The sequence below is a fragment of the Notolabrus celidotus genome, chromosome 11 (genome assembly GCF_009762535.1).
Source record: "Notolabrus celidotus isolate fNotCel1 chromosome 11, fNotCel1.pri, whole genome shotgun sequence".
NCBI classification, from domain to species: Eukaryota; Metazoa; Chordata; class Actinopteri; order Labriformes; family Labridae; genus Notolabrus; species Notolabrus celidotus.
This window is the reverse complement of record NC_048282.1, coordinates 10,964,920-11,248,579: the sequence shown is the minus strand read 5'-3', so window position 1 is coordinate 11,248,579 and position 283,660 is coordinate 10,964,920. Positions and strand designations below refer to the sequence as shown.

The 283,660-nt window shown below is 40.6% G+C and overlaps 17 protein-coding genes across 32 annotated transcripts in view; 13 read left to right on the top strand and 4 right to left on the bottom strand.

The window, feature by feature from the left end:
- The window catches only part of LOC117821295 (atrial natriuretic peptide receptor 1-like), a 15,159-nt gene extending 1,536 nt beyond the window's left edge, over positions 1–13,623 (top strand). Inside the window, exons 2-9 of one of the 4 annotated variants that reach the window (XM_034695470.1) lie at positions 3,494–3,704; positions 4,863–6,006; positions 9,891–10,025; positions 11,411–11,585; positions 11,777–11,875; positions 12,003–12,094; positions 12,181–12,321; positions 13,063–13,623. In XM_034695470.1, coding sequence (XP_034551361.1) covers positions 3,562–3,704; positions 4,863–6,006; positions 9,891–10,025; positions 11,411–11,585; positions 11,777–11,875; positions 12,003–12,094; positions 12,181–12,321; positions 13,063–13,215 — 2,082 coding nt within the window. In that variant the 5' untranslated portion in view covers positions 3,494–3,561 and the 3' untranslated portion in view covers positions 13,216–13,623. Of the gene's footprint in view, positions 1–3,436; positions 3,705–4,862; positions 6,007–9,890; positions 10,026–11,410; positions 11,586–11,776; positions 11,876–12,002; positions 12,095–12,180; positions 12,322–13,062 lie in introns of those variants that run through there. The other 3 variants (XM_034695469.1, XM_034695473.1, XM_034695472.1) reach the window with 3 other exon arrangements.
- Positions 13,624–15,535: 1,912 nt separating this feature from the next.
- Positions 15,536–26,030, top strand: rcc2 (regulator of chromosome condensation 2). Of its 2 annotated transcripts, none has more exons than XM_034695476.1 (13): positions 15,536–15,718; positions 17,720–17,934; positions 18,368–18,461; positions 21,430–21,573; positions 21,656–21,787; positions 21,861–21,949; positions 22,042–22,156; positions 23,052–23,218; positions 23,339–23,519; positions 24,369–24,474; positions 24,558–24,630; positions 24,714–24,791; positions 24,918–26,030. In XM_034695476.1, exons 1-13 carry the CDS (start codon positions 15,619–15,621, stop codon positions 25,020–25,022), a joined length of 1,599 nt encoding a protein of 532 aa, XP_034551367.1. In that variant the 5' UTR covers positions 15,536–15,618; the 3' UTR covers positions 25,023–26,030. The 2 variants fall into 2 exon arrangements, with proteins under 2 accessions (XP_034551367.1, XP_034551366.1); XM_034695475.1 differs by having other exon boundaries at positions 15,654–16,666.
- A 1,934-nt stretch (positions 26,031–27,964) lies between these two features.
- On the bottom strand, positions 27,965–35,835 carry LOC117821800 (60S ribosomal protein L22). 3 transcript variants are annotated; one of them, XM_034696307.1, is made up of 4 exons: positions 35,707–35,835; positions 34,998–35,108; positions 33,205–33,329; positions 27,965–28,161 (listed from the first exon to the last, which is right to left on the bottom strand). In XM_034696307.1, exons 1-4 carry the CDS (start codon positions 35,716–35,718, stop codon positions 28,017–28,019), a joined length of 393 nt encoding a protein of 130 aa, XP_034552198.1. In that variant the 5' UTR covers positions 35,719–35,835; the 3' UTR covers positions 27,965–28,016. The 3 variants fall into 3 exon arrangements, with proteins under 3 accessions (XP_034552198.1, XP_034552197.1, XP_034552196.1); XM_034696306.1 differs by lacking the exon at positions 35,707–35,835 and adding an exon at positions 35,415–35,465; XM_034696305.1 differs by lacking the exon at positions 35,707–35,835 and having other exon boundaries at positions 34,998–35,222.
- A 2,535-nt stretch (positions 35,836–38,370) lies between these two features.
- On the bottom strand, positions 38,371–53,301 carry LOC117821799 (solute carrier family 2, facilitated glucose transporter member 1-like). 2 transcript variants are annotated; one of them, XM_034696303.1, is made up of 10 exons: positions 53,039–53,301; positions 50,484–50,576; positions 48,414–48,574; positions 48,082–48,322; positions 43,985–44,147; positions 43,689–43,876; positions 41,899–42,003; positions 41,712–41,813; positions 41,436–41,639; positions 38,371–40,774 (listed from the first exon to the last, which is right to left on the bottom strand). In XM_034696303.1, exons 1-10 carry the CDS (start codon positions 53,054–53,056, stop codon positions 40,568–40,570), a joined length of 1,482 nt encoding a protein of 493 aa, XP_034552194.1. In that variant the 5' UTR covers positions 53,057–53,301; the 3' UTR covers positions 38,371–40,567. The 2 variants fall into 2 exon arrangements, with proteins under 2 accessions (XP_034552194.1, XP_034552195.1); XM_034696304.1 differs by lacking the exon at positions 53,039–53,301 and having other exon boundaries at positions 48,082–48,318.
- Positions 53,302–61,066: 7,765 nt separating this feature from the next.
- On the top strand, positions 61,067–80,173 carry LOC117821660 (sodium-coupled neutral amino acid transporter 3-like). Its single transcript, XM_034696092.1, has 16 exons — positions 61,067–61,218; positions 68,414–68,548; positions 68,638–68,707; positions 70,353–70,468; positions 73,556–73,629; positions 73,867–73,959; positions 74,140–74,221; positions 74,762–74,844; positions 75,032–75,090; positions 75,221–75,337; positions 75,556–75,635; positions 77,031–77,131; positions 77,235–77,359; positions 77,844–77,988; positions 79,156–79,259; positions 79,373–80,173. Exons 2-16 carry the CDS (start codon positions 68,484–68,486, stop codon positions 79,475–79,477), a joined length of 1,419 nt encoding a protein of 472 aa, XP_034551983.1. The 5' UTR covers positions 61,067–61,218; positions 68,414–68,483; the 3' UTR covers positions 79,478–80,173.
- A 3,072-nt stretch (positions 80,174–83,245) lies between these two features.
- Positions 83,246–85,039, top strand: LOC117821984 (DELTA-sagatoxin-Srs1a-like). Its single transcript, XM_034696574.1, has 3 exons — positions 83,246–83,352; positions 83,716–83,795; positions 83,906–85,039. Exons 2-3 carry the CDS (start codon positions 83,728–83,730, stop codon positions 84,321–84,323), a joined length of 486 nt encoding a protein of 161 aa, XP_034552465.1. The 5' UTR covers positions 83,246–83,352; positions 83,716–83,727; the 3' UTR covers positions 84,324–85,039.
- Positions 85,040–86,924: 1,885 nt separating this feature from the next.
- ccdc22 (coiled-coil domain containing 22) lies at positions 86,925–106,444 on the bottom strand. The gene is made up of 16 exons (XM_034696120.1): positions 105,910–106,444; positions 96,433–96,610; positions 95,079–95,211; positions 94,561–94,667; positions 92,140–92,224; positions 91,595–91,764; positions 90,816–91,031; positions 90,549–90,719; positions 89,435–89,554; positions 89,229–89,345; positions 89,037–89,138; positions 88,804–88,911; positions 88,613–88,708; positions 88,383–88,442; positions 88,222–88,296; positions 86,925–87,625 (listed from the first exon to the last, which is right to left on the bottom strand). The coding sequence occupies exons 1-16, from the start codon at positions 105,957–105,959 to the stop codon at positions 87,512–87,514; spliced, it is 1,902 nt and encodes a 633-aa protein (XP_034552011.1). The 5' UTR covers positions 105,960–106,444; the 3' UTR covers positions 86,925–87,511.
- Positions 106,445–108,065: 1,621 nt separating this feature from the next.
- On the top strand, positions 108,066–122,085 carry tbc1d25 (TBC1 domain family, member 25). Of its 3 annotated transcripts, none has more exons than XM_034696129.1 (7): positions 108,066–108,537; positions 111,763–111,872; positions 112,716–112,870; positions 113,649–113,773; positions 113,866–114,054; positions 114,467–114,742; positions 116,515–122,085. In XM_034696129.1, the coding sequence occupies exons 1-7, from the start codon at positions 108,493–108,495 to the stop codon at positions 118,198–118,200; spliced, it is 2,586 nt and encodes an 861-aa protein (XP_034552020.1). In that variant the 5' UTR covers positions 108,066–108,492; the 3' UTR covers positions 118,201–122,085. The 3 variants fall into 3 exon arrangements, with proteins under 3 accessions (XP_034552020.1, XP_034552021.1, XP_034552022.1); XM_034696130.1 differs by lacking the exon at positions 108,066–108,537 and adding an exon at positions 110,678–110,790 and having other exon boundaries at positions 116,515–122,084; XM_034696131.1 differs by lacking the exon at positions 108,066–108,537 and adding an exon at positions 110,886–111,133 and having other exon boundaries at positions 116,515–122,084.
- A 948-nt stretch (positions 122,086–123,033) lies between these two features.
- ndufb11 (NADH:ubiquinone oxidoreductase subunit B11) lies at positions 123,034–124,669 on the top strand. The gene is made up of 3 exons (XM_034696132.1): positions 123,034–123,273; positions 124,241–124,371; positions 124,463–124,669. Exons 1-3 carry the CDS (start codon positions 123,100–123,102, stop codon positions 124,584–124,586), a joined length of 429 nt encoding a protein of 142 aa, XP_034552023.1. The 5' UTR covers positions 123,034–123,099; the 3' UTR covers positions 124,587–124,669.
- A 1,704-nt stretch (positions 124,670–126,373) lies between these two features.
- rtel1 (regulator of telomere elongation helicase 1) lies at positions 126,374–139,945 on the top strand. Of its 2 annotated transcripts, XM_034696026.1 has the most exons (34): positions 126,374–126,456; positions 126,680–126,718; positions 127,305–127,503; positions 127,688–127,781; positions 127,877–127,958; positions 128,275–128,335; positions 128,454–128,529; positions 129,695–129,779; positions 129,909–129,974; positions 130,347–130,503; positions 130,613–130,651; positions 130,746–130,821; positions 131,546–131,643; positions 132,079–132,134; positions 132,493–132,564; positions 132,665–132,752; positions 132,830–132,962; positions 133,087–133,200; positions 133,522–133,562; positions 133,784–133,869; positions 134,348–134,425; positions 134,549–134,626; positions 134,862–135,008; positions 135,126–135,241; positions 135,948–136,071; positions 136,533–136,698; positions 136,782–136,924; positions 137,187–137,282; positions 137,631–137,841; positions 138,050–138,184; positions 138,298–138,429; positions 138,610–138,798; positions 138,892–139,017; positions 139,501–139,945. In XM_034696026.1, exons 2-34 carry the CDS (start codon positions 126,689–126,691, stop codon positions 139,566–139,568), a joined length of 3,462 nt encoding a protein of 1,153 aa, XP_034551917.1. In that variant the 5' UTR covers positions 126,374–126,456; positions 126,680–126,688; the 3' UTR covers positions 139,569–139,945. The 2 variants fall into 2 exon arrangements, with proteins under 2 accessions (XP_034551917.1, XP_034551916.1); XM_034696025.1 differs by having other exon boundaries at positions 126,378–126,718.
- A 501-nt stretch (positions 139,946–140,446) lies between these two features.
- icmt (isoprenylcysteine carboxyl methyltransferase) lies at positions 140,447–147,616 on the top strand. Its single transcript, XM_034695573.1, has 5 exons — positions 140,447–140,714; positions 142,658–142,746; positions 142,834–143,003; positions 143,302–143,519; positions 143,844–147,616. Exons 1-5 carry the CDS (start codon positions 140,496–140,498, stop codon positions 144,021–144,023), a joined length of 876 nt encoding a protein of 291 aa, XP_034551464.1. The 5' UTR covers positions 140,447–140,495; the 3' UTR covers positions 144,024–147,616.
- A 2,374-nt stretch (positions 147,617–149,990) lies between these two features.
- On the bottom strand, positions 149,991–158,075 carry mthfr (methylenetetrahydrofolate reductase (NAD(P)H)). 2 transcript variants are annotated; one of them, XM_034695296.1, is made up of 12 exons: positions 157,943–158,075; positions 156,807–157,068; positions 155,527–155,765; positions 155,308–155,418; positions 155,037–155,230; positions 154,561–154,811; positions 153,266–153,400; positions 152,819–152,999; positions 152,321–152,503; positions 152,140–152,241; positions 151,939–152,058; positions 149,991–150,725 (listed from the first exon to the last, which is right to left on the bottom strand). In XM_034695296.1, exons 2-12 carry the CDS (start codon positions 157,052–157,054, stop codon positions 150,504–150,506), a joined length of 1,986 nt encoding a protein of 661 aa, XP_034551187.1. In that variant the 5' UTR covers positions 157,055–157,068; positions 157,943–158,075; the 3' UTR covers positions 149,991–150,503. The 2 variants fall into 2 exon arrangements, with proteins under 2 accessions (XP_034551187.1, XP_034551188.1); XM_034695297.1 differs by lacking the exons at positions 156,807–157,068; positions 157,943–158,075 and adding an exon at positions 155,967–156,034.
- A 1,350-nt stretch (positions 158,076–159,425) lies between these two features.
- On the top strand, positions 159,426–202,652 carry clcn6 (chloride channel 6). 3 transcript variants are annotated; one of them, XR_004632918.1, is made up of 25 exons: positions 159,426–159,559; positions 160,438–160,497; positions 160,620–160,685; positions 161,173–161,238; positions 161,722–161,788; positions 162,440–162,546; positions 167,855–167,981; positions 169,061–169,128; positions 169,505–169,563; positions 169,651–169,783; positions 169,894–170,007; positions 170,117–170,283; positions 170,411–170,522; positions 171,289–171,418; positions 171,549–171,702; positions 173,105–173,261; positions 173,466–173,572; positions 173,675–173,861; positions 174,156–174,316; positions 174,591–174,747; positions 174,910–175,017; positions 175,140–175,265; positions 177,051–177,196; positions 193,995–194,148; positions 202,613–202,652. XR_004632918.1 is itself a non-coding variant. In XM_034695295.1 (23 exons), exons 1-23 carry the CDS (start codon positions 159,485–159,487, stop codon positions 177,129–177,131), a joined length of 2,589 nt encoding a protein of 862 aa, XP_034551186.1. In that variant the 5' UTR covers positions 159,426–159,484; the 3' UTR covers positions 177,132–180,882. The 3 variants fall into 3 exon arrangements, 1 of the variants encoding a protein (XP_034551186.1); XR_004632917.1 differs by lacking the exon at positions 202,613–202,652 and having other exon boundaries at positions 193,995–194,354; XM_034695295.1 differs by lacking the exons at positions 193,995–194,148; positions 202,613–202,652 and having other exon boundaries at positions 177,051–180,882.
- Positions 202,653–202,860: 208 nt separating this feature from the next.
- On the top strand, positions 202,861–218,048 carry nppa (natriuretic peptide A). 2 transcript variants are annotated; one of them, XM_034695299.1, is made up of 4 exons: positions 202,861–202,880; positions 213,797–213,947; positions 215,429–215,738; positions 217,810–218,048. In XM_034695299.1, the coding sequence occupies exons 2-4, from the start codon at positions 213,834–213,836 to the stop codon at positions 217,812–217,814; spliced, it is 429 nt and encodes a 142-aa protein (XP_034551190.1). In that variant the 5' UTR covers positions 202,861–202,880; positions 213,797–213,833; the 3' UTR covers positions 217,815–218,048. The 2 variants fall into 2 exon arrangements, with proteins under 2 accessions (XP_034551190.1, XP_034551191.1); XM_034695300.1 differs by lacking the exon at positions 202,861–202,880 and adding an exon at positions 203,002–203,071.
- nppal (natriuretic peptide A-like) lies at positions 204,300–206,582 on the top strand. The gene is made up of 3 exons (XM_034695301.1): positions 204,300–204,989; positions 205,275–205,591; positions 206,337–206,582. Exons 1-2 carry the CDS (start codon positions 204,906–204,908, stop codon positions 205,587–205,589), a joined length of 399 nt encoding a protein of 132 aa, XP_034551192.1. The 5' UTR covers positions 204,300–204,905; the 3' UTR covers positions 205,590–205,591; positions 206,337–206,582.
- Positions 209,279–210,788, top strand: nppb (natriuretic peptide B). Its single transcript, XM_034695298.1, has 3 exons — positions 209,279–209,640; positions 210,246–210,528; positions 210,673–210,788. Exons 1-3 carry the CDS (start codon positions 209,356–209,358, stop codon positions 210,681–210,683), a joined length of 579 nt encoding a protein of 192 aa, XP_034551189.1. The 5' UTR covers positions 209,279–209,355; the 3' UTR covers positions 210,684–210,788.
- Positions 218,049–220,601: 2,553 nt separating the features above from the next.
- Positions 220,602–275,175, top strand: arhgef10lb (Rho guanine nucleotide exchange factor (GEF) 10-like b). 2 transcript variants are annotated; one of them, XM_034694774.1, is made up of 28 exons: positions 220,602–221,320; positions 226,889–226,956; positions 230,931–231,167; positions 231,263–231,290; positions 236,888–236,961; positions 241,287–241,544; positions 241,924–242,081; positions 246,884–246,997; positions 247,084–247,198; positions 247,297–247,400; positions 248,954–249,031; positions 249,132–249,311; positions 249,406–249,522; positions 249,831–249,923; positions 252,716–252,886; positions 253,039–253,184; positions 253,293–253,459; positions 253,984–254,099; positions 255,459–255,586; positions 255,699–255,799; positions 256,401–256,522; positions 258,080–258,166; positions 258,308–258,531; positions 259,125–259,282; positions 259,367–259,509; positions 267,056–267,227; positions 270,113–270,229; positions 272,063–275,175. In XM_034694774.1, exons 2-28 carry the CDS (start codon positions 226,920–226,922, stop codon positions 272,653–272,655), a joined length of 4,038 nt encoding a protein of 1,345 aa, XP_034550665.1. In that variant the 5' UTR covers positions 220,602–221,320; positions 226,889–226,919; the 3' UTR covers positions 272,656–275,175. The 2 variants fall into 2 exon arrangements, with proteins under 2 accessions (XP_034550665.1, XP_034550666.1); XM_034694775.1 differs by having other exon boundaries at positions 220,941–221,320; positions 247,084–247,192; positions 272,063–273,553.
- The last annotated feature ends 8,485 nt before the right edge of the window (positions 275,176–283,660 follow it).

Genomic DNA, 283,660 nt, shown 5'->3' with positions numbered 1-283,660 from the left:
CCGATTCTACCCACTGAGCCACAGCCACCCCAATTTACCAATCATAAGCATTTTCTTCGTTTTTTCTTTCAGAAGTTTTCTTTTTTAGTAACTTAGATATTTGGTCATACTTTCTATTACTAATAAATTGTTTATTATATTTATTTCCTGCATAATGAGTGCACTTGGAGAGTTTAGTGATTGGCTAACACTGCAGGCACCTGAGCAGACCAGCGGACCTCCATGCGTATCAGTGGCTCTTTGATTGCATATTATCTATGCTTGAACTTAATTCAATGGACAAATAGCCACTACTGAGTGGTTAAAGTACGCCATTAAGTTCAAAGAAAAGAGTTGAGGCCCTCTGCGGCAGTTGTTCTCAGCTGGTCCAAGTGGAAACTTCAGTGTTAAAAAATGATGCCAAGGGGAAGTCCACACAATTGCAGTACCTTGAGTGTCCACTTGAGGCTGTCTCCAAAAGTCCAGGGAGTCCCAGTAACACCCATGTTAAAAAGTCAAATTTTGCAGCCTTCCTTTTTGTAGATATTGCTGTTGTTAGCAACAGAGGGAAATCTGTGGATCTTTTGGATCTGCAACCACCTCTCCATTATTTTTCATGGTGTCACTGGGTGTCTTGTGTCAATTGTATGTCTGTGGAAAAAAAGTTACCTTTTTACAGCAAAATATAAAACGCTAACATCCTGGCTCAAAAACATTTTTGTTCAGAATAGCTCATTTATTTATTCCTACACAGGTATAAGGAGGTATAACTCATACATGAGAAATACATACATTTGCAAAAACTAGGAGTGCAGTTGAATTGACTGACAGATGGGTGTGTTGTAGTTGTGAAAGTAAGGTTGACTTTATGATATGGCAACTGCCATCTTTGGGTTTCATAACGCCTCCTCAGATACTAATGTCTGTGAGACTATGTCTCAAGGCACAGAAAATACTTTTATCCACAACATTTTTTTTCAGACACATCCACAACCCTCTGAAAATGACTACAGGACCAACTTTTGGGCCTGGAACCACCAGTTGAGCACCACAGCTCTGAGGTTTTGATTCGGAAAATGTCTCTTTTTTGGGTGAATAACTTTTCACACAAAACAATCTAACCGTTTAGACACAGTTGTGCTCATAAGTTTACATACCCTGGTAGAATTTGTGATTTTTTTGGCCATTTTTCAGAGCATATGAAAGATAAGAGAAAAACTTTTTTTCACTCATGGTTAGTGGTTGGGTGAAGCAAAATTTTTATCAAACAACTGTGTTTACTTTTTTTATATCATAAAGACAACAAAAACTACCCAAGAAACCATAAATTCTGCCAGGGTATGTAAACTTATGAGCACAACTGTATTCACGAGTGACAACATCTGGATTATTTGAGACACAGTAAATAATATCGGTAAAATTGAAAGAGTGAAAAGGTTTGTAACTCGTCCCCTGTCATTTATTCTGAAGGAAAGCTGAATCATATGTGGTGTTATGAATTCTGTCTTTACTCTGTTTGTAGTGACAGCAGAAGAGGTGATTGGGAGATGACGGTCACAGCAGGGCTTTTGAACACATGTCTGATAAGCTGATTCTGAGTGTCCAATGAGAGAAACATTCCTGCTGTGTGGGAACTAAACACTGAGGTCCACGCTGAGGACACGTCTACCTGCACAATTAAATAGACCAACAGGAGGGGTGAGCGTGGGATCGTTTCAGTCTCCAATCTGACCGCAGACCGCTTGATATCACTAAATATTCTCATTTCTACACACAGAACATTTAAAGCTCCTATGGGTAACTTTCAGGCTGTGTAGATGTTGGCGCCCCCTGTGGCCAAAGAGGCATCTCTTGTTTCTTTGCTGGTTTTGTCCTGTACATAAAAAAATGTCATCCTGCATTATTTTAACGCACAAATGTATCACCCATTAAAACTTTGTGTTGTGGAAAACAATGTAAACAAAGTCTGTTTTGGAAGCGTACATTTAATCACCTGACTAACTCCAGCCCAAGCAGCAACCTCCGGCCGCAAAAATTGAAGCCAATGTGGAAGTGTTATAAACTGCAGTTCATAGGGTATACGCTTGATGCTGGCTCCGGAAGTATCGGACACCACATACACACCAATTCAAAAAAGACGATCTTTGCAGCAGAAATAAACATGTTTACAGCCTGGTTAAAAAAACAGTGCAGTCTGGATAGCTAATTTCTCGATCGGCACACACTGTACACGCGAAAATTTCGAAGATATTAAGATTACGAGTTTTCCTCAAAACAGAGCTTTAGAAAGAGATGGGTGACGTCACGGATACTATGTCCATTATTTATGTTGTCTATGCTCAAACCCCTATCTTTATGCTGATGATCGTTTTTTCTTTTGTAGGATATACACAAGCATTATACACATAGCCTATATATTCATGTGTATAGACATTTTAATGGTATAAAGTAGAGGATAATTAATCCTGTTGAGTGTTGCACGTGTTCACGTATTTTTTTAAGTCCTGTATCATCACTTGTAATGCATCTTGGCGCTCACGCATCAGATTGAGCATTAACTACAAAGAGCTATTGGACTGAATCACATTTCAAACTAAGCCTTTGCTTCACTTTTCCGACAGACAGCAAAAACATGGTGTTTAGCAGAAAGAGTACTTCCTCCTGTGGGATTTAAAAGTAAAAGCACTGAGTTATATGACATATATTACCAGCCTGGATGTAATTGAAAGGTTATGAGCATCCATCGATCCATCATCTTGACCCCTTATCCTGTTCGGGGTCACTTGGACTCGAGCCTATCCCAGCTGACTTCGGGCAGAAGGCATGGGTACACCCTGGACAGGTCACCAACCTATCACAAGGAGAACATGCAAACACCACACAGAAAGGCACCTGCCCAACCAGGGATCTGAACCAGGAATCGACTTGTTGTGAGGCAACTGTGCTATCCACTGCATCGTTGTGCAGGCTAGGTCATGACCATTTATGACAACATATTTTTTCGCAAACCTAAGAGTGTTGTTTAAAGGTTTTAAAACATGAATGTTTCATTCCATCACTATGAAACGACAGGGCAAAGATGCTTAAATAAGGCTGTAACATAATTCAAACACAGCAGTTCAAAGTACTTTTAAACAGTTTGTAAAAACCCAAAAAGTTAATTCAGACTGGGAAAAATTAGGCTACAAAGTGGTACCAATGAATGGGTCAGTTGGGAATAAATATATCTGATTGTATGTTTCATATAATTTACTCTGTATTTAAGGCTGTTATTTATTGGTTTGTGTTTTTTTTTATTAATGTTAAAAATCAAAACTCAAAAGAGACTGCCTACCTGCCTACCTGCCTACCTGCCTACCTGCCTACCTGCCTACCTGCCTACCTGCCTACCTGCCTACCTGCCTACCTGCCTACCTGCCTACCTCTCCTTTTACTTTGAAATGTGAAACCGGATGTACTTTTATCTTTACTTCTATTTTTGTCCCCCTCTCCAACGGGACCCCTGGGCACCAAGGTCCTCCTCCCTGTGTTGTGAGGTTAGTGGTCAGTCTGAGTTAGTGAACGGGCTGCAGCACGAGGCTCATGTCATCTCTGGACTTGATGACAAAAGAGTGTCTGGCTTCAGGGACGCTGTCCTCCGCTTCTTTTAAGAGACGCTTCCTAAAAAAGAGCAGGGTCGCTCCCGGGGGGCTGCAGGATGCGGAGGGGGACTGTGAGCTCTGCAGGTGAGACGCACAAACCTGTCCGGGAAAGTTTGGATTTCATTTCATAAATATCAGGCGGTTATCAAACGTCAATTTGCGTTGATTTTAAAGTAGAGACGCGCTTTTTTTTTTAAATAGCATCAGATCCAAAAGACTGAATATTTCTGTCTCATGCATAAGAGGACACTGTCTCAAAGGTACAAATTATCTTTAAAAATTAGAATCAAGGCTTCATGTATATATCTGTTATTGAAATTTTGTCTTTACTCTATCTGGTTTATATAAATTACTCAGTAGATTATATTAATACAAACATTTGTGACGATTTATGCATCATTAAGCCTGTTTAAATAGGGTGTTTGGGGATTTTTACACCAATCAAACCAGAAAAAACACTGCAAAGGATATTTTATTTCATATCTTAATATTTTTATAAATGATTTCATAATTTGCGTCTGTTTTAGAAACGTATTGTAGTTAAGAGTTAGTGTCCTGCAAAGGGTCAATACAATATTTATTTACTAATTTCTATTGTAAATACTAAAATCCAATTAGAATCAAAAAGTTGAAACATTTAATTAATGTTGTTAACATGATTAATACTTAATGCAAATGTAGACTCTTGTTCTTAATTTAGGGGAATTATTTTCTGTCCAGCTGAGATGATTTGTAGTTTTCCACTGAGTGAGGAAACCCATTTTTTAGATGCTTTCATTTAGCATTTTGGACTGTTAAAGCAGGATGAAAATGTGTTTTCTCCTATTTTTTTCTTCATTAAGGGCTGAAAATATTGTTACTTTTATCATCAGAAATTGCAAATATTTAGCTGTAGAGAAAATGTTGACGACCCCTTATTCACTTTTAAGTCTTATTACGCTCGCGGTGGACATTAAACTTGTTAGAAATGCACAGCAGAGGTTGTCTTCCTGCTCTTCCTTTACCCATCCAAGAATATTTTAAAAAGTGTATTGAGTAAGAATGTCACACTTTCCAGTGGTTGGGGGGTGTAATTACAGGTTTAAATAAATCAATTTGTTAGATTTGTATTGAGAAAAAATTATATCACGATAATTATCATTATCGATTTATCGCCCAGCCCTAACTACAGTCCATAAATAAGCTCTTTGTGATTTCTATAATCTGCCTTCTGTAAGTATTGTCACCTGTTGTTTTCTCCAGGTGTTCCATATTTACCGGGTCCGGCAGTAGTCGCACTGTTCGTCGAATTCTGACAGCCTGCGTCCTCTCTTTCTTGGCTCTGCTCGGCTCCGTGTCCATCGACCTCAGCTCCAACTTCGACCTGCTGCGCACCACGGAGGCTGCCTACGACGAACTGACCTCCTGCAGGACGATTGCAATCCTGCAGCTCGTCAGTAAACTTCAAGAGATGAGACGATTACTCACTAAAGATAAGAACAACCAGACCCTGGAGGGGAGTTTGTCAGAGTTTGTGTTTCCTGTGTTTGATCACGTCTGTGCAGAGATGGCTGGCCACAGTAACGGACACGGGCTCCCTTGTGGTGTTGAGTTGGCGGGATTTTGTCAGGACATGTGGAGGAGAGTTCAAGTATTACTGAATTCCTCTTTGGATACAAACAGGACAGAGGAAGATGCCGCTTCTGCTTTCTCTCTGACCATCGAAAGACTTCTGGATGTCTGGGGCACAGTGGAAGATTCAGTCGTCAAAGTCAAGCAGAATCCTCACTGGAGAGATGTGCTCTCTGCAAGACTTCTGCTTAGATTCAAGGAGCTTAACCTCCAATTAATGGACTCGCCCAAAGTAGGTACTCACACTGACTTCAAGGAGAATTGGAGTTATGTACTCAGCTACCTTAGCTTTGCAAGAATCATGACAGAACGACTGAATGACTGCTGGTTGAAGAACGTTGAACTCAAGTTTAACTCGAGCAGGTGTGGAAAATCTTCTAATGTCTTTGACACAGGTGAATGGCAGGTCTCTGGAGCAGAAACAGAGCGTCTCTCTGGGTCTCTAACTGGAGTCGAAGCTCTTAAAAACACTCAGTTCTGCTTGTTGGACGGTGCAACGCAGGCTCTCAGGTTGGCCTCTCGCTCTGTGTCTTCGGGCCTCAGTATGAGGGTCTGCCTGCTGACCTTAGCCTGCCTCATCTACCCAGTGGTGATGTATTCCTTCAAGCAGATGACGGAGTGGATTCAGAACTATGCCCAGACCCTGAGGGAGAAGACAGAGGACCTGAAGCGGCAGAGACAGCTGGCCGAGGATCTGCTGCACCAAATGTTGCCCAAGTCAGTAGCTAAGCAGCTTCGTCAGCGCAAACATGTGGAGGCCGAGAGCTACGACAAGGTTGGTCGGTTGTGTTTCTCCTTTTGTGCTTTGTTTCAGATCAAGCTAAATAAGCGCTTGTTGAATCTGTATCTCAGGGTCTGAATTTTAGTCTGAGAAGTGTTCTGGTCTCTGTCTGTAGTCTGAGTAGTATCGACCAATCAGGTGTCAGCAAGCTTTGGTGTCTGCAGGAAGAACAGTCTGTATGGAGAACAACAACAGGTGTTCCAGAATTCTGAGATAAAAGACAGGATTCCAGATTTATGTATTTGATCTCAAAAAATGTAACATTCAATGAAGGTCAGACCTTAAAAAAAAAACACCAGTGCCTCTTAGCTATCCTCTTTCATAGACCTTCATTCAACAAACAAACATTGTAAAAGTAGTTTTCTTCGCCTCTTGAGGACAGACCTGACAAAGCTTGACTTTTGACTTTTGACTAATCTGCATCATGATGTTGTTATTTCAGCAAACTTAAGACCTGTTAATCACAAGAAAATCACAAGAACATCAGTTTCTGTTTCAGGTTCATACTGCTGAAGGAAGCCAGAGTGAAGCCTCTGTGGAACTTACTGTTAACAGTGAAACTGAGACTCACCACAAACTGATGAATTGATGAACTACGAAATGGTGTTTATTTGGCAGATCGATGAACACGAGTGCTTCACAAGATGCTGATCAGACTAGGAGTTTGGATTTGGTTGTTTCTTCATTTCATTCGACAAGACGAAGAGAGATTCTCATAATACAACAGCTTTGTTTTAATGCCCATGAGGTACAAAATAACTGCAACACATAAACAGTGCAATATGCATAAAGGTGATAAAGGTGAAAACCATCAGGAGAAGGAAGAGATGTGTTTGAAACAGTGTCTACTACATCCAGAAACAAGACCATGTTGGACCCCATCACTGTGCCTGTGACAGTTAAACCTCAGAGCCTAAAGGAAAACAGAGATCTCAGAGACCGATGGGACTTAAACGTTCCCCTCAGGACTCCTCTGTGTTCACTTTCTAACAGATCCAGAGCTCACGCTGCTGCTGGGGTTTATGGGGTTTTCTGTGAGACGGCTTTACCTCTGCAAGATCTGCAAACGTGATGAATCAATGTGTGTGTTTGCTGCCTTTGTTGCCATTGTTGGCGTAATTACCTATAATTGCCCTGTTCCATATTCATCGGGAGATAAAACAAGTTATTTGGGTGAAAATTGCGTCTGGCTTATTGAAGAGGTTTGAAGCAGCTGGACCGAAAGCACTCAGCACGGGGACGAGGTGCGGGAATAACACTGAAAAGGACCCTGGGCACATATCTAGATGGATTTAGAGCATTAAGAGTGTTCTGGAAAGAAAATATAAGCACTGTAGATCTCTCCTCTGTTTGTTTTAAAGTATCTGGACAAATGTTATAGGACTTACTGTTTCCTAAAGACCTCTGATGTCTCTTTTTGGGGAACAAGTCCAACACCTGTTGAACTGTCTCCCCATCACTTAAATCATGTTTAAATTTGCAACAACTAAATATTACTTCACTAAAAATAAACTACCTCTTGTGTCATCAATGATCTATCTCTGTTATATCACTAAAAGGAGAAAAGACTAGATAGATTCATACATGCATTTAATATAACTAACAGTGCAGCCACAGAGGTTTCTCTGTGTAAATTTAATTTGGGATTTCAATAGAGATTGAATTAAAGGATTGTTTTGCTCTAATCTTGGTAAACTGTGGAGCTCTGTGTTTCATATTAAAAGGAAAATATCATGTTAACTTTTCAAAATGTGTTTTAATCTGAAGACAGGGTAGTTTTTCAGTCTTAGCATGCTCTTATTGTGTCAGATCAGGTTTGTTTTTATTTTTTGAACATTTTTATTAGACTCAGCCAACATATCACAAAATAGCAATGCAGTCATTAGACTCAGAGGGAAAAACCCCCAAATTGTTTTGAAAAAAACATAGTCCAAAGCAAGCGGCAACCTCCGGTCTCAAACGATGAAGCCAATGCGGAAGTGCTATAAACTGCAATACATCGAAAATCCGCTTGAGGCTGGCTGCAGAAACACCGGAAACTGCATAGACATGAATGGGAAAAAGACGATCTTTGCAGCATTAATAAACATGTTTACAGCCTGGTTCAAAAAACGCCTTGGCCCTATGAAGATCATCTCTCTAATGGCACAAACTGTACAGGGGTGAATTTTTTTCTAACGTGATGGTTCAGAAGATATTAAGATTACCAGTTTTGCCCAATTAAGGACATGCTATTGGCTAGGAGGCTCACACTACTCACACTGCCTGGTTGAGTTCTGCATTTCCAATATGGCTGCTGCCGTCGATTTGCTTCAAAACAGCTCTCAGGAACAGATGGGTGACGTCACGGACACTACGTCCATATTTTATACAGTCCATGGTCCAAAGTCCATAAGTAAAAATAAATAATAGATCATGCAAAATTACAAATCAGTAAATACATACATACAAAATAATGATAATATTAAAATTAAAAATAATGATTCATTTTTTAAAATTTGATAAATAAATAGTAATTAGGATATTAAACATATATAATCACAGTAAACTTCACTGAAAAATAGGTAAATTAAATAAAATAATAATAATGTATATCACAAATCAGCCCATCAGAGAGTTAGACAAAAATAATCAAAGCCACAGGTGCCCACCTTATCTGGAAAAGATCCGTTTTAACTTTAATCTCACAGTTATACTCTCCTTATAAAATATTCCCTTCAATTTGTTTTTACACTGTGTGACTGTGGGGGACTGTGGCCCTAACCAGGAGATTTCTTGACTTTCTTTGCAACTAGAAGCAAGACCCTCAGCAGAGCTGCATGGCCACTGTACTCCTCATCCCCTGGTAATATTCCCAGTAGGAAGCAGGAGGGTTCAGTTTTTTTTCGAAAATGCAGAAAATTCTCCGAAACCCTAGAGATGGATCAGGTCAGAGAGATTTCAAACACAACACGCTCATTACCTGTGTTTGAACTTTTTGTTCTCATTGATGCAAAATGTACAGCACTGTCTATTTTCTAGGTGAGCTAAGATTTAAAGTTTCTTCTTCTGTAGAATGACCCCGCATAAGTTATCAGTTTGTGATGAAACTGTATTAAAAAGTTCAACATTAAATGATGAGATCTTCAGTCAGTGGTTCCAAAACTTTTTCTGCAGAGCCCTCTTTTGGAAGATAAAAAAGATACATCAATCTTTATTTATTTCTTTATTCAAATCCCAACAAATGTTATCTGAAGACTCTTTACAAACAGAGCAGGTCAAGACCAGACTGTATGTTCTAATAACAAAGACCCAACATCAAGACAGTTTAAGATCCAGTCCCATCTTACTGACAGGACTCAAACTTCCTTTAACAGGCAGAAACCTCGAGCAGGACCAGACTCATGGTAGACAGACATCTGCTGAGACTGTGTTGAAGAGAGGGATAGAGGGAGATGAAGAGAGAGAGATGATAGTGGTGAGACCGATAGTAGTAGTTGTAGCAGTTGGAATCTGGAAGGTCCACAGCAGCAGGCCGTCTACAGCAGAGATCCAGAGGAACCTACGAGACAAGGGAGCTCAGGGACTTCTACAGCGATGCAACCTCAAAAACTGAAAGTGATTCTGCAACATCAAGAATCTGAGCTTCTAATGTGTTTTGTTTGAGGTCAACTCGAGGGTGAGGTGTGACTTTGTTTGTAGTTGTGATGTTTTGTGTGGTTTCATTTTCAGCCTTACATTAACCTGGCTGTCTTTTTACAAAAGTGTCCATGCTTTGCAGCTTTGTATTAGATTATTTTAGCTACATAAACTGTGCAGTGGATGTGTTTCTACCCTATCTTTTCTGCAGTAGCAGTTTCTCATACAACACCGACTCCGTCCTCTCTGTTTTGCTACAGGTGACCATCTTCTTCTCAGACATCGTAGGCTTCACCACCATCTCTGCCTCTTGTACTCCTCTGCAAGTGGTGGAGATGCTCAACAACCTCTACATGTGCTTCGACACACGCATTGACTCCTATGATGTCTACAAGGTAACCAGGACACACACGACAGAAAACAATTTTTATCAATAGATTTCATCTCACTTCAAGAATATCAAATATTCAATCTGTTGGCAGATGTTCATAAAGACATACTGTCTCTGTCTTCAGTTCAGCTCTTTTACAGTCATTGTGTTGATGCTTGTGACTCAGACTGATAATGAGTCCCATCATTAACAGCTGAGCCTCTTTAGTTCTCCAGCTGCAGCTGCACCGACAACAAACCTCTCTGCAAAAGTGATGAACGCCACCTATTGTTGCAAGTTTTTTTTTTTTTTACTCAGTGTTATTCCTGTTTTAACTGATTAATATCCTTCACTCTTTTCTTTTGCAAGTTATCTTTTGATTTAGGAGACTTAAACAAATTTTATGAACCCCTAATAAAAAAGAACACTGGAGGATTTGGATCTGAACTCCGATTTATGTTTTTATTAGTGCATTAAAAAGTTCATAACAGAGACGAGACATGATCAACATGAAGGAAGGCTAAATTATTGAATTTTTAATTCAGCTACATGTGCTCTCATTGTAATGAATCCGAGACATTTAAAACGTTGTGCAATCACAGAGAAGAGACATCACACGGAAGAAGAGAGTGGATTTCACTCTCTACACCTAGTTATTGTATTTTCTAAAATTCTCCTAGGAAAGGCCATGATGGGCCATCAGCTTGAAGTTCAGTTCAATCAGTATAGTATAACAGAGAGAAAATATCTTCTTCTGATGAGAAAACTAATCCTTACCCAAGACGACTTAGTTCAGTAGTTTGTCACAACACACCGTCTGTATGGAGAGCAAAAGCAGAAGGAACATAATCCAGTGTAATGACATCCCAGCTCCCATGGTTGGTAATCTGAGGAGGATTTCTTTCTCTTTATAAACAGATATCTTCAGGAAGAGCAGCTAACAATCTGTTCTAGATCAAACATTTACACTGAGACACAAATCTGCTTGATGCTGTGTCACTAAAGACAATCAGTGTTTAGATTTCCTGACTTCCTGGAATGCATCAGAAATGATGGATCCCACCTCCATTCAACAAACAAACATTGTAAAAGTAGTTTTCTTCTCCTCCTGAAGACAGACCTGACAAAGCTTTTTACTTTCCGCTACAACTAACCTGTAATTACAGATTCTGCATAAACATGTTGAATCTGGATCTCAGGGTCTGGATTTTAGTCTGAGAAGAGTTCTGGTCTCTGCCTGTAGTCTGAGTAGTATCGAACCATCAGGTATCAGCAGGAAAAACAGTCTGTATGGAGAGCAACAGCAGGTGTTCTAGAATTCTGAGAAATACCATGTTCCGTAGTTTTTCACATCACGCCGTCTTAAAGTCATCCCCTGATTGGTCTTCTTTTACTGAACCATTGAACCAGGTGGAGACGATTGGTGATGCCTACATGGTGGTGAGCGGTCTGCCAGAGAGGAATGGGGACCGACACGCCGACGAGATCGCAAAGATGGCTCTGGACCTGCTAGCGGCTGTCAGACAGGTGAACGTCCCTCACATGCCCAACCAGAGGCTGCAGCTCCGAGCCGGCATCCACACAGGTGAGACGATGATGATCACTGTGAAGGGATCAATAGGGAACATGATCACAGCAGTGACAATATCTAATGTGACTGTGGTCTGAAGCAGCAGAAAAGACACTTTCTTACAGCAGCAGAATCAGGCATACAGTTCTCAGACCCCGTATACACCAAGCATTAAAGGAGTCTTTTCTTTTATTCCTCTAACACAGGACCGTGCGTGGCAGGAATAGTGGGCTACAAGATGCCGAGATACTGTCTGTTTGGTGATACAGTCAACACAGCCTCAAGGATGGAGTCCACCAGCCTGCGTATGCAACACACTGACACAAGCTCTAACACAAACCTAGAATTGAGATTTGTCAAATCTGTAAACTGCAGAGAAGCATGAACTTTGTTATTTTTTAGTTTAACTTAGTTTATTTTTGTGTGTTCCAGCTCAGAAAATCCACGCCAGTTCAGAGACCTACCTGGCTCTGATTAAAGACAACGCCTACGAGCTGCAGCTCCGAGGAGAGATTGAAGTGAAGGTAAAAAATTCAGCTCCGCAGCCTCCTTCAAGATGATGGAAAAGTATGCACACCTGAGTGCTTCTGCTCCTCTCTCACATCTTCAGGGTAAAGGCAAAATGAACACGTACTGGCTGGTCGGTCATAAGAACTACAGCGTGCAGAACGACAGTCTGGTCTGTCACTGGAACCCAAACATGGCCAGGAAGAAGAAGACGGTGGTCGGCAGTGACATCTCTGTGGGAAACGTGAGCTGCTTCAGTTTGATAAATGTTTGCAGGGCTTCATCATCTTCAAGTTTGGGCTAACTTCTTCTGCTTGAAATAACACACAGTCAGAAATATTAACAAGGATTCTGTTGGCATCTTGAGGGAGAAGTGGAAACGGCCTATTTTTACATATTTTTCTTCCAGAGTTTTAAGAAGTTTTGAGATGTCGATCTGTTCATATCTAAAAGATGGATGGTAGACTGTTAAGACTGGAGGGATGTAAAGAGACGTAGAGCTGAGTGTCAGCGTTATCATTCGTCATGGTGACTTGATTTGATTTATTTCATAGGTAAAAAAAAACACAAACCAATCCAACGCATCTACTGCAAGTTAAACACATCCCTCACAAAACATGAAACACCAAACCAGTCTCTAAACATTAATCGAATTATGTAGAGTTCATAGCAGCATAAAGCACCTCTGGGTCCCAAAAACAAATGTTAGATCAAGAGCCTTCGAGCATAAAAGTCAGTCCAGACCAGAGAAAACAGAAACAACAGATAATCACATTACAGCTATCTGTGTACCAGCATCAGGTTGTTTACAAGGAGTTTGACCCCAGGGGATTATATAAGTGGAAAATGTTCTATTCAACAGGTAAGATTTTATGATTTGAGAGGGAAGAGGTCAGCAAATAGAAAAGATGTTCTGCTTTGTCACCAAAATGTACTTGTGATGTGATCTGTTGTTCCTCACCTCACATACCTGTCTCTGTTCCAGTCATCCGTGACTGTCCAGAGCCTCAGCGAGAACGCCACCACCCCGGTCTCCATCCCCTCCTCAGTGTCAAACCACACCCCTCCACAGCCGAATAAGGACAAGCCTGAACTGAGCGTTTCGGCTCAGATGGAGCCAACCAGCGGACATGATTGAGATGCTGCAGGGTGGAAACAAGCACCCTCTACAGGACAGAGTGGGAACAACCCTGGACCCAGCGCACATCTGTCATGGGAACATCAAGCAGTGTAGGATGATGATAGAGAGTAGTTTAAGATGTGTGGTTAGGTTAATAACTGGTTAATTATGGTAGTAGTAGCTTGTCACTTTTAAATGATAGTTCAAATTCTTATGCTTTCTGTCTGTGGAATGTTCAAATACGAACATCTCTTCCTTCTTCAAAAAGACATGTCATTTTAGTATGTAGAAATTCAGTTAAACTTTTACCAGTTGTGTGATGTGGAGGTCTTTTGGTGTAAATATTTCCATGTTTGTCTGTATATCCTTGTCACTGTGAAGACTTGTCTCTTAAATTTGAAGGACAAATAAAGTTAACTTCAATGCTTTTGTTTCTAATTTGATACAACTGTTACCACTGAATGATGTTAAACAACAGGTAAACAGGTAACAAACATTTAAACGTGGTATTTTTTTTGTAATCATTAAACCTTGTAATAATAGCAGACAAATGTCCTGTTAAAAAATAAACAAGCACAACCATGTCTGCATCAAAAGAAGACAAACAAGGCCCTCTAGTGTCTGCAGAGGGAACTGCACCATCCCTGCTTTTGACTGCAGCAGGAGACCTGTGTTCATGTTGATGTATGTCATCTCTCAGTTCCTTCTCAGTGTCTCTTTATGGATTAATACAATCCTGAAAATGCAGCTCAAATTCAAACATAAATAAGAGTAGGAATTTTGTTAACGAATCCAGTGTTTTTTTTTCTGAGCTGCATATGTCTGCAGACCCAGAGGAACCAGATTCAGGATTAAATGTCTTGTGCACAACTTATACCATGGGGACACAAGCTATTGTTGTGTTCTCATTAGGTACTTAAAGGTACAGAGTGTGTAGTATTCAAAGATACAGTGTTAAGTATTTAAAGGTGCAGTGTGTAATAGCTAAAGGTGCAGTGTGTGGTATCTAAAGGTACAGTGTGTATTATTTAAAGGTGCAGTGTGTATTATTTAAAGGTGCAGTGTGTGATATCTAAAGGTGCAGTATGTAGTTTTTAAAGGTACAGTGTGTATCATTTAAAGGTGCAGTGTGTATTATTTAAAGGTGCAGTGTGTGGTATCTAAAGGTGCAGTGTTAAGTTTTTAAAGGTACAGCGTGTATTATTTAAAGGTGCAGTGTGTATTATTTAAAGGTGCAGTGTGTATTATTAAAAGGCGCAGTGTGTGGTATCTAAAGGTGCAGTATGAAGTATTAAAAGGTGCAGTGTTTATTATTTAAAGGTGCAGTGTGTATTATTTAAAGGTGCAGTGTGTAGTATCTAAAGGTGCAGCGTGTATTATTTAAAGTTGCAGTGTGTAGTATCTAAAGGTGCAGAGTGAAGTATTTAAAGGTACAGTGTGTAGTATTTAAAGGTGCATTGTCTAGTACATAAAGGTACAGTATGTAGTATTTAAAGGTGCAGTGTGAAGTATTTAATGGTGCAGTGTGTAGTTTTTTATTTTGTGCAACTTCCCTGAACCCTGTAACGCTACATGTTTTATTGGATCAGGAATAAACAGGAGCTCACTGTGAGAGTGGAAATGGGACTATTTGGTAAATTGTGAAAACCTTTGTCTCGACGTTTGTCGAGCTCAGCCTTGTTTGATAACAACAGACTGGGGTGGGGTTGGAAGGGAACCCCTCCCCTCTCACAACATTCACATCTTTGGGTACTCGCCAATGGAGCGAGTTATTTGCACAAGAGTGGACACCAAACCTTCTGACGGTCATACACGCCTGAATGAAGTGATTATGTGTGTTGTGTGTGAATGCAACATTAGACTGTAATCCATTTATGTGTGCACGTATACTTCATGCCACTTCTGTAAAAGTCAGTGCCTGGGTTTGGCCACCCCGTCAATAATAGTTTGGCTTCGCCCCAGCACTCGAGATCTCAGGTACACACCTTAAATTAACTTTCACAAGGAAACAGAGTGAAAACAGTCTGTAGATGGAGGTCTTCCTTGGGCTTCCAAACTTCAAACTACAAACAAGTTAAAGTAACCATGCAATACCTACAAATTAAAAAGCATAGGTGTCTTTGAAGCTGTTGATTCATAGCTGTCACATTTACAGATTTAGAGACATTATAATTGTAACAAACTGAACATGAGTATTTGTTGACACATTTATTCTTTGTTTCTACTTTTATTCATCCTTATTGTCTGTGTTTTCTTCCTATGTGAAACTTTTTTCAGTTTCTTTGAACTTTTTGGTCAGTTTTCTGATCAGTGCTTGCGCAGTGTTGTTGAGGACAAAATGTTAAAACTCCATGTTTTTTTGCGTCATGTCTGCGTCCAGCTGTATGAATGTGAGTGTTCTGTTTCCTGTATGAATAGTTAATGTTAACCACGTGGTGTGAAAGCAGACTGCAGCTTCTTTTGTTCAAATCAATCAAACCAGAGACACCGGGCACAGAGCTGCTGAATCAGGAAATAACCGGTACATTTATTTACTCTTTCTTTGGGCAAATTACTAATAACATTTTTAAAGAGAGCACAGGTTCTGCATGTACGCTTTACGTGTCGAAAAGAAGATATTGAAAAAGTTTAGTTGTAGCATCTTTTCATGTAACGTCAGTGTGTCTTTATTCAGAGTGCATGTTAGCTTACAGAGGCGAGGTAACGTTAGCGTAATGAATCTCATCAGTCATCTCATTTTACAACCTTATTCCAGGCTGGGTTAGACATGATTCGCCTTTTGTGTGTTATATAAAAAGTTTGCGTCGCTCTTGTATAGCAGCTAACTGTACGACTTCCTATACTGGACGTTAGCATGTCAGCTAGCTTGCTTCCCAAACCATTATGTGAACAAAGAGCGACACTGGTTAGCTGCTTAGCCTAATGACGCTAGCTGCTACACGGTCGCCGGTGTTCCGTCGAGTTCTGCAACGTTGTTGAAAAATGGCACAGTAGCGCGAATCGTCAACAGAGGCTTCAAAATCTCACCTTTATCGGTATTTTTTGATTAGTAACAGAGGGAAGTGTAGGGACAAGGCGAGCATGTTATGGTAATTCAATATAAACGTTTAAGACAGCAGAAGATTAAAATCTATTGCTTCTGGTGTCGTATCGCACATAAAACACCACCGCACACGTCATTTCCATTGCCCGAGTTTGGAGATACTATATTACAAATTAATTGTACAATTTAAGTAGAAGCGTATTTCAATAGACTAACCCTCCTTTGTAATGTTCCCAGTGGTGTCAATCGTTCAGGATTGTAGTTGTGGGCATGCGCAGAACCGTTCAGGAGCACGTCTCGAAAGGAAGCACAACTCGACAGAACACCTGTTCGTGTTTTAGTTTGCCTCTATTTATAGTTCCTGGAGTTAGATTCATCTGGATAGCGATAAGACATCTATTGAAGACGGTGATTTGAGGAGAAAAGGTAGAAATTGATCATTTTAATGCTTTTAATTTGACAGTAAAGGTAACAAGGGCTACTTAAATTATGTATAAAAACTTATTTTAGCGTTAGCCCATTTAAAGCCACATACAGCGCTGTTGTAGTCACAATTTGAATCAAATGTCTGTGTTTCTATTTTATACAGTCTATGGTTTTTATTCATATTGTCTGAATTTAAAGGGTGTTTTAAATTGTTTTTTATTTTACAATAAGGCAGGTGAAGTTTATTTATAAAGCATCATTCAAATATTGAGAAATGTAAACGCTTCCCGGTGTTAAAACAGAACAATAAGAACGTAAAAAAACAGAAGAAATGCGAGATTAAGAAAATAAATGAAACACTTAAATAGATAAAATGTGAGCTTAAATAGAAAAATAAGATATTTTTAGAAATAGGAAATTTACAGAATTAAAGACATACATTAGTTAAAAATAAAACATTAGATTACAGAATTTATTTTAAATTTTTAAACAAATCAAAGATGAACAAGATATTAAGTAAAAATAAGATACAAAAATACAATAAATTAGATAAAAATATTATAATGAGTAAAAGTATACAGATGTGTTAAAGTTTTGCTTTATAATGAATTCCATGTTGTAATAATTTGGTTGGGATTTGTATATTTGACGTATTTTCATTTACATTGAGGCCCTGTTTTTGTGGAAACGCCTGTTTTTAGTCCAGTGTTTATTTTTAATGCTATTCTTCAAACATGAATGTTTCTGTCATTTATAATACTTCATAATAATACATACACAATACTGTATAATAGTCCTGCCCAGCTATTCTTGTCCATATAAATGATCTGTATTTTGCCAGTTTCCCTATATGACTCCGGATCATGATCCCATGTTTATCTGCCTCTGCTCAGTGTTTGTTTCATCACTGTTGATACACTTTAGTGTGAGCCTGAGAGAGGACAAACCACAGTCGCTCAGTATCTGTGTAACCTTGATCTGGAGTACACGTCGATCCCTTCTGAAACATCACTGTATCATAAACTGATGAGTCCTTCTTTCCCACAAAATCAGCTTCTGTTTGGAAAATGCCACGCAAGAAGGTGACAGACGTCTCGGGGAACGGGGGGCCGAAGAAGAAGAGGACCAGCGGCAAAAGGAAAGAGAGGGACTTCAGCAGCGACGATGAGTTCGACTTTGAGCAGGAGAACAACAAGAAACCAGGAAAACCTTCCACCAAGTCCGGACTCCAGCCAGTCACCGTGGCAGACGACGTCAAGGAGAAAATCGTGGGTTTAATCTTCTGAATTATGATATTTATCAGAATAATGTTCATTGTTTGGACATTTTTGCTCATGAACTATGGGAAAACAAGTGACTGACCTTAAAGTCTCAGAGGAATCTCATGATTCAGATTACTAAGAAGTAGAAATAGGGTTAATACCTCGCAGTAATGACTTCCAGTCAGCTGTTCTCTCTTCTGTTGATGTTGAATATTTAGTTTTATGTTTTGTTTCTCTTGAGGGAGGACAGTCTGACCTTTAGCAGGACATTTCTCTACTTGTTTTATCTTCCTCCAGATAAAAAAGAAGTCTTCTATTCAGAGTTTTCACTTTCCTTTCCCGATGCATTTTTCTAAGTTGTTAAAGATGGATTTATAAAACAGTAGCATGCAGTATAGTGAGATATTATGTCATTGACCTCTTTGTGTCATTTCTACAGAAACTAGAGTGTCCAAAGGTTAAAGGTCAGCTGCTTATTTTTGGAGCAACCAACTGGGATCTGATTGGAAGAAAGGAGGTGCCCAAACAACAAGGTACAACTTTTTGATAAACTTTTATTAGCTTGATGAGGTTTAGCATCATATCACACCCTCTCTTTTGGTTGTCAGAAACACCCCACTTTACTTAGTTATGGTATAACTTTAAACATAAATTATAAGAGTAGCTATAATAAAGTCCTTTTATAAGATATTTGTGATTTGATGCCTTTATTGAGAGGAAAGAGCAAGGGATAGAGCAGAAAACTTGGAATAAAGATTTGGGAACGACATGCACCATTGAGCCGAAGTTCTGATTTGAGCCCTTGGCTGTGTGCTTCTAGGATTCTGCCTCAGTTTGTGGGGCTCATGATCTAACCACTGAGCTGAACCTGCACTCCATTTGAGAATATATTTACAAGAAAAGCAGCAGGCATTCAAAAAGCTCAGAAATGAGCTCAAATTCATCTTAGAATTTTAGATTTTACTCGAGTCATTGGGCGAGGACTTGGATGCATTGTTTTTTTTAAAAGGTTTCACATGCAGGAGTTTATTCTTAGTGAAGCGCTGAGTGCATCCATCACACTGATGTCAACTTAAAGCTCCTGTGAGGAACCTTCAGTGTGTGTTGATGGTGGCGCCTCCTGTGGTACATCTTACCCACATGTGTCGCTGTAGTTTTCAGCTAAGAAACTTCATTATGTGTATTTTTAAAAGTCAGATGTATGATGATGCTCAGGATAAGAACATGCCACAGAACTGAAGTCCTGCAGCTTCACAGAGTCATGAGGCAACAGAATAAATCAGTGTAGCTCCAGCTCTTAAATAGAATTTTAGAAACACAGGCATAAAGCTTAAAGTTTGTATTTTTTCCATATTCCGTCAGTGTGTTAATTAGAGAACTTAGATGCAGTCTGTTGATCAGAGAGCTTTAAATCTGTTGGTATGTGAACTCATGAACTTTGGACAGAGTTCAGTTCGCCATTTTCATTGCCTCTAGATTTATTTCCTTTAACCACTTTAATTCAGTCAAAGTTCCCTCATTATAAAGACACAATTAACTCAAACAAAAGCAATAAAATGGGAGTGTCGCTGGAGTATGAGCCACAGATATATCTCACATCTCTCTCTCTAGTTTGATATCTTGGTCGTGGCTCTTTCTTTGATTCGGGTAATTAAATTCAGATCTGTCCGTTTTGATCAGCCTGAACGAGGTATGGATCCAGACAGGATCAATGGCGCATTGATCAGGTTTTAAAACATGTCTGCAGCAGAAAAAGAAAGCTGACCGTCTGCCGGGTGTCTCTTTGTTTGTGATGTAAAGACCACATACGTGTTAAAGCCAGAGAGATCCCATTAATTTATCCTGACAGTAATTTCTATTCATATGTATGCAAGCTCCAAGCCCCCCTGCAGCCGCCCGCTGATGCCTGAGGCGATCTGTGCACGGTTCAATCCCTGCCTCACTCCTCTGGTACACACTGATAACTCTGCTTTGTTGGGATTGAGGGGGGGGGGGGGGGGGGGTCGGCAGGAGCAGCTGCATAGACAAAGAGCATCTTGAGATGGGCGAGATGCTGCGTCTACCAGAACATCCAAAAATATACATTTATGAAATGCTTTTATGTGCACATTTTTCTTAAAAAGATGACAACACAAGGAACGAAGAGAGACTTCATAAACAGGACTCACTGTTTGAGTGTGAATGAAAATGTTACTGCAAGTACAAGTGGTCCTTTCTCATTCTTTTTTCACCAACCCCATCGTCTGCAAAAATTGCATCAATGTCGAGACTCAGGATCAGACTTTGTGTCACAGACAGGACTTAAAGGCACAGTTGGGAGATTTAAAATGTTGAAATAGTCTCACTCTGAAGCCTTGTCATGACCTGCAGTTTAAAATGAGATCATCAGAGATCAGTTTAGTAACTTCTTTATGCTGAATTTGAGTTTAAATATGTCCCTTTGTGTGCATTTTAACGTTATTCAGACACTTATCGAGACGACAGCGCTCGAGTTATGAAGCCAGGTAACGCTAAACCACCTTTTTGAAGCTATCTTGAGGCTGGTTTATACTTCTGCGTCGCCCCTATGCAGCGGGGGCTGATGCAGACATGATCAATACATACTTGTGCGTCGATGTGTCCATGACACACAGAAATTCTCTGCCGACTCCAGCCTTGACCATTTGCCGCATGTCATCCCCCACTCTCACGTTTTCTGTCTCGTCAGCTGTCCTGTCCATTAAGGGCGAAAATGCCCAAAAATATAACTTAAAAAAAAGAAAGAAGATCTGAATTCATTCATCTATTTCAACAACAAATGAGACGCATTCATCCTGAAAAATCACTACTGATTGCATCCAGAGGGGGTGCCAGAATCAGCACATGAAAACTCCTTAGCGCCTTTAATTATTGTGTGACTACATGCACTGTTTTTATCATTTATAAGAGATTTATCAACCATTTGTCATTGTCATTGTCATTCCTGCACAACTCTTCCACGACATACACTTTGGCATATTGTTTTGTAGTTTCCCTTTTTTATTCCGATTCATTTGAGTCGTTTTCTTTGCACCAGAAACACTGAGAAACTCCTTGTGTGTGAAAACCTTCATGGCAACAAGCCAGTTCTGACTGAATATAATACTTTTATTAATAATGTGACATCTTACGAACCATCATCTCTGCTGTAATCCCAGTCTGCGGGTTCGAATCATTACTACTCGTTTGATGCATAAAAGCAGAGTGTAGTGAATTCGTCGTGGACTATTTTTAGCTCTGGGACAACATTTTGTGCTCGAGCGAATATTTGGGGCAGGCAGAAATTTAGTGTGACTGAGTCATCGTACATTACAGCGAGTCATTGTTAATTTAAGGCCACAGCAGCTTGTGATAACCAGTAGGAATCCAGGTGTACAAAGACCTCAGTGAAATACATTTTCATGCTCATGTTGTTTTTTATTTTGACATTTCCTGTTAAAGTAGTCAGGTTTTGATGTGCGTCTCTCCTTTGTGTGTTTCCAGCTGCTTTCCGTAACCTGGGTCAGAACCTGTGGGGTCCTCACCGCTATGGCTGTCTGAGCGACGTCCAGGTGAGCTGCGTGGTGTCCGGTCCCTGCTCTGCTCACAGTCTGCTGATGACCACTGAGGGCAAGCTGTGGAGCTGGGGTGAGTATCCTGCTGTGTTCCTGTGAGTCTGTGTCCTGACTTTATCTTCTTCCTGGTGTTTGATCGTTTGCGTCTTCCTCAGGTCGTAACGATAAAGGTCAGCTGGGTCATGGAGACACCAAACGTCTGGAGGCTCCGAAGCTGATCGAAGCTCTGGCAGAACATGTGATTGTTTCTGCAGCCTGCGGACGCAACCACACCCTGGCTCTCACAGGTAAGCTGAGTGATGATCATTGTCATCATAATTTGTGTTGTATGTGCTCGCTGACGTCGCTCTCCCTCCTCAGAGGACGGCACTGCTTACTCTTTCGGTGAGAACAAGCTGGGCCAGCTCGGACAAGGGAACCAGACTGATGCCGTCCTCAGCCCTGCCCCGGTGAGCCCTCACAAAGACAAACACTCGCTGCAGATTCCACAGGAACTGATGGACTCACACTAACATCACACTCTTTGTCTCCCTTTCTTTAGATCTCCTACAACGGTCAGCCCCTGGTGAAGGTGGCCTGTGGTGCTGAGTTCAGCATGGTGGTGGACTGCAAAGGAAACCTGTACTCCTTCGGCTGCCCCGAGTATGGACAGCTGGGTACGCTCAAATCACACAACACATCACTGAGTCAGCTTCATTTATTGAGGCTGTTGCAGGAACTTATTTATTGAGAGTGCTGCACCAAACTCAGACACTTTTTTTTCACCCAACTAAGTTATTGAAATACTTCAAGAACTACATTTTTTATATATTATTTATAAAAATTTAGGTTATGTGTTTGTACTGCTGCAATCTGATCACCTGACCTCCCTTCAGCTCCCCACACTCACACCTCTACTTGTCCACAGCAGCTTGAACCTATCCCGCCTCTTTCTGTCTCCCTGCCATCATCCTCCTGCCCTTTAACAATATTCATCAGCAGCATGTCTTTCCAAAGACGCACAAATAACCCAACATCAAGACAGGATAAGATCCAGTCCCATCTTACAGACAGGACTCAGTCTGATCTCCTCTTAATCCACCATGAGCAGAGCACTTTACAGCATTTAGCAAGTTACAGGGGCAAGGACAAACTTACTTTAACAGGCAGAAACCTCGAGCAGGACCAGACTCGTGTTAGACACATTTAGCTGCAACTAGCTGCTTCACGTTTGGAGTCCTGCAAGATTTTTTGGATTGAGGAATCTGTGCTGCAGATTTCTGAATTTTAATGTTTTCAAGTGAGTTTAAAAACAAGGCATGTTGGTTTGGAGGGGGAGGAGACTTTGCAAACATTCTGGCTTCAGGTAAAAGTGATGTGCATGATGAACGAGGAAGAAATCTATAACCAGAGTTGAGCTAGCTTAACATTGGCTGCTGCTAAAACGATATAATCAAAACAGGAGTCTTCTCAGAGTCTTGACTCCGACGCGTCGACTTTAGACACAAGTTTAAGGGGAAGAAGGATATCAGAGTTTTAAATCCCTTCCCTTCCTTATCTTTGTCATCACAGGTCACAACAGCGATGGGAAGTTCATAGCTCGTGCTCAGCGCATCGAGTTTGACTGCGAGCTCATCCCTCGCCGTGTCGCCATCTTCATCGAGAAGTCCAAGGACGGCCAGGTCACGCCCGTGCCCAACGTGGTGGTACGAGACGTGTCCTGTGGAGCCAACCACACGGTGAGAGAATAACACTCGAGCTGGATGAACAGAAGCGTCCAACCAATCACAAAGTAGCTTCATCATCTGTCACTCTGAGTGTGTAAACATGTGTTTGTGTGTGTGTGTGTGTGTTTGCAGCTGGTGCTGGACTCTCAGAAGCGAGTGTTCAGTTGGGGTTTCGGAGGTTACGGCCGTCTGGGTCACACGGAGCAGAAAGATGAGATGGTGCCCCGACTCGTCAAGCTGTTTGACTTCCCTGGACGCGGTGCGAGTCAGATCTGCTCCGGCTACCAGTGTTCATTCGCCGTCAGTGAGATGGGTAAGACGTCCAGAGACATCCACCAAGTAGAGATGAGAGGGGGAGTCTTAGTGATTTAGAAGGCTAAAAAAACAAGAGTTTGATCCCCTGAGGGCTGCAGGTTATTGTCTGCATCTTTAGTATCTCTGGAAGGCTTCATGAAAGAGACGTTAGTTTCTGCGCTGTGAAGCAGAAAGCTGCTCATGACCAAAGCGGCTGTTATGATTGGCTTTTCTTCAGGAGACTCTTAACCTTTAACCTATGATCAGCAATCTACTGTAGGGTGTCTTCTTGTGATTATTTATCCATGTGGAATAATGTTAGTCTCCCACTCAGGCCTGCTTTGTACTTCTGTGTCGAATTGACGCCGTAGATCTGAGTAGCCTGAGGTGCACTTCCTCCAAAATGTAACCACACAATGAAACAACGCAGACAGCAATCTCTGTGATTGGTCCACTGTGCAGCTCATCCTCTTACATCGTTCATATACTCTCCTGGTGCACTCCTCTCTTTCTTCTTTGTAATAATTGTGGTACGATCAACAGCAACATTTATCAGTTCCAGTTTAACATCACATGACCGGGGTCTGTAGTTCTCTGAGGACAAGCAAGCAGAAATCATAGCGGGACCAGAAAGAGGCGATCTGACGAGTCCACAACAACGTTGCGTCAACAATTGCGACAGCCACTATGGCGTAATTTCAATGAGGAAGTCTAAACCAAGCTTTAGCATCCTAATGGCATCTTGTGTTGAGTCTGTTGACCAATCAGAAGCTGTGTTATAAACGTGGGTATTTGGGCGCTGGTCTAAAGAGTGTTTGTAAAAAGAGTTATCCTGCTCTCTAAAGGCTGATCGATGTTGTTTTTGCAGGCGGCCTGTTCTTCTGGGGGGTGACAAACACTTCCAGGGAGTCCACCATGTACCCCAAAGCTGTGCAGGATCTGTGCGGCTGGAAGATCCGCAGTCTGTCTTGCGGGTGAGTGCTCGTGTTCCTCTTTGTGCCTCCTTTATGTTGAACTTTTGTCCCCCAAGGTTTCTGACTGTGTTTGTATTTTGCAGGAAGAGCAGCATCATCATCGCTGCGGACGAGAGTACGATCAGCTGGGGACCCTCGCCCACATTTGGAGAGCTGGTAAGATCCTCTGACGATAGAGTTATGATAGATGATCAAGTTTACTGCTCAGTGCTGAAGGTGTCCTCTCTTTTCTCTTTCAGGGATATGGAGACAACAAACCTAAATCCTCCACCACGGCTCAGGAGGTCAAAACCTTGGATGGCGTCTATGTGGAGCACGTGAGTTCAGACAGGAGAAACGTCAACAAACATCTGGGAGCCTCCACTTTGAGTCCTCCTGATGTGAATGTTTGAGCTAGTGCATCAATCTAACCCAGTGTGTCTGTGGTGTTGTTGTTCCTGCAGGTGGAGATGGGATACTCTCACTCTCTGGTCATCGCCCGGCAGGAAACTGAGCAGGAAAAAGAGAGACTGAAAAAGCTGCCCGAGTACAACCCCCGGACAATCTGACCAACCCTCCTGCAGAACACCTGAACCTCTTTCTCTGGAGCGGAGACCAGCGCTGCTCAGCTGGAGCGCCGTCTGTCCAGACTCTGCAGGGACGAGTTCAGGAGGAGGAGGAAGATTTCTACACATCTCAACTACCAGCAAACTGGCTCTACATCAATTTGGACCCTGAAACCAGACGAGCGGGACTGGAGACGGATGCTCCAGCCCTCCACCAACCAACGGTCAGCTTACCTTAACATCCCACCTCGAGTGAACCTGCAACAGTTTGCTCCAAAGCACTTCACACCCAGCCAGAGTCGTGCTTCCCAAAAACCCTTTTTCTATTTTGTGATACAGCCAAACATTCATGTGTTCATGTCTCTCGTCCTGTCGTCTGTGTTGCAGTATTTTAACGATGAAATGTTTGTCACATTTACGGGTGCTACATCAGGACCCTCCGTGTTTTCCCACTGAGGGCTTTTCAAAGACCAATACTCCATACCTGTGCCTTTTTCTACGTGTTCGTTCAGGATATGGAAGTCTTGTTTGTGTTGTCGGAGGATCAGCTGATCTGTTAGTGTGTATATACGTCGGTGTGAGCAGGTGTGTGCGTGTGCAGCTGCCACAGATTACAATCAGGATTTGGAGCGTGATGTTCTGAGTTAGTGCACTCCACTCGATGTTACATTCCTTTTTGTTCTATTTCTTCTTCTGTGTTTGCATCCAGGATGCTCACCTCAGTCCTTCCAAGACCTCTGCGTCTGCTAGCTCTATCTTTCTTTAAGTTTGAATAAAAGTTATGATTCCAACGCTCTAAGCGGTTTCACAAGCAGAGTTTTTAGAACCGTAGCGATGAAATGTCAGCGGATGGTTCAGTGTTTCACATCGTGCTGTAAACGAAGGCGTGTCCTTTTTAAAAAAAACAAACAAACAGCAGATGTGTTTCTCTTATTGTTCTTTTTTATGGTGAAAATTCTTTGGGTTATTTTTTTTCATTGAAATGGTTAAATAAAGATTCACATGAATTAATTTGTCTCCGTGTGTTACTTCCACCTTTTACCTTTTTAAGCCAATATGTCCGTCTATTTATGATCTACAAAGCAGACGAGACCATCGATGACATGACTGACGAGGTGGTGCTAAAAATCAATACAGACCTTAAGTTGGTCACTGCAGCTTTAATTATGGACATGATGATGTCAATTATTGTGATGCAGATTCACTAATTTGGTGCGTTTCCACCAGGCGTCACTTCATCTTCTCATGGCACTGCTTATGGACCAATCTAAGCTGTCTTGTGCCAAGAACAGTACCTACTCTGAAGCAGGAACTCAAATGGTTCCTCAAAAGGGATAGAAACAAAATAGTTTTTTGTTCCTTTGCAAAAGTACTACGCCCCCAAGCAGGGGCTTTTCAGGAGGGGAGATTAACTACCATAGAAATGAAATTTAGACCCTGGTTCCTGCTGTTGAAACACTCTTATATCCTCAAAGGTTCCCGGGGAAAGTTCCTGCGGTCAAAAAGCCTCTAATAAAAAAAGGGGGGAGAGTTCTTACAGTTCCTGGAGCCTGCATCTGGTACCCAACCGAAGCGTGCCTAAAAAGTAGGAAAGTATCAATCTGTTGCACACTGAAACAAACTGAAGCGGACTGCTCGGAAGAAATGCAGCTGAATTCATGAACATCTAACTGAGCAAAGAATTTCAAAAATCAACTTTACCTTTCCGTCCATTTATCAGGCTTTTGAGCTAAAGTCCTGATAATCTTTTGATCCCACTCAGCATGTAGATAATAAAACGTAACTTCTCTTGCTGTGTGATATAAACTGTGATACTTAAATACTTAAAAAAGGAGGGCACAACCTCCCCCGTGATGGATGACTTACTTCAGTGCTGTGCCTTTAGAGTCTCTGAGGAGCTGTGCTTCTCTATTCAAACATTGTAACTTGAAAACATAAAGTACTTTTTACGTCATCTCATCAAGTCTGAGGTACTGGTGAATTGAATATTTTTGCACACAAGTTCATGGAAATGTTTCAGTACGGGAGAACTAAGAGAAATAATAATACACCTAAAATAAACTGGACTATTTCAGTCCCCTGACCACTTTTAAATGTTTCTACACTACATGTCCATCCTGCCATCCATTTTATATATTGTATTTTGTGTTTAATCCTGAACTAAATAAATATAGCTACAGACCCATTAAAACTGTAATTTCTATGAAGGGTAACTTGCTCGTGACGTTTGATCACGTGACAGATGCAGACATGTCCAGGACAAATCCCATCCTGGTCCCATCTAAATTTCAGACCTCTCATAAATAATAGTAAAAAGGTTAGAAGTTAAAGCAGATAATTTAGTATTTCTTTATTCTTGTAGTTGTATTTCAATTTAAATAGAGGACAGAAATACTTCCACCACTGAACTCATATCAGAGCTGTCGAGCCAGACGGAGGATGTAATCCTGAGGCACTGCAACTGAAATACGAGCATTCATTTTCAAAATAAAAGGCGGGTTGTACTTCAGGGATGGCGTTTAGGTGAATTACTAACTCTAATCCTTCATGAAACGGTCAATGCTCTAGTCCCATAAAACACATGTACAGCTCGACTGGCGGCTCCTTACCCAGCATGTCACCCCCTACTCTCTCCCCGTTTCCTACTCTGTCCTATCCTTTCTGAATGAAGGTATAAAAGCCCAAAAATATGACTTGGAAAGAAGAAACATCTAAATAGGATTAATATGATAACAGCAGAGCTCTGACACAGACTGAGATCACTGCTTATGTCTCTCTCTGTCTCTGTTGTATTTCAGAGGTGTAGTCTTAGTTTGTCTCTCTGAGGTCACCGTCTTTCAAGTCTTATTAAACGCTGAACCTTGAAATCACAACGGTATCAAACCCACAGTTAAGTTCCAGTTCATGTTTTTCATATCTCAAAGGAAACAGCGTGGACCAGCGTCTGTACTGTAAACAACATTTATTTAAATGTACAAAATCAGATGAACTGTTGTTTTAATCCTCATCTTCCTCCTCCTCTTCATCCTGGTTGATCTGGAAGTAGCGTAGCTCGTAGCTCTCCTTGGTGTTCGCCACGACGCGCAGCCAGTCACGAAGGTTGTTCTTCTTCAGGTACTTCTTGGTCAGATACTTCAGGTACCTGCAAGACAGGACGAGATGACAGAGTCACTGTTTGGTCAGGTGGTGATGAGAACAGCGCACGGAAGTTACTGATGTGCTTGTTCTTAGCACCATTTTCCTCCAACATCATCTTTGTTTAACTTCAATGGTCTTTATTACACTTTACAAAAACATTACATAAAAGGAGTCCAGTGTTATCCTATCATTTCCTCCACACGATGAACTCCTACACCTCTGAATAAACAGCAGCTTGGTGTCCCGTTCCGTTTCTCCCAAGAAGCAAATGAAAAGTGCAAACAACTGCAGTTCCTCTAGTGTCCACTAGAGGCTGGCTGCAAAAGCCCAGGAGTCCCCATTAGGTCCCATGTTAAAATGTATATTTAAAAAGCAAATTAAACATGTTCACAGCCTGATACAGAAAGTAATTGGGTATGTGGCTCATTTATTTATTCATACACAGTTTGGAGATACATTTTCCAAAATACGAGTCCGTTAAGATATTTTAAAGGGTAAGAGATAGATGTTAATTTGCATTGTTAGGGGCACGGCTGGGTTGACTTAGGTGGTTGCTTTGTAGCAGTTTACCAGGAGGGTAAAAGTGGCCTCAGTTCCACTTCTTTGCTTGTGTCTAAATTGACCAAAGTTAACTGGAGGCCTCATTTCTAATATGGCGACCACCATCAGAGGGTAATGTAACGTCTCACATATGCTACGTCCATGATTTCTACAGACCATGGTGTCTGCTCGTCTGAGAATAGACATCAGAAGTCCAAATAAAAAACGTATGATCAAAATGTTTCATCTGTGATTCCACTTTTGGCACAAGGAGGCTATTTATCTATGATTTAGAGTATGAAAAGTCTTCATTATTTAATGACGTCTGCACATATCAGATACCTGTACTCTACAGCTGTTTACAGCAGACGTTAAACAGGTGAAGTCCTACAACAATCAGAGCATGAACAGGAGGAACATGAGAAGATGAAAGGGGTGATAGTCCACCCCAGTAAGGGTTTTTTTCCTGGATGAATAAAAATGACTGAAGCAGGTAGCTGTTAGCACACCTGGGCAGGTAAAGTGTGTATGGGGGGGGGGGCAGACAGGACACACCTGTTATCCAGGGGGGACGCATTTCCTCAGAAGTGTTAAATGCTGCACAGCTCTGTTCCTCTCCTGATGTTACCTGAGAGCTAGTCCAAGCAGGTAACTCCAGCTGCGTCTTTCTCATAATCACCCAACAAACACGCCCTTTAAATCTTGTGCGGTCCAGTGAATCAGTAACATTTCAGGTCTCTGACCCAGAGCTACACTCAGACTCAGCCTCACCTGCAGTCTGTTCAGGTTTAAAATCTCATCACTCCTAAAATACCTGCATGCTAAATAAATGTGGGACCAGTCATGAGGGCGGAGCCTAGACGCAGAACACAAACAAAGTTCTGTTGCAATTAAAGTCTAACAAATGACCGCCATGAGTTTAGCTTCTCTTTAAGCTTCTCTCGATGTTTGTGAGGAGTTTCAGTTGATCCTTGTATTTATCTCATGGAAAATAAATCAATTAAAAAAAAAAATAAACTTAAGACTGACCTTCTTATCCTGGCTTCTAACTTGGAATAATTTCTCTTTTGCCCTGGACTGCATTATCACCATTGTTTTAGCATCATTTTTATTTTCAATTTAATTCTATCCTATTTAATGTTATTTTATTTTTCTATTATTTATCTGATTTTATCTTGTTTTTTAAATAGATTTTTTAACGTATCTAATTTTATTGTAATGATTTCAATTTTATTCTAAATGTTATATGATTTTCTTGTTATGAAACTTTTTTTTTTCTGATTAATTTGAATGATTTTCTTTTAATTTACTGATACTTGTCTGCTTTATTGTAACGATTTTCTTTTTCTGCTATTTCTCTGATTTTATTGCTATGATTTAATTCAATATTTTGAGTATTTCACATGATTTTCCTCTCTTGTTGTAGTCTTGTATCATTGTACCCATTTCTGTTGTTTTCTGTCAGTGTTCTTTATGAAGCTCTTTGGGCTGCATGCTTTTTTTAATTCCCAGCCTCTGTTTTTCTTAAACTGTGGTCCTGTCATCTCCTTCTGAACGCAGCAGCTCTGGTTGAGCTCAGTCTGCAGACTCTGTTGCAATGGTCACAGGTTTGACTCCTGTCGCTACGTGGTGCTTGTTTTCTCACCCTCTCCTCAGCTGCTCTACTAAATAAAGACATAAAACAACCCTAGAAGTGTCATCAAAGGATGCGCACACTTTGAACCACTATGTATTAACTTGCAGAGACCCCTCCTACAGAGAGAAAACACTAATTCGAACCATGCCGGTGAAACACCTCCCCTTCCCAGAATAACAGATCAGCTCACCGTGCGGGTCAATAAATTCAGTTTTTTCTCATGTTTTAAAGAAAGGAGGAATAAACATGTTCGCTTTTTGGCTCAGTAAGAGGATTTAAACTTCTCCTGTTTGTACAGAAGCAGCCCGTTAGCTTAACACAAAGACTGAAACAGAGGAAACATGATCAGAGATGAGCTCCTCCTCAGTGCGACATGACAGCTGCTGGTAGAGACTAGGAGTATCAGCTGTTATCAGGGTGAAGACAACATGTACGGCTCTTTTCTGGATACTTGGCGGCGTCCTCATCTTAAAACTGTGACTGAAAGATTTTCATTTTTAAAAACATCTGAGTTCTCCAGCAGTCAGCATCCACACGATGTTCACAGATCTAAAAAAGAAGGACGGCTCCTCGTCCTTTAGGCTTCTTTATTCCTCCTTTACGCCGACATACTACATCAAAAAGGTCACACACAAACACCTCGGTTAAAGGACACCCAGTAAGCTCAGATCACCTGTTTCGTCTCCGGTGGAACAGTAAGGATGAATGAAACCATGGTCGCATGCCTTGGGCCCGGTCAGCCTGAGAAGAAGAGTGTACATCGACTTCCACCGCTCAGTACGTTTTTAACAAACGTCCAGTCACTGGATTAAGTCTGGACTAACTCATGAGCTGGATTTGAGTTCAGAGGAACTTTAAAATCCATAAAGAAAAAGGCTTAACCCCTTCAGTACAGACGCTGCTATTGTTCCAGAGGGCCTCCAAACTCAACGCCATAACTGGACGATATACGGGGAACAGCCAGAGGAGGGAGGCGTCTACTTTCTGATAAACGACTGCTTTGCTTTCAGTGAAATGGAATCTGTCCGAGAGGGACGTATGATCAGAAAGTTCTAATCATCCACGGCACGCTGACGCTAAACAAACCCTGCACTCACTGCATGGAGCTACAGACTCACAGACACTGGGAGCTTTTATTTTGGCGGGGAAACCTGAGAAAACATGCCAAAAAAACGGAGGTCAGCAAATCAGAGCAGAGCCAAACCTCAAACCGCCACACTCAGACTTTAAAGTGTGTGTGAGTCTTCAGTGCTTTCCATCCTCTCTTTTTCTAAATCACAACCATTCTTTTGTTTGTGTTTTTTAAAGCTAGATTTTTGCACCTTTATTGACCGGACAGCTAAAGAACGATGCAGTGAAGGGTCGAGGCCTGAAGTCCATCCAGCGACTGCTGCCCCTTAAAATCACGACTGTGATGACACAAAGGACTCTTTATCTCTGTTTTGAAATGTCTCATTTACCTTCTGTCTCAGTGTGTTTTCTTCCTGTGGTCCCAAAGATAAATAAAGTTTATTATATTCAAATGAAGTGCACGAGAGCTCTGAAGCAGACTCTACTACACCACACTAGATCAAATTAAATTCCTATGGTCGACACACCTGCACACTTCTCAGGGGGAACTTGGTCACGGGAGGAACTTGGTCACGGGAGGAACATCACCGTCTTATCACACAAGAAACAAAAGTTTAAATCCACTATAAATGGGGAAGCCACGGGGCTGTCTTCAGGAAAAAGAAACACCAACCAGTTTCGACCCTCACATTCCCCTTTTCAACCAACGCAAAACTGGTTGTAGTTCCGGGCTGGTACTCAAGCTAGTTCGACTTGCGAACCAACCTGGCACCAGTTTGTTTTTCCACTCACTCGAGCCCAGGGGAGAGCCATGTCATGACGTCACTTTTATGTGACCGCTTTTCCCAGCAGTCAAAACACCAAAAACTGGTTCTCAACTGAGCACCGGCTCCGAACCGGCCCTGAAACTGTCTCGGTGGAAACGGGGTAACAGAGTCTTAATCATTCTTCTTCACCATGCCTGTAATCCCTGTGGCTTCCCCCCTTTTAGACCAGTTCCCCTTCTTTCTTCAAGATCACCTGGCTTCCACCTGGAGTTTACCTCTTCACCTCCCTAAGCACAAAGTAACTTTGATTCTTTTTCACACAGTTTGGTTTGTTTGGATAAAATAATGAATGGATGGTGATGCAGGCAGTATGCAAGTATGAAGTTATAATTTTTGGCTATGACATCTTTATTTAGAGAGGACTGGACAGAGCCAGAAACTGGGAGAGAGAGAGAGAGAGAGAGAGAGAGAGGGGACGCAATCCAACCCCATCTGGTGCTATATTGGCACGCAATTTAACCACTAGGCTAAATCAACGCTCAAATGTAAATACATTTACCCAAAAATGAAAGATTTTCTCATCACAGCTCTGTTTTTAATGTGGATTGTTTATGTTTTTGAGTCAAATACTGTCCAAGGATTTAAGTTCATGTTCTTTTTTATAAGTTTATGAAGTTTGCAAAAACGTGTGAACACCATCATGCAGGATGCAGAACAGCATACTGCAGATCAGCTGTTTTATTAAGTATGGACCGATTTATTTACAGTTTTTATAGATTGTCTCATTTCTGATTTCCAAACCACCTTAAGCCCTCACAGACTCACAACAAACATCTGAAGTCAGGAGAGTCTGTGAGGCTTCAGAGTGGAGGGTCAAATTGGGAACACGTCTTAGTTGTGTTTTAGCCCGCATACGAGCAGAACCTCAGACATTCAGCCGGGATCCAAGCAGAGACACACAGCCCTACGTCACCAACGAGTGATACCAGAGTCTGTTGTACGACACACCATGTAGAGAACTAAGTGTCCTCACCTTTTAGAGAATGGGACCTCTGAGGACACTGTGATCTTGCTCTTGCTCCTCTCGATGGAGACCACACCGCCTCCCAGGTTGCCGGCTTTCCCGTTCACCTTAATGCGCTCCTGAAGAAACTGCTCCTGGAGGTCAGAACGATTATATAAACATTACAAACAGAACAAATAAGACCAACGATGACTCTGGACAATTGTTTCCAGATAGTACTAAAAAAAAAAAGAGAACCCAAGCTTATTATTAAAACAGATCTGCAGTCATATTTTATCAAGAGATGCACTGATGTTTAGCTGAAGAGGTCACCTGTTGGACAAACTGATTTGTTTTTGTGGTCAAACATGAAAGAAAATGTCTGCAGTGTTTGAGTATTACACCGTCTCTGAGAGAGATCAGTGACACGCAGGCTGTGGGACATGTATCAGAGACTTTCTAAGACCAGGGGCAGACAGCAACAATATCATACAACAAATCGAATAACTCATTTGAAAATCAGACATGAAGAATTTCAAAGAAGTGACGGAAACACACCGGTACCTGCATAATTGTTATTTCTCACCTCAGTATTGGCCCTGCTTTCAGTGAGTTGTCATTTAAATCTCGAAGCTGACGCGAGCAGGAGAGAGCGAGTGGCTGAGCGACTAAAGCTGTGTCCCACTTTGCGCCCGGTTCAGTTTGGTGAGTTCTGCAATTATTTGCATTTCCACTCTGCAGCGGTGGGAAAGGTCCCAGAAAAACAATTCATACCATCCTACTGTCTTTGGCATCCTTCTGTTTGGGTACATAGTTACCCATTCAGCCCTTACAGCCTGGTTTATACTTCTGTGTAGGGCCTATGCAGCAGTGGCCGACGTGGTCATGAACATAACATACTTGAACGTCGCTCTGCAGTACTCTGCCGTATCACTTCCTGGCAGTGTGGTCTCTCTGAAAGTTGGGTCGCCTGTTTCCGGCCCCACTACGTTTTCAGCTTTTTCACAGTGATTCAGAACGTTTACGTTAACTAAGAGCTGATATGTGTTGATGTTTGTCACACAGACATGTTTACAGGAAGGAACAGAGAGGAGACGTTGGAGGATTTGAAGTACATGGCCGATGTGCAGCGATTCTGGAAGTGTCGTAAATGCATACGCACAGTTATATTTGTAAGCAGACTGCACACATAGGCTTCTGCATTGGAAAAGGGCTACGCAAACCTATGAAGTTGATTTGACGTACAAGTATAAACCAGGCTTCGGAGTGGAGCCTGACACGCTGCAATCCGCTGACTGATAGAAAGAATCACTCCGCTATTACAGATGCTCCATGTTGTCATGTTATTACAGTAGTACCGAGATGAAAGCGGACACATCGCCATCAACCTTAGCAGAGGCTGACAATGCCTTTGTATCAAGCAATGTTATTATTCCCCTCGTTCCCGTTATGACGGACCAATCATAGCTAATCTCCAATCCTCTGTCCTGATTGGTTAAGGGGCGGCCCTTACTACGTCCTCCAATTGGTTATGAGGCACTATCATGACTGCACATGCCGATCTGTGTTGGGGGGCTAAGAGGAAATCTGGTTGGGAGGGATAGTATTGACATTCAAAGTCCCTCTCTCTGAACTGATGTTTACTCTATGACTACCAACAGCAGCTTTAGTATCATGTGTTTTCTTATCCATCTGGAGCTTACGTTTAAAGTACACATTACCAATCTGATAGATAACCCATGTCAGGTTTACATAGTCATGATGTTTGCTATAAATTAACAGAGTAAGACATGGGGACAGCTTCAGGTGAGTGAAGGACTTACAAAGTTGGCAGCGTCCATGATGCCATCTTCAACAGGATGGGTGCAGTCCAAAGTGAACTTCAGGACCTGCTTCTTCTTCTTTCCACCTTTGCCGGTGTTCTGCTTCTTCTGCTGCAAAGACATGCAAAAAAACATCAACATGGCTTCATACAGACATGCACCAGGTACAGCAAACACTGAGTCATCGTGCACACGGGTCTTATACAACATTGTGACTACATATGAAGCCAGAGTGTGTTTTTTTTCTTCCCAGCATTGATGTCATTAAATAAGCGTCAGTTTGGGGGAAATGGACAGAAACAGAAAACATGCTCCTGGAAGCAAACTTTAATCTGATTTTCTCTTTCTGTCACACAATCTAACATCTAGGAGGACGAACTGCAGAATTAAAGATCGAGAATCAATCCCTTTCATCACCTTTACGTGTAAACTTGTTAAACAACCCACTGTCATGCAGCCATCCGGACATGCTAGCTGTGTTAACAACGTGGTGAGCTGAAGTCACTACCGACCATAGAGGCTACTGTTAGCTCAGGCCACGGAGGAACACACTACTGTAAAAAACACACTAAACTGCGTCACACACACTCTGCTCTATGATCATAGATGTTGAATAAAACATTTTCGTTGCATATCGATCGGTTTCTATGGCTTTGATAGGGGAAATGGACCATTTTGGAGGGTTTAATTAACACGCGATTTTACTTACAATGGGCGCCATGGCGGAGAAGCTAGCAGAAAGGAAGAGCCAGTTGTGCGCATGCGTTACATGTACAAATCGAACGCCGAAGTATCGATGGAATCATTACGTCAGAGGAAGAAAACAGATGTTAAGATGCACTCAGAGGTATCGATGTGAAACTGGAGAACATCTGTTTTCTGCCTGCGGATATGTACGAAATTAAAAACAAAACAAAAAAAGAATACTGGTCATAATTAGAATAAAATATAACAAGTAAATAAGATTTCCAAAAGACAGTATAATCAGAAATACTTTATTTTTTATTATTATAGTTATAATAATTATTGTTATGATTATATAATACAAACAACAATAAAACAAGTTAAAATATATATATATGTATATATATATATATATATACATATATATATATATAAAGTAAAGCTCTCACTCTGAGGGGGGTGAATTTTTTTATAACGCGGCAATTTCGAAGATACATAGTCTTCCAATGAGAGGCACAGCTGCCTGAGGGAACACTGCAGCTGTTGGCTAGGAGGCTCAAACTCCGCCTTTTTACGTCACACTGGCTCGACAGAAGCAATATGGCTCCCGCCGACGATTTGCCTCAAAACAGCTCTTCAGAAACAGATGGGTGACGTCACGGATACTACGTCAATATTTTATATAGTCTATGGACGGCACACATAATTCCCGCTTTCCTCGAAGACATCACTTTCGAGAGATTTGTTGCTCTATTGCCCGGAAATAACCGGAAGTGCTTCACAAAATAACAGTTAGCTGTCAGCGTCCGTTCAACCGCCGAAAATAAGGTGAATAATAACAACAATAGTAAGGTGGCCCTGAAGGGAAAAACACAACAACATTTCACAAAACGGAAAGGGGAGGGACAAAAGGTCTTGTTTCTGATTGGACAGAACCATACAGCTTGATTGATATGAGTGGATATTACTGCTGCCTTACTGTCTGATGGGTCGGGGTTCAAATCCCACTAAAGGCTTCAAATGTGAGATGGAATAGAAACACTTCCTTCACAATATGGTTGAGCTCTTTAACTACATCAACAAAATTGTGGAATGAAAAGACCCCAAAAAAGAAAGCACTGGCAAGCAGCTCAGTGGTGTGATGGACAAGGCAGCTGTCTTACAGTCTGAGGATTCAGGGTTCAAATCCCATTATGGGCTTCAAATGTGAGATGGAAAAGAAACAGTTTCCTCACAATTTGATTGAGCCATGCTTTTAAGCAATTGCAAAAAATATGTGGAATGAAAAGACAGAAAAAAGCATGCACTGCTAAGCAGCTCAGCCTTACAGTCTGATGGTTTGGTGTTCAAATACCACTAAGGTCTTCAAATGCGAGATGGAAATGGAACAGTTTCCTCAAACAAATGAAACACATGCCTAACACTGGATATTGAACTTTGCATTTGAAGTTCAATATCCAAATGGTGGAATGTAAAGACTCCCAGAAGAAGCCCTGTGGTGTTGAGGATAGGCAACATGTTGTTATGTTTGTGTAAAGTTGTTGTGTTTTCTGTAATATCCTGTTTTCTGTAAATGTTGTTGTGTTTTCTGTAATGTCCTGTTTTGTGTAATGTTGTTGTGTTTTCTGTAATGTCCTGTTTTCTGTAAATGTTGTTGTGTTTTCTGAAATGTTGTTGTGTTTTGGATGCAGCTTCCTCAACGTTACTTGTCCTGTTGCAACATTTCATGAGACAAACTTTATCCTGCATGCAGATTTAAGCGCCTTTTCATGTTTCCCAGGAGTCTGTCATATCTCCTTTATCACAAACAGATATCCAGGATCAGGACCTGGAGTGATTCAGACTGTCAGGTGAAAGTTCAGCAGAGTCGTACAGTTGCTGAAAAGTTTAACTCTGACAGGATCGTGCAGACTGAAGCGTCATCTCTGACCCTGATTCACCTTTTAACCTCTAGAAAAGTCTGTTCATCAAACCTCCAGTGCAGCTGCTGTGACTCTGAGCAGTTGCCTCTTACATGATCACTGTATTTATAGAGTTTAGACAGGTACTTTAGGAAGCTGGGAGCAGAAGACCGAAAACCCTAGAGGTACCGCAGAAACAGACACCAATCTCAGAGAAAAAAATGGCTCATGGAGTTGACCTTCAATCAGTCTTCATGTTGTGTCTGTCTGTGAGCTTCTTCTAGTGTCCACTCTGCAGTATCAAAGGAGGCTTCTGTTCCCCATGGCTCTTCAAACTTCCATAATATAGAAAATTTCTCCTGCTGCTCTTTACATGAAAGAGTTTCTAATAGTTTGTAAAAGTGTCTGCTCGTAAAAGCAGTAATCTTAGTGTCCTCGTAGAGTTTTTAAACCTTCATTTTTGGCTTTGCAAAGTGCAGAAATATCTTGCGTTATGACATTTTGATCAAATGTATTGTCTTTAGAGGTAGTGTGTAGAAATTGGAATATTTAGTGGTACCTAGCATCAGCTCCAAAATCGTTTTCTACCAAATGCAATGGTTTTAATGGAAGGGCTGCATACACTACCCCTGGATGTTAGTAAGTCATTCCCCACACTCGTTGCCACCTACTGGATAGATGTTGTAAATGTACCAGAAAGAGGCTATCCTTTAATAAATAAATTACAAATTGTTGAGCTCTCCATCCCTTGAAAGCATTTTAACACTTTTGACACTCAAAACACAATGAACCATTGTTAAATATGTATTTTATTTACTAAAACCAAACACTGTACAGTTTAACTGTGAGACACAACAATGTCATGACATACAAATCCACCCATGGTTCATTTGATCTGTAAAAAACAAATAACTGTTCACACACTTTTGATCCACAATGTTTAGACAGTAATTTACTGATTTCAGCAGCTCATGAGGAAATCTTACTTTGGAGGAGAAATCTTAATGATCAGCTCAGAAAATAGTTTCAGCACATGGGTCCTCCACCTCAGTTTTTCCTCGATATGACAACACAAAAGTTCTGCTTTTCAGTATTTTTGTATAAAATATTGTTCCTTTACAAACATCCATCTGTTCATACAGTCAGAAAGAAACACGTTTTAATAAGTTACTTTGAATGAGTTCAATCATTACTCTTCCTTTTTTAATGCCTATGTTTACTCCTGTAGTTATTTTGTTGACATTAACACAAACATTGTGCCATCACTAACACAATACGATACATGGAAGTTTATTTTGTAAAATTCCTTAAAAAAACAGCAATATGTTATATAATACATTTTAAAGGAGCACACCCCACACTGGTGCTATCAGATTTTATTCACTATTTACATGTTTTAAAGCTCTTGTGAGGATTTATACGTTGACTGATTGATTGACACGGACCCTCTAAACAAACTGGACTACCAGAAAAAAGACTGACTAATCTTATACGGTTACTTTTCATGCATGAAGCAGCTGCTGCAGGTCGAAGAGATTAACAGCGCTCTGCAGAAACAGACTTTTTTAATACGTTTTATGCAGCAGAGATTCACGAGGAAGGATACGTTTGATTGTTGAGAGGAGATTTTTGGTAAAAACCCTATTGTGCACCTGGGCAGTACAAAAGAGAGAAGCGGTAGTAGGTAAATCAGGATATGTGCAGAGCACAATCCCCAATAACCCTGCCCCCTCATACATCAAGGTGCAGAGCTTTTGCATTTGTTGCCCTCCCATCATTTAAATCCAGAATGAAACCCCACGTTTCCCCCTGAGTATTTAAAAAAGTGCTATCATTAATATTATTATAAATACTGCTCTGTCTACAAGAGAGAGCCAGAGCTGACAGACAATGAAAGTTCCTCACAGGAGCTTTAAACTAATAAAACAATCTCAACACTAAAACAGCTCCTCAGTTAGAGTCTAAACTAACATTTTTATACCTCACAAGTTTGACTCAGAGTTAAGGTAGTCATCTCATCATTATGAGAAGTTAGACGTCAAGTTTTAGACCAAATATAGTGCAAGTCTTTAACTTATCTGTGGAAAGTTGGCAAAATGTTTCGATAGTTACTCGGCCCGCTGGAGATTATTTTAGAATACAAGTACATCCTTAGACTATGACTTTTCAGTGAGTGGTATGCCTTAATATGAGCAGTATCAAAGTCTGATGTTGTCTGCCCATCACTGATGTTTAAAACACATGAATGTTGTACTCGCATGGTTCATACATATTATGTTTTATAACCACAAAGCTTCTGTCCATTGCACTTTGTCCCTTTTTGCTTTGAAGGATACAAACACTGTTCTAACCCTGCAAAGTGCAACTTATTTTGAGCATTATTTCCATTTTTTAAATGCAAACATTTTATATGTTTGATTTCAGATTTAGTTGAAGCTTAAAATCATATAACATAAAATATTCACAGTCTCAACGCACCCTGCTTTCTTTGCCTCAATGCATGCTCTAAAGAAGCAGTGCACAGGGGCCTCTAGTGGTTAGGATGCAGATTGCAGCCAACTTATAACCTTACCCTCCAAACCTCCTCTCCCAGCTCTGCAGGAGAAACTATTTACACCTAAAAATTTGCAAAAAGCCTCACATGAACAATAAATCTTATTTTAGGTGATAAAACATGATTAAAAATGTATGAATATTGTGTTAACAGATCTTCAGTTGCACACTGGACCTTTCTTTTCAAGAACACAGCAGTGGCATGTCAGTAGCTGAGATTTCCTAGACAGCACACTGCTCCAATATTTACAAACACAGCCCTCCTCCGTCAGGTCGTTCATCTCTTGAACAGTCTGTGAAGAGACTACAGCTCCTATGTAACTCTAACACCGGCTTACAGACGTGAGATAAATGACAGTATTGCTCTAAAAGTTTATCCCTGGTGTGAATTATGGCTCTGCTGCACATGACCATGTGCGTGCATGGCGTCTCTCAAAGGTCGGGGTCCTCTCCTCGCAGAGTGTTGAACTCTTCAGGAGCGGAGTATTTGTCTGCACCGTGACCACTGGACTGACGGAAACCTGCAGCGATCCCGTCGAAGGTGCGGCCCTTCGTCTCAGGCACCTTGAAGTAGGTGAAGACGAAGAAGCCGAGCAGCAGGACCGTGAAGATGATGAAGACGTACGGGCCACAAAGTAGCTGCAGGGGTGTACAATAAAACATGAGGAAAGTGAATGCATCATGTTCACACAGCTAACACGTCTTTTTTAAATTTGTGTGTATGTGGTTTCTGGTACTTCTGGAGCCAGCCTCAAGCGGACACTCGATGAACTTCAGTTTTTAACACTTCCACATTGGCTTCAATTATCTTAGCCGGAGGTTGCCACTTGGTTTATATTCTATACTAAGGCTATAAAATATGATTTTAAAAAATCAGCTTTTTGTGTTTCACTTCCAGCAGCTCTACCTCCATTTAAAATCACCCAAATCAACTTTTTACTTGAAATCCAGCGCAGGGTTCGTTTATAATTTAATTTGCACCTTTCCTATGTCTCTCTTCTTCCTCTCCCGAGCCTGTGTGATTTCTGTGTGTGACCCTGTAGTGTCATGCCCTTATATTAGCATTTAAGAAGCGTGTGTCTATGCTAATTTGGAACACTGAGCATGAGCTCCAAAGTTCCGAGGACATGGCTTTCATCAGTTAAGAACACAGGCAAGAACAATTCTGCTGTTTAAGAACCATTCATGAATCAGACGTAGCCTTCTCTTTGAAACTTCTGAAGAGGACATTTTTGTTGGTGAATGAGGCCCTAAGAGACGTCATGTGACCAGGATGCTCAACAGCACTGAAATGTCTTACCTCGACATACTGGAAGCCCATTCCTACTATGAAGTTTGCAGACCAGTTGCAAAAACCAGCGACTGCAATGGCAGCAGGCCGGGGTCCCTGACTGAAGAGCTCGGCCACGATGAACCAGGGGATGGGGCCGGGGCCGATCTCAAAGAAGGCTACAAAGCTGAAGATGGCCACGATGCTGAGGTAGGACATCCAGCTAAAATGGTCCTGAAGAGCACAAAAAAACAGATGTCAGTCGCTTTGTTTCATGTTTATGGAAAAGTGATCACAAATACGTACCAAAAGCGCCATAGCGATGGTTAGAAAAACTGCTGAGACCGCCATTCCCATCAGACCGATGAGGTGAAGAGGTCGCCGGCCCATCCGCTCCACCACAAACAGCTACACAGAGAGAAGAGAGACTCGTTACAGACATCAAGGAGCTACACATCTGAGAGATTCGTTCAGAGGTCGGTTTGTGACGTACAGACACCACGGTGAAGGCAACGTTGACCACTCCTGTACCGATGGTTGCATACACCGGCTGGGACACGCCTGCTCGATGGAAGATCCCAGTGGAGTAGTAAAACACCTGAGGAGGAAGACACAGAGAGTGAGTGAGTGTCTGTGTTATCATTGCTGGGTTTGTAACATTGTTGAGGAGAGCGCACCGTCTCCAGGATTGACTTTTCTGCTGCCTCCAGCTTCTTACAGCGGACCAGTTTGTTGGCTCGTCAGCAAAGAGGCGATGCCAGGGTTTCCTGGATTTACACCAACAACCAGAGTTCTCTTTGAGCGCTCTCTGCCAAGTTTTTAAAGTTGCATGCCAACGAAGATCTGGCTTGCTACAATGCTTTGAACCAATTCAGCTGGTAGAAGAAGTCTAAAGGATGCCAGATCAATCACTTTATGCTTCAGATTTGTAAAGACTGGTTTGTTCGCAAGATGACTAGCGAGTAACTTTAAATGTTGTTTTGATGCAGAGTCTGAAGTATAGAGACATCTCTTGGTACAGTCCTGCAGGAGCATGGAAGTTGAAGTACATGTATTTGAGCTGTTTGCTTTGCACAGTGCATCTCTGGACCCTGCACACCTTCTCACCAGCACTCTATGCGTGAGTTTCAACCTCGCCCAGTTTTAATCTAGTTTCTAATTTAGGATGGAGTTTACGCTCTGACGTTTCAGGGGTTGCACCAGCTGAGACAGTTTGATGAAAGCATAACTTGCTTTGCGATAAATGGCTGTAATGTCTCTGCAAAATGTATGATGACTCTGATCCGTTCTCATACTTTCATTTTCCACAAGTGGAAATAATAGTGCACTATTATATTTATGTCTGCAGCAGTGGACAATTTCACCGCTCGATGTTGCTGTTATTTTACACAACAGATTAGTTATAACCTTACCATAATGCTTTGTCATATTTTACATACCTTTACTTTGCTGTCAGTTGACTAACGGGAGTTAATGGAAGTAATTTCAACCAGCATGAGAGAGAGACGGCTGTACTCCACCTTGTTTAGAAAAAAAGCTTTGCACTGGTTTCAAAATGGAGAGAAAACATCTTTTCTGAGACAGTTTGGATGTTGTGCTCTTCTAGTTGAGATGAACCTTAAGTCTGCATGACGTCTGGGAGGCAGACACCCTCTCTACTTTTAGGAATAGGCCTTAAACTTTCCTTTTCGATAAAGCTTATAGTTAAAGCTTGCTCAGGCTTGGACTAGCTCTTAGTAAGACTGCCGGGGGAACTGACACACTGGGATCCTGTCTTTCCCTCTCTCTCCTCTCTCTGCCTGTCACATTAAAGTTACTAACCGTAGACCTTTCTGGAGTCCCTGAGCTCCCTTGTCTCGTAGGTTCCTCTGGATCTCTGCCGTTGGCAGTCTGTTGCTGTGGACGTTCCAGACTCCAGCTGCTACAAATACTACTATCCGTCTCACCACTATCATCTCTCGCTCTTCATCTCCCTCTATCCCTCTCTCCAACTCGGTCTCAGCAGATTCCTGTCTAACATGAGTCTGGTCCTGCTCGAGGTTTCTGCCTGTTACAGGAAGTCTGTTTTTCAGTTTCCCAAGACATTAAAGACTGGTTGAATAGTGAAAGTCCACACTACCGTCGGCCCTCGAGGTCTTACAAATATCATAGTCCATCATGGCTGCAGAGTACAAAAAAATAAAAACCTACAAAATGTGCCATGCATTTTCTTGATTGGATTGCACAATTTGAAGGACCGTTTCCATCCGACACTGAGAAGGACTTTTTAGTTGTTTGACTTACAGCGTTGATACCAGACAGCTGCTGTGAGAGCTGCAGCATGATGGCCACAAAGATGGGCTGCCGGTACGCCGGAGAGCGGAACAGCTCCAGGATGGTCACCTTCTTCTCCCTCATCATCTGCTGGCTCTCCTCCTTCATCTCATGCATGTCCTCACTCACCTCGTCGGTGCCCCGCAGCTTCACAAGAACTGCAAGACAGAAGTTACTTGGATTTGTGAAGCAGCAACACACTGAAGTTATCAGGGAGGGTTGGAAGTGTGTGGAACGATGTGTTTGAAATTGTGTGCGTGTCTCACTGCTGCGGGCTTTGGTCTCCTCGTTGCAGTTGATGAGGAGGTATCGGGGGCTCTCGGGGCAGAGGGGCAGCAGGATGCACTGCAGCACGGCCGGCAGCAGAGTGAAACTCAACAGGAGGGGCCAGAGGGTGTGGTTCCCCATGATGGCCTCGATACCAAAGATCTGCACAACACAGACACAGTACACTGTTTACCAACTGGATACAGCATGCTCAGAGAAATACATTAGTTACACATCATAGCAAACTACCAGGAGTGTGTGGCTGCTGCAACGTTACCCTCAATGAGAACACTTTAACTCAAGTGTCATGGTCTTTTTCCATTTTTGAAGCCTGTACTTAATCCAGAATGGTGCAAAGACATTAATCAGCAACATAGCGTCAACAGCATTTCAAAAATATCTAAGAAGTGACAACAAGACAGTGAAAAAGTTGTGTAATGCGACAAACACCAAAAGAACATCAGTCATGGCTCTGTAATGGAAGTCCCTGCATTGAAAACAGACATGACTCTGAAGCGGAAGTCACTGCATTGGCTCAAATTCATTTAAAAAAACGTTGTCTGTGAAAACAGTTCATCACTTCATCCACAAATGCAGGTTAAAACTGAACCATGCAAAGAGGAAACCATATGCTAACATGATCCAGAAACAACAGGGACTTCTCTGGACCTGAGCCCGTTTAAGACGGACTGAGGGGAAGTGGAAAACTGTCCTGTAGTCTGTTGGATCAAAATCTGACATTCTTTTTGGAAATCATGAACGCTGTGTCCTCTGCTCTAAAGAGGAGAGGGACCACCTGGCTTGTTATCAGCAATTAGTTCAAAGCCAGCATCCCTGATGGTATAGGGGTCATAAGTGCTCATGGCATGGGTTGCTCTCACATCAGTGAAGGCTCCATTAATGCTGAACAATATGTACAGGTTTAGGAGTAACGTTTGCTGCCAGCCAGACAATGCCTTTTCAATGTCTCAGCTCACAGACAATAAAGAAACATTGACTGTCACAGTTTTTTGTAAAGACACTCAAACTAAAAATCCCACTGTCTGACAACATGCTAGTCCAACAAGCTTCATTAACAACATTTGTCATCTTTAAATACACCATTCTCTATACATCATTCCCAAATCTACCTCCTAACTCTCAGACTCCGGGAGGTTCTCAAGCGCTCAATAATCTAATTACGTCCAATTATCAGACTAAGGCTTTATTCGAATTAAGTTGTTTACATGGGTTGCTTTTACAGACTCACTTAAAGAACAGGAAGTTTCTTTGCAGCCTAAAGGTGTAATACTCTGAGATGGACCAGCAGTGAACAAACCCAATCAAAGCAAACTTCACTTTTCATGACATTTAGATGCAGCAACAAGAAACAGTCACTGCAAGAACAGTGTCGCATGAAGCAACATTTTGGACAGTCAACTGGATGAAATATCACCACGTTAAATGAAGACGTGCAATATTCATGCAGTGCTTTGTCTGACTGATGTCTATTTAAATTCAGGCTCATAATTTCTTAGCAGGGAAAGGAGGCTTGTATATATTTGTCCTCTGAGCAGGAACTCTGTATCTATGACCTGGAGACAGGAGCTAAACTCGCCCAGCAGGGAGTGATCAGGACAATCCGATATAGCCTTGGACTTCCGTATGACCTTCCTAAATCCACTGTCTGTGTATAGAAATACAAAAAGCTGCTTCTTCAGGGAGTCTGTGCATCCTGGGGATTTATCAGTGACAAATCTGCTGATATTTAAAAACAAAAGAAAAATATCGGCAGCTTACTGAGGCTACCACTCGTCTGGTAAAACACGTCCTTAAGCTTGTTGAATAAAACATGCTTCGTCTGTTGTGTTGGATTTGGAGAATGGTAAACTAACAAAGTGGTAAGAAAAAGAATAGAAACAAAAATGACAGTGCAATTGGAGTCAGACGGAGTGGGCGGTTTGGAACAGATATGTTTTGAGTTGTGATTTGAAATGGGGGAAAGAATCGGTGTTTCTGAGTTGAGGTGGCAATGAGTTCCAGAGACGGGGAGCAGAGCGGCTGAATGCTCGGCTCCCCATAGTGGTGAGACAGGCGGAGGGGACAGACAGGTGTATGGAGGAAGAGGATCTGAGGGAGCGGGAGGGAGTGGGAACATGGAGGAGGTCGGACAGATATGGGGGGGCGAGGTTGTGATGGTCTTGAATGTTAACAGGAGGACTTTGAACTGAATGCGGAACTGAACAGGGAGCCAGTGGAGCTGTTGGAGGACAGGAGTGATGTGGTGGATGGAGGTGGTTCGGGTAATGATACAGGCATTCGAATTCTGGACCAGTTGGAGTTTATGGAGGGATTTGTGAGGGAGGCCGAAGAGGAGAGAGTTGCAGTAGTCCAGACGGGAAGTGACAAGGCTGTGGACAAGGATGGCGGCAGTGTGGGGGGTGAGGGAGGGGCGGAGACGATTGATGTTACGAAGATGGAAGTAGGCAGTCCGGGTGATGTTATTGATGTGTGATTGAAAGGATAATGTGCTGTCAAGGATGACACCCAGACTCTTAACCTGGGGGGAGGGTGAAACGGAGGAGTTATCAATGGTGAGTGAGAAACTGTTGGATTTGGATAGAGTGGATTTGGTGCCAATGAGGAGAACCTCGGTTTTATTACTGTTTAGTGTAAGGAAATTTAGGGTGAACCAGGTTTTTATTTCAGAGATGCAATCAGTGAGGGAGGTGGGCGGGAGAGTGGATGAAGGGTTAGTGGTGAGGTAGAGCTGGGTGTCATCTGCATAACAGTGGAAGTGAATGTTGAATTTGCGGAGGATATTACAGAGGGGAAGGAGGTAGATGATGAAGAGGAGGTGCCCCAGGACAGAGCCCTGGGGCACCCCTGTAGTGACGGAGGAAGGAGTGGATTTAAAGGACTTGAGTTGAGTGAACTGTGTGCGGCCAGAGAGGTAAGATGTGAACCAGTCTAACGGAGTGTGGGTGATACCAATGGAGGATATCCGAGTGAGGAGGGTGGTGTGACAGATGGTATTGAAGGCTGCACTTAGGTCGAGGAGGATGAGGATGGTGAGGAGTCCAGAATCAGCTGCCACAAGGAGGTCGTTGGTGATTTTAAGGAGTGCTGTTTCAGTGCTATGGAGTGGGCGGAAACCGGACTGGAACTGTTCATACAGGTTATTGTGGGTTAGGTGAGAGTGGAGTTGGGAGGCAACTGTTTTTTCCAGGATATGTCCTTCTCGCTTGCTGACCATGCTGGTGGTGAATCCCTAACTCTCCCTCCCAATCTTGGCAGGTCGCTGGATAATCTCCTGGTTTTACTGTAACTTGAGCCCTAACAGGAAGTGGTGTTACGGTAGGACTTGAATCTCATGCTGCAGAAACAGAAACAGAAGCTTGTCTTCTGTCACATCTTTGTTTTTTGCACAAATTGCATTCAATAGTTAAGCATGCCAAGTACAGATACAGCACCTTAAGAGGCCTAGTCTTCAAATCAGCAGCCCGGGTTCAATTCCCACCTTTACTGACCAACTATCTCTTCCTATATTTCCAGACTCCCGGAGGTTACTGTTGTGTTATTACTGGGTCTCAGTTGCCTGGTGAGTGATGAATTCCTGAGCCAGATCAGGCGATTGATGACCAGCAGGCAGAGCACACAAACTGAGTCGGGCAGAGCACATTGTCTGCACCACCCAAATCAGTTTTTAACACTTTAAAATGGGTTCCAATTGGGATTTCTTGGCTTTTGTAGCTAGCCTCTTGTGGACATTTGACAAACTTCCTTCTTTTTTTTTGTACCTCCTATTGGCTTCATTTTCAACACCAAAGGTTACTATTTGATAACACTGGATTGCCCATGAGCGCCCAAACACCAACCCAATTAAAAGCCTTCTCTGAGCTTGTGTTCAGTCGAAACTTATCCAACCACAAAAACCTATGTGGGCACTTCTTTGATAAGTCAACTAGGGACTAAACAAGCTGTACCTTCTATCAGTGGCCAGCAGGTGAGGGAAGCTTCAGTTGCAATACCATATGGAGGTTTTTTTGTCAGTGTACGGCTACCAAAGGTTGGAAATAAAGTTTGGAAATCCTGCTTCAAGAGTTCTTGTGCTCACCTGTGCAAGGAGAATACCAACTACAACTCCAAGTTGATGTAGAGTGCCAAGCGCCCCACGGATCGATGTAGGTGAGATTTCCTCGACATAAAGTGGCACAAATCCAGTGGACAGGCCAGAGTACAGGCCGATGATGAAACGTCCAATGATGAGCATCTCAAAGGAACCAGCCAGTTTGGAGAAGCCCATGAACGCAGCGGCAATAAAGGCGAGCACATTGGCCATGAGCATGGAGTTCTTCCTTCAGAGATAAACACAGCATTCAATAAAAGTCTGTTTTTATTCTTAAGAGATGATGGGTCTGATGTTAAATCAATAGAGGAGGGTCTTACCTGCCAAAGCGGTTGACGAAGAGTCCCACAGAGAATGAGCCGATCATTCCTCCGACAGAGAAGATGGCCACGGAGAGTGACCACAGAGCTGTGAGAGTGGGCTGAGAGATGTGCTCTGAAAACCTGTGGTGCCATGTCTCGTTGTAGAAGTGCTCAATGATCTGAAAGACAAAAACACAGAGGGCTTAGTTTGCAAGCCAAGGAAGGGATCTACAGGCTGAGTAAAGTTGTTTGTTTAAAGTTTTTTGATGCGGCACTCTGCATTTTTGTAACTGTGATTTAACTACGGTAAAGGAGTCAAATGGATGTTTAAATAACGACATCATGATGCAGATGAAAAAATCCATGCTTTCTTAGGTTTTGACAATTTGAATAGTGTTCTGATCCACCTTTTCAGATGCAATGTTAGGGCTAAAAGAGAATCTAAGCTCTAAAATTAATGACCCAGTGTTAGGATTCATTCACTTTACTTGGTGCAAATTTGCATCATTACACTTCTTTAAATTGAGTTGCTTTGCATTTGGTTGGCATATCTTTACATCAACTCGTAACATACAGCAGAAAAGTGTGCTATAATGCTGCAGAAAAAAAGAGAGCAGTAAAGTAGAGTGACACAGGATTAATTAAAACATCTAAAGTTGACGGAAAATCATTTTTAAGATGAGAACAGCAAAGATTTCTGCATGTGTCTGTTTGCATGCAGCAAGCAGACACTGTGATCATAGCATAGGTCTGTTGCTTTACCCACTAAAAACACAGTCGTCAGAGTAAAACACAGACATTGAACATTTCTATTAACCGCAGAACGGTTAATAAATATCTCTGAAACAAAAATATTTATCACAAATACAATTCGGGATCTGTGCATTTCAGAGATGTATCCCCTGTCCCTCATCTGACAGGAAAGACTACGTGCTTAGAGACGTGTATTAACGAGCAGCTTTAGGAAATTGCAAAAGTGCATATGTGACAAAGGCTTGATAGAAAACAAGCAAATAACTTTGTAAATAATTGTATTGTGAATAGAGTTTGGTGACAGTTACTGATGCAACGTCAGGACATAATGCCTGAAAGCTTTTGCAACAAAACTTAGCACATGAAGTTGAAATTATTCAAATTTTCACATGCATACATTCTGTATCCCAAAATGTGGTTATAGGCATCTTAGTATTTACCTTTAACATAATAAAAGTGGATACTTCCTGGGATCGGCTTTTCTTTGTCAGTGTAAAGAACTCCAAACTACATCTAAGTTTGCATCAGTCAAACTATGAGCACATTACGCTCAGCTGGTCTAATAACCTTGAGCTCCTTTATCCTTAATGCCTCCAAACAAACTGCTGCATTATCTCATTAACCTGCTCCGTGTCATTTCAGATTTCTGTCAGACCCCCTTCAGGGGCAGCTGGCAGCTCAGGAGCTCACAGTGACCTTAGAGAGTCAGATTAGTATCCAAAACACAACCTGGTGGCATGCAACGTCCTCAGCAACCAAGATCTCACAACATGAATTTTTCCTCTGCATAAGAACAGTTTCAGCTCGATTCATTCACACGATGAAACAGGGTCATCTCACTACTCTACCACAACTCTGATGGGAGGAGCTGAGCACTGACAGGAATTACCTTCACATGCAAGTTGTTTGCCCTGGATTTGACCTCTCAGGCATCATACTATAAACTTCCATCCCTCCTCTCTTTATGTCAGAGGTTTTCAGGGATTTATGCATCTTATTAGAAAATATGAAGACACTTTTTATAATGAAAAATGATCCCAAATTTTCTGCATGGTTTGCATAAAATAAAAATATTTTGCTGTTTTTTTCTATGTAGGTAACTCCCATTATTCTGCAAAAATATTGCAGTCAAAGGCTTGATTTATGTGGGAAAGGTGGAAAAGAAATTACCCTAACCAATTAATTGATGATTTAGTACATGCAAAATGGTTGTCAGATGAATCAGGGTGTTAACTTAATGAAATGTAAAGTTTGAGATGGACCCTTTCCATTGAGATGAGCTGATAACGTCTATAAAGAAATGAAGCCAGGTTGTAGTCACTGAGAAATACTCACATCCTGAGGAGCGTTGATGACTCCTGTGTTGTAGCCAAACTGTAGTGAGCCAATCACAGCTGTCCCTGCAGCCATCAACAGCTGGGGCGTCACCTGGTGATACAACAGAGAAACACAGATTAAGGTCTGAATAAAGACATGCAAATGTTATTAGACCAGAGTCACTTTGGTCCATTCACTGCCCCGATGCTTTGGCCATAAAAACATTGCTACTAACACGTGCATGAAGAAACATCTCATAAAGAAGTCCAGAAGATCCAGAGGGCAGAGTGCAGCTCAGTGTGGTCATGATGAATACCAAACTATCCTGCAGGACAAAGGCCTCAAGGTCCTGGATTCAAAGTTAACAACTTCTCTCTTTAAAATCACATCACTCAATCAAAGTAGAGGTAAGGTTTTAGTGACTATTTTGCTCATGATGATGTTGAATTTCTAATGAAACAAAACAAAACCACTTACATAATGTATCATCCACTTTGTATATTATTCTGCGAAAAGCTGCAGGTAAAGAAGGAGCTGAACAGATGCAGCTGAAGGGAGAAGTTTGTTCCTTCGAGTAAAAGTTCACCTGTAAAACTTCAGTTGATCACACTCCATCCATGCCTGCAGTTCAGCACCAAAGACAGCGCTCAGAGGAGACCGAAAACAATATCAGACAGATATCACTTTGTTTTTAATGCACCTTTCTAAACCAGAGTTATGAGGTGCACCACAGTCAGATAAATACAATGGATGGAAAAGAAGCGGATAAAATATTTTAAAATAACCAGAATGAAAATAAAAAGTATGAATGGATTAAACCCAATAGTAAATAAGTATGAAGGCGAACACCTGTAGACACTCTACAATAAATCCACCTCCCAGCTCAGAGCAATCAGACTCTTTTGTAAAACCTTTTTATACAATGATATTGAAACACAAAGTGCTGTACATAAAAGTAATAATGGTCATAATGAAATAGAATAAATTCAAAATACCCCCAGAAAATCAATATGCAAGGTTAAGACCATTAAATATAAATAATAATAATAATGCTAATAAAAATAATAATAATAAATTAAATAAAATGAGAATTAAAAAAAGAAGTTGCTGATGAACTGAGGAAACACTGTCATGATATCTTAAACCCTGGAGCTAAAATAAGATGTTTAAACTCAACACAGGAAATTCAACTCACCAAAATAAAATAAAATAATAAGACAATACAATATTACAAGATTAAAGCAGTAAAAGAAACTAAGGTGCTACACAGAAAGTATATACATCAAAGTAAAAACAGAATAAAATATCAAAATGCTGAGAGGTAAAAAAAAAAAAGATAAGATCTAATTAATAACTTAACAAATAATGAAATAATCCATAATATATTCAAAAATAAACACACATTTAAATTTAACTGAATAAATAATATATATGTCATTTACAATTTACAAAAAAACCCAGTATTTGACTGAAAAACTGAATAAAATTTGAACTAGACAAAAATAAATAAAGTTAGAAGGGATAATCAGTTAAAAGTGAGACTAAAAAGGTCGGCTTTGAGTTTGTACTGGAACTGTTTGATGTTTGAAAACAACAAAAACAAAGATGCATGAAATAAATGCAAAAGGTTCTTCCGCATCACAGGAGAGCTACATTTGACTGACAGTGCACTTCAAATGTTATTACCTGCAATGATAAGATGGACTTTCAGGGCTGTTTTTTGTCTTTCATGACAAACAAGGTGTGCGTGTAGTAAAATAAAATAAAAACAATGCAGTGCTTGTTGATGCATGACTTTTTCACACATTGCAAAGAGTGCAGAGAGGAAATTTAAGAAGCAGAAAGCTGCAGAAAACGTCATGCAGGTGTTGGTCAGAAGGGACCAGACTGACTTTTCGAGGTAGAGTTTGTTGCACATTTTCAAGTTACGTTGGATTTTTTTGTTTGTTTACATTATTATCTATTTGCATTATTTACTTAATTATGGTTTATGTATTAGGGGTAAATACAGTGTTTATAGACAAACTGAAAACAGCTTTACAATAATAATATCATAGGGTTTGTTGTGGATACTAATTTGCATCACCCACCTCTGTAAGAGTGAGTAAGAAATGACACCAGTAGTGAAAAGAGAAAAAGAAAGGTATGTTATGCTCAGCAAGATACAGTAAAACACATCTAGAAGTGACAAAAAGTAGAAAAAAATCACAAAGGGTAAAGACACTTCAAAATTATAACATTGAATTCTGTTCTATGTTTATTGTCATGCACCAAAACACACATTTCTAGACAAGAGTGTTCTTTTTTTCCTCATCTTTTTGAAATATATATATTTTGATAGATTAGCAGAGGTCACCTAAGGTCACCTGCAGGATGTCTGACGGTGCAGAAATCACAACTCTAAAGCATTTCCCGATTCACACCTGAGAAATCACCTTAACACGTACAGGCTGCATGTGACGAGAATGAGACATGTCTAAAAGATGGCTTCTGTGCGCTCTGCAGAGAAGTTGTTGCTTTGTGCATGATGCTAAGAGTAAGACCCGGTCCTGTGTGGATCACTCAGCATTTACCTTTCCGCTGCACTCCATCCCGGCCTCCTGGATCACTCTCAAACTCCAGACTTCACCTTCAGACTGTGAAATAAATCCCGCTGGTTTTTGTAATCTGTCGGGTTCTCTGAGATCTATTTCCTACAGACTCATGTCGTCATGATGCTGTCTGCACTATCTTTCAGTCCAACATCAATGTAAACAGATCTTTCTCAGTTTCTTCCTTCATTCACCTGCTGCTGCGGTAAGCAGCTTAGTGACGTCAGCGCTAAGTGGATCTTAACGAGCTGGCGTGCATCCAGAGGAGTGCGAGGATCTCTGCGCTGATTGGCTGAGAGGGTAACACACCAACAAAGACACGTGTATAGTCAGATCAGATTAATAATCCGGGTGTAAGTGTAAAATATGGATCAGATATCGGACGAGGAGCGAATTTGTGTGATTATGTCCCTCCTTGTGTGCAGGTATAGACTGTGTTTAAACAGGTGTAAGAGTGCAACAGGTGGCAGATCATTTACCTGAAATTCTGTTATCATGGCTGACTAAATCTTCCACATATAACGCCTTAAATCATCGAGACTTTATGGATATACTTTCATGGCACTGCTTTGATTTTGATGGAGTGAAACACCCACAAACACAGGAGACTCCTCCTCCTTCTGCCCCTGACAGTGACAGTCTCTGAGGTGGATGCAAGGCTGTTCAAAAAAAATATCAGGGTCTGAAATTTTGTTTAAACTTTGGGGAGTTTTCGCCTCTGTGTGTTTTGGTAGAGGTGTTATGGTTTTAAATGTAATAATCCATCCCAAAAAAGAGTGCAACAAACATAAAAATCCATCTAAAAGTTGTGAGCTTCAGCCTTCTCCTTCATCTCGTCTTGTTCTTCATCTTTCCCTGATATGGCATGGTAACATCTTTATACTCTTTTACACATACTAATCTTTATGTTGTTTGTTTAAGAATCACTCAACGTAAACCAAACGAGTCCCTGAACTTTCTCCCTGCAGGGTTCATCGTATCTCACAGCTTCTTAAAGTCAGTTGATACTGAACGGATTAGCAGGGGCAATCGAGGCCTCCAGCTCAATTTTGCCCCCTAGTGTGTTAATCCGTTGCCGCAGGAGCTTTAATGTAAAACACGCTTAAATTGACATGTAGAAGGATATAATGTTTAGGTCAGTTAGCACTACTTAGGTTGAGATGCAGATGGATTTAGCGACTACCTTTGTGGTACCGGCAGTATCACCCCTTCCCTCGTGCTTTCAGACATGCAGCTACTGAGGATGTAAATGTATTCATAACCAAGCATGTTTCAGAAGGAACTCCAGAAGACATATGAATGCAAGCAATCCATGCAAGGTGCATCAAATATTAAGGATAAGAATTTGTAATGTCAAGATCACAGCCGAGTACGGTTTGCACATTTTTACAAGCATATTTTAAAACTTTCAGAACTTTTAAAGGATGCCTAAGACAGTTTTAATGACCGATAACAACCGACAGAAAACAAAATGCTCTTAGCTGCAGTCCTTTACAAAGTACTTGTAAAAAAATAGGCTCCAGCTCAAGAAAAAGCAACACTTCAATCCTTCAATCTTCTTTTTCCTGTTTTATCATTTTGATCAGTTTTAATACTCAAAGGCTCCACCAGCTGCTCCTGTGTCATATCCGTGTGATGTTTTCTGCAGATCAATCAGCTGTCTGCTCAACACCTTGCAGAATTTTCTCGCTGAAAACCAAAAACAGGCAAAAAGAGGCTGAAAGACAGAAATACAGAAATGACAGAAAAACTGAAATCATGTTCATCTGATTCGTGTTGGTGTGAGTGAGGTTTTAACGAGGCCTCGCTCTGAGAGTTTTGCCATGGCACACGTGTTATCATGTGTCCTATTTAACATGTGACACAGGAAAACATTCCTATATTAGTTCACATGTTGGTAACGTTAATTCACTGTAGTGTCATATTTACACACAGATGTGAGCAAAGACCTCCATAGGATCATTCCCCAACCCCTGAATCAACCATCATCTCTTCATAGACTCTCTGCAGTGTATGTGTGTGTATGTGTGTGTGTGTGTGTGTTTGTGTGTGTGTGTGTGTGTGTGTGTGTGTGTGTATGTGTGTGTGTGTGTGTGTGTGTGTGGGTTTGTGTGTGTGTGTGTGTGTTTGTGTGTGTGTGTTTGTGTGTGTATGTGTATGTGTGTGTGTGTGTATGTGTGTGTTTGTGGGTGTGTGTGTGTGTGTGTGTGTGTGTGTATGTGTGTGCATGTGTGTGTGTGTGTCTCTGTGTGTGTGTGTGTGTGTGTGTGTGTGTGTGTGTGTGTGTGTGTGTGTGGGGTGTGTGTGTGTGTGTAGGACTTCCTCGTGTAAGCCCAGGTGAGGTTGCTCTCTCTCTAATCCTCTGGGGACAGTAGCTATTTTTACGTACACTCAGTGCAGTCAGTGAAGCCAACATGTGTGACCTGATGGTGTGGTTAATACATACCAGTTAATACAACTTACACAAGCGGAGCGTTCTTTAAATTGATTTATAGAGCTGTAAAAATAAATGATTTCCCCTGAACTGAACTGTTATGTGTGTGTTGTAGTGTGAGCATGCAAAAGGTGAAAGAAGGGGAAAAATAAGACGGATAAAAGACGGAAGAGAAATGAGCGAAGTGCCTTAAACCTGCATTATTCCTAAAGGCCAGCAGGGGGCGACTCAACTGACAAAAAAATGAATCTTACAAGAAACGGTCAAACTTCTCAGCTGTCTCACTCCCTCTGTGAACATTTTCCTAATGAGTTAGAGTTCTCAATCTCTATTTTTAAATCTCATTCAATGCAGAATGATGTTTGTTTTGTTCATTTTGGTCCTATTGAGAGTCCATAGACAACAAAGCAAGCTGTGATTTATGGTGTGGTTACACAGTAGTCGCTCTCAACTGTAAAAATACAAACTACTTTTATAAAACATCTCTAAACATTGTATTTTCACGCTGTAGGAGCACAGTCGGAAATACATTTGTGTATATTCTTCTATGTTGTGTTTATTCAGAACACATTAGTCACATTTTTTAAACTCACGTTCTGCAGATCTGCAGATTTCCAGATTTGCAGCTCCAAAATAATGTGTCGTAACATATTTGGTCTTCATTTCCTGTTTTATTTTGAAGTTTTATTATGTGTTTTACGGGTTGTCTCCGTGACATCACCCATTTGTTTCTGAAGCAGAGTTTTGAAGCCCATTGTCTGCAGATAGGTGGAGTAAACAGCTACAGTGTTCCCACCTGTCAGTCAAGTCAGCCATGCCCTTAATTATGCAAAACGAATAACTTTAATATCTTAAAGGCACTATGAGGAGTTTTTAACTTGCTGAGAAACAGACTGAAACTGGTACTGATGCCTCTTTATGACCCTCAAAAGCAAACAAGACCATCTACAACAACACTGATACCTTCTCTGTTGTCATTTTAATGCCTGAAACTGCTCTGAGGGGGTAGGTGTCAAAACAGATGATTGACATCTCGCTTTAGAAACACCCTTTTTTGGCTGTGTTCTTTGCAAATAATCACATTGTGCGATAAATCTAAATGTTAAAAAACAGGATGAGGTTATTGTCTGAAGACACTTATTTTGCATGTACAGGACAAGAGATAAGAGGTATCACTTTGTCCACAAGGGGGCGCCAGAATCGATACAAGCTAAAAGTTCCTCACAGCAGCTTTAAAAAAAAAAAAAGTTATACAAAAATTCAACCCCTGTACAGTGTGTGCAGAGAGACAAATGAGCTATTCAGAACTAAAATGTTTTTTGAACCAGGCAGTAAACCACTTTATTTCCACTGTAAAGATGGTCTTTTTTGAACGGGTATGTATTTGGTTTCTGGTGTTTCTGCAGCTTGCCTCAAGTGGACGCTCGAGGAACTGCAGTTTTTAGACACTTCTGCATCGGTTCAATTCTCACAGCCGGTTGTTTCTTCTATGTTGTTTTATGTTCTTTTTGTTTACAGTCATCAATAGTTTCAGTTTTCCTCGTGCTCTTCAGTTGTAGTTCCTTGTGTTGTTTTGTCAGCCAGCACCCTTGTATTTGATTCCTGTTTTATTATGTGGTATTCTCCCAGTTTGTCCAGTCTAGTTTTACTTCCTGTGTGTCTTTCCCTCAAATTTGATTGCACACCATGTGTTTCACCTGTGTCTTGTTATCACACGTGTTTGAATACCCAGTGGAAGAGTAACACTGACAAAGTAACATCACACAGTAAAATGGAATTTTTGTTTTCTGTCTGTTTTGAAAAGATTGCCTCCCTACAACTCTGGTATGGACCATTAGCGGTCCACAGCTCAAGCAAAATAGTTTCTCTGGCTTTTCTAAACCTCTTGTCAAACCACATAAAAGTTTTCAACACAAAAAAATACCTGAAGCTCGAGGAATAACCAGATCGACGCAGACTGTCTGCTGGATGTGAATAATAGTGTTGGCATGTTGCAGCTGAACCGTCCTTCAGAGTTTTGTGTGAAGACAGCAGAAGATGAACTTGAATCTCAGCAGATTCCAGACGTTGGTCAGGAATTCACTCTGAGGTTTAACAGTCTGTGACACCAAACTATCAGCTCCACCGAGGGGGTGAAAAGTTCAGGGATTCTCCTGAACTGCTCCATATGACCCTCTCTACTTTTAAGAGTAGGCTTCAAACTTCCCTTTTTGATAAAGCTTATAGAGCTGGCTCAGGCTTGAACCAGCTCTTAGTTATGCTGCTATAGGCTTAGACGGCTGGGGGGAACTGACACACTGGGATCCTGTCTTTCCCTCTATCTCCTCTGTCTGCCTGTCACTCTTCCTGTCCCATTAAAGTTACTAACCATAGACCTTTCTGGAGTCCCTGAGCTCCCCTGTCTCGTAGGTTCCTCAGGATCTCTGCCGTTGACAGTCTGTTGCTGTGGACGTTCCAGACTCCGGCTGCTACAACTACTACTATCCATCTCACCACTATCATCTCTCGCTCTTCATCTCCCTCTATCCCTCTCTCCAACACGGTCTCAGCAGATGTCTGTCTAACATGAGTCTGGTTCTGCTAGAGGTTTCTGCCTGTTAGAGGAAGTTTGTCCACTGTAACTTGCTAAATGCTGCAAAGTGCTCTGCTCATGGTGGATTAAGATGAGATCACTGAGTACTGCCTATAAGATGGGACTAGATCTTATCCTGTCTTGATGTTAGGTCTTTGTTAATAATATAACATAGAGTACAGTCTAGACCTCTTCAGGTAACATTTGTTGTGATTTGGTGCTATACAAATTAAGATTGATTGATAAATTGGTGAAACTCTTGTTATGGACCGACAGAATAAAATTAATTTACAGAATAAAACGGGGCTGCCTAATAAATTGCAATTTGCTCATTGTTCTAACGTTATTCTTCAGAATAAAAACATCTGAGTTCGGCCCAATGAACAGTAATAATTTAAAGAGGTGGCATTATTCTATTAAATATTTTACAAACAAATAAATTAAATGTTGGGTTGAAACAAAGGAAGGAGGAATCATGTGCAGACTTAGAGATTTATTTAGGAAAGGGCAAATTTGACAAGTTAAAAAAAATAAAATCTAAATGTACAAAAAAAATAAAATCCAAAATGTCCAAAAGAAAACACGAGAGAACCACATGGAGCAGGAAAAGGTAAACAACGAAGAACACAAGATGACGTATGAGCTGACAGAGAAACTAAATACGTAAAGGATAATTAAACACAGGTGTGACAAAAGACACGGGCAAAACTACTCAGGGTGGGGCACACAATCACTGAAGAGGGAAAACTCAGGGAAGTAAAACCAGACTCAACACACTTGGGGAAACACTAAAAAATAAAGCAGGAAATGCTACAAGAACATACAGGTAAAGAAACACAATACAACACATGAAATGACAACTGAATGATAAACAAGATTGATATCAGAAAACGGGGAGCAACAAGACAATACAACTCATGACCACAAGTAAAATCTACAAAACAGATCAGGAAATCAAAGCCTGAAACAACACTAAGAAAATACAAAACAAAACAAAAGCAATTTATGACAGAAATGTTGGACGTTGATATTAAACATGGGCATAGTTTGAGATTGTTAGGTAAATGTGAGTTGGAGTGTTGGAGCTGTAGGTTGCTCTGAATGGCTTGTTCAAAAAGTAAGAAAACAGAATTACGTAAGGACACAATATCTGCTCAGATCGTGACATCACCAATCAGTGCCTCGTCCACATTGAAGTATAAGCATTAAACATGTCCAGCAGTTTAAGTACTTGGGTATCTGGTGAGATCAGGATCTCTCTTTAAGGTCACACCTATCAAATGTTATTGGAAAGCTAAGGCATCAGTTTGGGGGAGTTAAACTTTAAGTTACTGATCTCTACAAAGAAACTTAAACTATGAGCAGTTGTGATGATAGCAACAGGGTTAAAAGTTGTGACATTTGACTCGTTTATTTTTAAGGTGTGTGAACTGCAGAGCTCAGAGGAGGAGAGCTGAATGAGGACAGTTTCATGTTAAATCCACCGAAACAGGCAGATAAGAATCCATCAATCCATGGAACACTAACTGACATGGAATCACTGGGACTAATTTTAAATATCTGTATACATAAATCATTTTGAATCAACAAAACAATCTTTGAATCAATGTTGTTTGCAATGTGATTTTGTTTTAAGTTAGTAGCCGGGTAGTTAGCAAGATAATATATGGCTAGCAGGTGGTTATGGGAAGTAGAAATTTGACAGAGAAGTGGCAGAATCTGCCTTCAAAATAAAAGCCCCAAAAAAAGTCTACAGCAATCAACGCCAAAAAAAATAAAAATAGGAAAGCAAACTGTGTGTCAAAGAAAAGACACATAAAGGGGGTATTTACTAAAGGTCTAAATTTGTCAGAGATAAAATCTCACCTTTGTTGCATCTTATACGTCATCAGTAATAAAGTAACAGTTTTTAATGGCAGGTCCACATCCTAAATTATGAGAGAAAGATTTTCTTTTTGTGTGAACCCAGATCAGTTCCAAATATCAGTTATTGGTCTCATGAACTAATAATCGGTTTCAGTATCAGCCCTGAAAAGCTGATATCAGTCAACCCCTCATAGAAACTTTAACAGTAAAAGTCTTCCATTGACAATTTTGCTAAAATATTTCTGAACATATTTGACTTCTTTGTTTGTTCTGTGTTTAGTTTTCTGAACTGAAACGCTCCTTTAGACTCTCTCTCTGCACGCTCAGACACAATCCCACCCAGAGTCTGGAGCCCTGATGTCTTTAACAGCCTGAGAATCATTTAAAATGTTTTTGTGAAGTATAAATCATACATGGAGGGATTTAATGTCTTGAGGAACATTGTTAGAGCGGCCAATCCTCCACACACACTCTCTTAAAATCAGCACACACTCTCAGTGTTCCTGTGTGGAAACAATGCACCAAAATAACCCTGGGAATGTGTGTATCCTGGACCATCTGTTGTTTCAGAGCGCTGGGTTCAGCTGCAGGACTCAGGTCACCTCGGACACTTGTGGGGAACACTGGTTTATACATTTACCTCAATTTAGAACATTTCCACATTGATCTAATAAGAGCTAGCTTTTTCCAGTTTGCTCTCCGTGCAGCAGCAGCAGCAGCAGCAGGAGGAGGCTCTTATGCAACTCTGCCTATCACCTCAACATGTTTCCACTGTTAGCACTGGGAAGAGAGCTAAAACATGGAAACAATTCAAAAGGCCCTGTGTGTGTGTGTGTGTGTGTGTGTGTGTGTGTGTGTGTGTGTGTGTGTGTGTGTGTGTGTGTGTGTGTGTGTGTGTGTGTGTGTTTGTGTCTGTGTGTGTGTGTGTGTGTGTGTGTGTGTGTGTGTGTGTGTGTATGGAGGCCCAGACATTTCCCACCAGACCAATCCATCAGCAGAGGCCTGAGAGTAAGTCACGGTAAACTTTTTAAGAGGACTGCCTTCACGTGTGACATCACCAGAAACTTGAAACCGTCATTTTCTGCAGCCCTCCCTCCTTGACGCCCGCTCCTGCTGCTGTTTCTGCTCCAACATTTGCTCTCCTCTCCCCCCTCTCCAAACCTCTCCCTGTGCGTCTCTGCTGGACTCCAAAAACACGACACAGTTCCCGTCCTCCTGAAACCAAGCTGCTCCTCTGATCCGAGTACCTCGAGCTCACAGGTTCCCCCACTGCTGGGCTTGTTTCTGCAGGTAAGAGGCTTCTTTCTTCTGCATGTCTGTGTGAGCTGGAGCTTCTGCTGCCACGTGGGTTGGACACTTGAGTAGAGTCTGTGAGGAACCATAGAACACAGCAGATAGAGCCAAGGGGCATTGATTTTGAAGGATTATTAGACTCATTTAAGTCATTGTGTGCACACTTCAAATCATGCAGCTGTTCCCCAGATGTTAACACCTTTTACAGCTTTTATGCAGATTGTTCTCAAATTGAATGACTTTAACTTAATTTGAGTCACCAAAAATAAACTTGAACATGGCTGTTTAATTGATTACAGTGTTATTTCAAGCAGTATCCTTTTTTTCATAGTATTAAAGTTGTGTTTTAAATGCATTTTGTGTGAAAGAGTCGGGGGTGAGTGCAGGATCAAAAGTTTTGGCACCACAATGAGCTCAGATGATTTCTGTGAGTATAAATATCAAACATTTGTCATTAATTTTGCTCCTTCAAACTTTTTTCACTCACATTTTAAGACTGTAAATCTAAAATAAAGCATGGCAGAATTCCCAAACAACAACAAAAACAAACATTAAACGTTTCTCTGGTGTAATGCTCAGCTGGTGCCCATCTAATGACACATTTCCCACATTTCAGGGAGTTTAATTTAAAGTTTAAAAGACAACCATATGGACAAAGGTGACAGGATTACATAAGCCAAATATATCTCCTCAGTCCATGGTTGGAAAACTGGGCAGGGCCTCCGCCAGGCACACATTGTACGCTATATGTTCTCCTCTTTCCTCACAGTGTGGTGGTCTCTGTAAGCTGACCCAGCCTGATGAAAACACTGTGATTTCTAGCCTGTCAACTATCGAAAAGATTTCTGTCGCCTTGTAGAGATGCTCCAAACTCTGTCAAGGATTCATAACGTACAGAAAAAAACTACATTTTAAGAAATCTTTCCTTAAAGAAACGTTCAGACGGATCTCAAAAACTCTCCACGTGTTGCTCCGTGAGCTTCAGAGGTGTTGGGTTAATCTTAGCTTGAGAGAGTACATCCAGCTGTTACCCCCTGCTCTCAATCTTTATGCGAAGCTCGGCTAACAAGCTACTTGGAATTGCAATCTGCAGGATTTGCACTTAACTTTGATTCACTGGAGCCCCCAAACTAACAGCACCAAAGCGTCCCCCCCAGAGACGTTTTTTCACAGCCGTGCACAAGCGATCAAGAAACGTACGTTACAACATCATAAAAGAAAACAACTAAACAACCGTGATTTTGTTTTACAGCATTTCACAAAATGATAGGAAGCAGACAACAGGTAACCTTTATGCTTCAGTGTTTGGGATGTTGCAGTGATAGGATCTAAGAAGTCTGTGTGTCTGTGAGTTTCGCACTTCTGCAGAAAATGAGCGTGCCCATGTGCACGTGTCGGTCTCCTCGGTGCTGCTGCAACTGATGCTTTCCTAAATCCTCTCAGGGGTCATGAGGCAACAAAGACACGCATAAAACTGATGACACATGTTTATCTGCATGTTTTATTTGAGATTTCACCTCTATTCTGTGTTTATTTTTACAATAATAGATAAAATATGCAACTTTGACAATAAATATTATTTTGGATGACGTCTCAAGATCCCCTCTTCGGGTCTACGACTGTCACTTTGGGAACCAGTGTACTGGTTGACTTTCCTTTCCTGCATGAGTTTTCAGGACAGTGATTGAGCCAGAGACACATTTATGCAGTAATTACTTTATTTTTTAGTAGATGTAGAGTCAAGATTTACATTAAAAGAAGTGACAAAGTGCTGGGTCTGAAACTGATTTTACAAGAAAGCAGTTTGTTGATTTCTCTGGTTGCATACAGTTTAATGGTTAAGACAGAATGAATACAGAAAAAAAGATGCAACACAAGACTATACTTCAAAATAAAGGCACATGCAACGAAAAAGAAACAAAGTTTGATATTCAGGTAAAAACAGACACTAAAAACCATCAGAGAGGACGCTCTGGATTAAAATGACGTCAAAAACACACCTGTAGTTTCTGCTTGTTGGTATAATTTGTGTCCAAATGACAGAAATTAAAACATCGATAAGACATTCTTCCCTCTGAGTATACTCATGTGCTCAATACTAATCCCATTAGTGTTTCATGGTTGTGTATTTCTGTTGTCACACTTGAAGGTCTTCAGGCTCGCTCAGTTGGATGTTGTATTGTAAATTGAAAGTTCAAGCCGTGTTTGATTTTGTGTTGCGTAAAGTCTGTTTGCAGAGTGAGAGCACGTTTTCGAGCACAGAGTTTGGCATAAATAGACGTTTCTGTTTACGGTCGTAAACGTGTCTTTGGTCAGAAAAACGGTGGCATGAATCTCTGGAAGCTGATTGGTGCACAGGGTGGGCGGGTGTGCGTCCAAACAGTCAGTCAGATGGTGACAGGTGATCACAAGGCCAAAGGAGACAGTTTGACTGAGACTATTTCTCCACACACAGACTTTGTATTCTTTCATATATACAATAACTTTGACATGTCAGTTTCACTTTATTACATTGAGAGTTTATGAACATCAGATTTTTAAAAACATGAGTGTGATTGTGTTTTCCTATGAGGGTTTCAGACGAGCATTGACTGATTCAACATATGCGTCTGTATTTTTTTTATCTGTTTTTATGTTGAACATGTTTGTGAAATACATAAAGATGAATACATAAATAACAAAAGCAATGATATATATAAAAAAATTTGAACCTAAACAACATCATCAGCTGTAACATTCAACACATTATGAATAATGTATAGTGAACAGGTCATTACAGCAGATCCCCACCCGTTCACTATACATTATCCGACTTTGTACCCAGCTACGAAATAAATAAAATAAAAAAAGTGGACACAAAATATTGATTTATAGATGATTTCCTCATGCAAATAAAAAAATAGTCCATTAGATTCCCAAGTTGCTAGCTCTTCTGTGGCAGTAGTAACTTTTTATCCGTCAAATTCAAATTGAAAATAATTGTGTTTTTCTGTTGTTATTTTGAGCTGATGCTTAAAATGATCATTCCCTGGAAACTTTCAAAGAGTGTTAGCGTTTTCTTTTCACTAAAACAATCCTGTAACTCTGCCAAAGCCTGTACTTTGTACTGGTTTGTGTTTGCTTTTAGTCAGTTTTCTTCAGTTTGGTAGATGTCTCTTTTAACGTCCTTTGTTTCCCTCTTAGTTTTAGTTTAATAGTTTAGTTGACAGGGACCCTGCAAAACATAACAGCTGAGCCAGTGTGAGCTAAAGGAGCTAATTTACATCTGTGGTCCCTGAGCAGGAAGAGCAAAGACCACAGAATACAAATAATCTAAAAAGACCAAAATTCAAACAGCTACAAATAATACCACTAATAACACTTCACAGTATGTCACATTAACACGAATGTCTTTAAGACTGTTAAATCAGTGATCACATGACTGGTCTGCCTTGAGCCATGATTTCAGTTTTGTTTTAAAACACTGAAGCTGACGCAGTCTCTGATGATGCTCGGAATTGAGTTCCACTTTTCTGCAGCTCGCACTTAAGAAGCAGATTGTCCTCTCTTCTCTCGTCTCTCCTCTCGTCTTCACTGGTGACTGGTCAGCCGTTGCGCATGAATCTAAAGTTGTAGAGTTTAATCAAATATCCTCTGTGTTGTTCATGGATTGAGGACACTGAAATAATTTTGCCACAGTGTCAACAGGCAGAGATGAAATGTTTCTGCAGATTGATTTGATTTGACATGTGGGATGAATTTGAAGGTAATAAAAAGCAAACAGATCATGTTCAAAAAGGAGTGAGACTTTTTGAAATGAGGATACCATCATACATATCTTCTCTGCTCGCTCTCTATAGGAGACTCAAGTATTTTTAGTCAGGCATGTACAGCAGTATGAAATGTGAAGTCCCTCTGCACGGGGACAGTATTTACAAACATGAGGACCGCTGTACTGGAAGCCAAAGTCTGAGTCTGAATCAGCTCAGTCATGTTTGAGCAGGGAGGTCATTCTCAGCTGTTATCACTACGTCTGTGGTTTCTGAGGCCTGCAGGGAGCCGGGCTGCTCTCCAGCTCCTTATCTGCTGAGCCACGTTACTTTTAGCTGAGCTTTGAGAAATATTTTGGTACATGTTGGTCCTGTCGGCTGATTTCTCTGTTTTTGTTAGTACAGTGCAGTCAGCTTATCTGCTCATTAAGATGAATAAAAATGCTACTTACTTGGCAAAGATGTAGTTCTACAAATTCCGATGAATGTTTTAACTCTTGTGTTTTATAGTTAAAGGCTGAGCAGAGATGTGAAGTTGTCAAATCAAAGGGCTGAATTTACTAGCTTCAGATGTTTGATGTCAGCAGCACGCCACGGCAAACTACAGGACAAAATCAGCTGGTGCAAACTTCTCCTCTTTGTGCTTTTAATGTTGATTTTACGCAACTATTTGGTCGAAAAATGAAGCTACACATTGACGTCACTTACAGAGAGGTGCACATCAGCATGTGAGGATTAAATCTGCAGTTTGGAGACAAATAATCAAAGCAAGGGAAAAGCTGAAGGGAGGAATACTACAGCCAAATTCAAGACTACACAAACAAGCTCAATGTGGTGGAAACAGACAGACTGGCTTTCACTTCTGAGTTGGTCTTAACTCATCTACAGGTGGTAGGGTCATGAAGATCTCCAGCAGTATGTCAGGTGTCCTGAAGTCCCCATAAATGAGGCAGTGACCACCAGCAAAGGACTGTTAAACTAAGTGACCCTGAAAATGAGGAAGACAACCCTGCAGAGACTGCAGAACTTGATGCTGCATGATGTTGTAGGAGCATATACTGAATATGTCTACATTTTATGAAAGCATCGAGTTCCCTGAGTTGTGAAGTGTTTGATGACGTGCACAGATATGGTGGGGCCCATGGACTCAAGTTTCCCTCAAAAACATTATGTTAATGTGTAACTGATGTTCTGTAGTTAGAGGAGCAAAATTAGCGAGAGCGCAGCTTGTACAACATAGTTTGATTAACGCAAGCCACGTATGGGACCAAGAGGAGCCATGGCAAGTGTAAATCTAGATTGTTAACTTTGTTGTTCCTCTGCATTGCATTTCAGCACATATACAAAATAGTAGTATTAATATTTCCATTTATAAAGCAAGGAGGACATGGATTAAACTTTTGGCCTTCATGAAGCCGTTTGTCAAGCAACAGTGTTACCATTTGAACGCCAAGCAAATCATTCACACAACTTCACACGTACCATTTGAAGGCAGCATGAGTTACAAACGGCATACTCCATCCCTCTCGAGTGCAATTACAGATCTTTTTTCAGCTGTCTATAAGAAGCTTCATTATTCTGATCATGCTGTAACTCTGATTATTTATGCTCCATGAAATAAATGCAACTGCAAGTGTCACTAAACTTCTGCGGGAGCACTCAGATGTCTTGTTGACTTGAATCAATAGTTTATGATGAAAGATATTCAGCTTGATTTAAGAGCAAATCAAATAAACCAGCACACATTCTCCTCTCAGAGGCCAGTGGGCCACGGGCACAATTTTCTTTCAGTTGTGTAAATTTGTATAACTTGTCTGGATGTCTCTGCGTCATTTCTTCTCACTACAAACATTACAAAATGTGTGAGCCAATACTGTGTTGGTGTTTGACCCGAGGAGACCGTGGATGAAAGCTGCAGTGTTTGTTGTTTGTTGTTTGGCTCCTCTGCTGGGACACTCGGACCGGGCACAGACACATGGAGAGGAGTGTGTGTCTCATGTGTACTTTGAGACTCGGGACTTTGACGGGGTTAAAAAGAGATGCTGAACTCTCATTTATTTCACTCTCGCCTGGTTGGCTGAAGGCTGAGTTATAAATCATGAATACTGTATGAAGCATGGAAACAGATTATCTAATCCTTAAACCCTGGAGAGGTTTTAATCTTTAGCTACAGGTTTGTTTGGTACCAAGAAGTAAGGACGTTGGAATAATAGCCTTCAGTGATCTTTGTGAACCTCTTTTTATTTTTATTTACATTACAGAGTTGGTATTAAGTCCAATGTACAGGATGGGATGTCGTCTTTAACCACAAATGCAGAGTGGACAAATAGATATAATCTTCAGAGTATTAATAATAAAAGCTAAGTGACGACATGGAGTGCTGCTTGACAAATAAGGAATAAACGGTTAGACGACCCCACATTTTTCCTTGAATCAGCATCTTCAATGTCTGCAGAGTTTCAGCACAGACATGCCTCAGTCTACTTAATGACGATCACATGACCAGCCATCAAACTTCTGAGCTGCCTGAATATTAGCAAAAAGATCAGTATAAGATCATCCAACAGTGATATGAAAGAGCGATGGAGAGCACGCAGAGACGCAAAAAGCTGAGATTAAGAATCAGTTATTCCGTACTGATTAAAACATCCATAGACTGTTGTTTGAAAATGGATACAAGCTTTTTTTTTAGTCAAGTGAGATTTATTCATTTAGCACATTTAATAACAAATCATCTTGGGCGAAATGTCAAGTTCAATTCCAACAGCTTCATTCATCTCTCTTGGGGTAATTTGTCTGGAGCAGCTTGTTAAAAACAACATAAATAAAACAAACAGCAAGCAATGAATTATACACACGAGCTAACATATGAAGTAAAGTCTTTTTACAGGCATAGACTGTAGAACAAATGGACGTAGTCTCTGTGACGCCACCCATTTGTTTCTGAAGCGCTGTTTTGAAGCTATTTGTCAGCGGGAGCCATATTGGAAATAGTGAACTCAACCTAACGAGCTAGTGTGAGGTAAAGAGGGGAGTCTTTAGCCCCCTCGCCAATAGCTACAGTGTTCCTGCCTGTCAATCAAGTCAGTCATGCCCGTATTTGGGCAAAATTCGTAACATTAAAAATATCGAGTTCAAAAAAATTCACTGCGCCTACAGTGTGTGCCGATGGAGAAATTAGTTACTCAGACTAAATTGTGATTTGAACCAGGCTGTAAACATGTTTATTTCTGAGTGTGTTTGTGGTTACTTGTGTTCCTGCAGTGGAGGTGGAATATTAAGCAGAAACAGGGCATCAATGTGGTCACTGTGTATTCATCCCTGTGTTTAAACTATGCAGTCTGTACATCACCCTCAGAGATCTATGTTCTGACCCAAAGCTGACCTGGTGAGTGTTATATTTAGAGGTTTGTAAAAGTTTGTGTTTTCTTTGTTTCTTCCAGATTTCATATCGTGTAACTTGACTTTTGTCTGAAGAAATACATCATCCTATCCTATGTTCCCTTCGTAAGAATGGAGATGCAGAAGCTGTCGAATGGAAATCACCACCATGACGTCGAGGTTCCTCTGGATGGAGGGTACGTTCCCTTGATGTGGCTTTAAAGTACATGTTTGTATATTGAAAGCTACTAAAGTGCAGCATCTCTGTTTGTGCCATTTGTCACAGAGTTCCACCCGAGCAGGAAAAGTTCCTGCAACACAAGAGCGATGGATCGAAGCAAGCTCAGTTCACCGACGTGAGTATAACAGAGAGACAGTCTGTGCAGTATTTTCTTTAATGTGAGCGAGTTATGGTGTTCACAGGAGACTATATGAAACTCAGATAAGTCTTCGAAGCCTGCAGAGTTTTTCAAACCTGCAGCTGTGAAGAAAAACGCCTCCAGTGCAGCAGGTCACATGACCTCAGCATCATGTGGTTTATTTAAATATTGAAGACAAACAAGTTGGTGAAAGAGAGAAGTCTGAGCTTGTTTTGTCTTCTCTTCTTCCTCATCATCAATGTTGTGTCTTTGTTGTTGATTTGTTTGGTGAATATTGTGTATATTGAGTAATGCTATGAAGCCTTTCAAAAATCCTGTGTGCAGATGCATATTCATTTTGCATTTGTGCTACAAGTCCTGACACTCGTCCTTTCCTGGAAATGTTGATGGTGTAATGTGGCCTTTGAGGGAAGATATCTCTACATCATGGCATTTTATTAATCTATGAAAGACAATTCAGTTCAATTTAACTTTTGAGACCAGTATTTTTCTGAATATGTATATGTATTGAAGGAAGCGCTTAAAAAATACAATCCAGGCTGCAGCAGTTTAACATTAATGTCCCTCTGTGGAGTTTAACATGTTATTAAACAGGCTGAAATTAATAGCGAAATGTTTCACAATCAGTGACAAGATCAACTATTGATATAGTTTTATGCCTGATACTAATACCAAAGCAAGAGGAACGGCCAAATATCACCAGATCAGTGTCTGGTCCGACTCCGATCCGTCACAGCACCAGATCTGATTCTCGTCAATGTGTTAACTTCCACTGGATCTGCTCCGTTGCATTCCGGCTCCGTCTCTGATCCAGCAGGTCGGAGCCCTTTGGATCAGATACCCAGGACTTCTATTTTTGCCAGATGCCGGAGCACGAAGCATCAATCTCAACAGAGTAGATGGAGCGGGACAGGAAGGCAGGCACCAAAACAAAATTAAAACATCCGGTTAATTTTCAGAATAAAACACTCTGTGTTATCACCAGATCGTATATCACTTAATCAAAACAACAAACCGTCATGGTGAGTGGAGCCAGGCCTGGAGTCAACAGGTCAGAGGTTTTCAGAGAACCATAAAGACAATATGGATTAGGAGTGGAGTCAGGTAATCGTTGATTCAGTAATTACAGCGGAAAAAAACCTCGGTCACATGACTCCAGCTGTCCGGCAGGTCCTGCTCTGTGCTCCGTTCTGGAAAGGCAGCTGGTGGGTGTTGGCAGACAAGAGAGCACAGGGCCGGACTGGACACGGATCTGTTGGAGGTCTGATTTAAGACTCAATTAACAGAAAAAGTATTTTTACGGCAAAGATTTACAGTGATTGACATATTTGAGTGCAAAGCAGGATAAGATTTTTGGTTTAAAGAAAACATCACGTGCACGTGTAGAGGAGAAAATCAGTGACGTAAGATGAACCACTTTGTCCACAGGAGGTGCCAAAGTTAACACAAATACAAAGTTCCTCACAGGAGCTTTAATGCACAACAAAGATGTTAAGTTTATGATGAGGATGCTAAAAGACTTGGGATTGTTTTGGACACCACACAAGTTTAGGCCAAAAATAAAATCATTGTCATCATTACGTCTTTAAAGTTTTATGCTTCCATTCTTGTGTTTCTACAGTTTGAGGGTAAAACTTCTTTCGGGATGTCTGTCTTCAACCTGAGTAACGCCATCATGGGCAGCGGCATCCTGGGTTTGTCGTACGCCATGTCAAACACAGGCATCGTTCTCTTCCTGTGAGTAATGCAAACACTGGTACACAGAGTCCAACAACACATGACACACACACACACACACACACACACACACACAACACACACGCTCTGTACCTCAGCCTGCAATTCCCGAAAACGACAGACGATCTACAAACAGACACACGAGGAGACAAGGTGCATGTTACACAACACATGATAACTGCTCATGTCAATGTAAAGTTATGAAATATCATCAGTGCCTCACATATTAATGTTCAATATCATTATAAAATAATTATTTGTACCCTCCCTATCAGGATAATAACCTCAGCAAGCACATAATGAAGCTTTAATCTCCTATGATCAAAAATGTATACAAGCAAATCTACCCTGTGTGTGAAATATATAAGATAGTCTGATATAATCTTTGTGATAATTGTTGATACATAAAAAAAAAAAACAGCATGTTGAATCAGAAACATCCACTGTCCACCGACTGAAAGCTGTGTATGACCTGTGGCATATAATAGTAGAGGCCAATTTTAGCTTGTTTTTGCTAACTTTAGACAGATATTTCTGTCCTACTGACTCAACAAGCCCTGCTTTGTGCTGCTTTTATCACATTAGGGGTTAGATACAGAACCACAGGACCAGGATGCAGACTGTGAGAAAGAAACAAGAATCCAGAAACAGAAGGTGTACTGTTCATATGTAAAGTAGCAAGGTAGAACTTTCAATCAATCAATCAATCAATCAATCAATCAATCAATCAATCAATCAATCAATCAATCAATCAATCAATCAATCAATCAATCTTTATTTATATAGCACAACAAATGTTATCTGAAGACTCTCTCCAAACAGAGCAGGTCTAGACTGTACTCTATTATTATTAACAAAGACCCAAAATTAAGACAGGATAAGATCTCATCTTAATCCACCATGAGCAGAGCACTTTGCAGCATTTAACAAGTTACAGCGGCAAGGACAAACTTCCTTGAACAGGCAGAAACCTCGAGCAGAACCAGACTCATGTTAGACAGACGTCTGCTGAGACCGTGTTGGAGAGAGGGATAGAGGGAGATGAAGAGAGAGAGAGATGATAGTGGTGAGACAGATAGTAGTAGTTGCAGTAGTTGGAGTCTGGCATGTCCACAGCAGCAGGCCATCTACGGCAGAAATCCAGAGGAACCTATGAGACAAGGGAGCTCAGGGACTCCAGAAAGGTCTATGGTTAGTAACTTTAATGGAACAGGAAGTTAAAGTAAGTCTTAGTCAGGCAGACAGAGGAGAGAGAAGGACAGACATGATCCCAGTGTGTTAGTTCCCCTGCAGCCTAATCCTATAGCAGCATAACTAAGAGCTGGACCAAGCCTGATCCAGTTCTAACTGTAAGCTTTATCAAAAAGGAAAGTTTGAAGCCTACTCTTAAAAGTGTAGAGGGTGTCTGCCTCCCGGACCCTGACTGGTTGATGATTTCAAAGGGGAGGGGCCTGATAACTGAAGGCTCTACCTCCCACTACCCTCCTACTTGTAGAGACTTTAGGTACGATGAGTAGGCTTGCGTGTTGGAAGCGTAGTGTTCTAGAGGGGTAATATGGCACTATGAGCTCTTTAAGATATGACAGCGTCTGACCATTAAGAGCAGAAGGATTTTTAATTATATTGTAGATTTTATGGGGAGCCAGTGTAGAGAAGCTAACACAGGAGAGATGTACTCTCTCTTCCTCGTTCTAGACTGTACTTAAGCTGAAGCATACAGTATACTATATGGGGACGACCAACTTTATCTCCTCCCAAGTGAAACCAAAATATCGCTTCAGTAGGCACTGACAAACTGCACTGGTGTCATATTTTAGAGCCAAGGAATGTGCAGAAGCTGCGGGAAGGCTTGGGTATCAAGAACCGGTTCCAACTTGGAACCAGTTCTACGTTTTTGAGATTCCTGGATCTTATAAGACACGTGAGTTTTAGTTCCACTTTCGGGTTCGTAACAGCAACATAACATATTTTACAGTCTACAAAAGTTTTACTTATCTGCCAGGACCTGCTGTGCTGATGCAGTACGTCTACAAGTTTTGAGAAGCGGATCATGGTGGACAGGAGCAAGTACAAAGAATGAAGCATAATTTACTTCAACACAGCATAAATTTGATTGAATCCACTGTACTTGATATGCTGCAGTCTTGTGTTCACAAAAATGCCCAGGTCGCAGCTCACAGCAACAGCTTCAGCAACATCGTCACACTCTTGTGTTAGTGTTTGTTACCTTTCCTTTCACTGTTCCTCCTCTACTCTGATAATCCAGTGCACACAGCAATGTAGGAGCCTCGTTGGTCAACAGAGCTGTCAATCATGGCGTTGATAATGAAGGCGAGTTTTGGCCACTTATCCTTCCCCTTTGTCTCAGAATGCTGCCTTTAAGACCAAAGGCAGAGTTCTACGTAGAATTCTGCCTTTGATCTGAGAAGTCAACCCTACCCTTTTTTATACTTCATAGCCCTTTTTATATTATCAAATAACTACTTCAAACTAAACTAGTCAGAAACATGAACACTGAGACATAAATCAACATGATAAGAACTAACTATAATGACAGAAACCATGTTTGACAAACATTTATTTGACGTTCTTTCTAATTTTCTGGTTTGACCCATGTTCCATCTGTTACAATAAAGGAGGAGGGTTTTATGACCAAAACAGCAGCCAATCACCAGCAGGGGCTCTACAAGTTTTGAAAAAACACATAATAGTCTTTCAAAAGGTGACAAAATGGGTAGTGCCAAAGGAAACCGTCGCAGAATAAACCCGCTTAAAGAATCAAAAGTAACATGAATAGGACCAAATCAAAAAGAGCCACAGGAATCAAAGCAAAGCTAACAAACTAGATGCCATGGTTTATTGAAACTGGCCCTGAAACAGTTGTGATTGGTCTGACCTGGATCCAGTTGTGAGGAAATCTATCTGAACATCACACCTCAGAGACGGCTCCAAAAGCAAAAAAGTCCTTGAGCTTGTCAGTATCCTACGCTTTTTTCTCTTTGCCTCCCTCAGACCCTGAATCGCTCTTCGATGAGAAAAAGGCACAAATTCTGAAACTAAACCTCACTTTTCATTAACTTTCCACAGGATCCTGCTGACGTGTATTGCGTGTTTATCCTGTTATTCTGTCCACCTGCTGCTGACCAGTGCAGGAGTTGTGGGTAAGCCTTCCATCAGTTTAGAAAATCTTGCCAGATACCTGAGATTAGTTTTCTTTGTGTCTATATTTCCTCTCCTACGAATGTCTTTTCAGCTTTTGTAGTGTTTTTATTCATTAGTACTTCTGTTGCGGTAGCTAACATAAGCAGCATTAGAGTCAAGAAAAATATCTCGTATTAGTAATAGCAGTGGTGGACAGTCAATTTGTAAACACGGCTCTTTGCTTTTGCTCGCTCCAGGTATTCGTGCATACGAGCAGCTCGGATTGAGAGCTTTCGGACATACTGGGAAGATTCTAGCAGCGGTCATCATAACACTACATAACATTGGAGGTGAGAGCCTGACATCCCAGTGTGGTATCTGTTATGTTCATGATATGTGAGTGGGTGGTGAGGACACATCTTGCCAAAGGAACCATTTGTGGCAGGAGATCACAGTTTTGAGAGAACATGTGAGCAGATGTAGACTGATAAACACTTTCTTTAGGTTGTCTCTGTTTTCCTCCCCTGCAGCCATGTCCAGTTACCTGTTCATCGTCAAGTCTGAGCTACCGCTGGTTATTCAAGCTTTTCTCAACCAAACTTCTGCCTCTGGGTGAGTACTGATAACAACAATGAGGTTTACAATGTGTATGAAACTCAATATCGATTTCACCACTATGTGTATAAGCAAGGCACGTATAAAAACCCTTGTATAGCCATTTTAAGCTTGAACAGCAAAGACTTCCTTTATGCTTCTTCCGCAAAAATGTCTTGCCAACAGCATTATTTTATGCTTCTCCCACAAAGATCTCTCTCAAATAACATTATTTTAAGCTTTTCCTTCAAAGATCTCAGGTCAAACAGCATTGTTTATGCTTCTACTGCAAAAAGTGTTCTTCCCAACAGCATTACTTTAAGCTTCTCCCACAAAGATCTCCTCTCAAATGGCATTATTCTTAGTTTCTCTTGCAAAGACCTCTTCTGAAACAGCATATTAAGCTTCTCCCACAAATAACTCTTCTCAAATGCCATTATATTAAGATTCTCCTGCAAAGATCCCCTCTTAAATTACATTATTATAGGGTTCTTCTGCAAATATTTACTCTCAAACAGCATTATATTAATCTTCAGTTTCTCCTGCCATCATCCCTAGCGAATGGTTCATGAATGGAAACTACCTCATCATCATCGTTACTGTGTGCATCATTCTCCCTCTTACCCTGATGAAACACCTGGGTACGTGCTTGATGTTATCATCCACCATAAATCATTGAGCAAAAACTGAAAAATATTTGTTGATATTTTAATTAAAGGAGGCTAAAAGAAAACTAATCTGCACTTACATGAATATCTCTTATAGCAAACACTTTCTGAAAGAGAGTGTCTATATCATTTTAATATGTTGTCTTCTTGTGTCCTGCAGGGTATCTGGGTTACACAAGTGGCTTCTCTCTCTCTTGCATGGTCTTCTTCCTTTCTTCGGTAAGGCCTCACAATGCTTAAATTCACAGTAATTGAGCCATGTAGTCAATAGGAGTTTCAGGAAGACTCCAAAATTGGTCTCTGTGTTTGAAAGTGCTTCTTTTTTTCCCCATAAACTTTCTATCCTCAGGTCATCTACAAAAGATTCAACATTGCGTGCCCTCTGGAAGTGTTTGGAAACTTCTCTGACAGCTCCGTAGTCCTAGACGACACGTGCACAGCCAAATTCTTCACCATCAATCAAGAGGTCAGAGATGCAGAACTCCCTGAACTCCAATTACACAGACACAAAAATTACCATTCAAGCTGCTCATGTATGGTACTCTCTGTTCAGAGGAGTCCATGTGCTCAGCACGTGTATGGTTAGGGACTATTTAAGGGTGCATCATATTTCACGGGTGGTGTGGAGTTCAAGTACTTCCTGGAAAACCACCAAGTGATGTTACTGTGTTACTTGGATTTCAGACGGCGTACACCATCCCCATCCTGGCATTTGCTTTCGTCTGTCATCCTGAAGTGCTTCCTATCTATACTGAACTGAGCAAGTAAGACGTACTCATTACTGCATTCTTTACGTACAGTACACACCATGCACTTTGGCTGCACCTTTAAAGCAGACCTTTTATTCCCTACAGGGTAATGAGATTCACAGAAATACTCTTTGGTGCATCCTCTTTCTTGGTTCTGAAGCTGCAGAGTCTCAAATTGCATTAACTTTCCCCTCGATTGGAATGCTAATATCTAAATGTACAAGTTAGTCGAGTACCCATGCCACTGTAATTGGCTCATGTTAGAACCTTGCAAACTACCAACACAGAATAAATGCTAACTAGAAAAGTGAGACACCTAGAAACAAGTTAAGCTAACATTTGCTTTCCTTGTTATGTGTTCAGTCGAACACGGAATTTCAAAGTCATCTGCTTAACTTCCACAAACTGTCTATCATTACATTACAGCACTACACATTTGACCTTTACCATCATAACACAAACAACAACACCTTCAGGGTTAAAAAATGTAAGTGCTAAAAAACTGCAGTTCCTCGAGTGTCCACTTGAGGCTAAGTGCATAATCCAAAGAAACCCCACCAAGCCCCATGTTAAAGAAATACTAATGTTTACAGCCTTGTGCAAAGATAGATTTTCTGCACATTGTCTGGTGGTGTGTTTTTGTTACAACTCATCACTTTGAAAAAATTAAAGCTACAACTTTTGTATAGTTTGCAAAATAAGGGGCATGGCTGACTTGACTAACAGGAATGCATAAAGTAGCTAAAAGCCCACATCTTTGCGTCTTGCTAGGTCAACCTAATGTTGGGTTGAGTCAGCATTGCCAATATGTTGACGCTACGAGCGAAGTATAAGACAATGTCTGTGTTTTTTTTTACATGTTTATATACAATATGTTACGTAAAATCAGGTAGTCTTAGCAACTTTTAGGCAAGCAGTACAGTGGTGGCTGTAATCCATCTCTGGTGTAGGCAAAGAAAGGAGGTTTCACTTGTGACTTCTGCGGATGGTTTTTGAGTGGCGTACAAAACTTTTGCCACAAAAGTTATGATCCATAAAAGTAAAATGTGCCCACCAGTTGTGACAGGTCTGATTTTTGAGACAAATTGAAAGGTGTTTAACTGAAACAAAACTACAAGTTGATGCTTTCACATATTTAATTGATATAAATATTAAATGTTATTGACTGAGCCACGTCATAAACATTCCTTATTTTACCAGCACTGTTGTTTGTAATTGTGCCTTTAGAGAGCGTATGTAGAAAAAGTCTTTCTGACAGAAGTGCTTCCACCTAAATTGAGCAAACAGGAGTTTTGTTTACATCCTGTCCAAGTGGCCAAAAATGAACGATTACAGCTTTTTTCATATGGTTCTCTCTCAAGAGTTCATGTACCACATTGCAAAAAAACCTGACTCTTTGTTCTTCTTTAGCCCAACAAAGAGGAGAATGCAGAACATCGGCAATGTCTCCATCCTGGGCATGTTCGTCATGTACTTCCTCACCGCCATATTTGGGTATCTGACCTTCTATGGTGAGGAAACATCTTCAAATCCACTGCAAACATATCCCAGTGTACTGAGGATGAGGTGTCACAGCATCTATTTCTGGACGTGTGTCTGTTTGTGTACATGTAGGCAACACTGAGGCAGAGCTCCTCCACACGTACAGTAAGGTCGACCCTCTGGACACGCTGATCCTGTGTGTTCGTCTGGCCGTGCTGGTGGCCGTCACTCTGACTGTCCCCGTGGTCCTCTTTCCTGTAAGAAAACTGTGTTTAATACCTGAAATGAAACTTAAAAAATCATCATGTATGTTTGAGCCTCATTAAAAAAAATGCTGAACAAAAGTTTGAATAAATACACTTCTAAAAAATACGAGCGAAATGAAAAAGAGAAGATACAATATGTCGTCCTGCACATAACAGTTTAAATGTATGTGGCCCTTTTTCCTAAAAAGCCATAAAGCCCCAAAAAATATCAGAATAATGTAGATTTTAAGGGCAATGGGTGAGACAGCCTAACAGAAAAATGAAGGAGTAAACCTGTCAAACCTCTGGGAAGCTTTTAAATAAATAAATAAAACTTCCATGGCTTTTGATATTAAATATAGGTACGTATTTTTGAAGCACATTGACTTCAGCAGAGGAATTCATCAGCATTTCTTCTGTGTATTATTGTTTAACACACAGACGTGGTGTGAAACTGGACTAATATTATGTTTCCTAACTTCTGTTTTTTGATCAGATCCGTCGTGCCCTTCTGCAGCTGCTCTTTCCAGGTAAACCCTTCCACTGGGCCCGTCACATCGCCATCGCCATGTGTCTGCTGTTCGTTGTCAATCTGCTGGTTATCCTGGTTCCCAACATCCGAGACATCTTTGGCATTACTGGTAAGATATTAGAAATAGCATGTCTTCTATATCAGCCATGCATTCAATACGGTTGAACGTGGCAAATATCCTCTTTTTTCTGTTTACATATCGATAGGTGGAGGAACATGTTTGTGCAAAGTGCTACTGTCTTAATAGAGTGTACACTTTATGCCAACATTAGTGTTTGGGTTAGAGTTTGTTAGCTTATTAGCTAAATAAGGTGGTTGAGCTGACCCTGTCTGCAGAGGTTGAAAGCCTAGCTTCCTTGTCAGTTCTCCAAGTTGGTTCTGAACAAAGGGGCGCGAGCTGAATGAGATTTCTAGAGGCTAATCCATTAACTATTAACAATAACCTAAAATAAAAACAAATCTCTTTAAGGACCTGTGTCCACTAACAGCTTGTACTGACAGTGCCAATTTCCTATATAAAACCAATGCAGTGTTTTCAACGTTCTGCGTCCAAAATGCAATAACACTCTCGGTGCAGCTGTTTTTGGTGGCTGCACTCAAAGTTGAAGATAGTTTCACATTTGTAACACTGCCATGCTTATCACTTCTCAATTACCTACCAATCAAAATGAAGAAGGGGCGGGACTTCTATTGTCAACTTTGTCAACACAAATTCTGAATGACCATACAGAGATGAGTCTAACCACACTTGTTTTTCGAGGGTACAGTTTCCAGGTCTGCTGTGAATGCAACAACACGATTCCTATCAAATGTTTCTACTGTTTGGGTTTTTTGGGGGAAAATTTCATTGAATAAAAGCAAATATGAAGCATACAGAGCATTTGAAACAGACAAATGGTCACTACAAAGGTAGCCAGAGGTGTCTCAGGATAACTTTCATAGCCTTGCAACAGTAAGCACTTGTTGTTGGCGGGGCCAGCCCAAAAAATGCTGTTATTGGACACAGGCCCTAATGCTGGAAAGGATATATTTTGATGAAGTGAGACCAGATTTTCAAGGTGGAATCCATGCTTTGTATTAGAAAAAGGTTTGAAGTTGGCAAACAAAGTCACACAGTAGTTTCAATCATATTTTTCTAAGATTGCTCTATAAAAAAAACAATTGACAAATTTTAGCAATAGCAGCAAAACTGAGACTGAGATTGAGCACAGGACTAGAAAAAATAGCCTTCTGTTTTACAATGAGCTAATTTATTGTGCCTTCTCTGTGTGTCCAGGGGCGACCACTGCTCCCAGTCTGATCTTCATCCTCCCTGGACTGTTTTACATCCGTATTATCCCCACTGACCGAGAGCCCATGAAGTCCAGACCAAAGATCCAGGTAGGTTCAGTCCTCTTGCACACTGAGGAGAAACAGCTTAGCACAACAGAGTAAACAAAGCTGACACCAACGTGTTTTGATTCCATGTTGTTGTGTCTTCTTTCTGTTTCCAGGCTGCATGTTTCACAGCTCTAGGTTTTGTTTTCATGATCATGAGTCTTACATTTATCGGGCTGGACTGGACGAGCGGAGAAAACCGGAGTCATGGAGGCCATTAAATCCCAACAACCCTTACCCTACAGCACCAGCAGCCCACTGCTGCACCCCTCGTCCTCCAGTCCTCTGGACAGGCACCAAGACTCAACCTACTGCTGGACGGCTCGCAGTTTTGGTGGGACTGTTTTTATTAATCATAAGGACAATCTGTTCCTCCAAAGTGATGACAGGAGCCCACCCAGGTTGATATAAACCATCAGCATCCATCACAGGTGGTGTTCCTTTGTTTTACATGAAGAGCCAACCAACACGCTGACCATGGACGCCCCAAAACCACTCGAAGCTATTCGCTTTAACAGAGGCTTACAGTGGTGTTTAATAACAACTATAATAAAATGGACAAATGTCTGAATGAAAAAGTTTAATTTACAGCAAGGTGTGATGGAGGAAAGTTATTTAGGATGTGCTTTCAATTTTGTATTTAAAAATGGATTCCATCATGGTGTTTAACTTTAAAGTCCAATTATCTGTTTGTAGAGAGCCGAGCCATCAGAGCTCGCTGAAGGAACGTGTGCAGATAATTCATTTTAATTCATGTTGTGTGTTTTATAAATCTGAAGAGTAGCGTTTGCCAAAAGAATCAACATTGGCCTCCATCAGCCAGTGACGTTTACACAAACCAATTAATTTGGATTAGTGAATTTATCCTTGACAGTATATTGTGGATATTGTTTAATAAAAATTCACAAAAGATGAAATGTCAGTGTCCTTTTTCGGTTATGATAATAGAAATGGGTGAAGCTAACATTGACCTCAATCTGGAAACCTTACCTGGTCTGCAGAGCCTCACCATCTCCTGTGGGTTTTTTGATCGTGATAGAAAGTGATGTTTTTGCACATTACTCAAGCACAGTCCTCATAGACACTGTGATTTCTGTGCTCAAGAAATGTCACTATCTTATAGGGGTAAAGAGGTTCATGTATTCGTACGTGTCCTGTAATATATTCTCCTGTAATCCTATATCATTCGTACACAAATACGTATACGAATAGTATTTTGTTTTGGTGCAGATGTGTACCAATCTTAACACTTGCATTCATTCATGTGTTGGTGCACATTTTTTAGTGACTCTTTTGCTTCCTTTTTAACCCCAAAGATATGCAGAAAAACAAGCTTGACAAACATACATAAGAGGAAACACTGAGGGTTTCTAAGGATTGACATGATGCATCTAAACTTTTTTAATTCCGAGGGGATTCCCATGAAGACTGAATCAAGTTATTCAGCCTCTTCTTGACAAAAAACTTCATTCAGACCAGGAAACAAATTCCTTTCAGAGGACTCCCTGGATAGTAGTGATCTGTGAAAGATTAATTTTTAAAAACATTTTCGTTTTGGTCGCTGAGGACAAGGAGGACATTTTTTATTTAAAGCCAAAGCAGAAATACTCTCTGTGAAAATATGAACGTTCTACATTGATAGATTTCCTAGAAATGATAAGATTACAGGAGAAAAAAGGAAGAAACCAAGAAGAAGTAAAATGAAAAAAAGGGTGACAAGAAAATGATGATTAAGAAGGGAAGATGACAAAAGTAGTTAAGAAGGAGAGGAAAGGAAAAGTATGTGAAAAGAAGGAGAATATGAGAAAATATGAGAAGAAGAAGACAGGAAGAGGAGAATAAAAAGAAAATGAGAAGATGTTGAAGCAGATGAAAGTAAATGTATTTGAAAAAAGAAGATACGAGTAAAAGATGATAGAAACATCAAGATGAGATGAAAAAAGCAGAAGACAGAAAATGAAAAGAGGATGAAGATTAGATATAGAATATGATGAGGAAAGACAGAAAATGTAGAAAGAGAAGAAAAGGATGACAAGGAAAAAAGAGAAATGATAAGAAGATGAGAAAAAAGAAACAAAATATCCAGTAGATTAGAGCATGAGGGGGAGGAGAGGAGGAGCAAACAGATGATGAGACAAGACAATGAGAAAAAAAAGATTAAGATTAAAAGATAAAGAACAAAAAAAGAGCAGAAGGAAACAGAGCTAATAATGTTATTGATCAGGGAACAACATGTCACAGAGTCATCACAAAACACAAGACATGAAACTTGAAGTTATAAATCATTAATGAGTGAGAAAAACTATCTTAAGGAGAGAGCATAAGAAAATAAAATATTACAGGCACTGTGCAAAAAATGTTGTCGTACAGGTTTGACACGGGTAAGGTGGTTATGTGACTTCAGGTATTTCCGGTAGATGATGGTATATAACAGACCAGTTCAGAGACGAGGTACAGAGAGAAGGTCAGCCGAGGATCGGTGAGTTGGAAAGCATTTCTACATATTAAAACTATAATTTATTTTAATTTACCAGATAAAAGAAAAGAATGATCTAAAAAGGAAACACTTTTATCATTCACTGAGAGTATCTTTAAGTCACTGTGAATTGAATGTTATTTTCAGTGAGTTGATCATCACATCAGATATTGGAAAAATTGTCTTTGACAGAAAAAAATGATCCTAAGAAAATTAAAACTGATCTGCAATAAAATGTTTTTGTTTTTTTGTTGAAAAATACATCTGAAAATGTGTGATTGTCACATATTTAGGGTTTTAGGGTTTGTTAAATGCCAACTGTGGAGAGTTTTTCTTCTCTGTAAAGCTAGTGTATCCCTCTTGCCCGAGGCCAGCTCCCATCAACTACTGTAAATTGAATGGATAACATGCCCTCTGAGCTTTGAAGTGAAAAGACCACAGAACTGCTTGCACTGACGTCACATCTGTTCCACTAACCAACAACACATTTAACTTACCAGTATGTAGAAGATCCCTCAGCTGGCTCCAGTCCTCAGCAGAACAGTTTCTTGTGTGGCTCTGAAGCAGACACTCATGGTTATGGACAATCTAATTGTTTTTATTTATTTTATCACGTTGTTTTTATTTATTGTGTTTTGATCTGTCTGTAAAGTGACCTTGAGTGCTTAGAAAGGCGCTTCTAAATAAAATGTATTATTATTATTATTATTATTATTATTATTATTATTATTATTATTATTATTATTATTATTATTATTATTATTATCAATTACCCTGTGTTATTGTCCACTATGTCTCTCATTCTCTAGTACAGATCACTGCAGGAATCCTCATTTGTCAACAGAGCTGTCAATCAATCCTCTTTTGAGCGTCAAATAACTAATTCAAACTAAAGTAGTCCGAGAAATGAACACTGTGACATAAATCAGCATGATAAGAAATAACTATAATGACAGATAGTCAAACGATGTCTGACAAACATTTATTTGACCTGTATATGGATTTTAGAGTTTGACTCATGTCCCATCTGCTAACATGGAGGAGGCAGGGTTTATGACCGATACTGCAGGTAGTCAGTAGGGGGAGCTCTACTCTTTCCTGTCCTCTGCATATCATAGTTTCTCTACGCGATTCATAATAGCACTTAAAATACATTACCCGGGGCGCTGTTGGCCTAGCAGTTTGTGCATGTCCAATGTACTGAGACCAAATTCCTTGTTGCAACGGTCGCAGGTTTGGCTTCCGACCTGTACCATTTCCCCCAATCTCTACTCCCCACATTTTCTGTCTCTCTTCAGCTGTCCTATCCATTAAAGGAAAAATGCCCCCAAAAATGATAACTAAAGGGAAACCTTACCGGTCTTGCCTCACCATCTCCCTGTGGGTTTTTTGTTTGTGATAGAAAGTGATGTCTTAGCACATTAGTCAATAATGCCCAGTCCTCAGAGACACTCTGCCTTAGTGGTGTCTTCATTTTTGTAAAAACCAAGACATTTTTCTACCTTGTAGGAGGAATGCTTGTACAAATACACCCGGTCTGAGTGTAAATGTCAAATTAACGTGAACACGCAAGTCTCTTAAGTGTTGTATACACAAGGGTAACAGCTGGAGAGGAGCAAGGTGATGTAAAGGTTCTTTGTTTGTGTGATGCACTGAATTAGTTGTTTAAATAAACATATGATTGAAAAAAACCTGTAGAACTGTAGAAATAATCTTAAAACGAATGATTTACTGAAACTAGCTGCATGATACACTCGCCAAAAAGGCAAGGATGGGAGGTTTTTTCCATTTTAAGCACTGGATGTATCACAGCATTTTCAACCACTTTATAAGTCTGACAGAACGGATATCTCCCTGTTTTCTGATTGACCAGAACAGATGAATATGGCTGAGTTTGTCCATAAACATGACCTGAACTCAGAGGAATAGACTCAAGGTAGTTACTTTGGGAACTTGACTCAAACTGAAAACTCTCCTTTGCAGGTTTCAGACGTCATGGCACCTTCTCGACAGTGCAGCATAGAGTTTGAGAATGAATCCAAATACACCCTGCTTAATGCATGGTGAGTTTGGACTTTAACTTCTTACAGCATAGGTACCTCTTATAATGATACCACTTCCTGTACATAAGTCTGTGCTACATGACTCACTCAATGTCCTTCTCTGTCACTAGTTACTACATGCACAGTGGATTCTGTCAGCAGCCCTTGCCACTAGATCTCACTTCGTCCGACTCTGGCAGGGCTCTGTTCGAGAAGACTCCAAACACAATGTGGGGATGTGTTGGAGTCGTGATGTACGATCTGAAGAACAACTCCACGAATGAACATGATGGGAAAATGGCTGTCATGTTCTCTAATCCTTACAACTTCATGCAGTTTTCTAATTGGTTTGCAGTGGGAGTGTTTGGCATGAACAAACATTGTGATTACAGCCTTTATAAAGAGATGTATTACAGTGCACAGAAAGGGTTTATCAGAGGGAAAGCTAAAGATTTTAATCTCAATTACAGCATTGAAGCAGTTATTATCAGAGTCACCATGTCGGACAGCTACAAACCAGTCATAAAGGTGAAGGTGAGTGACTACTAGGATTAGAAGCAGACTTGAGTCCTTACGACCTGTTTCTACTCATGTGGTTTTTGTTTTGACTCTTTTTCCACACACCATTTATTCATATACTGCATGTAAAGACAGCCAACGAGTCTCCATCTTCTTCCCTCGTACAAAAGTAAAGCTAAAATACTCCACAAATGGTTAACTGATCAATTTCACTTGGATGAAACAACACATACTTTCTGCTCACATCTATTTTTCTTTTCTTTCTTTTTTTTGTCTATTCTTCCTTTTAGGGGAAGAAACAGAGGGGGAAAAGAAAGTGATGTAAATAAAAACACTGAAAGTTGCACAGACAACAATGGGAACTGTTTTCACTCGATACTAAAATCTGGCAGCAGATGCTTGAAATGTAGCGAAGATGTGACGTGCTTGTTGTTGGTTCGTGAGTCATGAAGTTCCGGAGTTCTGTATTGGATGTTAGAAAGTGAGCTGAATGTGTTTTTGGTGGGATCACAACTACATCAAACAAAAAACCCCAAAGGTTTGGTAAAAAACATCTGTATTCTTTTTACTTTAAAAGTGGAAATAAGCTGCTCTGAAAGCAAATGTCTTGAATAATTAATATGAGGTAGTTGTCTGTTTCTCATGTGTGTGTACGTTGGATATCTGCAAACGTGTGTGTGGTGAAAATCTGTCTGCTCTGAGGTCTGTGAGAAAATACTTTCTGAATAAAATTTTTTTTCGATGTGCATTTTTGTCAGTATTTTTCTTAAAACTGACATCAGAAGTGATTCAATACTTTGCTGTCTATTTGTCAAAAAAAATGATTTGCCTTTAGGAGTGAGTGCATGAAAGTCTTACATACAGTACTTTAAAAATATGATATTTAGAGATTGAAAATGTCATATTTACTCCAAAAGATGTTAATTCAAGATATATTTTTTTTAATTGCTAAGTTGCATGCATATCTTCATATGTTGGAATCACATTTTTGCTTTCCTAGTGTGCCAGTTGTTAGCAATAATGGATTCAAAGCTGAGACTTATTTTTCCGCACACTGCATTAACAGTCAGGTTGGTGACTTGAGAAGCAAATCTGTGTTAAGATGAAAAGAGAAACAAAATTCACCCCTTCAGGTGTGTCTGCAAAACAAACTCTGGCTGTTCTCAAAACGGCCTGCTACATACTGCCTAGAAATGTAGTATGCAGTATGTACTGCATACTGCGTTTGAAGGTAGTATGTAGTATAACTGTTCTGTTGGATCTGTTTTGTAGTAAGCTGGGCCAGGCGTCCCTGGATTTCCAGTTTCTGAAAACGGAAATAAACAGCGGCCAAGCTGATAGCGAAACTGATTATTAGCATCACTTATTTAAAGTTAAGAAGTGGTTTAAATGGAATTTAATAATTTTCACACTACCTAAAAACGGAGTGCCGCTCTTCAAAAAAGAAGAAAAAAAAAGAAAAAGCATAACGTTAGCGCTTTGCATCATACGAAACAGTACCTGAGGGAGACTGGTCCGCTGCATTCTGAGACATTTTTCCTGAATCAGTACAACATCCAGGTAGTTTTGGCATACTGCAGATTTTCTCGTCCACATACCGCATACTGGATTTTGGCCAAATCACTAGTATAGTACATGGTCTCGAAAACAGCCTCTGTTTTTTCTGGGTTCTTTACATCCCCCCAGTGGAGCACCCGCACATCTGTATATCAGTATGACCTGAAACAGAAACTGATATACAGATTTTTTTGTGATGTTCCTTTAATTAACGGGTCTTAAGTTTGCTGAAATAAAAACATCATGATGCAGATTAGTCAAAAGACAAAAGTCAAGCTTTGTCAGGTCTGTCCTCAAGAGAAGAAAACTACGTTTACAATGTTTGTTTGTTGAATGGAGGTCTATGAAAGAGGATTAGAGACACTGATGTTTTTTTTAGGTTTGACCTTCTTCAAGGAATGTTCAACTTGTTCTCAGAATTCTAGAACACCTGCTGTTGCTCTCCATACAGAGTGTTCTTCCTTCAGACACCAAAGCCTATTGATATCTTATTGGTCGATACTACTCAGACTACACAGAGACCAGAGCTCCTCTAAGACTAAAATCCAGACCCTGAGATACAGATTCAACATGTTTATGCAGAATCTGTAATTACAGGTTAGTTGTAGCTGAATGTAAAACGTTTTGTCAGGTCATTTCTCAAGAGGAGAAGAAAACTACTTTTACAATGTTTGTTTGTTGAATGGAGGTTGGTTCCATCATTTCTGATACATTGCTGGAAGTCAGGAAATCTAAACGCTGATTGTCTTTAGTGACACAGCATCAAGCAGATTTGTGTCTCAGTGTAAATGTTTGATCTAGAACAGATTGTTAGCTACTCTTAATACAGATATCTGTTTATAGAGAGAAAGAAATCCTCCCCAGATTACCAACCATGGGAGCTGGGATTGTTGTCCTCCTGCCGTTGCTCTCCATACAGACTGTTTTTCCTGCAGACACCAAAGCCTGCTGATACCTGATTGGTCAATACTAACGGAACAACAAACATATTACTAATGAGAATAGTCCCATAACAATGTCTGGCTCTGCATTATTCTACATTTTCATGTACAATCTGTTAATAGAGAGCAGCTCTTCAAGTTTGTAAGGCATCTTTATTTAAGCTGGTACCATATATACAACAATACTTTGCTGATGGGGCTGGACAACATTGTTAATGATTACATTCAAAAGGCCATTCACTCAACATACTCGGTTCAAATAGAATCATGACCACAAAGAGACTGGCTAATGTCTGAAAATGGTGGACTAATTCCTGTATTAAAAATTCAAAGGTTTAAATTTAATCAAGATATCTTATGAAAACATTTTATACATTGATATGAATGACTTTACATTTGAAGAGAAAAGGTCTGACAGCGCCCTCTGCTGTCCAGTGTTGTGTTTCATTCAGGTAGAGAGCGATCAAACCAGCATGAGGACCCTCAGGGAGCCACGAGTCCAGCCACAGCACTCAGTCTGACCCATCCATTCAGCTTGTGCATTAAATGCCAGGTTAGTTCCATGGTACAGAAAACAGCTTGGTCTCCAATGATAACAGAGGGTGGTGTTAATGAACAGCTGTCTCTTCGTAGTGAAAGCTGGAGTGCTGTTTCAGGTCCGTCTGCGGCTCCGGGTTCATTCAGCCTCAGCAGGCAGAGTGGAGAGAAATCCAGCTTCCTTCAGCCTTCTCTCACTTTGGCAGCAAGCGCAGAGTTCTCCTGTCGGATCGCCTTGTAGTCGTCCAGAATCCTCTCCAGGTTGGCCACCGTCTTGTTATTGTTTTCTGTCTCAATCTGTTGAAAACGTTAGGATACCGATGTTAGAAAGTGCAAGAAACCCCTGCTAGAAGTTTTGCTGATGGAATTTGGGGTACACGAATGTTTGCCGCAAAAACTGAAGACAAAACATGTAGACTAGAATTTAATTCTCAGTGTAGAGTTAAAATGCTGCAGCTAAGAGACTAAGGAAAGCTGCTAAAAAAGAAGGAATAAAAACATCCTCCTCAAGTCTCACTGCTCATAGTCAACAAATAACCCTGCCGGTGACGATGAAGGATTTCTGGAGCGCCGACACCAGCAACAAGAAGCTAAATGAACCCGTGCTTACATGTGCATCATGTTTGGTTTAATGCTGAAGAGACATTTGTTGGCATAAATAATATTTCTGTCACCTGACTTCGCTTCTTCTTCTTTTAAGTGGCTGAAAACATGACTAACATCCCCCTTTCTTCCTGTTTTCTACCTCTCATTATCCAACAAATACAATAATCATGGTTAGATTGACAGATATTGGAGCTGCAGCCTAGAACACAGAGAAAGAAGTCTGCGCCCGAGTGTCCTGAAGTGATCTAGAAAATGTCCTGGTGTGAAATAAATTCTGTGAATGGTACCTGCTCCTCCAGATCTCGGATCTCCCTCAGGATTGTACCGGTGTCCTCGATGGTTTGGATCAGCTGATTACAGTTCTACAGAAGAACAAACAAGATGTTAGGATGATGTTTCTGACGAGAGCAGCTGAAGGTTTTAAATATATGATGACATGAAGACTTACTTCATGCAGGGCAGCCAAGTACTTGTAGGACTTACGAACGGATTCATCTTTTTTGGCGTCCTACAAAACAACAAAAATAAGTTAATTCATAAATATGCATCTTAAATCAATTTATATCTTCTAAAAGTTCTTTAGTTGAATGAAACTATTCTTAAGTGTATTTCTTTCACAGAGAAACAGCTGAAACTGAACGTAACCAGATCACTGCTGTTAAAGATCCACAGCCTCACCTTGAAGACGAGCTCATCGGTCACAGCGAAAGTCCGGTCCAGTTTCCCCGTCAGGTTGTTGATTTCTTTCTGGAGCTCTTTAGTGTCTGATAAAATCTGAATGAAATGATCACAGTCGTTGTGAGGAAATAGAATCAGGAAATAGATCTTGTTTAATGTGATATGATTTCTGAATCAGTTTCTTCTTGTACCTTAGTAATCTCCTCTTTCTGCTTCTTGATGTTGCCGACGATCTCAAGAATCCTCTGAGTGTACGCAGACCGAGACGCATCCTGAGGAAGGTTTTCTAACTCTGTTACCTGTGATGGAGAGAGAAGAGTGTCTTCAGTCAAATGCAAGAGAAGGAAATCATGCAGCCAGACTTTTGCAAAAGTAGCTGAAGATTGTTCCTGTTGTGGTTCAGATCATCTGAAAGTCCACTCACCAGCTGTTTGTATATTTCCTCCTTCTTCTTGGCCTCCTCTGTGGACACACGGATTTTGTCGTGCAGAGACTTGATTTCTGTGAGCTTCCTGGACGACTCCATCTGAGAAGAAAGGTGAGACACATGATCAGTTCATTGTTTTTCTTACGGTAACAAAGTGAAGGGACATATCTGATGTAATACATCACTCACATCCTGGTTGCTGCAGATTTCCTTGAGTCTGCGATGTTCGTCGATGAGTGGAGCTCGATGCTTCTCCCACTGAGAGGCCAGGTTCACCACACGCTTGGCACTGGCCTCGACCAGAGCCTGAAGGAGGAAGAGCAGACGGGTTTGACTCTTCCTGCGGGGTTCAATGAGTTTGATAAATGAGCAGGGATCTCGCTCAGCCCTCCTACCTGAAGCTTCAAAAGGTTTTCGTCTGCTTCGGGCAGAAGGTCGACAGTTTTCTTCTTCACCTGCATCTTCTCGTCTCTTTCAGAGTTTCCCAGCTCCCTCTGCTTCAGCTCGTCCAACACCTACAGGAAAAAAAAAACGGGGAAAAATAATGAAGCAACAAGGACATTAAGTCTGCTGCTACAGAGGCCGTCAGTGTGGCTGCTATTGAGCAATGTTAGCACTTCCCCCTTGTGTCCGTTTGGCTGTTCTGCATTCTACCTGCAGAGCTCAAGTGCTGTGGAATTATTGGAAACACTATATTTCATGCAAGGTTACCTGAGCTAAAACAGTTTTTCAAAGCGCATCATGGACAGAAACCTAGAAGTCCCTTGTGGAAATATTTTATGGAGCACCTTTATTAAATAAAATGTTCATTCATGTTCAGCAAGTTTGCTTTTCTTTTTTTTTTATCATTATCAAGTTGTTGTATTTTATCAATTGCAAAACAACAACAACAACAACAACAACAACATGACATTGACATACTGTATATCATCCATCATCCACCCTGCTCTCTGATTATAAGCATAAGCTGTTGAAAAATTACGGTGGCCCTGATGTGCAAAACGCAACAACAAAAACAACAAGAAAAAAGAACGAACAACACAAAAGAACACACAACGAAAAAGACAGAAATCAAAACAAACACAGTACACAAAAACAAAAAAGGTAGCACAACACATAACACAATATTAACTTCTAACGGAAAAAAAGAAGATATCAGCTGTGACTGGATCGTTGCTGATTGGACGAATGCACTGTTCAGAAGCTATTGGTGGTGTGTTTTCTTTTTTGTTGTTGTGTTTTGCATTTCAGGGCCACTGTAAAAAAAAACAATATCTGTAGGCCACTAATCTGGATTTAGATTGCAGGTTTACTAAAATAAAGAACTGATTTGGCACACAGGATAACCTGATCTCAACAAACAAGAAGGTAAATGTTGATTCTGCTCTTCTTTAGGAATCCAGGATGTGTCTGAGTGCAGATTTACAGAGAGATGCAAGAACACAACATGTGCTCGTTAGGCAGAGCTCTTGCAGTGTGTAAACCTGTGTGTGTGTTTGTTTGTGTTACCTGTGTGTTAGTGACACTCATGTGCTTCAGGTCCGCTGCGAGCTGATCAACGTCACTGCAGAGCTGCTGAAACTGCTGCTGAAGAGAAGTCAGCTCCTCTTGCTGCCGGAGCTGGATCTCACTCTCTGACTGAGGCCCAACGGGGAGGGGGGCGGTTACTGGTGCTGCCTCCTGTAGGACACACACACGTGCACACACACAGTTAGAAAACACTGCATCCTACACCAGAGACAGTTGTACGACCTGGATCTGTGTTCAGCTCCTCACCTGTGTGAAAGTGAACTTCTGCGTGTGGGTAAAGTGGGTGCCCTTGGTCAGGATGTGGTCAGAGGGGGCGGAGCCTCTGAAGGCCTGCAGCAGCTCGGACAGGTCAGACGTGGAGCAGGGACCACCAAAGGCACTTTCAGGAGAGGGCAGTGCAGCGGAGCGCAGCTGCTCCTCGATACGTTTACGCAGCCGGGCAAGTTTCCTGGAGCGATACTCCTGCAGTCACAGAGACGCACACAGACATGTTTTTAATAAATATGATCATGCAAAAGCGCACTGACACAGAACAGAAAATAATTGCTCTTATTGGATTGTTTTTTAGATTTAATCTGCACACAATCAGCAAGCCAAAGAACCTTAATAAAGCAATCTGCTGCTGTTTTGAGTCTTCATTATCATCAAAGTAAGAAATATGCCTCTGAGTGCAGCCTCCAAATCAGAAAACACTCAGGAATAACTCTGTTTTTGTTTGCAAAGTCTTTTCTGTGCAGAGCTGAATTCTTGAAAAGTCAGACCAACACAAGATTAAATGACGGGAACATTTTGGCCGATAAAACCCAAAAAGGAACAGCCCTGAGTGAGTTGAGCTTTAATATGCAGGGATCCTGAAGCATACGTCAAAGAAGAAACAAGAGAAATGTTACAAAGAGAGTTGGATCTGCAGTTTGGAAACTGATGCTGGTAAAAACCTGCTAAATTTACCACGCCAGCTTTTCAAAAACAAAGCTCCAAAGCTCTACAGACTCAAACGTGATCCCTGTGAGTGTTTACAGACTCACCTGTGGTGTGAGGCGGGACAGGAGTCCCTGACTGTTCCACTCGTTGTCCCACTCCTGAGCAGCACTCAGCTCGGCCGTGTGCTGCTCCAGTATGGACGCCACCACTGAGGCGTGATGGGAAGGCTGGGTGGTTACAGGAGGAAGAATGTCCCGCTGGTAGTCTTTCACCTCTGATATCACAAACACACACACACAACAAAAACGTCAGACTGGAACACCTTAGACTTTATCTCCCTGCATCCCTTTACCTTACACGAAAACCTTGCTCACCTTCTGATGAGCATTTATCCACAATAACTAAACTTTCTGCACTGAATCCTTTCAAAATTATATTTTTACGGACTGAAAAATATTACTGCATTACATATAACTGCAGAAAACCATGCACTTATACAATTAAAGGAACAGTTCATGTATTTATAATAAAAATTCAATGGCATCACCATTTACTAGTTGCAACAAATTTCGATATTTAGACCAGAATAATGACTCAGAGGAACCTTTCCTATAGGTTCCTAACTCTATAGGTGCATCATGACGTCTACCTTTCATCTGCTTCTTTCCGGGACCTTTAGTGCAGTGTGCTAAACTCAGCGGCTGGACGTGGAAGCGGTGCAATTCTCCCGGACTCTGAAACAGGAACAAAAACATCTCTTGTCAGGATTGAAAATGTCTCATGTGACACGTCATCAGAAACAAGCTTGCTTTGTGCGTCCGGACCCCGAGATGAAATTCACAATCGTTTCATCATAACTGGAAACGTCCAGGTCGGCCCGTGACTGTTTGCTTCATCACTAATTCTTCAGTCGGGATGCAGAGAAATGAGCCAACTGTGATTCAGAATCTAGCAGACATCGCAGCTTCCTTTGGTTTGATCACATATTTAGATTTAAATAGAGTATGTCTGCAATAATAAAGACAATCCTGTGACAGTGTTTTTGGTGTCTTCAGATCTTTTTCTTCTTTTTTCTGGTTAATCTTTTATTTCCATCAGTTTGGATCAGAAGACAGCTGTTAAACAATGACTCCTCTGAGGCTCAGCTGCTTACACTTAGTTGACATTTGAAAATCTTCTGAAAATGGATTCAACTTCTTCTCTTGATTCGGGTCTAAAGTTGAAGAGTTTCTCTAAAACTAATGAAAATGTGAGATGTCAGGCCTCTCACACCCTCACTAAAACACTCCCTTGTCATCAGAGCTAAAATGATACGTTGATTTATCGACTAATGCATGGAAAGAAAGTTAACTACCAACTATTTTGATGATCAGTTGATTGTTAAAGCTGTTTTTTAAGCACAAACATCAAACACTCTGTCTTTATATTGTCACATACAGCTGCTCTTTGGAGACCTCAGGCTAGCTGAATGCACCTAAAACGCAGGTGAACTTAATTTGTCCTTCCCTAAACTTCTGAATGCTCATGTCCAACTATTCAATGATTCAGTACTTATTAATTAACATGCTGTTTTCTAACAAGGTGATTAACCACAGAAATCACAGCAAGCGTGTTTGATCCGTAAATCAACCTCTAAATGTTCTGGTTTGTATTTAATCAGTCCTCTTCATCAAGCTGTTCACATTTTTACATCATGAGACCAAGATGACACCTAACAATCCATCAACAACAGTACTGAGTCGTCATGTAGAGGGTCGTAACCCCTCTACAACCTGAATGACCCTTCAAGAAGAGCGGAACGCCTCAGCAGTCAATAAGTCCACTTGTGAACAGCATGAGACGTCGATGTCAAGCTGAAATTGATCTGAAGGTCACATGACGAGTTACTGAGGCATTTTTAGTTGTGGTATACCCACCCCTGTTGTTAGCTTTTGTTTCAATAAATCATTTGAGATGAAGGAATTATTATTTCATGCTTCACTTAAATGCCCTACTTTCATGATATTATATACTGTAGCACCAACTTTACATTTTCCATAAATTTCACCCGAAAGTCAAATATTCCTAACATTTTGTAAGTAGTGTAACATATGTATGGATATGATTTTTGCAGTTGACCTCATTTTTGTTCTTTTTTTCCAAGAAGTGGCAACCAGCACTTGAGCTTTCTGTAACTTGTGGCAAAAGCAAACAGCTTTCTGACGCCCTGCAGCCACCACCTGGGGGTTGTAGCCATAGACTGTATAATTAATGGACGTAGTATCCATGATGTCACCCATCTGTTTCTGAAGCGCTGTTTTAAAGCCGATATTAGAAATGCTGAACTCAACCTAACTTTTGTCGAGCTCGTGTGAGGTAAAGAGGTGGGCTTTGAGCCTCCTCGCCAACAGCTACAGTGTTCCCGCCTGTCAGTCAAGTCAGTCATGTCCTTATTAGGGCAAAACTCATAATCTTAATATCTTCTAACTGTCGTGTTATAATAAAAATTCATCCCCCATACAGTGTGTGCTGATAGAGAAATTAGCTATACAGGCTGAAGCAGTTATTTGAACAAGTCTTTAAACATGTTTATGAATGCTGTAAATATCGTCTTTTTTGAATTGGTGTGTATGTGGTTTCTGGTGTTTCTGCAGCCAGCCACAAGCGGACGCTTGAGGAGCCGCAGTTTATAACATTTCTGCGTGGGCTTCATATTTTCAGACCCGGAGGTTGCTGCTTGGTTCTACCGCATTACAACCAGGCTCTGCTACAACCAACTGGAAAAATGCATCTTAAAGATGAGATAAAAGTGACATGATCATCCCAGTTTTTATTATTTAATGATCATTCAAATGCTCAAAAATATGACTCATCTGTTGCAGATTTGCTCATAATAAAAATATTGTTGGTCTGCATAAAACAGACTGACAGAGCTGCCCTGTGAAGTCAGTGTGCTCACTTCTGGGGAAAACTTTAGAGACTCACTAAACAGGAGTTTGAAGATGGATCAGTCTTCTCCGTCCTGCTGATCAGATCCCCAAAGCATTCAAACTTTTTGCAGACATTAAAATCACATATGAAAAAAGCTTACTTGTGTTTCACAGTTCAGAGGCAGTCTGCAGTTTGGAGGGAGCCAGGGCACGGACAGCTGGGCTTTGATGGCAGCAGCGATGGATCTCTGGAGGACCACCGATTTACCTGCATGAAGAAAACACAGCTTTAACAGATACACAGGACCAAAACGCCAGGTCATGAGAGCTTCTTGAGTCACACTAGAGCAGAGAAAAACAGAGCACTTCCTCATTTCTGACAAACACTGCAACTGTTTGTTAATCTGTTTCCGTCATGGGCTCACAAATACACAACAGACACTAAACAGAACAACAGACCCTGCAAAGTTCTGTGTTTGCTGCTAAACTGTTGCAGCTGTTGACATCCTTTAGTCAAAACACAGTAGATGTATTATGTTTGCTGATCCCTGAAGGCACCTCAGTGTTTTTAGAGGATTTAAAACAATCATGTTCTATAAGGAGCAAGAACAGGCCTGACAGAAAATAGAGCAGATAAATTAAACACACACACAAACACAGACAGGAGTGCAGTGTGTACCTGTTGGCTGGTCTGAGGTCTCTGCACTTTCTCGAGGCAGCTTCTCCACCAGGAACATGAGCAGGGAGCGGATCTCAGGCTCATTGCTGTACAGGAACGTCTGGTAGCCGGTCTCTCCTTTGTAACCGATGTCCTGAAAAATGACAGTTTGACACGTCAGGACTACAGAAACTACAGGTGGTGCACAAATGAGCCCTTCATGAGTCCTGTTCCTTTCAGCTCTTTGCTACTATAACATTTGAACAAGCTTGGTTAACTTTCCTGAGGTTGAATATGTCATACAGAAAGTTCTTGAGATGGTTAGAGGAGCTAGAGGATCTGTAAAGCTCGGTCGTAACAAAGCTCTGCTCTCATCACACCTTTGTGCTTTCATATTGATCCTATAGCAGTGTAATGTAGGCTTCACAGTGCGTGATTTCACATCGTGTTCAGCGTTGCAAAAGCACAACCTTCATCAACACTTCACACACACACACTCTGTCCTGCCTTTCCAAAGGCTCACAGTGATCCCATCTCATCCTGTAAAGACTCTGTTACTACCTCTGATGAACATTCGGACGACTTTGTCCCACAATCACCCCTCTGTGACATTAATACTGAAGGTGAGACGTTACAGGGACATCTGTATGAAAAAGGCTAGTTATTTAGGATCACATTTGACAAGATACCTGTCATACATATTAAAACTTTACCCACACTGCGCTGTACCAATATTTCAACATCCCTGAAGTTTTTAATAACGACTGTGTCGCTTAAATTTAGGAGAGGAAAGGAGAGAAGGGGACGAAAGGAAAGGAGAGGAAAGGAGAGGAAAGGAAAGAAGAAAGGAGGAAGGGAGGAAAGGAAGGAGAGGAGAGGCAAGGAGAGGCAAGGAGAGGAGAGGCGATGAGTGAAGGGAAGTGAAGGGAAGGAGAGGAAAGGAGAGGAGAGGCAAGAAGAGGAGGGAATGAGTAGCTGAAAGAGAGATGGTGCTAAACTGTGATTATTTAAATATATTAAAAAGCAAAAAAACTGAAAAAAGTAAAACTTTTCTGAGTCAATAAGAGGAAATATTCAACTGAACCTCCTTTTTCATAACATTCAACACGCATAGTATCACGGTGTCCTCTCAGTTTACAACAAAGTGTTAAATAAGGAGCAAACACTAGGCAGATGAGGCTGAAAGCAACAAATGAACCCACTAAGTTGACTTTGATCATCCATCAGACATACCATACATTCAACCCTCAGGTGCAAATATAAGTGCTGTTATAAATTTCTCCAGAGACCATTTTTCGTCTGATTCAAAGCATGGATAATTAACCCTGTTCATCCTCAATAAGTAAAGGTAATAATACAGAGTGAGCGGTCTTACCTGGCAGGCTTGTGCGAGGCTCATACCCACCCTGAAGCGGGCGGACATGCCTGGAGGGAGAGAGGTGGGCAGCCCGCCGCCCAGGCCGGGGTTTATCACCCGGATACATCGGACCACCGCTTCCACGATCAGCTCACTGGTGAAGTGTTTGACACTGCCCACCTCCTCACTCACCTCTCTGTGGGACACATGATTTGACATTTATTACTAAGGTGTAAAAAAGAGAAATGCAACTTTAAACAAATAGAGAGAGTGAAAAACAGAGAACATTTACAAGAAAAAACATGCATCATGCAATTTTAATGCTGCCAAGGCCGTCCTCCTCCCATCTCCCATCCCCCCAAACACAACACATACACCCCTCCACACTCAGACTCTTTAAGCTGTGAGCTCTTTACCAGGGTTCCCACTCTTTTCCAGAGATCATTTTCCAGGACATTTCCAGGACATTTTCATTGATGATCAAGCTGGTATGACCGTCTAAATTTAGTTCCTAATTTAGTTCCTAAATAGTCTAATACGTTCCTCTCAGTGGAAGTCTACATTGAAAGACATGTAGTCTATGGCTATCAATGACATCATTTCTTACATACTTAAAAATTATGGCAAATTGATAATAGAATAATGCAACCACAGATGTACAGCACTTCACTTTATTAGTGCAACCAAGTAACAATGATGGGCAACTCTCATCTCAGCTTTCTCTTTTCTCAAAAAATATAAAATGAGCTAAGAAAAAAACAAAAGAGCCTGCAAAGGAATCAGGAAGCTGCCTTACTGAAATAATTAAATAATAATAATGATCAGAGGATCAGTGCTTTAATGACCTAAATAGAACTGAATGACAAAAATGCCCACAAATGTTTCTCAACTCAACTCAGACTCAAAATATACCTGCTTAATCATGATATTCATCCTGCTAAGTGGTCGATATAAAACAAAGCAAATGTCAGTTTTTTTTTATTTGAGTTACCGTAAACTCTGAAAAAATTGCACCGGTGTAAAGACGCACTCTGTATTTGAAGATCTCTCAGAGGTTTAAAAAAATGTAAACTGTCTTCCTGCATGGTGATGTCTATTATGATCAGCGATGTCTACAACGTGGAGTTTCTGTGCAGCTGTGTCGCTCTTTTTATTTCGCTGTTTTCACTATCGGGAGTTTGCACTCCTACTAGCTAGAGCAGGGGTTCTCAAACTTTTTGGAGCCAGGAACCCCTTACAGGTGAGAAAATTGTCCATGGCCCCCTCATAATTGTAACACAGATTAAGCACATTAGTGATGTGTCATGATCAAAAGCTGCGGCTCTGAGAGCGGATGCTTTATAGTGAATCAGAAGAGCTGGCTCGCATCAAGAGAGAGCCGGCTCCCAGTTTTTTCCTTTCGCTGCTTAGCTCTCACAGAGCTCATCCCCAGCTCTGCTCACAGCAGAACTTTGTTTTGATTGGTCAGCATGGCGGCCATGCGGCCAATCATATGTGAGGATATAGGATACAGGTGATGGAGGGGAGGCTGTGTATCCTGGCTTCATCTGTTCCTTCAGAGAGAGTCTTCTTGAAGACCGGGCAAATACTCACTGAGAGGAGAAATCGGATCAGCCCATCCAAGCTGAGGCATCTGATTTTTCTCAATGCCAACCTGAGGACATTATAATGTTTGCTAGAGTTTGCTTCTTGTTCTGTTTGCTTGAGTTTAGTTCTGGTTCTGGTTCTGTTTGCTCGAGTGTGGTTCTGGTTCAGTTTGCTTGAGTTGGTTCTGTTTCTGTTTACCTGAGTTGGTTCTGGTTCTGTTTGCTTGAGTTCAGTTCTGGTTTTGGTTCAGTTTTACTTGAGTTCGGTTCTGGTTCTGTTCTGGTTCTGTTCTGGTTCTGTTCTGGTATGGTTCTGGTTCAGTTTTACTTGAGTTCGGTTCTGGTTCTGTTCTGGTTCTTTTCTGGTATGGTTCTGGTTCGGTTCTGTTCTGGTTCGATTCTGGTTCAAGTCTGGTTCGGTTCTGGTTTGGTTCTGGTTCGGTTCTGGTTCAGTTCTGGTTCGATTTTGTTCGGTTCTGGTTTAGTTCTGGTTCGGTTCTGGTATGGTTCCGGTTCGGTTCTGGTTCGGGTCTGGTTCGGTTCTCGTTTGGTTCTGGTTGAAGTCGTGTTCGGTTCTGGTTCGGTTCTGGTTCGGTTCTGGTATGGTTCTGGTTCGGTTCTGGTTCGGGTCTGGTCATGTCTGGTTCGGTTCTGGTTCGGTTCTTGTTTGGTTCTGGTTCAGTTCTGGTAGGGTTCTGATTCCGTTTTGGTTCGGGTCTGGTTCGGTTCTGGTTCGGTTCTTGTTCGGTTCTGGTTGAGTTTGATTCTGGTTCTGTTTGCATGAGTTTGGTTCTGGTTTTGGTTCAGTTTGCTTGAGTTCGGTTCTGGTTCTGTTCTGGTGTGGTTCTGGTTTGGTTCTGTTCTGGTTCGATTCTGGTTCGGTTCTGGTTCGGTTCGGTTCTGGTTAAGTTCTAGAACGGTTCTGGTACGGTTCTGGTTTGGGTCTAGTTCGGTTCTGGTTTGGTTTTGGTTCAAGTCTTGTTCGGTTCTGGTACGGTTCCGGTTAGGTTCGGTTCTGGTTCGGTTCTGTTTCAGTTCCGGTTCGGTTCTGGTTCAGTTCTGGTACGGTTCTGGTTTGGTTCTGGTTCGGTTGCGGTACGGTTCTGGTTCAGGTCTGGTTTGGTTCTCGTTCGGTTCTGGTTTCGGTTCTGGTTGAGTTGGATTCTGGTTCTGTTTGCATGAGTTTGGTTCTGGTTCTGTATGCTTAAATTTAGTTCTGGTTCTAAACCTAACCCTAATCCTAACCCTAACCCTAATCCTAACCCTAACCCTAACCCTAATCACAACCCTAACCCTAATCACAACCCTAACCTTAACCCCAACCCTAACCCTAATCACAACCCTAACCCTAACCCTAGTCACAACCCTAACCCTAATCAAAACCCTAACCCTAATCACAACCCTAATCATAACCCCAACCCTAACCCTAATCACAACCCTTACCCCAACCCTTACCCTAACCCCAACCCTAACCCTAATCACAACCCTAACCCTAATCACAACCCTTACCCCAACCCTAACCCTAACCCCAACCCTAACCCTAATCACAACCCTAACCCTAATCACAACCATAACCCTAATCACAACCTTAACCCTAGCCCTAACCCTAATCACAACCCTAATCACAACCCTAATCATAACCCTAACCACAACCCTAACCACAACCCTAACCCTAATCACAACCCTTACCCCAACCCTAACCCTAACCCCAACCCTAACCCTAATCACAACCCTAACCCTAATCACAACCCTTACCCCAACCCTAACCCTAACCCCAACCCTAACCCTAACCCCAACCCTAACCCTAATCACAACCCTAACCCTAATCACAACCATAACCCTAATCACAACCTTAACCCTAGCCCTAACCCTAATCACAACCCTAATCACAACCCTAATCATAACCCTAACCACAACCCTAACCACAACCCTAACCCTAATCACAACCCTTACCCCAACCCTAACCCTAATCACAACCCTAACCTTAACCCCAACCCTAACCCTAATCACAACCCTAACCCTAACCCTAGTCACAACCCTAACCCTAATCAAAACCCTAACCCTAATCACAACCCTAATCATAACCCCAACCCTAACCCTAATCACAACCCTTACCCCAACCCTTACCCTAACCCCAACCCTAACCCTAATCACAACCCTAACCCTAATCACAACCCTTACCCCAACCCTAACCCTAACCCCAACCCTAACCCTAATCACAACCCTAACCCTAATCACAACCATAACCCTAATCACAAACTTAACCCTAGCCCTAACCCTAATCACAACCCTAATCACAACCCTAATCATAACCCTAACCACAACCCTAACCACAACCCTAACCCTAATCACAACCCTTACCCCAACCCTAACCCTAACCCCAACCCTAACCCTAATCACAACCCTAACCCTAATCACAACCCTTACCCCAACCCTAACCCTAACCCCAACCCTAACCCTAACCCCAACCCTAACCCTAATCACAACCCTAACCCTAATCACAACCATAACCCTAATCACAACCTTAACCCTAGCCCTAACCCTAATCACAACCCTAATCACAACCCTAATCATAACCCTAACCACAACCCTAACCACAACCCTAACCCTAATCACAACCCTTACCCCAACCCTAACCCTAACCCCAACCCTAACCCTAATCACAACCCTAACCCTAATCACAACCATAACCCTAATCACAACCTTAACCCTAACCCTAACCCTAATCACAACCCTAATCATAACCCTAACCCCAACCCTAACCCTAATCACAACCCTAACCCTAATCACAACCCTAACCCTAACCACAACCCTAATCACAACCCTAACCCTAACCCTAATCACAACCCTAATCACAACCCTAACCTTAACCCCAACCCTAACCCTAATCACAACCCTAACCCTAACCCTAATCACAACCCTAACCCTAATCAAAACCCTAACCCTAATCACAACCCTAATCATAACCCCAACCCTAACCCTAATCACAACCCTTACCCCAACCCTAACCCTTACCCCAACCCTAACCCTAATCACAACCCTAACCCTAATCACAACCCTTACCCCAACCCTAACCCTAACCCCAACCCTAACCCTAATCACAACCCTAACCCTAATCACAACCATAACCCTAATCACAACCTTAACCCTAGCCCTAACCCTAATCACAACCCTAATCACAACCCTAATCATAACCCTAACCACAACCCTAACCACAACCCTAACCCTAATCACAACCCTTACCCCAACCCTAACCCTAACCCCAACCCTAACCCTAATCACAACCCTAACCCTAATCACAACCCTTACCCCAACCCTAACCCTAACCCCAACCCTAACCCTAACCCCAACCCTAACCCTAATCACAACCCTAACCCTAATCACAACCATAACCCTAATCACAACCTTAACCCTAGCCCTAACCCTAATCACAACCCTAATCAGAACCCTAATCATAACCCTAACCACAACCCTAACCACAACCCTAACCCTAATCACAACCCTTACCCCAACCCTAACCCTAACCCCAACCCTAACCCTAACCCTAATCACAACCCTAACCCTAATCACAACCATAACCCTAATCACAACCTTAACACTAACCCTAATCACAACCCTAATCATAACCCTAACCCCAACCCTAACCCTAATCACAACCCTAACCCTAATCACAACCCTAACCCTAACCACAACCCTAATCACAACCCTAACCCTAATCACAACCCTAATCACAACCCTAACCCTAACCCCAACCCTAACCCTAACCACAACCCTTATCACAACCCTAATCCTAACCCTAATCACAACCCTAACCCTAATCCCAAACCTAACCCTAATCACAACCCTAAGCACAACCCTAAGCACAACCCTAAGCACAACCCTAACCCTAACCCTAATCACAACCCTAACCCTAACCCCAACCATAACCCTATCCCTAACTCCAACCCTAACCCTAATCACAATCCTAACCCCAACCCCAACCCTAACTCTAATCACAACCCTAACTAGGGCTGTCAACAAATATTCTAAATTCTAATATATATTCGAATATTTAAAAAAAACGGTCAGGGACAGGTCACAGGAGTCCCACATGCACAGCGTGAAGCAGACGGCAGAGAGAAATCCTTCCGTCCCCGGATCCTCAGTGTGCTCTGAACGCGTCTTTTCCTCCGTTTGGAACATAGTGAATAAAAAGAGATCGGGCCTCTTCACATGTGGACTGTCCTGTGTTTTTGGCAAATGACCTGTCAGGCCTAAGACCCTACATTGACAGTGGACTAATGTAGTGACACTGCGATAAAATGCAGCTTTTCCTCTTTGTTTATACAAGCGCCAAGAATGTAAGTGGACTACTTTTTCGTTTTTAACTTCAATTAATGTTAATGATATTTGCTTCAATCACTGAATGAAGCCTGCCTATATTAGGGACAAGAGTGGGGACCTTTAATTGCTCGCACAAGTCTTGTTCAGCACTCACTCAGCGCATTGCGCACAGAGAGGGGGGCGAGCGAGCGAGCGAGCGAGAGGTCTACGGTCTTAAAAGTGTTACGGTATAGACAATTAGGTAATTTACTTGTTTTGTAATGTGTATGTATGTTTTAGGCATGTTATATCTTAAATAAAAATACATATACAAGTAGTTATGTCTCCTTGTATTAGTTTGTCCACCTGTTATTGACATAATGCACAAATATAGATAATTGAATGGTTCGAACCTATGGGATTTTTTTAGAGCGAATATTCAAACGTCATATTGGAGCAATTTTGACAGCCCTAACCCTAACCCTAATCATAACCCTAATCACAACCCTAACCCTAACCCTAATCACAACCCTAACCCTAACCCTAATCATAACCCTAACCCTAATCACGACCCTAACCCTAACCCTAATCATAACCCTAATCACAACCCTAACCCTAACCCTAATCACAACCCTAACCCTAACCCTAATCATAACCCTAATCACAACCCTAACCCTAACCCTAATCACAACCCTAACCCTAACCCTAATCATAACCCTAACCCTAATCACAACCCTAACCCTAACCCTAATCATAACCCTAATCACAACCCTAACCCTAACCCTAATCATAACCCTAACCCTAACCCTAATCATAACCCTAACCCTAATCAAAACCCTAGGATCAGGGTGATAATGATTTTGTAACAGAAGAAATGCACACAATTGGGCAATTATAAGTCTTCTCATAAAAACACAGTACGTAAAAGGGTTTTCAACACAAACCATTAGTTTTTGCAAAGTTAAGGTAAAACATACGGCTACAAAAGATCCTAAATTAAGAGCCGTTCGAGTCAAAAGAGCCGGCTCTCTGAAAAGAGCCGTACTTCCCATCACTAAAGCACATGCTTACTACCATTTGCACTCTTAGTTGCCCTTGGAACTATTTGTATTGTAAAACGTATCAACGTAAATACTTCAGACCTGTACCATAGTGATAAACAGATAACACTTCAATTTGAATCAAGTAAATACCACTTGTATACTTTAAAACAGAGGGTCATTTCATTCCTTGTGGACTCAACATGACAGCATTTATACTTTTCAAGCAATTGATCTAAAACGCTTTCAGAAAATGAACAGTAACAAGACTCACATATCCCTTCGAGCCACCAAATGGTATCATAACAATGGTGTATACTGTTTTGTAATGACACAGCACAATTTTATGATTTACTAGAAATGTATTCAAATTATTTCACGGACCCCCACGCTATGGTTCGCAGACCCCCAGGGGTCCCAGGACCCCACTTTGAGAACAACTGAGCTAGAGTACGGTAATTGAGCCAAATGTACCATAAAACATAAACAATATACCCCTGTTTTCTGTGAATTCATGATCATGAAGTGAAGGAGAAAAGATGTGAAAAAAGTTGTGCAGTGTCGCTGTCTTTTCCAGCACAGCGTGCACTCAACTTTCAATGAATGGGGATGTGTTTTGTTAATAGGGTCAGGTCGCACGCAGCCATGTTGGAATCATTTTCCAGGACTATATGTGATTTTCCAGGACATTTGACTTTTTCTCCCATTTTCCAGGTGTTTTCCAGTACTGGAAAATGGGTCAACTGTTTTCCAGGTTTTCCAGGTTTTCCAGGACGCGTGGGAACCCTGTTTACTCTTTGCACATTTTTCATGCAGCTTAACTGCTTTTTGTTTGTATTACCTGTCATCATGCACTACAACCACTTTATTCATTCAGTATAAGTTACCTCTTACAGTCGTCATACTTATTCACGGTGAACTTTTGTTGTACGTGCACTTTGACCACTTTATGAGTTCAGTGTGGAAGGTCAAGGAACTTGACTGGCCTGCACAGAGCCCTGACCTCAACCCAACATCAGCGCCTGACCTCATAAACTCTCCACAGAGTGCATGAGAACACATTCCCACAGAAACACTCAGCTGTTAGATCTGCAGAGGGAGACCAACTCCATATTACAGTGTTGGAGTACAATGTCATTACAGTCCCTGTTGGTGTAGTGGTTCCAGTAGGACTTGGCACCTGCCCACACTGACAAAAGTACCAAAAGCTGGTTCAATGACCATGATATTACTGTGCTTAATTGGCCAGCAAATTTTGCTGGACCTGAACTCCATAGAGAATCTATGGCCAAGAGGAAGATGAGAGACACCAGACCCAGTAACTCAGACAAGCTGAAGGTCGCTATCAAAGCAACCTGGTCTTTCACAACACCTCAGCAGTACCACGGGCTAATCACCTCAATGCCACACCGCACTGATGCAGCAACTCATGCAAAAAGGAGCCCCAACCAAATATTGAGTGCACATAATGAACATCCTTTTCAGAAGGCCAACATTTCTGTCTTAAAAATCATTTTTTATGTGTCTTATTTAGCATTCTAACTTTTTGATAAACTGAATTTGGGGTTTCCATTAACTGTACGCCATAATCAGGACATGGAACCTGCTCACACGGCCAAAAGTACCAAAAGCTGGTTAAATGACCATGATATTACTGGGCCAGCTAACTCGCTGGACCTCAACCCTGTGGAGAAACTATGAAGTTAGGCAAGAATAACCTAACTTTATTATATACTATACCCCCTCCAGGGGCCACAGAATGTTTTTAGAGTTGAATTGAATATGCTGTACATGATTATGTTATCGTTTAAGTTTATACACATGTGCACACCTACAAACCACTAAATAAACACCTTTCATACATAAGAACATGCAGCCCAAAGTGCTTCACAGAATAACAGAGAGACAGAAAACAACCGCAATGGCAAAATTATAAAAGGCATGATTATAAATAAAATACTAAAAAATAAAATAAAATCAATACAGTAAAATTAATAAAATAAGATATAGTGGAAAGAAAAGTTAAAAATAAGGTAGCGTTAACGAGATCACATAAATACAATAAATAAATAGATAAATAAATAATTAAATTAGATAAATAAATGTTAAAGCAATGATTCAAATTCTATTGATTAAAATAATAATAAAAATGAAAATAAGGGCTAAAAATGAATTACACCAAATTAAAAGCTAGATTAAAAAGGTAAGTCTTAAGTTTACTTTTAAAAACACCCAGAGAGCTCGCTGTTTTAATGTCCAGAGAGTTCCAAAGGTTAGGGGCGTAAAAACAGAAAGCTCTCTGGCCGGTGCTTAATACATTATTCTGTAGATAAACAGGAAAGTATTGAGTAAATTGACACTAAATGACTCCACAATAATCTCAGTAAACACCTGGTGCTGTGTGCACCTCTGGCCTTAAATAACCTTCAGTGCTGTCATGTCTGTGATCATATGACAGGCAGATTGGGGCTCATTCAAAGACTGACAGTGATGTTACAAACAACAAACACAACACCAGCTAACAGGTTAGCTCTGACACACAGCTGTTCAGCTCTGTTGGTACTTACGTGCCGACTTGTTTGAGGGCGTGAATCAGGATTTTGTCCACTTCTTCCATCTTTACTCTGAAGATATGCTCGCTAGCTAATAGGCAGGTTTACAGCGAAGCATCTGATGCAGGCTGGGTTATTAATTAACACGAAGTGAGCTTGTGTTAGTGTGGGTTATCCATGGCTAGAGAACTAGCTTCCATCTTCTGAGAGCTAACTTAGGAACTAGCCGTGAACAGCTATACAGACCTCCCTGACAGAAACCATCGTCTTTACTCACCGCACTGATACTAAGACGTGTTTCTACTATAAATAAACTACATTCCGCTCAAACTACAGCTGACCCGGGGTAAGTCACACAAACCTAACAAATCTGACATTTCTGTCTTGTTCACTGTGGAAACGAAGTAATGAGCGAACAGAGCGGCGGTGTCGGTGGGAGGTAGAGTTTCATCCTGCTCTACTACAGAGAAGAACAAATGGGAAATGAGCGACCGAGGAATACATTTCCCAGCATGCACCAGGGGGGACAGTCTCATGACCGGAAAACTGCTGGATAGTTGAAAGGATGTTTGGTTGGGATCGGATCATAGACTGGGTCGGATGTGAACTGTGACAGTTCATCAAAACCGAAGAAGTGCGATGAAGAATGATGAATAATATCCAGTCCTGTAAACATTTTTGAGTGTTAGAAATTAAGAAACTGTAAAAAAGAGCCTCCTTTTCCCCTTGAATTACATTTAGTTTATTTTGAAAGGGTTTTCACAGCGAGATTTTGAGTTATGTCTGACTATGCCATCCCTGGTTTAAAGAGATAATTAATCATATTGGAAACCAGAAAGAAGGACTTTTTTAAAAAATCGTTAGTTATTAAAAAAATGCCAATTCTGTAAACTCATCCCATGTTTTACATTTTTAGAAATAATTTAATTTGTTTATTCAATCTTTGAAATTAATTGGTTATTATACCTCTACCGCTACAATACTTCTTTTAAATACATTTTTTATAATCTTTTATTTTATCTTATTTGTACGCTTTATTAGCACTGTCTGCAATAAAAGTTGGATTTTTTTTTCTAAACATGCTGATTTGTTCCTTCTGACATGCCGTTGTTAAACCCCCAGAGCATCTCCTTGCTTCCCCCTGCTGCCATGATGGATTTTGGGACCCTTCATTTTATTATTAGAATTTTAATGAAAGGGCCACTGAAAAATAGTTTTTTAAAGTGTAACTATTTTTTTAAATTCTGAGATGTAAGTCAAAATTCTGAGATTAAAGTCAGAATTCTGACTTTAATCTCAGAATAAAAAGATTTTACACCTATAATATACATATTTTGTGCTTGTCTGGCTTCCCAACATTTATTTTGCAGTGGCCCTAATCCTGTTCCATAGATCTTATTTCTTTAATCACCAGAAAAAAAAATCAAAATTATCACAAGAAAAAAACCTTTATTCATCAGCCTAAAATAATAAGTCACTAGATCCATTACAATGCAAAAATAAATGCTAAACTCCTCAACCAACAAAGATGGGAGCTATTAACATAACAAATACAGTAAGAAGTAGGAGGAATGAAAGCAATAGGGGGAAAAGGAGAGACCATCCAATGACTAACATTTGTACACATCATGATGTACTGATGTCTTAGTCAGATAGATTTAAAATTTCAAGTTTAAAGAGAGGTAAGCGGTGAGCAGTAAAATCAGTCACTGTCCAGGAACTCTGTCTAATCGGGCAAGATAATCAGAAAAAGGCTGCCAAATGTTGAACAATTTGGTAAGATTGCCCATCATGCCATACCAGATTTTCTCCATGTGCAGTACACAGGTGAGGTCAGATAGCCAGGTCTTGAACTGGGGCACAGTGTCAGACTCCCGGAGATTTAATATCACTTTCTTAGCAATTACCATACCATACATGATAGTGATCTGCACAGAGAGACTTTGGTTATATAAAGATGGAGAATACCCAAATAATGCTATCTCAGGGTCCGGTTTGAACACAGCCATACATTCCAGAAAACCAGTTGAATACCTCACACCAAAAGGTATACAGTCTTGGACATGTCCAAAAAAGGGGGGCCAGGGAGCCCTCAGCAGACACACAGAGAAGAGATTGTTGGAAAAAAATCCTATGCAATTTAGATTTAGAATAATGGAGCCTGTGTATTACTTTAAATTAAATTAACTGGTGCCGAGTATTAATGGAACATGATCGGATTCTGCTAAGGCTCTCCTCCCACAAGTCATCATCAATCTGTATCCCCAGATCCTCTCCCTTATTTCAGTTTTAAAAGCTTTTTTTAAATTCTATAAGAAACCACTTAATCACGATCGTCCAAAGTAGGTAAAGACCTCACAGATTATTTATACAGACTATGGTAAAGACACTAGTTGAAGAAAAGGCACACACAGGTTTGTCCACTAGATGTCGGTAGTACTGCTGCGAATCCTGAGTGAAACTAGAGCAGAAGAAGATCACGAACCAGAGGAACTCGGCTGGAGCTGCTACCCCCCATCATGTTATTGATCACCATGTCGGTGTGAAGGAAAAACTAAACTAAGAACAACCATCCCGATCCGAAACGGAGACCTTAACATGGCCGGAGAGGAGGAGAGGGGGGTGGTTCGTGTGAAAGTCAAGGTAGGATGTTTACGGTTTGACAAACACTTAGTCTGCCAGAGGCTGCTAGTTAGCTAGCAACCCCGTTATCCCGGTTATTGAACCGACTGTTACTGTGTGCTGCCTGTGAAAACAAACACGTCGACAGGTGAACACCCCTGTGAAGCTGGGTGTGTGTCTGTGTTTGTACAGAGAGAGTCTCCACCCTCACCTATGTATTTAAGCGTGTTGTTTACCGCCTGCTTTGTTGTTGTCGCTGACTGCGGTCTGTGACAGCTCGAGGAGTTCACCGATACAAACACCTGTCACCTTATTCTGACAGACTGTAACAACAAGTTTTAAGGGATACTTTAAAAAGCCTGTTTCATCCCCTTGCATCAATATGTAACCTCACAGCAGAGAGCCTTTACAGACCCGGGCTGACGTCACCTGCCAGTTCAGCGTTTACGTGCGTGGATGTGCGCGCAGCCGGCTCCATGACGTCATATGTTACCTGAAGTGGATGTCCGCTGCTCTGCTCTTATGAAGGCTCCTTTATTTAAGGACATACGTTACACAAGGCTTAAATGAAGTGCGATCAGATGAGGACATCAGAAGTGTTTTTCTTTTTATGTTTACATTTTTTGTTTTCCAAATCAACATTTAAGACAAAAAATTACTCCAAATAAAAAAAATCAATATAGCTGGGGTATCTGACTGTTTCATTGTCTGTTTGTCTATGTGATGCATGCATCCAGGACTCAAACCTCTCTAGTCTCTAACAAGTGAAATCTAAAGATTAAGAGCAACATATTGAAAATATTGCACAGGTGGTGCAGTGGTTAGGGCTGAAGCCTCACATTAAGAAGCTTCCTGGTTCAAATCCCCTTTCTGTGTGGATCTGTGGATGCATGTTCTCCCTGTGCATGTGTGGCTTCCTCCAACACGCTCACCAGGTTGATTGGTCACTATAAATTGTCCGCAATAATAATAAAATAATAATAATAATAATATTTCATAGTATTTATATAGCGCTTTTCTTAATACTCAAAGTCGCTTTACATAAAATAAAAGTAAAAATAAAATAGGTAAATAAAACAGAACAAGGACAGAAGTGGGGTGGGGGTAGAGGTCATGTGTTGTATGCTTCTTTTGAACAGGAAGGTCTTGAGGTTGTTTTTAAATGATTGAAGTGAGTCAGAGTGTGGAGGGAGAGAGTTCCACAGAGCTGGGGCAGCGATGGCAAAGGCTCTGTCCCCCAAGGTGTGGTGCTTGGACCTGGTGATAGGGGACAGGATAGGAGATTGGCATCTGATGATCTGAGGCGGCGAGATGGGGAGTGACGTTTGAGGAGGTCGGTCAGTTATGAGGGGGCAAGGTTATTGAGCGCTTTGTAGGTGTGAGAGTTGTCTGTCTCTGCTCTCTATACATGTTGGCCCTGTGATAACTGTCCAGGTGTAACCGTAACCCACCTTGCCCCTAATGTCAGCTGGGATAGGCTCCAGCCCCCATGATACTTTTTTCTAGGCTGCGCAAACATTACACAGCAGGGACAAAGGAGACACCAGACAAGAGTGTGGGAGCAGCAGAGGAACTTAAAGCAAGTTGAAAGTGTGTAAATATGTTGAAACCATTTGTCAGTCTCCTGGCAGGTTCCCTCCTAAAATTTAAGAGGGATTTAAAAATGATGAGCAGGATTGTAGAAGCAAATTTACACACATTAAAGCCTATAGGAGGCTGTCACCTGCTGCACTGCAAAAAGTTTCATGCACTTTATGTTGGGAAGGAAAGTAATCTTGACAATTACACATCTTTCTGTACTGGAGTTCTTTTTTTTGTGCACTTGTACTTTTTAAAATCAGTACTTTCACTTTCACTTCAGTGTGCTCTGTGTGTTTACATCCTGGTTATGACTGAGTTTCAACAAAGGAATAAAAGTTACCACCAGTTGCTCGACTCCCTGCTGGTTGGCTAATGTCTACCACTTGATCATCAGGTGAACTAACATGTAGTGGAGGCGCATGAAATCACAACAAGTAAGACTTTGGTGATGAAGTTCTGAATATATTTGTAATGTTTTCACAAAGCCAACACCTCTCTTCAACTTCAGCACGGCAGGCTGTGAGCTTCCTCTTCTCTGGACACTTTACATTTGAATGTCACCCTGGTTACGTGTTGTGTCAACAAAATCCATCCAAGTAATAACGGTCTGCTGCTGGCTTTAATTTAACAAGAAGCTTGGGAAAATCTACTTTTATATAACTTGGGGGACTTTTCATCCACCCGTGGTAAAGAGTAAGAACTCAGTACTTTTACTTTTACTTGACTAGATTAACAGACTGGTAGTTTTACTTCTGCTTCAGTAAAATGTCATCAAAGTGCTTGAGTAGAAGAATATTGTAGTGCTCTTTCCCCCCCTACTGTATAACTGATTGTGTAGCATCCTGGTCACAAGTAGCACCTCCAACAATCAAGACTCTTATGAAAGACCCTTAGACCGTCAGCTGAAAAAGTCATGTTCAAATCTGAAAGCTCCTGTGAGGAGTTTATGACCGGTTATGAAACAAATCAACAGTGAGGCCTCTTTATGACCCATCAAAGCAAACAAGACCAGCAACAACGAGACTGATAATTTACAGTATGTACTGTCATTTTTAATGCATGTAAGTGCAGTGAGGGGCAGGTGTCAGACGGGAGTTACAGCACCCTGAATAAACAGCTTCATTTGACCTCTTCATTCACAGTGAGTGATACATCACATTGTTAAGGCTGGTTTATAACACTGCGTTGACCCTACGCAGCAGTGGTCGACGCGGACATGGGTACTACATACTTCTGCGTCCATGTGTTCGTGACGCAGCAGTTGACGCAGGCTGCTCAATATTTCAAAACATATCACAATAAAATTACATCTCTTATAATGAAATCCTGGTTTGCAGGTTTTTTTGTTTGTTTTCACACCACAAATAAGCAATGTCTTTTGAGGCTTAAGTGTCGTTGCCATTTTCAGTCTGCAGCAGGGTTTGATTGACAACTCTCACTCCTCTAACTGAACTTTAATAACCTGTAAAATCAACAGAAGCAAAGACATTTGGTGTGAATGTATCCCAAACAACAGCATATAGACTGTGATCCATGGCTTGTTAAAGAGTACAGTGTCATTGCTCTCTCTGGTTTTGTAGTTTCTCGTCCTGTCCGTCCCACAAAGTCGTCTTTTTGTCTTTATTAATTGGTTCCTGATGTTTTTTTAATTTTGATGTTTTTCAGAAATGTGATGGCATACTGCCCGTGGAGTTTCGCTCCTTTGCTGTGGATCCTCAGATTACATCACTGGAGGTCCTGCAGCACATTCTCATCAGAGCTTTTGATCTGAACGGGTAAGAACACACACACACACACTAGGGATGGACCGATTATTGGCTGGGCCGATTATCGGCGCCGATATTCTGCATTTTGACGCATATCGGCATTGGCCTTTTTTAAAAATCCGACGGCTGATAAGAGATCAATTTAAAACTGGGTTATTTTGGCTCAAAATTCACTAAATCAGGTGGCAGAAATGACACCTTCTGCAGAAACCATAGCTTAGCTTGTGTTCTATTTCTCCTGCAGTTTCTCATCACAGGAGACGAGCTGAGCAGCGTCTGTTTCTGGCCCCTAAAATTACTAGTGATTTAAAACTCATACAACCCCACTTCAAAAACACTGAAATACCCCCATAAAACAAAGATAAGTGAAAGATTAACATTTCGGTTATATTGACATTTTGGAAAACTTAATTTAGTGTAGAAAACTTTAGAGAGCTATTTATTTGTTTAAGTTTTCATTTAATTTTATAAGACATGCTGCTGAGATGTCTATTGTCTATTGTTTAAGATAAAAAAAAAACTTTAACATGTTGTAAATCTGAAAAGCTGTTTAATAAACATATGCTTAAAGGCATTTAAACAAAGTTAAGTGTTGGAGTTCGGTATCGGCCCTGGAAAAAACATATCAGTCTATCTCCAACACATGCATGCACGCACGCACGCGCGCGCGCACACACACACACACACACACACACACACACACACACACACACACACACACACACACACACACACACACACACACACACACACACACACACACACACACATTCTTTCAGAGTTCATCCCAACCCGACCCTCACTGTGTGAGTGTGTGTGTGTCAGCATTTCTGTTCTGCTTTCTCAAACCAGGAAGCGGAATTTCGGGATCAGTTACCTTTCTCGGGACCGGAGTGGAGCTGAAATGTATCTCTCTCTGCTCTCTGACTGGGATCTGGATGTCGCCTTCCTCTCTGCAGCCAAACCTCACCTGCAGCTGAAGATGGACGTCAAACCTGCAGAAGACAGTAAGTCAACTACGGCTGATCCTGAAAACGAGAGAACATGATAGATGCAAACATGTGCAACCTTCAGGAAGACGTGCAGGGTTCATATTTCACAGAGCAGTAAGGCAGCTGCAGGAGATAGTTCATGTTACCCAGACTTTATTGGTTCATACTCAAGTAGGCGACATTTTGCATTTACCCAGAATAACTCATCCACCTTTTCTCTGTGGTATCAAATTTATTTTAATTGTTTGACTAAATGTACACAAACATGGGGAGTTAAAATGAAAATTGCTGATGTAAATAATACAGAGAAATATGTTTTATTCAAGAGAGCGAGAGATATGTTTGTTGATGTTTTATTTTACAACATAACATCGAGTCAGTGACCAAAAGTAGGGGAAAAAAATATGGAAGGGGGTGTTAAGTTTGCAAAAATGATAGTGAATTGATCAAATTTAATCTAAAATCCTTCTTATAATCCCAGTTTTTGTTCCCGTCCTTGTATTTCCTGTAATCAGGACTGGATCTTATTAGGGCCCGAGCACCGACAAGGTCGGCGAAGGCCCTATTGAATTTTGTTATTATTTCCCTCCCCTCTTTTTGTTTTCCCCCTTTAATGCTGATTCAGGAGACTCTTAACTGAACATAGTGCATTGCTATATTCCAGTTTTCAAATACTGGATATTCCAGTTTTCAAATACTGGATAATTGCACAAGTTAAGTCTTCATACAGTCCACGCCATCAGAAGATTTTGATACACTTGTTCTCAGTCTGGTGTTTTTCCCTTCCCTGCAGGTCCTGTAATGGAGGACTGGGACATCATCAGCCCCAAAGACGTTATCGGCTCTGAGCAGCTTGCAGACCGGACCAGGTCTTTGGCCTCTGCAGCTCTTCCATTCACTCAGTCTCTGCTGTCCCAGGTTCATTCCTCCTCCTCTTCAGTCTTCATCCTCTCCTCAGACCTCTGTCAGAAAGGCTTTTTGTTTATGCTCTGTTTGTCTCTTGTACTCAGGTGGGCCGGACTCTGACCAAAGTCCAGCAAGCCTTCAGCTGGACGTATGGAGAGGAGATCAAACCCTTTAAGCCTCCTCTGAGCGACGCAGAGTTTCATAGTTACCTAAACGGACAGGGTCAGCTGACTCGACCCGAGGAGCTCAGACTGAGGATCTACCACGGGGGTGTGGAGCCGTCACTGCGCAAGGTGCAACACCTGAGATCTATTATTATGAAATATCAATCATATGTTGCAGGAATGCATGCAAACTGCATCCTTTTAACGGCCTGCAGTGTTTTATTTTATTTAAAGAAACATTGTGCTCTCATAAGTAGAATAACATGATTTGCACTTGGGGCGCTGGTGGCCTAGCGGTCTACGCGCCCCACATACAGAGGCTACAGTCCTCGTTGCAGGGGTCGCCAGTTCGATTCCCGGTCGGTCGACCATTTCCTGCATGTCTTCCCCCGTTCTCTACTCCCCACATTTCCTGTCTCTCTTCAGCTGTCGTATCAAATAAAGGCAAAAAGGCCAAAAATATAACTTTAAAAAAAAAAAAAAACATGATTTGCACTCAGCTGATGTTGCTAATGACTTGATTGACTCCTGCTGCTCTCAGGTTGTGTGGCGATACCTCCTGAACGTCTACCCTGATGGACTGAGCGGACAGGAGAGGATGGACTACATGAAGAGGAAGACGAGGGAGTACGACCAGCTGAAGGGGGAGTGGACAACCCGGGTCAGCTCAGAGGATCTAGAGTTCATCCGAGGGAATGTCCTCAAAGACGTCCTGAGGACAGATCGAGCTCACGCGTACTACGCTGGCTCAGAAGACAGTCCACATCTGACGGCGCTCACAGACCTGCTCACCACATTCGCCATCACTCATCCTCAGGTGTGTGGAGACTTTGTGTTAGAATTAAAGTTCAGTATAAATTAACAGAAACCAAAAGTTCTTATCGTATCATCCTCTTTAGTCTTTCCTCAACCTCAGAAATATTGTGCGCCAATTTAACGCTTCTTGTGGGGATGTAACAGAAGCTCAGGAGACAAAATTAGTGCACACAAGGGATGATTCAAATGAGTGAGATGAAAAATGAATTGCAATACCTTTTTCAAACAGCAGAGGGAGCCGCCTGCTGCTTGTCTTGTCATTAAATTTGAATAGAGGAGTACAATCTCTCCCTCTCTCCCTAATAACTTTACCGTCCATATCAAAACTGAAGAAAGTAACCCAGGCGCATGGCTGTAAAATAAGCAAAATAAAAGTTTTATGAGGAAACTTCTATCTAAATTTTAAATATAATAAGGGTAGGGGAGAACGGGGTTGGTTGTCACACTTTTTACTGTTTTGATGATTGCTCATCATCAAAACATCTTTCAATAGTCATTCCTACATTAAATTGAATCTTAAGGTGTTGGCTTGAAATGTATATCCCCCTCATTTTCCAACTCATTGTAATAAAGAGCCAAATAATTATCAAAGACTAAACTTTCAAATAACGTGCCACATTATTATGCAAGTTGGTGATAATAGCATATAACTTGTGAAAATTGAAAACTAGGCACCATTTCTAATTTTCTATTGATTTAAAATAATAATATTTACTACAACTGTTTTCAAACTTCAAGAAAAGCAACTGTTTTCTTTACATTTGTATACAAATGATCGGGTAAGCAGGTAGGCCAGTTCATGAGGCGTTCCTCTTTTGTATTTTCCTCCATGGAGGACATTCAGCTAAAGTGAAAAAGATGATGCACCGTCACATGCCTCACGTTATTCCCAGGACAGGATGGCATCTCAGGGCTTTAAAGAGATTTCAACCCGACTGAGAACTTGTGGTCAATAATAAAGGAGATAATTTACAGTAATGGCAAGAAATACAGCTCAAAAGAGCATCTTTGGAAAGCCATACAAGGTACAGCTCACAGTGTCAGCAGAGAAGTCATCAGAAACCTCACTAAATCTGTTAACCAGTGACCTCTGACCCTCACTGAAAGAAAAGGAGGTTATATTGGACATTTGAGAAATACTTTAGATTTGAAATGTTTTAAAGACAGTAACAGTTTTATTTTGTATACAAATGTAAAGAAAACTGTTGTTTTAGTTGAAGTTTGAAAACAGTTGTAGTAAATATTATTATTTTCAATCAATAGAACATTAAAAATGGTGCCTAGTTTTAAATTTTTACAAGTTATATGCTCTTATCACCAACTTGCATAATAATTTGGCACGCTCATTTCTGCAGATTCTGCATTTTATTAAAAATACAGCTGAAAATCATCATTTTAACCACACAGTTGAAGAAATATATATTTACTATCTGACTTCCTAACAAATTTGAAAACAACTGTTGATATAGTTTTTAAAAATTTCAAACTGTGAAAATAAAGAGTGATTCAGTTATTGCTGCTTTGCTTCTGTTTTGTTTGATCAAAGCAGTACCAAGTTTTCTAAAGTGTCAGCTCCTTCCTCAATAAATCAAGACTGTGGTGGAAAAAGGTCCCTGCTTATCCCTCGACCTGATCATACCTCTTTGTTGACGTAGTTTTTCTGGAATCTGCACACTCTTTTATTCTGAAACTGATGAGTAAATGTTCCAGATTTATAAACCTGTTGTTTCTGAAAGCTTCAGACATCTGTAACTTCGATGTGTTGTGTTCCAGATCTCATACTGTCAGGGCATGAGTGATATCGCCTCCCCGATACTCGCCGTCATGGACAATGAGGCGCATGCCTTCATCTGCTTCTGTGGCATCATGAAACGCTTGGAGGGGAACTTCCGGCCGGACGGGCAGCTCATGTCTGTGAAGTTCCAGCACCTGAAGCTGCTCCTGCAGTACTCGGACCCAGAGTTCTACTCTTACCTGGTGTCCAAAGGAGCGGACGACCTCTTCTTCTGTTACCGCTGGCTGCTCCTGGAGCTGAAGAGAGAGTTCGCGTTTGACGACGCTCTGAGGATGCTGGAGGTTACCTGGAGCTCTCTGCCCCCGGATCCTCCTGAGACTGAAGTGGAGCTCCTGGGGCCGCCGCAGGAGGCTGAGGATACGGTGTCCTGCAGAAAAAAGGAGAAGACTGTGGAGGATCGCTTCGGAGATGATAAGGGTCAAAAGGAGAAGCAGCGCAGGCGACACATGCTGAGGCCGTCCAGAGAGGAACCAGATGCAAGCAGGAGTAAGGTCACTGAGGAAAGAGAGAGTGAGAAGGGAAACGTGGGCGGTGAATGTCAAAGTCCTCAAGTGATGGCGGACAAAGCTGACATGCAGGCCACTCCGTTTGAGAGGCAGACTAGTTTTGGAGAATTTAAATACTACACGGCTCGAAATGAGGACAGCTTTGACATGGATACAGAGCCACCTCGGAACTTGGTGGCTTCAAAGTCTTCAACGAGTATCCAGAGCCGGCAGTCCACAGTGGACAGTGAGGAGGACCCCGGAGAGAGAACCCCGCTCATAAAGAACTGTGAGAACGGTCTCTCTCCGTTGTCGTCCCCTCCTCTCTTCCCGAGCGGACTCCCGATCTGGAAAACTGGTCCCTCTGTCTCCCCCACGTCTTCAGGTTCTCCCTCCAGCTGGCCGGGTGCTTCACCTGACTCGCCTCCTAAATCAGCATCTCCATCAGCATCCAACGGGAGAGAGACCTTCACGAGAACTGTGCAGAAAGTCTTGACCTCCTCAGCCCATGTGCTCGGCAGCACAGGGATTAACTCGCCCACGACGCCCACTCTGAAATCATCCGTTGCATCTCCCTGCCACACTCAGAGCCGGTCCCTCCTCTCCTCGCCCATCCTGTCCTTTGGTAGAGGCCCCTCGCTGTCAGGAAGCAGGTTGTCTTCCAGCAATCTCCCTTCACCTGGGAACAAAACGCCCAGCACCACAGCGAACACGCCCGTGTCTCTGAAAGGAGAAACCACCAGCATCAAACCGTGCTCCCTGCCGCCTCCTCAAGAGTTTGGGAAAGGGAACCCCTTCATGCTGTTCCTGTGTCTGTCCATCCTGCTAGAGCACAGAGACCACATCATCAAGAACAGCTTGGATTACAACGAGCTGGCCATGCACTTTGATCGGCTCGTGCGGCGCCACAACCTGAGCAGGGTGCTGCAGCGAGCCAAGGCCTTATTTGCGGATTACCTGCAGAGCGAGGTGTGGGACTCGGAGGAAGGGGACGAGGTCAGCTCGGACTCTCCAACTACGGCTACGGCCGCACAACCCTCTCCTTCTTCCTCTGTCTCTGCCAGGCCCATTTACAGCCCTTTAGCATCGCCTCAGGCATCGTCTCCAAACTCAACCTACAACCTCGCCACCACCATCCCCTCCCCGACAGCTCCCCTCGCAGTTTCTCCCACATCCTGACTCCTGACAGCGTCCTCCTCCTCAGCGGACTGACTGTTTGTAGAGGTGCAGACTCCCTCCATGGACTGAGCTGTTTATAATCTCATTCTGTGTATGCTTGAAAACAAAAATGTCTATAGTCATCCCAGTGTTTTATTATTCATCAGCCTTTGTTGTCCGTCTTTAAAGAAGGGATGAAAATGCTATCTTCCTTTTCTCTCCCCTGAAGTTACTGATGAAGTGTTGAACCCTGAGATTCAGGCGTTTCCAGGTGAGACAGTCTGGCTGTTTGAGTTTATCCCAACCAACAAAAGCCACTTAGTGCAATTAGCCTTTGTTGCCCTCCTTATACTCTTTGTTTACAAGCCCATGTTTATGTCCAGTCAGCCACAAACGTGTCTTAAAGAAAGTTTAATTTTAAACGAAGAGGAGAACTTCAGACTCTGATTGGTTGGAAGTCATGCTTTAAGTTGTTCCAAACGGACTTTTACTGAAACATCACTTGAAAACATGTCAGCGCACATACTGTACTCTCCCTCGTACCCGAGCCTGTCACCGTCGACCTTAAGAGGCTTTACAACTCAAACGTATACATGTTGTACTTCTGCTGATGGGCTGCTTTGAAGTGTTTCAGACAGAATACTGAACGTGTAAAATCTACTGATGTGTTATACGCCCCCTTTCATGTGAGCATGCTCAGATCCTGAAGCAGAAAGAGTCAGCAGAGACAGTTCATAACCAGCTAACTGGAGCTTAACAGAGCCAGATTACTTGAGGAAATACTGGATATGTTTAACTCATGTGCTCTAATTCATGTGATCACATGAGGTGACACTTCTGACTTCAGACAAGACTTTGACTTCTTTAAGATTTGGCCCAGTTCGTGACTTAGTCTCTGTTTTTTTCACATGGTTATGAAATGCTTCTTCGTCATCTAGTCGTAAGCAGACAGTGTAGCCTCATCTCCACACACACACCTGTGTTTTTTATGTTTCCTTTTATTCCTCCAAAGTGCTTTTCCATCTGGACTTGATGGCCTAGAGGAATACCCAGAAAAAAAACTTCAGTACATTTGATGCAAACATTCCCCTCATGATTGATTCCCATTCATCGCCTTTATTTTTACATTTGGGATGAGTCTAAGTTATTGTTCTTTTATTTGGTGTCATCTTGTCACCATGAGCGTAACCATTTTGTCATTTCTGCACTCAGAGAAAGAAAACTTTCTGAAGCTGTAACGTTGCTCAAACGTCTAAAAACAGTCTCACATGATTCAGTTTCTCTCCTGAGTGCAGTACAGATGAGGTTAGGGTGAGTGGAGGTGAGGGGAAGGAACGTGTGACTGAGGTTTTAAGCTACAAAGATTGGGGTTGGTGCAATAGTTCATGTTAATCATTCTAAAACAGTCTTTATTCAGTTCAGACTATTTTATTGTTTGCAGCAGTCACACATGAGGAAGGGTTTCCATTCTAAAACAGGACAAAGCAGCTGATCATGATGCGACTAACTGTACCGAGCGTTACACAGATACAGTACTGTAGAGAGATGGAGAGTGCTGATTCTGTTCTGTTATTTCAGTGTATGCTGGACTCAAAGATTCAAACTGCAACAGTACTCTGTAATTTAAATTATTTTTGGTGCTTTGGTGCTTTGTTTTTCAGAGATGTATTATTTTAGCACTTAGGTTATTATTGAGGAAGATTTGGGCCAATGTGAAAAAAAACTTGAGGTTTAACCTTTTTCTTAATATCCTAACTCTTATCTCAGAATTCTGAATAAAAGGTAGATTTCTGAACTCAAATCAAAATTCTAAAACAAAGTCAGAATTCTGAATAAAGATAGAATCCTAACAAAACAGTCTGAATTCTGGAATTGAAAGTCAGAATTCTGGAAATTTAAGTCACAATTCTGGATTTCTTTGCCAGAATTTCTGAATTGAAAGACAGAATTCTGGAATTGAAAATCAGAATGCTGAGAAAGAAGTCAAATATCTGAGGTTAAATCAGTGTAAAAAAAAAGAGTCAGAATTCTAAGAAAAAAAGTCAGAATTGAAAGAGGTGGTATTATGATTTTTTTGTATTTAACAAACAAATGTTAAAAATGTAGGATGACAGAACTACAAGTGTGCAAAGTTACCAATTTTTAGGATTATGTGAGAGGGACTTTGGATTTGCTCCAATCGTGACATCACCGATGGGTGAATCTCCTTAAAAGGGCATAATAAATCTAGCACTTTATCCTTTTACAAACTTTCTGGAACAGATATAGGGTCCAAAACATACAAATATGTTTCATAATCTATCATTTCAAATAGAGTAACATGACTTTGTAGCATGGCAACAGTGGACGAGACTTCTGGAGTGCGGGTAAAGGGCCTTAAAGTGACAGTAGCTGAAATGATGGTTTTCATAGACACCAGTCTATGATAAGTAAAGAGTGTTTAAGCTGTAAATCATGTTAAGCTGCTACAGATCTGTCAGAGGGATGATATGAAGAATAATACCCCTCTGTGGAGTCAGAACACTGACTTCTTCCTCTGAATTTTGAAGAAAAGACTCTGTCCTCAAGAATAGTCTGAGGTTGACCTGTTTTTTTCAAATTCTGACTTTTTTATTTGAATTCTGTTAAAAAAAACACTATATCGGCTCCAGTCTTCTTCTGTATGTTTTCGCTGTTTCCCAAAGACACTTCTTTTTCTTTTCGTTTTTGTATCATGTTTTCATTTGGTAATGGAATGCACAGTTTCAGGCATTTACAGTTTTTGTTTTTCCTTTTTTGTTGCTAATGAGAAGGGGAATCCATGCTGCATATTTAATCCTTTTGTTTTATGATATGACACTTGAAACAGCCAGTGACAAAACTATTCATTTATGTGCAACCTTTTGGCAGTTAAGTGCCTCACGTGTTTCAATCAGAAGCCTTGTTTCATGTTTTGTTTTGTGTACTTCATACATGTTTATTGTGTCATCATGGGCCAATTTAAAATATCAGTTAGAAGATGGATTCAGACGGATTTATTTGGACTCTTGCTCTGAGAAAGTGTTCCTCTTTAACGCTAACTTGTGACCCTGTGTCTGCATTTGGTTGAAAATTAAAGAAATGCAGCTAGATAGTTAATTTTCATGTAGCAAAGTTGAACTCTCAGATGTTTGAATTTACAACAACTAAAACTGTAATAGACGAAAGCAAAGAGTCAGAAAGAGGATGCCCATGTGGAGCCATCATATTCCTCTGTTTGTTTGCTTTCATGTAATGATGTTTGGACTTGGCTCAGCCTTATGTGATGTGCACTATCAGCTTCAATACTGTGGATGAACTCTGTGCATGGCTGCAGACTGAAAGGGAAATAACAAAATGTTTGTTAACGTGTGTAAAGCCTAAAATATGTTCTTCATGGTTTGTTAAATTGAGCCAAAGTCGTCTCTCAGCTCATCGTTGATGTGTCGGACCTTCACAGAGTCCAGCTGTGTGAGAAACTGAAGATAGGGTGCCACCAGAACAAAGACAGGGAGCTCATTTATCTCTGCATTTCATAACTTTACTTTGTTTTCAGTGGCCTGTATTTCATCCTCAGCGGTCTGTGATGAGATCCCTCTTCGACGAGCAGGAACTGAACCAGTTCTGAAATCTCCAGAAAGACCGTCGATGTGATATCGTGGTTATTATTGATCTCATCTCCTTTTGTATATCAGTATTTAAAAGCATATTTAAACTATAAAAGGGACTGGCTGGACTCTGAGCTCGCAATATGTGCATTTGTAAAAAAACAAAAAAAGATTTGTTTATCTCGTTAAATTATATATGTGCACAAAGTTAAAGTTTTTAATCATACAACACAACAATGTTACTGATTGTATATTGGACACAAATAAATAATCAATGCAACAGATAGAGTGAAGGCTGACTTTTTTGTTGCCCCATTACCCCACCACTACGCTCCCAGCATGCAGGCCTGCTCATCGTACCTGAAGTCTCTGAAAACAGTTTGAGAGGTGGAGCCTTCAGTTATCAGGTACCTCTCCTTAGGAATCATCTACCAGTCAGGGCTCGGGAGGTAGACACCCTCTCTACTTTTAAAATAATAGAATGAGTCCTTGTTGCCCCCCAAGGCAGACATTTGCCTCAGGCTCTCCCAATACATTCATGCAATCACAATCAAACAGGACAGCAAAATGACATAATAAAAACAGCTCAGAGTAGGCTTCAAAACTTTCCTTTTTGATAAAGCTTATAGTTTGTCCTGGCTCAGGCTTGGACCAGCTCTTAGTTATGCTGCTATAGGCTTAGACTGCTGGAGAACTGACACACTGACACACTGGGATCCTTTCTATCCCTCTCTCTCCTCTGTCTGCCTATCATTTACTTTAACTATTCCTGTCCCATCAAAGTCACTAACCATAGACCTTTTGAAGTCCCTGAGCTCCCTTGTCTCGTAGGTCAGTAGATCAGTCCTGTCGGAAAGATGGGACTGGATCTTATCCTGTCTTGATGTTGGGTTTTTGTTAATAATAAACATAGAGTATGGTCTAGACCTGCTCTGTTTGTAAAGAGTCTTCAGATAACATTTGTTGGGATTTGGCGCAATAAATAAAGATTGATCAAGTTATTCATTGAATAATGTTTGAAACTTTTCAAATGAATAACTGGACTTTTCAGTACTCTGCATTTACACTGTCGTCATACTTTGCAATCACCTTAACGACCTAAGTTATCAATATTGGTGTCTTTTATTGGATTCACATATATTCACATATTTCTGATCATGATACTTGAAGCCGAAGCCTCAGAGTGCAGTACCATTGATCGCCTGTGGTGGCAGTAATTCAACCCTCAACCTGAGGAAACGAAGAAGAAGAGTAGGGGTGAAGTCTACTGCTTCTGGTTCCGGGACAGCTGCACTATCCTTCGCAGACGGGCGAGATGTTGACCCGACTCTTGCGGTTCGGGCCCGCTGTGCCCCGGTTAATCTCAAATCACCCAGCCCGGTTCGTGTCTCAGTCGAAGCCGAGCGGTGCTGCCGGTACGGCCGCTGTGACGGAGCTGCACCCCGCGGTGGACCAGGGTGGACACGGAGAGGCCGACCCGTACGTCAAGGTGAGTGTCTGTCTGAGGGACTCCTGTAACGTTCACTGACCGCCGGTTTAACGTTTATTTCACACCTTACCCTCAAGAACAGTCAGATAGATATGTGTTACTTCAAAAATACTGCAAATATTGATGTGTTATATTATTATGTGCTATTATTTTACGCTGCAGTTTAGACCCTCAGTTAACCAACACGAGCTCCACGTTTGTTTACAACATTTCGGTTCAAGTTTTGCTTCATCCTGATACATTTTGAATACAATTCTCCTTTTTGACAGGTTGTTTTTGGTACACATTTTAAAAATTGTAGTTTTATGAAGAGCAGAATGAGAAAATTAGCGTCTCATTTAATTGTATCTTTGTATCTCTGATCTTGTTTATCCAAAGAGATGTGATGTTTGGTGTTATTATAAAACGAAGTACAGTTAATATAATGGTGATGCTTTGATTTATTTTTAAACGTAAGAACATATATCAAACCTACAGAAGAGGATAAGGGCCACTGATGATTCTTATTGGGGAGCAAGTCATAATTCTGACTTTAATCTCAGATTTTTTTTAAATTCTTATTCCACTTTGTCAACATTTGTATCAATAACAGAAAATGTTTCTTTAAAAGATAAGTTCTAGTGGATTTCTGATGTAATTTAGCACTCAAGGTAAGCCTTTGTTATAAATATAGATATAATATGAAAGTTAAACTTGATTTATTTTGGACTGTTTTTAAACAGGGGCTTCAAGATGTCAAACAAGTGAACACGGATATCATCTGGTACAAGAGACAAATAAAACCAGAAAGACACTAAAAATATACAGACACACGGCCCTCACATTTAAGACAAATCAGCTATTATCATCATAAGTACAGATATCGAAACACTGAAAAGACGTCAGGGAAACCTGACGGGCTCAGGTGTATCAGATAGATACCTCTCTCATGCAGACTGTAACCCCTCCTCTCTTTGTGTTTGCTCAGAATCCAGACTACCATGGCTTCTCCAGCGACCCCGTGGTCGACCTGTGGAACATGCGGACGGTCTTCTTCTGTGGGATCTCCGTGGCTCTCGTTATTGGAGGAACATTTCTCGCCTATTTACCGGACAACGGGTGAGATCTCGTTCTGTCATGTCAGCAGTTAAATTAATGTCATCAGACGTGTCATATTGAAGGCTTTTTCTTTGTCTGGATCTCCTCCCAGAGCGTGGTCCAGAAGGGAAGCCGAGCGTCTGATTGTGCAGAGAGAGGCCGATGGTCTTCCTCTTATCGGTGAGAACTACTACGACCCAAGCAAGATCGTCCTGCCCACAGCTGGAGAGGAGTAAAGCGCCCAGCCTGCACTCACTGTATTCATAATTATTGTATTTCACCATGAGAGAATAAATGATGTACTTGTTTAATTGTGTAATTATTGTTTGTGGACATTGATTTTTTGAAACTGCAGTCTGAAATGTTTTGAATCTACTGTTGAAGGAGAATCTGCGGGAATTTGTGGGACACTGTTGATGCAGTTTTTCAGTTTAGGGCCGCCCCAAATAATTATTTATAAGTAATAAATAAGATTTAAATCTCAACCTCATAAAAACTTCATTATCATTAAATTACTTTAATATGACACTTTCCCTTTATGGGTTTGTTATCTTATTCATTGAGGTGCCTAATTTGGCATCACCCAGACTGTCACTTATGGTTATTTTCATGTCTTTATGAAACTATCAATAATTTCCCCACTTAATTGAGAGGTTGTGTGATCCATAAAAGGTTTAGAATAGCTAATAAGTGCTACCCAAAATACAAATAATGCTCAAAATGTGTTTTGGTCCCAACAAGTTCGAGATATTAATTTTGTTTTTTAAGCAACCAGAGAAGCTTCAAATTAAAGAAGCTATCATCAGAAAGCTTTGATTTCTTGTGAAGACGGTGATTATTGCAATTCTTTAAATAATATTAGATCCTACAATATTTTAAAAGTAATCAATAAATTGTTCAGGCTTTGTGTAGACCTGAAAAAGTGTTGTCATTAACCATCCTTACCATTTATGTTGACAGTAAATGTAATTATAAGCATTCAAATTAACTGTTAAGCGTTTATGTTGCAAAATAATGTAGTCTAAATTAAAAAACAATACACAAACTCACGTTTTCAGCTCTATTGATCCCACACTGGGAAAAATCACAGTCAGTTTTACAATATTTGTCAACTCATAACTAATATGTATAACACTTCTTATTACCACAGATATGCTGCTTATATCTTATCTAGGGATATAGAAATGATGCAGTGCTGAAAACTATTTTTTTTTTTTAGATATATTAAAATTATGTGACCAGGTGAGTATGCACATTCAAAGTGATTAATTTGTTGGCTAAATGTCACTGAACATATATACTGTATGGTAAGGTTTCAATTTCCCTGTTTTTTCCAGATTCTTATCACATGCCTTTCCTGTTTACCTTCTAGTCTTCTTTTATTTTTGCTTTACTCTAATTCACATCTGTGGACTATTTTACTTTTACTCATCGGCAATTACATTTATTGTTATTATTTATTTTTCACAGGAGAAAATATATCTTTTATCATAAGTTAACATACTGTACATTAAAGCTGCTGTTGGTAGTCACAGAGTAAACATCGGTTCAGAGAGAGGGACTTCGAATGTCAACACTATCCCTCCCAACTAGATTTCCTCTTGGCCCCCCAACACCGATCAGTGTGTGCAGTCATGATAGTGCCGGACTCATAACCAATCGGAGGACATAGTAGGGGCTGCCCCTTAACCAATCAGGACAGTGGATTGGAGAGTAGCTGTGATTGGTCCGTCATAACGGGGACGAGGGGAATAATAACATTGCTACATTGATACAAAGGCTTTTGAAAACGCAGAGATTTCGCAATAGTCTCAAATTACATCACTTACAGATGAGTACCGATGGGCATTATGACCTTTTCTCCAAACCCAGCAGAAAAAAGTAACGTTTTTGACACCATTCCTACCAACAGCAGCTTTAACTTCCTCTCTGGCGCCTGTTAAACTTAAAGCCATAGACTGTATTAAATAAGCCTGCAGTTGATCAGAATTCCGTGGGTACATGAACGCAGCAGACCTGCTTCCTGACAAGGCGCATGCGCTCTGGATTGTTTGGAGGCGCCAAGCTTGGACATGTCCACAGAGTTGTGCATTACTTTATACTGCGGTAAAGGTTGTTTATATTAACTTTCAATGTAACCACGCTTCCTTTTATGTAAGCGTGAGTTAAACTTTACCCACAGCTAAGTGGGATATTTAAAAGTGTCGTCTTTAAACCTGCGTTTCCTACATCATTGCTGCTACTGAGGAAAGCTAGTGAACACATGATGAGTTCACTGACTCTGAATGGAGTGACAGTGAATTTCCCTTTTCCTCCTTATGACTGTCAGAAACTCTACATGAGCAAAGTGGTTGAATGTCTTCAAAAGGTGAGTACAGTTTACGCTAGTCATGTTGCCAAGGAAACAAACAAGAATACAGGTGAACTTGGACTAACTTTGTCAGGTGTTCAGTAATGCAGTAATTATAGGGATGAGTCGGTATTAATCGAGTAATCGGTTAACCGTGAATATCGAATAGTATTTTTGCTCGAAATGCTTGTTCCTAGTTTACACATGTGTTCAGAGGGGAATAAAGTTAAAACTGCTTCATATTGTACAATTATATGTGATGGCATGTTAGTATCCGTAGATGCTGCTGCTTTTTTCCCTCATTATTATTACTTATATAATTATGTTATTATGGAAGTTTTTTTGTTGTTAAACAACAAAAAACATACAGCTTTCAGATGCCGCACAACCACTGACAGGGGATTGTACCGCATCATAACCAGGGGCTAGTCAAACAATAGAATATATAGATTATAAGATAAGATGAAAGTCACATTAACTATTCGATTCTTTATTACTAAATGATTATTCGAATATTCAAAAATCACAACTCATCACATGTTTAGAATTTCTGCCTTCCTGTATCACCAAACCGTGTATCCCTGTCTACCTGTGTGTGTTGCAGAAGGTGAATGGAGTCCTGGAGAGTCCCACAGGCACAGGTAAAACCCTGTGCCTGTTGTGTGCCACCCTGGCCTGGAGGGAGCACTTCAAGGACACCATCTCCGCCCGTAAGATATCAGAGAAGCTGAACGGGCAGGAGATGTTCCCGAACACACCGCTGGCGTCCTGGGGAACGGCTGCTACAGACGGAGACATACCAAGTAGGTTTTGTGTTGTATATCAGCAAACCGCTCCGTCCAGCTTGCTGTTTTCCCTCAGTACTCTCTGTAGAAGGTCCAGTTTAATGAAAACATCATCACAGAGGCGTAGCTGCACTTACACAGAAACAAACACTGACAAGATATCATAAGATTAAGATTATTTCGTGTTGTTATTGTTTTCCAGCTTACTACACAGACGTTCCAAAGATCATATATGCATCCAGGACACACTCCCAGCTGGCCCAGGTGATCAATGAGTTAAAGAACACTTCATACAGGTAACCCATGTCCTCTCTAAGCAGTATAATCATGCTCTGTTATGCTTTGAGTATTTTGAGAAAAGGATCAAATAACTACGGTCTCTCTGGTTCAGGCCGAAGGTGTGTGTGCTGGGATCAAGAGAGCAGCTGTGTATCAACCAGGAGGTGATGCGTCAGGAGAGCAACCATGTCAAGGTGATGTGCAAGTTCAGAAAAGTGAAAATGCAGTTCTCCACATACATGCAGAATCTGTAGGTGTGGGTCAGGATCTGGGTTTTAGAATAGTTCTGGTTTTGTTTGCAAATTCCTGCAAAGAGCAAAAAGCTGCACGGTTGATCTTTAACATTTTGATATCTATACCGCACACGAGTATGTATATCTATATTGAATGTTTCTTCCCCTGAAGGTCAGACACAAAAAGTTGTAACCCTGGAAAAGGAGATGAAAACATATTAATGAACCACTTTTGTGCAGATTGAATAAACAGTGTCTTCATGCTGTGGGTTTCCAGGTCCATATGTGCAGAGCAAAGGTTTCCACCAGGTCATGTACTTTCTACAATAATGTTGAAGGTAAAAGACAGAGGTCTGAAAAATCAACACAGTGTTTGTATAATGAGTAAATAAGATAATCTATCACAGATATCTAGAAGAGTAATGCAAAGCAAGATTGTTTTCTTTTGTCCTTTAGAAAAGAGCACAGACAAAGAGTTGACTAATTCCATCCTCGATGTGGAAGATTTGGTCAAATTTGGCAACAAACAGAGGTGGGAATTCTGTTTTTATCAACGAACAAATCACTGTTATGGCTAATTTTGAGTCCAGTAAAACATTAGGTGTGTAGTGCCTGTTAACTACAATAAACACGACGTTTATCTCTTGTCCTAGAAACATTTATTACCGCTCAGGTAAAATACACACCGTTACACCGCGGCTGTCTCCCCGCGCTAGAACGAAACACAGCGCATGCGCCACCCAGTTCAAGGGTCAACCTCAAAACACATTTTACCGTAACGAACACAGTAGAGATACATGTTAACAGTGCCAAATAGTTGTGTGTGAAGTGTTTGGTTTAGAGATAAGCGGCAAATCTGCACAGTGTAGATGCAAGAACCGGCGAATATTTGGCTGATTTGGCGTTAAAGTTCATCAGTAAACAGAATTGATTATCATAACATTTAGAGGCAGATCACATGCACAAATATTTCATTAAGAAAAAGAAAAAGTCCAAAGTCTGAAAGAGAAAAGTAAAATTTAAATTGAAAATTTAAATGAAATACATACAAAATAAATAAAAATAATGAGTTAAATTAATAAATACAACACTATAAACTTTAAATAAAAAAAAATACAATAAAATTTGAATAGTTTATATCACAAATCATTCCATCAGAAAGTCAACTATTAACGTAACATTTAATTTCTATTAACTTTGAAGTCAAAACAAGCGGCAACCTCCAGTCTTAAAATCTGAAGCCCATGTGGAAGTGTTATAAACTGCAGTCCCTCAAGTGTCCACTTGAGGCTGGCTGCAGAAACACCAGAGCCACGTCCACACCCATTTCAAAAAGACGATCTTTACAGCAATAATAAACATGTTTGCAGCCTGGTTAAAAAAACAGCTTCAGTCTGAAGAGTTAATTTATCTATCGGCACACACTGTAAAGGGGTGAATTTATTTTTTTATAACGGGACAGTTCAGAAGTATTAAGATTACGAGTTTCCCATTTAAGGACATGACTGACTTGACTTTCAGGCGGGAAACAGATGGGTGGCGTCACAGATACTATGTCCATTTATTATACAGTCTATTAGTCGAAAGCATATGAACAGCATTCATTTACAGAGATGTTATCATTGAGTTAAACAGCGATTCTGCTTGGATAATAATCGGCTGTACATATCATTTTAAGTTAAGTTTTTTTTTTGCAGAGTTTGTCCTTACTACCTCTCACGAACGTTGAAACAACAAGCAGATGTGATTTTCATGCCGTATAACTACCTGCTGGATCCAAAGGTGAGCTGACCCATGCTTATTTATTCACTTATAACTTATTTAACTGACTGAAAGTTGTTGATAAAGTTATGAATTCATAATCACTGCAGTGACACATCCAGATTCATGCTGGTATCTTTTATTCCACAGAGCCGCAGGGCGCACAACATCGAGCTGAAAGGAGCAGTGGTCATCTTTGATGAGGCTCACAATGTGGTGAGGATCTGTTATACTCATCATTTACTTCAATGAATGTCTTTATATTTTAAAGGTATTGTAAGGAACTTTTATGTGGTCTAGATCTTGGTGAACCCTGTCAACAAAGTAGTACACCTAACGTCTTTTCTGCTCTTGTCCTGCATGAGGAAGGAGTATCCTGTGACAGATAAAACTCCTCAAATCTTTTTTTAACGGTGTCTCTTTATCTCTTTTTATTCAATATATATCTTAAAGGAAGTATGCAAAAAAGTAGATTTATAAGAAACACAAAAATATCTTGGTTCTGTGTTGATTAGTAAATCAAAGGAAATGTATTAATTTGAAATAGTCTTTCTCACAAAGAGGATTTAATGTTCCTGTTTTCTGCAGGAGAAGACGTGTGAGGAGTCCACATCCTTTGACCTGACTCCTTACGACGTAGCTTCAGCCATCGCTGCCGTGGACCGGCTGCTGTCTGAGCAGGCTTCATCAGTCAGCAATACAGACTCTGTGTCAGAAGACTTCAACTTAGAGTCACTGAGCTCTGGTCTGAACCATGATTTGTGCAATTTGATCCACACAACAGACTGAAAACAAGCTAAATGTTTTAAAAGCATACATGTATGATTTACCAGCTCTTCTCTTTTTTGTTTCAGGGTTAAAATTAGACATAACAGCTGTCGCTAAAATCAAGCGTAAGTATCGGTTGAGGTATAGAGATGATAAATCTTTTAAGTGCTCACATGAGATAACATCACATGAACAAACTTTTTCTTTGTGCTTTGACAGAGATTCTGATCGATCTGGAAGCTGCTATCGATTCCTACGATGTTCCCGGTGACAAAGGAATCACAAGACCAGGAATGTACGTAGCAGTGTGGTGACAGAGTTATATAACTGCTTCAAGCACAACAACTTTTCAAATGTTTGTTGAATGGAGGTCTATGAAAGAGGATTAGAGCCAGTGATGTTTGTTTTTTTCTTAAATGTCTGACCTTCATCACGGAGTGTTCGATTAATTTTTTCAGAATTTTGAGTATTAGAATTCTAGAACACCTGAGGTTTTTCCTGTTGACACCTGAACGGTCGATACTACTCAGACTACAGACAGAGACCAGAACACTTCTCAGACTACAATCCATACCCTGAGATCCAGATTCAACATGTTTATGCAGAATCTGTAATTACAGGTTAGTTGTAGCTGAAAGTAAAAAACTTTGTCAGGTCTGTCCTCAAGAGGAGAAGAAAACTACTTTTACAATGTTTGTTTGTTGAATGGAGGTTGGATCCATCATTTCTGATGCATTCCAGGAAGTCAGAAAATCTAAACGCTGATTGTCTTTAGTGACACAGCATCAAGCAGATTTGTGTCTCAGTGTAAATGTTTGATTTAGAACAGATTGTTAGCTGCTCTTCATGCAGATATCTGTTTATAGAGAAAAAGAAATCCTCCTCAGATTACCAACCATTGGAGTCAGGATGTCATTACGCTGGATTGTGTTCCTCCTGCTGTTTCTCTCCATACAGACAGTTTTTTCCTGCAGACACAATGTAAATTATCTGTGTTCATCTCTCGCTGTCTGTCTCAGGTTCATCTACGAGCTGTTAGAAAAAGCCCACCTGACCTACGATTCAAAGACGGCTGTTTATGAAGCTCTGGAGCAGATCAGCGGATATTTAGCAGGACGTCAGTATGGTTTTATTTCAATCAATCAATCAATCAATCAATCAATCAATCAATCAATCAATCAATCAATCAATCAATCAATCAATCAATCAATCAATCAATCAATCAATCTTTATTTGTATAGTGCCAAATCACAACAAACCTTATCTTAAGACGCTTTTACAAACATAGCAGGTCTAGACTGTACTCTGTCAAATTATGAACAGAGACCCAACACCAAGGTCGGGTAAGACTCAGTCTTACCCCGACTTAATCCACCATGAGCATTGCACCTCACAGTATTTAGCTAGTGACAGCGGCAAGGAAAAACTTCCTTTTAACAGGCATCTGATCTTGAATTCTACATCAGGACTCTGCACACCATATTTAAAATATATAAAATCATATACAGTATGTTGTCATTTTAATGTCTTTGTGTGACGTGTTTCTCATCAGAGCAAGGACTATTCCTGAACATAAGCGGACTGCAGAAGCTGTCGGATATCATACAGGTACGCTACATGGTGAATTTTAAGAACATAGTTTAATTATTTTCAGTGTAGGATGCTGGAGGTTGTTAGCTTAGCTTAGCATAAAGACTTGAAGTAGAGGGAAACCGTTGATCTGGTCCTGGTCCAGCCTGTCCTAGGTTGCAAAAACAGAGAACACCCAAACAAAAAACCCTCCATCATATTCCCAGACATTAAAAACATGCTAAGTGTACAAATTCTGTATACACTGCAATTATTGGCTAAATTCTGGAATGCATCAATACTAATTCACTTGGACTAATGATTCTTAAGTGATAGTTGATTTTAAATGGCTCTCATGGTTAAACCATTCAATAAAGAGACGTTTCTCGTCTCGTAGCTGGTGTTCTGTGGTGAACCGTCAGATCAGGACCGACAGCAGAAGATGCAGAACAACACAGCTCATTTCAAGGTGGGTTTCCTCAGAGGCTGTAAGCAGCCATATTGTTATCTTGTTATTATTCTAATAATAAAAACAGTGAGGTAAGCTCTTGCTTGTGTTGTTTTCCCAGGTTCATATCCATAGAGACAACAGCAATTCAAAGAAGAAGCAGAGTACTGATGTCTGGGCTTCAGCTTCAGCTTCATCAAAGAAACAAGGCACGCAGCCCCTCCCATGAATCTGAGAATCATTCGTTGCTCTGTCCATGTTTTTAACGGGCTCTTTCTTCTCATAGGAAATATTTTGAGCTACTGGTGCTTCTCCCCGGGCTTCAGCATGCAGGATCTGAAGAATCAGGAAGTCCGCTGCATCATCCTAACCAGTGGGACCCTCTCCCCTCTGAGCTCCTTCACCTCTGAAATGAGGATGTAAGTTACCTGTCCCATCAAGATTAACCATCTGCTTTGTCAACAGGGGCCCCCAAAATCGACACAACGAAAAAGGTTCCTCACAGGAGCTTTAGATATTAAATCATGTGCGTGTTTTCTGCAGAGAGTTCCCGGTGACTCTGGAGAACGGTCATGTGATCGAGCGGGATCAGATCTTTGTGAGCATCATAGATCGAGGTCCAGATGGAGTCGAGTTAAGTTCAGCTTTCGACAGGAGGTCAGTATTCCTTTCTACAGAAGAGCCTCAAGAAGTTCCATACACGTTATTAGGTTTCTTTCATCTCATGATGTTTGATATTCAGAGGGGGGAGGCCTTTATTTGAAGCAGGCTTTTATTAGAGACGGACCTTTGTTTTAGATTCCCTCCTCTTAAATCAAAAGTAGCTTCTCATTTTAGTGTAAAGCCATAAGGTTTTCTGATCTGCTTCTTCATGACTGGTCAACACAAACTCAGCACTTCCTTTCTGTTTCAAATTAAAAGCTGTATCCTCCTGTTTTTGGATACAAATAAAAATAACCATCTTTACTTCTGTGACAGGTTTGTTCCTGAAAACATGGCGTCTTTAGGAAACACTGTCGGTAAGATAAAAAAAAAAACAAAGATGTTTTTATTCTGTCAATATTTCAAGCTTCTATGGGAAGTATCTGTTTCTAGGGTTGAAAATGTGTCTTATTTATTCACCACAAAACATCCTATCGGAGCAGGACGATTTTTTAGCTTTCACATTCATTTTAGGATAGTTTATTTTTCTTCTGTCCAGATAATCACGTCACTGTGGTTTTTTCTGTTCCCTCCTCAGCTAACCTGAGCCGTGTGGTTCCTCATGGCCTCTTGGTGTTTTTTCCCTCTTTCCCTTTAATGGAGAAAACTTTGGACTTCTGGAGAGTAAGTTGAGATTTAGCAGAAAAGCCTCTGATTGTATCACGGTAGAGTTGTCATGATAGCAGACTTTCAAACTTTGTCATGATACAAGTAAAAACAAACATTGATGATTCCTCTTTAATACCACAACAATGGAAATAGAAGTTTTAGGCACTTGATATTGTGGAAACTTCTTATACTTGATTACACTGCGTCACTGAGTCACTGAACACTTAACGGAAAGGGTAATGTTCAGTTTCAAAAAGTCAAGTCATATTTATTCATGGTTTTGGTTGCAAACCCCCCAAAATCTGTCACTCAACCGCTGTGGAACAGCCCCAAAATGCAGATGACATTCTCTGTTTCACTGCTTTATTTTCATTAGCTGCACTCACTCTCTTCACTTCGTCTCTGTGTCTCTTGATCGCTGCTGCTCTCTCTCTTAGGATTACTCGTTTGATTGTTACCGTGTGAGATGAGTAAACAATGTGTCTCTCATCAGGCTAACGGACACGCAGACCGCATTGAGAATGTGAAGCCCATATTTGTCGAACCTAAAGGAAAGGGCACCTTCAATGAGGTGGGTGTTTCATAAATCTCTGAATCTAAATGTATAAAAATAAGATCCAGACATCCTTTAGTTCCTTTAAAAGGTATCAGCTCAGTGCAATAACAGTTCATCTCTGTCTCTTTCTTTTCTCAGGTTATCGATGGATATTACAGCAAAGTCAACGATCCAGCATCCAAAGGGGGATCTTTCTTTGCCGTGTGTCGAGGGAAGGTGGGGTTATTTTGCTTTACCTGAATCTACGGAGCCGTGAAGTATCTGAGTTTTGATTTTGAAGTGAACAAGGCCAGCAAAATAATAAACAAACACCTTCAGCAGTAAATGTCACAAAGGAAGGGAAGACAGCAAATCTATGTCCTGAAGTAAAACCTGAATCTAAGGCTTTTTGGAACAGCTCTTTTGCAAGTACAGCCTTCAGATCAAAGAGAAGTATGTCCTCTTATTCCAGGCCAGCGAGGGTCTGGATTTTGCGAACACCTATGGTCGGGGTGTCATCATCACAGGCCTCCCGTTTCCTCCAAGGATGGACCCTCGAGTCATCCTGAAGATGCAATTCTTGGATGAGATGAGCCGGAAGAGAGTCCCAGGGGTGAAGGTGAGGAGGAACTGCTGCTCAGGAGACGCTGAAAAGACTGGACGTAGTTTCATCGACTGATGTTTCAGTTATTAATGTGTGTGTGTGTGTGTGTGTGTGTTGTGTGTGTGTGCGCAGTACCTCTCTGGGCAGGAGTGGTACAGGCAGCAAGCTTTCAGGGCCGTGAATCAGGCCATCGGTCGAGTGATTCGCCACAAAGAGGACTACGGAGCAATCTTCCTATGTGATACGAGGTCAGTCTGGAGCCGTCAGTCACATATTCACACACCGCGAGAATCCCTCACTGGAACAGATTAATTCTGAAGTGATTTAGGGGGAAATAGACAGATAAAAAAATAGATATAGAACCTACATCAGTTTATTTTTTTGCTTCTTATGATTCGTTGATTTCTCTTCTTTTTTTTTTTACAGCATATTAAACTCAGTATCAATGGGGTTTTTTTTGGCTTTTTGTGCAGAGGATCGTAGGATGTTGATGAGCTCTGAGCAATATGATCAGACATTTTTTATATATCAGTTATACAAACTTTAATTTGAGGACGTTGAAGAGTTAATTTGATGTTTTAAAGTGGCCAGTATGTAAATAAAGTTTTGAGCTGCTCCAGTAGATTTCAGCCTCCAGCAGTGAAACAGAAACAAACTGTCATGGCTTTAACAAAGTCTTAAGGAGAAAATGTATCTAATCTAAGTCACTGAAGGTGCTTTTTTGGCTCTTCCAGGCTCAAATATTTATCGAACAGCAACATAACAGACAGGATCCTGTAGACACAGACCTGAATCCCTCTCTTCATAGCCTCCAGACTACACTGACATAAACAGCTGTCTTTGTTTTAGAGCTGCTGTCCTCCCCTGAGAGTGTTTTCTTGTTAGTTTTACCAGCTAGATCTGAGCTAACCACTTCAAACACAAAAGTCTCACTGCCTCTGACTCTTCTGACAGGTTTAAGGGCACCTCTGCTCGGAATCAGCTTCCATCCTGGGTCAGACCTTACGTGCGTCTGTACGACAACTTCGGGAACGTGGTTCGTGACGTGTCTCAGTTCTTCAGGGTCGCACAGAAACTAGTAGGTCCTGATTTATATTTTGTAAGGTTTGCTTTAAAAACACAAAACAAAGCCGTAATTTTGAGGAATATTGGTTAATTCTGATGTGATCTCAGAGCTTTGCAACTCTGTGAATTGAAACCAGAGCATGAACTGTTGAATTGCAGGAAATTTTTGCACTCAACATCTGCATAAAGCAAAGCAGGCCCAAGCAGGAGAACTTGAGTGCTTGGGCTTGGTTTTGAAGAAAAGTGTTGTTGATCTGAACCCGAAATCTGCAGGTTAAGAGTGCACATTGAATGATGACAGGAATAAAACCCCATTTTACTCCAGCATGATCTAAGAAATCCTGCTCATGCTCTTTTGCAGCGTCACTTCTGCCCCATAAAAGTTTCAAATCTCACTCCAAAGTCTGGCCTTGTCGTACATGTGGCTCTGTATTTTGTTGAACCTGAAGTTTGTGTTTCATTTGAATGTGTCAGAGGCCGTTTGTGGAGAAGAAGCCTCAAGCAGAGAGCTGCGGGACCTCACGGGACGCCGACACGACGCTCTCTAGTTTTACTTCTTTCTCAGCGCCCCAAAGCTCGAACGCACAGAAAGCCAAGGTGCTGGACGCTCACCTGCCAAGCCTGAAGAGGAGGAGACTCAGTGAGTAGAGAGACAGAACACTTTAAACACCGTGAACATATCACAGAGAAGAGTCCCTCACTGTTCGGTCTTTGTGTGATCAGATGAACAGGCTGGAGGGGCGGGGATGGCGAGGATCTGTATCGAGTACGAGCAGGAGGTGCAGGAGAACCACAGGAGGCCGATGAACCTGCTGGATGCTCTGGAGCGTGGAGATCACTGCAGCGATTCTGCTGCTGGAGAGAAGGTAGCATGTTTTCAGGTTTCTACCGTTACAAAGAATCAAAAGCTTGAAATGGTTTCTTTGTCATCATGTCCCGGTTGTTCAAAAGAGACTGTTGGGAAAAAATACATTATAAATGTCTGCTGAAGAAGTGTTTTCAACAAGCTTCATGCTGTGAAGTAGGTCAGAATGACTTTTATCACTTTGATAACAATAGAAGAGACAGATTGTGATTTTCTGACCTGTAAGACTTTAATTTATGTCCTGTCATGCATTTTCTTTAAAGGCAAACTGTCTGTCTTCGCTGTCTCTGCAATACGACAGAAGGAACGGGGACGAGCTGCGAGGAGGCAAACGAAAAATCAAACTGGTCCAAGAGCAGGTCGGTGTTACGTACCTGTGTTTCAAAGTTTCACCCTGAGCTTCTCATCGTCTCCACTTCATCCACCTGACCTCAGTGCTGCTCTGATCCAAACACAGTTATGTTATATCAGCACAAAAGACAAGCTTTGACTTATAGTTACACACATTATGCATGACTGGAGGAGCTCATACAAACAGATGGAAGTGGTGCAAATCAGCATCACTGATTAAGGAAATAAGTCAAAGTCTGCAGATCTCATTTGAATCAGTTTGGCTTTGCATGAACTGTTTTTATCTTTGCATTGATTTTATTTCCACAAACCACATCACAAATGTGAACCAGCATTTCTTTTATCCATCCTTGAAGAACTTGCGTGTGTCCGTGGACACATCCGAAGAAGGTAAAGCCAGCAGGGCGAAGGGCTTCCTGGCAGAGATGAAGAAGTCTCTGAGCCAGGTGAACTTTGACCGCATCGTTCAGGCCCTGCAGACGTACAAAAAGACAGACGACCTGGATCTCCTGCTGTCCGCGGCCGCCGTCCTAACTGAGGACGCTAACACTCATAGTCTGCTCAGAGGTGAGTCTGCTGCTGCATATTCCCAAACATCCTTAAATTACTTGAAAGGGACTTTGCAAAAACATGCAGAGACAAAAAAAAATCATCATTGCTTTTGAAGCGAGCGCGGCTTGAGCTGCACAAACAATCAGGATCTTATCAGATGTAGTGTGCCTGTTTTAATGTCTACAAAGTGTGTGTTTCCTATGTCGTCACCTCTGTGTCCCAGGCCTCTACCAGTTTGTTCGTCCTCATCATAAGAAGAAGTTTGATGAAAGGTGTCAGGAGCTGACGGGACAAGGCTGCGGATACAAACTCGATCACTCCCTGACAAAGGACGTGAAGAAAGCTCTGCTGCAGAGCGGTACGTAAGATATTCTCTGACACAGACGCAACCTTTTGTGTTGAACATTTCTCTATTAATAAAAGAGATAACTTCTGTAATCTTAATTTGTATTCCTCTTCTTCTTCTTACAGCTTCAGACGGAGAACCTGCTGCAGGTCTAACATCCTGCAGCGGGACATCGACCTGCACGCAGCTGAACACACAACAACTCAACAAAGGAGGACAACACCTGAGCCAGCAGGGATTAAAAGAGCCTCCGAAAGGTTAGACACAACAGTTTTCATTGCATGTGCAATTATTTTACATAAGACAGTCTCCAGGTGAAGTACGAAAAGACGAACTCCTGAGTTACAGAGCTCATTCGATCTTCAAAACCAAATACTTGTTATGCTGAGTCATGGATCACAATGTTGATCTCACTTTGCTCTTCCCGCGTCCTCCAGGTTCTGTTCCTAAGAGCGAGTTTCACTCCACGTTTCTGTCTGACGTGAAAAAATCTCTGGGAGCAGAAAAGTCGACTCAGCTCTTTCAGGCCATCCACAGCTATAAGAAAACAGACAGCTACGAGAATCTGGTGAGCACAGTGGTGAGCTTATTAACGGAGAGAGACGAGGACTTCAACCTGCTCGCCAGTAAGTTCAAACACTGATTGCTGTCTGTGCACGGACTCGTGAAGCTCTGGTGTATTTAAGCTCTTTTCACTGACTGTTTAATTTCTTTCTCAGGATTTGGTACGTTTATTCGCCCTCATCATAAGAAGCAGTATAAGGAGATGCTTGATTCTCTGACCGGTCACTCTGCTCCTTCTGATGTTGCTCCTGATGCTGCGAATGACGAACAGCAAGGAACCGGTAAAGGACATTCCTATCTGTTATAACTATGTGCTTGTATTTTTATATTTCCCTAGTTGTTTTTGAATCATCTTAGCCAGAAGATGTCGGTGGCTGATGAAAATGTTTGAGCCACCAAAGTCAATCAAAAGGGAAAATGGTTAAAGAAATAATTTACCAAGTTCCCACCTACTTTTCAGTGCTAATATCATTAATGTAGAATTGTACACCACTGATATACCACAGCTTTAAACCAACCCAGGACTATCTTAAGAAAGTTTTTAAAGTCACATGGAGAGGCGTGTGGGATGGAAATCACAGAAACGGCTGGCTTGGGAAAAATAAAAGTTCAACATTCAGACTGTACGTGACTTACTATGAGAACGTTTTGATAGATCTGTGCCCCACAGTGTTAATAAAACTAGCATCAAACCAATCAAATTTTGCTCCTAAAATGTGAATATTAAATATCACCTTAACCACTCCTTTTGTTTCACTCTTCAGCTACGACGCCTCCTCTGAAGACACAGAGCAAGATCTCCAGTTTCTTCTCAAACAGTCAAAGAAAGTAAAACTGTATTTATTTCAGAAAGTTTAACAAGTAACTGATGACGAAACCACCAACCTGCTGACCCTGTTTGGTGCTGAAATCTGCCTCAAATCTGCTGCTACGTGGACAAACCCTCTGATCTCCAGATGTTAAACACAAACCAGAATTTCCCTTTGAACTCGTTAGTCATTTTTTACTCTTGGAGACGACAACACTGAGCTGTAACTACTTTGAACTGTTTTTATTTAATGATGCTGCTGCTGCTTTACTTGCAACTGGACTTGCATACTTTGGAGACATCTGAATATGTGAGTCCAAGACAAAAAGACGGTAACTTGTTTGATGTTACTTTGAATAAAGCGCAAAGCATTTGCTACATGAATTCAATGTGAAAAATAATGTTGAAGAATATTTTTATTTAAGTATTTTTTATTTGATTAAATTAAAATGAAATTTACGTCTGCTTCATGTGTCTTCTGTAACAGCAGTGCTGTTAAAGCTCAATAATGTAGGCTGAAAAAAATACTCTAAAAATGTTTATTCAAATGTATTCATTATTATTTATTGTTTTATGAAATGAAATGTATTTATTTAGTCAGCTTATTAAAATGAATTTGCCCTTTTGATAAGAGTTTTAACTTCAAATAACATTTAGATTTTTAGGGATTCATTATAATATGATAGATTATTATTATTGTCCCACATTCATAATTTCTCTGCAAATTAGCCATTTGTAATCATTTGCAGATTTTATTCCAAAAATTATACAAATCTTAAGATCTTAATACAAATGATTTAAAAAAATTGTTCTTAAATAAAAGAGCAAGCTTAATGTTACTGAATGCAGTTTTATTTGCTGAATGCTGATTTAATATTTAAAAAGTTCACTCCTTGGAAGTTGGTTCCCGTTGAGGTATCGCGAGACTTCATGTAGCAGAGTACTTCCATCATGGCAGGCTGTAAGTTGGTGCTAGAAGGTAGAGTTAGTGTAAACGCATTTATTTTAGGGCTCAGCGTGCTTGTAATTCCTCTCATCAGGACGTTTTTTGGACATTTTGACTGGGTCTTTGATTATCTGACGGACACTCCTGGGAAAGTCGTGATTTGCGTCCATATTGCAGTTATCAACGGCCTCTTGCTAACCATTTACAGGGGACCTCTTTACAAGGTAAGACTTCCTGGTTTCTGTTTCTACCTCGCGTTTTCATTAAAACATACATGTTGAGTTTATAAACAGTCCCGTTGAAAAGTATTTTATGTACTGTAAGAAAATACTGTGGAGTCCGATTCAAGGTAAATCGCCCTTCATTGGTAATGTGGGTGAACTTAATCTCCCTGCTAGCTCCCATTAGCCCCCTGACATGTCTTCTGTGAGCTAATCAGATTAGCTGAAGAGCAGAGAGACAGGTGGTGTTGATGTGCTGCAAATAGAAGCCTGAGCCAGGTAAATCCGCCCTGTCTTACTGTCTACGTGTCTCCTATTATCTTTGATTAATTTATGAGCAGCCATGGCTGCTTCTTTATGTGCAAGGTGAGGATGTGATACAGAACCTCATTCAGAAATCCGGTAATCTGGTGTTGACTTGGATTATGTTTTCTATAATTTACCTTTATCGCATCAGGAAAGGTTTTATACGAATGATCAGACTCATGCTACAAATTCGGCACCATTAGCTGTGTAAAATGGCATCACATTAATTGGAAATGTATGATAAATAGCAATGTATAAAATGCCACTGCTAGTTTTGAATACTTCCCACATAATCCCATGTATGAAGATAGTGTCACAGCCACCTATTGGTTGTCAAATAGAAGCTAGTCAATCTAAAGTGCCCTCTCAACTGTCTCTTCTGTCTCTAAACTGTCTTTTAATATTAAAAGTCCAATAGTTCATGTGACTTTAACTACGGAAGAGGATTAAGGCCACTGAAAAAAGTATTACAGAAGACGGGTGAGCAAAAAGAAAATTCTTATGGTGTATCTTTTTATTACTCTGAGATTTCATTAAGATTTCTGACTTCTCTCAGGATAAAAACACCTTAAGAAAGTATTTTTTTATTGTCTGCCCTGGCAGAGATTTTTTGGATGTATTTATAATTTGTATCTGTTGTTGCATAACTTCACTAATTATAATATAATAATAGACAAAAGACAAAATATATACATTAAAATAAATGGATACATAGAAGAACAAACAGAGCAGGTCTAGACTGTACTATGTTCTATTATTAACATAGACCCAGCACAAAGAGAATAAAATCCAGTCCTATTTTACAGACAGAACTCAGTCTGACCTCATCGTAATCCACCATGAGCAGAGCACTTTGCAGTATTTAGCAAGTTACAGCGGCAAGGAAATACTTTAATTTTTTTTAAAGTTATATTTTTGGGCATCTTTGCCTTCAATGGACAGGACAGTTGAAGAGAGACAGGAAATGTGGGTAGTAGAGAGAGGAGGAGGACATGCAGTCAATGGTCAATCTGCGACGAGGGCTATAGCCTCTGTATGGGGCGCGTGCTTAGACCGCCAGGCCAACAGCGCCCCAGGACAAACTTCCTTATAACAGACAGAAACCTCGAGCAGAACCAGACTCATATTAGACATACATCTGCGTTGACTGAGTTGGGGTTGGAAAGAGGGATAGAGGAGAATAAGGGAGAGAGAGATGATAGTGACGAGACAAATAGTAGGGGTAGTAGGAGTAGCTGTTGCCACTGGAGTCCAGCACGTCCGCGCATTCTCACAGACTCTGTTATTCTTTCCTCTAAATAAACTTCAGAAACCTCCTCAGACCACAGATTGAGTGATGGCTGCTCAGGTTTCAACCACTGAACAGTGAAACATTTGACCGCTGATGTCAGCAGTGTTTGTAAAAAGGTCCTCTTTGCCTCCTCCATCGATTCCCTCTGGTGTTACACCAAAACACGCCCCAGTTGAACACTTCTTTCAGACGCCTTCCCAAAAAGTATGACTTTGGGTTTCTGACAAATAATCAGCCTCCTGCATCAGATTTTAGCGCTCCACATAAACGTATACAGACACCTTCCTCATTATGCCTGTTATGTGTTAGAAATTGTTTCTCTTTAACCTGGGTGTCCTGATTTCTCTAGGTTGCAGTGCGAGCCTGTTTTCTGGGAGTTACATTTGGCCTGGGCTTAATGATAAGCTGCTCTGACACCACATGGACACACTTTGGCTGGTACGTAGGTTTGTTGCTCCATACTTATACAGCACAAAGTGTATTTTTGTAGTCAAACACGTTGAAGTGACTGTGCTTCTCCTGCAGGTACATGTGCTCCCTGTCCTTCTTCCATTACTCAGAGTACCTGGTGACGGCCATCATCAACCCTCGCAGCCTGTCCCTGGACTCCTTCCTGCTCAACCACAGCGTGGAGTACACGCTGGCTGCTGTCTCATCATGGGTGGAGTTCACCATCGAGAAGCTCACAGTGCCAGGTCGGTCAAGTTGTCACTTCTGCAGTTTTTCTCATTTAAAAAAGCTGCAAAGGTTAGAGATGAACCGTGTTTTTGAGCACCCTGTCCCTTGACCAAACTCCATCCTCAGCTGGAGTTACATGGCAGAGTAAAGAAGGGAAGAGCATGTGTTAAGTTTAAACTGTGCACTGGTGTGTCTTACTCTTGAATCACACTCAGAGTTTGATTTAAGATGAGCTGCGTTTTAAACTCAGCTCTTCAGACTGACTTTGTGTGCTGACTTCTCCCATGTTGAACCCTCCTCTCTTCTCTCTCTCAGAGCTGAAGCAGCTAAACTGGCTGAGCTTGGTGGGCCTGCTGATGGTGCTGTGTGGTGAAGGTCTGCGGAAGGCAGCCATGTTGACGGCAGGCTCCAACTTCAACCACATCGTCCAGAATGAGAAGGCCCAGAGCCACGTGCTGGTCACCAGCGGGGTCTACTCCTACTTCAGACACCCGTCCTACGTGGGCTGGTTCTACTGGAGCACAGGGACACAGGTGAGCCAGAGTGTGACTAGAGTCCGAACAAACAGACTCATTCAAGCTCCAGAAAAACAGAAACTCCTGTCCATGACGAAGTGAAATTGTTGGGGTGTTTTCATCGATAAAGTCTTGAGGCTTTGCAGAGAGAAACTTATAACGTGGTTCTGTTTTTTTAAGGAGTGTTCAAACTTTATATTTCATATTGCATGGTTTGGGTCAGAGAAACTCTTGTGTCTCTTTTTGTTAGAAACACGTCCTAAACTGTTCAAACAAGCACAGAGACCTTCGTGCTGAAGTTGTCTTTGTTGTGTTTACTGACGGGCACTCTGTCTGTTGCAGGTCATGCTGTGTAACCCGGTGTGTATACTCGGCTACACGATAGCCAGTTGGAGGTTCTTCCGAGAACGGATCGAGGAGGAGGAGCTCTCCCTCATCCACTTCTTTGCTGAGGACTACGTGGCGTACAAGAAGAGGGTTTCCACCGGCCTGCCCTTCATCTCAGGCATCCGCGTAAACTAGTCCTGAGCCAGATTCTGAACTGAGCAGACTTAAAGCACTGAAGCAGGTCAGACCTGGTTGGTGTGTGTAGCGTCTGTCCTGGCGGCCGGCTGCCCTCTGGAGGAGAACCGAGCAGCTGGCTGAGAGCCTGCAGCTCACAGACACAGACAGTGACGGCTGGTTCGGCGGCACGCAGCTGGGCTGCTGATTTTCTACCAACTTCCAAAACAAAGTTAAAGACCATAAAACCTCCACTGTATCCACCTATCAATAATATCCACGCCATTTGTTTCTTGTTTGTGTTTGCATGCTGTGACCATGCTGAGTGTTTTCACTGACGACCTGATGCAGCACAGACTCACGAAGCATCAGTGTTAGAGCTTCTCTGATGTTTAGATGTTCAGGTTTTAAGAGAAGTCCAAGCTTTAAAGTTTTTCACAAAGAGGCATCACCACGTTCACAAAATGTAAAACCTCTAACACTTTTTAACGGAGCTCACTGAAAACAACAACAGTGTCAGAAAGTCGGCCTCTGTGGTTAAGATCTATATTTCACCTTACTGACTGAAAAACAAACAGAACACTCAGCTTCTCGTCCACGTCGCCTTGTTTTCAGCAGCTTTGTGACATTAGATACTAGATTACATCACAGCAAAAGGGGAAACATTTAATCACAACTTTAGACTCAATAACATTGATCATTGCTGTTCAGATGATCCTGTTCAACTAGCAATGTCTCAGTGTAGACCAAAATAACTCCAGCTATAATTTCAGCCATAATTAAGCTGCCCCGCTAAAGAAGATATTTCTTCATGCCTGAGTGTTACGTCCTCAAAGCTCTGCAGCTCTGATGCAGGTTTTGTATTTAGGGATGTTTAGAGGTAAGCTCATTTTCATGTATCTAAGTTATTGATTGATTAGACTTTATTGAGATATAGTCTGAGGTTTGTCTCTCATCACAGCAACTCTGTTTGCAGAACAAAAATCAGAGGCAGTTTTCGAAGATATAGACATTTCACGTAAGAGTTAACCCCAAACACAGGATTTGATCTGGGTTTCATGATAGAAGAGCTCCAGTCTCCTCAGATCCATCATTGAGCTCTGAACAGACTGCATTAAGTGTGTTAAGACAGGTCAGGTGTGTGTCTGTACCTCAGGCTAACTCTGAATCACAGCATCAGTTTGTCCGGTCAGGTTTAAAGAGTTTGGTTCGTAGTTTTAAAGGTTGAAAGTCGTAGCTGTGTCAGTATCCAAAGGGAACATTCTCTGTGTTGTAGCTTCTGTTGTTGTTTTGTTTTGTTGTTGTTTAATTTATAAATCATCTGTTGCTTTGTTTGTGTTTGTGAAAACTTTCAACCATGAGCAGTCCTGTCATTTCTAACAGCATCTCTGCGTCTCCTGTCGACGTGTCAGCTGGTGACTGAGCTGATGGAGTGGTCGAGCGAGGATGACTGCCTCTCTCTCTCTCTCTGATTTCTGAGTGGCTTCACAGAGCTGCTGTTCACAAACACAGATGGTATTGTTAGAGAGCGAAGAGTTCAGCACATAATAAAGTCCTCTCTGGAGTTGATGAACACTGGAGGTGATGTTTGGTTCAAACCTCAGACTGCTGAAGGAGTGAAAGTAGTCTCTGTGATTCTGAAGCTCTCACTTTGGTTTTGGTTTGGATGTGCGGATGGAGCCGCTCGTGCTGACTGAGTAATCTGTAATCCACTAACAGACATGAAGTAAGAGTGTGTTTGGCTCCCAAAAACAAGCTTTCCACTAAGTGTGCTCATCTAACAAATTAAAACCTGACTTCTTCGAGTGATTTTTTTATGGAAGCCCTAAGCAGACATACGTCTAAACGTCTTATTCACTCAGTTTCACATTATTTAAAAAAAAAAAAAACGTCCGGTTGTTTCAGCTGGTTTCTCCAGATCCCCACTTAATTTTTTTATTTTGAATATATCAAAACTGCATTTTCACTAGTTTGACCTGTCCTGGTATCTCGGTTAACTGGCCTCCATGAACCTGACGGAGGACGTTGTGCTAATCGGTCTCGCAAAGCTGGTTATCAACGTGATAACTTATAAGCTCGAATCAGTTACTTTGAGCGTGCTCTCGTGAATAACACTTAGACACTGACGTAAGCAAGTCTGCAGGTGTTTTTTTTTTTTTTTTTTGCAAACTATGACAAGCTAAACATCCTGAAGACTGAAATGAACAGAATAATGCAAAGAGTGAATGCATGTGTTTGCCTTTTTAGTCTTGTTTAAAGGATGATTTCAGGAAAGCACAATTCATAACTTAAATATTCTTATTTATGAAATCATGCCGATAGATAAGTGTCCTCTCCTCTTGCATAATCAGCTCACAGAGCTCCAGGATCAGGATAAGTGATGAGTCAGTTGGAGATGGATGATTTCTTAACCTGGTTATAACATCCTCCAGAGCAGTTAACAAGTTACCATGATCATCAGACCCAAAAACACACTGTGCTGACATTCAACCTGTTCCTGTGTTTGTTTTGTGCTTCTACGATTCTGAGGTTTTGAGTTATGATCGTATGAGGTTAAGTTGAGATCTCCAGGAAACGGAGTAAATAAAATGAGTGGATGTGTGTCTGCTTAGGGCTTCCAGTACAGCTTTAAGTCTTTAAAAACAGTCATGAAATCTCTCTGGATGCCACTTGTCCATCACAAGACAGCCACCCTGGGGTACATACTCTGCTTTTACCTCAGTTTACTCCTAACGGGTCCACAAGTTTCAACAGAACACTAAAACATCATGTGAGAGGAAGACTCCTTTCTATGAAGCTTCTTTTAAAAACCAGTGGCGTCGCCCCTTGCTGGCCATTAGAAAGAAAGCAGGCTAACAGGACTTCAGGCTTCGCTTTAAGAGCTCAAGGCTACCGTCACTGCTGACAGTCTGTGGTTTCATCAGTTCATCTTTACTCGCTCGAAAACTCTGAATTCAGGATGTTTAAGAGTAAAGAGTAAAGTAAAGTAGTTTTTGAAGATTGTCCCATCGGTCAACAAATGTAAATGTAAAATAAAACTTTAAAATGATTGTCCTGAGGAGGAGTGTACACAGTGGGTCCGTCCTCAGAGCTCAGGTGATAGTTCTGGTATCATAGAAACATTTTTGTGCATCAAATTAATTCAACTTTCAAAATTAATTATTTTTGATTTAACAAAGGAGTGACTGAAAGTTCTTCTTAAGTCCCAACTCTCATCAGATTATATATTCTTCCTTTTTTTTTTATTGTGACCGGAGGGACGATTTTCCAAACCCTGTGTTTGTGAAATGCGGTTGCAGACTGAATGTGTGTATTCTCTCGTGTGTGTGGAGGTGTAGTGTGTGCAGTTTAAAGAGACACACCTGTAGCATATCTGTGAAGTGCACTGTTAAAGGTTAGGTCATGAAAACACTGTATGCAGGGTGTTTCGGTGACGGCCTGCAGCATGGTACACCTGAGTCGAGTTTTGGATTCGTTGCACTTTTACTGTAAAGAAAACATTTATCACAGGTGTGTGTTTCACAGTCGGAGGGGGAGGACTGCTGGCTGCATTTATTCATAAGGACACAGTTTCTCTACACCCGTTGTATGAAATAAAATCGAGGTAATTATTACTGAGGCTCTGTCGTCATCATTCTTATGCAGTAGGTTTATAAGTTGACAAATCAACCAAATCATATATCTGGAGGTCATAATGTAACGACTGATCTGTTTATATATTTCCAGCCAATAAAATCAGGGTTTTTTTCTTAAATGAGGATCAGGCATATCATAAATTTGACTTAATTCTTAAAAGCAAGACAGAAAGAAAATGAGAATTTTTTATTTTTTATTTTAAGCCTGGTCTTGTTACTCCCTAAAAATCCATGCGGCTTGATTTTACACAGTTACAATCTAAGCATGAGTTCATAAAGTAAACACACAACAAAACAACAGTATGGAAATAAAACATAGAATGAGAATACAGTTTATGAATACAAATAAAGTTTTTTAAATGTAGTTTAATTGAGTACATTTATTTATTCATTCATTTATAAATGAAGTTTGTCTACTCTTTCAGGAAGACTAAAAACAGTGGCCTGGCTCTCATAAAATCTAAGTTTGTGGACAGATAGTTTGGCCATTATGATCAGGGTATTGAAATTATTTCCTCTTATTATCTTCCATTAAAACATCAAATTTTGATATTGACATTTTTTTGATTATTAATTTTATCATTCATTTAATCATTTTATATATGTCTATTGTACAGTGGCCCTGAAGGGCAAAACACAACATCATTTCACAAACAACGAAATGTTGCCTATCCTCAACACCATGTGGCTTCTTCTGGAAGTCTTCACATTCCACCATTTGGATATTGTACTTTAATAAAGGCACAGTTCAAACTCTAGTGTGAGGAAAGTTTTTCATTTCCGTCTCCCATGGACAGTCCCCGATAGGATTCAAACCCAGGACCCTTGCATTGAAAGGCAAGGCAGTATGTAGTATTTAAAGGTACAGTGTTTAGTTTATAAAGGTACAGTGTATAGTATTTAAAGGTACAGTGTGTAGTATTTAAAGGTAAAGTGTTTAGTATTTAAAGGTACAGTGTATAGTATTTAAAGGTACAGTGTATAGTATTTAAAGGTACAGTGTGTAGTATATAAAGGTACAGTGTAGTATTAAAAGGTAAAGTGTGTAGTATTTAAAGGTACAGTGTTTAGTATTTAAAGGTACAGTGTATAGTATTTAAAGGTACAGTGTGTAGTATATAAAGGCGCAGTATGTAGTATTTAAAGGTACAGTCACTAGTATATAAATGTACAGTGTGTAGTATATAAAGGTACAGGGTTTATTATTTAAAGGTACTGAGTTAAGTATATAAAGGCACAGTGGGTAGTATTTAGAGTTATGTTTGTGGTGTATAAATCAGAATCAGAAATACTTTATTTATCCCGGGGAGGTTAATTCAGTCATTAATCAGCTTAACTAAAGGTACAGCATGTAGCATTTAAAGGTACAGTGTTTAGTATTTGAATGTACAGTGTGTAGTATTTAAAGGTACAGTATTTAGTATTTAAAGGTACAGTGCATAGTATTTAAAGGTACAGTGTGTAGTATTTAAAGGTACAGTGCGTCAAACTGCATTAATTCCCAATGACATTCCTCCTATTCACAACTGTCATTTCAGATATCAATGAGGTTGATCTTACGATCTGTAAAGAACATTTCACACATCACACAAATCACACTTCAATTCTGAATATTCAGACCTTCCTCATGCATTTTTGTTATTGTTTTCATTTGTATATCTGAAATTACAGCTGGTTGTTTCTGAGACAGGGATTTTTCTAAGAGTAACACTTCTGCAGATATTCAAAATATTCATCATAGTTGAGATGTTGAGAGCATCTTAAATGCTTGTTTAGACCAAGGAGAAAAAATAAAATCACAAATATCTGTGATAAATACTCAGAGAAACATTTAGGGTTAAGAAGTCTCAGTATAAACATTCTCTCATAAATCTGGATTTGTAGGATTGGGCATCCCTGCAGCACCAGTCTATCAGTTCATCAAATCCTGGACTGTGGATTGGGCTAAATGTGATTTTAATAACACTCAGGTTAGTTTTGCAGCCTCAGATGCGAGTAAGGTCACTCATGCATGTTTTTTTTTAAAGAATAAAGAAAAAATTAAAGGCGACTGTGTGCGCAGTTTAACGTCTCTGACTTGGTCATCAGGCTGAGGTCAGGATAAGAGCTCCTGTGTGTGTGAAGTGGTCACACTTATCTTCAAACCTTGCAGCGTTATGATGCAGTGATGATTCCTGCGTGCAGCTGCCGACGGTTACTCAACATGTGAAGATCCCTTCCATGTCATCGTGCTGCTGCAAAGTCCTGCAGCCCGGCCTTTGTCCTTTAGCTACCTGGTGGTGCTGCATGTAAAGTCACTACACGTCTAAAAGCGTTACATCACACTCAGGGAGAACAAATAAAGGAGATAGACTTTTCATGGTTCACTCCTGAAAACTATTTAATGAGCAGAGAAACAAATAAATACGACGTACGTTTAAACATGTTAAGGCAGCAGGATGAACGTGTAACTTTTCTCTGTGGTTCATAAAATCATCACACACAAAAATCTACAGCAGGTTTTCTCACATCAGTACAAATTTTTACTCTGATTCTCTTCCATGAAAATAAAAATATAATTCTATAAGTGTTTGCATGGTAACATTCATGTTAAGGTGTTTTGTATTTGATGATCTTTCATGATGATGGGTCAAGTTTCAGCGCGAAGTGCTACACAGCATGAAAAATACTTTCATATCCAAAGGGTCAACTCTGCTTTAGTTCAGGCGAGGCAGTGCAGTTTAATTTCCATTCACTCACAAACATTTATAAAAAGCTTTAAAAATACCGTTAATTAAACTTCTTACCCAAAATGTGATTCAGCAGCTTTTCTGACTTTGCATAAACTCAAACAGTTCGTTAATGTCATCAAAAACGCAGAACCGGTTCAATCTGAGACGGCTCCGTCGTGGAGCTGCTCAGGAGGAGTGTCGAGCAGCTCGAACATGTCGTCGATGACCTGCCACAGACAGTTCTCCAGAGGGAAGTCATTGTCCACCAGATTCACCAGGAAGTAGTTATCGTGGATGTACTTGATGATCATCCGCGAAGGAGACTCGTCCTCGTAGAGTTTGGCCCACTGCTCGATCCACAGGGCGAACGCCTCATCCTGAATAACACACAAAGATGTCATTAGACCCTCCAAGCACAGACAGACACAAGTTCTTGTTCTGGTTTATTTTCAGCTTTCTCTACAAATCCTGCGTGAAAACTGCTTAAAGCCTGCGTCGCTTCCTGCTCCCAGCTCCCATGCTGTGAAGTGCAGGCACATGAGGACAGCTTCATTGACGTGCAATTTCAAAATAAAAGCACCAAAGCTCTTAAAACAAAACTGCACATGACGCATGTGTAAATATTATAACTGTAACAAGTATGGACGAGCTGAGTTTATTATGCAGTTACATCAGACTTTCACCAGATCCATGACCGGTCCGTCTCTGATCCACTGCGGTCCGGCTCCATGCTCTCTCATCCGTCAACACCCACCGGCTGCATTTTCAGAACACAGCACGGAGCAGAACCGCCAGACAGCTGGAGTTATGTGACCGAGGTTTTCCCGTAGTAATCACTGAATCAAGAATTCTCCTCCTCTCCTCATCCATGTTGTCTTTCTGGTCCTCTGAAACCTCTTACTTGTTCACTCCAGAGTCAGACACAGTGTTTTATTCTGAAAATTAACTGAATGTTTAATTTTTTTTGGGTGCCTGACTTCCTGTCCCGCTCTATCTGCTTTGTTGAGATTGATGCGTTGTGCTCCGGCATCCAGCAAAAATAGAAGTCTTGTGTATCTGATCTGGAGGGCTATGACCTGGCGGATCAGAGATGCAGCCAGAACGCAAGCGGATCCAGTGGGAGTTAACACAATGACGAGAATAGAAACCTATCAGATCCGTTGCCGTGACGGAACGGGGATGGACCGGAGATGGATCTGGTGGAATTTGGTTGTTCTGGACATAAAGGTTCACGTATTTGTACCAATCCAAAACTCAGTTTGATCCGACCGCTGTCATCCTGTGTTTGCATTAGTGTGCATGTTTGCTCTGACATGCAGACAGCAGAGGAGCAGAGAGAAGCTGCAGCTGCACCAGAAACACAGCAAAACTTCTGCAGAGATATTTATTAACAACATTACTATTCAGGTAGAAATATGTACCCGTCATGTGACGAATAGACGTCTGAAACCTGCCCACATCTGACCCTTAGTGGGGGTTTATTTCAGATCCTGCATTATTTTGTACGTTTCATTGAAAATGTCATAATAAGAAATGTGAGCATAAGCCTGAGTTGTCGACACTGCTCTTAGAATTAAGTGCAAGTCTTACCTTCCAGTACATGAAGCTGACCGGGTCTGCGACGGTCGGCTGGACGATCTCTCTGCCAGGGAAGATTCCCCATGTCACGGCATTGGGCTGCATGTCGGGGGCGTTGGTCAGGTTACGTCCCTGCACGCAGAACACACACCTTATAAATAAACACACAACACACTCACACACAGAACGTCAGAGGCTTTCTGCTTCACTCACATGCACGTTGACGATGTGGTAGTTGACCCGCGGCTCGTACTTCTTCAAGACTTTAAGGAGAGCTGTGACGTTTTCACTGGAGGTGAAAAACTCCAGGTACGCCTGACGGAGTGAAAAAACAACAGATCAGGAGACCGATCAGAGACGAACACTGCTGCACTGAAAACAAAAAGCTTCCCACCTTCTGGAAGACGTATCCTCCTGCAGGGCCCCAGCCCACAATGGGGTCCGTGGAGGGTTTCCCATTGATGCTGGGCTGCGAATTGATGGTCAGGACTCCTCGTCGGTTCACCTTCTCCAGCTCGTCCTTCAGTAGGTTTGTTTCTGGAGCCAGAGGCTCATCATTCCACGGCAGACACATCACCTGTCAGGAGAGAGAAATCAGGTCGGGATTAGAATGGTAACCTTAAGATACTCGTGGGAGTTTTTTTAACTTTTCATGGAGTTTGTACTTTATTACTCTACTTTTGCATAAAGTTTAAAGTTGAATAAGATAAATCTACATAATGACTATCACAGCTTAGCATCTTCAGCCCTGTTGCCTCGATTTGAAGTAAAACACAGATTAGAAATAATCTAAGCTTTTCTGTCATCTTCACCGTCTTCATAAAAATGTATGTGGTGTGAAAAACCCAACGCGAGCATCACGAGATGACCGTCATCAGTGATCTTCGTCTACCTTGTTTCCGTTGCGGTTGGGCTGTGCTGAGATGTAACTGGTGAAGACCTCGAAGACGCTCTCCTCGTTCATCAACTCCTCACCCCACATCTGCAGCAGAGCGTCTTTGGAGGATTTGCTCTTCAGGTAGAACAGGTAGTAGTCGTTTAACTCACCGAAAGCTGGAGATGACGAGTTCCCCCTGTGGAACAGATTATTCAGATGGTCAAACACTTACTCATGTTAAATTGACCGAAACAGGCAGATAAGAATCCATCGACATTGAACGCTAACTGACGTGGAATCACTGGGACTATTTTTTAAAAACTGTGTACATAAATAATTTTAAATCAATAAATAATCTTTCAATCAATGTTTTTTTGCCAACATGTATATATTCTAAGTTAGCAGCCGTGTAATAAGCAGGATAATATATGGTTAGCAGGTACTGTCGTGTTTGGAGCTCACCATCGGCCGTTGGGGAACTCGTCCCAGTCCTGCGTCCTGTAGATGTAGCTCTTTGGTCTGGATGCCCAGAAGATGGGTCGCACATCTTCCACTTTTCGTTTGGGATGAGCGCTCACCGCCCAGGGGAGAGGCCGTCTGGAAACACAGAAACAAACTCTGAGACTCTAAATCACTTTAAATCATGACGAGGGAGAAGCAAAGAGCCCCAGATGAGACAGAACAAGTTAAGACTCCACATATCTGTACAATCCAACATGCAGAGTATAAGATCTGATGACATCTAAAATCGAAGAAGCTTGAAAAAGATACAAATCATGTTGCTTTGCTTATTTTTTTAAATCTCTAAGTCATCATGCTGCTGTTAAAGTCATGCAGTATGATCATCTCTCATGCACGCAGAGGATGCAGACTTTATATCCCTCTACATCCAAACACATGTCCATGCAGCGTCTTGTGACCGGCTGCAGGTTTTGGATTTTACTACATTTCAATTTACTCCTCAAAATGTGAAAAAATAAATCATAATAAAAATATGTTATTCAAATGCAAATGAAAATTCGCCAAACACTAGAGATCAACACTGTCCAAACTGTGATTTTGCATTCCTCCTCTGCTGTCTGCAGCTCTGCAGGTGATGCTCGCTGCAGCCGGTCTTTTAACGGCTTTTAAGTGTTTTGTTGTTCCAATCCAACTTATTTCCTATTTCAATCATTACGTTTTTTGAGAAATGATTATTAATTTCCATTAAGAATATTTTCACTAGATTTGTTGTGGTACATTTTGTTAGTCAGCCTGTAAGACCAAGTAGTGTTGTGCACAACCCCCTCAGCAGCCTCTTACACTCGGCAACCCTGCAACAGCGCTCAAACAAAGCCCTGTCACATTGCATTATTGTGCTACAGGAGCACGAGAGGCTTGGCTTGTTAACACACAGCTGGAGCGCCACATAAACACTCTGGTCCATCATGCCAACTCCAATGCCTTCGCCCCCCAAATTACTCCTCCGTACTGAAGACGGAGAGCAAAATCCTGCCTTGAAATGGCAGGATGTAGGAGCAGCGTGATCCACAAGCATGCACATGTTATATGCTGTAAATTTTATTTACAGTGGGGCAAGAAGTTTCAGTTTCACTCCTTAACCTGCACGACTTCTACGACTTAAAGCTCCTGTGAAGTCATGAAACAGACTGAATGATCACTGCTGTCCCTTTATGACCTTTAAACCAGCCACAGATTTGAGTCATGTAGCGTATCAGAAACCCAGAATGAAGAAGGGCTGATTTTTGTTGACTGACCTGGGGTCCTCTATCCACAGACCCAGCTGTCTCAGCACCTCCATGGGGGCCACCTCTCGGTTCAGCGTGTAGAAGTGAAGACCTGGCACCTTCCCGCTGTCCAGCAGCACTCGACACATCTCCACCGCCTGATGAATGCCGTAGTTTCGGATCGCAGCGTCGTTATCTTTGATCGGCTCGATGACTTCGGTGATCTCCTCAGGGATCTCGAGCTTCGACAGTTTGACGAGCTGACGCAGAGACTGGTAACCCTGGAGGAAAACGGGATGCATCTCAGAATCCAGCGGTCTTTATTTGGCGTCATATTAAACACTTCATATCCTTCATGCTAAAAACAGAAGCTGCACCTTTCTGCTGCACAAAGAATGAAAGCGCTAGTAAACTTTTTAAGGTCAATCTCAACCTTTTATTCTATTGTTAATGAGTGAAAGTCCAGCTGGTTGATCTGGACTCTGCAGCCTGCCGCGATGAGTTACCTGAATGGGGAAGATTCCAGGTAAGATGGGACACGTGATGCCAATCGCTCTGCAGTCGTCCAGAAACTTAAGAAAAGTGTCCGCCCTGAAGAAGAGCTGAGTGATGATGAAGTCTGCTCCAGCATCCACCTTCTCCTTCAGGTGTCGGAGGTCCTCCTCGTAGCTCTCCGCCTCGGGATGGCCGGTCGGGTATCCTGGAGATGTTAGATTTAAATGACTAATGCAGCAGCGCTAAAACTTTGTGTTACTGTGATGAGGAGGAAAAACATACCAGCGACACAGATGTCAAAGTAGTCATCAAACTCTGATCGGATGTGCTTCACGAGATCGATGGCAAAGTTGAAGCCGCACTCCTCTTCCTCCCAGTCGACTCCAATGGGATCTGTTGAGACACCAGAATATCAAACCTTAAGCAGCAGCAATATACGACTATCCCTAATCATCCCCCTTTATTCTGTCATATCAGATCTGATGCAGACTCCTCTCTCACCTCCCCTCAGAGCCATGATGTTCTTTAAGCCCAGGTGTTTAGCCTTGGCCAGGTACCCTGTGATCTTCTCTCTGGTCTGGTTGCAGCAGGTCAGGTGCAGGATGCTCTCCAGCCCGCAGTAGTTTACGGCCGTGCTGGCGATCATCATGGATGAGGTCTCTTTGTCTGAGCCCGGGTCCCCTGCTGGGTGCCAGGTGATGTCGATGAAGAGAGGCCCTCCGGAGCCCATACGGTCGAACCTGAAGAAGAAGAACAGAAGACACAGATTAGATGTTGTTTGATGAATGTAAACAAACTAATCCTTCTTAATGCTTGAGATCTTTAGCATGAATGAAGCCGAGTCAGTGTAAGATACCAGTAAACTAAGATCTCTTAAAGCTCTAGGTCCACCATTCCCAAGACTGACCTAGGACATTCTACTGGACTCTGTGTGGACTCACCTCTACATAGTCAGGTAAGAAAAAAGGGAACAAACTGCCTTTGGATATGCCTTGGAGCTGCCTTATTTTTCTTTAAAGTTAACTATTTAAAAAAAAATGTTTCTATTTAAAAAAAAAAAAAAAAGTAAATGTCTTTATTCATTTTTTAATTTAATTTCTACTTTTCTCTTTCAGACCATTGACTTTTGGTACTTATGTTGTTTAATTCAAACTGCATTAGTTTAATTACTTTTTTGGACTTTTTTTTATTCCATTGTGTTTTTGATTACAATTATTATTCTTTATTATTTTAACTGTCGCTTTCCTCATATCCTTTCATTCCCTCTTTAGTTTTGTAGCACTTTGGGCTGCATGCTGTTGTGTATGAAAGGTGCAATATAAATATATTAAGTTTAGATGAGTTGAGAAAGTAGGTCATCAGTTTTATATAGTTTTTATACATTGAAATCAATTTTATAAAAGGGAAGTCATATTTATGTACAATTAGGATCAAAATGATGATATATAAGTCATAAATGTGAGAATGATGTTTAAATGATATAGCAAGTATTAATTATGAGATAAAAAGTCAATATTTGGAGAGATATGTCATATTTATGAGATAAAGGTCAAAATAATGAGATTAAAGATGAAATCCTGCATTCAACAGTCATAACTATGAGAAAGGAACTCATACTTCTGGGATTTAAAGTTTACATAATAGGATTAAAAGTTGAAAGTCATGAGAGCGTGAAATTTTTAGTCATAATTATGAGATATTTATGCAAAGTTAAGGTGAAAACAGTCATTATGAAGAATTGAACGGTCAAAATTAGAAAAACCTGGTTTGATTACACTCACCTTGAAATAAGATTGACGGCTCCACTGGCCGTACGAGGAGGAAAGAACTCCAGCGAGAACCAGCGGTCCCCGGACTCTATCCTCCTTTTCATCTTGTCCCGCAGCCTGTCCAACCGGTCTGCGTCCAGCACCGGTGTGGAGCACCGGGAACTCTCCTTGGAACTCTCCCCGCCACTGTTGCTGGCTCCGCTGGAGTCGCTCTTGCATGGCTGCCAGCTGCCGTCCCTTTGCTGAACCTGGTTCACCATGATGGCAGATTATACTGATGCAGAAGAAGACACAAAACAAATCCCTGTTAGTTCAGAAAAATGAGATAAGTGGCGGTACTGGTGACATCCAAACTCTGTGTCCTTTCTTAACTGGGGTACATCTGACACATAAATCTTCAAGATATCCGTCCAAATGTCAAAACTTAAAGTACTTAAATTATGAAATGCATGTGCCACATAGTGCTCTACAGTTGAAGTACCAAGAAATTAAATTATATAATCAATAATTGATTTTAACTAAAGTCTTGCCTCCAGTTAAGCTAACAGACAATCAGAGCCCAGGATTTTGGAGTGGCACATAAGGTGGCCAATCAGATTTCAAAGGGGTAAATGGGATCACCCCGGTCACCCCTCTAGATGCGCCCTTACCATTTTATACAGTCTATGGCCCCTACTAACTACATTAAAAATGCAACATGTCATATGAACCAGCCTTCTCGACAACACCGAGCATTACTGTAAATATTTGCTCTCGTTTAATCCCTGAAACGTGACAGAGAAAGTTTGTTTAACTTTACGCTCTCACTCCTCCATTGATGGCCACCCACACATCACATCCTACATCGCTCCGCTTCAACAACAATAACCTAAGAAGCTTAAGATTCTAGTTGACGTTTCGTTAGGATACTATTACAACCTGACCTGACAACCTGAAAAGCTCGTATGATTCAAATGAATATCACTCTTGTGCCCACACACGCTGGGGAGAGTCTGATTCTAGTTAAACATACTGAGAGTTAGCCTTCTAAAGCTACACCAGCGACGCTAGCCCTGGTTGTTGAAATGAAAAGAAAACACTCAGTGAAGTTAAACCCAGGCATGCTGTATGAACGCCAGGGTAAATCAATCAAACAGTGCCTCTCCCACCTCCTCCAAATGGTTGTCTTTCTGGAGCCAGACTGTCTTCCATCCAGGACAACACAGACGTTACTCCAGCAGCGTGGGAATCAACGGAGAGCTCAACGACACGGGGGTGCCTTCACTGCCTGTCGGAAAACACGACATCGAAAAGATAACGGTACTAATGTTACACAGTCTATGACTATGACCCGTGCTGGTTCGCGAAACACAAAAAATATATATTTTTGTCATAAATCTGATTCTTAATCAAATTAATACTTTGTACCCAATATGTGTTAATAGTATTATTAAAGTAATCTCTTACAATCAAAACTGTAAACCACTAAAGACTCCTGTGACTGATGACACACATGTGCAATACAATACCTCATAACCATGTGCAATATTGTAATTATTCCATCACATATCTTATTATTATATTCAGCTACTACATGTGCACTCTGGCTTAGGCTAATGTAACTTATTTCATGTTTTTAAAATTACTTCTTTACCTTTCTTTGTACAGATAGTATTTTTTAGATATTTTTTGGATATGTGTTTAGGTTTATATATTTATTGCCCTCACTGTCTTGTTAAGTACCAGTGTTCCATTCACCACGTCAAATTCCTTGTGTGTGCGAGCCATAGACTGTAAATAAAAAGGTGCGAGCTCACTTGGCAATAAAGATTTCTTGAATCTTGATCTTAAATACAAAGGAAATAGGGTATTTCCCATAGACTGTAAAAAGGTATTTCCAGAATAGCGTGTTGATGGTATTTTTATTTTCTCAGATTTAGTTCAATTTCAAGAATATTTTGCTCAAAATAGTTAATGTCACGATTACTGTTATCAAAAGGGTTAAAAATATATATAATGTGGAAGCTCAAAAGCAAGAAGTTGATCGATTAGTTGTCGTTTCACCTTTTTTCACCATACGAGGTATTGAACGCAGCATCAAACATCCAATTTAGTTTTTTTAGAATCACAACTGCGCGATATCTTTTAAAGTTATATTATATTATTTTCGGAATTTACGCATTATTTGTCCATTTAATATTTCATAAAGATTTGCAACACAGATGAAAACGTTATTTTAAGGAGAACATGGAAAATATGTGAAATGTTAATATAAAGTGCAAATGGTTTCAAACTAGCTCCGAAAACATTCAGTGACTTATTCTGTACTTCTACGATGATTCATCTGACAACCATTTACCCATGTTATTTGAGTTTGTGCTTATTCTTAAGAAATAACAAGCTTATTTTGCGTAAATACGACGCAGTGTTGACGGCTGACACAGATTCCTTTCTTTGCCTCACGTGACACACACTAATGCTGCGTTTAATATCGTAGGAAATGTAGAAGTCCGTTAACGTAAGTGATACTATTATAAAAGAACGTTTAAAAAGTAGAATTTCTGTGAGCAGCTGACGTTTGTAAAATGTAATTTATGTAAGTCCTGTCATGCTTTTAAAACTATGTCTTCCAGATTCGTCCACAGTTTTACCTCTTTTAAACTTGAATATTTCACTGTGGTCCCTGAACACAGCATGACACAACAGCGAAGATGGCGTGTTGTGGAAACTGTTTTTGTTGCCAATGTTGCTGCAGAGAAGGAGAGACACGGACGCCAGAGGAACTGGTAAATAAAGATATAGTTACTTGTTAAAGTGGGGATGTGTTGAGGAGTTTAATGTGGGTCATGCTTTCTCAGACTCTCAGCTGAGCTCTCCTGAGTGTCCTGCTCCAGTTTCCCTGCTCCACCCTGCTCACTGACTCTATTCTGTGTTATATCTTTTGCAAGCAAATCCCAATTAGCCTACCTTTATTCACTTACTATGCAAAAATGATACCTAAGCTACAACGTGCAGTAATACCACCGTAACTTCTCCCATGTTGACATGGCGCGCTGTTAAGCTCATTGAGCTGAAGTCATCACACTGAACTCCATACAAAAATCTCACAAGTGAGAGTTTCCTGTAATATAATTGAAGAGATTTCACTTTTCTCTATACCATTTACCATGATATGTTTAATCAGGATCTAGTCTTTAATTCGGCGTACAAATTACCTGTCAATCATCTATTTCTATACACACACACACACACCTTTAATGTATGGCTAACCCGTTATAACAAGTGCCCGTCCATGATGCTCTATCTATCCACCTTGGGTTTGATTCAATGCACATAAAGTTGCTTGGTTGATTATTATTGGCCGAATTAACTTTAAGATCATAATCCTAACTTGAAGCTATATAAGCTTATTTTCCATAAAGGCCTTTTCCTGTTTTAGAGGTAATCTTTAATTGTCCAGAAATATGAATGAAGTCTGGTGTCTTTTTTTCTGCATGCCAGAAAGGATAAACAGTTGTAAATAAGTTCTTTGTGTAAATTATTTTCTGTCTCCATTTGTATTAAACTGCATTAAATCACGTTGCTGTTTGGCTTAATTTATGGTCAGCTGCCTCTGCTTTGCTTGATGTAATAAAGCTGTTTCCTTCCTCTTTTTCCCCCAAAGACAATTCTTGGGGAGATCCGAGAAGAAGAAGATGAGATCCTGCCCAGGAAAGACTACGAGGTGAGAAACTTTTCGGAAAGTGGTGTGAGCCAATGTTTTTGTTTTCCTGCTGTCTGTGCACATGAGAGTGTGTGGATATCTGACCTTGGTTTTAGTAACAGTGTTTATTTTGGCTTTCACAGAGTTTGGATTATGATCGCTGCATCAACGAGCCTTATGTGGAGGTCCTGGAGGGGATGGACAACAAAGTAAGAGAAATCTAAACTTTTTTTTGGTTGAGAAACACGAGGATAACCGCTTTTTTCAGACAATGAAGAAGGGAGGGATGGTGTCTTTGATGGCTGAAAAATATGTCTTGTGCTTCTGTTTAAACCCAGCTCCAACCGGTATATGGAGTTACCACTTTGTAGCATGTCATTTGCCACTTTTTGATTTCTGTGCTGCTGTTTTTATAAACTTAATTTCCTTAACTGATCTTGTTTTATGTCTTTTAACTTGTTTCTAGTGTTAGATATGTAAAAATAAAAAGTGTGTCGTACTTAATTACCATTCACATTTTCAGTGAGTTTAAAAAAATCAAGGTCTCTTTTTTTAGGACCAGCATAAAAATCAAAAGCTTAAATATCTTTATTGATGATGTTGGAAAGCCAGCTCTGATTTTAAAGTCTTAATAATAAATAAATAGCAACTCTTTTATTTGATTTTCTATATTAACTTTATTTTTTTTGCTGACAGAAAGCCAGAAAGTATGAAGCTGTGAGGTGGCTGATGGTGTTTGCTATCGGGGTCACAGTGGGTCTGGTAAGTGTTATCTGAGTGTAATATCTTGGGATTAATAACATTTTCTGATAGTTAATATTTCTAATATTTGTAGTAATTTCTGAACCACTACTCAGATTTTTTTATTAAAAAAAATCTGTTTTTTGTACAATTGTTTCATTTTTAAGTATAATTTTTTTTCAAATACTGTGTTTTATTGTTGCTATGGAAGAGGATAATGGCCACTCATGTGTGTGGTGTTTTTTTTAACTTAATTCTGAATTCAAAGTAAAAAATCAGACTATAATGTCACAATTTAATAAAGTCAGAATAAAAAAATAAAAAATCATCAGATCTCAAACAAAAAAAACAAACCTTAGTTTGCTTGGCCTCCAGTTATTTTTTCAGTGTCCCTAATATCGTCTATATATTTTCTGTATACTAAAAATATGTGTAATTATTCAGATCTTTATTGTATGCTCCATCAGATCACGTGATTTAATGTAACCTTTCTGTTCCTTTCAGGTGGGCTTGTTCGTAGATTTCTTTGTTCGCCTCTTCACTAAAATCAAGTTCTCTCTGGTGGGTGATTGTATCCTTTAAAAGCCTCTCTGGTCTTATCAATATGGAACAGCTGAAAAAACTCTAACAGTGACCGACTGAAGCTTTATGAAATTCAAAATATAATCTTTGTTGAGCTGTTCGAGTGTCAAGGCTGCTATAGATAGTACAGTACAGTCATAAAGTTGAGGACTAAATACGTAGAAAATTATGTCAGTACTACAAACTACTACTATAATTCTAGTTTTGATATTATGATTATTATCAGAGACAGTACTCATATCATGAACAACCTCTTAATTATTTCTAGTTTCTTATTATTACTATTATGTAAGCTTATTTTTCTATTATTATTATTATTATTATTATTTATTTATTTATTTATTTATTTACTATTATTATTTATGTACTATTATTATTCCCTGGTAGTTATCATTTCTTCTTCTTCATTGCCCAGTGTTACCTGATTGTATTTTTTTAGAAGTTTGAGGACACCATGAATTCATGCAGTCCAGAGCAGAGCACACAGCACATCTATTTACAGTGTTTGCTGCTGTTTGTATGTTTGCAAAAAAGCCTAAACATTAGAAGTAGATCCATTAACTCACCTCCTGTATAGCTCTGTAGAAACATGACTATCTGCTGTGTTAGTGTTTATTCCTCCTTAACTGAGCATCTCCAGCCATAGAGAAATGCACTGACAAAGGCTGCCTTGCTCTGTCCCTGCTTGAGCTTCTCTCCTTCAACATGTTCTTCATCTTCATTGCCAGCGTGCTCGTCCTCATTGAGGTAGGATCAATAAACAGGGTTCCCACGCGTCCTGGAAAATCTGGAAAACAGTTGACCCATTTTCCAGTACTGGAAAACACCTGGAAAATGGGAGAAAAAGTCAAATGTCCTGGAAAATCACATATAGTCCTGGAAAATGATTCCAACATGGCTGCGTGCGACCTGACCCTATTTAAAAAACACATCCCCATTTATTGAAAGTTGAGTGCACGCTGTGCTGGAAAAGACAGCGACACTGCACAACTTTTTCACATCTTTTCTCCTTCACTTGGTCATAATCATGCATTCACAGAAAATGGGGGTATTATTGACTAGTTTTATGATACATGAACCTTGTTGAGTGCTCTTTTGATTCAAAGAGTCTTATATTTAAGTTATAGTGTGACCAGTGGAGTCGGGCAGAGAGCTTGGGGGTCTGTGCCTCACAACTTTCTCTGCAGGCTGAGAGCTCAATTACCGTACTCTAGCTCAGTTGTTCTCAAAGTGGGGTCCTGGGACCCCTGGGGGTCCGTGAACCATAGCGTGGGGGTCCGTGAAATAATTTGAATAAATTTCTAATAAATTATAAAATTGTGCTGTGTCATTACAAAACAGCATACACCATTGTTATGATACCATTTGGTGGCTCGAAGGGATATGTGAGTCTTGCTACTGTTCATTTTCTGAAAGCTTTTAAGATCAATTACTTGAAAAGTATAAATGTTGTCATGTTGAGTCCACAAGGAATGAAATGACCCTCTGTTTTAAAGTATACAAGTGGTATTTACTTGACTCAAATTTAAGTGTTATCTGTTTATCACTATGGTACAGGTCTGAAGTATTTACATTGATAGGTTTTACAATACAAATAGTTCCAAGGGCATCTAAGAGTGCAAATGGTAGTAAGCATGTGCTTTAGTGATGGGAAGTACGGCTCTTTTCAGAGAGCCGGCTCTTTTGACTCGGCTCCCAAAGAAGAGCCGGCTCTTTCGTATAATGTAGGTATATTTTACCTTAACTTTGCAAAATCTAATGGTTTGTGTGTTGAAAACCCTTTTACATAAGGTGTTTTCAAGAGAAGCCTCATAATTGCCCAATTCTGTGCATTTATTCTGTTACAAAACCATTCTTCCTCTAACCCGAGGGTAAGGGTTAGGGTTAGGGTTGTAATTAGGGTTAGGGTTAGGGTTGTGATTAGGGTTAGGAGTTGGGGTTAGGGACCGGCTTAGGGATGGGGTTAGGGTTAGGGTTAGGATTGTGATTAGGGTTAGGGTTGTTGTTAGGGTTAGGGTTGGGATTAGGGATAGGATTAGGGTTATGATTAGGGTTAGGGTTGTGGTTAAGGTTAGGGTTAAGGTTGTGATCAGGGTTAGGGTTGTGATTAGGGTTAGGGTTGTGATTAGGGTTAGGGTTTGGATTAGGGTTAAGGTTGTGATTAGGGTTAGGGTTGTGATTAGGGTTAGGGTTGTGATTAGGGTTAGGGTTGTGATTAGGGTTAGGGTTAGGGTTAGGGTTGTGATTAGGGTTAGGGTTCTGATTAGGGTTGGGGTTAGGGTTAGGGTTAGGGTTATGATTAGGGTTAGGGTTATGGCTAGGGTTGTGATTAGGGTTAGGGTTCTGATTAGGGTTGTGATTAGGGTTAGGGTTAAGGTTTGGATTAGGGTTACGGTTGTGATTAGGGTTAGGGTTGTGATTAGGGTAAGGGTTAGGGTTAGGATTAGGGTTAGGGTTTTGATTAGGGTTAGGGTTGTGATTAGGGTTAGGGTTGTGATTAGGGTTGGGTTGTGATTAGGGCTAGGGTTATGATAAGGGTTAGGGTTCTGATTAGGGTTAGGGTTAGGGTTCTGATTTGGGTTAGGGTTGTGATTAGGGTTAGGGTTAGGGTTACGATTAGGGTTAGGGTTTGGATTAGGGTTAGGATTAGGATTAGGGTTAGGGTTTTGATTAGGGTTAGAACCAGAACCAAACTCATGCAAACAGAACCAGAACCAAACTCAAGCAAACAGAACCAGAACCAAACTCAAGCAAACCCAACCAGAACTGAACCAGAGCCGAACCAGAACCGAATCAGAATCGAACCAGAACTGAACCCGAACCGAACCAGAACCGAACCAGAACCAAACAAGAATAAAACTAAACCGAACCAGAACCAGAACCGAACCAGAACCGAACCAGAACTGAAGGGAACCAGAACTTAACTCAAGCAAAGAGAACCAGAAACAGAACCAAACTCAAGCAAACAGAACCAGAACCAAACTCAAGAAAACAGAACCAGCACTAACTCAAGAAAACAGAACCAGCACTAACTCAAGTAAACAAACCCAAAACCAAACTCGAGCAAACAGAACCAGAACCAGAACCAAACTCAAGCAAACAGAAACAGAACCAACTCAAGAAAACCCAACCAGAACCGAACCAGACCCCAACAAGACCCGAACCAGACCCGAACCAGAACTGAACCAGAATCGTACCAGAACTGAACCAGAACTTAACCAGAACTTAACCAGAACCGAACCGAACCAGAACCGAACCAGAACTGAACTCAAGTAAACAGAACCAGAACCAGAACCAAACTCAAACAAACAGAACCAGAACCAAAATCAAGCAAACAGAACCAGAACCAAACTCAAGCAAACCCAACCAGAACTGAACCAGACCCGAACCAGACCCAGACCAGAACCGAACCAGAATCTGACCAGAACTGAACCAGAACCGAACCAGAACCGAACCAGAACCGAACCAGAACCGAACCAGAACCGAACCAGAACCAAACAAGAATCGAACCGAACCAGAACCGAACTAGAACTGAACCGAACCAGAACTTAACTCAAGCAAAGAGATCCAGAACCAGAACCAAACTCAAGCAAACAGAACCAGAACCAAACTCAAGCAAAGAGATCCAGAACCAGAACCAAACTCAAGCAAACAGAACCAGAACCAAACTCAAGCAAACAGAACCAGTACTAACTCAAGTAAACAGAACCAAAACCAAACTCGAGCAAACAGAACCAGAACCAGAACCAACTCAAGCAAACTGAACCAGAAGCAACTCAAGAAAACCCAACCAGAACCGAACAAGACCCGAACAAGACCCGAACCAGACCCGAACCAGAACCGAACCAGAATCGTACTAGAACTGAACCAGAACTTAACCAGAACCGAACCGAACAAGAACCAGAACCGAACTCAAGCAAACAGAACCAGAACCAAACTCTAGGAAACAGAACCATCACTTACTCAAGTAAACAGAACCAAAACCAAACCCGAGCAAACAGAACCAGAACAAGAACCAAACTCAAGCAAACAGAATCAGAACCAAACTTAAACAAACAGAAACAGAAACAACTCAAGCAAACAGAACCAGAACCAGGGGTTAGGTTTAGGGTTGTGGTTAGGGTTAGGGTTAGGGTTGTGAATTGGGTTAGGGTTGTGATTAGGGTTATGGGTTGTGATTAGGGTTAGAGTTAGGGTTGTGATTAGGGATAGGGTAGGGGTTGAGATTAGGGTTAGGGTTGTGATTAGAGTTACAATTTGTGATTAGGGTTAGGGTTAGGGTTTGGATTTGGGTTAGTTAGGGTTGTGATTAGGGTTAGGGTTAGAACCAGAACTAAACTTAAGCAAAAAGGACCAGAACCAAACTCATGCAAACAGAACCAGAACCAAACTCAAGCAAACCCAACCAGAACTGAACCAGACCCGAACCAGACCCGAACCAGAACCGAACCAGAATCGTACCAGAACTGAACCAGAACCGAACCAGAGCCAAACAAGAATCGAACTGAACCAGAACCAGAACCGAACCAGAACCGAACCGAACCAGAACTTAACTCAGGCAAAGAGAACCAGAACCAGGACCAAACTCAAGCAAACAGAACCAGAACCAAACTCAAGCAAACAGAACCAGTACTAACTCAAGTAAACAGAACATGAACCAAACTCAAGCAAACAGAACCAGAACCAAATTCATGCAAAAAGAAGCAAACTGGAGCAAACATTATTAATGTCCTCAGGTTGGCATTTAGAAAAATCAGATGCCTCAGCTTGGATGGGCTGATCCGATTTCTCCTCTCAGTGAGTATATGCCCGGTCTTCAAGAAGACTCTCTGAAGGAACAGATGTAGCCTGGATATGCAGCCTCCCCTCCATCACCTGTATCGTATATCCTCACGTGATTGGCCGCATGGCCGCCATGCTGACCAATCAAAAAAAGTTCTGCTGTGAGCAGAGCTGGGACTGAGCACTGTGAGAGCTAAGCAGCGAAAGGAAAAAACTGGGAGTCGGCTCTCTCTCGATGTGAGCCCGCTCTTCTGATTCACTATAAAGCATCAGCTCTCAGAGCCGCAGCTTTTGATCATGACACATCACTTATGTGCTTATGTTACAATTATGAGGGGGCCTTGGACAATTTCTCGCCTGTAAGGGGTCCCTGACTCCAAAAAGTTTGAGAACCCCTGCTCTAGCTAGTAGGAATGCAAACTCCTGATAGTGAAAACAAACGGAACAAAAAGAGCGACACAGCTGCACAGAAACTCCACGTTGTAGACATCGCTGATCATAAATAGACATCATCAGGCAGGAAGACAGTTTACATTTTTTTAAATCTCTGAGAGATCTTCAAATACAGAGTGCGTATTTACACCGGTGCAATTTTTTCAGAGTTTACGATAACTCAAATAAAAAAACTGACATTTGCTTTGTTTTATATCGACCACTTAGCAGGATGAATATCATAATTAAGCAGGTATATTTTGAGTCTGAGTTGAGTTGAGAAACATTTGTGGGCATCTTTGTCATTAAGTTCTATTTAGGTCATTAATGCACTGATCCTCTGATCATTATTATTATTTAATTATTTCAGTAAAGCAGCTTCCTGATTCCTTTGCAGGCTCTTTTGTTTTTTTCTTTGCTCATTTTATATTTTTTGAGAAAAGAGAAAGCTGAGATGAGAGTTGCCCATCATTGTTACTTGGTTGCACTAATAAAGTGAAGTGCTGTACAGCTGTGGTTGAATTATTCTATTATCAATTTGCCATAATTTTTAAGTATGTAAGAGATGATTTCATTGATAGCCATAGACTACATGTCTTTCAATGTAGACTTCCACTGGGAACATATTAGACTATTTAGGAACTAAATTAGGAACTAAATTTAGACTGTCATACCAGCTTGATCATCAATGAAAATGTCCTGGAAATGTCCTGGAAAATGATACCTGGAAAAGAGTGGGAACCCTGAATAAAACATTGCAGACTGTGGAAAAGAAAGTGTGTTTGAGGCGCTGTCCTCCAGAGTGCTGTGACGATGCTAACACTGTGCTGTCCTGTTTTAGCCAGTAGCTGCAGGTTCGGGGATCCCAGAAATCAAAAGTTACCTAAACGGAGTGAAGATTCCCGGGATCGTCCGGCTACGAACTTTTCTCTGCAAAGCTGCCGGAGTTCTGTTCAGTGTGGCTGGAGGTAATAATGAGTAACTCCAACAATGGGCAGAATTATAAGCTGACAGTTTATTGTAAAATATAACTGATGAGTGTGCAGGTAAAAATAAAAAGATAGAGTTATCAGCAGTGATTAGAAGTAACTATTGACTTATTTACTGTATTTAAGCACAAGGAGTAAAAGTTATTTTTCCTCAGCAGGATTTTCAGTGTATACATTTATAATTTAACATTTTTAACTTGTAATGGAATATTTTCCTCTGTTGTTCTGACACTCTTATGTGTCAAAAAGATTTGTATAATCTCAGAATCCTGTTATCTTCATCATCAGTTACATATCAGGACATGATGTCAGAGATAAATAAAGATAGTTGTTTGTTTGGCATACTTTTATTTGTAAATGCATCTTTGAATTTGTGTTGTTTGTTGTTTCTTTGCTTGTGAAGCACTTTATGATCTAGTGTTTTAACAGTGCTATAGATAAAATATTTTTGGTTAGATCGATTCATTCGTTAGGTTAATTAATCAGTCAGGTTGCGTAATCGGTTAGGTTTACTTATTGATTGGATTGATTACGCAGCCAGGTAATCGGTCAGGTCGATTAATCGTCAGGTTTATTACTAAGTCAGGTGTTATAATTGGTCAGGTTGAATAAATAAGTCCAGTCGATTGATCTGCTAGGTCAATTAATTGGTTAGTTTGATAATCGTCATGTCGATTAATCAGTTAGGTTGATTTATCAGTTAGGTTGATTAATCGATAAGGTTGATTAGTCAAGCTAAGTAAAGAAATTTTGAAATAATCATAATTTTATTTATCATTAGTCAATTTAAAAACATCTAAAACATGATACTGGCTAAGATAATAAAGTATAAGAGATTATAATGTGCATGGAATTATGCATTTTATTATTATTAAGTTGTTGTATTTCATGCAAAGCAGAAATATAACAAAAAAAGTGTTTTCTGCATTAGATGTCTGCCAATCTGCTCTCTTATTATCGGCATTAGCCTTCAAATATCAATATCGGTCTTTTACTATTTGCGCTGATGAATCAGGAGCAGTGATTAACAGTTGTGTGTTCGTTCTGTGTCCAATCAGGTCTGTTTGTGGGTAAAGAAGGTCCGATGATACACAGCGGAGCCATTGTGGGAGCTGGTCTTCCTCAGGTACAAATACTCACACCTGAACACGTGAACTGAGTAAACACAGTGTTCACTTCTTATGCTGAGACTGAAGTAATCTTTATAAAGTGTTTCTGTTTGTGTCATATTCTCCTTTTGTGAAGAATATGTTGACTATCGAAGTATTTTACTGCTGTTTGAAAGAAAATGTAAAACCTTTTTTTTCTTTACTTCAAGTCCATTTCTAGAAGCATTTCATGATCTATGTAGTACCTCTAAACAAAAAAAAACAACCTTCCTGAATCTCTTACACCTCATCATCTAAAGCTCTTGTGCCTCAGAATTAAGTGTCCCTCCTGCAACTGATATATTCGACCCATTTTGGCTCTGTGTGCTCATCAGACGTGTTTCCCTCTTTCAGTTTCAGAGCATCACTTTCAAGAGGATCAAATTTGATTTTCCTTACTTCCGCAGTGACAGGTAAATCTGGGGCTCACTCTCTTTCTGTTTCCTTGAAGTCAAAATACAAACAGGTCGACTCACTGCGCTGTCTCTGCTGTGTTTCAGAGACAAGCGGGACTTTGTGTCGGCTGGCGCTGCAGCTGGTGTCGCTGCTGCGTTCGGCGCTCCCATCGGAGGAACGCTCTTCAGTCTGGAGGAGGGGTCGTCTTTCTGGAACCAGGCTCTCACCTGGAAAGTGGTAAGTGAAGTCATCCCAGCTGTTAGTGCTCATCAGCCAGACGTCACTTCTTTATTTCCTCATAGTTACCAATCCACCTCCTCAGACTTCTTCTTCTTCATCTATTCCAGCTCTTCTGCTCCATGTCCGCAACTTTCACGCTCAACTTCTTCCGATCGGGGATCAACTACAACAAGTGGGGCTCCTTCCAGCTGCCTGGTCTGCTCAACTTTGGAGAGTTCAAGGTAAGAAGTTTATCACTAAATTGATGTTTAAATACCACTTTTTAAATAATTCAGCACATAATCTGGATCTTATTAGATCTTTTTTATTGATTGCTTTAACTTGAACTAGTGTCCAGATGGAGATAAGAACTGCCACCTATGGACGGTGGTAGACCTGGCTTTCTTTGTCCTGATGGGGGTGGTGGGCGGCCTGCTGGGGGCGCTCTTCAACTGCATGAACAAGAGTCTGTCCAAATATCGCATCAAACACATTCACCCCAAGGCCAAGTTCATCAGGTGAGTGTTACTTCGTGCAGGACCCAAACCTGTCTTTAAGTAGAGTTAAATGTGTCACATTTGAAAGCAGATATTTAAAAGTATGACACTTGTTTCATAAGTTGATCTGATTTCTGCATTTTTCCAGAGTTCTTGAGAGCCTTCTGGTTACAATGGTGACATCAGTGGTGGTATTTGCAGCGTCCTTGCTGTTGGGCGAATGTCGTGATCTGTCCACCCCCACAACCCACAATTCCACAGTAAGTATTGTTTTTTTCTTCCACTGAGAAAAAAAGGTTGAAAGAGAGAAGCTTAAAACAGCTTCAAACAGACTCTTAAAAAAGGACTGACCGTCTAGATTCAAATGGGTTGGCTTAATCGAATAGATTCATTTTCATGTACAAATTCTGTGGAAACAAACACGTAAGGACATATCATCTCCGAACTCCATTTAACAGACAAACATTGTTTAACTAGTTTTCTTCTCCTCTTTAGGACAGACCTGACAAAGCTTGACTTTTGACTTTTGACTAATCTGCATTATGTTGTTGATATTTCAGCAAACTTAAGACCCGTTAATAACAAGAAAATCAGTTTCTGTTTCAGGTTCATACAACTGAAGGAAGTCAGAGTGAAGCCTCTGTGGAACTTACTGTTTACAGTGAAACTGAGACTCTCTGAATCTGAATACACAATTACTCATGAAGTTGCTAGTCAGACAGCAAATAATACAGGGCATGGAAAGGAAAGTCTAAGCTTGACGTTGTTTTTCACCAAACACTGGCTTCACTAGAATATCCAAAAAATCCTCCATTATTCCCAGAACCAGATCATTGTCAGATGATGGTTTTCAAGATTGCATTTGGTCCACAGGAAGCAGAAAATAAAAATAAAAGTTAACATTTCTGAGACCGACTCAAACCTGTCTTGAAAAGCCTCATGTTTAAACTACAGGCCTCCCTCCGCACTCTCTACATTCTTGTCATGTATTTATAATCTCATATTAAATGTTGAGTTTTCTTTCAGGTGTCCGGCAGTGAAGACATTAACTCAACCATCCGCCAGTTCTTCTGCACCAATAAGACCTACAACGACATGGCCACACTGTTCTTCAACCCACAGGAGGCCGCAATCCATCAGCTCTTCCACCAGGACGGTGAGACAACAGAAAAAACTCAATCTAAACGGCTCTTACTTTGAAAATTCAACCATAGTTTCCTGCATATTTGGTCATTAAGTTATTGTCCTGATTGTCCACGTTAACCTCCTTTCTTTCTTCCCATCAGGCACCTTCAGTCCTGTCACTCTGTCCTTGTTCTTCCTGCTGTACTTCCTGTTGGCGTGTTGGACATACGGCTTGTCTGTACCCAGCGGTTTGTTTGTCCCCTCTCTGCTCTGTGGAGCTGCTTTTGGACGTCTGGTCGCCAACATCCTCAAAGTGTAAGAACAAATTCCTCCAGATGCACAAATGACAAAATTTTGGACATCCCCATTTACTGATGAGAATTAAACACCCACCTTAAAGCATCTGCCACCTCATCAGACCTGTGCAGCTTTAAGCCACTTAAGTTAACTATTTTAGTTTTCCAATACATTTATTCATTACTCTCAATTACCTGCTTATCAGCAATCAGCAGACACACACTGTGCGACACCTTTTTTTAATAACAGGTTGGATCATTTAGCAGCTAATGAGACAGATACATATTGGTGGAGACCAAAAACAGAGCCAAAAATAGAGTGAATAAGCCACAATTATAGGTTTGTTGGACACAAACACAACCCGTCATGATCATATGTGTTTGCTGTATTTGTGTAAGCTGATCAATTTGTCATAAAGGCATGATGGAATTTTGTAGCAAGCCAAAAGTTGAATACTTTATTAAAAGACTTGAAAACAACATATCATAAATTATAATTATTAATAATTATGTAGAAATGAACTATCAAAAAGTTGAAGGTTCAGAATTTTTTTTGACTAAAGCAAATAGGATAGTTCCATATTCTGGGAAAACTCCCCAGTTTTCATTCTTTATGCTAAGCTAGGCTAACCCCACCCTGATTACATCTCAGATACTGTGTAAAATTGTGGATGTAACCTCCATGTCTGAAAGACAAAGCTCATGTAAACCTATGCAAAAGTCTATGCAAAAATGAGTCTACTTCTCAGTGGATTTAATTCCCCAACAACATTCTCTCAATGTGTTTGAGGTCTCAATCTTTAGTTTCAAATCTTTATCTTTACAGCATTGTGTTTAGAGTAAAGAAATGAGCTACAAGTCTGAACTCTTTTTGTAGCAGGCTGTAAACGTGCCATAAAAACATCATAAAGAAAGTTAAAAGGTATGGTATGCTGGGAAGAGGTTGGCCTAGTAGCTTAAGCCTAGTTCATCTAAGACCCTTTCCTGCATGTCTTCCCCCTGTCTCTACTCTCCACATTTCCTGAAAGGTTAAAATGCCCCAAAAAAACAAAAACTTAAACAAGCACGTTACCAAAAATGAAAAAATAAGTTAAAGGAAAGGTTGTAGAAAGAGACTGTAAGACCCAAGGTGACCCCACAAAATAAAAAGTGACAGTCTGATAGCGTCCCTGATGCTCCTGCAGGGTCACGTCCAACATACTGGAACCTGCTGACTGGACGGTTTTCTTCCTCTGCTGTTACAACCGCCTTTGAGCTCCTCTCAGCTGATAGTAATGCCTGTCTGCTCTCAAACACAGTCTGTTGGCTCCGGTCGTTATGCACTCTGTGACTCTCACAGTTTTCACTTCTGTGATCTCAGCCTCCTCTCTTCACACACACTGAAATGATAACGGTTCTAATGTGTGTTTGTCCTCTGGTAGGAAACTGGGGATGGACATCTACTCGGGGACCTTTGCCCTCATCGGAGCCGCCTCCTTCCTCGGGGGCGTGGTCAGAATGACCATCAGTCTGACCGTCATCCTCATTGAATCAACCAATGAAATCACATTCGGGCTGCCGATCATGATCACTCTAATGGTACAGTGTCATATCTCTGCACTTATACATATGTATAGATATGAAACCTTCTGAAGAGGACATTTAAGAAAAATCTTAAGATGTTGGTGAATGAGGCCCAGCGATGTTACGGCGACAGTCTGCAAAAATAAGTGGTGTGGATAATGGTGTGGGTCCTGTTATGAAATAGAAATGTGCTCTCTGTGGTTTTGTGTTTACTACCAGGTCGCAAAGTGGACCGGAGATTTCTTCAACAAGGGCATTTACGACATCCACATCCAGCTGAGAGGAGTGCCGCTGCTGGAGTGGGAGACTGAGGTCGAGATGGACAAGTGAGAGAGATTTTTTCCTACCTTTCTTACCTGATAAAAACTCTCTGTGATCAACTATAACGTCAGTGTTTGTTTGTTTGTGATTTTCCTCTTCCTTCCCAGGTTGACAGCCAGTGACATCATGGAGACAAACCTGACCTACGTGTACCCCCACACCCGGGTGCAGTCTCTGGTCAGCATCCTGCGGACCACCGTCTATCATGCCTTCCCCGTGGTCACCGAGAATCGACAGAACGAGCGAGACTTCATGAAGGGAAACATCCTGGTCAGCAACAACATCCGGTTCAAGGTTTGTGTTGGACTGTTACCTGGATTTTAAATAACTCACCTGGTAAAACTAAAGCATGACAATTATTTACATATTCAGTTATATTTAAATTGAATTCACCCTTTTGTCCAACTTGTTTTAACGAGAGATAGTTTTCCTCTTTTCCTTTTTCTGTCTTGGGTTGATAATTACAGTTTTCTGTCACTATCACTTCTTTAAAGATGTTTATGTGGAGGTGTAATCCGCAGCACCAACAGTTGACCCTGACTCAGTAGTAGTTTAATATTTTTAAATATGTTTCACCCTCACGTGTAGAAATCCAGTGTGATGTCTCGGGCGGGGGAACAGCGGCGGCGCTGTCAGTCCATGAAGTCGTACCCGTCCAGCGAGCTAAGGAATGTTTGTGACGAGCAGACAGCTGCTGCAGAGCCGGCAGAGGAGGGAGAAGACCTGCTGCAGCAGATGTTAGAGAGGAGGTAGGACTCACAGCACTTTAAGTCAGTGTGTGTAAACTGATTCTGAGTTCTGTATGTTTTGAATCATACAGCAGAATCAAACCCTGATTCAGAAAGTAAAGTAAGGTGGTGTATTATGTTTTGATGTCCAGCAGAGGGCAGCACTGACCTGCAAAGAATCTTTGATGCAACACTTACAATGCAATAATTGAGTGTAAGCGTTGGAGAAGACTTCACTGTGTGTATTTTACCAGCCGTCCTGTAATAGTTGCACCTTTGAACTGTTCATCTGCAGACACGCTCCGTACCCAAACCTGTACCCGGACCAGTCCCCCAGTGAGGAGTGGACCATGGAGGAGCGCTTCAGACCCCTTACCTTCCACGGCCTCATCCTGCGCTCCCAGCTTGTCAACCTGCTCATCAGAGGCGTCTGCTACTCTGAGAGCCAGTCGGTCTGTCACACACACACACACACACACACACACACACACACACACACACACACACACACACACACACACACACACACACACACACACACAGACAAACACCTGTTTTTGATACAATGTGAGGACCTTTGACAAATTTGTCCTTCTCTCTACATCATCCCACAGAGCGCTACACAGCCCCGGTTATCCTTCACAGAGATGACAGAAGATTACCCACGATACCCCGACATCCATGACTTGGACCTCGCCCTGCTAAACCCCCGCATGATAGTGGTACGACCCATTTTCTGCACAGAGGCGTGAACGTAGAGCAGCATTCATTTCATGTGCTATATTTGTGCAAGACAAAAATTAATCCGGAGTTGATAAAAAAGACGCGCTTCTTTTGTTCTCAGGATGTCACCCCCTACATGAACCCATGTCCCTACACAGTGTCACCAAACACCCGCATCTCCCAGGTGTTCAACCTGTTCAGGACGATGGGCCTGAGACACTTACCGGTGGTCAACGCTGTAGGAGAAGTAAGTAGTCGTGGAGAAAATTGATTCCATTATAATGGAGGTTTAAAAGCGCATACTATGGGCTGTATTTAAGAGGTTGATGTAGCCACTGAGATGTCTCTTTTTTAATGGAGAGCTGGTTAGAAAACTTGAGATTGGCATTTTTATTATCTTGTGTTTTTGTCCTGAGTTGCCCTATTTGCAGGAGCAGGTCAAGACTTTTTAATCCATACAGAGAAGTAATAAAAAGGCTATTTTTCTCTGAGAGTGTTTACGTGAACTTGGGTTTATCGGTATGAGCCTTAACCCAGTTTTGATCATATTCAGGATATTCCGTTCACATGCACATAGAGAAACCTGGTTATTCATATCCCTGTATGAATGATAAAAACTTGTATCCCAGTTTCCGATTGCTACCTCTTATTTTCACAGGCGCCTGTGATATTTATTTTTTACAACACAAACTGCAGCAATTTTAAATTCTGAGAAAAATGAGGCAAATTGAATGCCAACATCCTGTTGCATGAATAGCGTATTTACCTCAACTCTCACTGGTGTCAGCCTTTTACTGCATCCCATGGGGGAAAATGTAATGCCGTGACTGGTGGGATGGAGTTCTCACAATAAGCTGGCTTCTCATCTTCTTTACTGCAAGACAACACTTAGTTTCTTTGTTCCACCAGAAGTAAGACACTCACATTGCTGCCAACATTTTTGTTTTGCTGATACATCAGTTTGCTGAGGCCACGAGTGTGCAAGTAGTCGGTAGCTGTTAGGAACCGATGTAAGGTGTATGCATGTCACAGTATCCTGTTTTGTTTCGATGTTCTCCAGGTAGAAAAATCAGGTTTCTCAAAACCAGGATACGTTTCTGAAATCAGGATATGGTGCTTACATGTACAGACACAAAAACAGGATACTTCAAAACACTCAAGTCCATGTGAACACACTCACATCAGACTTCCACCAGATCCATGTCCGATCTGTCTCTAATTCACTGCGGTCCGACTCCGTGCTCTCTCATCTGTCAACACCTACCGGGTGCGTTTTCAGGATGCAGCACGGAGCAGGACCGCCGGACAGCTGAACTCATAAGACTGAGGTGTCTCTTGGTAATCACTGAATCAACGATTATCCTCCTCCTCTCCTCATCCATGTTGTCTTTATTATCCTCTGAAAACCTCTGACCTGTTGACTCCAGGCCTGGCTCCGCTCATAATGACGTTTTTTTTTTGTAGTTAAGTGAAATACGATCTGGTGATAACACAGAGTGTTTTATTCTGAAAATTAACTGGATGTTTTAATTTTGTTTTGGTGCCTGACTTCCGGTCCCACTCCATCTGCTCTGTTGAGTTCGATGCGTCATGCTCCTGCATTCGACAAAAATAGAAGTCTTGTGTATCTGATCAGAAGGGGGGCTGACCTGCTGGATCAGAGACGGAGCTGGAACATAACGAAGCTGATCCAGTGGAAGTTAACATATTGAATAGAACAGAAACCCATGACGGATCGGAGATGGACCAGACACAGATCTTGGAATTTGGCCGTCAGACTTCTGTACAATCACGCTTCTTTCTGCTGCCAGTGGAGTAATCCTCTGCTCAACATAAGTAGAAAAATGTTTTTAAGTACTCCAGCAAGAGCTCTTTTATTCAGACTCATAGGCTCCATCCACTCCTTAAATATAATCTGCAGCTTTTTTCAGGCATTACTGAGATGATGTGATACAAAGGTATCTGTGATGTTTCAGCATATCTTTACTTAAACCTGACTAAACCCATGTGTTTGATCTGCTTTGTCTTTCAGATCGTTGGAATAGTCACGAGACATAATTTAACACACGAGTTCCTGGTGGCCAAACTGCGACAGCACTACATCACTGTCTGACCAAATCCTACCTGTCCACCTCAGACTGTGTCATTCGTCTCTGTCCCGTCCTGTCCCATCAGCATGTAGGCATTCCCAAACCAAACTGCACATTAACAACCACACACACACACACACACGCACACACACACACACACACACACACACACACACACACACACACACGCACACACACACACACACACACACACACACACACACACACACACACACACACACACACACACACACACACACACACACATTTCCCCTGCGGTTCAGTTTGGATCACAGTTCTCTCGTTAGGGAAACCAGCAAGTTGTATTTCACTCAAGTCAAATGTTCAGCCTTTACTTTGCTGAGATCGACCATGGATCAACAAAACAAAAAACAAAAACAAAACAAAAATCAACACAAATCAAAAGTTCCTCATTGGAGCTTTAAGTTTGTTGAACTTGTCGAATGATTATTTAAATTTGTTCTGCTCTGATTTAACCTTTCTGATCTTTGCACAGCTTAAAAGTCAAACTAAGAAACAACTGGAACATTTTATTATTTTATTCATGACTCAATTAGACCTCAGTTGTTGCTGTTTCTGCTGGCTAGAGACGCACAAGTATGACCCATACAAGTAAAAGAGAGCTTTACTCTTTGAGGGATGACTTTATGGAAGTTGGACACCTCATGAAAGTATTGCCATCCTCTAGAGACCAGATTTTAAACCCTTCTTTTAATTATTCACCTGTCTGTAGGTCTACATCTTGTTGCAGGTAAATGTATAGCAATAACCTTGAAGCCTGCTTTCCTCTGGAATCATTATGATACATGCAAACACATTTTTAAGCTTCTGTGTGCATTAAGAATTATATTTACAGGACAAAGACTTTACATTTGAGATATTTAATTTGTAATAATGTGTCAAAATTTTCAGTTTATAAGTGCAACTGGCGATTAAATACCAGGACATATTCAGTCTGTCATGTCTGGATGTTCTTCCATTGCAAGCTCAAAATCCATGCTTGATCAACAAATGACGTGAATGAAATACCATTTGCAAATGTTTCCATACTACCTTCAAAGCAGAACATTTTAATCATACTTTATCATCTTTGTCACTGTAGCACTTTTATTTTGACTGTTGTCTGTGTATTTTTATTTACTGTGTAAGTAACTGGAATTATTTGCACTAAACGCAGGCTGACGTCCCTCACGGCCTGCGACTTAACTAGACCTCAATAGTTGTTTAGCGACCGTGTTAGCGCATTCCAAGTTGGACATACAGCAATGTTTTTAACCACTGCAGCTGTTTGTAAATACTCTAGCGTTGTTGATTTGCACTTGTGATATATAGGTATAATTTCACCGTCCTTCAGTCACATCAGAGTCCGAATGTGTGACGATTGAAAGGACTGTACGTCCGACAGTCTCAGGTTAAGTCGACCAAGTTTTTAAGCTATATGCTTGATCCCAGCCGGCCGTTTCCTTTTAACATCAAGAGCTCAATTTTCAAGATTTTAAATTTTCTAAACATTAGGCAACTGATCACAATTCTACCACTTTTCGATTGGTCAGCAACTGGATGATAGATATATGGTGCCTTCAATTGGAGTTGGGTTTACTGTGTCTGCGAAAAAGAGACCGAATGAACGCTCCCTCTTTTATCGTATTTATGACATTGTAACCCAAATCTTTTTGAAATTTTCTTTAGATGTGACATGTCTGATGAAGTTTTCAAAAATGGTAGAGGCCCTGGAGTCCAGTTTCACAAATACATTTCATTATTATGAAACTGACAGGGTCTGTAGTTAGAGAAGCTAAGTTAGCTAACATACGCGAAGACGCAGCTTGTACATCGTAGTTTTATGTTAGACACGTACGGGACCAAGTTTGTTTCAGCACAAATAAAAAATACAACTTTTAGCATTGTCACATAGAAAGCAAGGAGTACAACAACTGATCGTATGGCGTCTGTGTTATTGTTACGTTGCTACGGTTCTTCCATTTGGTTACAGTTTTAACAGCAAGCCTTTCAAACTCACAACTTCACAAGGTCCATATGAAGGCAGCATTTGTTCATATTTCAAGTAAAAAAAAAACATATACAGTATGTAACCTTTTAGCTACAACTAGCATCAGCATTCAACTAGTATTTAATCATCTGGAAACATGCTATTAGCAAATATAGCGTTAGCTAACATACTGTTCGCTCAAAACATATTGCAATGGTTAAATAATTCAAATTAATCAGATAATGTGTTTATTTTTGTCTCATGTTAAAATTAGCTAATTAAGCAACTAAACTTATATTATATTAACTTTATTGGTCCTCAACCTAAGCTCCAAAAAAACATTACTCAACGTAACGTTACCCAAAAATGCTTTTTCAAATATATCTTGTTACACAACCAGGGGGTAATGTTAGCGAGGAAGTGGCTGAATACTAATGCTAGCTGTTGTTAGATATTGATGATGCTAAATTCTCACTTTGGAACCTTGAATGCACTCAATTTCAAGCTTCCAACTTTCTTAAAAACAAATATAATGTGATGTTTTAATTGTGACCTGCCAAGGGACTGCAGATGTAAATTAGCTTTCAGCTAACTCTAGTAAAATCCATCAAATGGTGACATTTATGTTAAATATTGTACATGATCCCTTTGCAAATAAATAAGATAACATTTAAAAATATTGGGCAGAGAAAGGTAGCTAACATTGTCAATTAACCATTTCAAAAACACATCTTTAAGAAACGTTAGCACAATGTTAGCTAACGTACAGTTCAAACATACTGCTCGGCAACTTACGGAAGCTAGAAACAAAATGTTATCCATCATACTGTTGCTCGAGGAAGGCTGAATGCTAATGTTAGCTTCAGCTAGCTAGCTTCGACTTGAGTGAAGGAGTTTTTAGGGGCTTGTGTTTTTAACTGCTGGTCAATCTTAAAGTGGTGAATTGACATTGAGTGGGAACACGGCATTCATTAATGAAGTGTTTAACCTTTATAACAGCAATTTATCAGATGTCAGAGGAAAATGGCGGCTGTGGGGAAAAGGTGAATGGGAAGTTTAAAGGAGGGACAAAAGTCTTGTATTCAAACTAACATTTAAAGTGTTATGTAGTCCTCAGCTACGGGTTTTTAGCAGCACATTAGCTCCACTCTCTTTGTACATAATTTGCTGTCATTCCTTCGAGGGACTGAAAATGTGACTCAGAGCAAAGTAAAGGCAGCGAAGACCACTGAAAGTCAGGTTGATTAATGATGGCACATATTTGTTCATCAAACATTCCTTTTTCCGTTTCTTGTCTCTGCTTTATGATTTATTTAAGAGATTATTTTTATACAGTTTTATTTTTATGATTTGCCGCCTGTGAATAAAATGTCATGCAGTTTCATTCCTAAAGGACTGAGCCTGTCCTGGATAATATAATTGCTCATAGTCATATAGGCATTGCTTGCTTGTTACTTTATTACAGATTATTTTAATGTTATCCATTTTAAATACTACATACGGCATAGCAGGAGGTGTGCAGATTATGAGATTAAGAAAACAGTGAATGGTACATATCCCGCCGTGAAGACCTGGGACTGTTTGCCAAATACTTTGTTTCTTATGACGTTGGTGAAGACTGAGGCGGCGCCCTGTGCTTGTTTAGAAGATTTGTAGAAAAACTGGCACATTTGCTGCAAAACAAAAAAGCAGAGAGACCTCTGCGTCGTGCCTTTATTATTGTTCAGATAAATAAAGGTCTTCTGTTTTGTCAATCACACAAAGTTTGTCTTCTTTTTGGTTTTTCAAAACTTGATGAATGCTGAAAGGTTATAAAGAATTTATTAGAGCACTGTTAGCTTTTTAATTTGTGCAGACTCTGCATTTTCTACGGTGCCCCTGAAGGTGAGCTGCACAAGCATTTAACATAAACGTACAAATATTTCATGGAATGTGAAAACATTATCAAACACAAAAGAGCAGCTTTTCAACATTGTGCTAATTTCTAAAAAAGCAATACTGATACCTCACCCAATGTTTTATCAAGTAGTCAATTTGGTGCTGATTTACTTTATGAAAAACATAAATAACTTACCATTGAAAGCCTCCTCCTCTGCTTCTTCACAGTCTTTGCATGGATGCGTCTCGTAAAGCCTTTTTTTGCGGTCTTGAAATATGTAGTTCACCTTCAGGGCCACCTAATTTTCCCAAAACCTGACGTTGCAACTGTGGCAGTCAATACAGTATCTATATATGTTATGTTTTGCCATCTATCTATTAGTTCTTACCCATTAATTCTACTGAAACATCTACATGTCTTGGGTGGTGTTGGGGCATTGAATATCTGATGTGGTGCACCTGTAAACACAGGATCTAGGAATCCGTTCAACAAGATTTATTTCATAGTTGCTAAAAAGTTTATTACATTTTGGCACTGAGGGAATGTGGATGATTCAATTTAAACAAAATGAAAGAAAATAATACAAATTTAGATATTCTCAAAAGGATCATGATAACACCCCGGTTATAGTTTACCGTCCATCGTCAACGCATCCACAATCTAGTATCAGTCTTGAGGTTACCTGGCTACTAAATTAAGATATTGTTATTTGTGAAGTGTCTTTGAGTTTTTTGAAAAACGCTATACAATTAAAATGTATTATTATTAGGGATGTAAGGATACAGTCAACCCATGATTCGATTCAAATCCCTATTTTTGGTTCATCATACAATTCACTAACGATTCTCTAATGTTTTTCAAGAAAACTGGATTGAACTCAAAATTTAAATAACTATTATTTTATATCAATTCTCAGATATGGACAGTTGCATTTTATATTTTTTATCAGATATTTTTTTGTAAACAAAGTAATCCTTTTTCATTTTAAGGTGTGTTGCAAAAAACTAAAAATGGCCATACAAAAATACCTTGTTGGAAAATGTCAGAACAATTATAAAGAAATGGAAAGTGACCGATTCCCAAATGAAAGTATTAGATATTAAAACAAATAAGGTAAATCTCTTTAAATAAACAAAAGTGCAGCTTATGTTCCTGGCTTGGGATATATGTGTTTCTCAAGGAATATCAGGGAAAGCCAATATTCTGCCGTACCTCAGACTTGAAACACAAAGGTGCATTCTGAACTTCTCGGTCTTCAACTGCTGCTGCCATGTCTGTTACGCTCAACCGAGTAAGTGATGAGAGAGCAACGCAAGAGACTTCATGATGTTGAACAAGCAGAGTGAAATGCAGATCACGCCTTCTACTTTTTAAAAATAATATTGCAATACAAATTTTTTTTGAATCGATTTTAATCCAGCCTTATTTGTATTGATTTTTTACCGTCTTGTGATATATCCTTATATCCCTAATTATTACTATTAATATACAAACATGTTGGCAAAACCTTGGTCAAAAGATTACGTTCAATGAGTTTTTAATGTCAACTTAATGTTAACCTTCCCATTTTATCACCATCAGGGAATCCCTGTACATTTACCAGCAGGGAGATAACACACATATACACACCTAATAAAAATGACCTCCACAGATGGTCTACTGTTTAATCGTTTACCCCTTTATAGATGTATCGTGACCGATCAGGTGTTAGGATTTTCAATTAGTGTGTCAGCAGGAGCAGCTCGGATTGAAAACTTCATGATGATTCAGACAACAGAAAATGTTAACACCATTTAGCTTATTGAGCATAAAATTGCCTACAGATATTACTAACAAAGCATGCTCCATAAATTCAGCCTTTGAAACATGATAATGAAAAATAGACTGGTAAATACAACTTGACTCAGCCTGCAGCGTCTCAGGGAAGAGTTTAGACGATGGAAGTCCAACTTTTGATGACATTTACAGGTAGTTATTTCAGCATGTGTCACGTTACTGTTTTTTGAAATACCTGGTAATATCTCACAGCAAAATCTTTATTTTCAATTGGAAAATGCAGGAAAAGTTCCTTAAAGCTAACTGCACACACATTACAGTGGTTAAATGTGATTCAGCCATCATTCATTTGACTGTTTTCACTTTTGACATGTGAAAGTATCTGTTGATACATCCTCTCAAAGCGTGATGTTTAATCCATGCTGAGCTCTGTGGATGCAGGTAGTGACGTACAACGGCCGAGGGTCTGTCATTGTGTCCTGCACAGGTGCAAAAGCATTCACGCATACTCTAAGTTGTCATTAGCAGACCTGAGACCAGCAGATACTCCAAATGGCTCAGCTGCAGCTCTGCGTTAACAAAACCTGACACCACCTGTTGCGACCATGACTACAATTTACTGTCTGCAAAAGGTTGATAACAAACTTTGTTTAAACTGAAAACTCTTGAAATCTAATTAAGCTGCCGTTTTACCACCTTTCAGTTTGATTCCTCTTGTCAGATGGCAATTTTTTCTGTTGTAGCTTGTTAACAAACTACACTGTGAGACTTAAACGTTAATCCAAAGTCATGAAGTTAAAATGTTGTCTGTCACTTTAAATACGACTCGTGTCACTCTCTTTTCCTCAATGTCATCGATCTTGTTGAAAAAATGCATTTATGGCACTTTATGTTTAAACTGTAAGCGATCTAAACACTCAACACAAATGACGATAGACGATCATATTTATAAGAGCCTCTTGTGAGGAGACCGAGGCCACTCAATCATCTTCCTTCATTTAATCCAGACCGTTACAAATCTTCACCTTTGACCTGTGGGGAGTAATTCAGCCACGTGTTGTCTGATGTAATCTGTGAGGGGATCAGAACAATCAGAAAGGTGTGTGGAGATGAGAGCAGGTGTCATTATACTGGATTAGTGAGATAAGAGTAGAAAACACTTGTTCTCTGTGTGTAATTGGAGGCAATCTGTCACGCAAAGAGACAAAATGTGGTGGCAGTGAGCAAACATCACGATATCAGCTGCAGTTTTCTCTCCCGTGGCAGTAATAATGACATAACGCCCAGTGGTTAGCGTGTTAGGATTAATGGGACGAGCTGCAGAAGGTGAGGTGGTACAACACGTCGACTCATTCCCACCTTCCTCTCTGTCTGTCACTCTTCAGTTCACAGTAATTCCTCCACAGCCGGCTGATCCTGATGAGTTTCTCAACCTACCTCTTGTACATTTTCAGCTGTGGTACTAGTAGTCACTCCGTAATTCAACCCAGATGTAGAACAAAATGTTCTTAGTCACATTACTGATCATCTTTCACCTTTTAACATCTGAAACATCTAACGTAACTTTGAAGAACTTTTACCTTGCATGCATCAAAAAAAAGTTACACCAGATTATTGATTCTCTCTGACAACTAACTTCATTTTTAATAATAAATAAAAAATCCATCATCACCAACATCATCGGCATTCATTGGCGATTATCATCTGCCATCAGGCGCTTAAAATGCCATTTCAAGGCCGGATGTTTAAGCCCTTGTTACCCCTCGTCCTATTGCAATTTCAAATGCAAGGAGGTGTAATGGTATCGTTCTTGTAAGTTGTTCTGACTCTGGTCCTCTCTTGGAGGTAGTAATAGAGGCTGGATGAGGGGAAGACAATGGCGAGGTGTAGCGTCAGAGCTAGAAGGGTGGAACAACGCTGAGTGTGCATGTCTGAAAAACTATTGTTGCATGTTCTCCATTACTTTACATGAACACAGCGTTTTGGGCGACTGAAAATACAAACTTTTAAAACTTTTGGTTCCAGAGTGGAACTTTTTCAGAACAAACCCCTTTCCAAGGTGGACGTAGTATCCGTGACGTCACTGATATGTTTCTGAAGCACTGTTTTGAAGCCAGTCGTCAGCGGGTGCCATATTGGAAATGCTGAACTCAGCCTAACGTCTGTCGAGCTAGTGTGAGGTAAAGAGGCGGGTGTTTAGCCTGCTCGATAACAGCTACAGTGTTCGCGCCTGTCAGTTAATCAGCTGTGCCTCTTATTATGGAAAACTTGTAATCTTAATATCTTAAAAACTGCTGCATTATGAAAAAATCCCCCCGTGTACAGTGTGTGCTGAGAGAGAAAAGAGCCATTGAGACTAAAATCATTTCCTTGTGATAGGCTGTAAACATGTTTATTTCGGCTGTGAAGATCGTCTTATTTGAATTAGTGTGCATGTGGTTTCCAGTACTTCCGGAGCCAGCCTCAAGTGGACACTCGAGGAACTGCAGTTTTTAAAACTTCAGCATCGGCTTCAATTCTTGCGTCCTGAGGTTGCTGCTTGATTTGTATTCACAACCCTGGATGAAGAACAGCTTGATGTTGGTGGTGCTTCATTACAAAGTTGTGCCACCAACTACTGGTCTGGCATGCATACTCCAGTGTTTCAGATGTTTTTGTGTAATCATGTGAACACAGACTTTTCTGTTTTTAAATCTATATTTTTTGGAGGCATTTTCATCTTTATGGATAGGACCGCTGTGACGAAGACTGAGCCTCTGTATTTGGGGAGTGCACTTAAACAGCTTGGCCAAAGACGCCCCAACTTTCCCATTTTTAATTGAACCGTTCTCGTGTAAACAAAGCCTGAGTGTGTGTGTTAAGGAGTCGTGCCTCTTACGCTTCTGCAACACTGTAATGCAACGTGTAATCACACAGTGAAATACTAATATTATGCAGATTAGGTTTACAATGTGTGAGTACAAATGCTTAGTGATGGCGGCACTTGGTTGCAGTGTGTAAGAGGGTATCTACTAACAACCATACAGATGGGGTCACAAGTCTTTGGCACCTATATTTTGGGGGTCCCAGGCTGAAAAGTTTGGGAACCCCTGTGATAAGGGATGTCAGCCTCCTTTTCACTTTAGCTACCATACGTATGAACCAGTGAATAAAGATTACATTGTGGGTAATGTAGGCATCATGTTTTTGAATATAGGACGACAAACCAGTGGAATAAAAATATATTAGTCAGCATCTCTTGAAAAAATGGCTTTATGAGTCAGATAATGTCGGATTGAAACGCAAAACCAGCTCTTTTAACCTGTTCACATCAGGTTTGTGTAACTTTAAACCACGCTACCTTTAACCTGAGCTACGCTGATACAGTATTTAGAACATTTAGCCCTTCGGCGAAGCAGAACAAACTCTGAGAGCAACTTCACAGGATTCTAAGTGCTCTCTCAGAACCAGAGATCCCATCAGACTACAGTTCAGTCTCATTTCCCCTTCTTTCTCTTTCCTTCCTGTATTTATTATCACCCTCTCCCTACTCCTCCCCCCTCCTCTCTCCCCTCTCTGCTCATGTCAGCCACACTCACTTGTCCTGAGGTGTGGATGGAGGCTGAGATCATTAGGGGAAATTACTCTTGTGTTGCATACCAGCTCTGATAATGAAACTGTCACAAGGGGGGACAGCGTGATGGCTGCTGCGCTGCAGTGATTAGAGAGAGAGAGCACTCTTTCTGTCTGCTCCATCCTCTCCTTGCTCCCTGCACCTTCCTTCTTTGGTTGTATAATCTTTTTAATGACGCTTAATGATGAATGAGATGTTTGGATGTCAGGCTTTTTTAAACTCAGTGAATTTGTCAACAAAAATGAGGCTTTAAAGAACAGATCATCAATTAATTCAGGAATACGAGATCTGTCATGTCACCATTTCTGTCCCTAAAGCCCCTCGACGTGCCGTCATTAAAGGATAAGTTCACATTTTTGTAAATCTGTACTGTAATTATTCCTCATCCAAGAGATCATCTTCTGCCTGAGCCTCAAAATCCAGGATCCTCCTTCTGTAATTTGGGGTGAAAGTTGCTGAATTTCATCTAAAGCAACCACAAGCCCTCTTCTCTGTTCTTATTCTTATCTTAAACCAGATCTCCTCCAAATATAAAATATTTTCCGTCAATCTTCTTGTTGGTGACACTCCTATGATTTTTAGGGGTTTGGGCAGATTTTTAAAGAATAATAATAATGAGGAGAAATATTGAAAACACATTAAAACATTTTAAATTCATTTAATTTAATTTAATTTAATTTAATTTAATTTAATTTAATTTAATTTAATTTAATTTAATTTATTAAATTACATTAAATTTGATTTAATGTAATTTAATCTAATTATGAGAACAAACTCTGAATTCTGACTTTAATCTCAGGATTAAAAAGAAAAACATCTTAAAAAAATGTTTTTGCTCGCCCGCCCTTCACATCTTTTTTAGTTGCCCCAATCCTCTTCCTTTGAAATCACCTGTTAAGCGCTTAGACTGTTTAAAAAAATGGATAAGAGGACATATCCCCATAAGTGAAGCCAAAATATAAAGACTGTTTCCTCTATGTTAACAGAGGGCACACTATAAAATCTTCTTATCATGCTGATTTATGCACATAAGTTCACCATATACGTAACTACCTCCATACGTCAGGATACGTTTGTTGTTTATTTTTGCAGTAGGAGGAGATAGAGATGCACATCAATGCTTCATCAATACACAGTCAATGGTAAAATATATCTAATAAATATATAATGGTCCAGAATGCTGTTGTCAAAAATTGCACAAAAATACGTAACAACACAAATAATGAAATCGGGGTTGAGCTTCATAACTACATTTGGTTTGTTGGGGTCGTCTAAAGTCTCATCAAACCTAAATATTATCTACTTCCCAGTCTTCTTGTTCATTTGTTACCTCTTCCAGAATAACCCTGATGTTTCTGTGAATCTAGAGGTTATTTTGAGTTGATGAGGAGCGCCTCAATGCACCATTAACTCTGGTCTCTGTTGCTGCAGGCAGGAAAGCTGCAGACATGATGTTTTAGGAGAAGAGAAGGTGCAGTTACCGCACAAGAGTTCAGCTCTCTGCAGGAACAACCTCCTGTTCTGTGGGAGGAATCGTTTGACACAGTCAAGGCTGCAAGGCAGCAACCATGTCAACTTTTCAGGCACTTTATTCCTCAGACATCTACCGGACAAAAACAACAGATTTCTAGATTATCATGAGAGCTCTGTCTGCACCACTCTACATAAACATCCATCTCAGCGTGTAACTATCGCTATGAGTTGGTGGCGTCCATGATGAAGATATAAAATCCCTCCAGTGAGTTCAACGTCTACTCCAAAGTCTCTCACCAATTTGATCTGCCCAGAGGGGCGAGGAAGATGCAAATATTCTGATTAAACTGGACAAAAAAAAACTAATGGGAAAGACCTGGGGCGAATTAACTGAGAATGGGTTGCGGCTGCTATTATCAGCATGTAGTGAGCATCATTTCCCTGTGCTATCTGCTCCGTCTTAAAGGGACAGTTGTGTTTTTTTGCGTCGGAGTTGTATTAGGTGCTTGAGTTAATTTAATATTTTTTTGTTGCTGTCAAAATTTCTCATTCATTAGTTAGGTTGTGTTTTTGGTCTGTAGACCTGAAATGCTAACAGGTGGAGTATCACATTTGTGTTGCATCCAAAAATAGTTCTTAACAAAAGTGGCTTCACACCAGCATGGATGTTTGGGTCAGACTCTTAAATTAGCTTAAAGTATCCCTTTAAAGTCCACTCCATAGAGTCAAGTGCAAATACTCCCATCCCGTTTTGCAGCCCTGTGCAGTTTGCTCTTGTTTTGCATCTGATCATGCAGATAAGCTGCCAACATCACTATATGCTGCATCCACATTCAGAGGATGATCTGACTGGAGAGAGGACACTGTCGACACTCTGTTTAAAGTCACTTCACTGCAGATGTCATTGTCGATAAAGTGTCTTTCTTGGAGCTCGGCAAGATTAAAACGCTGTCACCCTGACACAGACTTTCTCTACCTATGTGGTGAGAGTTTGCTTGTATCGGCCAGGGTTGAGCCCGACAGCCACAGACTGACTGATTAATTCCGAGGTGTAAACTCAAAGTATTATTTACAAACTTTATACACATATTATTTTCAGGTCTTCTAGAGGTGTGACCGTGGTAACAATTTCTAAAAAGTTTAATCTTGTCAGCCCCTAAACTAGTAAATACAGTAGCGAAGTTACGCCACCTCTTAAGCCTGATTTACACTACTGCATAGGATTGACGGCGTAGGATTGACGGCGTAGGGTTGACGGCGTAGGATTGATGGTGTAGGATTGACAGAGAAGGATTGACGACGTAGCCTACACTGTAGGTCTGGTAGCACCCGTACCTACGCAGAGGCCTACGCATGTAGTCGATGTGCACCTCCTCCAATATGTAACAAAGAGTAAAATCGATGCGGACAGCAAGCTCTGAGATTGGTCCCTTGTAATCATTGCTTTATGATAAACATTAACATGTATCAGCTGTAAAGTAATGTAATACGCTCTAAATCCCTGGGAAAAAGTAAACAGAAAACGTAGCAGGGCTGGAAACAGGCGACCCGACTATCAGAGAGACCACACTGCTCTCAGATGTTTTGGTGGGGTTTTGCTGCGTGACCAAGCGGCAACCTCCGGTCTCAAACGATGAAGCCCATGCGGAAGTGCTATAAACTGCAATACATCGAAAATCTGCTTGAGGCTGGCTGCAGAAACACCAGAAACCACATAGACATGAATGGGAAAAAGACGATCTTTGCAGCATTTATAAACATGTTTACAGCCTGGTTCAAAAAACGGCTTGGCCCTATGAAGCTAATCTCTAATGGCACATACTGTTCGGGGGGTACATTTTTTTCTAACGTGACGGTTCAGAAGATATTAAGATTACCAGTTTTGCCCAAATAAGGACATGACTGACGTGACTCCCGGTCTGGAACGCATAGCTATTGGCTAGGAGACTCACACTACGTCACACTCTGCCTAGTTGAGTTCCGCATTTCCAATATGGCTGCTGCCGTCGATTTGCTTCAAAACAGCTCTCAGGAACAGATGGGTGACGTCACGGATACTACATCCATATTTTATACAGTCTATGTGCCTGACACAGACACATCGACGTATAAGTATGTTGTGCTCATGTCTGCGTCGGCCACTGCTGTGTAGGGCAGAGGTGGGTAGTAATGAGTTACATTTACTCCGTTACATGTACTTGAGTAGTTCTTTCCGAAAATTGTACTTCTGAGAGTATTTGTTTTGCAGAGTACTTTCTACTCCTACTCAACCACATTTATCTTAAAATAGATGTACTTTTACTTTGTTACATTGGGCTGTCCAGTCGCTACTTTTACTGTTCCTTTTCTTTTCATTTTATATTGTTTTATACTCAGCCATCTCTCATACAGCGCCTTCTGATCCAGAGCTATAAATAACCTCAACACTGAATGAACTGAGGAGTAGCTCCGTCCCCTCCTCCACCTACAGCTGGGGAGAGAGGCTGCGTTATACCTGCGTCCCCTTGGGAGGAACATGTTTACTCTGTGCCCAAAATCCAGACTCTCTCATAACTTTGAAATGACAAGAAGGAGAAACAGTCACGTTATGCGCTGCTTACTTTGTTCTATACGGTGGAAATCTTGAACTTCAACATAGAACAACTAATAATTAAATAGCATGTCATGGTGAGTAATCAGTTAGGTAAGCTAAGGATTGTACAGGGTAATATTAAATCTTAAAAACATGTTAGAAATGTTGGAAAGTAACCAAAACTAACTTATAAGAGCAGTAAGGTAGCATGCTAACAAAAGCAGCTGCTTCTGAAGCTCAACAGTCACCTCAGAGAGATTCTTCAGGACTGAGTTCATGGCCTTTTTAAACACTTTAGTGGCTATGTTTTAGTATTTTCAAGTTATGTTTTTAAGTAAGATGTACTGAAAACAAGTTAAAGGTTAAAAAAGAAAGTTTGGAAGGCATAGACATCTGTTTTATTGGAATGTTGGAGTATTACAGATGAATAGATCATTAAATCTCCCGTGTTCTGATCACATCTCAGACACAGTTTGAAGTTTCAGCTTGTCTTAAAAAATGACGGCAGGTACATTAGTTTGAGCTCCTCTTTCTTTAATGTTTGAAAGCCTAACAGCATTCATTATGACATTTTCCTACTTATGTCACTTTATTAAAGGCAGTGTGCCCTCACATTGTTATTAGCGTTTCCAAAACCATACAATTTTATATATGATACTGCTCACAAGTTACTCACTACTTGAGAATTTTTTTTAGGTACTTATTCACTCTTACTTAAGTACTTATTCTTACGAGTACTCTTGCTTCTAGAGTAACATCATTGTAAAGTAACAGTACTTTTACTTGAGTACTGTTTCGGTTTACTCTACCCACCTCTGGTGTAGGGTCAACGCAGAATTATAAACCACACTTTAGTACACTTGCTCTTGTCTGTTCATGCAGGAATTAGACTTTTTAAACAAGGCTCATTTGTATAGAAAGGGGACAGTTTTGCCCCAAACGAGTGCATCATCTGCATAACGGCTCATTTAAAAGCACAGTTTGGAGAGCATTAACCCTTGGTGTGGGAACAACACACATGCAGGCCTTTTGTGAATCACATCCTCAGCATCTCAGGCTGTCCGAGGGCAAAAATAACCCGTCCTCTCTTTACAGTTGCATGAAAAATGATTTCCAAGGCTTACCTCCATGCTTCCTGCAAGCATTTCATAGACTTTTGATGTATACCTCTAAAAGTTTTTTCGTATGCTGCTCGTTTGCACCTTTGATTTTTCGTCTCTTATCCCCTTTCCAACAGAACACACAATTACAAAAGCAAACATTTGAATCCATGATGAAGGTCAGGTCTGTATTCATCCCTAGTTGTTGCTTTGGTACATGCACACGTGCCTGCATGTGTAAGATTTAAGGGCAAATGCAATAAAACAAAGTGCTTTTCATACCTACAAGTGTGTAAATGAGCAGCTCATTAATCACATGCAGTCTTTGCCGCTGCTATTCATCAGATTAGCGTTTCACCTTTACAAATGTTGTGTATTTATGAGTGTGTCTGCCTGACTCTCTCTCCTCTGCGCATTGTTTCTGCAGTGCTAGAGACTGTGGGGGTCCCGGCAGCCCGAGGTAATGCCATTGATATCTGTCAGGGCGCGGTGGGAGGCCGGTAGAGGGGCTAAAGAGCTTTTAATGACATTGTGAGCAGCCCTTTGCGTCTGTGTGAGAACAATGTCTGCAAGGCACATGCAGAGTCAAACAGTGGAACATATTTAGATGTTTTTTAGTTGCTGCTTTGAAACACATTGATTGAAACAAAAGTGAAAGACTCTTCTTCATTTACTAACCTCTCTCAAAATTACAACACTGCCCTGTTATTTTAATGACTGTAATTCACTTTATGTGGGAGTAATCCTAGATGTCTTGTGTTTTATATGAAACATGACTCTCCTAGACTCACACAGACATATTGTTCATCTGTACACTCTGATCCTGAAACTATAAAACCTCCATAACTGATGTTTGAAGGCCCAGACGATGGAAGCTCAGAGAGTTTAAAACAGATAATAAAAAGGATGATTTAAAAACTGATTATAAAATGGATAAAAACAAATAAATAAAACAGTATGAGTCAAATAAACTATTTGGATAATGATAATTAAAGAATCAAGCTTGGTGAATATCTCCGCTTATTTATTATGCTCATGGTTATTATCAGCTGTCGTTGGTTCATGCAGGTGCCTCCAAGTCAGCTGGGTAGGTTGTTATCAAATAATTTGTGCATAATCTGAGTGTAAAAGAAAGTCAGGTAGTGTTGCATGAAGAGTTAGAGTTTGCATCCAAAGGTGGAGGGTTCGAACCAAGTAGCAAACTCACACCTCACACTAGCTCGACAGAAGTTATGTTGAGTTCAACATTTCCAATATGGCTCCCGCCGCTGACTGGCTTCAAAACAGCGCTTAAGAAACAGATGGGTGATGTCATGGATACTACGTGACTCCATTATTTAAAAAGTCTATGGTTCGAACACAACCAGGAACAGTGACTGTGCCCCCCGTACAGTGTGTGCCGATAGAGAAATTAGCTCTTCAGACCAAAGCCGTTTTTTGAACCAGGCTGTAAACATGTTTATTTCTGCTGCAAAGATCGTCTTTTTTGAATGGGCGTCTGTGTGGTTTCCAGTGTTTCTGCAGCCAGACTCGAGCAGATGCTCGATGAACTGCAGTTTATAACACTTCCACATAGGCTTCACATTTGATAGGAGGAGGTTGCCGCTTGGTTAAATGTTAAGATTGATGAAAAAAAAAAAAGCCAAAAAAGTCTGATTTAACAACTTTTGTTAAACTTAAAATTCTCAGCAGATGACATGTTGATTTCCTACATGCGTACCCTGTGTTTTGATAATGTGTTGCCAATTATTTATAAATATGGGTTACACAAGCAATGTCACACTTAGCACCCGGATAAAGATGACATATTGCCCACAGAGATGTCATTGTCGTCAGGCCAAATTGACACTGTGCAACTTTATCCAACTGAAACACAGATTTAAGTTCGATAAATCTTCGTCGCTCCCTCAAGTGGGTCTTTTCTTCAGGTGGACCCAGTCCTCAGGTGGGTCTAGTCCTCAGGTGGGTCCAGTCCTCAGCGTCACAGATTCTTGTGTGGGTTTGAAGCAAACACTCACAAGTTCAATGTGTTGGTGTTTGTTACTTTTTCTCTCATTGTTCCTCCTCTACTCTGATAATCTGGTGCGCACAGCGCTGCAGGATCCTCATTGGTCAACACAGCTGTCAATCATGGTGTTGATAATGAAATAGAATTCTGCTTGTGAGATCAAAGGAAGAGTAGAATTCTGAGATCAAATGCAGATTTCTAGAATTCTGCCATTGATCTCAGAAATCTGAGAGAAGAGTCAAAATTCTGAAGAAAAATTGGATATTAGAAATAAATTTAAATTGCCCCTCCCCTCTTTTCTATTTTTTACCTCTTTTTATAGCATTAAATAACAAATTCAAAGTAAACTAGTCAGAAACATGAACACTGACAAAAATCAGCATGATAAGAACTAACTATGATGACAGAAACCATGTTTGACAAACATTTATTTGATCTGTGTTTTATTTTACAGTTTGACCCAAGTCCCATCAAGGAGCCGCTCAGAAGGGGGATCTCCAAATGTTTTGACTTCACTTTTCAGGAACTGTCATCTCGTCCATCGTTTTATACAGTCTATGCTGTGGACTGACATAGATAAAGGCCAGAGTTTTTTTTCTCCACGTCAGGTATGATTTTACCTCCTGTTTTCTAGAAAGAGACAAGCCCCAACCCTCATCAAGTAGTTTTGTGATTTCAGATAACCACACTGCAATCATTTCACAACACTAACCACATCTTTAATCGTGTTTGCAAAATGTCAAAGGTCATGAAGATGTTGCATGTTGCTGCAGACGATAATAACAGATCATTTCTATACTGCTACATATCTCTCTTGCTTTAAAGGTTACTGTAAATCGTCCAGCGTGTCATTAAGAACCTGAAATCAATCAGTGAATAAATATCTATGATGTTGGAACGTGGCCTGAAAATATCTCTGCATTCGTCGCCAACGTATCTCTAGGTCGACGGTTGCTGTCTTTTTGTTTAAAGTTGCCCATGTTGCAAAAGCAGTTCAGGTCAGAGGCTCAAACATGTAACACATATGATGCTAATTAAACGTCACAAAAGAAGAGTGTGAAAAGAATAAAGGACATGTTATTCCCTGTGCAGCAGACTGAAGGCAGACCTAATGAGGATTAAGGCCTCAGCCATCACTTAACGAACGCACAGAGTTAATTAGAGGCCATAATAAAGGCTGTAAGTGACAGAGCCATATGACTCATTTTATTAACATGTGGGTGGATAGCTACAGCACTGATCTATATACACCTGCAGCTCTGACCCAGAGAAGAGGATTTAAAGGTTTTATTATCATATTTATGACTCTTTTTCTTCTAAACTAATGCCAACACTCAAACTAACAACCCGTGACGAAGAGCAGCAACTGAGAGAAGCACTTCCTTGGTTTATTTAGGTGATGGTAGTTAAAAATAGCATGAACTAACACTAAATATATGCAGCACCATCCCTGTTGTGCGAAAATAGCCTTATCTGTGTAAAGGTGGCACTAGAGGGGTCACATTTACAACATGCTAGTGTTTCCACAGCCTGGGGCAAGGGGAAGGCATGATGTAACGCTGTGGGAGTCTGGGATCAGTCTAGGACAGGAATAGACGATACGAAGGTTAAATGTTGATCTGCTGCAGCTTCAGCCACCAGCAAGGTGGAGCAGAAAGACGGTGGACTAACACCTCAGAGCTCTTTACTGCTTAAAACGAATCTTTAGGAGTTTACAGGCTGACGTTTTAACTTCAAAGAGTTCGACGTTTTAACTTTAAAGCATTGAGACGACAACAGTGTGCACAGGATCACTAAAGCTCACCTGAAGGTTCTTCTGTCAGCTGCTATGGAGCTTTGATTCATGCCCATAGACTCTATCAATAACTGATGCATCCACCATAACTAGACATGCCTGCAGGTAAATGCTGGAGAGGGGAAAGTATGAGTGCAGTACTGGTAAATGGCAACAGCAGAGGAAACCTTGCTGCTCTATTAGACCACTATATTGGGAGGATGCTTTTGTCAGATAACCAAATTTTGGTGGCCGCTGCATTGAAAACAGACATGACTCTGTAGTGGAAGTCACTGCATTAAAAACAGACATGACTCTGTAGTGGAAGTCACTGCATTAAAAACAGACATGACTCTGTAGTGGAAATCACTGCATTAAAAACAGACATGACTCATTTCAAAAACTGCTGTCTGTGAACACAGTTCATCACTGCATCCACAAATGCAGGTTCAAGCTGAACCAATCAAATAAGAAACCATATATACATGATCCAGAAACACCATAGACTTGTCTGGACCCAAGCCCATTTAAGATGGACTGGGGGAAGTGGAAAACTGTCCTGTGGTCTGTTGGATCAAAATCTGACACTCTTTTTGGAAATTGTGAACACTGTGTCCTTCGCTCTAAAGAGGAGAGGGACCACCTGGCTGGTTATCAGCTCACAGTTCAAAGCCAGCATCCCTGATGGTATGGGGATCATAAGTGTCCATGGCATGAGTAGCTTACACATCTGTGAAGGCTTCATTAATGCTGAACATGTACAGGTTTAGGAGCAACATATGCTGCCATCCAGACAATGCCTTTTTCAGGGCTAGGGAACTGATGAACATAACAGTAAACATGTCCCTGCACCAACTTTTTTGAAACTTTTGTTTTGTTGTCTTTGCACTGTTTCAATTAGTTATAGGCTTTAAATGATTTGAAAAGGTGACGTGTTGGATCGGGGGAACAAAAGGTTTACGCACTGAGTTTTTATTGCTCTCCCATTACTACACCTACAGAACAATCAACCTCATAGATCTGATTATATCCAATAGAAGTGGGAACACATTACCAGAGAGAGGGGGACATTATTAACCACAGACCAAACTTTCTATCCCAGCTTATAAATGTGACTTCACTACAATACTATTCAATACATGTGCAATGAGAAACCGTAGACTTAGACTCAATAGATGAAACCTGAAAATAACCACAAGCTAATGTTTCTCCCAACAAGTTAACAAGTAATTCAGAGCTGCCTTTATGTTAGTAAAGGCAGGTTTAGGCTGCTATTTTTGGCATGTTCATCAATGATTACCTGAGGATGGAAATGAGTGAGCTGTCGACTGAAAGAAACAAGAGAGAAAATCAGGCTGAACAACTACTCATTTTTTCACAACCCTTTAAAACACTGATGTAGACTAGACAGATTGAGGTAAAACGTTAAGGGACAGCTTTTTGTGCAGAAAAAGCAGAATAAGTTATGCAATGAACACAATGAGCTATCTTTTAAAGTAAAAACAAACATGATTAATGTTACACAAATCAAAGTTAAAGAACTGAAAGCTGCCAGGACATCCTTCATGAACCCAGACAGATTTTAGCTCAGTCAGGATGAGAGTGCACATCGCAGCTCTGCGCCGCTAAAGGAGGAGATGCTAACAGCTCATCTCTATAATCGGATGCAAACAAGAGCAAACTCCACAGAGCTGCAGAACTTTATGGGTAGTTTTATGCTTGAATATAATTAGTGCAACATGCTTTGTTAAGTGGACCTTGAGACGGAGCAGATAGCGGTAGAAAATGATGCACATTTGTTGGTGCATCAACAGCTGCAATCCTTTTGAAGTAATTTCCCTCCAAGAGGTTTTTTTTGTGGGATCTTGAGGTTTTATTTGGAAATCCAAAAGTTTAATTTGCAGACTAAATCATTTTGTTTTCAAATTCATAAGTCTTGATTTCAAAACCCAAAGTTTTAGCTTTTGAATCCAAATTGTTTCAAAGGGGGCATTTGTTTGGCTCTGTTGGTGGTGCATGTGCCCAATGTATGGAGGCCCTCCTCTAAAATCACAAAAAATAATATGACAAAAAACTGTTATTGCGGACATTGTAAAGGTGTCACTCTGATTTTTATACTATAATTGTGTAATTTCTAAACAAAGAAAAACAACAAGAGATTTGCTCTTAAACTTGTGTGGACTGCAGTTCCTAAAGCTGTATGTTTAACCTACGAACAGGACACAGGAGTGGCATCATATATCAGCTTTATTCATCACAAGAAGCAGAGGCCTTCTGATAGATCCAAGAGGAACGCCTTGAAACTGTTCAAGCTTAAACGTTGAATCAACCCCAAGCTAATCAGTTACAGATACAACAATAGAGATGGTTTGAAGCTCAACTTTTCACAGAAACTTTTCATGATGTATTGAAAAGCAGGATGACGTTGTGCTGAGCCGGGTGAGGGCAGACTGAGGAAACTTCCAGCCGTGTGTTAATGATAATCTAATCTGAGAGGGGGAGGAAGTGGTGGGACGGTGCTGACAGGATGGCATCCTCGACTGTCTCTCTGTCCCATCTTTTATCGGTGTAACATTCCCTGCTTACAGCACACAGCACAGCAGACAGCACCGAGACCTTGGGTTCAAACAATGTCAGGAGAGTGACAGCACTGAGGTTTGGCCTTTCTTGGTGTTTCCGTTTGAAGTGTGTCATAGCGGGTGAGCTTCAGGTGAAACATTACCATCCGTGTGTCTTTCCCCTTACTCATACTAACTCATGCAAAACACATTTATATAACTTAGAAGTCATTGTAGAGTGATGTAAGGTAGAAGAGGGAATTCAATCGCCAAGTTAACTAAGATATCCACCAAAGGAAGGAAACGAGCATCCTTAACGACAGGCGTAACATGACTCAGCACTTTCTTTACAAAGTCAAAGATCATGCTTTCCTCTCTTTACGTCACAAAGTTAGCAATCTTTATATTTTCATAGAAATGTTTAACCTTTTAGGGAGAAAAGGAGCCAAAGACTGCTCCACCCAGTTGGCTCTGACCTTTACTGATGTGAAGCCTTTTTGCATTGTCATTATTTTGGCTCTTAGATCAATGTGTAGCCAACAAACTCTGAACTATTCAGGTCAGTGGTGCTCTTCAAGATGCCAACACCTCTGCTTTCCTTCACACTTCTGTTCTTAACTCTTCCCTATCATTTTTTGTCATTCCTTCTTTTCATCTGCTTTCCTCAAAGCTTGCACATCCTATCCTGTATTTGACCACATTCTCCAATTCTTGTGTTGGCTTTCGAGTTGTATGATGCTGCTCTCTGCTTCAAGGTGTAATCAAAGTAGTGCCACAATGTAAGGCAGACACTGAGTTATCTGAAGTCATCCACAGAGGCTTCTCATGGTGAACATCTGTGTCAAGGAACGGACCAAACGAACCAAGTTTAGCACCCAGAAGATCAGGATCAAGCATCATGTGGCACCAAACAAGAATCTGAGTCCAGTTTGAGTTCCTCATTACCTGAAGAGTTGTAAAGAGGAGCACTGTGTCACTGTTAACTATTGACTGTCTGGACCTGGACTGAGATAGTCTCTGCGATGTCACCCATTGGTTTCTTGAAGCAGAGTTTTGAAGCCTATCGTTGGCAGTCACCACATGGATATGCTGTCTGAACCTAACTTTTGGTCGACCTAGCACGAGGCACAGAGGTGGAGTTGAGGGGCGAACTATAGCATCTTGGCCAACAGCTACAATATTCCTGCCTGTCTATCATGTCAGCTATGCCTCTAATTTTGAAAAAACTTGTAACCTTAATTTCTTTAAAACGACTGAGTTAGAAATAAATTCAACCCGAGTACAGTGAAATGAGCTAATTAGATGGAAATTGTATTTTGTACCAGGCTGTAAACATCTTTATTTCTGCTGTAAAGTTCAGCTTCTTTGTATGGTTGTGTATGTGGTGTACCATACTTTTGGCTCCAGCCTCTAGTGGCTATCGATGAACTGCAGATTTTTGCACTTTAGAATCAGCTTGGCCGGGAGGTTTAGATTGCTGATAGAGTTACACCGCAAAAATGCACCACACCTTTCTTAATGGGGAGAATCATTCAGTGATGTTACAGCAGTCGGATCTCTGCAGGTTTCTGCAGGATTCTCACACCATAACGTGTTTCCTAAACTTACTCAGCCAAGTAAAGATTGCCAATCTGCAACTGTCTCACAGCTCTAGCCCCGTTTTTAAGAAAGAAAACAGGCTTTAGAAGAGGAAGTTCAAACTCTAGATTAAAGAGAAAATGAAATGATAAATAAGGTCTGGTAGCTTTTTTGTCTCCGGACATCAGCTTGTTTCAGCCTCACCTGTTCGAAAAGCGACTCACCTTTATAGAAGTTTACATTTTTCTTGAGCTCTGACTGAGTTTCAGGATGTTTTTTCTCTTTTTGCAGGGTCTGAGATAACAGCTCTTTTAACACCCAACTTTATCCCATAAAACTAAAAAAGTTGATCTTTTGAGTTTGAAAATCCCGCTTCTTGAGTAATAAGTCTTGATTTCAAATCCCAAAGTTTTAGCTTCTGAATCCAATTTTTTTTTTGTTTTTTTTGCAGTGTCTGAGATAACGGTTCTTTTAGCACCCAACTTTATCCCATAAAACTAAAAAAAGTGGATCTCCTGAGTCTGAAAAATCCCACTTCTTTGGTAATAATTTGTTGAAATTGAAGGTGAGGGATCATCTATCCTACAGAGGGACTGATGAAAGTATGCGCGGAAACGTTGAACCACATGTATTATGATTTTAAATCCTCTGTGCTTTAAATAATTTTACACGGTTATTAAAATCTAAGAAGTGGGAGCTCCCTTTAGCTGACTTAAGTGTAAAATCTCCTCCTCATGTTATAAAAGAAGATAAAGAAGTATCGTCCAGCATATTCAACACTCCGACTGTAATCCATGGATATTAAAAAGTGATATAGCTCCATTAAACCAGCAGCGCAGCATTCAGTGGGAGTTCCTCCTGATGGGAAGCACCATGGTTATCCGACATACAGTACTGACGTCAGCATGTCAGCTCTTTACCTCCATCGTTTCATGAAGAGGTTCTCACCTTCTACTTAAAGCCTCTAATGGAGGGGAACGACATGAGTGTTGATTTCATTCTTCATCTGTGTGACAGGTAAAGAGGTAGAAATGTCACCCGGTCTACACTCAGGAGGGAAATCAGCGCTCTGTCCTGGTGAACTCCTGCTGACTGCTGACTGCACGCTGCTCAGCAAGGTTACAGAAACGTGCACGATGATATGATTCAATGACTTTATCAGTTTACTGCATATCGCGTAAGGAAATTTTGACCTGCTCTCATTCTTTCTCAGAGCATGAGGGTTTTCTTGATGTCATTTCTCCTTCTGTGATACCGCTAAACCAATAAAGTCTTCATAACCACATCAACGGTTTGGTGTAAACATGCCTAACGTTAAACCAGCATCATACCTGAATTCAGTTTTCCTGCAAAGACTGAGAGTGTGGTGATTCATGCAGAATCCAGCTGTTGAAGAAATAAGAGCTGTGTGCAGAAAGCTTCAGGTTCAAGGATGTTCTATATTTCTGAAACCTTTAGAGGGAACACAGGGCTGTCTTATTCATCATGCTTGAAATAAATCTATCTGAACTTAATTTCTGTAACATTTCCCTTAAAATACCTGACTTGTATTCATTAAAGATCTGCTAGATGGCACCACCAGATTTTTTAAGGCAGTTTTTGTAAGAGTAGCACGAAACACAAAGCACTTAAAGAAGCATATGTGGCGCACTTCATAGTCTTAGTTTTTTAAGCATTTTCTTGTACTTTTACTACTGATGATTTTAAACCTCATCCATCTCTGTCTGAGTTAGGTATGAAAGGCAAAAGATGCCTGCAGATGTTCTTTTTTTTTTTTAGAGAATTGTTTCTGTCATGAGTTGCTTTTGTTAAGATTTGTCTTCAGAGTGTTTTCTCCTCAGTTTGTAATTCCTTCTTGTCTTCCCTGCTTTCTGTTTGAAGTTTTTGTTTCATCTTTTGCCTTTTTGTTATAAATCTTCGTTATTGGAGGTCAAGCCTTTAGTTATCAGGCCCCTCTCCTTTGGAATCATCTACCAGTCATGTTCTTTACTTTTTAGAGTAGATTTAAAATTTTCCTTTTTGATAAAGCTTATAGTTTGAGCTGGCTCAGGCTTGGACCAGCTCTTAGTTATGCTGCTATAGGCTTGGACTGTTGGGGGAACTAGCACATTGGGATCCTGTCTTTCCCTCTCTATCCTCTCTCTGCCTGCCACTTACTTTAACTCTTCCTGTCCCATTAAAGTTACTAACCATAGACCTTCCTGGAGTCCCTGAGCTCCCATGTCTTGTAGGTTTCTCTGCATCTCTGCGAAAGGTGGCCTGCTGCTGTGGATGGGCCAAACTCCTGCTGCTACAACTACTACTATCCGTCTCACCACTATCTTTTCTCTCTCATCTCCCTCTATCCCTCTCTCCAACATGGTCTCAGCAGATGTCTGTCTAACATGAGTCTGGTTCTGCTCGAGGTTTCTGCCTGTTAAAGGTGACATATTACGCTCTTTTTCATCAAAGTATATTGGTCTAAGAGGTCCCCAAAACATGTCTTTAAAGTTTATGTTCAAAAAAATTCTTTGAAATCAGATTTTGGCATGCCTATAAAACCCTCTTTTTCAGCCCTGCTCAGAACAGTCTGTTTTCTCTCTGACCACGCCCCCTCAGAAAGTGTTATGTGGCTTCGGCTCTCCAGCACGTTGATCTAATGTTTACATGTTGGCTGAATATACACGGCTGCTCACAGACCCGCATTACTTCAACCCTCTGAATTTGATCCAGAATCTAATCCTGACGGAGAGGCGCCTGCAGCAGGACCTTTCTGAACGATTGGTTGTTTTATTTGTTAGTATGTCGACGTGTGTCTTGGTACACAGCGATGAACATGTAGCTATGTGGCTATGCTAACTAGCACTATGTCATCTTTAAAGGAAGTTTTTCCTTGCCACTGTAACTTGCTAAATGCTGCAAAGTGCTCTGCTCATGGTGGATTGAGATGAGATCAGACTGAGTCCTGTCTGTAAAATGGGACTGGATCTTATCCTGCCTTGATGTTGGGTCTTTGTTAATAACATAGAATGTGGTCTCGACCTGCTCTGTTTGGCTTCTCTGTGAAATTTGGTTCTAAAATAAACATTTAAACAACAATCCACCTTTGGCACCATTCACCAAGCTTAAAAACAAATGTATAACTTTATGCTCTGATGGTATTTTTGCTTCTTTGTCTTACAGAAAACATTTTTTCTGTTTCCATCCCATCCCGTTAGCAGATTCTGTACATAAAAAACATCTGAAGGTTCACTGCTGCCCTGAGGGTTGAGTCAATTTCATCTGATAGCTCTCCAGACGAGAGGCTGGTGAAATGTCAATTAGCCCGCGTCCTCCTCCACACAGTACGCTCAGCCTCACCGGGTCCAGGGCTAATCGCTCATCATTTACCCCCAGTGCTGTCTGGAAGGCGGGCTGGCAGTCGAGTGGGAGGAAGGGGCGTGATCGGAGTGTGAGTACAAACAGGCACACAGAAACACACACACTTATGCAAGTTTGACAAAGCTCCAATGAACCTTCATCTTCACCCCTCTGCAGACTCTGCAGGTGTGCACATCAACTCTTTTAAAGTGTTTTCATTGAAAGGTAGAGGAAAACACAGGAGTGTCCTATGAGAACTTGCTGCAGTGCAACTCACTGATGGTGCAGTATACCACTTTCTCATTTAGATAATAAATCTGATCAAGTTTACATAAAAACGTAAGAAAATTAGACTCCACGTCACTGATAACCTGTTGCACTTAAAGCCCCCTACAGGCCTGGAGCACTTTTGTCGTTATCACTTAATTTACAGCAGGATTTGTTTGTGTTTTTCTAGATTTGCACTGTTTTTCAATTTGCAGCATGTTCGCTTTTAATGCAGATTTGTCTTTCTGTATCTCGTCACTTTTCACTTGCAGCACGTTTCCAATGTTGCATTTGTTTTGGACTTTTTCATAAGTTTACGAATGTGCATTGTTTCTGAATTTGCGGCAAGTTTCTCCTTATTAAGACCTTTTAGGATGTTGCAGATCAATTAGCCTTGGAAAAAACTCCTGCATTAACATCCTGCTTAATATGCTCAACATTTTCAAAAATAAAAGCCAAGAACAAGAACTTAAGGTAAAGGAGCAGCAGGCATTTAGCAGGACAGTCTGTCAGTTAAGGGTGCAAAGTGCTCAGAGGAGCCAAGGTCCTTATGATGTCCTGACTCAGCTCAGGGGAGGCACAGTTTGTTTACATTCCCGTGTTTTCACAGTATTTTATTTCACACGAATGAGAATAAATTTGACATTTCTGTCTGATCAGTGAGGGATAATCAAATTAACACAATTTTAGTTATCTTTAAACTTATGTTGAGACCAAAACAAGGTGAAAACGTGAGACTAAGTGTAGGTTAAAGGCTTTAAAGTTTGGCAAAATCCCAGGTATCAAGCATTTGCAGACTACGCAAGTCACCGATTGGTTAAACCATAGACTGTATAAAATATGGACGTAGTATCCCTGACGTCACCCATCTGTTTCTGAAGCACTGTTTTGAGACCAATCGTTGGCGGGAGCCATATTACTGCTGTCGAGTGATTGTGACGTAAAGAGGCGGACTTTGAGCCTCCTGGCCAACAACTACAGTGTTCCTGCATGCCAATCAAGTAAGCTGTGCCTCTCATTGGAAGACTCATAATCTCAATATCTTCAAAATTGCTGCATTAGAAAAAAATATACCCCCGTACAGTGTTTGCCAATCGAGAAATGAGCTATCCAGACAACACTCATCTTTTATACCAGGCTGTAAACATGTTTATTTCTGCTGTAAAGATCGGCTCTTTTGAATTGGTGTGTATGTGGTTTTCCGGTACTTCCAGAGCCAGCCTCAAGCGGATCCTTGATGAATTGCAGTTTTTAGCACTTCCGCATTGGACTCATATTTTTAGACTGGAGGTTGCAGCTTGGGTTAAACATTGATTATGACGTTATTAATCTCTCTGGTGGTATGATTGCTGAACAGGACAAAATGAGCATCCTGCTTACAGGGTATGAGCTGTTTTTAAGTGAATTTCATAACAAAGCATGAACTGAATGAATGCACAGCTACACCTCCCAGTTTGAGACACCAAAAGTGAAAAAGGGGGACTATAAGTTACATGAACCACATCTTTAGTTTGTGAAATCTCTTAGAGGAAACGTAACAAGGTGTTGAGCTAATTCAAAGTTCTCCATCACCCCAGCAGGACAAATTATTCCAAACAAACCAACACAAGTTCAGAAACTAACTCGAGTATCAGCGCGTCACAGAGGTGTCCCTTTTTTCGCAGTCAGGTTAGCCTGCATACTCCCACGTGTGCCAGCATTAGTCACATCTCGTTAATTTTCCCATGCCTCGTGACGGAATCAGGTCGCGTATAAAGGCGGTACCTGGCCAGCGCGAGGCACAGGACCAGCGACCGACCTGAGGCGCGCGCCAGCTGTGCAGAAAAAGAAACCCGACTGCAAACAGAAAATGAACCCGAGTATCTGCGTCTGCTGTGCCTCTCTGCTTTTGCTGCTTAACTTTGTAGGAGCCAAACCTGTCTCTGATCTACAGGTAAGGTCACCTTTATGTGCATGTAACTTGTGCTTTGCTTAGGCTCAATTACTGGAGACATCATGGTGGTATTTGATAGTTCTAGGATCATTTTGTGTTAATCTAGATTTATGTCTAAAAATGACACTAGAATATTTTTGAAGTTGATATTTTGAGTGGAAGGTGATACAAAACTTTCATCCAGGTGCATGACAGGTAGCCCGTGTCTGGTATTTATTTTAGTTTATTTCAGTGAAGTACAATGTGATGAAGTTGAACGTTTTTGTGTCTTCATTTTTCCCACAGACTTTGAAGCAGCTTTTAGAAGAGGAGCTCAATAACGCGCCGTTTTATTCCTCCTCAGAGGAGATGGATGCTGAGGGGAAAGATGCAAACACAGATAAGTCGCTGTTCGGAGCTCCAGAGGAGCATCCTTGGGACTCCTCCGACCCCAGCAACTCAGCTCTGCAGGCGGCCAAAGAAAACGTCCTCGCACGTCTCTTCAAGGACCTGATGCGGACCTCCAAGCGCTCGTGGAGCCGGTACAAGAAGGGAGGAATGAGGAGCTGCTTCGGGGTCCGGTTAGAGAGGATCGGCTCCTTCAGCGGGCTGGGATGCTGAAGGTAGGAGACTGGGAAGATATGATTTAAGACAAATTTATTTTTATTATAGCAAGTTTGTTTTCTTTCCGTGCCATAATTCCGAGGAGTATTGTCAATTTGGTCTATAGATGCATAAAAAGAGGATAGTTTTTATTCAGCCTGGGGATGACATTAGCTGTTTAGAAGTTCTTAATGCTGGAAAGGTGTGACAGTATGATTAAATATGGATATGTCTGAATATGATGCAAAATATCGATTAAGGTATGCAATAACAAACTTTATAGAAATTGCGTTTAGTTTGATCAGTGCACGACTAAATAAGGAGGAAACATATATTTTCTACTATCTTTTTTCAAAAAAAATCCTCTTACATTGATTAAAAAACTGCAGCACACACATGCCAAAAGCAGAAATCATAAACTTAGGTGCACAGAGATTTAACTGTGGCTGAATTAAAAATGGTAGGTACGTCAAAAAGATTAAGACAATTAAAAATACAAACCTTCTAAACTTGAGTGATTTATTCAAAGTGCATAAAAAAAGAACGAGACATTCATTCGAGAAATGAACTCCTCTGCAGCAGCTGCTTCGCATTCATCATCTTCATCGTTCCCACTGAGCTTCTGCACTGCAGTAGGAGGTCTCACCGCCGAAGGGCGCCTGCTCTGCAGCTGCACTGATGCCAAGCTCAGATATTAAAAACTGTAACAAACCGCTTTTTAATCCGGTGTAATAATAATAATGTGATTTTTATGTGTTTCCACAGATGATCGTGTGATCTCCTCATCAGAGCTCCTTGCCCTCACTGAGCTGGCTGACACTTTACAGGGCAGGAACTTCTTCACTCTCCTCAGATTCAGGACTGTGATTTCAGTTTTTCAGTTTGTGAGCTGCTAAATTATAATAAATTATTGTACATGTATTTATTATTTATTATTTATTCTTGTCGGATGAATAGTGTTGCTTTGTTATTATAGATTGTTCTGCAGTAAAATATTTATTTTGCATAATAGCTGAGTCTGATTGGCTTTCTTTTCTTGTTGGGCACAAATCATGAGCTTCACTGGATCATGCTTTTTGCATCTGAAATAAACTGATGTGATAGATGCAGAGCAAAGTTGGTTTTAGTGCATGAGGGAAATCGAACTTGCTGCAACTCCGACATGACATACCCATGATTTATTTGATTTCAGGCCTTCCCTAAATGGAAGTGATTAATGACAGATTTAGTCTTAAGATGAAGCCTCATATTTATCTTCACCCGTGCAACAGGAAAACAAGAAGATAAAAAATCCTTAAAATCGCACAATCATTATCCTGGGAAATTACCTTTATTGGTTTAAAATACTCTCATGTCACTAAAAAACAAATATATAAAGTGATAAGATAGTTTGTTGAATATTCAGATCAATTCAGAACATCACAACCTGAAATTTAACAGCTTGATTTAATCATTTAAAGCCTCGCAGGCACAGTGTTGGAAAAACATTCACTGAAGTAGCCACTGCGCCATCAGGGTAGTACAGGAAGGCTTCTTGGACGTATTTGTAGTGTCAGTGTGATATTTCTATTTGGAGGTACTTCACTTGCCTGTACAGCTTAGTAGTAGATATTGTAGGGGAGACCAGGGACACTTTACTTGAAGTGCAACACTTTATAAAAGTCTCCCGAACAACTATTAAGTCAGAATAAATGTTAAATATGAATCACTTCAAATGTTTTGGCAACTTAAAATTATTTAGAGGATGAAATATGTAAAGGTTGCAGAATTGATTTGAATAAAGTCGACTTTCAGTCTGGGAAAAATATGACCCTTATTCTAACTGGATAACTTACCTCAGTTGTTTCTTAAAGAGGTCATGGTTTTAATCTCTAGTTTCAAGTTTTTTGCAACACATGATGCTCATTATCTAAATTATTGTCCCATTCAGAGCAACTATATTTCAGAGCAGGACTATCCCATGTCAAGTCTAAGCTGCAACCTCCGGTCTAAAAATATGAGTCCAATGTGGAAGTGCTAAAAAGTGCAATTCATCGATGGGTGACATCATGGATACTACGTCCATATTTTATACAGTCTATGGTCAAGTCTCTACTACAGCTGATATTAATCAGGGTTAGGCATCTCGTCAAGATGCTACATTGACTAAAATGCCAAACTTGAGGCTTCACAGCTGTGTGTGGAGTCAAGGTGATTAAACCCAACATCAATAATGACATAATGTCTAACGCAAGGCAGCTTACACAAAAGAGCTTTATACCAGACTTATAAACCAACCATGGAATGTGATGTTTGGCTGTTGTTTGACATATCAGCCTCTAATAATCAGCCTTTTATTGATAACGAAATCCAGCCACAACTTCCTTTACTGTGTGCTTCATTGTTTACAGTCCAATTAGCAACTTGCGACCATGAGTTTAGATCATAAGAGAACAGTTCATTCTTTAAAGTTAACACTATCATTTCTTGGTTCATTACTGCCCCCCTGGGTTGCTCCTGTTCCTATGTTTTTGCTAGTAGGTCTCAGTTTCACTGTAAACAGTAAGTTCCACAGAGGCTTCACTCTGGTTTCCTTCAGTGGTATGAACCTGAAACAGAAACTGATGTTCCTGTGATTTTCTTGTAATTAACGGGTCTTTAGTTTGCTGAAATAACAACATCATGATGCAGATTAGTCAAAAGTCAAGCTTTGTCAGGTCTGTCCTCAAGAGGAGAAGAAAACTACTTTTACAATGTTTGTTTGTTGAATGGAGGTCTATGAAAGAGGATTAGAGACACTGGTGTTTTTTTAAGGTCTGACCTTCTTCAAGGAATGTTCCATTTGTTCTTAGAATTCTGAGATCAAAGACATCATTTCAGAATACAGACTGGTTTTCCTGCAGACATCTGATTGATCGATATTTCTCAGACTACAGACAGAGACCAGAACACTTCTCAGAGTCAAATCCAGATCCTGAGATACAGATTCAACATGTTTATGCAGAATCTGTAATTACAGGTTAGTTGTAGCTGAAAGTAAAAAGTTTTGTCAGGTCTGTCCTCAAAAGGAGAAGAAAACTGATTTTACAATGTTTGTTTGTTGAATGGAGGTGGGATCCATCATTTCTTCCATTCCAGGAAGTCAGGAAGTCTAAACGCTGATAGTCTTTAGTGACAGTATGAAGTTAAAATGTTTGAGCTAGGACCAAGTGTTAGCTGCACCATCATGCTACTTGTTAATAGAGATAAATAAATCATCAGATTACCGCTGAGAGTCGTGATGTCATTACGGCCTGCTTTTGCTCTCCATGCAGATTGCTTTTCCTGAATACGTCACAGTTTGTTGATGAATGATTTGTCAAAATTGATCCAAAGATGCCTGACCGTGGAGGTAGAATTGGACCAAAGCTGAATGCCATTGACTTTAATAAAACTTAGATCCATACCCTCATGGGGTTCCCAGGTTGTCCTTTGTTCTTGGAGTCTTGGTGGTTCAGTGAAGACCTCTTGTCTGAATTTTCTTTGCCCATTGAAGGATGGTCTTCCTCGCCACCACAATCACGTCCAGCCCTTAAATTAGCAACACCGTCACACCATCTTCTAGTTTACTACTTCCCGTAGCTCATTGAAAACAATGTCCCGTGTGGAGGGGGGAGGGGGGGGGGGGGGGGGGGGGCTGAGTATGTTTCTGAAACAAAGTGTCATATGGAAGCAGCTATGTCATACGAATGCCCCATATCTAACAGACAGCGCTTTAAAAGGAGCAGTTTCCGACAGCTCCCGTTATCAGAATCAGGTGTCAGGAATGCCAGTCCAATTCCTGACATTCCTACGTGAGCCCGGCTGTAGTATAAAAGAGTGGAGAGGTGCTGCTGTGGCATCCAACATCCAAACAGCTACCAGGGAAAGACGCCAAAGAGCATCGAACCAATCATCTCTACATCCATCCGCTGATACAAGGAACTCAGAGAGAAACATGCATCTGTGCACCATTCCTGTCTGCAGCCTCCTGCTCATCTTAAACCTGCAGCTGATCAGCTCATATCCAGTCAGCACCGGCTTGACTGACACTGACCTGGACATCTTAAAGGTGAGTCTTCAAAGGCGGAAACTTTTGTTTGGGTACATTGGTTACTTTGAGAAATTTAAGGCAACCTGCAGGACCTTTACGAAGTCTTTAACCTGAGTTATCTGACTTGTTAGGGAATTTATTATGGATGGGTGTTTATTCTCATCCTGGATTTCACTCAAAAACTTCTCCCTGTATTGGCATCCCTGGCTCTAAGTGATTTATCATGATTCTTTTAGTTTAACATGGTGTAACTGAAGCTAAATTTATTCCCAAAGTTTACCTGAAAATCAAGAGTGTTTTAAGAGCTGCTTCCAGTGTATTTGCATGTTACCAAGCAACACCAGACATTTCTGAAGGCCCCAAGCTTTAGTGCACTTCAAAAAATGCAATGTTATTTACATACTTTTTCAAGAACAATCCCAAAATAACGAACTGCATCGCTGCTTATTGTTTAACACCAGACAGGAGACATCCAGAAGTCTGAGTCCATTCAGGAAACATCATCTAACTTCACCAAACCTCACTCCTGTGCTTGATTTCTGAATTTAAATATTCTTCAATGATCAAGTGTTTAATTTTGGTTTCTTTGATGTGGCTGCTTCATGGTTTCTTGCATGTTGCAGGTGATCCTCAACAGACTGGAGGAGTCAGTATCCGAACAGACCGAGGTAGACCAGAGAGTCTCTGCAGAGAGGGACAGTCTGGATGGAGACGAGGCAGCAGCTGATGTTCAGCAGCCTCAAATCGACCTGGACGAGGAGATGATCAGAGAGTTTCTGTCTGCCAAGAATCTGAAGAGCGTCCGCAACAACGACTCATCCAAGAGGTCCTCTGGATGCTTTGGCAGGCGGATGGACCGGATAGGATCCATGAGCTCTCTGGGCTGCAACACTGTCGGCAAATACAGTAAGTTACAGAAACTCTGAGGCTCTATGTGTCTGTACTGAACCAATAAAACAACTGTTATAAAATTATATATTTACGATTAATGTGATTAAAATAAAATATGAATGTTTCTAATCAGAGTGTTTTTCTTTTGTTTTCTTGCAGATCCAAAGTAAAGATGAAGTCTTACCATCTTAATTGTGGAACTGCAACGTCTCTACCAAAGCATATTTTTATTTCAATGCTATTTATTTACTAATATTTATTGAATTATATTTGTGGCTGACAAGTATATTTATTTAAAATGGATGTAAGACTGTTGTTTATGTCCTGTTGAATGTTCTAATAAATGTTTACATCTGCAAATCAATGCACGAGTGTGAGTGTTGACTGAGCGTCAGCATGCATGCTTTAATATTCTGCAACTGCAGGAAAACTAAATATATACGAGATTTAAGTGAGGATAGCCCCTCTTACATGTAATTACACATGCATCTCAGCATAAATATACATCAATGATAGCTGGGGTGAAATTACTGATGGATTTAAATTTTATTTTTGCAGGTTATGCCTTCTAGATGACTGAGTGTCCATTAGATGTTATGGTTTGCATCCTCACACGTTGGTCCTGTTTGTTCTCTTATGAGTGCAGATAACAGCATCTGATTGGAAGATGACAAGGGTTTCGAAAACATACTTTTGAATAAGTTTTATTATGTTGATAAAATTTTCAATTAGAAGTCTATCACTTTAAGAGACAACTAAGATCTGAAAACAAACTTAAAATCAGAGATTTCAACACCATTGAAAACACACTTATCCTCTAAATCTCATCAGCTGCATGATCTGATGGAAACTGAAACCAAAACTGGATATTTGTATGAAATCTTCCTCTAGGACTTTAACTGCTTGAGTTGGATAACTTGCAGAGTCTTTATTGTTGTATCTCCTCCTGCAGCTTGAGGCAAGGCTTCATTTTAACATGAGAAACCGTTACTGTGTGAAAGGGAGCACTCTTAACGTGTCCATTTGTATATTTATTAATCTTAGAAGTGTCCAACCTGGCAGCTGTGAGTTGTGTGCTAAATTGAAGTCATCTGATTACTAAATCCCAGTGGCATCAACCGTTACTCTGACTAGAAGCAAATAAGCATTTTTTCTACATGTGTCAAACCACTGATTGAATTTTTCTGCAGTATCCAGTCATGATGCTAACTTGGTTTTGCAGAAATAAAAAAAGTTGTACTGATAGCATTCATTTAAATAATGCACATAAGTCTGACTGTTTAAGGTCGTTCTGTGTGACATTAGATAATCAAGTAAAGTTTTAGATTTTTAACCTTACCAAAGTGCTACTTAGGACCAAATAACATTATACAAAGATACACTGTGTATTAATCTGCTCAATACGGTGGCCCTGAAGGTCAACTAGAAAAAAATTAATTTCACTGAATGCAGGAAATATTTTGTACAGTACAAAATCTTTCCACTGAACATAAAAACATTGACCAAATGTAATTATATTTTTTTCAAGTATATTAACAGGCAAAATGTAAAAAAAAAACCCTGTAATGTTAAATATTTGACAAAATGTTAAAAAAAACTAATTCAAGTTAAAAAAAAATTAAGAAATGAAAAAACTTCACAAATCGTAGAAATGTTACATGGAGGCCAAAACATTTACAAAACATATTTCTACCTCTACCTGTTTATTATTGTTGTCTTGATTAATGACATATTGTGTATTTTATTACTTTGTTTTGTTAATCTCTGTTTTTTTCTGAGCTTGTCTCTATACATATGATCTGTAAATTGCACATGGAAAAGAAACAAGCCTTGAAAGAATAAAGTATAATAAAATAATTTAGCAAAACACAAAAATATTATCAAAAACATTTTTTTAATTTTACAATCTGAAATATTTTTCACTTTTTTAATCATTGTGTTTAGTTAAACTTTTTTGAGATTCATGAAGTATATTTTTTATCTGACAAAATTATTCCTTTTTAAATTAAGTGAAATGTTTTTGTAGTTGAGAAATATTCATGCAGTTGACCTTCACAGCCTCCATAGATGTAGATATGAAAGTATCACTTTAAACTTGCTCATTTTATTTTGAATTCATACATAAAACATTTAACCATTTCTCCTTAATGTTGCTATTTTAAATCTTGTCAGTACTTTTAGCTCTTATCTGTTAATTTGTACATTTAATTTATATAACCCTGTTGGTCAAAAGAGTCACCAAACAAAATTCAGATTTATTAGTAAAATGGCAATAAATTGTTCACTGGTTAAGTCAAGACTCTTTCCTTTAATGATGTTTGGAAGATATTTCTAAAGGTTCAGTATCTGAAGACACTTAACTCTTGTTGAGTTTGGTAAAAGTGCAGGCAAAATGATGCAAACAGAAGCCAAATCAATAATATAAGAGGAGAAGATGTCATTTTATTTATTATTCTGTTCCTAGAAAATTTACTAAAAGGCAATGTAGGTGGTCTTGAGGTTGTGATCACTGCACGTCCAGTATGTTAGAACAGGTGCGCCATATTTCCTGCTCAAAAAGTGTCCCCTCAAAGTTGTGTTTAGGTTCTAACTAGACTAGTTATGAGGCCGATGTTAAATCTTAAAAATATGTGTAACCTTTCTTAAAACTATAACTCTGAGAGACATAAACAGAGCTATATAATAAATAATAACATAAGATAAAAGTCATGTATCAATGAGAGTTTTTCCTCCCTCCGTGTCTCAGGAGCTGCAGTTTTAACCTGATATGGTGTTTTCAGGAGTGCAGACAGTGTGAAGTATTCGAATGCAGCATTCCTGTCAATACACAAATACACACCTCCCCTTAGCTCACAGCTCCAACATGGCTCCTGAGGTCATGCTGACTGGTTACCATGATGATACACAGACACACACACACACACAAATACAAACACAAACACACACACACACACACACACACACACACACACACACACACACACACACACACACACACACACACACACAAACACACGCACACATAAACACACACATACTCATCAACACCACCAACAAGCACCACTTCAACAGACATCTGACCAGCTGCCTTATCCTGCAGAGGTGTCAGAATGCACTTGAGGCAGTTTACAAAATGATGAGCCCCTGACACTGACTGTCTGCTGTGTGTGTGTGTGTGTGTGTGTGTGTGTGTGTGTGTGTGTGTGTGTGTGTGTGTGTGTGTGTGTGTGTGTGTGTGTGTGTGTGTGTGTGTGTGTGTTTGCTTGTATATAAAATCATGCAGTGGTGTGCTGTCGTATCAGAGTTAGCAGCAGAAGGATATGATGAGGGCTGCGGTCCTGTGGGGCCTGCTGGTCCTGCTCTGTCAGCACTCACTGGTGAGCGGCCACGTTCTGGGAAGACCATCTTCAAGCAGCGACCTCGCCCAGCTCAAGGTAAGAAACCACATCAGCCCTTTAGATATATCACACCTGCTGTTTTGGAAGATGGGACCTTGGAAGGTCAGGTACACTCAAAGTAAAAGAAGAGAAGTTATTCTAATATGAAAGTTGCAATAGTCCGGGTTTTGAAACGTGAACACAGAGGAGGTGGCGCCATTACTGAGGACACTGAGGTCATGACATCTGGACCTTTTTCCAGTACTTTTTGGAGGAAGGGATGCCTCCTTTCGCCTTTTACAATAACCTGCAGAAGTTTATTTAAACCTACAATAAGGAGTTTTTTCACTACATATGAAACAGACTGAAATACAGCTGAAATAAAAGAGATGTGCTTCTTCTGTGTTGTAATTTTGATGCAAGTAGGTGACATATCAGATGATTTAAAGACATCAGATGTTCCCCTTTGTCCATAGAGGGTGCCAAAATCAGCGCATCACCTGAGAGGAGCTTTAACGTTTTTTAATTAAGTTAAATTATTTCCATGAATATTCAAAGTCTGCCGGAGAAGTCAGAAAAAAAATGTTTTTGTTTTCGAAAATGTGTCTCACAAAATAAATCCCAGAATTCGAATTTCACTTTTTACTCCTGTTAGATAAGTAAAAGATATTTCCTAAAAGTTGTGTAAGGTAAATCAAATAAATATTACACACTGTTTGCTGTACCTCAAGGTTTTAACTATGAACGTGTAGAAGTCTTATAGGGAGTAGGACAGGGTTAGGAGAAGTAACGGCCACATGAGACCCGGCGTAAAATTATGCAGGTGTGGTGGTTATCATAGAGTAAACAGTTGCTCCTGCAGTGACTTCAGCAAAATTGAAGAAAAAAAGAGGCTAAAAAACAGGATATGTGATGACTTTTGTTTCTTAAAAGCCAAGCAGCTGATATCCGTTTGGTCTGGAGTTGATTAATGCTGCTTTAGTTTCAAGCGAGTTGAAAGGAGTAGCCTTCAATGAAAGAAGTTGACGTGTTTCCTGAGTTACATTTTAAATAACCGTTAGAGGGAGTATAAATACTCGAGCTGATGGTGTAATGTCAGCTCTGCTTTATACATTATGCTATGATGCGATACAAAACCTCATTATTCAAACTTAAAGACTCTTCAACCTTTGTAAATAAGGCAAATAATGTTACACAGAGATCAGTGTGACGGCAGACATCATTGTGGTCCAAAGCTAAATTTGATTCATGACGTGTGCACATGGAGGAGTTTTAAAGATGCTGAAGTAGAAAAATAGTCTATCAAACCATTGTTTCAGCGATGCCCTCAACGTTGAGGCCGGAATTCTGTCAGTGGTGCACCAAAGTACCTCAGTTTTAGTGGCCTTTCAACACAATTCCCAATTGCTTTCACTATTGCCAGTGTCCTTAGAAGTTTCTTTTTTAAAATTTGCATTTCCCCCCCTGTCTCAAACACAAAGACAGTATACAAAAATTTCAGCTCTGATTGCAGACCTCTCTCCTTCTCCCCATGTCAGTCTTTGCTGCAGCGTTTCGAGGAGACTCTGGCTGAAGCGGCCCAGGAGGAAGGCAACTCTGAGGCAGATTATGAAGAAACAAACCAGGAGCCAGAGCAGAGGCAGGCTGGCCAAGGATGGAGCCCAGAGCAGGAGGTGGACCAGGAAGCTTTGATACCAGAAAGATCTGAAGGCCGCAGCAGGACGGCAGCGAGCACGAGGAGCCGCCTGCAGGACCTGCTGCTCACCGCCAGGAAAAAATCCTCCTGCTTTGGAGCAAGGATGGACCGGATAGGAAACGCCAGCGGATTGGGCTGCAACAACGGAAGAGGTGAGACACTAGATACTTTAACTTTAACAAAATGAGGCTGGCAGTCTCCTCAGATACATTTTTAATTCCGCATATTAATTTAGTTTAAACCAGATAATAACAGTGAATACAAATGATTCCATTTGTTTCAGCGCATTGGTTTTATTATTAAAAAAATCCATAACACAGAGTGACACAAGAGTGAACACAGGAAGGCTAGGAGTGAAGTTGTGGTAACATGCAGTTTACAAACATGCAGTTGAATTAAGTGTACAATTTTAGTAAAATGTAAAGAACAAAGATTATAAGTTTATCTGCAGTATGTTCTACACTTTCATGGTTATTGGCATCATTTCAAATGTATTGTTTTCATGACTTGGCAATTCTGGTGCTCTATTCATGAATTTATCAATCAAAGAAACATTTCAATATGTAATAAATTTAATTCCCCAATATTTGAAGTAAAGAAAGAGGTGATTTATAAAGAATTGATTCATTTTCTTTGCCTCTCTAAAGTATGTGTTTTGTCTTTTTTGATAAAATGCACATATTGCAGTCACTATGCATGAATTACTGGAAGTTAAGAAGGTGCTTTAACCGGGGGTGCGTCTCCTTACAACTTATGCATGTTTGCATGCCAGACGTGAATAATTTCAATTTACTACCATTCATTGCTATTTACTTTTGAGAACAATGTTAGGCTAGAAATATCAGATGCACACTTTGGAAAAAGATGAGTGCACAACACAAGTGTCTACTTCCTGAGGAGTCCCACTTTATGAGAGTGGGCACTTTACATAGATTCACAGAAGGCTGAGATATATTAACATCAGTGATTTAGCTGCTCTACGAGTGACTTAAGATGTCTTTTTGTCGTTCATCACCAAGCGGTAACCTCCAGTCTCAAAACATGAAGCCCATGTGGAAGTGTCATAAACTGCAGTTCATTGAGCGTCTGCTTGAGGCTGGCTGCAGAAACACTGGAAACCACAAACACACCAATTAAAAAAAGGCGATCTTTACAGCAGAAATAAATATGTTTACAGCCTGGTTCAAAAAACAGCTTTGGTCTGAAGAGCTAATTTCTCTATCGGCACACACTGTACGGGGGCTGAATTTTTTTTCTAATGCGACAGTTAAGGAGATATTAAGATTACGAGTTATGCCCATTTAAGGACATGACTCACTTGACTGACAGGCAGGAACACTGTAGCTGTTGGCCATGAGGTCAAAGCCCGCCTCTTTACCTCACACTAGCTCGACAGAAGTTAGGTTGAGTTCAGAATTTCCAATATGGCTCCTGCAGACGATTGGCTTCAAAACAGCGCTTCAGAAACAGATGGGTGACGTCATGGATACTACGTCCATTAATTATACAGTTTATGTTCATCACCATCTGATGAATGAAATGACCTCAGAAAGTTCCTCCACTGCCGAAGCAAAGTTAGCTTCCCATTCAATGGTCGCTGTTTGCCCACTGTTCACTTCAATATCCTGCTCTCTTACCATTGTTAAAATACACAACATCTATGTGAATAGAAAGTCTCTAATATATACCCAAACTATGACAAATCAAGGATTTGAAACAGAGATATAAGTTTAAACAGTAAAAAACAACGATTAAAATGTTGCACCAACTTCATCCTGGTTTCTATAGCTGGCAAGCTAATCTAGTAATAGCTTCATGTCAGCTGTATTAGCTAAAAAAGGACAAAATATTAGCTTATTTGATATCTATGAAAACAGCATTTGCTAATGAAACTTCTCTGTGATGGTATAATGCAGCTGTAAATTGATTAAGCAAACTAAAATTGCATAATATGTTGTGTACAGCGCTTCATTTAAGATATTCATATACCTATTATGTTATCAGACGGTTGTTGTAACAGATGTTTAATACATATAATCTTAAATTCACCTGATTCAGGTACCTTTAGTAGCTGTGTAATGTCTTTAATGTAACTCTTATGTCATTCAGACACTGACGTACCACCACAACAGCTACACAAGATGGGAACAGAAAAATTGTTAGTCAGATTTGTCAATAGAGAGAAACGTGTTAAATTAAAAATCGTGTCACTTTTCATTTCAGGGTAATCGGACCGTTTCCAGTCTCTACATGAAGACACCGCCAAAGTCATTGGATATGTTTGAATCTGTACTCGTGCAAGTCTTTCTAAGGTCTGTTTGGAGCGACAGACAGTCTATTTGTCAATAAATTCACTGTTCTGAGTCCTTTATTCACTGTGTTAATTTAATTCACTATACATGAGTTAAGTTCATAACTGCATGATGGTTGCTAACGAAGACAAATAAACTCTTTTTTTCATATGATGGATTCTGTCGTTCATGGAGCTTTTATATTTAAGCAGTACTGATATTAAAGTTGTCGATTCATCACTGCCTATCAGTGCGTTAATGGTAAAGTTGGACAAGATATGACTAAAATATGTTCACTTTTCAGCTGCCATGTTCTCTCAGTTCTTCCCTCTTCTTTCTTTCTCTTGTCTCATAAAAATCTAGGAGTAAGGGGAGGTAGAGCGTACATCCTAACCATAGACTGTATAAAATAGATCCTAACCTGTAAAGGGTAAGCCTTAGCCCAAACAGGCCTCTCTCCCCTGACTCTGCCTTCTCTGTCCTCTATCTAACATTTCTCTCCTCCCTTTTTTTTTTCTTTTTCCTCTTTGCATGTGGGTTTGATGGGCAGTGAAAGCTTTCAGGTTCAGGGATGCTGGAGCTTACTTTTTAGCTGTGCCTTATTTTCCATTTAATTCTAGAGGTTATCAAAATAACCATTCTCTTGATCCTAAGTGGTTACAGTCAATTATAGGAGGTAGGTTCATTTCGATTTAAAGAACTGTACTATCAGTCTGTCTTCTCAGTTGCAACAAGAAAGGGAAACTCTTCTGTTACGCCATCCACCGAGCTGTCAAATGCCAAATGAAAGTGATTACACGGAGAGGAAGTGATTCATACAGGCAACATGGCCGTGATTCAACCGTTAAATACCATTGTCTAAATGCACCTGACAGGTCCACTGCTCCGAGACGTCACTGTCACACTGCTGTGTCCACTCACATTACAGTGATCAATTAAAGTCTGCTATTACACCAGAGACGCCTTTCACCTAACGGCAGCCGCCTGCCAGACAACTGCTGAGGTAAAGCAAGCTTAATTGACCTGAGGCCAGTTTTCAAACACACAGTAAAGCAAAGTTACAAGCCAGTTTGATCCAAGTGATAAAGACAGGTGCAGGTTTTCTTTCCACAGTAGCAGAAACTTGACCATTAACTTGGAGCCTTATCTATAAAGTACTGGAATAATGTGGAAAACCTGGAGCTGATCCATTAAAGCAGGAACACAGCAATCATCTTTTTTCCCTCATACTAAACAAGAGTTCAGGAAACTCTCTCTGAAAAGATAGAGAACAGATATTTAAGATATTACTCTGTAAATTCAGAGTATTTTCAAAACTCTTATTTGACAATTTTTTGGTGCACAGTGTGAGATAGTTTTCTTTTACCTCTACCTGCTAGATGAGACTTTTTGCATCGCAGCCACTCTTAACTTGTTATCAGAGAGCGCCCTCAGGTGGCATTGTCCTTGTTCACATTAAAATATATTTGGTTACATTTATATAATTCAAGCCAATTTTTATTTGTCTTTAAAGGTATTTCGTGTTAATTTATTGATGGCAAATTTTGTGATTTTTCACTAACCTATCATCTTTATCTAGTCATATGTTCCCTACCTTTTAAACTAGCAAAAAATGTATTTATTTCAAGCAAGATATATTCTTATATACTATTCATTATATGATATATATATATATATTAAAAATATATATACATTTTTTAATGAGATATAATGATAATAATTCTTCATTCGTGATACAGCTTACAGAACCAATATTTAACTCATTTTTAAATTATGGTTATTATTTTTATTACCAGTAAAAGAAGTATAAGTATTAGAATAAAACATTGATATTATTTTTATAACTCCTCTTGTCTTTTTCTCTCATAGTATTTACTATATTCTAAAATATGTTGATTACCTTACAACTATTTAATTAAAATCCAATAGAAAATTCTAATTTAAAAGCGATGTCATGACTTTTTTAAACATTTTTTCTCAATTTATTTAAAAACTTTATTTGAAACTTAATTTCACATACAGAGTTACCTGTTGTTTTAGATAAAGTTACACTTACTTGTCTGTTTGAATAAAAAACAATATACAATACTCAAACTGAATATTTTATTATGTTATGTTAAATTCCATATGCTTTACAAAAATCTTCATGAAAAAATCTGAATGGTTTTTCAGTGGTTGATAATACTTCTATCACAGTGACGTTTACTGAAAACAGTCATAAAATATCATCAACCTTTAAGTTAGATTTAAATGTATTATTCAGAGTTGTTTACATTACTTTAACAGTACTTTCAAAAAATATTTTATTGAACATTTGTAAATAATACAATGACAAACACAACAGAGATGTGCTCAAACAAATCCAAATACCCAAATAAATAAAAGAGACAAGGAGAAAAAATTAAACAAAAACATGAAAGGGACATATAATTCATGTTAATATATAGATAAAAATATATACAATATTTCAAATACTAAGATGACAATCCAGGAAACTCATTAAAAAAGGTCTACTGTTTTATTACTTTTTTTGAACCAGTCAATTCAAGGGTTTTAAAGTTTTAACATTACTCTGTCGACGACCCTAGACCTCTGCGTCACTCAGGACCATGCTCAGGACCCTGTGATAGATAATGACTCAACAGCGACATCTTGTGTTCATATCTGGTTATTACACTCATCGCGCAATTTCCCTTTAGGAATTTGTTCATTTTTAACTGGATTTAGTTTAAAATGATATACTAACTTCCAAATACTTAAAGTTAGACCTTCCCCTAAACCATTAGAGACAAAACTACAATTCGGCATACTTTAAACTCAACAAGGAGAAACTGTGTGTTTTTAAAGACAGTTTTTATGTACCATCTTTGTTCCTGTTCGTCGACAAAACACTGTTAGATTTCTCCTGTTCGAGCAGAGATCACGTCAAGTCCCAAATCCTTCATCTTTTTTCTGCTCAGACTTCTCAAAAGTGTTTGTAACTACATGTGTCCTGTGACAGAGACTTTCAGCTGAGCAGAAACATCGCAGGGTTAAATCTGCTGCTGAGTGTAATCTCCGCCCCAAACTACAACCGGCTCTTCTTCTTCTTCTGTTGCTTGTAATAAACCAATCTGCTCCTCTGCTGCAGAGGGAGAGAGCGGGACAGAGAGAGGAAGAGGAGGAAGAGGAGGAGGAGGAGGGAAACACAACAGGAAAACCCAGGAAAGAAGAAGCCTGTTCTTGGGGAACCCTGTGTTTGAGCAAAGCCATGTTTTTGGAGTAGGACTGCGGTGGTTTGGACTGAAGGTGGGCTCTGAGGAGGCAACAGGAGGAGCATTTTCAGCGGATTACAACTCCTTTCTTCTGGGTTTTTATTCCTGGGGAGTGTCACAGACTGCTAGACTGTGGATTAAAACAGCTTCAAATCTGTGTAGAGCTCAAAAATGAACCTCAGACTTCAGGTGAGTGACACCTTGGACTATATTTTAAGACTGTCTGCATGTTGACATGAGAAAAACCACAATGCAAGTCCAACTGAATATGCCTTCATATTGTTTAGTGTTGAGATTAATAACTAATAGCCTAACTATTGATTTTCAGGAAGTGTTATTCTCAAAAGTTACAATGTTATTGTCTTATGTGCATGAAAATAGCTGAGTTAAGCATGAAAGAAAAGCAGTTGTGTAAGGTTTACAACACTTCATCTCTTTTTTCAGACACATTGGTTCACATCTGCGTAAAAATACCCCAACAAAATTATGCAAGACAGCAACAAAGGAATGCAATTCTATATATTTATTGCAAATCTGCACTCCTGCTGTTGAAAGAAATACCTTCAGGATGTGAAATGTGTAGAATAATGTCACTTCAGTGGTGACAGCAACATGACAGTGAGCCTGACCTGCTGACAGGGACAATCAGGTTTATAAATGCATGTGACCTTTTAAAGCAGCAGCACTGACTGCAGGTTTATGCTGAGGTGTGTCTGCACCATAAAGACCTCCAGGACAGACTGACAGAGCTGCTGCAGAAAACCTGCAGGTTAACACGGGGCAATGTCCACGATGTTACATGTTATAGACTGTGGGATACAGTATTATTGTTTAACATGTATTAAACTGTGATTGGTGCAGATACGGTGCAAGAGTTCACTGAATGAAGCCTTCACAGTCTCATGTTTCGTGCAGTTTTCTGTCCACACATGCACAACAACAGGGAAGCTTACAGAGTGACAGGGGTAAAAACGTCCTTAGACTCTGCATATATAAGAGATGGACGGAACCTCCTGTTCTACAGTAGAGTGAAGCCAAAACTGAAGTGCCTTTAACCTGCAGTTTAAGTGAAAAATAACCTGGGCCAGGTCAACTTGTTGCAAAAATAACTGTTGTTGCATGGAAGTCCTCTATTTCTCAGTTGATTTGTTCCCTCAGTAAACATCTTCCCGATGACTTTATGGGTTCCATCTCTGGTTTAAGTCCTCTTCAGTACAGCATGCTCATTTTGTTAATCACGCGTCCTACACCCGCGATTCCACCGGCTCTGTGCTCTCACAACCATCAACACCCATTGGCTGCGTTTTCAGAACGTAGTCATGGAGTCATGTGACCGAGGTGTTCCTGCTGTAATTACTGAATCAATGTTTATCCTCCTCCTCGCCTCATCCATGTTGTCTTTATCGTCCTCTCTAAACCTCTGACCTGTTGACCCAGGCCTGGCTCCGCTCATCATGACGGTTTGTTGTTGTAGTTAAGTGAAATACGATCTGGTGATAACACAGAGTGTTTTATTCTGAAAACACTTCCTGACTTCCTGTCCCGCTTGATCTGCTCTATGCAGAATTCAGATTGATGTGTATATGTAAGTCTCGAGTATCTGATCCGGAGGGCTCTGGCCTGCCAGATCGGAGACGCAGCTGGAACACAAACAGAGTAGATCCAGTGGAAGTTAACACATTGGCTAGAATAGAGACCTGTCAGATCCAGTGCTGTGACAGATTGGAGTAGGATTGGACATATCCGGTGGAATTTGGCTGTTAGAGTGCAATCTGCTCAAAATATCCATGATAAGACATTTGCTTAGATATCCTACATCTTTCAATGCACTTTAACTTGACAGGAACATATTTTGTGGCTTGTAACCACAGCACTTGTGGTTACGAGCTCTTTGCAACTTTTGTCTGAGACAAATGCTTTGAAATTAATTTCACTTGCTACTTTCTTACAGTTAGGTCCTAAAACAGGGCATGCTTTTGGCAGTCTTGTGATTGCAAGTTGTTGTTACAGCAGTCCCACCAATCAGGAATGTGATCGGTCACCTCTGCTCCAACAAACAATATGGTGACAGCTGAAATTCAGGCTTCTAGATATAGTCCAGAGCCTCACACATGCACTCCTGAAAATTTAAAGAAGATTCCAGTTCAGCCTGCACAGGAGATATTCCAAAGTCATTTTTCCACTATCTGAAGTTTCCCTGTTGGATGTGGGTTTCAGGAGGCAAGACTTGAGGTAAAAAGGATGCTGCTGTAAGTGTAGTCACTATGTGTGATGTTAACAAGATATCCAAGATAGATGGCGAGGGAAGTCTAATGCTGTGATGACAGTTTTTCACCCTCAAAGCTGTGTTGGAGATACAATATTCAGAGTTTAAACAAATGAGTGGATAAGATGCAGAACATGCTGGCTAGCGGAATAGAGAATAAAGCAGCTTCATATCGTGCACGAAAGTTGCACCACTTGTTCACCTGTTGCAAGGTGTAAACGACTTGCAGTGAATTTTCCTTACTTCCTCACATCAGCTCATTCTGACTTCTTGTAGAAATTTTACTGGAGAGCTGGCAGGAGGAAGTTTAGGTAAAGTCGAGGTGGAAAATTGAACCGTTTGCGTTCACACATGCTCTGAACTCCTGAAAAAGTGCATGTGTGAACACAGCCTAGGGGAGGCAATTTTCCTCCAAGATTTAGTGGCTTTTACGCCGTTGTGCAGTCACACTACAGTTTGATTCCTGATGCATGGCTCATGATAATGATAATATCATGATACAGCGATTCCAGGATATTGAAGACAATACATCATGATAGGTGATTAACTGAAGAAGTGCAGGATTAATATCTTAAGCACCACCAGAAGGTGTCATGTAGTTGTGACACAGCGAGTCAATAGGATTTTATTATAATTAAGTGACAAAATGAAAGTCAGTTCAGTTTTTTGGATCATGATAGTAACCTGGTGAACTTCTAAATAAGCTTTGAGGTCTTCAAACTGCACTTTATGGCATCACAGATATTATGTACATCGTTTTTTTTTACTTATACGCCCCCCAACGTTGGTGAAGGGACGAAAGGGGGATAACAATAAAGATTAAACCTGAGAGAAGAAGAAGGGAACAAAGTATGAGCAGATTATATAGGTTTATGTACAAAATAAGGAAAATAATCAACTTAAAAAAAAGCTTCATTCAGAAAAAACACCAACAAAAGAGAAGCTAAACACTGATAACTAAAATCACCACACTGACCAAACTCTAAGGCCTCAAGAAAATAACATATCACGAATCTCAGGCTGCCTCCTCTCCATCACCTGTGCTGGAGAGGCTGAAGCAAAGAGGAGGGAGGGAGATTACACAAGAAACACACACAGAGGCCGGAATATAGACACATACAGTGATGGAGAGATGTCAGGGTCAGGGTGCAGCCATCCTGTCCCCAAGAGCTGAGCTACTGCGGCAGCAGCTTGTTTGCATCCTTTCCTTGCATCCTCCAGGCCGTAAGAAACTCTTGTTTTAATCTAAACTACTTTATTAAGTGTTGCAATTAATTTTGTTTACTCCTGTCTCACTCAGTATCCGTGTCACAGAACAAACGACCGGCTGACAGCGTCCTCCTCAGGCCGAGCATTCATCAGCTCTCAATGAAACATTATGCAAGAATGTGCCTTCATCTTGTTTCCACGTTTGGCTCTGGGCTTTAACTGAATGCTGTCATCACTGTGGGAGTCAGTAGATCACTTTCTGAGGACAATCCAGTGGCTGTTTTCTCATCACGGCTCACAGCTCAGCTCAGTGTGGTCCTTTCAGCTGCAGGCCCACGGTGTCTTCTTCAGAATGAGGCCTCCTGAATTATTCATCCACTTTTATTTTAATTCAACTCCATACAAGAGCGTGTTCTTCTCAGACTCTTATCTGAATATTTACATCTTCAGATGCAGATCATGAGAGCTGAAAGGTCAGGGTTGATGCTGTGGAGTTAAGACCAGGTCCTGACCTCTGATAAGACACATTTTTACGTCCAGTTCTCTCATCTTGTGAATCATTACAAGCCCAAGTTTAAGGGGCTCGTCATCCGGTTGAGTAGCAGCTTGGGAAAAGACATGTCTGGATTTGTTGTGCAGGAATGTAACGGGCTGCCTTGGGCACAATGCAGCAAAACACAGAAGCTCGTCCACATGGATAAACACTGGTTACCCAAACATGATCGTCTGTGTACCTGTGAGTCAGTGTACCTGTATGTGGGAGGGGTCTGACTTCAAAGAGGAGTGAAATCCTTTACCTGTTTTGGGAAACATCCTTTCAGTTATGTCTTCTCATAATCGTTCAGTTTAGGTCACACTTCTGTTTATTCAGGACTTCATGACCTGAGTATGTAAAGGTCATATTGAACAATATATTTCAGACATTTGGAACATTTTTCACTCAGTTGTTTTCACTGGACGCTAAGTTTTTGGAGTTCAGACCATTTTTAGTGCTGTTCTGAATTCATTGTCGAGAGTTTCTGGTCTTAGTGTTAAAAAGCCTCAAAATAATTGCTGTAAATAATCTCCATGCAGAGACTGTTCACTGTTGCTTTTGTTGCTTTCAAAATGTATAAACTTAGGTCTAGACTACCGGTATTTATGGGATATGTAGAACAATAATACGTGATCGAATAGTTTTTTGTCCAATTACTAGAGTCAGAAACAGGTGAGAGAGAGCAAAAGACAGAGAGTGGGAAGCATAGACTGTATAAAATATGGACGTAGTATCCGTGACATCACCCATCTGTTCCTGAGCGCTGTTTCGAAGCCAATCGACGACGGCAGCCGTATTGGAAATGCGGAACTTAACCAGGCAGAGTGTGACGTAAAGGGGTGGAGTTTGAGCCTCTTAGCCAACAGCTATGTGTTCCCGACCGGAAGTCAAGTCAGTCATGGGCAAAAACTTGTAATCTTTATATCTTCTGAACCATCAAGTTATAAAAAAAATTCCCCCCCCCCGTACAGTGTGTGCCGATAGAGAAATTTGCTATGAAGAGTCAAGCTGTTTTTTTAACCAGGCTGTAAACATGTTTATTAATGCTGCAAAGTTTTTTTTTTTAGTTGGGCTCTATGTGGTTTTCGATGTTTCTGAAGCCAGCCTCAAGCAGATGCTCGATGTATTGCGGTTTAAAACACTTCCGCATGGGCTTCATAGTTTGAGACCGGAGGTTGCCGCTTGGTGGGAAGTAAACCAAGGGCCTTTCCAATTACGGTCAAGAGGGGCTAAACTCATAAAAACAACGGCTAAATCCACCTCTAACTTAGCCGAGATATCCCAGATATGACTAACTCAGGGAACATCACATGAGGACATTTATCAGACCTGATGCAGCTCTCTTTGGTGACCCTTGAGTTGTTTGACATGTATCCGTCCTTCTCTGTGATTTGCTGCTGTTCCCTCTGCCCCTGTTCAGAGCTCCCTCTCTGCAGATCAGAAACTCATCACATCATGTGTGTTCAGACGTTTATCTCAGAGCCCTGTGTTCAAAGCACAAAGCGTGAGCATTGTTAGTTTGTGAGTCACAGTAGCATGCAGTGACTGGAGCGTGCTGTTTACTGTAAAAAGTCCTCACATGGATCAGTATGTGTTTGATGTGTTGTTTCTGGGACCGGTCTTAACGGCTGAAATCAGTGAAAACCTGTTTGATTTAGATGACTGTGAGTTAAGCTTCATGTTTGATCAGATTCAGATGTGTTTTTATAACCTGATAACCGTCTCTGTGGATGATTTGTGTTCACAGGAGCTGATGTGACCACTGAGAAGGACCCAGAATGAGCTCTCCACTTCCACTGCTCTGTCATCCTGTGGGTGAGTCCTTCAGCTGTTGTTTTGATACTTCATATTGAAGGATGAAGTCCTGCCATTACTTCACCTTACTATACTTCTGCGTTGACTCTACGCAGCAGTGGCTGATGCGGACGTTAGCACTACATATTTGTACCTCAATGTGTCTGCGTAGCTCTGCAGTACTCCCCCGAAATGCTTGAGGGCAATGTGGTCTCTATGATTGCCTGTTTCCCGTTTACTTTTTCACAGCAACTCTGAGCGTGTTATGTTAACCTACAGCTGATACATGTTGCTGTTTATCATACAGACATGATTACAGGGAAGAATAGAGAAGAGGAGATGAAATACGTGGCCGATGTGCAGCGATTCCTGAAATGCTTTAAATGCAGGAAATACAATGCTGCTGAGCGGACCAATCACAGGGCTTGCGTTTTGCATCATTTCAATGCTTGGTTACATTTTGGAGGTGGTGCACGTCAGGCTACATACAGAAGCTGCGTTGAAAAAGAGCGTCACAGACCTACGGTGTTGATTTTACTTAGATGAATAAACCAGGCTTTACACTCTGCATCTTGAAATCATGCAAAGTCATTGTGTGATTTTACATTGCATTATGGCGCAAAATGCACGGCTTGCATATTATTTTATCTCATATTATTCGACGGCATGTTATAGATAAAATGTAAAAAATTAATCCAAAGCGTGTCATAGCTTTAGCAGCAGCTTTAAATGTAGAAACTGTATCTCGAAAAATCAAGCGTGGGTAATTACTCCTCCTTATGAACCTCCGCCGTGGTTGTTGACAAAGCTGATATCAGAAGTCCCACCCCTTCTTGATTTTGATTGGTCGGTGATCAAGAAGTGACATTGATGAGCATAGTAATGTTCCAAAAGTGAGAGGGCAGAGCCTACGATCAGCCGAGGACATTTTTGCACTGAGAACAGTGAACAGCTTTTGGTTTTGATAGAAAGTAGGTGCATTGCCCTAAAGGCGTAACAGGGGCGCTAATGTCCTGCCTTGAAGTGACAGTATGTAAGAGCTATTAGATTTATACGTTTCAATTCTTCTTAAACAGTTCCCGTAGCTGGATTTCGATAATATTCTTATGTTATTCTGTTCTTAATATCGTCACTGAAAGTAGAGACAAATCAGTCGCCTCTCTTAAGTGGATTCTTTCTAATGTCCTGCACCATAAGTGAAAGCTGTTAACAACGCTGTTTTCTTTTTAGTTTTGACACTTCAGTGAAAGTTAACTGGGAATATTTTAAGTACCAAGCATGTTGAAAGCGTATCCCAGGTAAAGCTTGTAAAAAGGTTTGCAAAGAGTGCACGTGGTCTGTGAATTATCTGTGAACTGTGCAGCCCAAGAGGAGAGAAATAAGGCAGGGGTGAACAAAGCTCTGTGCAGAAGTTTTTCAGCATTGAGAACAGTCCCCGTCAGATACTGGGGTCCACCCTAGCGGTTCTCAGGATCTAAAGTTAAAGTTAAGTGAGGAGTGACGTGCAGGAAAGGGGCCTCCTGCTCAAGGACTATGGCCTCTGTGCATGGGGCGCATGACTTTACCACTGGGGCGAACCAGCGCCCCTTTGTATGACTCTTTCTGATGGCTGATGGATATACATTTGAATGTTTCACAAAGCACGTTCTGCAGCATTGCAAACATATTACAGGATGGACTGGACACACGGACTCAGGCTCAGGGAATGTCCTGCGCGTGTAGCCTGACTCATTAATCCCTCGCTGCCCGGAGGAAAGGGCCAACTAGCCTACTGACCGTGTGCTATGTAATACTGAGCAAGCCTCTGCAGGCCATATGCTGCTCAGATGACCTTTGCACAAATCAGGCTGACCGGCTGCAGGAGGTGGAGTGGCACGTTGACCTGTGGACGGAGCAGAGTCTGCAACAGGGAAATGCACTTTTCTGATATTTTTATTAAAGTAAAGAAGAGATGTTTTTTATCTTTAGCTGAAATAAAGTTGATGACTTAGGTTAAGGGAACAAAACTACTAATTGAAAGTGTAAATATAAATGTTTTATCTGCATTAAATTAGCTTAAGAAACCAGCTGGGCTCTAGTTTGTTAAATCCGACTATGAAAAGCCTCCACCACGTATTCTCGCTCCGTGTCCGAGGTTTTATGACGAGGCGCTGAGGCAGCATCTCTCTTTCCCTTGTAGGAAGTTCATCCTTGTTGTAGGTCTGTTGTGTGTGTGTTTGTTGTTGTGTAATGAGGATTGACAGGTGAAGGGTTAGTGATTAAAAGCCATATGTTTAGTGTGTAATCTCCCCGACTAACAGATCTCCTTGTTGGGACTCTTCAGAGACTAATCTTCTGTGTTCTCGTCCTGCTGCTTCACATGCTGCTCCGTTCAGCTCTGAACAATCTGTCAACATATTGTTCTTTCTGACAAAGAGAAGTGACCTCTCACTCTCAGATTATTCTAGGCGCAGAGAGACTCTACACAGATAGTGAAATAAATCCAAATAGAGTCCAAAGAAGGTGTTTAGGATCCATAAAACCACTAGAAGTCAAGGCAAAGCTTGCACAGCATCAGTTTGTCGGTTCCCGTTCTTTAAAGGAAAGGCAAGTGGCTTAGAAATGTCATGCAAACACTCACCAGTTTACAGTTTGAGTAGCAAATCACTTATTTATTAAAGAGACATTGAATGGCTCGTGACAAAAAAAAACTAAAAACCTGCAACTGGTGCAGTTTCATTGTTTTTAAATGCACCTGTTGCAGTGATTATATTCAGATTTCAGCACTAGCCATGCAGAAAGTTCAACTAATATACAGTTTAAAGTCAAGATTCAACCTCCTAAGTTTATTACATTTGCTTACTGATCTTCTGCCTGTGTAAGATCCTTGATTCTTAGCTAGCTAGTTCCTGATTTACCTTCAATATAGTTTCCTCAGAAGCTGCTTTCGTGTGCTGTTAATGTTGTAGATCTCCATCTTTGGTTATTCTGTTGCTCCAAACAGGGGAACAGAGCAGGTGTTTGTAGTGACTGTAAACTGCAGATCCTCTGATAGCCACTGGAGGCTGCTTTTCATTAGTCAACTGTATGTTAAAAGATGACATCACATGAAAGCAAGTCTATAAAAGTGAGTTTTAAGAAGGGATTTAAAAGATGTTACAGACTCTGCAAGCCTTATTTCCTCGGGCAGGCCGTTCCAAAGTCTAGGGGCCCTGATTGAACATGCTTGGTCCCCTTTTGATTTAAGCCTAGACTTTAGAACAGCCAGGAGGTTCTCACCTGGGGATGTAAGGCTGCGTGTTGGCTCATAGGGTGTTAAAAGTTGTGAAATATAGCTTGGAGCCAGACCCATATGTGCTTTAAAAGTGATCAAATTCTTAAAATCAATTCTAAAACTAATGGGAAGCCAGTAGAGGAAGGCTAAGATTGGGGTGATGTGATGTCGTCTGTTAAAACCAGTAAGAAGCCTAGCTGCTGCGTTCTGGACGGTTTGGAGGCTGGAGAGTGTTTTTTGTTAATTCCAGTTAAAAGTGAGTTACAGTAGTCAAGTCTTGAGAAGATTAGTGTGTGGATAACTTTCAAGATGGTTATGACCTAAAATATCAATCATGGTGCAGGTGAACTTCGGGTGGCTTTGTCCTCTACTCTACGCCTGTGACGTGTCTGAAAAGAACACTCCTCCTTTTTGTATTTTATTACTAATAAAACAAAGATTCAGAGGCAGTTCCTCAGTCATAGCATATTGATCTCATAGCAAAGGATTTTATGATTTATGTCTTGACATGTTGCCTGGAAAGTACCTGACTGAAGTTCACACCTTCTCACCATGTGTGTGAGGATTTCTCTTCTCCTCTGCATCGAGCAGATCTATGTCAAACCTGTGATGTGTTTTTATTGACATTGAGTGGAAAACTTAATTCAAAATGTTTTAAAATATTAAATAAAACAAAAAGGTGGCTTAGTTTGTAGCTCAAAGTGAAACTTATTTAAAAAATTGGGGTCCTTTTTATTTTCAGTGACTCTACCCAATGGGATGTCACACACAGACGAAGACGAGGATGAAGAAGAGCAGGGAGAGAAGTTTGAGTTTGATGATGAGGATGATGTCGAACCCGCAGAGATAAGTCCAGTCACTTTGATGAAGAGCGACTGGACTGCTGACACGGAGAATTCAAACCCAACAATACAAGTCATGAAAGACGTGACCACCGCAGTGCAGAAGAACCCGTCTCTGTACCCGCAGCACTGCTCTGGTGAGTTCAGTGTATTTACAGCAGGTATAATTTAATGTAAAGAAGCTTTGTGTTTTTGTAGATTATTTATAATCTTTGTTTTTATTTTTCGACAGATATGGAGGTCAGAGAGTCACCAGAGGGGTGAGTCAAAATTAATTTTCTCAAACACGAAACAGAGATGTTTTTACCTCAGTTAAATCCTATCGTGTCCATCCTGTGCATATCGAATTGAATTGTTTTGTTTCACTTCAAACCAAATTGATTTGACTATGATTAAGTAATTTATTGTTCAATCAAATTGAATTGTATCATATTGTAATTTATCATATCATCATATCACTTCCATTGATTTGATTCAATACGATATGAAGCAAATCACATTGAATGGGATCATATTGTATCTTTTCCTGTCATATCTGATCCTATCCTTTCCTATTCTGTCCCATCACATGATATCATATTGTATTGTATTGTATTGTATTGTGTTGTGTGGAATCAAATTGAATCTAATCGATTCGAATCAAATCAAGTCATATATTGTAACATCATATCCTATCATCTTTTATCTTGTCATTATCAGATCCTATCCCTAACTATCCTTACCCATCCCATCGAATGGAATCAAATTTTCTCAAACACATGATACAGAAGTTAAATATGTTTTTAATGTTATGTAATCACATCAAGTTTTTGAGTTTTCACTTCTTCAGAAGTTAGGGTTGTGATTAGGGTTAGGATTAGGGTTAGGGTAAGGGTTAGGATTAGGGTTAAGATAAGGGTTAGGGTTAGGATTAGGGTTAGGGTTGTGATTAGGGTTATGATTAGGGTTAGGATTAGGGTTAGGGTTGTGATTAGGGTTAGGGTTGTAATTAGGGTTAGGGTTAGGGTTGGGATTAGGGTTAGGGTTAGGGTTGGGATTAGGGTTAGGGTTAGGGTTGGGATTAGGGTTTAGGGTTAGGGTTACTATAAGGGTTAGGGTTAGGGTTGTGATTAGGGTTAGGGTTAGGATTAGGGTTAGGGTAAAGATAAGGGTTAGGGTTAGGATTAGGGTTAGGGTTGTGATTAGGGTTAGGATTAGGGTTAGGGTTGTGATTAGGGTTAGGGTTAGGATTAGGGTTAGGGTTAGGGTTGTGATTAGGGTTAGGATTAGGGTTATGATTAGGGTTAGGATTAGGGTTGTGGTTAGGATTAGGGTTAGGGTTGTAATTAGGGTTAGGGTTTGGGTTGTGATTAGGGTTAGGATTAGGGTTAGGGTTGTAATTAGGGTTAGGGTTAGGGTTGTAATTAGGGTTAGGGTTGGGATTAGGGTTTAGGGTTAGGGTTACTATAAGGGTTAGGGTTGTGATTAAGGTTAGGATTAGGGTTAGGGTAAAGATAAGGGTTAGGGTTGTGATTAGGGTTATGATTAGGGTTATGATTAGGGTTAGGATTAGGGTTAGGGTTTGTAATTAGGGTTAGGATTAGGGTTGTAATTAGGGTTAGGGTTGGGATTAGGGTTAGGGTTGTAATTAGGGTTAGGGTTAGGGTTGTAATTAGGGTTAGGGTTGGGATTAGGGTTTAGGGTTAGGGTTACTATAAGGGTTAGGGTTGTGATTAGGGTTAGGATTAGGGTTATGATTAGGGTTAGGATTAGGGTTAGGGTTGTGATTAGGGTTAGGATTAGGGTTAGGGTTGTAATTAGGGTTAGGGTTAGGGTTGGGATTAGGGTTTAGGTTTAGGGTTACTGTAAGGGTTGGGGTTGTGATTAGGGTTAGGATTAGGGTTAGGGTTGTAATTAGGGTTAGGGTTAGGGTTGTAATTAGGGTTAGGGTTGGGATTAGGGTTTAGGGTTAGGGTTACTATAAGGGTTAGGGTTACTATAAGGGTTAGGGTTGTGATTAGGGTTAGGATTAGGGTTATGATTAGGGTTAGGATTAGGGTTAGGGTTGTGATTAGGGTTAGGATTAGGGTTAGGGTTGTAATTAGGGTTAGGGTTAGGGTTGGGATTAGGGTTTAGGTTTGGGGTTACTGTAAGGGTTAGGGTTGTGATTAGGGTTAGGATTAGGGTTAGGATAAAGATAAGGGTTAGGGTTGTGATTAGGGTTACGATTAGGGTTACGATTAGGGTTAGGGTTAGGGTTACGATTAGGGTTAGGGTTGTGATTAGGGTTAGGATTAGGGTTAGGGTTGTGATTAGGGTTTAGGGTTAGGATTAGGATTAGGGTTAGGATTAGGGTTAGGATTAGGGTTAGCTTTTTGATTAGGGTTAGGGTTGTAATTAGGGTTTGGTTTAGGGTTTAGGTTGTGATTAGGGTTAGGGTTGTGACTGGGTTAGGGTTATGATTAGGGTTAGGATTAGGGTTAGAACCAGAACTAAATCTAAGCAAACAGAACCAGAATCAAACTTAAGCAAACCCAAGTAGAACCGAACCAGAACCGAACCAGAACCGTACCAGAACTCAACCAGAACTCAACCAGAACCTAACCAGAACCGAACCAGAACAGAACTATACCAGAACCAAACCAGAACCGAACTCAAGCAAACAGAACCAGAACCAAACTCAAGCAAACCCAACCAGAACCGAACCAGACCCGAACCAGAACCGAACCATAACCGTACCAGAACTGAACCAGAACCGAACCAGAACCGAACCGTACCAGAACCAGAAATGAACCAGAACAGAACTATACCAAAACCGAGCCTGAACCGAACTCAAGCAAACAGAACCAGAACCAAACCCAACCAGAACCGAACCAGACCCGAACCAGAACCGAACCAGAACCGTACCAGAACTGAACCAGAATCCGAACCAGAACCGAACTGTACCAGAACCAGAACTGAACCAGAACAGAACTATACCAGAACTGAACCAGAACAGAACTATACCAAAAACCGAACCAGAACCGAACCCAAGCAAACAGAACCAGAACCAAACCCAACCAGACCCGAACCAGAACCGAACCAGAACCGAACCAGAACCGTACCAGAACTGAACCAGAACCGAACCAGAACCAAACCAGAACCGAACCGTACCAGAACCAGAACTGAACCAGAACAGAACTATACCAGAACCGAACCAGAACCGAACTCAAGCAAAGAGAACCAAAACCAAAATCAAGCAAACCCACCAGAACCGAACCAGAACCGAACCAGAACCGAACCAGAACCGAACCAGTACCGTACCAGAACTATACCAGAACCGAACCAGATCCGAACTCAAGCAAACAGAACCAGAACCAAACTCAAGCAAACCCAACCAGAACCGAACCAGAACCGTACCAGTACCGAAACAGAACTGAACCATACCAGAACCGAACCGTACCAGAACCGAGCCAGAACCAAACTCAAGCAAACAGAACCGGAACCAAACTTAAGCAAACAGAACCAGAACCAAACTCAAGCAAACAGAACCAGAACCAGAACCAAACTGGAGCAAACAGAACCAGAACCAAACTCATGCAAACAGAACCAAACTGGAGCGAACATTATGTATGTCCTCAGGTTGGCATTCAGAAAAATCAGATGCCTTAAGCCCAAGATCCACAGGATGCGTCGCGTTACGTTACGGCTGCGCCGCGCACGTCGCAGCAAATAGGTTCCCATTCAAGTCAATGCTCTAGTGTCCACAGGGCGCGCTGCGGCGCATCTCAGCTCCGCCTCTGGAGCGTTCCGCCGCGCCGCTCTGCCAGAAATACGCGGGGAGTCTATTTTCGCCGCTCCCCAAAACATCACTGCTCTAGAGGAGATCTGCATGGAGGAATGGGCCAAAATACCAGCTACAGTGTGTGCAAACCTGGTGAAGACTTACAAGAAACGTTTGACCTCTGTCATTGCCAACAAAGGTTATGTTACAAAGTATTGAGTTGAACTTTTGTTACTGACCAAATACTTATTTTCCACCATAATTTACAAATAAATTCTTTAAAAATCCTACAATGTGATTTCCTGGATTTTTTTTTCTCATTTTGTCTCTCATAGTTGAAGTGTACCTGAAAATTACAGACCTCTCTCATCTTTCTAAGTGGGAGAACTTGCAACATCAGTGGCTGACTAAATACTTTTTTGCCCCACTGTAACTGTAATGACATGATTTGGCTTAAAAGGTTGTACTTCCTGGTTTGGGCTTATAAAAGATGTTTACAGGAGTTGGGTAAATTCTGCAAACGTAACACAAGATGGCACTGAGATCCTGCTCACAGGTCCTTTAAATGTTTCTGTGAAGTAAGGAGAAGGACTGAAGGTGATGTTGTTCGTTCTACAGAGTGATTTCATGGGCCTGAGAGTTATTATGGAGGGTGCTTTAAACAGAGTCGTTTTAAAAACTCACTCAGCCTCAGTGATCTGTCTTCAAGCTGGATGGGTTATTCATGAGGGTTAGGGTGTTCTCAACTTTTTCACTTACATGTTGTGAATTATGCAGAAATATGTGCAATATAGAAAAACACATTTCATACATTATGTTGTTGCAACATGAGTTCAAGACAAATTCACTAAACAGGCATTTAAGTGCATCTTTTCATCAACTTCAGCATCGTATCATATTTAAAACAATCAAATCAGATTGGATTGTATCATATAGAATCAAATTATATCAGATCATATCTTATCCTGTCTTGTCATGTTGCGTTGTATTATGCAGTGTCATATCCTGCTGTATCCTGTCGTATTGTCGTATCATGTCTTATCCTGTCCTATCGTATCATCTCTTGTTGTGCCACATAGTGTCATACCATGTCGTCGTATCTTATTGTATCCTGTCGTATCATATCCTATCGTATTTTTTCGTATTATGTCGTATCGTATCCTGTCATATGAAATCATATCCTGTCGTTTTGTATCGTGTTGTATTTTATCGTATCGTTTTGTATCATATCCAATCTTGTCCTGTCGTACCCAATCCTATCCTTTCCTATCCTATTGATTCAAATCAAATTGTATCGTATTGTATTATTCTTGTCACATTTGATCCTATCCTATCATTTCATATTGGTTCATTACGTGTTGTGTCGAGTTGAGTTGAGTCAAGTTGTATGGTGACAGATCCTATCCCGTCCCATGGCATTACATAATATTAAGTACGGTATAATATTGTATTGTGACAGAATGACCATCATTACTAACTTATACCTCGCACCTAGTAAATCAGTCGCACCTAAGTGTACTAAGTTATTTATTATAATATGTATGAAACTCTAAAGTAGTGGGTTTAACACACGTACTTCTGGGAATAACATTTTGGGAATCTTGTTTAAGCCATTTTCTTTCAACCTTCCCGTTAAGATGAAGTGTGAAAGTTAAATAAACCAGCTTTTATGGTGCAACAAAACAGGATGTATCTACACAGAACTAACCCTAAAACTGTGCCACTTCTGTTACCTCATTACAGGAAAACACTGCCAAGCAAATCTGCTATTAACCATCATACATGTCATACTGTTAGTGCCAAAAGTCCAGACTGGGGATTTTTATTACTGTCACCGGACTATGACTGATACCACTGTGTATGAAATATGCTTACATCATCATGCTTCAGTAAAACAGCTGAGCACAACTGTTAATGTGGAGTTCCTGAAAGTAATAGTTTAAAGAATATGTGCAGATAAACCAGTTACTTCAAAGCTTCAGTCTAGGACTTTAAACTACATTAAACAGTCCTGATCAATGACTAGAGGTTAAGATCTGTCCCCTAAATGTAAAGTAACATCCTGTTCAGTCGTTTTCAAGTTCTGAATGTGTAATGTGAACTTCTCTGTTGCAGACGTTCCACCTCCTCTGATCTGGGAGTGACCGCAGACTCTGAGAGTCTCTGGAAGGCGAGCTGTATTTATGAAGGTAAGACACGAGAGGAGCAGGTGTGTCTGATGTGATGGCCTCTCTGAAGCTGAGCTGCTCTGTGTTTATGTGGATGTTTTTTTGTGTTTGGTTGCTTCCACTCGGACAGCAAAAGCATCATATCGAGCTAAGGAGTGGCTCTGTGTGGTGTCAGAGCTCACACTGCGGTTAAACAAAGGTACATAGTCTTAACCCCGTAGTCGTAGCTGAGATAGAAGGTAGATGTTTTAGTGAGGTCCCTTCATGTTAGCCCTGTGACAGCCTCCCTGGGACCCTGAATAGGATACAGGGTGTAGATAGTGGATGGATATTTGTGCTGTTTCCCTATTTCTCTATGTCTCCAGGATCCTAGATCTCCAGATAAGAGCTATGTTGCTGAGCACTATTAGCATATTGCAAAATGGGAAAAAAGATAAACTCATTAGAACTGGTTAAACATTTTCAATGCTGTTATGGTTGACGCAGGTAGCCCCGTGTCCCTCAGCTTTCACAGATTTTAAAGCAAACAAAATTTACAAAATGATCACCATGCTTTATTAGGCCGACCAGAAACTCAACATAAAGGTTGTTGGGAAAATATTCAACGTAGCAATCAATCAAGATGATGAAAATTGTGCATCACTTGCCTCTGCTATAATCTCCGTCTCAAGATGTAATATACAAAGAATACTACGCAGTCACACCCAAAAGTTCTGCAGCTCTGTGCACTTTGTTCTTGTTTAGCGTCTAATCATGAAGATGAGCTGTTAGCATCTCCACTCTCTGCTGCATGGAGCTGCGCTGGGTGCTCTCATCCTCAGAGCTCAAATCACTCCTCACAGAAATGAAGAGCTGAATGGAAAAAAGACGCTTTTCACTAATATATACTGAAGTTGGTTTGCAGATTTCGCAGTTTGTAACACATTTTGTCCCTCAAGTGAATGCAGATGGATAACTTGTGTGCAATGTGTGCAAACAGCATTGGTGCACAGAGACGCTATTTGCTCTGCTGAGCAGTTTAGGGAGCATTTCACCTTTGTCATGCTTTGTGAATGAAAGCGTTTTTCAATCAGAAGTACCAGGAAGTACTCTTTAAGGAATTAAATGGTTCCTGTGGCCTATTGTTGTTCGTGTTTCCACCGAGGCCTGGAGTCCCATGCAGATATGCAACTCAAGACAGTGACGTATGAAGGCAACAAAAGGAATTGCACTGCAATGCCAGACTGGTAGAGGGCAGTAAGAAAGAGGCAAGAAGACGGTCAGAGATCGACCAGTGTTTCAGTTTAATGAGTGACCCTGTTAACTGGCGACTTAAAGCCTGATGCGTCCCTCACAATCATCTTTAGATGATCGTTAAATACTGATCTGATGAGGATATTTTTACATATTAATAACAACTAAACTAGGATGTCTTCCTGAGGACTCCTTCTGAGTTTTAACAGCTGTTCTAAACTCCACAAACACTGACATGTTCAGCTAAAGGTCTAGTTTACAGGGTCACTCTTCAGACTGTAACACTGGGAGCTGATAGAGACACATTCACACTATCAGGCTCAGAGAAGACGAATGTTCAGAAGTTATTTAACCAAGTGAATCCCAGCTGTGTGTGATGTTAATGTGGACGGAGGGTGAAATAAAAACACTGAGGGTACTCTACCGATCAGAAAAATTGAGCAGTGAAGGCCCTGCCCCCAAAGCTCCTGGACCCCATGAGCAGGGGCTTTTCAGGGGGGGATTAACTACTCAGGAACTAAATTTAGACCCTTGTTCCTACTGTCAAAACTCTAGGAGTTCCTCAAAAGGTCCATAGTTCCTGGGGAAGGTTCCTGCTGTTGAAAAGCACCTTTAGATGTTGACTTTTTGTCTTATTGGCAAGAGTTTAGTGGGTACAACATCCAGGGAAACCTGTGAACCAGGCTCCTGAAGTTGCTTTTACATCCACTGGAGTCGGCCATGTTCGCTGTGAGAGAAGATGCTGGTTTAAGAGAAACGAGAGACTATGTCCACTTTTTGTTGGTTCAATCATTGGGGAAGTCCCAGTCCAAGAAAACTTTCCTCTCTCAGATTGGATGGTGCAGTTTTAAATGAGTAACACATAAGCGGACTGCCACATATTGACCAGGACAAGGTAAACATTGCTTAAAACCTATGGAAAAAAGCACCTACTGTGTCTTAAACCCGTCCTCCTGAGGATTGTTGCGTCATGAATTTAGATCAGTAATCGTCCCTGAAGGCAGAGCAGCTTGTATAAGAGAAGTCTTTACAGAAACAACAAACAGAGGGGCACTTCCTGTCTGTAAATTTAGTACTCTGCTAAAGTCAACAACAACAACAACAACAACATCCTATGAACTTGTATTGCCGCTCTCCAAAACCCAGAGGAAACTTAATACTTTCATTCGTTTCCATTTCATTTCCTCTGCTGCTTTTAAAGACACGCGATTAGACGAAGCATCCTGATGTAATAATTAAAGTGGAAGAAGCAACGTGCAGAACAAAGTGACCATTTAAACCGCGGCACACAGAAAAAACACAGGCTCATGCAATCGCGATGAAGTTAATATCTTTCTGTTAATTGTAGTTGGACATCAGTTTGAAGCTGCAGTCCTTAAATTTTAAGGGTTATTAGAGCTAAACAAAACCAGGGGGAGACAATATGTTTACAAAAGAGTGAGCAGAAGAATATCAAGAGGGAAAAAAAGACAGAAAATGAAAGAATTAAAGAAATTCAATGCAATTTGTTTAGACTGACTGTCCGTAGGGGTCTGTCTGTCTGTTACGAGGCAAAAAACACGAATCACAAGAAATAGGCAAGAAACTCGTGTACCGCTCAACGAACTGATGCAGATAGGAGGAAACAGAGAGACTAAATACACACAAGGTGATCAGATACAGGTAAAACTTATGAGGTGCAAACAAAGTAGAGGGAAAGACTACAATAACATAGGAAGAAAACTTAACGAAAGCAGCAAGAATTGAAGCCAATGCGGAAGTGTAAAAAACTGCAGTTCCTTGAGTGTCCACTTGAGGCTGGATCCGGATGTACTGGAAACCCATAGAATGTATAATAAATGGATGTAGTCTACGTGACGTCACCCATCTGTTTCTGGAGCTCTGTTTTCAAGCTGATTGTTGGCAGGTGCCATACACCAGGCTGTAAACATGTTTATTTCTGCTGTTAAGATCCTTTTCTTTGAATTGGTGTGGATGTGGTTTCCGTTGCTTCCGAAGCCAGCCTCAAGCGGACAATTGAGGAACTGCAGTTTTTAACACTTCCACATGGGCTTCAATTCTTGTGGTTTGGGGTTGTATAGCTTGAGTTTAAAAAATTCTATCTTTATAGCAGAAATAAAAAGCTGACTTGATGACAGGCTGAAACACTGTAGCTGTTGGTGAGCAGGCTCGAAGCCCGCCTCTTCACCTCACACTACCTCGACAGAAGTTAGGTTGAGTTCAGCATTTCCAATATGGCTCCCGCTGACGATTGGCTTTAAAACAGCGCTTCAGAAACAGATGAGTGAAGTCACTAAGACTACGTCCAATTATTATACAGTCAATGCTCATGACACACAGCAAAGAGTTTAATAAACGCATCACAATGAAGTTGCAAACAGAAGGTAACCCTTTACATAACTCCACTCCTGTGTTGTCGGGTCTTTGGGGGTAACCAGCTCCTTGTATTGGCTTTTTAAAGCAGAAGTCAAAATGCCAAACAGGTATTCATCAAAAGGCCTTAACTAAAAATCTACACCTCCCAAGAACAATGTCATAAGCTGCATGTGCAAGTCAATATTAAATATACACTCTATCCAGAAGCGTCTTAACACAGAGGACTCCATGAAAATATGAAGGTGGTTTGCTTCTTAAAATCTGAACAGCTTTCAACATAAAGTCTATTTCTTTTGATAGTAAAGACAGGCAGCAGCTTAAGAAACAAAAATATGTCAGTTCTAAAGAAAGGCTGTGCAACTTTTTAAAAAGATCAAATATTTCAGCTTTATCCCCCCAAATGGGACGTAATAAATTTACCCACAGGTTGAGAGAAGAGAGAATACTTCTAAAGCTTACGACAGAGAGAGCTTTGTTCCACAGAGAAGCAGGCACGAATTGGCAGCTTGCAGGAACTGGAACTAAAACACAACCACTACCAAAGACAACCCACAATCAACAACATTTTGTTGTGCACAACACTCTTAGCCAATCTGTTGCTCTGAGTTTGCATTGCAAGTATTTTCAAGGTGTTCCAGCGTTCTCTCTCACTGTAATAAAACCCAGTGTGGAGGTTTGAGACATCCCTGATCCCATGCAGGACCTTTAACACTGCCGTTCTGTGTAATAACCTTCAGCAGGAAAGGATTCTTTAGTGCCTGAAGGCGGTCAGGATGAGTCCAGCTGTGCAGTGAACGGGTGCAGCCCACAGCCGGAGCCCGCTGAGGTCAAGGAGTCCTCCCCAGTCTGTCCTCAGTCTGAGCATCACACGGCAGATGAAGACGGACTGAAACACCTGAGCACCGTGTCACCCTGCAGCCTGGACAGCGTCTTCAGAGACCCAGAGGTGATTTATGATGACGTGCCTGCAGAGGGCCAGCAGCACCCAATGGAAGGTGAGAGGTTTGTCTTTATTGATCAGGGGTGAATGCAGCCTCTCTTTTGTCCTTCTTCCTTATGGCCAGCAGGGGGAACCTTGACTTGTTGCAAAATGTTTAAGTGATTAATATGAGTCTCGATATATGACCTCTGTAAGCAGTTTCTTGATGACTTTATGTTCTCAATGCAAAGCTTAAAGTCTTCTCCAACACATCATGATGATTATTTTGTAAATTTTGAGCACATTTAGAGTAAAATTATCGACCCTGCACAGACTGACTCAAGGTTTTTGCTCTTATTTTCGTGCATTGAGAGGCTGTCGGCTGCATATTGATGTTAAAAAGAGACACAAGTCTTACACAGTGTTTTTAACCCTCTGTCTCCCTCTCTCTGAAGACGCTGATGATATCTACGAGGACATCCAGAGACCTGATCATCATCACCGCGGCTCCAACGGCTGGAGCTCCAGTGAGTTTGAGAGTTATGATGAGATGTCTGACAGTGAGGCCGTCTCTCCAACTGGCCAGAGCAGCAGCAGCAGCAGCAGCAGCAAGGTAAACCACTCAGAGATATTTCTTCATATATGAATAAATGAGAATAATCTCCATTAGTGAGGACATCCTGTGCAGATTTTGTCTTCATCTACCTGCAGAGACAGAAAACAACAGAAATGGATAAAATAATAAAATATTAAAATGAGAAAGAGGACAGTAATATGAAGTACTTTAACATGTAATAAAAGTATTACTATAAAACTCAATAAAATATATCTAATACACAACCACACACTGCCTGAGAAGTGGAGCGTGCCTCGTGGTCTCCAGTAGTGCTGTGAGACGTGAAATGTTAGATGAAGGTTTCGTTCATGCACGTAATCCCACGTCAACAAACCCTCCAGCTGCAGTGAGGGCCATGGTTTGCTCCATCTCCTGTCGCTGCACTGCATGATCAGGAACAGTTCATGTTGTGTACAATCAGGGTGGTTTCTTTGATGCATTTCAGAGCAGAATTAAGATGAATAACTCTGTAGTAATATCTCTCTGTGAGTAACTGTTTCAATCATCTCATGCAGCCATGAGTTGCAGAACTGCTGCCTGTTGTGAAACATGTTTGAAAGAGGTTCACTGCCAAACTGATAGACGTGATAATTCAATCAATGAAATAAGATGAGATAAATACCAGAAAAAAACAAGATAAAAAAATAAAATCGATGAATCGATAGAAATAGAATAATAAAATAAAATACAAAATAAGTTAAAGGTTACTTCTCTGCTTCAATCTGTGACAATTAATTGTACAAAGCAAGCCAGAAACCTTTGTATGGTCATAGACTCAGACCTTAATTTCAGCTGCTACATTAAGACAATTACAAAGTCAGCCTACTATCACCTTAAGAATATATCAAGGATTAAAGGATTTATATCTCAGCAGGATGCAGAAAACTTGTCCATGCATTTATCTTTAGCAGACTAGACTACAGTAACGGTGTCTTTACAGGACTCCCTAAAAAGTCCATCAGATGACTGCAGCTCATACAGAATGCTGCTGCTCGAGTCCTAACAAGGACCAAAAAAGTGGACCACATCACTCCAGTTCTCAGATCTCTAAACTGGCTTCCTGTCTGTCAGAGAATAGACTTTAAAATCCTCCTGATGGTTTATGAAGCACTGAATGGTTTAGGCCCAAAATACATTGCTGATCTGCTACTACTTTATGAACCCCCTCGACCTCTGAGGTCATCAGGTACTGGTCTGCTTTCAGTCCCTAGAGTCAGAACGAAACATGGTGAAGCAGTGTTTAGTCGTTATGCACCACATATCTGGAACACACTCCCTGAAAGCTGTAGGTCCTCTCCAACTCTCACCTCTTTTAAATCAAAGACTAAAACTTTTTTATTTGCCACTGCCTTCCTAACTTAGCTCATTTTAACTTGTTTTAAACTAAAATTTGAATTTTATTCTTAACATATTTCTAATTGTCATTATTTTTTCAATTGTGCTCTTTCATGCTTGTCTGAATGTTTCCAATGCTTTGAATGTTTTAATGTAAAGCACATTGAGTTGAGATGAATAACTCTGTAGTAATATCATCTCATGCAGCCATGTGTTGCAGAACTAATGACTGTTGTGAAACAGGTTTTAAAGAGGTTTGCGTCACCTCACTTCCAAACTGGACATGATATTTGGATCCTCATGCAGGATGCCTGCTCATCAGAGTTATTTCAGTTCCACTTTTTCCACTTAGTTTTACTTTCTATTTTTATCAGAATCCACTTCCTGGAAACCGTCTATGTTTCGCTCTAGTTTTATGTCTCTCTGTTCTGATCCTGACTTCTTTTGTGCTGGAAAAGTTTCCAGACAAGATTCTTTTTAGCCGTTTTTAATTTTTACTCTGATTGTGAAACATTAAAATAAAACATTGTGCTGTTTGCTTTCCAAATAAAATGATTAAAGCTTGGCAAAACTTAAGTGGAGGCTGTAAGGGATAAACCGTTTTGGAGTTTTGCAGAAACACGTCGTTCAATATTTGAATCCTGTGGTTGTATTGCAGCTTGAGAAAGCAGATATTTTAGGCTTTTATTTTGTTAAAGTTGTTGAAATTCTCCTTAAATGTTGATAGCAGTCAAAAAATAACGTCTTCTTAGTAATTGAATTCACACTCTCACAATCTCTCCATGCACGTCGAGAGAAGCAGAGCACGTTTATGTGTTTTGGGAGGGGCTTTACATCTTCTCTGATGTGATCTGTATTCTTGAAACTTGCTTATTTTTGCAGGTTTCTCAGAAGCTTCCTCACATGCCATCATTCCTCTTCTGCTTATGATGACTGAACACAGGAGCATTAATAAGAAACAGTGCTTTCTAAATGCATACAATGCAGAGAAACAGCACAGAGATAAAATTCTCTGCATGCTTTACTTGTCATTCATTGTGTTGGAATATTGACGAGTGTGTTTTAAAGATTAGGATCACTCTTTTCTCTGCATGCAGCTATAGGTTGAGATAAAAAAAGTCCCACTCGTGTGTGCACTGACCCCAGAAAGTACACGCCGGTCCCGCCTTAGTCTCCCCTCTGTGGGGAATAGCTGTACGTGTTTTATTTATTATGGAGTGAATGAAACTTAGTCTGATGAAAAGAGGAAGTGACTTCTGGTCTTAGCGTCTCGCTCTGTCAGCACTTCTCCCTCTGCTGCTGGACTTTCCCTGCGCCGCTCGTGTGTGAGTGTTTTGAAAATGAAACAGAGTGGTTTGAGTGAACTCTCAGCGTGGAGTTGATCTGAAGTTACTCTGCTGGAATAAGACGTTTGAGGAGGTGTCGGATGAGCTGGATGTTGTTGTCTTTTTAAGGGTTTTGAAGGAGGCTTTGTGAGGTAGGTGTTTTGTCTTTTAAGCCAAGAATCAGAGCAGATATCTGGAGTAATCAGCTACTGACTTAAATCACCTCACACACTTCATCTTAAGTCTTGAAATCCTTAACCTGTCTGAGTGTCTGCACAGATTCAGAGACTTATCTTAAGAGTTTCATGAGTTTTGTGGCCTTAAATTGTGAATCAGCTTCAAACAATGTGTTTAGACTCACCGGCATTTGAAGTTGCAGACAGGTCTGGGTTTATAGTTTGAAGCAGTTCGCTGCGGAGTCGAATTGGTGCAGGTTTCTGTTGTCTTAGTGTCTCAAATGTATCTAATCATGTTTAAAGACAGTTCTTGTTTGATTTTTTAAACTCCAAAACAAAAAACAAATTCATCTCAAAGACTCTAAAAAACGCAACAATAACAATCAATCTGGAGAGCTGTCTGAGAGCTGAAGTAGCTTGCAGAGAATTAAAGGGACAGTGTGTGTTTTTTTAAAAGTGTTTTTGTATGAGGTTCTTGTCAATAGTCAGTGTATAACCTACAGGAATATCCGGTCAGCTCGGACCAGCTGAATAACCAGGACAGAAGCTATACTCACCCTCTGCAGATGGAGTCCTCTTTAACACGTAACTTAGATTATTTTAATAAACTCTGACTCAACACCGATGTCGATGTGAGGGTTCTCTGGGAAGTTTTTCAGCGCCTTACTTTGCCCATTTGATTTTGCAACATTCACAGACACATATTCCTTGGCCTGCAGCGCATGGATCATCTAATCGTGTCTTTTATGTACCATGAATTCTGACATTTTTGCACCTCAGTTTGAAGCTTCATAGTCTAAACCATAGACTGTTTTGAAGATGATCATTGATGGGTACCATATTGGAAACTTAACCTAACTTCTGTCAAGCTAATGTGAGGTAAAGAGGCAGATCTTTAGCCTCTTTGCTAACAGCTATTGTGTTCCAGCCTGTCAATCAAGTCAGCCATGTCCTTATTTAATCAAAACTCGCAATATCTTCAAATACAACGAGTTGAAACTGTAAACATGTTAATTTGTAAATATCGTCCTTTTTGAATGTATGTGTATCTGGTTTTTGGTGTTTCTGCAGCCAGCCTCAAGTGGAGGCTCGATGAACTGCAGTTTTTGGCACTTCGGCAACGGCTTTATATTTTAAGACCGGAGGTTGCCACTTGGTCTGGACATGACAGAGCTGATTCAGTGAACTGTGTAGAGCTAGTTATCTCAGCTCAGTCTTAAGCAGCTCAGTCTTAAGCAGCTAGCACAGTGTGTGTTGATAAGCAATGTTTGATGTAGCTTCTGAAAAGTGAAGAAAGCGGGTAAAACAGCAGCGTTCAGTGAGGCTGCAGGGAACTCTTGATGTTGAGTGATGGAGACTGCCGCTGTTTGTGAGCCGCTGGTATCCTCTGATTCAGAAAGGTCTCGAATTTCTTTTATCAAATCCCACTCCTGGCAGCAGGAGCTCTCTGGGTTCATGGGTTCACAGTTTACACACCTGCATCACCAGGTAACTCAGCATCTCTGCTGCTCTCCAGTTAGCTCAGAGGCTTCTCTCGTCTCTCCTTCGTTCTTCCTCTATGAACTCCGGTTCATAAAGTCTCACTCAGAGTCTCTCAATTTTTAGTTTGGTTGTACTTTCCTCTCCTTTGAAGCTGCAGACTCAACCAGCTGATCAGTGCACTGCAGGGGGAGGAACATGAATGTGCCGCAGCCATGAACGTCGCAAAACAAATGGCCTCTCTGACGTCAAAGTAAAGCGCTTAAAATTCTCTAAACAGACTCACTCCTACATCAGAGTTTGGGTCAGAGTTTCTTAAAATTTATAATGACAAAATCTCTTCTCTCTCTTTTTAAAACTTCTGAATAAACTCATTGACTCAGCAGATGATGTTCCCTCTGTGTGAATAAAGAGTCTCTAGCAGGTGAGTTAACCCTGACCTCTGTCTTTCTGCTCTTTCTCTCTCTCTGTGTTGGACCTCCAGCTGCCTGCAGATGTGCTGAGGCTGAAGGAGCGCTGTGCTGTCACCAGGAAGGAGCTGGCTGTGCGTCTCAATACTCCTCATGTCGCCAACATCAAACAGAGCTGTGACACGAAGGCATGTCTTAACAAATCAGTCTATCAGTGAGGAGGAGGAGGTGGAGTGGTTAGATGTATTAAACCCCTGTCTCATTTGTTTTTCAGGTGCAGCAGTTGATGAAAGCGGCGAGGAATGGTACCAAAGACAGTTTGGAAAAGACAAAGTTAGCCATGATTCGCAAAGTGTCGTTCCTGCACAGAAAAGACTCCATAGGTTTCAGTAAATAAGACTAAAACTCACCTTTAACTCAATAAATGAAGCACGTTGTTTGATTGAACTTACCTGTGATGATAACGTGTCTGTGTTTGATTCCTCAGGTGATGGAAAGGACGATGCAGGCTATATGGATGTGTCTGTGTGTGAGCTAAAACATCCTCCGCCTCAGCTCGGACCCATGCCCGAGGGGCTCAGCAGTCAGCAGGTTTGTATGCAGACCTGTGTGTGTACAGTATGCATTGGGTTGCATTACACATGTTTAAACTCCTGTGTATCATAATGAGCAGATGCTTTTTTTAAATCACATTTGTGAATCTTCCCCTCAAATTTGTAACCTATTTTCTCACAAATTTTATTTAATTTTTTCCACAAAATGTCAACTTTATTATATTTTACATTTGTGACTCTTTTCTCACAAATGTGCAAATATCCCCCCTAAATTTGCAACCTTAGTTTCACACATTTACCTTTTTCAAAAGAATTTTGAAATTCATAATCTTGCAGAATTGCAATTTTTTTCTCACATATAATCAATTTTCTCTTAGAAACTTTGTCGCTGTTTCTCATATATTGCCCTTTTTATCGGACACATTTGCCCATTTTCCCCTCAAATCTGCCACTTTTTTCTTACAAATATGTTTTTTTAAACAAGTCTGGGACTTTAAAATCTTATAAACTTGTGACTTTTTTCACACAGATTTGTGAATCTTCCCCCAAAATGTGCAACATTTTGTATCTCACAATTTTTTTTTATTGTCAACACATTTGCAGCTTTATAATCTTATAGATGTGCCACTTGTGCCACATTTCGTAGAAAATGTGCCCTGTGATACTTTTTTCTAACAAATTTGTGAATTTTCCCTCCAAATTTGCAACCATATTTTCTCAAAATGTTTTACTTATTTTTTTTCCAACACATTTGCAATTGTATTATCCTATATATTTGCCAATATATAAAAAAGAAATTAGTGAATTAGTGATAGAAAATGTGCCTCTCTTGTCAAAAATTGCCCTCTTGTTTTAGAAAATGTGCATGTTTTTCCCTCAAATTTCCATTTTTTTTTTCATAAACTTGACTTTTTTTCTCACTAATTTATACTTAAAAAAAAAAGTGTTACTTCTGAATATTTTAAATTTGGGACTTATTTTCTCACAAATTTGTGACTTTATAATCTCACTAATTTATGGCTTTATTCTCAGAACTTTGTGAATTTCAACTCGGAACTTTAATCTTCTCCTCTGGCCCTGTTTTTATTTTTGTGGGCCTTAACACGCCCTCGTAACTAACTGTCCCTAAAACATGAATTCTCACTTGCAGATCTTTTATTTTTACATCAGTCATAAAAAGTCCAGGGCTTAAACTGGCTCAGAGTTACATTTTCTTTACTCCAATTTAAAGGGCTGGTTTCAAAATACTCCACGGTGACTCTTTGTCTTCATTAATACCAAATCATTTGTATTACACAGAGCTGTGATTTGTTTATATTCACGTTTACTTTGCTGTCTTCTCTGTCATATTCATTCTCACCTCAGTGAAGCTTTCAGTTTATATTTTAACCTCAGAAAAAACAGAATCCTCCTTTTTTTTAAGTACGTTTTGTGTAAAATATCACAGAGAAGGGTTCAGTTTCATTTGTGGTACCTTGACTTTAGTTAAACAAGAAGGCAGAGATGAAACCTCGTACATGTATCAGTGTGTGTAAAAAAAAACAACGTTTGATGTATGTGTTTGTTTGAGCTTCTCTTTACCTCATTCAGGTAGTCCGGCGTCTCATCCTCAGCTCCATCGTGCAGAGTGAGAGCAGCTACCTGGACTCTCTGAAGAGAATCCTCCAGGTGAGAAACATCAACTTCAAAATATGCAAGATCTAAAAATCACTGACAGAGGTGCCCAACAATCTTAAATGTACCACCTCTGACCCTCCTCCCCTCTCAGGAGTACCAGAAGCCCATGCTGGAGCAACAGAACTGGATCCTGAGCCCCAAGAAGGTCCGCCAGATCTTCTACCGCCTGCAGGAGATCCATCAGTGCCACTCCATGTTTCAGATTGCTCTGGCATCCCGCGTGGCAGAGTGGGATCACAGTGAGAAGATCGGAGACCTGTTTGTGGCCTCGGTCAGTCGCAGACACCTTTCCTTCTTCCTCTTCTGCTGTCTTTCTCTGATTCCTTCTTCATTTCCTCCTCCATGTCTCTCTCTTTCTTCTTCAGTTCTCGAAGTCCATGGTCCTGAACGTTTACAGTGACTACATCAACAACTTCACCAACGCCATGGCTCTGATCAAAAAGGCCTGCATGTCCAAACCCGCTTTCCTGGACTTTCTGAAGGTTTGTTTTTTAACCATCAACATGTTGTTGAGAAAAAGATGAGAAGGTTAGAAAATGATTTCTGTTGCTCGAGCCATACTGGCTCAGGAAACATTTAAAATCTGGATTGAGGTGAGCACGAGGACATTTTTAGAGTTGCTAAGTTTGCTATTGGAGGACTCTGCATTGTCTACATTATGGGGAGCAAACTCTGTGTGAAGAACTTGTGTTTGCCTTATGTCATACCTGATTAAGCTCTCCATCACACCTCAGTAAAATAACAACATGATCTTATTCCTGATGAAACCTTCTCTCCATGTGACTCTCAGAAGAAGCAGGCGACGAGCCCGGACAGGATCACTCTGTACGGCCTGATGGTCAAACCAATCCAACGCTTCCCTCAGTTCATCCTCCTGCTGCAGGTGAGTCTCAGACGAACTTCAGCTCATGTAATGTCCTTGCTTCTTTAAATGATGAAGTTAGTCAGGATCCTGAAACTAAACTGTGAGAGTCAATGTTTAGTAAGCATCAGAGTGTGATCTGGCGGTCAAGTGGAACATTTGGTTTTAATTTGAGATCTGAAACTTTGTGTAGGAGTTTGTGACCTCAAAGGAAGGATGATAAAAATGTCTCAAATTTTCCCCTCATCACCTGACGTCACAAAACAAAGACACACAGGTGTTACTGCAAGACTCTGCCATCCTTTGCAGCTACAGAGGAGATGAAAACAGGATTTATTTATCAGATACATAATTCAAGAATTATCTACAACACACAGGGGGACAGTTACTGCTGCAGGACTGCACACTGCAGGGGGATGAGTTTAATGCAGATATGTTGAGATTAAAACATGCAGCTCTACTCTTTGTTTTTGTTGTGTTTTCACTTCTTGTTAAAAGGAAGGCATGCAAAACATATCAAATATCTTCTTTTCTAACCTTCACATTTGGGTCGGGACTGAGAGAATGACATATCGGGTACAAGAGGCCAGAGTAAGTTTCCTCTGAAAGGTTTCTGGTGTCCTAAAATTAAAACATAACTCGCTGATCTCTGAATGCACGTTTAACCTGTGGAGGGATCAATCATATGAGTCAGCTGTCACTGTTTTTTTGCTGACAAAGACATAAGATTGGTTTATTTCATACACTAATGGTGTTAGTTGTGAAGTTATACTATAGGCCTACATAGATATATAGAGCTACACCAGACTCCATGATCTGATGTCTTATTTTCGTTTAAGTCTTTAATCCATATTCACTCAGTCCGTCTCTCTGTCGCGTTCTCTCTCTCTCCCTCCGCATGTCAGAGTGTAAACACGGCCCGTTTAATTATTAATTTAACATTTAGCAGAACACGGGGTTACAGTGGGTCAGCATGTTATCAAAAGCTCCGACATGCACCAGTATTGTAGAGGATTACATATTGATAATATGAGAATAAAAATAAAATAATTTGTTATGACCCAAATATTGACTGAGGCAAAGACACAGAGGTGAGAGCTCATAATAACCTGACAAGCCACAGTCAGGTCATGTAAACAGCTTGACATATTAACTGTTTTCAGACCTGTGAATGGTATTGAAAGAGACAATGAATAGACTGACAAAATATTTTTCCAACTAGATTAGACTATTGTGTTAAAATCTGGTGATTCATAGTTCTGTAAAACGAGTCTACAGTTTAGCTGAACATCAGACTTCCCTTTGTCTTTATAGGCATCAGACTAACATGTGAATGATGAGACTTTAAATCTTCCAGAATATGAAATTTGACATTCATCCAGGAAGTAGCCGTCATTTAATCTTTTTAATTAAATAATTCTTAGGAAGGACCCTCAAATTGTTGGTAATTTAAACGCATAATAATCGGGATAATCGTGAAACCCTGATTATTTCCCTCACAATAATCATACCACCAAAATCTCTAATCGTTGCATCCCTAGTTACTCTCATTTTAGAAGATATCAATCAATCTTTATTTATACAGTGCCAATCCCAACAAATGTTATCTGAAGACTCTTTACAAACAGAACAGGTCTAGGCCGTACTCTACGTTATATTATTAACAAAGACACAACATCAAGACAGGATAAGATCCAGTTCCTTCTTACAAACAGGACTCAGTCTGATCTCATCTTAATCCACCATGAGCAGAACACTTTGCAGCATTTAGCAAGTTACAGCGGCAAGGACAAACTCCCTTAACAGGCAGAAACCTCGAACAGGACCAGACTCATGTTAGACAGACCTCTGCGTTGACGGATAGTAGAAGTTGTAGCAGCTGGAGTCTGGCACGTCCACAGCAGCAGGCCGTCTACGGCAGAGATCCAGAGGAACCTACGAGACAAGGGAGCTCAGGGACTCCAGAAAGGTCTATGGTTAGTAACTTTAGTGGGACAGGAAGAGTTAAAGTAAGTGATAGACAGAGAGAGGGGAGAGAGGGGATCCCAGTGTGTCAGTCCCCCTGGCAGTCTAAGCCTACAGCAGTCTCAGCTTATAGCGGTCTAAGCCTATAGCGGCATAACTAAGAGCTGGTCCAAGCCTGAGCCAGCTCTAACTATAGGCTTTATCAAAAAGGAAAGTTTGAAACCTACTCTTAAAAGTAGAGAGGTTGTCTTCCTCACAGCCCTGACTGGTAGATGATTTCAAAGGAGAGGGGCCTGATAACTGAAAGCTTGACCTCCCATACTACTTTAAGGGACTTAAGGTATGACAAGCAGGCTTGCATTTTGGGAGCGCTGTGTTCTAGAGGGATAATAGGGCTATGAGCTCTTTAAGATACGAATGAGATAATTGATATGTATGATTAAAAAGACCTGAAGGTTAACTTAAATCAGTCAACAGTATCAATGTGAGGTCGGTGACAGTCAGTTCATGATGGAAACTGTGAGATGCCAAGAGGAGGAGGGGGATATACTTTTGAATTTCGTTTCTGATTCTCTCTCTCAGACTTGGAAAAAACAATCATTTCTTGTGTTTCACTTCTCTCAGGTAGCGATACTTCCTTCAAACCAGCCTGTTCCTGCGACACTCACCACAGATACCAAACAAAGCATAATTTAATCATGTTTTAATGCAGTTTACAAAATACTACAACTCTTAATAGAAGCGTAATTGCAAGGATGTCGACCAGCATCTCTTTGTAGCTCTCTGTCCATCAGTATCTTCCCTCTTCCGTCACATTCAGGTGTTTCTCTCTTGTTTTTCTGCATCAGGACATGCTAAAGAACACTCCTAAGTCACACACTGACCGGCTACCCTTGCAGCTCGCTCTCACCGAGCTTGAGACGCTTGCAGAGAAACTCAATGAACAGAAACGTCTGGCTGATCAGGAGGCCGAGATCCAGCAGTTAGCTCACAGCGTCGGGGACCGAAACCTCAACAAGGTGAGGCGTCAGACTTTTTAACACACGTGCATGTTCATTGAAAGAGTCCAGTCAAACAAAGCTGCTCCTAACTTCTTCCTCCTGGTGTAAGAGGAGTGTGCAGTTTTGCAGCAGTGTGTCTGAAGAGCTCTTCTTCTGGTCTGTGTTTGCAGCTGCTGAACTCGGAGCATAGGCAGCTGATCCAGTGCGAGCTGCTGACGGAGATCGTTTACGGTGATAAAGGTCAAGTCCTCAAGTCCAAGGAGAGAAAGGTTTTCCTCCTCAACGACACCCTGATCTGTGCCAACGTCAACCTGAAGTAAGTACCTGCAGTGGATCAGGTTCAGCTGCAGGAGATTGCTTTCAACAAGGGTCTAAAGATTGAGATATTAAAGATGTGTTTTTAACAGAATCATTTGTCCACCAGGGGGCCCCCTGACATCAGCAGCCTGGTTCCTGTGGGTCCTAAGTACACGGTGAAGTGGTGCACCCCGCTGCTGCAGACTCAGGTGGTGGAGGTGGGACAGGACAGTCTGCAGAACAGTGAGGCGGTCGTCTCAGTCAGGAGACACAACTCAACCTCTAGCACCTCAGGTACATACACACCTCAACGTCTGCAGCTCGACACAGGGACAACAGAGCATGCAACAACAGATCCTTCATGCAAACTCTTAAAAGCACTGAGGATTGTTTTCTGTTAGTTGTTTTATGTATAGTGTAAAAATCAACCCTTTAATCTGTACATTAGCTATGATAAAGGCTGATTATTGTTGTTGTTTTTTACTTAATTGATGATCAATTAATCAAAAAAAGATACATTTTAAAAGGATGGTCGTTATTTTTTCACACACTAGTAATAGATTTTTTTATAATGTTTTAAAATCATGAATTTTAACATTTAATCACAAAGTTAAACGGCTAAAAGAAGCTTTTAAAAACTGGAATAAGATTGCTGTTTGAGAATTTAAATTGATGATGAAGGTGTACAAAAATGTTTCCAGCTGACTGCAGGATTATTTGCATCTTCAGTCCGTTATGACGTGAAATTTTGAACAAATGTGTCATAAATAATTTTAGTCGTTGCTAATTAGAGCTCATAACCTGGATTTATGTTTCAGGTAAAGTCTTCCTGGGTCCTCCCCGGCTGTACCAGGACCTGGAGGAGCTGCAGCATGACCTTGGTGTGGTGGAGGAGGTGTCAGTGTTGGTCAGCACGCTGCATGGAACCTACCAGGTGACATCTCCCGTCCTTTTCTGTCACACTCAGTGTTTTTTCTCGGCGTTCACATGACTGATGATAGACTTCTTCAACCTGCAGCCTTTAAAATTTTAGAATGGCTGCAGCTTCATCCTCACACGCTTGGGCACTTCATCAAAGTTTGACCTTTATGAGCTCTTGTTTCTGCTGCCGACAGGTTCAGAATATTAGTATGAGTGTCAGACAAAAATACAGAAAAAGTCTACTGAAATCAAACTTTAGTGTAAGGTTATTTTCATTAAAGCCAGGAACAGCAGTACATTAATTTCTTTGATGTCAGCAGACTGCACGCACTAAAACAGCTATTGGGCTTTACAGAACAGAAGTGAGCTCCACATATCCAGACTTTATTTGAGTAAGCTGAGTCGACAAAGCCATAAACTTTCTCTGTTAACTTTCTGCTTCAGTCTCTGTGTTTTGTGAACAATTGGACGCTTCTCCTGCAGAAAATAAACAATGACTATCCGTCTGCTTCAGTCCTACTGATATAATTCTGAATATATATAAGTTACTGTGAAAAGTAAACAGCGGCATCGCTGCTGCAGAAAAGGAAAAGGAGGAATTCTGCTGACAATGATTGTGTTACTTCGTTCATTTAGGAAACGTTAACAAAACACACGTGATTTCAGCAGGACAGGCAAAAACTGCAACCTCATTGGGTACCTATGCTTCATGTAAAACACAGAGGTAACTTTGCAGGATTTTAGGACCAAACATTAAAAATGTACAGACATAATTCATAGAAGATTAGATTTAAAGTGCAAATCTTATCTGAAGCAAACAGAAGCACAAGAGGAGGTAGACTGGAGGGAGCTGATTATCTACATTAATAAAATGCGTTTATGCTTCGTGATGTGATACTGCATCAGCTGATAATCTGTATTGCTTGCTGAGGACATCTGTAGGCACGGCACTTTACAGACAATTTCAAGCTGTATCTCTGACTTTAGAATAAATTACTGTTATGAACTAACAAGGTTAAAAGAAAGAGACAGCTTCATGACACTTAAAACTCAACCTTTGGGCTCATCAGACCTCTAATCTTGCTCCTGATCTAACAAAACTTTGAAACAAAAACAGTCAAAAAGTAGTTAGTTAGATTTCTGTATTTTCATCTGAGTCTGCTTTGAAGAGAAGGATATCACAGATGTCTGTATCTGAAGAAAGGATAAAAAAGTCTGACTCTGTGGGGATCCTTCATGTGATGTTGTCAGCCACCCTCACATTCTGCACAGATTCAAAAACAGTTTGAACCTTAATGTAAAAACATGGCCTGAGTTTAAAGATTCTGAAACAGTCTAACTCGTGAATCCTTTCTGTCTCCTCTCATGTCAGAATCTGAACACCACGGTGTCTCAGGACTGGTGTCGGGCTCTGCAGAGGCTCATCCGTTTGAAGGAGGAGGAGATCCAGAATGCCAACAAGTGCCGGCTGCGACTGTCTGTACCGGGGAAACCTGACAAGTGAGTGAGGGGAGGCTGATGTGGGTCAGGCTGGGCTCGGGGCAGGAGCAGCTTTAATGGTTACTCATTGTGTTTAATGTGGTTTAATGTTTGGTCTCCTGTTTGCCCTCAGGTCCGGTCGTCCGGTGAGCATCATGGTGGTCTTTAACACTCCCAGCCCGCTCAGTAAGATCTCCTGGGTGAACCGGCTCCACCTCGCCAAGATAGCTCAGAGTGAGTACAGAGATGTGTGTTTTTTATGAATCAATCAATCTTGATGTGTACAGCACCAAATCACAACAAACGTTATCTCAAGACGCTTTTACAAACATAGCAGGTCTAGACCGTACTCTATGTTGAATTATCAACAGAGACCCAACACCAAGACAGGATAAGACTCAGTCTTACCCCGACTTAATCCACCATGAGCATTGCAGGTCACAGTGGCCAGGACAAACTTTCTTTAACAGGTAGAAACCTTGAACAGAACCAGACTCATGTTAGACAGCCGTCTGCTTTGACCGAGTTTGGGTTGGAAAGAGGGATAGAGGAGGATGATAGTGATGAGACAAGTAGTAGCAGTAGTAATAGCTGTGGCCACTGGAGTCCAGCACGTCCTACGACAACCGAATCAACTTTAACTTTGTTTTTTACTAGTTTACCAGATCTTGCAGATTTCTTTTCTTCACATTTTTATCATTGATTGTTTTGAATATTTCCTGTTTTTATTTTGATCTAGATTTTATTTTATTTTTTCAGTTCAAAATGGTGAAACAGAGCTCAGTCTTTGTCTGTGTATAATGTGTTTGTTGTTTATTCGTGTGTGTGTGCTCAGGGCAGGAAAACACTCCAGGTTGGGAATGTGCAGAAGAAGAAAACAAGACAAAAGCACCGTTCAGTTTTCCCTTGCTGACTTGTAAACTTCCCGTCTTCTCCTCCAAAACACACACTCTAAAGGTGAGAGCTGCTGCAGGTTACTGATGCTCATATTTAAACAGTAGAAGAAAAACAGCATGGTGCTCTTTTATTAGATTGTGTGCTCTGTGTCTTCTGAGGGTTTCAGCTGTGGCACTGGTTTGGGTTTCCAGGTCACTGATCAGCCCTTATTTCTGTATCACAGAGCTGATAAATACATCAGACTGAGGCTGAATGCAGAGGAGGCAGCAGTATTTTAACATAAAGAAGCATTTTGGGGGAACAAAGCGTGAAAATGCATTAGATGATGATGAAATCAAGACCATCACAAATCTTGAAAATGTGTTTTTTGACTCTCCAGGAGCAGATGATCATGTTATCGCCTCTGTTTTTGATCATTTATCCAAAACTGTGGGATTTTACGGATGGTTGTGTTTTAATAAATGTTCTTATGACTTACTTATCAACAACAACAAACAGATCAATCATATACAGAAATAAATGCTATCTATGAACTCATGTCCTGTTGTAACTTATCACTTTAAGATTTGCTCCAAATGTGCGTTATAAATAAGAATTATTATTATTATTATTATTATTATTATTATTATTATTATTATTATTATTGTTGTTGTTGTTGTTGTTGTTACCGAGCGATGTGAGCGTTTAGTTGATTACACAATGAAACATCTCTCGTTAGTCAACACCAGAATGAATGGTCAGTTTAACAAGTTATTCATATTTTAATACTGTAGGCCTGAAATGGAGGCATACGTTGCGCGGCTACTATCTACCTGGTCCTGAATAATACAGATGACAGATTAAATCTCAAAGCTCGGTGCAGTTTGGCGTATTTTATTTCATAAAATGGAGATGAAGTTGTACGAAGGCCTTGTCTGGTTAACTTGACTGGGTTGATGCGTTACAATCACAGGCCTATGGACGTTGACTTGCAGGGGTAGACCAAAGGCTAGTGCTGCTAGCTTTGCTAACATTAGCCACATTTAGTTAAACCGTTAGTGTTGTTTATCCATAGACTCTACGATCCCGTGTTTAGTCATGATAAATTAGGTTTGCTCACTTTCGATTTATTTCTCTCTGAAATTTTTAGTACCTCTAAACAAGTCAGCCAGCCGGAATTAAAATTTCTGTTTTAAATATTAGCAAATTAGCCGTTTCAGAACATAACTGTAGCTAATAGATAACGAAAAAATAGTGCAGTAATAAACCCAATACGTAAGAATATAAAAGTATTAATTGACTATTCCATTTATAAATAGATACATTTTGGTCATGAATCACGGTAGTAGTTTTATTTTTTAAATTTTTTAAATTTTGATGCCTTTACATTTCAAATGAGAGAGTATCACTACTAACTCCCTACAATTTTAAACCACTTTATTTTTAACTCTTTTTTTCCCGTTTGTTTTTGGTAATATTATTGTTATTTTTATTTTTTTTTGTCATATTTGTATCATTTTAAACCTCTCTTTACAGAGTATATTTTATGTCCCCTGTTGTATGTCTTTAAAGTGAGCTTCTCCTTTATATATTTGTAGTCCTGTGGTAAATCTAACTTGTCTCTGTCTGTTTGTGTAGCTGGAGGCGGCTCTCCACAGCCCATCTCAGTCCAGCCTGCTTGGTTTCTGCACCGCCAGCACGTCTTTACCTCAGGGTTACCTGTGGGTGAGTACGGCTGCAGGACTGCTAACAGCAGAATGTTACACAGACCTATTTGATCTGATTTATCCATCTTCCATTCATTTTTTGTTTCTTACTTTTGTTAATTTGCCCTGAGGTAAGATTAGTCTCCTCTTTTCACTCAAGGTCGCTGGTGGAGGAAGCAGCTCAAACCACAGCGGAGAGGTGGAGATCTTCTCCCTGAACCGAGCTGCTCCTCGCCTAGTGAAGACCGTCCCTCTGAGGGCCCCGGTCCTCTGTCTGGAGTATGTGAGGGAGCCAAGTGCATGCATCGAGGAGAGGGAGGCTGAGAAGACCCAGACTGCTGCAAAGATCGGGAATATCATCTGTGTGGGTCTGCAGGACGGCAGGTCAGAAACTCAGTCTGCAACATTAAACTTTGTGTGGATTTAATATGGATTTTTATATCTGGTCCAGTCAGTCATGTGCAGTAAATTGATACTATTTGACAAAAAGCTCTGTCCCTGTTGGGATCCTTTCTGTGATGCTGTCAGACAGTCTGAGCCTGTCAGTCATAAAACAAGAACTTTGATCCGGCACATTATCCTCCAAGAAATCGGCTGCAGTCTTCACAGCCCGACTTCACTTTTTCCGACTAAAGCAATTCCCAAACTTTTTGTACCTATTAGTCATTTCGACCCCAACCTCAGGTCCATAGGCTATCATGTGACATTGACAAAGCTCCTAAGAGAACCAGCAAACTCTTTATTGCATCGGGTTCCCACTAAGACTTGGAAGGAAGTTGCGTGAAGTTGAGAAGTATCCTGACTAAGAAAAGATTTCAAGCTGAACTTTTGTGCTTGCAGAGATCAATGAAAGCTAAATGTTGACTGGAGGTCTGCATTCTTCCCAAAATATTCCAAAATAGGGCCCATGATAAAAAAAACACAAACATGATGTGTGTATCTAACATGCCTTGTGATGTGTCTCCTTGTCTTCGCAGCATCCATGTGTACAGCAGTGTAGACACAGCTGTGCAGTGCCTGCTGACCTTAGTGAACCCTGACAGCTGTCCCATCCTCTGCCTCAAACACTCGCTCTCTTTCCTCTTCGCTGGCCTGGCCAACGGCAAAGTGGGCGTGTACCACAGGAAGGCTGGAGGTGAGTCTAAATGTCACAGAGTGAAGTGACTGTTGTAAACAGTGTTATAAAAGGTGCTAAACCCAGGACTGTTCCTCCTCGCAGAGAGACTGTGGGATGTGGACTCGTGCAGGCTGGTGTGTCTTGGCTCTGAGCCGGTCTGCTGTTTGCTGACGCTGGAGGACGCCGTGTGGGCCACCTCTGCAAACCAAGTGTCAGTGGTACAGGGATCCAGCCTGCACACACAGGTATGCACATTCACAAACATCAGGTGTTACGTTTGTTGAAGCTCCTGGGAGAAACTTGGGGTTTTCAATGATTGAGGCGCCTGCTGAGGACAAAGTGACACCTCTCATTTTTTTGTTGATTTAGTCCTTTAACAGAGGAGCTCTTTCTGCTTGTCAAACGTGTCATCCATAGTGCCAAGTAAGGCTGTTTCTGCAGTATGCTGTAACCAATCTGCAACCTCTGGTCTCAAAATATGTAGCCCATGCGGAAGTGTTATAAACTGCAGTTCATTGAGCGTCCACTTGAGGCTGGCTGCAGAAATACTGGAAACTACATACACATCCATTCAAAAAAGACGACATTTGCAGCAATATTAAACATGTCTAGAGCCTGGTTCAAAAAACGTCTTTGGTCTGAAGAGCAAATTTCTCTATCGGCACAGACTGCCAATTTGCTAACATCATATATCATACATCCCGAGTTGTTAGTCGACATGTTTTACCACAGACTGCAATTTAAATCGCCTCTCAAACTATAATGTATGTATAATGTATCTGAACTCTGATTCACTTAAAGCTCCACTGAGGAGATTTTAATGGGTCATAAAACTGACTTAAAGTTAGGGTTGGTAGTCTCGGAAAACTAGCATGAATTTGAATGTAGCATGTCTTCAGGACTTTGTCTAACACCTCCCCCCTCCCCTCGAAGCTCCTCCAAAATGCCGCTCACATGCATGAGCGCCGCTGATTCTCGACCATATGATCGTGACTGATTCAAAACCGGTCCTCACCAAAACGTTATCATAGTGAAAGTTAAAAACACAAACAAACATGTCTATTGTTAGTACTCACATCTGTCATGCTTGCATTATCCAGTTGTACCAGTGACACGATATCAGGAGAAAAGTTATAACACATATAATACTGTAACAACTCTACTGTAAGTTAAACGTGTTCAGTGTAGATGTTCTTAATTCCTACAGTGTTGACAGTCAGTGAAGGCATCAGGAGAGGTGTAGAGTGTGCGAGCTGGAGAGAGGATAGGCAAGAGGAGAAGTTCTTCATTCATTCAAACATTGATTGTTGCTTTGTTGGTTGGCGTGATCACGGCCGACGGTGACCGGTTATTAAAGCTCAACGTGTTCACGAACCGCCCCGTCATCCCAACAGCGTCCGGACCGACGCTACAATGTAAATTTCTGAAGGACCTACTAAATGTTATTAATTCTTTTGCTTGTCAGAGCCCCCGTGGTGAGAGCTTTTTAGACTCGGTTCCGGACTACAGTCTTGAGCAAAGCACCTCATCGGGTCAGAGGGGACAGGCCCGAGGTGGAGCGAGAGGGGCAGTAAATAGAGTCAGGGGAAGCAAAGGCAGGGGACGGTGAGTGAACGCCGGGGAAATGTACGCGCAGGAGGCAGGCAGAATGGCAGGACGGGGTTTGATTGGTTTAAAATTTTGGCTCCAAAAAACGGTGATTGGTTGGAGTTTTCCCAGGTTTACTCCGGCTGTAGATAGCAGCTTTTTTTCTCTCTTTTTTTAAGAACACATTATGCATTGATTACTATCAGGACATAAAGATCATTTTAACCAGTATAACAAAAAGTGTATCTAAATCTGACTACCAACCCGAGCTTTAAATTAATGCTGAAGCCTCTATGTGACCTACAAAAACAAACAAGATCATTAAAAACATGATTGATTATTTCTAAATAGTATTAATTTTGTGTGTATATCACAACTGCTGCAGGGTAGGTGTCCATCAATGTGAGCTACAGCATGTTGCTACATGAGGAAACACTATTTGCCCACACACCTAAAAGAGTCAATGCAAACCAAAAGTCGCTTACGGTAGCTTTAACTCAGACCAGTAGTGAGGAGAAATGTCGATGTAATCCACACATGAAGCACACACATACACACACTCCTCCATTTGCATAACCGGCGTTGTTAAGCTGCAGCAGCTGCTCTCAGTGGAAACAAGGATTCCCCTGGAGAACGAACTGCAGGGAAAAGAGAGAGAGAGAGAAGAAAAGCTTGCCTACAAACTTCTGACTCCAAAGCGTGGGAGTATTTTCAGCAGAGACACAGTCAACTCTGCCAGTTAGAGAGAAGACATGAAGTTAAAGCATCGCTGTGCGCTTTTTGAAGAGGTCACCGTCCTACTCGCATGTCAACTCCCTTTAGACCTGATCCTCTAGAGACTTCCTTAGTGCCCTCGCTCGAACTCAGAATCAAGTTTATTGAAAAGTAGGATTACATTTAAATGAATTTGTTTTTGTGTTTGGTAAGAGGCGTAAAGTTTGACTAGCAATGTGCACAATTTACTTTATGAGTAATGTGTAATGTACTTAAACATTTAAAGAAGATATATGCAACATTGCAGGGCTGTAATATAAAGTGTCGAGGTTAGGAGGGCAACTGTGTCACAGAGGGCGGAGTGGTGTGACATTATTGATGACTCTGGCTGTAGCCTCTTCGTCCTGATGGACCTCCACCTCCCGTCTGAGGTGAGGTGAGGGTCTCAAACAGTGTGTGTCCGAGGTGAGGGGGTCGGACACAATCTGACCTGCACGCATCAGGGGTCGTGGAGGCGTACAGGTCGTGTAGAGAGGGCAGACTGCAGCATGTCACCTTCTCTGCAGCCTGCTCATGTCCTCAGCAGACCACCAAACATCCTCTTTGGCCATTTTTTATGCGGATGTTGTTCCTGGTTTGATGAAGCATCGTCATGCTAACATTAAACCGTTCATGATCAAAGTTATCTCAAAGGTTTTGAACACAAACTGGATTTTTAACTTGAATTGATCATCCTTTGTTCTCTCAGTTTGATACTACTCTTTAGAGCTTTAATCTGATCTCGTCCGACCAAATGAGAACAGGTGTCTGACACTTTGCCGTCCTGCTGTGACTAGGGATGGGTACCTTTCACATTTGAACCGATACCCGGTACCTGGGAATCGGTACTGGTACTCAATGGTACCAATTTTCGGTACTTTTGTGTGTTTATATGGTAATAAATGTTATTAAAAAAAAATTAGTTTAATTTAACATATTTATTTAATTTAACATGAAATGAACAGAAACAGGATTATATAGGTGATTAGATATATTAGCTGACACGTGCTTGTGGCGTCTAATTGCTCTTTCGGGAGTTTATCAATGAACACACGTGAATGTCTGCGGACGGGAAAAAGTCAGTTCTCCGTCTCTTTATAACTTTACTTGTTGGGCATTCACGCACACAGGAACGGTTATAAACAGGGCAGGTAGTCGGAGCAAGAGAGTCAGTCTCAACCATAGACTGTAGAAAATAAACTTAATCCTCCTGGAGTTCTGCCTCGCAGTGAGTGCGCGCGACCATCAGCTGCAGGCTCCGTTTAGCGCGCTCCCGCGCAGATGCAGAGAGCAGAGACGTCACCCCGGTCAGTCTCTGACTTTATTACAGGGCGAGAGTATGGAAAATCACCTACTCTTCCTCTCCCTCACAGTCACAGGGATGCGTTCAGGTACCGACACATGGTACCGTTTCATTTTACGTGAGTCGGTACTCGGTAGTACCGACGGAATTCAGTCGGTACCTATAAAAATACCGAATTCGGTACCCATCCCTAGCTGTGACTATGATCAGCCCGTGCTTGCATTTATTAAGCTGATATCTCTGCAGAACATACATCTATTTTACTTGTAATTAAACAACACTGCAGAGAGGAAATCCCACGTCCTTCTCTGTGCTGGTTTGGAATCAAATTAACATTCAGCTCCATGTTCCTGAAGCTCACAGCTGCTGTCCTAGTTTCTAACAAAAGCTGCACAATAATTCAACATATTTAAATGACTTTAAGTTTAATATTTGACATCCTTGTGTCTGCACTAATCAGCTTCTTTCTCATGTTGTCTTCAATTCTTTAAGCTCACCTTCCCACAGCCAGCCATCTCAGGCTGTCAGCTGTAATTCCTTGCGCCGCTCTGACTCTGATAGACCGTGTGAGGCGTCAGGTGTGAGCTGTGTATAGAAGAAGCGAGTCCGCGGGGACTCAGACACTTGTTGTGTGTGAGCTTGACTGACAGATGAGTGTGTCGGGAGCTAACAGGCTGCCAGAGGCGCTGTGACTCCTCTTCCTCTGCTCCTCCTCACAGAAGTCTGCAGCTCGCTCTCTGCGGGAATGAATGGGAAGTTTAATTGAGGAATGTGTTATTTTGTTCTCTTTGCTGGTGTATGTGTGAGTCTGTGACCTTTCTGCTACAATAAGACTGTGTGAATCTGTTGAAATATGAATGTGCCCTTAAAATGAAAGAGGAACAGAGAGGATGAAAACACCTCAGACTTGGTGAGTTTCCTTTGAAGCTTGTTAGACCTGCGCTGACTTTTCTCCTCACGTCTGAGGTCATTATTTTCCCACCATGTTCAGCTTAGATTGCTTTTATTTTATTGCAAATAGAAAAACCAATTCTGCTGTGCCTGTTTTAGAGCAAAAATAACATCCCCTCAATGCCCACACACACACACCAACACACACATCCTATAATACAAACATTATGAGAAAGAGACTGGTATCATTTGTAGGAGGCACATTAGAGTGGAGCTGTGCATATCTTATGAGTTCCTTGACCTTTTTAGATTTATTGCATCCTGTAAAGATATTATTGGACATTTAATATAATCCTACATGAAATATTAATGCAGCAAGTCTCACAAACATGCTGCACTTTTAGGAAATACATATTTAATTCAGATTTGCTTGGAATCCAGCCGAGAGTTTTAAAACGTTCGATCTGAAAGAAACAGTTGCTCCATTTGAGTTTGGAGCAGAGCTGTCCATGTGAGTTTGGCGGGTAGAAAGACAATGTAAGAGTGAGAGAGCATTAAAGTTTGACGTTTAGTAAAACTCTGAGTTTGTAGGGGAACATTTCCGACACTCTTTAAAAGACGGAGCTGGAGAGGAGAACCCTCACAACTGAGGGAGAGAAGACGAGGGAGAAGAGGAAGAAGTTAATCTCTGACCTGTTTTTGCAAGAATGCAGATAAAACACAACACAACACATTTTAAATCATTGAACACACTAAACAGACGCAACACACTCTTCATCAAACCAGATTCAAACGAGTTGGACTCTCAACATCCAAATAAAAATATTTGGTTTCAACTGAGAATCCTACGTAGACCATCTCAGTTCAGTTAGGTCTGACCGGTCTACGCAGGAGTCAGGAAGTGTGGATACTTCTGCACGGCTCTGAACACTTTATGTGAAATGAAGAAACAAGAATTATTCATTTGGTGCTGACATTTTGGAACCTCTTTGCTCTGTTCCTCATGTGTCTGCATGTTATCTTCATACTAACATGCTCAGTATCAACTTTTCCCACTCAGCGCAGCTCGAGTCTTCTCTCTCTCTCCTCTCAGAGTCTCTTCAACTCTCTCAGGTCTGACACCATGGAGAGCCTCGGTGTCAGCTGATGGGATTGTTGTTTTTCATACTAATGAATGAGCTGAACACAGACAGGGAAGTGTCTGTGTTCAGATTATTCCCTCATTGTCTCTGATAAATAGGACAGTAAAGAGAGTGACTCATCTTTTGTTATTAAGGATGGAGAAAGAAGTGGAGCAGCAAAGTCGTTTCATCTCAAAGGAGGAACAAACATGACACTTTAAATGTTTTTTAGTTAGGACTTCAGATTAATAACATCAGATTAAAATCTTGAGAATGGGTTGATCAAAACAAAAACATCAGATCAGGTCATCTAGTCTCAGAAGTTTTTAACACAAACTGGAGGTTTGATAAAAACTGAGTAGGACTAGGTCCCCAAGCAGAGAACTGGATTCAGGCTGGATAACAGGAACTACCGGGAAGGAAAGAGGCGAACAACACAACATTTATACAACGATGCTTTTCTCACAGTGCATGATCCCTCACTCACAGCAGGACATGTTTCCCAAACTCAGCTATGTTTAGTCCACCAAGCTGTGAATGTTTCGCAGCTTTAAAGAAAGAAAACAGGCTTTAAAGGAGGAAGTTCAAACTCAAGATCTCCTTCAAAAAGAAAATGGTCAAATTAAAAATAAATGTATTTTAATATGGTAACTTTGCTAACTTAGTGCACCTAAGTTTCATGACATGTTTTGAACAATGACAACAAAAAATCTCATCTCAGTGCATCTCGTGTGGCACCTCAACTCTCTTCAGCGCATCTCATCTCTCCTAATTGCTTCTATTCTCATCTCATCTCATCTCTTCTATTTAATTTCTTCTCTTCTATTCTAATTTCTTATCATCTCCCGTCATCTCCCCTCTTCTATTTTATTATCATTTCTTTTCATCTCCTTTCTTAAATTCTATTCTCATCTCTTCTCATCCATTCGCATCTGTCCTCATTCCATGTATTCTAATCGCTTCTTGTCTCATCTTTTTATTCATCTCTTTATTCATCTCATCTTTTCTCATCTAATTTCTTCTCATCTCTTCTCTTCTCATCTTTTCTCATCTCATTTCTTCTCATCTCTTATTTCATCATCTCTTTATTCATCTCTTCTATTCTCATCTTTTGTCATCTTTCATCTCTTCTCATTTCTTCTCATCTACTCATTTTATATCATCTCTTATCATGTATCTCTTCCGATCTCTTCTCATCATCTCTCATCTCTTCTATCCCAATCTCTTCTTTTCTGTTCTATTCTCTTCTCATCTCTACTCATTTTATCTCTTCTATTCTCATTTCATCTTTCATCTAATTTCTTCTCATCTGTTCTCATCTCTAATGTCTTCTCTTCTTATCTCATTATTTCTCATCTCTTCTATTCTTATCTCTTCTCATCTCCTCTCTTTTCATTGTTGTCTACCATTATTTGCATGGTCAAGGACGACAATGACACCGTAGAAATAATCATAAACTGCTGAAGTTAAGATGTGAGTTCAGTGAAGCAGAGAGGGAAATTACAGTATCTAAAAACCTGAGCTAGCCTGTGATTTCTGTAGTATCATGTGTTTTGTCTGCATTTAGAGTCGTTTAAAAATCATAAAACTGTTGTTTGTTTACCTCAACAATACAGGGACCTGAAGAGTCAAACAGTGTTGAGTTTTATCATAGAAACATAGCTTTAAAGAACATGTCAGTCACAAAGATTTACTTCAAATGAGTTCACTGGTTTTGTGTTGGTTGGATCTTCTCCTCCCCCTCTCCCTCATGTTCTCCTCTGCACTGACAGGAGCGTTGCATTTTAAGGAGGCTGTTTGCATTGTTTATGTCATGTTGAGCAAGTGTGAGTGAAAATTCAAAGTTTCCAGAGCAGGAATGTGGAGAACGGCAAATAAAAATATGCAAAGTTGGAGAGGTTTGTAGAAAACAAAAACAAAACCTGCTGAGCATGGAACTGTTTTTTTTTGTCTGAGAGGATTTTGTGTCTGTGAAAACTTCTTCTCAAAGAAATACTCAAAAGTGCACAGAAATAAAAAACGTTTTGCAGATAGTGACCATATGACTCTCACATTTGATGCATTAATGTTTAACCCGTACCTGCTGCTGACACCTGCAGACCCTCACCCTCTTGCTCACTCTCTATATCCCTCCAGAGTTTTGAAGCCCACCCTGATCCTGGCTGCAGCGTCAGCCACATGGTGCGCTCCGGAGGAGGGGTCTGGATGGCCTTCAGTCGGGGCTCTTCCATCCACCTGTTCCACACAGAGACCCTGGAACCACTGCAGGAGGTCAACATCTCCACACGCACCGCCCACCTGACAACAGGTAGGCCAGACAGAACATGATGATCAAACAGAGTGCTGCTTCATGTCCTTCTTCGTCACAGACTGTGACATGATTCATGGCTGTGCTCGGGCAAACAGTCTGTAAAAACGTCAACAGTGAAAGAGGTGCATTATCTTAGAAGCCTTTATGAGCTCAGCCTCAGACCGGACTTTTCTCTGACCTGCTGTGGGTTTGTTTTAATATGATCAATCCACTCTGAACACAGGAGCCAGTGAATGTTAAGTCAGTCTTTTCATTGAGTCACAGAAGTTACAAAGGTGCAGGTGCAGTAGTTCCCACCTCATTCTCATTTACACATGATGGCAGATTCTACTGGTTTTGCAAGACTTCAGGATCTTATGCAGAAACCTTCAGCAGAAACACAACATGTCCTCTAATGCTCACTAAAATTTCCAAGACTGAAATAACTATCTGATCTCTGGTTGTAATAAAGTCTTATTCAGTGGGTGGTGCAGCTCTGCAGCAGTCTGTGCACTCTGCATGGGGCCCTGACTCTGGCCACAGATCATTGAAAGATATGCAAAAGACAAAAATGTTTATTCAACCAGCGTGCATTTTTTATTTTTGAGACTCTGCAAATGAGCTGCATGATTCCCCCTTGCACATTGAGTTGCCCTCATGTATGAAATGCGCTATACAAATAAAGTTGCCTTGCCTTGCCCTCTCAGATTTATAAATCACAATAAGGGATGCAAATAACAAGCGTTCTCTGCAATCAGTCTTTGGAAATGCAAACATTCAGTTATCTCTTACTTGTTACATTTTTCTAATGACAAACATATATCTCCCACAGCAACATATGCATGTTAGCATATAGCTGACAGTATTGCAAAGCTACAGAACATGCAGAGGTGTACAAAATGCGCTGAATATCAAATTGCAGGCTCATAAAATGTACCTCCGCAGACGTATAGTAATACTGAGGGAGGCTCTAACTAATAAATGTGATCCTGCTGCAACAAGAGATTTCAGATTCAGTGTCAAGTTTTATGCGAACTTGTACTCACTGAGAAAAATAATGTCCACAAGGTCAGGGGTCAGTTAGGTGTGCAACTGGGTATCTATCAATCCTGCAGCAGAAAACAAATGCAGAAAACCAACATTGCAGGTATGCTGAGATAGCCAGTCTGGGAAATCTTTCTGCATCGACTTCCACCAGTCTGTCGGCTTCGTATCCAAAGGTGGGGCCATTGTGTATTGCTCCCCCCAAAAGAAGAGCCATCGCAGAGACCTGCCTGCGCATCTCTGCTGGGCGTAACACCACTAACCGGGTGGTTCACATTGAAACATGCATTAAATGACACCACACTGATAGCTGCATGTAATATGAGACCACATAATCATGTTTGTTTACATATTCAGACTTAAACAGCCCCATGTTTTAAAGGTCCTACTTTTGGTAGAAAGTGATGCACAACTTGCACAATAAGAGTCCTCCTCATTGCTTCACAGCTGTTATATCTGGACTGTATCAGTCAGGCTGTTGTCAGCAGCAATGCTCAAATCACAGCCAGCTTTTTTGCAGTTGGCAAAACTAACATCAAATTTAAAGCTACAATGTTTTTATATGGTTATGAACGAGCAGCAACCTCCAGCCGCAAGAATCGAAGCCGATGCGGAAGTGTTAAAAACTGCAGTTCATCAAGTGTCCACTTGAGTCTGGCTCCAGAAGTACCGGAAACCACTTACACACCCATTCAACAAGCCGATCTTTACAGCAGAAATAAACATGTTTACAGCCTGGTACAAAAAGTGACTTCAGTCTGAATAGCTCATTTCTCGATCAGCACACACTGTACGGGGGTGTGTGTGAATTTTTTCATAACGCGGTAGTTTCGAAGATATTAAGATCACAAGTTTTCCATTATGAGAGGCACAGCTGACTTGACTGACAGGCAAGAACACTGTAGCTGTTGGCGAGGAGGCTAAAGTCCCGCCTACTAACCTCACGCTAGCTCGACAGCAGTTAGGTTGAGTTCAGCATTTCCAATATGGCACCCGTCGACGATGTGCTTCAAAACAGCGATTCAGAAACAGATGGGTGACGTCATGAATACTACGTCCATTTATTATACAATGGTTATGAATCAGATTGAATTATTCTGATGCTTCTCTGTGACTTCAAAAAGCAAACAAGATATCATCTAGAAGACTATTTCTATACGGTTAATTGTAATGCTTTAACCTCTACTGCAGGGCTGCTGTCAGACTGGGTTACTGAAACAGCTCTGTTTACATTTCAAACAACTGAGATTCAATACAACTTCAATGTTTGTTCACAGAAGCAGAATATTATTTTTTTATATCAGAAAACAGTGCTTTCTTAAGAGTAAAGAGGAACTTCTTTCACCATAGGGGGTGCCAAAATCAATACAAACTAAAAGTTCCTTACAGGAGCTTCAAAACGAAAAAGCCTCTTCATTATTTATTAGAGTACACTAGATGTGTTTTTTTTTATTTCTGTCTTTATGTGATGATGACAGCTAAAAATAAATTATGTGCAAAAATAAAATCCAAGCCAGGCTGCACAGAAAAAAAAAAATCTGTATCCTCATTGCACCAGGTAAAAGAAAATGGAGCGTGAAACTCGCCATCTGTGCAACGATTAAAGAATCAAACAGCAGTCGTTAGACAAAGTAGAATCAAAGCATCTGAAGAGCAGAGTGTTGCAGTGCTGAACGTGCTGCCATCAGTGGGGAAAATGTCACTTTTCTGCATGCAAAGCTTTCAGTAACTGCAAAACTGTGAATGACTCTGCACCAAGATCAGTGCACACACGACCCTCCTCCTGCAGGACCTGCTCACCATCCCATCAGACACAAATATAAGTCACGTTAATGGCTGAATGTCTCTTTGTGCTGCAGGTCAAGTTAGCGTCTCCAGCCTGCTGATCTGTCAGGGTCTCCTGTGGGTCGGGACCAGCAAGGGAGTCATCCTCACCTTCCCAGTGCCCACTCTGGAGGGAATCCCAAAGATCACAGGTCAGTTCTGTGAAAAATATGTTTAAAGAAAGGTTTGAATCTTGTAAAGATGTTTTTGTTGGATTGTTTTCATGACAACTTCTCAGATTTGTCATTCCGAAGTGAAGACGCACTCACAGCAAACAGACAGATGTGCAAACTCCACAAACATCCCACATGTTCGGCTGTTAGATCAGTCTGATTGGAAGAGGAGGTTGTTCCTCTTCTCCTCCCCGAGGTGTTTCAATCACACTCTCTCACGCTGAATGGAATGAACCTGTGAGCTTTCATGTTCGCCTTTTGCCTGATACAAACACAGTGCAGGAGTAGAGGAGGACGAATCTGGCTTTTCGTGTACGGAAGTCGATCATAAACGTGAATGAAATTTGTCGCTTGAATTAAAACTGGCAAAATAAGAAAGGAAGTTGTAACCATGGCACATTTATGGCAAACCTTTCAATTTAACAAACAAAACCATCCCTGGATATCGTGGTTTGATACAGGACTAGAGGTGCAACGATGGACCAGCTGGTGACCGGAATCAGCTATTCTTCAGCCTGTTCGTCCGTGAAAGACGACCAGCTGCTCCTCATCCTGTGCCGCATGTTTCATGCCAAGCTCACAGTGACATAAACACTAACAGGACACACACACAAGAACACAAGACAGCAGTACTGTTACGGACGTGAGGTGTCCATCAGCAGCTTTGACCTACAGTAGGACAAGCTAAGAGCATTTCGAGGTTGTTAAATAGAATGTGCTGATCTGCTGAAACACTCTGAACCTGAGGACAGCCGTCTCTCCTCCAGTGCTGCAGTATGTTTAGATAATATTTAATGTTTTATTCTTCGGTAACAGTTGCATGATTAAATGATAAAACCTCAGCACGTGAGTGTGAGATTAAAAAGTTTGACCTGGCGTGAGACGCAATCCTCTGCAGGAAGTATTACAGATTTATGTGTATGGATAATTAATCGCTTTAAAACATGATAAAAACTCTGTGCAGTCCTAAGAGAATTATAAAGGCCGTATAAATCTTTATAGAGTGTGAACTTAAAAAAGAAATGCATTTATAAATAAATCAGTAGATTTTTTTGGTTTTGCTTTGCATGAATAAAGACACTTCCACCGTAAATTATGGCTTAAAAATACACAAGATATACCAGAGACGTCCATGTATTTTTATACATAAAATTAATTTTTAAAATGATAAAATTAATTGAAATAATAATAATAATAATAATAAGAAGAAGAAGAAGAAGAAGAAGAAGAAGAATATTACTTACTTATTTTATAAAATTACAATGAAAAGTATTTTTTTTTTTTTTACATGAAAGGATGTTTTATAAAAATGTAATAAAGAAATAAAATTAATAATAATGATAATAATGATAATAATAATAATAACAATGATAATAATAATAATAATAATAATATTAATAATAAAACAAATAGTTAAAGAGAATGTTTGATTTTTCTGTCAATAAGTTGTTTTGTTGTTTCTTTTACATAAAAGGAATCTTCATTGAAAAAAAAACCAATAATAAATTATATTAATTTAATTTAATTAATTTTAAAAAATACAGAAAATGTTTGATTTTTCTCTCAATTAAAGTTCATACAATACAAAAATCTGAATCAGCCAAATTTGGATCATCAGGTCAGGACTTGAAAAAATCTGAAATCTGAATCGGCCGAGGGTTTTGCCATTTTCTTTTCAGGAGTCTTTCTTTCAGATCTGTAAGCTTTGTTGCAGCTGTGGCTCTAACAGCATTTTCACAGACCTGATATTGTCATAATAATATGTTTAATCTGTTCCCTCGTGGACTCACCCAGACCTCACTGTTCCATCAGGTAAAGGGACGACGTCTCTAAACGCTCACTGTGGTCCCGTGGACTTCCTGGTCTCCACCTCCAGCAGCCTGGCCTCCGACCTGCTCAGACGGGACTCCATGCTGAACGGCAGCGAGGAGTCCTCTCCTAGACAAGGGCGGGGCAGTAAAAGTGATATTGGAGGAGAGGATGGAGGGCACAGGGTGGAGCGTAGTGGCTCACCTCAGGACTCAGAGTCTCCTCCACCGGGGGAAGAGAGGCCGAAGCGTCTCCTGCTACAGTACCGCCTTTACTCCACCTGCCAGCTGCCGGGGAAGCTGCTGACAGCGCAGCCCGAGCAGGGGAGCCTCAGGGCCCCCACAGACTCCCTGGAGCACAGCCCGGAGGACGGCTCCATCTATGAGGTGAGCGAGGACCCGGATGTGTGGGTGAGGGGGAGGCCTGTGGATTTGGGTAAGGAGGGGGAGACCAAGCGGAGTAAAGTCACCTCGATGGCCATCTTCTCCGGGGGCAAAGGGTACAGACGGATCGGACAGACTTCCACTGTAATGGGCTCAGACGCTGCTGAAAACACGCTACTGGTATGGCAGCTCCCTCTGACTCTCAGCCAATGACCGAGCAGCATGTTGAACCATCAGTCACTGAAGTTCCAGACACTTCTGTGTTCTGGACTTAACTTTGAGCTCCATTTCTGCATGTGATCTGGCGTCAGGAGCTACAGACATTAAGATGAAATCAGAAAACAACCTTGAACTGTGTGAGGTTGGTGACACCACGAACACGTGATGTTAGAAAGCTAATGTGAGCTCACATGACCTGTGAAATCTGCAGCTACCTCCTCATGTTGGACACCATGAAGGCCAGCATCCTTCATCTCTGTGACGGGATCATAAAGAATGCATCATCATTTCAGATCCAGTAGTTGTTAAAGTTTATGTGTGAACCACTTTAAATTGCACACTGCAACTTCTCACTTTGTTTTGTTTCTCTGAGATCTGAATTTATTAACATTTTCAAGTCATTATAATTCTCTCCACGAAAAAGAGCAAAGACTCTACCCGCTTCAAACTGGCACAGATACTTGCTGATGGAACATTCTCACCTGAAGACAGGTCTTAACATCATTTTGGCACTGATTGAACGAGCCATAAAATGCCTGTGTTTGTCTTTAACATCACTTGAAGTGACGTGAGGTCATCAAAGAAAAGAGACCAGCACAAAACCCACGAAAGATTACATTGTTTACACCCCGGTTTATGTTCAGCCCGAATCCCTGAGACGCAATATTTATTTATGTATGGAAGCCCATTTCTGTCAATGAATAAAAAATAAGATAAGACCTAGCCTAGACATAAGACAAGGTTGTCATTCTAGAGATTGTAAGTCATAATTATGAGATACAAAGTCAAAGTTATGAGAAAAAAGTCAGCTTGAGGACAAAAAGTCAAAATCATAAAAGTCATTATTAGGAGGAAAAAATAAAAAATTAAGATAAAAAATGTCAAACTTTTGAGAAAAAAAAAATTATTTAAAGATTAAAAGCATCAGTAAATGTTAAAAAGTAGATATTATAAGAGTGTGTATTATAACAAAAAAAAGAAATCATAATGAGTTGAAAGTTGAAATCATGAAAATAAGACTTAAAAATTAAACTTTTTAAAAGGGCTTTAAACAGATGAGAAGTTTAATCCATGAGAATAAAATTCTCATTCTGAGATAATACTATTCCATGCATGTAGATATGTTTCAATTGTTGTTTTTTTGGGTGCATTTTGCCTTTATTATTAAGGACAGCTGATGTAGGGAGTACAGAGTGAGGGGACACTTCCAGCAAATAGTCATGGCCTACTAGACATTTTCATCTCAAAATGTAATCATGACTTTATCTCACAAGGTTGCGTTGTTTTTACATTAGAGCTTATTTCATTTTTTTTCTATTGGCAGTAATAAGCTTCCATATTTGTCATATTTGAAGGTGTCTGTGATGAACCGTAGAGGAGAAATGTTAAAGTCAAATTCATGTTTTTTTCATGTCCGAAGCAGAAAGGTTACTTTTTTCGTGATTTTTGTGCCACGCAAGTTTGACGTAAGTTTGCAAATGTGAGTCTTTTCATTCCCACTTTTTCACCATCTTACTGTCAAACTTTTTTCAGGCATCTCTTTGGACTGAAGTTTATCAGTGTTGTTAATTTACAATCTTACACGATCAAAATCAGCACTTTGACTACCACAAATGGGATTTAAACCAACACTTAACCTCAGAACAAAGTCACGTGCAGAGGAGAACTTCATAAACCTTGTATCTCATATAAATCAGCCAAACAAGTTATCTTAAAAGTATTATCCCTGATCTCCAGAGTCTTTGCAGCATTGTAATGTGTGTAAATAAATTAAACTGCGCTGACACAGGCACCTTAACACGCTCTTATAGTAATCATTGGATGACTATGTAAAGTCGACAATAATGGTACATACAGTAATGTGTGCTCAGTGCTGCTGCTGCTGTGTGTACAAACATTTTAGAGACCATTGTTATGCAAACAAGAGGGGCACATATCATTACAATAAAGTTGTAATTTTCATGATGGGTCATAATATCATGAATGAGTCACACTTGAGTCACACAGCAATTAAGGGAATAAGAATCAAACTTTCGTGGTCATATTAAAAGTTTGAAGGTTGGGATCACAAATAAACATGTTCAAAAATGTATGTACACAAATACAGATATGTTGTATTATAAAATGTATTTATTTCAATGAAATTATGCATTTGTGAAATCAAACACTTTGTGTGTTTTGCATCAGTGTTGGCTTGTACTTGTCAGTGAGTAACTGAGAGTTTAAATCAGTGTTATATGATCACAGATTGAATGTTCATGGTACATTTTCTTCAGTTTTTTAATGTAAGATATTCTGCAAAAGTGTTTTCGCATAAAAAACCCACCTTTACGCCCCGGTAGTGATAATTATTGTTTGTCTTGATGCTTATACTTGACAGATTATTAAAAGCTAGAATCATTTGAATTGATTTTCACCTTCAGAGCAGGAATGTTGCAGCCTCCTGGGAGTAGGTGGTTCATCTTGTGGTACATTTTACACTGGCACTTTTTAAATAAAATATAATGAAAAGTATCAAATCTACGTTTGGTCGTTCCCTTTACTTAATTCATATTTTTCTCTGTCCATAAGTAATAACACTAAATGTTCCTGTATTGATTCTGTTGACCTTTAGATGAAATCTGTAGCTTTTCCTAGGATGAAGACTACATTTCCCATGAGTACCATCCGTATTAATTTGTAGCTACTGTAACGTAAGAACGTCTAAACTTTGTAATCCTTAGTAACCATTAGTTAGCTTACATAAGGTGAGCAGACGTACACATTTAGCTCTTTTAGCTAGCAAAGCCCTGATTGTAGAGTTTCTCTGTCTGAAACAATACTTCAATAGGACACGTACAACTGTTTGATAATCCTGCTCCAGTATCAGCCATGTATGGAAGAGAATTAGGGCCACTGGGAAACATTTTTTTTGGAGGGTGGGGAAGTAACAGAAGTCTTTAGGGGTGTACTTTTTTATTTCAATTATGGGATTAAATTCAGAATTCTGACTTTTCTTTCAGAAACATGACTTTAATATCACAATTATGACTTTAATCTAAGAATTATGACTTTAATCTAAGAATTATGACTTTAATCTAAGAATTATGACTTGCTAACACAGAATTCTGAGTTAAAGCTCATAATTATGACTTTAATCTGAATTTTGATTTGTTTTTTGCACATAAAAAAAATATTTATTTAGGGGTCCCTAATCCTCATCTGTAGGCCCTGATGACAAAGAATTATGTTGAAAGAAAATAATCTATAGGAAAAACCACCTACTTCTCACTGCCAAACTTTACCAGCAGAGCTCTAAACTGAGACTTCACGGTGAGGGATGAATATCAACTCTGTTCTCGTAGTGGCAGGCGTTAAAATTCATCATAAAGAAATAACCAATCTTGAGTCTGATATCCTCATTTTACCCTCTAGGGTCATGAAGAGGCTTCAGTATAAGAGAGAGAATATTTCAACATCAGTTAAAACTCCTCACACTGATTTGAATGTGTTGTCGGTGTGTTAGATGTGTGTAATTTTATGACTTTTCCTTAGCCTTAACCGTACTGTCGCTTCCTTAGACAGACACATTCTGAAAATCTTAAAAGAGGTGATACAGTGCTGAAAAAGTATCCTCTATGATATCTGGGGTCTGCTTTACATATCAGAGTCATCATGGCAGCACTGTCAGTAATTTATTCAGGGAAAAACCAGGCAGGAATCAACCTGTTGTTAACATTAAGCAAATGAACTCTCTGTAACCTCTAAAAGCAAAGAGAGGAAATAAATTTGACTGTTTCTGTGGGCCAGCGGGGACTCGTGTTGAGCATGAACTCTTTCCTGTGTTTTTATTTTACCTCATTAATACGTTTTATGTTTCAAATCCAACATGGTGAGCTTACTTAATATATCATTGGTCAGTGAGTTTAAACCAAAACATAGACCTGAGAGCAGACAATGCTTCAAATATGGATGGTGCAGAAAAGATAAATCTGAACACTCTGAAGCTTCACACACATCTTTAACGGCATAGCACAGAAAATCTATGGCAGCTAGGATTAGGGAAGACTTAGGGAAGACTTCCTTTTCTGTGCAATGTTTACATCAGGAAAGTAAATGCCATAATTTCTAGGTCTTACATCCCCCAGAGTAGTGTCCATTCATCTATTTTAAGTAGGTCTCAGTTCAACAGTAGACAGTAAGTTACACAGAGGCTTCACTCTGGTTTATTTTATGGGTATGAGCCTGGAAAAGAAAACGATTTTCTTGTGATTTACTCAAAACTTCAGGGTCTTAAATTTGCTGAAATAAAAAAATCATGATGCAGATTCTTCAACACACAACTGATCAGTGTTTATTTACCCTCTGTATCTCCACTTTTAGATCTACTTCAACAGTCATCATTTGATCCTTAAAGGACTTAAAGGTGTTTGTCTGAAGCAGCAATTGGAAGTACAAATATAAGAAAATGTGTTTCTCAACAAAGGGGGCGAGCTGACCAGCATCTCCTGTGAATAATACCCTTACTATTCCTTCATACAACCTCAATTCAGAAACCCTGATCTATCACTTTAGAATACATGTCAGGTTGTGTATAGCTTGCTTTTCGATTTATAAAGACTTGATGACAAGTTAATTTGTTTTTTCCTCGTCCTGGTGTGTGTGGAGGCCAACAATCCTCTGAAGCTCTGGATCCATAAGGATTGGATTCAAATCCCTTGTAATTATTCCCTGTCCTCATATAATCCATTCTTCTCAGAAACACACTACTGTAGATAAAGACGCCTTAAAAGCTGGACTGGACTGTCAACAGCTGGCTGGTACAGAAATGACTACAGGAGCTTCCTGTATGTATGTATGTATGTATGTATGTATACACATTACGCACTAATGTTGTCATAGATGAGCAGGAAAGGCTTTTGTCAGGACAAATCAAACATTCAGTCAAGAAGCAGATCAGGTTTTGAATGTTGGAAACAAGTTAGTAAAGAAAAGTTACACGAAATAAATGAATCTGCACCCTTTAGCTAAACGGAGGTCATCAAAGCAGAGAGGTTAAATACATTTGAACAGTATAAATACTGACCTTACAAATGAGAAGGAAAAGAAGGTTTAAATAAAAGCTTGTCTATTCAAACACAACATAGGGGAAGACGTTAAATAAACCTAACAATTCAATACAGAAAAGCACCACTAAGTAAAGGATAGTGTATCTAGAATGGGTGGTTATGCATATCAGAAACCGGACTATCAGGGATGGTTGGGGTCCAGTAGCTTCTCAGGCTGCTCTCACATCTGTGCCCGTGAACTGCCATTATTTCACCACTCTCAAGACCAGCCTGAGACCACAATGTTTTCACCACAGTGTCAACAGGCAGAGGGGGAATAAGATGGACTACTTTCTGTGGATTATTTTGATATGACGTGTGATCAGGTTGTCTCAAGCTCTGTTGACGAGTGAGGCTCCTGCAGCGTTCATTACCGAATTATCAGAGTAGAATAGGGCAAAGACAGCTTGGGTCTGAATAGCTAATTTCTCTATCGGCACACATTGTACAGGGTGTGAGTTTTTTTATAATGCAACAGTTCAGAAGGTATTAAGATTACGAGTTCCGCCCATGACATGAAGGACTTGATTGACAGGCGGGAACAATGTAGCTGTTGGCAAGGAGGCTTAAAGCCCACCTCTTTACCTCACACTAGCTTGTCACAGATACTACGTCCATTAATTATACAGTCAATTCTTCAAACCCAAACAAGAATCTGTGATGCTGTGGACTGTAAGACCCAAGGGAGCTCTGACGTTTTATTGATGAGTTAAATGTTTGTTTTGGTGAGACAGTGGCAGTCAGCTGGGGAGGGGGCTGGGTGCTCCCTTTCTCAGCAGCAGAGGAGTGCTGGTTTTCTGAGTGGGTGTGGCTTAGCAGAGGAGAGGAAAGAGGTGATCAGATGATTATACACACCTGTGGCCTGTGTGGAAGAAGAAGCAGGACAAAGAGGAGACCGGTTTTGGCAGAGAAGGAAGATGGAAGCCTGTGGAAGAAGTGTGACTAAAAAAAGAAAGAAATAAGGAAGTGGGCAAAATCAGCTGGAGCGGGCTGAGAGGAAAGCAGCCTTCTGTGTCTTTGGAAACTCCTCCCTTCCCTTCCCTTCCCCTTCCCTTCCCTTAGATGGACTTTTGTAGCGTGATTTGTGGTCTATTTTCTGACTGTCCCTGACCTACTTTCTTTTCCAAAGACGGACGTGGTGGACAGTCTGGCGTCCGATTTAAAACGAAACCCCTGATAATTTAAAGTGACAATACGCTCCAAGTATTTCTGTCACGCTACAAGTGGTGGAGGTGTGCCGTCAGTCCTAGGTTCCACCAGCACGTTATGTTGGCGCCCATCGAGGTGGCATTTTGGCTTTGGCTCTTACAATGAGTGGATCACAGCAGCGAGCTGTCCATATTCAAATAAGGTCAAGGGTTTTGACCACAGACTGTAAATAAAATGGACAGCGTTGCTTCGTCTCTTGACGTTGTACGGTTCTGAAGCAAAAAATCCTGCTCCTGGGCGCCGCCGTTGTGCAGCTAGCTCCTGTGAAGCCACTGTAACGAGCGCCGCCCTACAGCGTAACATCCCAAGACACTGTGTGTCCTTTGAAGTTTTCCTCTACGGCGGCTGTGAATCAAAGGAAACTCGGAAGTAAAACTCCTTTTTTTAAACTCTAATAACTAACGAAAAATAAACTTTTCAGGAAAAAGAGGACTTGGACACAAAACAGTCAAACACTAACTACATATCACCACAGCATATGGATCTGAAAAACATTCGTACCATGTGTATTTATTTTTTAAAGTTCGACTGGGGGAGACGGATTTTTTGACCTATACTGCAGCCTGCCACCGGGGGCAGACACACCGCTGAAAGCTTCACCACCAGGGTCGCATCCGGCTCGCTTGGTTTTGATCAATGAGGATCAAATATTTGACACAGTCAGGTAATTATCTGGGATTAAAATGAACTGATATGTCATTTAGGTTGATCTAATGAACAGCATGGCTTGTCTTCTTATAAATATTAGCTAAATGTTTATTTGCTTCAACTTCTCAACTGATTTCAACCAAGGAGATATTTCAATTTAACTTTTTTATACTGTTTTTTTTTTTTTTCTTTTGCTGCCACACAGACGTTTCTCACACTCTCTTTGTTTCTTTTCTCTGTAAACATTGTCGCTCAGTGTGTTCTGTTTTTCTGTTACAGTCCGCATAAAATGTTCAGTCAAGCAGCAGATGTGACACAAAGATAAAATGAATTTCTAAAGAAGCAACTGTACTTTTCTAAGGTAGATAAAGCCCTATTTTGACAGCTCTAAATTTCTTTGAATAAATGCATCTGAAATATTCCAAGCTGTCCTTGAGCACGGAGGATACAGCGCCAGCTAAAACAAAACAACATAACGAACAACAGAAAGTTAACCTGGACTCACACCTGGAGTTTGAGGGCTAGTAAATCAATAATTAATCTGAGGTTTGAGCATGTAGCTTGAGGTCTGTTGTTGGATTTTCCGCACCTCCACCTCCTGACTGAAGGATCTGTCTTTACAAAGATGCTCCAGCTGCTGGAGTTTGAGCTCCTGCTCTTCCCTCCTGGTCCTGACCTCTGACCTCTGGTGGAGCTCGTGGTTTACAGAGTCTCATCCTCCAGGCTGCTCTGCTCTTCCAGCTGTTTCCTCCAGTTGTTGGCCCAGTTTGATCCTCACTGTTTGTTCTTTGGATGTTTGTTTCTGAAGCATCAGTCTGTAAACTGTGCCCAAGACAAATTCTCCCTCAGGGATAATAACGTTTGATTTCTCTCTCTTGTAACACTTGGCTCCCTCTGCCTCCCGCTGCCTGCTGCGTTTGTATTCATTGTAGATTATCTTTGTCTTATTTCTTTCCTGGTTGATTGAGACCTTACAGATGAAAGCAGTTATTTTTCTAAAATTGATCAGCAGTAGTTGCTACTCGATACAAGGGACTTTATATTGTTCTGCCGTTGTTGACACTGGCATGTTACATGTTTATATAACAGCTCCCAACAATTGATAGGAATGCAACCTCAGAAGCCATAGGCTAAAATCTGCCTCTGGGACAGTGTCAGGCTTCTCTGTGTAGACATCTTTTCTGTTTGCAGATTGCTCTTTTTTGATGCATTCCAGGACGCCAGGAAATGTAAACGCTAATTTACTTTCTCCAAGAAGGGTCACTCAGATTTCTTGCTCAAGTTTAAATTTAATCTACAGTTGTTCTTGCATGCAGATATCTGTTTTGGTCGTAAGATTACTGATGATGGGATGTTACTACAGTGGATTGTGTTCCTCCTGCTTTTGCTCTCCATACAGACTGCTTTCCTGCAGACACCAAAGCCTGCTGATACCTGATTTGTCAATAATACTCAAGACTACTGAGGTACTATTAATAGAGAGTGACACACCTATTTTGACCCCATATGGGACAAAAATGACACCATCAATATGAACATCACTCTGTATTGACAAAGACTACATCCAGTGAAGTCACTCCCTGCTGGACATTAGAGAGAACAGAGGTTTGAGAGAATTTTGAACTGACTTTGCCTTAGAAACCAAGGACAACTTTTACATAAAGTCTAGGTTTGCCAGCTAGAAAAATAATCACTGCTGCTTCATCAGAAATTCACACACTTTCTTTTTTGCCTTCTGTTAATATCACAGCTCAAACTACAGCTACCTTAAAAACAGGACATTAAAGATATTGCAGCAACCCATGCGTAGCTATGCACACCACTATTTTTTTTTTGTTCAGATTTTTGCATCTCTATCCTCACGTCAGTTAAATGAGACTGACAAAATATATAAATAAGACAGCTTTGGATGTGTGGGAAGATCTGCTTTGAAATGGTGCTTGTCTCTCTGTTCTGCGAGGCAAACTCAGACAATAATTATTTCAACACCTGCTGAGGCGGCTCCTGCTCTCACTATGCTGCTGTGATCATAAAGAAGAGGAGGAAAGTATCCATCGTTAGTCTCTTTAGCTCCCTGAGATTTTTATTTTTTATTCACACTTGTCAGTTTGTTCAGGAAGGGTTACTGGAAAAGCAAAAATATCTACAACCAGGTTTCTGAAAGAGTTACAGGCTCACGCTACATGTTTTTTTCATGTTTCTTAGCTTATAGTAAACTCTTTCAACCCCTACCAATTGACATTTGGAGATATTCACATTTCATTTTGTCTTGTAAATTTATTTGAACACAAAACAAATTAACTTGAGATACCTGTAGAACCTCAAATGATATAGTTGCCATTTGGACTTCCATATATTTACGGGCTTCTTTGATTGTATTGTTAAATATCAGCTGTCCTAATTTTCCTGTGACAACTATACATTTCAGTCAGGTTCAACAAGAATAAATGTTATATTTGAATGCATTATGATGCATTATATTTTGGTGGTGTGGCTCTATTTTGGGAGCTCCCTGCCCTTCCATGTGCCTACGTGGAAGGGCAGGGCCCTTTTTAATGATCTGTGTGCGGCCTGCTTTTCTTATTCTTAACTGCTGTTAACACTGCAAATTTCCTGCTGTAGGAGTATTAAAGCCTTATGTTATCTAATCTAATCTACATTTGGCTTTGAATTCCAATTTGTGAGAAAATAAGCGTTGATTCTCTGACAGAGATGGCTCCAGAAAAATTGATGTTGGTTTTGGAGTTCTATAAAAAGAAAACACAGAATCAAAACAACACCCGTAAATGAATCATATTTTTGAGTTGTAACATCTCTGACCAGTTTATGAGTTGTGTCTGAAATACTAAAGAGAGTTATTGATTCTCTTTCAAAGAATATTTTTCTTGTAGGGAGTTTCGTGATAAGCATGGTGGCTGTTTTTCAACATGTTTTTTATGTTGTGGACTCCAACGATCAGTTAACGTTTGATGAGAGTTATACAGCTGGACACCTCTCATATAAACAAGTTTTAAAAAGAAAAGGTGAAGGAAAATTCAGAGAGAGGGACATACACTCAAACAAAGCACCAATTAAAACACACAGATTTGGCCCTGAACATCTCTTACACGCATACTCAATGCACACAAATCTTAACACACCACCAATTTAAACACACACAAATACACAAACAGTCTTTCAAAAACACAAACATTGTACAATGAATCTCAGCTTTTACCTGTAAATTGTTTTGTAGCAAGGAAGCCCGAATGAGCAAATGCAAACATATATTTTATCTGCTCTATTACCCTGAGTTATCAGGTTGTTTCAGTGGTATCTTGCTCCATTTGCATGTACGTATACCCAAAGACATGAGGCAGGTGATGCTTATTGGGGCAGTGCTAACTTGTTGGTACAACCGATAGCTGGAATCAAGTGACAAGGGTTTTCTCAGTTAAGTGGATAATCCAAGCAAGCTCCTTTTTTATTCCTGTTTGGATAAAAAAATAACCAGGTGGTGTTTAACAATTTGGGGTAGCCAAACATGGACACTATCAGTTTATTCTCCCTTTTCCAGGTGAATGAAACTCTGTGGTCTGTCCTTCACATCATAAGTCACCGCGGATCTCTATGCTGATTGGCCATAGCAGCACGAATGATTCACTAAGTATCAGATTTTCAAGTCTCACAAATTTTCCGTCAGTTGCACTTGTAACTCGCTCCATACGTGCCATGCAATTTGTGTAATTCGAGTTATCCAATAAGCAGTGACAGTGACAGTTCAGGTTTCATTAGCGTCTGGTGTGAACTCGACATGAGAGTTTTAAAGCACCAGTCTGGCCTATCACTGAGACCAGATTATTCTCTAGATAGCCAGAACATTTTGTTGTCATCCTGAGAAAACTAGCTTCGTTTTCCAGAGATAATGAGAAACACAAGTTCAGATCTCTTGAAAACCTCCACAAATGTCTCATGATCCCAAGAAAACTAGGTACATAAATATAAAGATGCATATCTCCTTAGGGTTTCCTCATGGGTAGGATCCTTCTAAGAATCCAAACTCTGTGTCCCCATAT

What these genes read in the sequence shown, in the direction of transcription:
- rcc2 (XM_034695476.1), top strand. Translation starts at nt 15,619, where the DNA reads ATGTTAACCACGTGGTGTGAAAGCAGACTGCAGCTTCTTTTGTTCAAA. An exon ending in GCTGAATCAGGAAATAACCG is followed by an intron (nt 15,719 to 17,719) that starts GTACATTTATTT and finishes CCACAAAATCAG; the next exon opens with CTTCTGTTTGGAAAATGCCA. An exon ending in GGGCAAGCTGTGGAGCTGGG is followed by an intron (nt 21,574 to 21,655) that starts GTGAGTATCCTG and finishes CGTCTTCCTCAG; the next exon opens with GTCGTAACGATAAAGGTCAG.
- LOC117821800 (XM_034696305.1), bottom strand. Translation starts at nt 35,207, where the DNA reads ATGTTGTATAAGACCCGTGTGCACGATGACTCAGTGTTTGCTGTACCT. An exon ending in TCATGGACGCTGCCAACTTT is followed by an intron (nt 33,330 to 34,997) that starts GTAAGTCCTTCA and finishes TCTGACCTCCAG; the next exon opens with GAGCAGTTTCTTCAGGAGCG. An exon ending in GAGGTCCCATTCTCTAAAAG is followed by an intron (nt 28,162 to 33,204) that starts GTGAGGACACTT and finishes CCTGTCTTGCAG; the next exon opens with GTACCTGAAGTATCTGACCA.
- LOC117821799 (XM_034696303.1), bottom strand. An exon ending in TTCGTCAACCGCTTTGGCAG is followed by an intron (nt 48,323 to 48,413) that starts GTAAGACCCTCC and finishes TTATCTCTGAAG; the next exon opens with GAAGAACTCCATGCTCATGG. An exon ending in GGAGACCAAAGCCCGCAGCA is followed by an intron (nt 43,877 to 43,984) that starts GTGAGACACGCA and finishes TCTGTCTTGCAG; the next exon opens with TTCTTGTGAAGCTGCGGGGC.
- LOC117821660 (XM_034696092.1), top strand. Translation starts at nt 68,484, where the DNA reads ATGGAGATGCAGAAGCTGTCGAATGGAAATCACCACCATGACGTCGAG. An exon ending in AACCAAACTTCTGCCTCTGG is followed by an intron (nt 74,222 to 74,761) that starts GTGAGTACTGAT and finishes CATCATCCCTAG; the next exon opens with CGAATGGTTCATGAATGGAA. An exon ending in TGGTCTTCTTCCTTTCTTCG is followed by an intron (nt 75,091 to 75,220) that starts GTAAGGCCTCAC and finishes TTCTATCCTCAG; the next exon opens with GTCATCTACAAAAGATTCAA.
- LOC117821984 (XM_034696574.1), top strand. Translation starts at nt 83,728, where the DNA reads ATGGCACCTTCTCGACAGTGCAGCATAGAGTTTGAGAATGAATCCAAA. An exon ending in TACACCCTGCTTAATGCATG is followed by an intron (nt 83,796 to 83,905) that starts GTGAGTTTGGAC and finishes CTCTGTCACTAG; the next exon opens with TTACTACATGCACAGTGGAT.
- ccdc22 (XM_034696120.1), bottom strand. Translation starts at nt 105,959, where the DNA reads ATGGAAGAAGTGGACAAAATCCTGATTCACGCCCTCAAACAAGTCGGC. An exon ending in CGGAAAGAAGCAGATGAAAG is followed by an intron (nt 91,765 to 92,139) that starts GTAGACGTCATG and finishes TTGTGATATCAG; the next exon opens with AGGTGAAAGACTACCAGCGG. An exon ending in AGAAGTTCACTTTCACACAG is followed by an intron (nt 90,720 to 90,815) that starts GTGAGGAGCTGA and finishes TGTGTCCTACAG; the next exon opens with GAGGCAGCACCAGTAACCGC.
- tbc1d25 (XM_034696129.1), top strand. Translation starts at nt 108,493, where the DNA reads ATGGCCGGAGAGGAGGAGAGGGGGGTGGTTCGTGTGAAAGTCAAG. An exon ending in AGAGCTTTTGATCTGAACGG is followed by an intron (nt 111,873 to 112,715) that starts GTAAGAACACAC and finishes TTCTCAAACCAG; the next exon opens with GAAGCGGAATTTCGGGATCA. An exon ending in CGTCAAACCTGCAGAAGACA is followed by an intron (nt 112,871 to 113,648) that starts GTAAGTCAACTA and finishes CCTTCCCTGCAG; the next exon opens with GTCCTGTAATGGAGGACTGG.
- ndufb11 (XM_034696132.1), top strand. Translation starts at nt 123,100, where the DNA reads ATGTTGACCCGACTCTTGCGGTTCGGGCCCGCTGTGCCCCGGTTAATC. An exon ending in AGGCCGACCCGTACGTCAAG is followed by an intron (nt 123,274 to 124,240) that starts GTGAGTGTCTGT and finishes GTGTTTGCTCAG; the next exon opens with AATCCAGACTACCATGGCTT. An exon ending in GCCTATTTACCGGACAACGG is followed by an intron (nt 124,372 to 124,462) that starts GTGAGATCTCGT and finishes ATCTCCTCCCAG; the next exon opens with AGCGTGGTCCAGAAGGGAAG.
- rtel1 (XM_034696025.1), top strand. Translation starts at nt 126,614, where the DNA reads ATGATGAGTTCACTGACTCTGAATGGAGTGACAGTGAATTTCCCTTTT. An exon ending in TGGTTGAATGTCTTCAAAAG is followed by an intron (nt 126,719 to 127,304) that starts GTGAGTACAGTT and finishes TGTGTGTTGCAG; the next exon opens with AAGGTGAATGGAGTCCTGGA. An exon ending in AGCTTCATCAAAGAAACAAG is followed by an intron (nt 132,753 to 132,829) that starts GCACGCAGCCCC and finishes TTCTTCTCATAG; the next exon opens with GAAATATTTTGAGCTACTGG.
- icmt (XM_034695573.1), top strand. Translation starts at nt 140,496, where the DNA reads ATGGCAGGCTGTAAGTTGGTGCTAGAAGGTAGAGTTAGTGTAAACGCA. An exon ending in ACATGGACACACTTTGGCTG is followed by an intron (nt 142,747 to 142,833) that starts GTACGTAGGTTT and finishes CTTCTCCTGCAG; the next exon opens with GTACATGTGCTCCCTGTCCT. An exon ending in ACTGGAGCACAGGGACACAG is followed by an intron (nt 143,520 to 143,843) that starts GTGAGCCAGAGT and finishes TGTCTGTTGCAG; the next exon opens with GTCATGCTGTGTAACCCGGT.
- mthfr (XM_034695296.1), bottom strand. Translation starts at nt 157,054, where the DNA reads ATGGTGAACCAGGTTCAGCAAAGGGACGGCAGCTGGCAGCCATGCAAG. An exon ending in CTGGAATCTTCCCCATTCAG is followed by an intron (nt 154,812 to 155,036) that starts GTAACTCATCGC and finishes GTTTTCCTCCAG; the next exon opens with GGTTACCAGTCTCTGCGTCA. An exon ending in ACCACATCGTCAACGTGCAT is followed by an intron (nt 152,059 to 152,139) that starts GTGAGTGAAGCA and finishes TTCTGCGTGCAG; the next exon opens with GGACGTAACCTGACCAACGC.
- clcn6 (XM_034695295.1), top strand. Translation starts at nt 159,485, where the DNA reads ATGGCGTGTTGTGGAAACTGTTTTTGTTGCCAATGTTGCTGCAGAGAA. An exon ending in GCGTGCTCGTCCTCATTGAG is followed by an intron (nt 162,547 to 167,854) that starts GTAGGATCAATA and finishes GTCCTGTTTTAG; the next exon opens with CCAGTAGCTGCAGGTTCGGG. An exon ending in TAAACCCCCGCATGATAGTG is followed by an intron (nt 175,018 to 175,139) that starts GTACGACCCATT and finishes TTTTGTTCTCAG; the next exon opens with GATGTCACCCCCTACATGAA.
- nppal (XM_034695301.1), top strand. Translation starts at nt 204,906, where the DNA reads ATGAACCCGAGTATCTGCGTCTGCTGTGCCTCTCTGCTTTTGCTGCTT. An exon ending in AACCTGTCTCTGATCTACAG is followed by an intron (nt 204,990 to 205,274) that starts GTAAGGTCACCT and finishes TTTTTCCCACAG; the next exon opens with ACTTTGAAGCAGCTTTTAGA.
- nppb (XM_034695298.1), top strand. Translation starts at nt 209,356, where the DNA reads ATGCCAGTCCAATTCCTGACATTCCTACGTGAGCCCGGCTGTAGTATA. An exon ending in CTGACCTGGACATCTTAAAG is followed by an intron (nt 209,641 to 210,245) that starts GTGAGTCTTCAA and finishes TGCATGTTGCAG; the next exon opens with GTGATCCTCAACAGACTGGA.
- nppa (XM_034695299.1), top strand. Translation starts at nt 213,834, where the DNA reads ATGATGAGGGCTGCGGTCCTGTGGGGCCTGCTGGTCCTGCTCTGTCAG. An exon ending in GCGACCTCGCCCAGCTCAAG is followed by an intron (nt 213,948 to 215,428) that starts GTAAGAAACCAC and finishes TCCCCATGTCAG; the next exon opens with TCTTTGCTGCAGCGTTTCGA.
- arhgef10lb (XM_034694774.1), top strand. Translation starts at nt 226,920, where the DNA reads ATGAGCTCTCCACTTCCACTGCTCTGTCATCCTGTGG. An exon ending in ACTGCTCTGTCATCCTGTGG is followed by an intron (nt 226,957 to 230,930) that starts GTGAGTCCTTCA and finishes TTTTATTTTCAG; the next exon opens with TGACTCTACCCAATGGGATG. An exon ending in CACCGCCCACCTGACAACAG is followed by an intron (nt 267,228 to 270,112) that starts GTAGGCCAGACA and finishes TTTGTGCTGCAG; the next exon opens with GTCAAGTTAGCGTCTCCAGC.